Source organism: Dermacentor albipictus, unplaced genomic scaffold, assembly GCF_038994185.2.
Source record: "Dermacentor albipictus isolate Rhodes 1998 colony unplaced genomic scaffold, USDA_Dalb.pri_finalv2 scaffold_14, whole genome shotgun sequence".
Lineage (NCBI taxonomy): Eukaryota > Metazoa > Arthropoda > Arachnida > Ixodida > Ixodidae > Dermacentor > Dermacentor albipictus.
In genome coordinates this window covers 1,725,693-2,014,050 of record NW_027225568.1, presented here as the reverse complement: position 1 = coordinate 2,014,050, position 288,358 = coordinate 1,725,693, and the positions used below count along the sequence as shown (strand labels likewise).

Here is a 288,358-nt window from a genome sequence, read left to right as displayed (position 1 = left end):
AATCCACTTTCATTTGAAGAGCCTCAACCAGGAAATGGATGAGAAAGAAGGCAAAAGAACGAAGCCTTGCCTGATGTAAAACAAGCAGCAGAATTGGAAGTACATTCTGCTGTATGCAATAAAGTTTGCTCGTCCAGAAACATGTTGCTTTTGTTTATCTGGTTTTTGAATTGCAGTAAGAATGAAATGACTCCAGGACGTTGCACTACAAGGTATGTCATGGTTTAATGCTGATTTGGCAGGTGTAAACGAACTTAAACGCTTTCGTACGTAATAACGCCCACAACTAAAAAAAAAATACGGGTGGCGAAAATGAACATTCCGGGGGATCCTAGCAGTTATCGCGTTGACCTCGAAGAAGAAAGAATACGATTGCATATAAATCGTGCAAACAGCATTCTACGATAGATAAGCTCCCCGCTGATTTAGTGGCTTTAATATGGAATTGCTAAAATGCGTGCTCGCTTTCTGCCAGCAGAAAACTCGGTTGTGTTACCCCGTATTCGAAAACCGCATGATAACCGTAGCGCAATACTATCTTTGCAATGTCTAAGGGACTGCAGTATTAGCTAAAATTTCTAAAACTCAGTCAAATGCGTTTCCACTACAGCATTCCCTCTAAACACGCAGCGGACGGCCGCGCGTGCTGACGGCGCCCCTGACAGCAGCGCCGCCCCGCGGCATTCACGCGAACGGGGGTCAGGTTTTCCTGGCCGGTCATCACACCTCCCCTATCCAGACACCATAGCCGTGCTGCAGCCGCTCGCTTTTTGTGCACGTGCAGGACCCTCTCCTCGCGTTGCACGTGTGGCGCGTCACAATGTATCGCCTTCAGTGCGGCTTCAAAAAAATCGGCCAGCTGGACAGCTATTTCAGGAAAGCCAACTTGTTGAAACGAGAAAAGCTCGTTAGTCACGTATACTCTGTGGAGCAGACAATCAACGGCAACAATGCACAGCTCGATGCGAAATGTATTTCACAAGTGAGCGACAACATCGTGTACGACGTGTACCTCGAGATGAGTGTGATTCTGTCATATATGTTAAAAATACTGATTGTCTATACACACTGCGAAATGAAGCCGTGTACTCTCGACGTTCTTCCTTGTCGAATATGAAGCATATGTTTTAGTTGTTTTGATATGGCAGCCTTACAGTTGTTGTCGTCTGCTGTCGGGGACGAACGTTAACGGCGTGCGAAAAAAAAATAATTGTACGACCATGGCATCCCACTGAAAAGCCTGCGAAAATACACTTTTGCTTCGCCCGTTGGAGCATCACCCACTGACTTGGCGGCGAGGCAGCTGAAATTTAAGCACTGGGAAGCCGGTTGAACTGATCACCTCGTTGATTTCGGCGGTCGCGTCATGCCTGCACTCGAGTTTTGTGAAAGTATCGGCTTTACAGGCGCATAAAACCTGCTGCGCGAAGGCAGTTTAGTGTGAGTGGTGCAGAATTAAAGGCGCGATATGGTATCGTGCGCGTGATATGCGCTCGCGTATTAGCGCGCTAGTGTACGCATACTCGAAACAGTGTGCTAGTGTTTATATTAGTAAACGTAAGCATATTATGTTGCCTTTATTTCCCCTTTATAGGGCAGCCTGGAGTATTGTGGCAGAGGTGCAAACTTGGAATTAGCTTTGGAAATGCGCACCATGCCATGTTGCTGAATATTTGTAGAGGCAAGTTTGGAAGGCAGCTGCATTTGAAAAGTAGTGGCGAATGGCTTCACTGTCTCGCCCTTATTTTTTTTTTCTTTCATAGCTGCAGTGGTCGTGCCACGTAAAGCGGGATTCTTGCGTTCGAGAAGGCAGATGCACCTGCAAAGCTGGCATTACGGCTCAGTGCAAGCACACAGATGCGGTGTGCATTTACGTCAACAATAAAGAAGTAAATTCATGCACCAGCCAGCCCTAGAAATGGGGCAAGCCAAGCGGAAAGCCAAGGAGACGCTTAGAACAAGATGTCTCAGACCTCTTCCCAAATGAGTTAGAAAAAATTACCGACGATTACGTTACTTCCTAATGCGAAATTTGAGCGCAGCAAATAAGCTGTTTCACCTTTTCGATAGATTGAGGCAAAGAAATCGAGCAACACATGTATGCGCTATCACAGAATTTTTTTTTTTTTTTATTTTTCACACCTCTCGACGGCGGCGATGAGCCTCCGCTTCGGCGGCGCGAACTGCAGGGTCTTCTCGGCGGCGGCGATGAGCTTCTGCTTCAGCCTCGACTGAGGAATCCGGCGTCTACAGCGAATGGAATTCTCCTGCCGCCGAAAATCGCGTAGTTCACACTGCTTGCGGACCGCGCCGCCGGAAAGACATACAGCGCCATCTGCCCCATAAAATGCCAACCTCCAATCAAGCGTGGGATGTCCCGGATGTTCGCGCGGCTCGAAATTGCGCAGCAGTTGTCTCCGCTCGCGTCGATTTCGTGTGTTTATGTTGCGCGTCTCCACCATTGCTTGGAAAGACAATGATGAACCCCGAGCAAGAAGAGGCAGTACTGCTCGGCCTGTTGGCAAGCGCCTTTCTGGCGATGCATGACGCGCAGAAGCATTCGCCGAGGAGACGGCGGCAGCGGCGTTGGTGGGTTCGCCCACCAATCTCGCGACCGATGTTGTGCCACAAGTCGTCCTTCTGCACGTTGTCTTTGTGCTTCAAGTGGCGCTTATCGTAGAGGACTGGGTGGTTGCGCACCAGTTTGATCAGCATTTCGGATGTGGATGTCGCGGCGAACTTTGATGACTGCGACGACTGCGACATGACGTGAGACCCGGCCGCCATCTTTGGAAGTTCTGTTTCGCGCTCCCCGATTGGTCAGCGCCGCGCGGCGGCGAGGCAATCCGGCGGCAGCTGCCGCAAAAATCGGTACGGGAGCGATCGGCGCGGAAGGGGCTTTTCCGGCGGATCTCGCCGCCGCCGAACTGGGCGCCGCTCCAGACGCCGAATGTCTCAGTGTGAACGGGGCATACTGCTGGTTGCTCTCGACGGCGGCGATGAGCCTCCGCTTCGGCGGCGCGAACGGCAGGGTCTTCTCGGCGGCGGCGCTTAGCCTCTGCTTCGGCGACGCGTACTCCTGGATCATCTCGACGGCGGCGACGGTAAGCTTCTGCTTCGGCGGCACGTACCTCTGGATTCTGACGGCGACGGCGCTGGGCCTCTGCTCTGGCAGCTCGTTTAGCAGCAGCAGACGGAGGACTTCCATCGGTCGTCTCGCTCATGGCTCAGAAAGAACTGGCAGATAATTTCGCAGTGGCGAACGGCAGCGGCAATTTCGGCTCGGGCGGTGCACATATACAGATCCGCCGCCACCGATCTGGCTCTCTGATTGCCACCGCACAGGGGTTGCATTGGAGGAGGAGCGAAGAAAGGAATTAAGTTCGAGCCGGCGCTTTGACAACCGGAGACTCGCAGGAAGAGGGGGGAGGGGGGCGGCGTGTACACCCAGCGGCAAACGATGGGGGCAGAAGCGCGCGCAGCAAGCGGACAACACGATAAAGGGAGGAGGGAAGAGAGAGCAGCGACTGACTGATGCCGCTGACGCCGATAGTGAGTCAACCCCAGCTGCGGAGTTGGTTTCAGGGACAACGCCGCCGATGCCGACACAAACAATATGATACCCTCGCTTCCGCAGCGCTAAGAACCAGGTCTAGCCGTGGGAAGGTGGTCACGTATTCGTCGACGTGCCGGGGCCTACGTGAAATAACCGGCGCGTCGGCAACTGAAGAGCACCCTATCCGCCACACAAGAACAGGGGGGGGGACCCTTTCCTCCTCTTTCTGCATGGCGGCGACGGTGTTCTACGCAGTCACGTTATCTTGACTCTCAGCGGCGTCAGCGGCATCCAGCGGTATCAGTCAGTCGCTGCTAGCGCTGGGGGGATGAAAGGGGGGCGGAGCTGGTTACGAGGCCGACGACAACGCCGACGACGACGCGAAACCCAGGAACGGACGCCAAAAGCTGGAACCGCATGGCGCGTTTTTCGCTCGCGAAAAACGCGACGGGCGGCAAACGCCCGCGTTGGCGCCGACGCGCGAGCACCCGTACGAAGCGGCGCTTTCGCGCCGCGTTTTCCGGGTTGCCAGACAACATAACTCTCAACGACAGGTATTGTCTCTGTTACCGCATATATTATATGCCCTTAAACTTACAGAACACTACAATAAAAATAATCTGAGTGTAATTAGACAGCGATATTTCTTTCCGAAGTGTATTTATCAAGCTTAATTTCAAGCAGCAATATTGTGTGCGAAACTGCGACTATGTACCTTCCGCATGCTGAGAAGCCGCTGCTTGTTTACAACTTCACATGTAAAAAGGAGGGTCGGCCGCTTACTACTGAGCAGAAGAGGCGATTGCTACTATTAATGGGGATACTGATACTGAAGCAAGAGAAAATGCGGGTCAGGAGGTACATATGGGTGCGGCCTGCCTGTTTGAGAAGAGAGCGAGCACCATACACTGGTAATATTATTACCAAATTGTCTTGCCAGTATTAGCGATGAGACGCGACGCTTCTCCACTTTAGTTATTAGGGCCTCGTTGAAGGTTGCTTTGTTCATTTTAAGTGAACACGATGCGCGAACCAACACGACGCGCGAACGAAATCACGGTAGCACATGTTTTCTTCGACGCGCGCGCCAGTTCTGCCGAGAAAAAAAAAAATTCCGCCAAGGAGGTTCCGTTGAGATGCGCAGAGAGTAGGGCCATCTGGTGGCAAAAAAAGAACCAAAATGCCACGTGACCAAATGCCACGTGACTTACCTGAACTCTGATTGGTGGACGCGCGCGCGCGACGCGTTTTTTTCTACTCCGAGCAGCAACACGCGGCGGCGCGATTTCGTGATGGATCCTGCTGGGCACGCGTCAAAATGACGCGCGCGTCCCACCATCCGCGCGTCAATCGCGCCTGAAATCGCGCCATGCGGTTCCGCCTAAAGAGCTGCGCTCTAAAACATTCATGCTGTAGAATGCACTGCTTCCCTGAAGTAACTGCATCAGTACTGGAGGTACAAGAATTAGGGGCTCGTTACGACACAGCAGCCCACGACACCGCAATACTTCGGACCGCCCTTTTCGCTTCGGCGGGGCCGCTTTTGCCATAGCGGAAAGTCAACTTCGCGCAAGAAGCCTTTTGACAAGGTTCCCAGCTGGCGGCGGGACGCCCCAGCGCCCCGGCTCGACTTAATAGCGCGGGCGCGCACGTGCAGTGGCCGCCTGCAAACTGGTTGCGCCTGGCTGCGCGGGCGCCATCTATCCCCAGTTTTGCACGGCTCGCTCGGTAGAGCAGCAGTGCGCGCTGTCGTCGCGCGCCCAAACTTGAGCTTGGGTTACCTTCGTGCGCTGCGCTCCGCGTTCGCTCTTTACTCGGTTACGCCGACACTCGCCGCAGGTACGGGCGCCTAAAGGTCCAACCACTAGCATGCATCGGTACGCTTCAGCACGCGCCAACAAGCGAACGCATCGCTTCACGTCGGTAGGAGGAAAAGGACTCGCAGCCACTGGACACGGGCTTTGACGCACGCCGACGCTCGCTCCTGGGTTGTGGCGCACTGTTGCTGGACTATCTTGTCTTCATCCGTCAAAGTCTGACCTAAAACAACCTGCTCTAACCAAGCTTGAAACAATAGGTTAGTGATCTGTGTGATCTTTTAGATATAAAAATAGGTTTGATTAATGAATGTACGCCTGCAGCAACGGTTTCTTTTTACTTTTGAAGGAACAATAGTGCACAAAATATCGACATCAGCGCTTGCACCCGCGTTGTCGTCTGCTGCGCGTCGCCTTTCATATATCAGTCGTCGAAAGTATCAGTGTATTCGCTGGTGCCCGCGCGCCTTCCAGAAACCACTACACAATTTGTGTCGCGCATGAAATCAGATTATACAAGGTTCGTCGACAACAGACAACGAATAGAACCATCGATAACATTCGCGAAATTTCCGATATGTGCAAGCGCGTCCAGCGCCGAGCGATAACGCTTATTTGTTAGCCGGTGAAATACGGTCACCGGATGCAGATAAAGAATTATGCTTGACAATATAATGATGCTTAAAATTATGGGGTTTTACATGCTAAAACCACTTTCTGATTATGAGGCACGCCGTAGTGGGGTACTCCGGAAATTTCCACCACCTGGGGTTCTTTAACGTTCACCTAAATGTGAGCACACGGGTGTTTTCGCATTTCACCCCCATCGAAATGCGGCCGCCGTGGCCGGGATTCGATCTCGCGATCTCGTGCTCAGCAGCCCAACACCGTAGCCACTGAGCAACCACGGCGGGTGTAATGATGCTTGTTGGTGTATGAAATAAGTCTGAAGAAGTTGGTTCAGAGAAAATCAACGAAAAGAAGTGAAACACCCCTGGCGTTCACAAATAACATCTAGAACAGCTAAAATTTACGTAATTCGTAGCTTGTCTCCTCCCGATTGTTGTTTCTGTCTAATCTTGCCAATTCAGTCCGGTCGCAAGGAAGGGGAGCCCGAAAGGGAACCGCCGGAGTAAAACGCACCCTCCTTCCCTGGGCCTGTCCCTCCCCTCGACCCATGCCTCGCGCACGACGGAAGACGGCGCGCTCCCTCTCCGCTTTCCTCCGTTGTGCGGGCGAGATTGATTCGCAATCGTCAGCTGACCCCCGCAAACTTTCACTCGCACATACAACATGCGGCGCGCGGCGACGATGTTATCGTGTTTGGACTTTATACGGAACATCACGGCGACGGCACAAATGTACCTGGAGTGTCCGTACATTCGGCAATAAAAAATTCAACGGAGTTCCTGATTACTTTAGGAGCAACTGAGCATTTCAGATTGAATTTGATGAACTAATGTTCTTATGCCTATAAATGATCGCAGAATGATTTCAAACCTATATGTGGTTCGTGACATCAAGTTCAGTTGGTCAGTTATTCCGGTTTCTCGACGGGAGAGCAGTCACAGTCTTCATGAGTTACTTCTTTTTCTACAATCTGAAGCCTTAGATACGTTTTCAAGGTGCATCACTAATGCGTTGTGCACTCTTATAATTTTAAAAGAACTTGTATTCGCCTCTCTTCAGCTAGCACGTGTCGCACTTTTTCTTTAAATTGTGGAGCCTAAGTGATTGCGCTGTTTAAAGGAATTAACGAATTCTGGGGTTTTACGTATCGAGACCACGATTTTATTACGAGTCACGCCGTAGTGGGGGACTCTGGACTGATTTTGACCACCACGGGATCTTTGAAGTGCCCCAAATGCACGGGACAAGCTCGTTTTTGCATTTCGCCCCCATATAAATGCGGCTGCCACGGGCAGGATTTGATCCCGCGTCCTCGTGCTTAGCAGTGCAACACCATAGCTGCTAAGCCATCGCGGCGGGTCGTTGTTAAAGAGCAGCATTGATGAAAGAAACAACGGTATAAAGTTCCAAATGCACACCTATAACCAACAGCTTTCTGGCCAGTTGCACACCTTTTCAACTAATCACAAAATTGTGGCCAGTACAATATAAGAACCGATTAGACCACACTGCTGTGCTCCGATGCTCAACTCGGCTCCAAAGAAATGAGCACTCTGCAGTGTTTTGCAGGTGATATGGGTGGCATAATGCGTACGGAGTACCAGATGTGTATGAATAGTGAAGAAATCTTCATAATTGGATTCTTAAACTCTGAAAAAGCTTATCAGTACATTTGAATTTGGTTTGTCAATGCTTCAGTAATGCAGCTACACATAGCTAGTGCTGGTCGATATTCATTTAGCACTGCAGCCTTACGGCAAACCTTCACGTTAAATAAATTATAGTGTTTTATGTGCCAAAACCACTTTCTGATTATTAGACACGCCGTAGTGGAGGACTCCGGAAATTTCGGCCACCCGGGGTTCTTTAACGTGTACCTAAATCTAAGTACACGGGTGTTTTCGCATTTCGCCCGAATCGAAATGCGGCCGCCGCGGCCGGGATGCGATCCCACGACCTCGGGCTCAGCAGCCCAACACTATAGCTACTGAGCAACCAGGGCGGGTAAACCTTCACGTTGAAACAAATCGTTGTCCTTTTTTTATTCGGGAGGATGCCCGGCACGATAAAACGTTTGGTGCCTGCAAAATATATATACATGTTTAGTTGGTTATATCCGATGAACTCTAACCAGGATCTATGGTGCGGGCCATAGGTCCACAGATGGTAGTCAGGTGGGCGCCTTGGCTGTAGCCCCAGTTTTGACAGGTATAGTGACACCTTGGTCAGTGCAGTCCAGGGCAATTCCACAAGAGGTATGGTAGATCTGTGAGAACTGCTGGATGAGATCAGAAGGGACAGATCACGCCGAAGGCGGGCCTGTCATCCGGAGTCCACAGGCATGTTGCAGCTGGCGTCAGTGCAGCACCTACTCGAATCCTTCTTAACACAACTTTCTCGCGGCTGGAGAGACGGGTCAGGTGGTCTGATCCACGTGGAGTCATAAAGGCTCGTGCGGAGCGCCGAAGAACTTCCTTTCTGATAACCATGTGAGCGCGGGGTGTTGCGAGAAGAGCGGCAATGTAAATATCACTGAAGGATAGTGACTGGGAGCGTCGGCCTGGATGTGTCCTGGTGAAGATGAATGGAGTATCCAAACAATTTGCACCGTGTATGGGAACGTCGGCACTTCACGATGCACTCTACGGCAATGGGTGATCCGTTTAATACATGGCGATGGCGTTTCAACGCTTATGCCTAATCTGTGTACATAACTAGTTTTGATGTTTCTTGTGGTAGCTTTAATCTCAATGTGGTAGATGCGTGATATATAGCCTGCAGTTTGGCGAATATAGACGGCGGGGCAAATGGAACGTGATATTGGCACTTTTGAAACAAGAATCAGGCAGGTAAGGTTGAGGCAGTAGCAACCGGCATGTCGGTGACGATGGCACCGGTAAAGGCCGGGGCTTCTCCGATACCGACGAAGGATAGCGCGATAAACTCACCCAGCATTGAGTACTGCACTTCTGCAGTGTTTTCACTCGCAGATGGCAGCTGTGGAGTCCATCGCGGGTTTGGACTTCGGATGCGACCAAGAGGCTTACAGTCTGTTAGTTGATTGTGCGATATGGTGGTATGCTGATATGGGCCACGCGGCGGAGGATTGGCGTGTTGTCTAATGTAATGGGTGTAAGGCTTGAATTGCTGCACAAGCTGAAAGCTTGAGACTACGGAAGGAACACCGCCGATTAACTAATTAATCTAAAGTTTTTAGTCCTGCTTCTCTCTGAAGAATAGGAATACGGCTGAGGTGTGCCACATAGGGGCTGGTTTGCATTGCATCTCTGTTTCCCACCTCTCACCGGCCATATTCTTTAATTGCCAGATGTTGAATTTGGGCTTGATAAACAACTCTTGGCTGCAATATACCCCGGGCAGGTAATCAGGCTATATAAGTTCGAGCACCACCAGCCTTTGATAAAATGCGCCTAACGGGGTGCAGCATCTTGGTTCAACGACGGCGTACTTCTCTCAACCAGCGGGCAGACCCAGAACCAGTAATACCGAGGCCTAAAACGCGAACAGGCTCCACGTACGCAACAAAACAACCATGAAGGATAAGACAAAGCGGCCTCCTGTGAAGCCGGCAGAGGCCCCTACAATTATTAACTGAGATCAGGGCCCCCTTTTCCAGCGAGAGCTGCAGGCGGGTTGCCTTGCACCCATTATCAGTCACATTTATAACCTCTTGCAAAGCACGTTCCTGTATATCCACAGTATGGCGGGTAGACCATGAAGAGAAATTATCCTCATATATCAGGTCGCGTATTCCTCATAGGCTCCCTAGGGTCCGGATGAGTGGAATCAGTGTGAAGCTGAATAATAATGGATTCAACACAGAGTTCTGTGGAACTCCTTGGCACGTTTGGAAACGACCAACCACATGGCCGGACCTAGGGATACCAAGTGTGCTATTCGCAAGAAATACTTCTACAAGTTTGCGCACCACCTCTGGCCAATAAATTCAGCTGAGTATCTCAAGGATAGCCAAATGAATGACATTATCGTACGCCTTTGTTATGTCGAGTAATAGCAATAACCGGATGGATGAGGTGCGGTAGACGCGTAATTATGTGGAGATACTCTCTCGGGACCATCCTCAATTCCCAAGTTTGAATAATAACCTACTTTAACCAGATGGTACCATTCCAGCGTTTTGAGCCCCCAGCCTAACCTAGATTCCACCATCCGCTTATGTTATTGAAAAGCGTTGACGTCAGTGCAAGTTGTCGTATGTGGTTAATGTTGTCCGGAGGTTTGCCAGGTTTGGGAAGGCCAATAATCCCCGCGTAGGCCTATGTACGTATTTGGCGATGATCCAGTGTTCCTGGTATCGGTAATAGAGACCAATAGATTGCTCAATTTGCCGTCGGTGCAGTTTTTAAACAGTTGGTAGAGGACGCCATCCGGGCCGGGCGCTATACTTTTTTTTTTTTGCCGTATCGATCACTGCTGCAAGTTCGGCCACAGTGAATGCAGTAGTGATTCCACGTACCATCGGAGGCCTACATGCTCTGTGTAGAATGTCTCTGGGCTGCATATTTAAAAATTCAGCAACACAGACACAAATTTCGCTCGGTCTTGAATCTTAATTAGGGTAAAATATTTATATATTTTCCGCCATGGCGGAGCATGTGGTACCACGGCGCTGCAGCGTGGGACTGCACGAAAGTATCTGTTATGTATGTTGTTGCACCAAATGTATAGTGCAGGCTCACGTCACAGCTTCGTAATGCCATCCGACAACAAATATTTTTCGACGCGGCTCTTTCTCCGTGACGAGCTAGGACGGTGAATCAGCATGCAATTTGCGCCGCGCGAAGTGCGCGTTTGTTGGCATCCTAGCCCCTACATTGGGTGCTTCTCAGGTGACCACAGCTTGCCTTGTTGCACTTAGTTCAATTTACGTCCCAGCAGTTTATTTTTTTCAACTGCACTTTGGCCTTGTAGCTCTGGCCTTAACCGAATGTGTTATCGCCAGGTGCTTGCTCAAAGGTGTCGAACCGAATATAATATCGAATTCGGTTCGGGTTCAGGGTCAAGCTAAGGCACATTTTCCTGTTCCGTTCAGGTTCAGCTCCGTAGCGCTAATATAATGGTTGAACAGGTTTGAACCAGTTCCTAGGCTTTATAACAGTTTTGAACTAAGGAGAAATAAAAGCTTTAGAAAAGAACGCTTTGCAGCTTCACTCACTAATTGATTTTAGCGAAAGATAGTTTATTGCTACCCTTACGTGACGAAACGAATGCACGAGGCCTGTCTCAAACGTTCATGCAGGGAGTCAGCAGAAAGTGGAAGAGTCAAACACATGTCTGAAACTGGGGGAAAATACTGTTGATGACAGCAGTGGCAGCAAGAGAATAACAGCTAAAAACCGACTGGCCGAGCCGAGCCGAACTGAACCAAACCAAAGCAAGCCACTAAATAGTAAGTGAACACTTTGCAAAACCCTTGTAAACATTGCAGCAACATCGCTAAACTATAACTATATCTATGAAATTTGTCCGCTTTAGGTGTTCTAACGGATGCAGCTTACAAAATGGCGAGATCTGATTTTTTTGCAGAGTTACTGGTTTGTAAACCTCATGCTTCTATTAGGGCGAAAGCCTTAAGTGGCTCGTTACAATAGCTCATACCCGAAAAAAAGTTGCGTCTGTCTGACAACTTATAACGATCTCGTTAAGGCCTTTTACCTGAGTCGCCGAATCTTCCCCCCGCCTCACCCAAAGCTCAGCCGGGCGCAGGCTACCACCCGGCGTCTACAACAAACACGTACCCTTCAACCGCCCGCCTCCACCTTATATTTCCGGACGTCTACCCTACCCCTAACTGCCGGTGCTGTGGAATTCACCCGGCTACGCTTCCGCATATGCTATGGGAGTGCCGAGCACAGTACACCCAGACTAACACCACGACTCTCTCGTCGAGGTTGCATGAGGCTCTGCGGAGCTCCGCCCTCAACGACCAAACCTGGGCGACCCAGCACGCACGCGAGGCGGCGGCGAGGCAAGACCTCGACGTGCCTTCGTGGGAGGCTTAGGCCCGGCCATCATAAAGTGCTGGTTGTACAATACAAGTTTATTCCTCCTCCTCCAGTACACTGATGCGAAAATTCAGTGATGCAAAAAATATCATCATCAGGAATGGCTCATACCCGCGTAAGCAAGCAAGGAAGAAATGGCTGAATATGAATGAAGAAACGAAAGAAAGAAAGACCAAAAGAAGGAATCAAAGAGAGCACAAAACAAAAAAAACGAGGGAACAATAAAAAAACGAAAAAAGAATGAAAGAAAGAAAGAGAGAATGAAAGAAAGAAAGAGCGAAAGAAGCTGAAGGTAGTGCATTAGGTGCTCGCCTTTGTTGAGGAGGTCGACCTACAGCGCTCTACGTTTACTTCATACTGCGGCTCCTCATGTCTTGCAACAAGCCTGATCACTCCGATGGTATAACTTTATGCATTACCACGTGTGCAGCAGGCTTTCGCATTCACGTGTTACCGGAGTGTAACCCGCTGCCAAACTTTTTTTTTAAGCTTGCCAATTTTCTGCAATTTTTCTAAAAATATACTACGACCTAAATGAATAGTCTGCTTCCTACAGTCATTAGAACTGAACTTCTGCTCTGTAGTGAAGCAAATTTCAGTAACATCGCTCAAGCAGTTTGAAAAAAGCATTCTTTCATTTTACAGTAAAAAGTTCATAATATTGACTGCAAATCGAAACTTCAAAAAACTGTGATAAGCGTTCTGTGCATTTAATTCAAATGCTTTCTCTGTGCACCAAATTATGTTACACGTTAGCTTAATCAAGGGACTGCGGCGCATTCTGGAAGTTATACGGAACAATAATCAGAGACGCAGTCCGAGGTCTCGGTTTGCTGGAGACAACCTGGGGGCATAAAAATTAGGCTTCAATTTCGTGAAATAGCAAAGCTTGTTGCCCAGGTTGGGCGCGTTATTTTCTGCAGATGCGCATTCTCTTAAACCATTGCAGCACTTAAGCATATGTAGGGGGTTTGCCTCAGAAGTTCTCGCATTAAGTCGGCAAAGAACTAGGAGAGGATGTAGGGGCACCACTCTTTTCGCTCAAAAGAACCAGCGGGACCTCAGAACAAGCAGGACTGCTGTATGGAACGGCAGAATTTTATGCGTGCACTTTTGGGGATTGTATTAGTAAAAGGTTTCTTTGAGCCTGCAGTAAAACGCGCACTACGGATCGTCCTCTGGGCGCTGGCCGTGCGGCGTGAGTCCCCGCTCGCCGTTGCCGGCTCGCTCTGCCCCGGCCGGGCCAGCGCCTCGATTACCTGCTGGACAGCTCAGAGTTGTTCTTTTGGATTGTCGCTCCCTGCGGCTGCTTAGAGTCGCGGCGTGATCGTCCTAGACTTGGCTTTTTCCTGGTACTTGGTGAAATTGCACAGCATGTGTGCGAAGCCGGCCGTCTCCCTTTGGCAGACTCTGCACTTGTCCGTCGGGTGCGTCTCGGGATACATTCTGTGCATGAGCGACGGTCTTGGGAGTGAGCCCGTCTGCAGCTGTCTGAATAAAACGGCTTGCTCTCGACTCAGTCCCGAGCAAGGGGGTGGGAAGGTTCTGCGAGCCAGGCGGAAAGCTTTGGTTATCTCGTTGTATTCGGTCATTCGGTCCTTGGTGCTGAACCACAGCGGCCAGTCTACCGAGGCACGGTCAGTTGGCGCGCGCGCCTCGGCGTGTGCCGTCTCATTGTGGTTGGCGTTGCAGTCCGACGCCTCGCCCGCGTGCGCCGGGGACCAGTTGATTCTCATTTGTGGTTTGCTGCCGTCGTCGTTCTTTGATGCCTGCAGTATGCGCACCACTGCCTTTGCTATCCAGCCTTTGGGGCAATTTTTCACCGCCTGCCTCGAGTCACACAGCACCGTGTGGCAGTCGTGGTCGGCGATGGCCAGGGCGATGGCCAGCTCCTCCGTTTGCTCTGCCTTGGTGCATCTCATGCTGGCGGTCGTGCGAACGGCGCCGGTTGCGTCGACGACAACCGTCGTGAAGCCGTGTAGCTTGACGTACTGAGCTGCGTCCACGTAGCGTGCGTGTCCGTAGGCCGTGTGCTCGTCTATTAGCGCCTTGGCTCTCGTCGCTCTTCTCCCTTTGTTATACTCTGGGCGCATGTTCCTCGATATCGAGTCCACTCTGATGTTGCGCCTGATCTCGTCGGGGATGAGAAGCTGCGTCTGCTCCATGCCTTGGTATCCAATTCCCAGGTTATCCAGGATTTTCAGGCCGGCCTTGGTCGTAGAGAGCCTTTCGATTTGAGCGGCGCGTTGAGCCTCCACTATCTCCTCTAGCAGTGTTGTGCACCCCCAGCTGCAGGAGGCGGTTGCTGCTCGTTGTTTCGAACAGCCCCAGTGCCACATTGTAGGCTCTGCGGATGAGTACATCTATCTTGTTTCTCTCGCTGTTCTTCCACTTGTGGTAGGCCGCCACGTATGCTACGTGGCATATGACGAACGAGTGGGTGAGTCTGATCAGGCTATCTTCCCTCATTCCGATTTTCTTGGTTGTGACACACTTGAGTATAGTCTCGCGGCGTTCGCCGCTTTTGTCATGAGCCGAGTGACAGTCTCGCCGTTTGTGCCATGCATCTCGATCGTCATTCCCAACACTCCGATCTCGTTGACTGTTGGGATTACATTTCCTTCTCTGATCTTGACTTTCATTGCCTCGTACTCTCTCGGGTCGCTCTTGGGTTTGCGGTGCTTGAGGGGCGGGTATACGAGGAGCTCCAACTTGCTCGGCGAGCATCTGAGCCCCGTTCCGTCGAGTCTTCGACCGCATCGACGGCCGCCTGTAGAGTGGATTCGATGTGGGCATCGCTGCCCTCTTCCACCCACAGCGTTATGTTGTCCCCATATATCGTGCACTTTTGGGGCTAATAATTTTGAGTCTTTGTCGAAATGCAGATTGATGAACACGAAAGATAAATATGAAATTAGTTCTAAAGCTGGGCAAGAATGGTGCAGAAATTTACCAAATGTTGCAAAAGGCCAAAAAAAACGATGCCTAAAAGGAAAAAACTATGTTCGAGGAGGTGCAGAATTTTGAGGAAGGACGTAAAGATGGCAAAGACGGTGCACGATAAGGACGGCCCTCCGCCTCGTGCGAAGATTGAAACATCGATCGTGCGCGTTCTCTTGTGTTCAATGACCAGGGAATGACTGTTAGAATGATATCAGAAGCAGTCAGTCTGAGAAGTTGTCTGTTAACACGATTTTGACTAAACAGTTGGAAATGAAAAAGGTTTCCGCCAAGACGGCGTCGGAACTGCCGACTACACAGCACACCTTGTGACAGAATGAATATTGCATTGATCGGAAAACTTCAGATGAGAACGATAAATTCTTGCTAATGGTAGTCACTGCCGACGAAACCTAAATTTACGATTACAACATCGAGATGAAATCGCAGAGCACGGAGCGGAAAAATAAAGGCGAGTCAAGGCAAAAAACAATGGGAGAAGAAAGCGAAAATTGAGGTCGTATTGATCGTGTTTTCGACTGCCATGGAATTGCGCACCACGAATCTCCACCTGATGGCCAAACTGTCAAGGCAACTTTCTACGTGGAGGTCCTGAAGCGTCCATGCGACCAGAATTGTCCAAAGAGGGGGCCTGAATTCCCCACCGCGGTATTTCCCCTGCGAAATCTGAAATGATAGTGTGTGAGTTTTCGGCACACAGATACATCATCACTATTCCATCACTATATATGCAGGAACACCCTCCCTACTTGCCGCATTTTTTCCCTTGCGGAGCTTTTCTTCCCGCAAATGCCAACTGGTGCTCCGGGGACTGAATCTCAGGGCTGTTAAGACGATTCAAACGGAAATGACACCGCTGCTGAACCGCTTATGAGAAGGGTGCCTCCAAGGGTGCTTACAACAACGAAAGAAATGGAGAGTAATGATGCGATTAGCATTATTTGCCTACTTCAGCCGTTTAGAGTGAGTGAGTGAGTGAGTGAGTGAGTGAGTGAGTGAGTGAGTGAGTGAGTGAGTGAGTGAGTGAGTGAGTGAGTGAGTGAGTGAGTGAGTGAGTGAGTGAGTGAGTGAGTGAGTGAGTGAGTGAGTGAGTGAGTGAGTGAGTGAGTGAGTGAGTGAGTGAGTGAGTGAGTGAGTGAGTGAGCCTGTCTGTCTGTCTGTCTGTCTGTCTGTCTGTCTGTCTGTCTGTCTGTCTGTCTGTCTGTCCGTCCGTCCATCCTCTTACGCCGACCCAGTGACCCATGTTATCTACAATCTTGGGTCACTTGGTATGTGCTTGTGTTAGCGATGCCTGTTTAGTCATTCCATCGTCGTCATTACCCGCCGTGGTTGCTTAATGGCTTTGTTGTCTTTCTTCCCCTTTTGTATCTCTCTCTCTCTCTCAAATCCTGGATCAAATCCCGGCCATGGCGGCCGCATTTCGATGGAGACGAAATGCAAAAACACCCGTGTACTTAGATTTAGGGACACATTAAAGAACCCCAGTTTGTCAAAATTATTCCGGAGTACCCCACTATGGCGTGCGTGATAATCAGATTGTCGTTTTGGCATGTAAACCACCATAATTTAATTTATTTGGCGTCATTCCAGCTTCGTCATCTGACTCTCGTTGTGCCGTCGTCGTCACGCCTTCTACGCCGACCCAGGGGTCCAAGTTGTCTAATGGCTTCGGCCACTAAGTATGCGCGCGTGGTCATGATTCCGTCGTGGTCATTCCATCGTCGTCATCCGACACTCGCCAGTCATCGTCACGCCATTGTCGTCACACAGTCATCCCAATATCATTGTCAGCCATTGTCAGCCATCAGCCAATATCATTGTCATCCCATAGCATTGCCATGCCGCCGTCATCCCACTGTCGTTTTACCAGTGTGATTACGTCACTGATGTCATCCCATTGTCTTTATGCAGCCGTCGCCATACCGCCTTCGTCGTTCCATCGACGTGGCTATTTATTTGTCATTCTATTGTAATCATGCTCTTATCATTCGATCGTCATTATTCCGCCGTTGTCGACCATCGTCGTCATTGCGTCATCATCAGGCAGTCACTATCATGCGTCTGTTGTCATGCCGTCGTGGTCGGGCCAGCGGCGTCACTCTAGCTTCGTACTCGTCACACCATCGTCGTCATACAAATCTATTGATGCAGTCGTCGTCACGCCATTATCCTGATACACTCGTCGTCATCTAATAGTCCTCATACCGTTGTCATGCTATCTTCGTCTTTCATGCTATATTTGTCTTAGTCGTCGTCATATTAGTCGTTGTCATACTGTTATTGTGATACCGCGTTTGTTTGGGTCACCACTCTAGCGCAGATTGGGGCGAGACAGAGAAAGCCGTACCGACGTACACTGGAAACACTTTTATTTTAACGTTCTTCCCTCGCTCGATTGTAGTATATCTTCTTTAACATGCGCGCCCGCTTATCATGTGCCACCGCCTAGTGGTGGCCACTACATATCCGTGTGAGTTTTCCACAGGCAACCAGCGCGTGGTAATCTCGGTCAAATTGAAGTGCTCGTTAGCCGGTGTTTAAGCATGTTATGGAGGACTGTTGCAGGGATGGTGTAGCCTCTGGCTAGAACCCAATGAAAGGCACTCTGCCGGCTGGCACGCATAAATATAAACGTAGAAAGACGCCGACAGGGCACTACAGATGTCCTTCGATTTATAGTCGTGAGTGTGAGAAACGGACATATACATGCATAAACTTTATTAGTAACTTCTGAATTTGTAACTGACTTCTGAAATGTACTGACACGAGGAGCAAGTGGTAGAAAAGCGAGAGGGTCTCTTAAGATCTCTCTTAAGAGGTGAGCGGCGAAAGCCTACTCTTCCTCCTCTTATCATTCGCATCTTTCTCTTTACCTCTTCTCTTTCCCTTCTTTCTTTTAGTCATTACTGCCCACTACTCAGCATTTTTAGTCATTTGTAATCAATTGTGGTCATTACAAGCCGTCTTTAGACATGTTGCTCATATCCTAGTAATTAGTAGTCTTTACAAGTCATTTCAGTCTTTATTAGTCATTACTGCTCACTACTAAGCATACAGCCTAAGTGCCAGATACAACGAAAATGACCTAAATAAAACAGTTATGCAAAATAAACACACAGAATAAAGCATTTATCCCGCACATAGAGAGCTGTTCGGCGTCCGGGAACAAGCCCTGGCCAACGTCATTCGTTTGGTGCCCTTACTACCTTGGCAACTGACAGAATAAAGTTTGCGAACATATTTTCTACAAGAGTATTACTACTTAAACACGCCTCGCTGGAAGCTGGCGGTGCCATCATATACCGAATTCACACTGCGCTGGTGCCGTTAGGTCGAGGAAAAAAATTCGAAGCCGCCCTTGCTACGACTAGACGGGATGACCCGCCTTGCTACCTGTCACATTTATAATAGGGGATGGGATGAACAGTGTTTTCCATAGAACCTGCTGAGAAAGCGTATACCGCACCCAATAAATGAAAGGAAGTCGCTTGCTTCTATTATGAAGCCCGGTCAGCTGCGTTTGAAGGTCGCAAAATACTGTCGTGCGCGTGTGCCCCGTGAACATACCACTGAACATGTGGGCTATTTTTAAAGGTAAGGACATATGCTAGTCTGTAGCGCTGCCTGGAATATTATCGAGTCTATGCAGGCTTGTATCGTGGGCGTTTGTCTGTATAGTGTTATCGCATTAATGGCGCACGTCAAACATCGGCAGTCATGCAAGCTGTTAGGCGCCGTCTGTCAGTGGCCACAAGGGCATATGGTAATGTTGACTACAACATCATAATTTAGTGTGCTTGATTAGGTACTACTTTACGCTAAGATATGGTTATATGGCAGTGCGCTGCTGTTGTTTGCGTGCTGGGAAGTGGCTCAAAGAAAGATAAAGACGAGAACAAACAGCAAAGTTCTTACTTTGCCGAAGTGATGCTCTCAAAACTTTAGTAAAATTATCGGTGGTCGCTGAATTCAATGCTGCGGCTATCGGGCTACTACTTGTTTACAGAGTTGTTATCGCACTTTTTAGTCTACTTCACGGCAAGTGATCAAGTTCGAGATCGTGCTATAGTGATTGTGTGCACTCTGATAGGAGAGGCCACTTTTCTTTCTTGTGGCTACAGCATTCTAAAAGCACTAGCCATCTGATGAATCAGTCAAAACTTAGTTTCAACCTTTGTAAATTGCAGCAACAACAAAAAAGAAACAGGCTGATAAAAAAACAAAGCCCAGTCTTGGCGACCACTTCCAAGATTAAGGTGTCTTCGCGATACCTGTCATCCAATATCGAGAACGCGTCTGGCGCGACGGCATAAGTACTATAACGCGCTTCACATAAATAGCAAACAAATTTATTTCCTAATGTTTCCTAGAGACATGTAGACCAAGCCCTCATGTTTACAGTAGCCACACTGCGGAAGTACTAGACCCCCTGATCAGGGGCGTAGCCAGGGGGGGGGCTTATGGGGCTTCAGCCCCCCCCCGAAATTTTTGCGTGCGGTCATGTGCCGCCGACCAAAACAACTCCCGGCGCCAGAAATCATGCTTGATTTTGTCTAGAATGTTCTTAATTCACGCTCAAAGAGACATTTTAGCGCGAACATTGCTAAATCGGGCTGGATTTCGGGGCAACGCCCATGCATAGGGAGTCACATATCGTAACGCAAGGAGCCCCACCGGGCACAAAATTTCAAGGGCGTTTTGAAGGCGAGCGGGGTCGTCTCGGCATCTCGCGGAGGCTGCGGAATCTACGAAGCGCTTGGATTTCAATTCTGAAACGTTGTGGGTGTAAAGTTCTCATAACATTTTGATGCGAAAGGTCCATTGACATTTTCAAAGTCGTGCTTTAGATTTTCGATTCCGGAACTTTTTGGGTTTAATGCTGTTGTAAACGTTTGACGCCAAAGGTGCATCGACTTTTCTAAAGTCGTACATCGGGCCATACAACGAGACAAGCCAAATCAACATACTATCAGACAAGTTGACAAAGCACGCAGCGAGGTCCGATGAGACAAAGCGTTCTGGTGGTTCATTTGTGCCATCAGGTCACAGAAAAGAATATAGACGTTTTTTTTTTCACCTGCGCCAAAGCATCCATGTCAAGACACTAAAGCCACCATTGTAACTAAGTTCTTATTTATTTTTCTACCTAGAATTTTATTCGCGAGGATATATTGAGCCTCTTTCTCCTTTCTTTCTCATTCTTTTTTTATTGTTCTCGCAACCTGCGGGCTGCCAATCCAGCCAGAGCGCATGCGTTTTTCTCGTGCTGCATCGATAACCGCGCGGCGCACTTGGATGCGCGTTTGTTTTTCTCTGGCCGACTGCATTTTCGCCTGGCAGAGTTTTGGACGCTTTCTGGCTAGCAGACGAGAAAAAGAAACAATGCATAGTCGCTCGCCGCCAGCACTGCGGGGACTCGATGGATTGCAACGCGTTCGCTTGAGCGCAACCTCTCCGGAAAATTTTGTCTCGCCGGTGTAGGATACCGAGCCGTACGCGTATGGTTTTCTGTGGACCAAGCTTCACACGTTTTCTTCGATAATCGTTCGGTAGTCACCCTAGGTGCCCAAAGTAGGCATTCGATTGTAGCCAACATGCTTTCCTTAGCGTTATATTTTTTCGCCGCCCCCCGCCCACAAAAAAAAGAACAGAAGACATTATTGCGGCGCAGCGAATTTTCGCATGGTGAAAGTTCGATTTTGTTACTTCATTTGCGGAAAGTAATGGGCGACGGGATGCTTTAGTTGCCGGATACTGTTTTATTATTGCGATAGCAGCTCTATGAAGACTCCAGGCGCATTCCTGTCGTTGCCCTCATGTTCCGCATAAATAAAGGCCAAGGGCGATAACATCGTGACCGCGCGCCGCATGCTCTATGTCCGAGTGAAAGCGTGCGGGGGGGAAGGGGAGGTGGTGAGCTGACAATGGTGGCTGAGTCTTGTGTGCGCAAGGGAGAAAAGCGGGGAGGAAGCGCGCCGCCTTCCGTCGCACGCGATACATTTTGGGAGTGGAGGGAGGTGGAGGGGGTGCTGTCATCTGTGAATCTGTAGTTGCACAACCTGCTTATTTGCCTTGTTTGACGCATTATATATAGTGGCTTTTTCTTAGGTACGTAGATTTATTGGAGGCTTATGCGTATATTTAAACATCTTGTTGCGAGGTTTTGTGTATATGCGCAGTTAACTTTGTTTCCAGTGACAATTTTTTGCCTTGTATCAAGCTGTATCTTCACATTTGTATATTCCATCGTATCTTCGCATTTCTAATGTACGAAGGCGAATCAAATGAAAGTGAGACAACCCGCCCGGCGCAATAATGGTTCGGTTCATTATTTTCGAGGCATGCCCGTAGCACATACGCATCTCATTTACAAGTGACATGCAGAGGTGAGGTCAAATGTTTTTTAATGCTGTCATACACGGGGTTTAACATGGTTGCGTGACATCATGGACACTTCAAAAGTTGAACAGCTTGGTGTCGTGAGGTTTCTGACAAATGAAGATGTTTCCCAAAAAGAAATTATTCGCCGTATGGCTGCCGTATGCGTTGAACATTGCGTTTCATTGGCCGCTAAGAAGCGTTGTAGCAAACTGTTCAAAGAAGCACATGAAAGTTACAAAGACGATCCACGGCCGGGCCAAAGCCACCGTGCAATCACCCCCAACACAATTGAAAATGCCGTGGTTGCTCAGTGGCTATGGTGTTCGGCTGCTGAGCACGCGGTCGCGGGATCGAATCCTGGTCAAGGCGGCTGCATTTCGATGGAGGCGAAATGCGAAAACACCCGTGTACTTAGATTTAAGTGCACGTCAAAGAACCCCAGATGAGGGTAACGACTTTTTGTCAGCAATTGTGACCGGGGATGACTCATGGTGCCGCTACTACTAGCCTGAAACATTACGGCAAATCTTACAATGGAAACATTTGAATTCACCGCTCACAAGGAAAACATAGGCCGTCAGTTATGCCGGAAAAGCGTTGACTTCTTTTTAGATCGTTAGGGGCCACTATTGATCGAATTTTCTAAACCTGGAGAGACTTTAAATCGTTTCAGATATTGTGAAAGATCGGATCGGCTGCGGGTCGCAATTAAGAACAAACGACGTGGAAAATTGCGCATTGGGGACATCTTCCTTCACGACATTGCCCGTTCCCACGTCGCTGATGTGGTTAATACAAAAATGGCAAAATTCAAGTGGGAAACGCTGCAACATCCCTCATGCAGCCCAAACCTGTTGCCTTGCGTCTTCCACATTTGATAAAATTTGAAGAAACAGCTCAAGGGAACCAGATTCGTGTCGAAAGATGACGTGTAGTCATTTACAGATTTTTGAGGCAGCAACCCAAGGAGTTTTATGAGACGGGAATTACGCGACTCGTTTGTAGAACAAGTGTCTAAATACTAATGGTGACTACTTTTAAATAAAGTACCCGGTTTGTCATATATTCGAATTGGCTCACTTTCATTTGACTCGCCCTCGTATATGTTGCAGAACTCCTGCTTTTTATATGTGCTCTCTGTTTCGACTATAATTTCGGAGCAATTACTCGCAATGAACAACCGGTGACAGCTGCTCTTGCGCAATACATTCTTACAAAGGAAAGCGTCGTTGAGATTTTCCCCTTTTCGTTGCATATGTACAAAAATGTAAACAAGGTTGTTGAATGACATATATATATATATATATATATATATATATATATATATATATATATATATATATATATACCAGTGGCGTAGCCAGAAATTTCGTTCGGGGGGGGCTCACTTTGCAGCTCGGCCTGCTCCTTATAAAATTAGTCGAGGGATCAATACATACATACATATATATATATATATATATATATATATATATATATATATATATATATATATATATGTATGTATGTATGTATGTATTGATCCCTCGACTAATTTTATAAGGAGCAGGCCGAGCTGCAAAGTGAGCCCCCCCCGAACGAAATTTCTGGCTACGCCACTGCCCCTGATCTACAGCTTTGTACGCTCTTTGGACGCCATCTCATGGCAGGACCTCGAGCCGTGGTTGTTCCGCAAGTTGCAGGAAAGGAAGCCAGGGAGCAGCGCAGGTCATGCAGCAGCTGAGCTGGGCACAGGTTGCTTCTCCCAAAGCTCGTACCCCCCCCCCCCCCCCCCCTGTTGATACAGAGCTGGCACAGGCACACGCCCACATTAGGCGTCTCACTGAAGAGAACGCAACACTCAAAGCAGAAATCGCTAACGTACACACAGAGTTTGTAGCACTAAAGATGAATTGTTTGGAAGAAATAGCACTACCCCTACACAAACCACTTCAATCACACCCCCGGAGAAGCGGAAACGGGAAGAGCAGCCAGCGCACACAGTCACTCCAAATTCGACACCGCAACGAGCAACCGCGCAGCCCACTCCACCGCAGGGAGCCACACCCATCCAATATGCAACTCTCCAGAAGGTAGAGGAGATAGTATAGCAAAGGCCATTCAGAGCCTTCAGACATCCCTGCAAGCCAGTGGCGTAGCCACAAATTTCGTTCGGGGGGGGGGGGGGGGGGGGGAGGGGGCTCACAATGCATCCCGGCCACCTCCTAAGAGGAAACATTAGGTCGGATGCTCCTATCTAAATACATGTTGAAGGAAAATTCGTTTTTCTTGCAACCACTTCACGAAATTTGATGGTTTATTGAACTTAAAAGAAAAACTTAAAGTCTAGTGATTCTTTGTTTCCAATTTTCGATTTAGGTCGTCAATATTTCATTAAAAAGTGGCAAACATCGAAAAGTTTCATAAAACGTAAGAATCAGGTTTACAACTCTGTAAATTATCAATGAAAATTGATATCGACATTCTGTAAGTTGCACACAATAGTACATCTACAGCGGACAAAATTGATGTTACACATGAGTCTCAAAAAATTAAGCATTATGGAAATTAGGCTTTTGCAGAACCCTTGTACATAACATAACCAATTCAAATAGACATATCGAATTTGTCCGCTTTGAATGGTGTAATGGATTCCTTTACAGAACTACGATATCTGTTCTTGATGAAGAGCTATTAAATTGTAAACTTCGTGCTTCTACCTTTTGCGCGGTTTCGAATTTTTCAAAATATTTTAAACAAAGTTCGGGCCCTAAATCGAAATTCCGCTTCCAACAGACACTAGAATGTAGCTTACTCTCTCAAATGCAACAAATTTCATTAAAAGCGATTCAAGAGTTATCTCAGAAAAGCGTTTCTGCGTTTTACATGTATCTGAATAGGCCGCGTCGGAGTTGGGCCCGAGCTAAAGCTTCCTCTTAAACAATTTGCCTAGAGATCAAATACATGAATAATAACTGTATTGTCATTACCAAAGATGCTGCAAACGAATTCTTGAACGCTACGCACTGTCAATACAAGCAAAATATGTATGTTTTCATAGAATATTTTACTCGTATGTGCCAAAATTGTGCCCAACATAACTGATGTCAATGCTTCCATGTTTTTGTCTATTTAGTAAGTAAAGAAAATATCACACGAACTTTAGAACTACATCAGTTCGAAACCAGCAAAGCAGTGCATGCCGCTGTCATTTGTTCCAATGTATTACGCAGGAGCAGCTGTCACCGGTCATGTATCGTAATCGCACCGAAATTATAGTCGCAACAGAGAGCACGTATAAAAAGCAGGACTTCTGCAGAATATACGAGGGCCAGTCAAATGAAAGTGAGCCAATGCGAACACATGACAGACGGGGTACTTTATTTAAAAGTAGCCTCCGCGAGCATTTAGACATTTGTCCCATTTACTAACGAGTCGCGTAATTCCCGTCTCATAAGGCTCCTGGGGTTGCTGCTTCAAAACGTCTGCAACTGACTTTCACGTCATCGTCCGAGAGGAATCTGGTTCCATTGAGCTGTTTTATCGGTTGCCCCAAAATGTGGAAGTCGCAAGGCGACAGGTCTGAGCTGTATGGCGGATGTTGCAGCGTTTGCCGCTTGAACTTTGCCAGTTTTGTGTTAACCACATCAGCGACGGGTGAACGGGCATTGTCGTGGAACAAGATGACCCCATTCGTCAATTTTTCACGTAGTTTGTTCTTGATTGCAACACGCAGCCGATCCGGCGTTTTACAAAATCGGAAACTATTGATAGTTTCTCAATGTTTAGCAAATTCTATCAGTAGCGACCCCTGACAATCGAAAAATAAAAGTCAGCAACATCTTTCCGGCGGAAATGACGGCCTTTGCTTTCTTTGGGGGTGGTGAATTCGAATGTTTCCATTGTAAGCTTTGACGTCGTGTTTCAGGCTCGTAGCAGTGGCATGATGGTTCGTCTCCGATCACAATTGCAGACAAGAATCGTCACCCTTATTGTCATACCGGATCAGAGAGTAAAGGCAGCGCCGAACTTCTCCGTACTCTGGCGGTGGTTCAAAATCTTGGACACTCATAGCGCACACAAGAGCCGATAACCGAGTTGATCATGAATTATGGCGTGAACGGTAACGGTGGATCAAACCGTGACTGATGTTCACACACTCTGCCAGTTCATCGATGCTTATCCTCCGTTCTTGTGTCATCAGCTCATCAACATTCCCAATTTTGTTGGGGGTGATTGCACAGTGGCTTTGGCACGGTCTTGGATCGTCTTTGCAACTTTCACGTTCTTCTTTGAACCGTTTGTTCTAACGCTTGACAGTGGCCAATGAAACGCAATGTTCATTGTTCAATAGGATTTAGTCAAGCTGCTGACGCAGCTTTCTTCCTCTAGACCTGTCCATATTCAAATGTATATTGTATATGGGAAATAAAGCACTTACTTACTTTACTTACTTTCTTTACTTACTTACTTTACTTGCTTACTTTAGTTTACTTACTTTACTTACTTACTTGCTTGCTTGCAATGTACACGGCAGCCATACGGTCACTAATTTATTTTTGGGAAACACCTTCAGCTGTCAAAAACCTCACGGCACTGCGCTGCTCAAATTCTGGAGCGTCCATGACCTCTCGCAACCATGTTCAACCCAGTGTATGTGTGCGTTAAAGAACATTTATCCTCACACCTGCGTTTCACTTTTGTAAATGAGAGATGCCTGTGTGCTACGCGCAGGCCTTTCAGATAATTAACAGAACCATAATTGCGTAGGATGGGTGGGCTCACTTTCATTTCCCTCGCCTTCGTACATTAGAAACGCGAATATACAATGGAATATAATGCCAAGATACAGCTTGATAAAGGGCAAAAAAGTGCCACTGGAAACAAAGTTCACTGCACCTATGCACAAAACCTCGCAACAAGATATCTAAACGTACGTATAAGTCTCCAATAAATCTACGCACCTAAGAAAAAGTCACGGTATATAATGGGTCAAACAAGGCAAATAAACATGTTGCGCAATCACAGATTCATAGAATCCTAGATCCCTCCTCTCTTCCACTCCCCCCGATGTATCGCGCGCGACGAAAAGCGGCGCGCTTGCTCCTTACTTTTCTCCCTTGCGCACACAAGACAGAGCCACCATCGTCGTCTCACCCATTGCAGCCCCCCATTTCCCTCCCTACGTGAATCGCACATACAGCATGCGGTGCGCGGTTATGATGTTATCGCCCTTGGACTTTATGCGGAACATGAGGGCGACGGCAACGGCAGGAATGCGCCTAGAGTGTCCATATAATTGCTATCGCAATAATATAATAAGAGTATCCGGCAGCTGAAGCGTTCCATTGCCCATTACTTTCCGCAAAAGAAGAAGCAACAAAATCGAACTTTAACCATGCGACAATTCGCTTTGCTACAACAATGTCCTTTTTTTCCTTTTGTGGGGCGGGGGCACCGAAATGCAGAAATGCAAAGGAAAGTATCTCCACAATTGAATCCTACTTTGGGCACCTAATTTGGCTACCGAAAGAATATCGAAGAAATCGTGAGACGTTTGGTCCACCGAGAACCATACGCATACTGCTCGGTATCCTACACCGGCTAGACAAGAATTTCTGGTGAGGTTGCGCTCAGACGAACGCGGTGCAATCCATCGAGTCCCCACAGTGATGGCGGCGAGCGACCATTGTTTCTTTTTCTCGTCTGCTAGCTAGAGCGCGTCCAAAACTCTGGCAGGCGAAAATGCACTCTGCCAGAGAAAACCGAACGCGCACTGAAGTGCGCCGCGCGGTGGTCGGAGCAACACGAGAAAAACGCATGCGCTCTGGCTGGCTCTGGCAGCCCGCGGGTAGGGGAGCGAGAACAAAGAAATTGAAGAGGCTCAATGTGTCTTCGTAATTAAAAGTCAAAGTAGAAAAAATGAATAAGAACGTAGTTACCTTGGCTGGCTTTAGTGTCTTCACTGGATGCTTTGGCGCAGGTGGAAAAAAATTTTAATATTTTTTTATGTGACATGACGGCACGAATGAACCACCACACCGCTTCGTCTCATCGGGCCTCGCTGCGGGCTTTGTCAACTTGTCTGATAGTGTGTTGATTTGGCTTGTCTCGTTGTATGGCGCGATGTACGACTTTGGAAAAGTTAGTGAACCTTTGGTGTCAAATATTTATGGGAACACTAAACTTACAAAGTTCCGCAATTGAAAATCTAAAGCACACGTTTGGAAATATCAATGCACCTTCGACATCAAAAGCTTATGAGAACTTTATACCCATAAAGTTTCGGAATTGACATCCACGCGCTCCGTAGATTCCATGATAGAGTGTAGATTCCGCGGTCTCTGCGAGATGCCCCGGCGAGCCCGTTCGCCATCAAAACGTCCCTGAAACTTTGTGCTTGGATGGGGCTGCTTGCGCTATGTGACTCCCGGTGCATGGGCGCTGCCGCGAAATCCAGCCCGAGTTCGCAATTTTTGTAGTGAAATGGCTTTTCGAGCGTGAAGAAGACGTTCTAGACAAAATCCAGAATGATTTCCGGCGCCGGGGTTTGCTTTGGTCGGCGGTGCATGGACAGCACGAAAAAATTTCGGGGGGGGGGGGGGGCTGAAGCCCCATAAGCCCCGCCCCCCCCCCCCCTGGCTACGCCCCTGGTGCTCGCGTTCAGATTCCTCGGCGTCGGTTCGGTGGGTCAAATCTCGAGCCACGTGGAATTGGCAACCTCGTTGCCAGGAATGCCGTGATGAGCTGGCGCCCAGATGATCATGACTGATCTCGTTAGCGGCTTTTTATTGATGATCTGGAGCGTAGCAGTATGAATTCTGCCGCTAGCAAAGTTGCGGCACGCCTGTCGGGCGTCGGTCACTATGACTTCAACCTTTGTTTTGGAGATGGCGAGGGTTATGGTCGCTTCCTCGGCTTGGAGGGGATTATTTCGGGTGAGTGAAATGCTGCTCCGATGTTCTTTTTGACGACTACGGTGGCTGTTGTGGGTGCGCGTCTGAGGTAAGACCCCGCATCCGTGTAGGCTGTAGAGGGTGAAGTTCCGCATTGCTTATGTATGGGTAGGGCCCGGGCTTCCCTTGGCTGTGCGTGGTGCACTGGGTGCATATTGCGAGGTAGAGGAAGTACGGTGATGTTGCTCCGGGTGGCATGGGTTAAGCTCACAGTCTGAGGCAGCGGATGGCTGAGAGGGGCAGAGAGTCTGAGGCGTAAGAGGAAGGACCTCCCCGCTTCCGTAACCGCCAGCCTCGTTCGTTGACTGGATAAATGTGCCTCGATCAGCTCCTCAGCCGTGCTGTGCCCTCCTAGTCGTAGTAAGCGTTCTGTGGACGTACTGGTCGACAGGCCCATCGCCTGCTTATATGCCTTTCTGATCATTGTGCTGATTTTCTTGAATTCCTTCGCGTTGAGTAGTGCGCATGGAATAGCGTAAGTCATTCGACACACGAGGAAGGCTTGGACAAGCCGAAGCGTGTCCGCCTCCCCCATGCCTCTTGCCTTCATTGTTATTTGCCGGATCATGTGGGTAACTTGGGCTGTTGTATTCTTAAGCATGTGAATTAATACTGTGTTGGTGCTATCCGACTGGAAAACCACTCCCAATATCTTTACGCTCTGACACAGAATGATGATGCGTCCCTCCAGTTGTATGTTGATAGTGGGCGAGTCGGATGCGTGCTTCTTTCGCGGTGAGACCGGGAGTAGCTCCGACTTTCGTGGGGGCGCAGCTGAGGCCGCATGAGTTAGCATAGTCGCTCACCACGTCTACCGCTTCCTGCAAGCGGCTCTCCATTGCACCGATGGACTCTGTTGACGACAAGATGGTAATGTCGTCGGCATATAGGCCATGCCGGATTCCCAGGATGTTATCGAGTAGCGGCGGAAAGCCTATTAGGGCGATATTGAAAAGGAGAGAGGATAACACTGCGCCCTGTGGTGTGCCGCGCCCGCCCAGTAGGAAAGGGTTTGTGGCTTGGTCCCCGACCTTTAGGATGGCTTTTCTATCTGAGACGAAATCTCTGACATAGGAATACGTCCTGGCCCCACAGCCCAGCGTGTTTAGCATCTGTAAGATTGCTGTATGCTTGACGTTATTGAACCTTTCATACATCACTTACAGCGCGTACATAGGCAGGGACCAATAGAACGACGAAGACAAGCGCTGCCTTCCAACTGGTTTTTATTTTTCAGTAACACGCATATATACCGAGACACCAAGACAAAAGCGCCCCTCCCCCCCAAAAGCGTAAAACCGACACGAGTATATGCATTCAAAGAAACCATGACCGCCGCCTTAAGATGAACGAGAGCGCATGTGCGACATCAAAAAAACAAGTTCTGTATCTGTTAATGCAATTGATGGCTTACTAACCGAGTCACCTCCAGCAATCGCTACTGCTTCAATAATAAGTCTAGTGCATTCATTGGGATATGCCTAGCTAAGATAGTGTTTTTACGGGATACAGACGGGATACAGCCGCATTGTGCGCAATAGACTCCTAGAAACTCTTCCCGCCCTTTGCGCACTTCATTGCTGTGTTCTTGCACGGCCGCTCAATCCAAAAGCAGAAGGTGCGACCCGCTGCGTAGCGCCTGAACGGTGTCTCGGGACTAGTTCTACGTGCGCTCGCTGCGGCGCCACTGCTCGGGGATGGCTGCTGATAGAGAGCGCCTTCACAGCTGCGTCGGAAAGCGCGATCTCCACTCCAGTCAAGGCGTAAATAATGCGTTTTATATTTGAAAATTGCAAACAAAATCTTTAAAGTCGTCATTGGAAGTGCTGATTACGCCACAAACGCCAACAGATTGTCACAGGGGTGGAAATCTGTTCTAGAATACGCCTGAACGCTATCCGTGACGGTTGCCCGTACGATGCACGACTGGGTGATGCACTTCCATCGAGAGGTTTTGCTTGAAGCAATCTATCAGTACTTTTATTCACTTCTCGTGAACACGTATGCAGAGTAAAATATTTCCATAGGGAGAACATTTACCGAGTTTCCCAAGTAATGCAAACTAACTTAGATGAAATAAAAACGCTTATCATTGCAAATAATCATCAGTAGATTGTTTCTCATGAAAACGAAGCGTATTGATGATGCTAGAGGTTATCTAGGGAGTGCGCCCCTTTTAACGAAGTTTCAAAAGGCCTCTGCTTCGAACATGCTCATACCCTTTATTTGAGCACGCTTTTCATAAAACACATTTCCGCAGGATTCTTCCATTGTAAGCAGGTTTTTTTTTTTCCCTGAAGTGGCCACTTGGTTGCTGACAAAAACAGCAGCTTTGTCTCCTTTTTCCGCTCTTTGTAATACCTGAACAAAGGATGGAATTTAGTTGTTGTTTTCATAAACTAAGAGGCGGTTTTTCATTTCGTCCCGTTCGGACTGCAATTCTTTCAACTCTTCTCCTTGACGGGCAACTTCTTTTTTTTTTTAAATCTCATGACTGCTTTCTTTGACTGTTCTAGGACGTCCACAATATCTAATGTAGTTTGGCAGGCCTGCTCAACAGAAAAACTACGTTCAGAGCATGATTCTAAAGCAGTCTCTGGAACTAGAGCTTCGACCTCATCGTTGAGAAACTGCATGGCACTTTCTATGTTGGGGCTTTCTCCTGAGCTGCCGCAATTATCGCTTGCCGCAACTACTGTGTGATCAGTAAAGTTTCTTCGATGGCGTTTTTTGGGCTGCACATTCTCTTTTTGCAGGTACTGCGGATATTTGCAAAACACGTTCGCTACCGCATTCGGAAGCAGGAGCCTAAGTTTCGTGTTCTTGTTACAGTCACTTTCTGTAAAGTGCTGGGAACATACCGGAGACCTATCGCTCGTTTCCCGCTTGCTTCCTTTTCCCGACACTGCTTGGCGAGAGATATTTTAGCCACGCTTCTCGACGCTCCAAGTAGCAGGGGAACTCGTGATATTTCAGAGTCGGGTCCTTTTTGGCATTCGTGTCGCAGAGTGGCACACAACAGTTGCGCGGAATCGCGCCACATGAACGAGGCTGGCTACGGCACACACGCACAGCGAAGTGCTTTAACAAAGCACAGCAAGCACAGGCAATCTTGCTCACACACACGCACGCGAAAAAGCACGAGATTAATGCATACCGCACGAGGCAAACACGTTCTGACGCGAACCAACTTGCTCACACACACGCACGCGAAAAAGCACGAGATTTGTGCATAGAGCACGAGGCAAACACGTTCTGACGCGAGAACCAACGCCCGCTTAGACCCGGCGCAAAGTCGCGAAAGCATCCCCGAGCAGTGGCGCCCTCACCAAGAAACTGTAAACTCGGCCGAGACGCGCCCGCCTATTGCCCGCGGCGCGACGTAGCTGGCCGCACCTTGCTTTGCATCGAGCGGCCGTGGTTCTTGCAACCTAACATTGAAACATCTACCTGTTTGCCCTATGTAATACCTACCGCATTTCAGGGGTATCTTGTGCACAACACCTTTAGAATAAACTGTATACTTTTTTCTATGATTGATACTGCAAGTTCCTTAGCGACAGGGTTAGTTCTGACACAAAGCTGGGCAAGTTTTTTTGGAACAGAGAAAACAACATCGATACCTGCTCTTTGATCTATTTTTTTTTTGTGGGAGATCCCATGAACGTACGGGGATAACAGCTATTTTGTTTCTTCGATCATGTACTTGAGGCTGAATGCTGCGAGGATCAGTGCTTAATCTCCGAGACAGAGACAAGAAGGTTGCTAGGGTACCCTGCCGCTCTCAACCGAACGATCTGCGAAATGAAACTAGGTTCTATCAAATCATAACAGGATTTTGTTAGTGCATTATGCAAGCAAGCATGAACGATACCTCTCTTAACCAATTTTGAATGGGCAGATGCATAGGATAATAGAGGCTTATTCTATAGCCTCGCGGCTCATACATCCAGCATAAATGTTGCCGGGTAAGAGATAAATTAAAATCTAAAAAGCTGAGGGACTCGTTCTCCTGAAGCTCATGTGTTTTTTTGACGACGCACATGCGCTCTCGTTCATCTTAAGGCGGCGGTCATGGTTTCATTGAATGCATACTCGTGTCGGTTTTATGCTTTTGGGGGGGGGGGGGGGAGCGCTTTTGTCTTAGTGTCTCGGTATAAATACGTGTTACTAAAAAATAAAAACCAGTTGGAAGGCAGCGCTTGTCTTCGTCGTTCCATTGGTCACTGTCTATGTACGCGCCGTAAGTGATGTTTGAAACATTGGAGCCCGTACCCAAACCCTGCTTCAGTTATCGAACGCCCCTTTAAGATCTAAGGCGAGGATAGCCGTGGGGGAGTTGCGTGTCGCTGGTACAATCACCTCCTCTTTCAGCTGAAGTAGGATGTCTTGAGTTGAGAAGTGTGGACAGAATCATATCATCATTGTTGGAAGTTTCCCCGAGTCCTCTAGGAATGGTTGTAGCCGGTTGAGAACGATGTGCTCTTTGAGCTTTCGTACACGCGAAGTAAGGAAGATCGGTCGTATACGTACGTTCTCAATGGCTGGTGGCTTGCCTGGCTTCGGTATCAGACGAACCTCGGCCATTTTCCAGTCCTCGGGAAGGTTTCCTTCCCTCCATACTTCGTTAAGATGAGCGGCAAGCTCTAGTAGCGAGGGGTTGTCAAGATTGACAAGTGCCGTATTGGTGATTTGTTCCATTGCCGGGGCTGTGTGGCGTCTCAAGCCCATTATCGCCGCTGTTACTTAATGTAGATAAATGTCCTCATCTAGGAGCACGTTTGGGATGCTGGTGTAGGGTGGCAGTGGCTCCGATGGCTGTGTGGGGAAGTTGATTAAATACCTCAATAACTTCCACGTCTTGGAAGTATACTCAGTCTTCCTCTCAAGTTGTCGCAGAGGGATAGCCGATTTTCTCGGCATAGCGTGGTAGCGTATTCCACAGCCTCTTGTGTGAGTATAGTGCGATTCGCCTCTTGAGCTTGAGATTTAATCTTTGCCTTTTCACACGCTTCATTAGGCTACGCCGGGCTTCCCACATGTGCAGCAAGCGAGCGTCAATGCTCGGAGTGGTGGTGGATGTTTCAAGCATTTTGGTGTGCGCCTTCACATCCTGGTGAAGCTGAGTGTCCCAATCCTTAATCGACTGAAGCTGTTGGCTCTGTTCGTTTGTAGCTCTTTGTTCTCTTATCTTCCGCAGCTTGGTGCAATCCGTGAGGCGAGCAGTGCCTATCCTGGCTTTGTATTCGAGCCCATGGAGAGTGGTGGCTAGCAGCGCGTGGTCGCTGCCTAGGTACTCCTCCAGATTGGTCCAGCAAGCTTGGGTGATACTTCTGGTGAGGGTTAAGTCGTGGTTGGTGTCTCTTGTAACACTAGTGCCGAGCCTCGTGCCATTCCTTGGATCGTTGACGAGTGTAAGTTGCCTGTCCTCAATAACTTCGTGACGCAGGTTTCCCCTGGGGTTGGTGTACGTATAACCCCAGAGGGGGTGGGCTGCATTGAAGTCACCCACTGTTAGAAGCAGATGGTTGCCTGCTGCGTGCGTGGCTTGCTCCGAAACCTGTTTGAGGACCGATGGCGCGCTTTTCTGCCGCCAGTAGACATTTAGAAAGAACATAGGACCCTTATTCTTTGTTGCCTGCGGGGTAATTTCGAGCAGAGTGACAAGCGGTTCGGATTGTTGGAGATGGTGTTGAACGGCCACTACCGTCTTACTGACCAGGGTGTGGAGGCTGTCACCTGTATCGGTGCCATACGTGATTTATCCGGGTAGGCGAACGTGTGTTCGCTTCTTGCAGTGCGATGATTTCAGGTGGTCTTGTTGATGTAGTGATGTATTGTATCAGTGATTCATACTTGTTCTTGCAGCCCCGGCAATTCCACTGCCACACCGTGGTTTCGCCTGTGAAGCCCCTGCGCTTACTGCATATATGTTGAGGAAGAGCCATCTTGGTTATCAAGGGGTGGTGAGGCGTGCACAAGATGGGGTTCTGGGGAGCCCAGAGAATCTGGCAATTCTGGTAGGGTCTGATTAGCTGTTTTCTTGGGGCGCCGGCTTTGACGAGCTTCCAGTGCTACTATGCGCTCCTCTAGTCTCATGATGCGTTCCGCCAACTGAGTGTTAGAGTGTTGTTGTGCCGCTGACTGCTGTATAGCTGTGAGTTGTTGCTGCATAGTAGCTTGTAGGGATGTCTGAAGGCTCTGAATTGCCTTTGCTACTACATCTTCTACCTTCTTGAGAGTGGCATATTGGACGGGTATGACTCCCTGCGGTGCAGTGGGCTGCGCGGTTGCTCGTTGCGGTGTCGGATTTGGAGTGACTGTGTGCGCTGGCTGCTCTTCCCGTTCCCGCTTCTCCGGGGGTGGAATTGAAGTGTTTTGTGTAGGGATATTGCTATTTCTTCCAAGCAGTTCATCTTTAAGTGCTACGAATTCTGCGTGTACGCTAGTGATTTCTGCTTAGAGTGTTGCGTTTTCCTCAGTGAGACGCCTAATCTGGGCGTGTGCCTGTGCCAGCTCTGTGTCAACAAGGGGGGGGGGGGGGGGGGGGACGAGCTTTAGGAGAAACAACCTGTGCCCAGCTCACCGGCTGCGTGACCTGCGCTGCTCCCTTGCTTCCCCTCCTGCCGCTTGCGGAACGACCACGGCTCGAGGTCCTGCCATGGGATGGCGTCCGTCGTCGTGATGAGGTCCTGCGCCTGGAACCGGGACCGGAACGCGGCCTGGAACTGCTCCTCCCCTGGACAGCTCCACTCGTTTCGGGGACCGCGACTTGCGGGATGCTGAGCGCTCGCCACGTGGCCTCGGAGACGAGGAGCCTGCTCTCGGGGTCTGCTGCGGTCTCCGGTGGTTGACGGGCGGCAGGAACCTGTTGGGGTAGGTTTTCGCTGCCATCGGGTGATTCCCACCGCACAGAGAGCCCCGAGGGTGGCACTCGTGCTGCTCCGTTGCTAGCGAAGTGCCGCAGTCTCTGCACTTGGGTGTGGCGGGGGGCCGCGGGCAGACGTCCTCTCTGTGGCCTGTCTCGTTGCAGGTTCGGCAATGTGGCACGGTTCTCTTGTAGAGGTAGCACGGAAGAAGAAGGCCGGAAAATTCGATGTAATATGGTACTGTTTTTCCCAGGAATGTGATCACCATGGTGGTAGTATTTCCCAGTCTTCTACATGTTAGCGCCGCGTATCCGGGAGATTCAATGCGTTTAAGTAATATTTCGGGCGTTGTGTCGTGATCGATATTGTATATTACCCCTTTGCAAGAGTTATCGGGGGAAATTCCGTATGATGCAATATCATATGTTGTTGCATCAATGGTAATTTGTTGCATCTTGCTTAGTGCTGAGGCCGTAGCTTCTGAGGCAGCGCTCAGAGCAAGGATGTGTTGGTCTTCGTCGATGCGTATTTTGAATCCGGTGGAGCCGATTTGTAGCTTTGCCTCATTTGTGATGGCGTCCACTAACAATTCCCTGGGGTCACCTTGTTGAGCTGCAGGCCGCTCCGTGGACGAACTGCCAACTTGTAATCATCGGCAGGAAGGGGGGGGTTGTCGGGGCTTGCGCATCGCCGGTGGGCTTTGGCGGAGAACGGGCTTCGGTGGCGTTCGGGAAAATTGGGGCGTGGTCGAGCGTGTCTGCAGCCGACGGCGACGGGCAAGACTGGTAACATTGATCCAAGGCTCATAGTCTTCTTCGTTCTCCTCAGCTTCCGGAATAAGTCCTTGGGATTCGCGAATTTCCATGTCCTCGTCCTCCAGGGCCCCGGTGGACGGTTGGTGGGCTTTGTCGGCGTCGGTATTGAGCAGCGCGTTCGCCATCTGCAGCGGTGCGGCGGCCGAGGCCTGCCTCGCCGCTAGCGTAGTGGGTTGAGCGGGGCGGCCCCGATTCGAAACTTGATGTGACGGTAAAATGCAAAATATAGCACTTACACCCTCAAGTTAAGTGTTGACGTGCTCTGGCCGACTTCAGACACACGATGATTACGTAGAATCTGGACGCCGAGGCGATTTCGCCGAAAATGTAGCTTCTGTGCGGAGCAGATGTGGAGCCCATCCGACCCGTCGCCGCACTTCGTCTTTTCCTGAGCGACTGAGCCAACATCGCTTTTCGACCATTCGCGATCAACTTGGTCGCGCGGCCTCTGCGAGTCGTCGTCGGTGTGAATGAGCCCAGGAAATTATTTTTGAGAAGGCAAACGAGTTCGTCGAATAGCGACTCTCTTGATCTTCTACGTCTACAACTACCGATCACCAAAGAAAGGTTCCCCGCTCTTCTACGTGAACCTAGCTAGCTTTAACAACCTAGTGAGTGATGAACATTACTGTTGTGAGACAGCAAAGTGAACGGAGCTAGGAACGATGGTCTGTAGTGCTAACCTATACAAAACCTATACTTGCGGGTTAAGAGGCTAAATTTTCAGGTTCGAATTTCGTTTGGTCACACACACACAGTATACATACATACGTATACATACATGCATACACACATACATACATCGTTGCATGAGATCACGTGGGTTTTAGGCTCCGATATGGGAGGAATGCGGCTTGCGGGGACTGGATGTGGTTACGGGAAATATCTGCCGTGAGGAGGGAAGCTCGCGTGCTCATATCATTGCCTCGATCGCAACATTTATTTGATTTTATCTAATCAATTTTTCTTAACTAATGCGAAAGCATTATATGCCCAATGAGGCAGAAAAGCCGGCGTTCTCCGCAGCGAGTGACAACAAAGATCATCATCAGTTACGTCATCAGCGTCTTGTATGACGTCAGTGGTAATACAGAATTAGAAGCTAGGGTAAGGTGAGTTCAGGTGAAGTAAAGTGAATGAAGGTGAATTAAAGAGGATTAATGTTGACACGAATTATAGGAAAGTAGGTAAAATCTTCCTTACACCGGCGCCTTACTTCTTCCAAATTATAAACTAAATATCCAATGAGGCCTGGCGATAGGACTTTTAATGGTATGTAACGTGAATCCAACCATTGTGAACATAACAAATACGTACATTATAGTGGGCTAACGTAATAATACCAATTCTCATCTTCCCTCGGCAAGCATCGCACCACCGTCCGGGTGACGACAGGCGACGCAGTCGTGTCATCAGCTGCTACCTCAAACAAGGTTCGCGTCATTTAGATACCAACAGTGCGTTGGACCTGTTTTATTATTTCGTGCCCAAACCGCAGCACCGGCACGTTAGAATGACTTCACGAATTTCGAAGCTCACGTGTATATATGGACACGTTTTGCTTAAAACAGGAAGTATCAAAATGGCGGAACCTTAGGTTCTCTTATAACGTGCTTCAAGCCAGTTTTTTGTTTACGAGTCCTTTCTGGCTTACGACAACATTGCTCACGGCAAGATTGGCACCGTTCTTGCTACTGCAGAAGTTCAACAAAGCTAAGATTTTTCGATACTGTCACCCGACTGATCACAGCTGTTGTCGGCAAGCCGAAATAAAACCACTTGTGTACCGCGTGCACAGTATGGTTGCGTTTTTTTCTAGCGTTTTTTTTTTTTTGTCGCTGCATGTCAGCTGGGCCCCACCCGCCTGCTGTTGATGTTTGACCAGCTACGGCTGGCGAACAGGACTCGGCTATCAACACAGGGTCGCAGCTACTTGGAATTGGGTGGCCGCCCACCTCCGGGCATCAAGAGCATGGTCTCTGAAATGAAGTTTTCACTCACCCACTTTGACACTGCAAATAGTGCGGGTACGGATTCAACGAGGCGCTGCTCCTCTACAATATCCCGGTAGTTCCTGCCTTCCCAAGAAAGAGAGGTCGGGTGTACAGATAGGAGCAGTACGTCTCTCGTTTATTATACAGTAACCATGTACTTGCGATGTGTACAAAGGGGAAGCCTTCAAAATAACGGATGGAAGCGTCGCTCAGCAACACTGCAAGGACGAAAACAGTGAGAAACGTGGCAGATCAGAAACAGCGTCGTTCAGCAAAAGGGCATCCCACAACGCAACCGCCGCGACAAGTGACGTGCTCGAGGGCACTCTGCGCCCGACACTAAACTTAATGCGCTACGCTCTTTATTTTCCTTGCACATAGGGCGCATGTAGCGACGTCTCCTGCGACAGGCGCCTCTGGCTCGAAGATCGACGCACGTTAAAACACGTGCCAAGTTGCCGGCATTTCCGCAGCGCGGACCAGCAACACGCGATTACACGACCCTTTTCGATAATGTGACGCAGCCCCGGAACTTCGCAAACATGCGGAATCTAAAAGGAGTTCTCCTATACCGTCAATCTGGACTTGTTCGCGATTCAGTCAGTTTATATTGGCAGTACTAGTCATCACGAAAAGTGCGCAGAAACACTTGGCGATTAACCACAGCCATCCCTGCGTCCTGGTCAGGTGGTCTATAGAGGCGACGTTGAAATTTCGAAACCTCTGGATATAGTGATCAAATCGTTTTTTTTTTCCACAGCCTCGGAACATGACAGTAACAGCGGGACTGCTCCACAAAAGATTGATCGCTTTGGTCACGCGTGTTATGGCTGTATGAAGATAGCCTGGTGGTTTGGAAAATGCATTTCTGCAGAACTCTTTATTTTTGCGACACCTGTTCGTAAACTTTTCTTCTCCACAGAAAGGGTCCACATTTGCCACACGTGCATGCGCGTTCACAGAGCTGTCTAATGACGTTCGTAACGTTCGTAAACTATTCTGACAAAACCATATAATGGTTATGGCCAGAGACGCGTAAGAATGGCGAGACACGCGCCGCAGGAGTTGCGCAACACCACACACGCCCCGAGTAGCAAGGGAAAAAAAAGAAAAACGTTTACTACATATGATGACTAAAACAGAACCATTCCAAGTGGGGTAAAAAGAGTGCAAGACAAACAGAGCAACAGTCACAAGATCCTACTTGCTAAGCCCTCTAGTTTCGACGATCGAGAATACTCCATGCAATGAACGGTCTTTAACGGGGCGCCGCAGCAACATTTCTTGACCAGAGGTACGCTTCGGATAGGACATATGCTCGCTGCCGCATATGCATCGGTGGGCAAACGGAAGCCAGAAACGCTACGGATATGCGAAGCTTCCCTTAGCGGCCGCCATACTCGCGTCTGCACTCGCAAAAGGACGCAAGTCAGGGCCGGGATAACCTATAACTATTCCAATCTGTTTTTATTCCAAATATGCCATTAATCATCCGCGATAAGTCAAAATGGCTCGGGTCCATGGGCAAGTTCAATGTACCATGGGCAGGACCCGGGCCATTTCGACCTATCACGGATCCGAATGGCGGGTTTGGAATAAAAAAAAGAGTGGAATAAGTTGTTATCCCGGCCCAGCGTAGCGGTCCTGGCTTCCTGACGTCAGTGGCAGTGCATAGGTCGGGGTGCTGTTCTGGATAGCGTCAAATTTTACCACATTGTCAATGCTTTATAACGGCGACATTTTTAGCCAATCAGAGAGCCCGTAACACTCTCTAGGCCAAACAGAACGGACAATATGGCGAATTCGACAATACAGCGGAATTTAACGATATCCGGAATAGCACCCCCCTTGAAACGAATTTTCGACGTTTTGTGGCGCGGCATCCATTGCTTCGTGTAGTTACCGATCGAAGCATGGTTATCACATGGCGCGTAATTAACGCGCCGACGTCGAACGCCGCCGCACCGAAAACACGTGTAAAATACGTTTCAAGTGATCCTCGTCTTTGGACAAGCACGTTCTGCCCAAATTGACCAGTCTCTCTTCTCGTACGACACGATAAAGTCCGGATAGCAAGTGCAACAGAACACTGACGATCTTCACCTAACATTACAGGGTCCCTTAACACATTTGATCATGGTGTTTCAGTGGCGCAATATGCGCACTGTTACAAGGCAAAAAACACAAAACCACTCGTGAGCATACCATAGTATGCGAAGGGAATAAAATCACTTTGTGCGTGCGTAAAAGAAACAATGGTGTATGTGCTTCCTCAGTGACAACCAAACAAGTCCGTTGACAGTGCCACCGACCACAAAAATTGCCGCAACAGTCATGACTACCACAAAATGCCGAGCAAGTGCCCCGTCCCCGCAAGGACGTGCCGTTCGAGCTAAACGACACTTCTCAAAACAATAATTTTCGAGGCCCTTTAACAAGCTTGTAACAATTTCTCCCTTGGAGAACAAACAAGCCACACAAATATTGCAAAAAGCGGACAATACATATGTGCTCCTTCACATGGAGAACTTATGTATATGTATATTTTTTTTGTATAATGTGCAGGGATAATTTTTCAGATTGTAATTAATGAATGTGGCCGTATAATCGAAGGGCTTTGTGTATATGGGTATGTGTGTGTGTGTTAGACATTGGCTTTTGTTATTTTACTGTTTATTTCATTTCTTTCTTTTTAATTGATTGCCCATTGTATACTCTTGTATAATTATTGTTTTCGATGCGTGCATAATTGATTATCTGTTCCCCTCCTGCCTGGTCTTTAATGACCATAGTATTTTTTAAGTAAAAAAATAAATAAATAAACACGTTCAGCATGTGCTTTTTCACACGCACGCACCTTCAAGGTCGTACTGCCAGGGAGGCCCCAGTCCAAAAGCCTGCTCGGTGTGTGTGACGCCAAACCGTGCAGAGAGCCTCGCATTGCATTACCAGTACTCTGTTAAGCCGAAGAGTGAGCAAAAAGGCTTGCAGGCTCAACAAGGGCTTCATTACACATGCATGACACAATGTGCATGCACAGCACAATGTACTAGGGATCATGAGGTGTCATCCCTCACAATCACTAATGTACCACAGACTCGCTAGGCACAACAGAAAAAGCACCAACAATAGCAGCTGCAAATGGCTAACACAGTTGTTTCGGAATGTCATGACCCACGAATCAGCATCACGATGGAGCAGAACTGCCATGCTGGTAAATGGACCCACAGTTCACCTGACACCCGCACTCAAATCCTTCACGACACAGCCAAATAAAGAGGTGTTACCGTATGGCAATGACCAGCAGCTTCAATGTTTGAGCACGCATTTCCATGAAAGCGAGGCTGGTCCTTGGGGAATGGACCTGCTCGGTATTTCATAGTACACAATGTGACAAATGGATACTGTGCGAGTACAAAGATAGAGAACACAAACATGATTTAGACAAGTAAAACTCAAAGGCACATTCTAAGTGAACAAAGTGACCTCTCAGGCCTACTTTCATGAACAGTCATGAACACTTCTTTTGAGTGAGGACATGTGAACATCATTGTACGTTTTACCAGAACTTCGTTTGAACATTTTTTTTTTTTCACAGTTCATCCCCAACAAGGCTTGATCATGCCTGTTTGCCCTCAGGCATAGGTGATTAGGCGTAGGGACAACCGTCCAAAGGGGCAAGTGTTGAGTCCGAAGAAAAATGGTACACATATGTAAAAACAACAACCGCATGGAGGCTTTAAAAACAATACAAAAATAACTGCAGACCAACAAACATAGCAAAGAGGTCACACGAAATAACTTCTTGTGACAGCACAAACACTGTGGCATGCAGCTTGAGGTTGTCATGTGAACTTGGCTTGCACAAAAACTTTACAACGGCACAAAAGACGCCATGACTGGGTTATGTGAAGCAAGAGCAACCACCTCTTTTCAATGCGCAACCTCCGAGCATAAAAGGAACAGCTGCCAAGTGCTCAAAAATTAAAACTTTGGGCACCACCACCATAAGTCGTTAGATAGATGACCAGCAAAACTTTCTGTAACATGTACAAGAAAATGCTGAAAGCAAGAGCTAGCAGTAGGATGGCCACTCAGCATGGATTTAAAGTGAAGCACATTTCAGGAAATGGCAAAACAGAGAAAAATCCCCTGTCACTAGTTGGTACTGCTGTTTCTTACTGAAGTTTCTAATCAACAAGGTATGAAGCAAAATCCTGCTATGGGTGCAAGCATGACATGGTGAATGCAATGGAAGCTCCAGACAGATACAAATCTGTGTAGCTATGCTAGAAGAGAGATTACACAAAGGATTCTTTTATCTGATTCATCTCTGTGACACAACAGTTCCACTGTGCATGCCATGAAAAGCACAGTGGCACCGTCAAATGAGCAAATTAGCAGTGGTAAGGGGAAAAAAACACCGTCAGTGTATACTAACAAATGCAAAAAAAAAAGAAGACACGGTTGGAGGCCTCAACATACATTTCTCTAAAGCAGCGATATGCCCCTCGCAAGCAGTGACTGGATGTCCCAACTTTGCTATCACTACACATCAGCAACAAGTGAACAACAAAGGCCAAACAGTGTGAAGCCCTGTGGGATACGCTTCTTCAATCACACGTGGCAAGCCAACACTGTCTTCTCACACAACAGCAGCAAGCGAGCATTGGTATGCTGGGTGTGTATAGATATATTTATAAAAAAGCAGCTAGATAAGGCAGACACTGCACAGGAAGCAGGTCTGAAGGAAGTTACTGTGCCAAGATAACAAAAGCTGCACATTATCACCTACTTTAACAACTGCTCTTTGATACGTTGGTTTTTGCACAGTCATACCAAACAATTCCATTTAAAGCTCTAGTCACTACAGACTGCTCTTGCAGCTTCAGAAGCCCTGCAGCGACAGCGGATGCATCAATTCAGTTGCAGCAAGGAACAAAGACAGATGGTGCAGAGGGCGTTTGGGTACCAAAGACGATAACAAAAAAAAAAGTGCCTGCTTTGCCATTGTCTAGCATGTCACGTGGCACTACCAGTCATGCGGTGGACGTTACTGTGGTCAGATCATTATTGCACACACAGTGAAGAGACAACTGTGGGGACACAACAGCAGTTGATGGTATGCCACATCAAGAGTGTTGGACCATTGTTTTGCCGTGATGGCATGCAGGATGATGGCACACAACAGCATTTCCCAAATAGCAAATGTTGTACGAATGGGTCAGCTACATGTCTCTGTCTACACGCCTGTTTTGTACAGAAAAAAATCACAAGCAGGCAATTGTCTGTGGCGATGCCAGACAAAAAAAGTGCTCATTTCACTGCAACGGAACAGTCATGCTGCCTGCCAATGCACAGTGGCGAAAGACAGTGTGCACTTTGCTACAATGAGTGATGGCAGCCCCATTATGTTCACAATAATTCCTCATTCTTTGGCTTGTACCACCACAGACAACATATACTTCCAATTTAATCTGAGGAAAACAGGCAAGTAATGCACCCATATGCAAAATCAAACTGCATGTATGGAGAAATGGCACCTGCATGTGAAAATTAATGGCAAACAAGCCAGCAGTTTTGCTGAAAGATTTGTTTACACCTGGCACTCCTAATTTGTGCAATATTCAGTAAAGGTTCAAACAATGGCACAGCCCATCTGTCGCTGTCTTGTCCAACACAACGCACTATCATAGTGAGAGAACAAAAGTGCCGTACATGGTGCGCATGCACCAAGAGGCTGGTCTCTAGCATTGTGAATCTGAAAAGGACATAAAAGCAATATGCAAAGCTGAGTTACATTAATAGATTGTTTGCCTAGACATCTAATGTCATTTTCTGTGTGCCAACAGTATACGACTTTGTAGCATAGAAAATTACCACCAAAAAACCTGCTGCTGCTCTGTAATTTGAATCGCCTTGCATCAAAATGGATGAGGTGGTGCAAACCCCATGTGACCTACCCCTTAGCCATGTCCTGCGAATCAAGCAGTGCTGACTTGCACGAGAGGTACCATAGTATAAAATAGGTGACATCACTTTGATTTTCCATTTTTGTCAATTTCTCACCTGCAAAAGCTCTGTTCTCACTCCGAATGACGAATTCGTTATTACCCCCACATGCCTAATATTTCAACGTAGCTTGACTTCATACTTTCCTTTATTGTTCCTTTAAGTGCTGAGAGTTCTGCACACCTTGTCACACTTTGATGGAACGCTCTCCCAGGCAAGTAGTGCCAAATGTTAGGTTAACAAGCATCAATACTGGTGAGATTTTTCTAAAGCCCTGCTACCCACGAGGAAAGCCACAAAGCATGTTCACTGAGCACAATGATAATCCATAACAGAAACAGTGTGTAAAGTATACTGAGAATTCACTGGGCTTCTTTTTTTCAGCCAACAGTAAATGGAAATTGTGGCCAGTTGGTGCAAATTCAAGGTAAAAAGAAAAATAAGAAATGGCAACACAAAGACAAGAGTCCCATGCCCACCGGTCATTGCTGTCATTTTCCAGCACTGTAGTTCACAGTGACATGAAGTGAAGTCCTAACAGTTAATGCCATAAAACTTGATCCGGCAATTTGCACATCCAAAGTTTGCCCTCTACAAAGAAAAGAATTTGTAAAGTATGGGAAAATAAGGTCACTTTTCACCTGACAGCACACAACTCTTAAAACAACAGTAACAACACTGAGAGCTATGTCTGGAAATTTTTGAACCAGCCACCAACAATAGTTCAGCCTTCAGACACCATCAGCATCAGTAAACAGAGCAGTTTCTCAAACCTTGCATCACTGCCACTGTGCATTAAAGTCAAGGCGACTAACCAATGTGCCACAAATCAACCACATCAAAACTGTAAATGGCAGCAGACCAACTGACAGACACAGAGAAGCAGTAACCACCTCAGTATGATGCAAAGGGTCAATAATAATCTTGAAAACCAGTAGGCACATTTGGGCCTATACAGGCCCGTACAAGGTCATAAATGACTCTGACCAAGAACAGCAATAAAAAGATCAAACTCATGGGCTTGTAGACCCTTTTGCTGCTTGCAAACAAAGGCCCCAGGAGACTTTTGATTTTGCTTTGTGGAATTGCTGGCCAAATTCAGAAGAAAAAAAAATAGCATTGCACATTGCAAGGGTCCTTCCAATGTAATTTGATTGCTTAACTGATCTCATTCTTAGCTGCAAGATGCCATAGCCACTGAATCACTGTGGCAAGCTCAGTCATTCATATTGGTTTATTCGGCTCCGCATATAATTAGCAGTCTGCAGTCCCATAGTTTCGAAACCAAATTTTACTTAGTGACCTGAAGAGCCGGTGCACCTCTACCAGAATGAGTTATCAGCTCAGTTCACACAATGCAACAGTGCTCTCTTGGGAGACTGTCTAAAATTGCAAAAATTAAATTCCAGAGTATAAGGTGCGAAAATCGTGATCTGATTATGAGGCACATCCTAGGGGGGACGCCACCTCGGGTTCTTTCACGCGCACCTAAATTTAAGTACACACAGGATTTTACATTTTGCCCTTATGAATATGTGGCTACCGTACCTGGGATCGAACTCGCAGCATCGAGCTCAGCAGTGCAATGTGATGCGATAGCCACGGGGCTACCGTGGCAAGCAAGACTATGTCTGTTTGTGCGAACTTTTACTGTAAATAGTGAGTAATCATGCCACAGTTGTCACTGAAGCAACGGCAAGGCAGCGTTCTCTGCTTGGTAGCTACTGGTTTGGTACACTGATAAGCAGTACCAAATAATATGCCAATTTCATCAACTTAACGACAAGTACCGAGTTCAGCTAAGCCATAAAAACAAAGAGTTCATGCGCCTTTCAGGTAGATGACAACCTTCCCATTCGTACAAGCGATTGAGGCAGGAAGCCTATTACAGTACAGTAGAGCATATTACAGTAGAGCATATGAGAAAGCTCACTTTTCCCTATAATGTTGACTGCTAAATACATGTGACCGGAAGTTCTCCGAGCTACAGACACATGGCTGCTGCCCTGCAGATGAAAGGGTCTACACAGAGACCTGCAGAGAAACACTAGTCAAAACAAGTAATAAAAAACGCACGCTCGTACGGGCCTACACAGGCCTACAAGGCCAATAATGCAACAAAATTTTCCATCACTTTTCACATCTTGAGAAGAAAAATAAAAATATCGGCAAGTAGCCAAGATGCAGCTTTAATGCTCACTATCAGGTCCAGAGAAGCCTCAGCCTTAGACTATCAGCCAGCCTGCCAGTTTTCTTGAACACTGCGGCCTACAACAGCAGCACAACAAAGTGAGGGAACAATGAATGCGGTGCGAGGCCGTTATGATGCAAGAGGAAGATTTTCTAATTTACTAGATATTTGTGTGTCTACAATGCACACAGGCATTCCTTGTTTTCCCAGCAGCTGGAATACAGTGACACTCTGTAGCGGCAGCAATTAATGGCGGCAACACTACGAGGCCATGATTTCACAGAAATCAAACGCGGTCATCAAATGAGGAGGTCCCTCGCTTCATGCCTCTAACTCTAAGAGAGAAAACACATGGTCATGAACGAGGCCATGTATAGCCACGGTAGTTGGGGAAGGAGGGGCTGAAAAGCTTGTACGTAACAGCAGCCCTAAGCGGGTCGCGTGGCAAGACTACTATTGCATGCGTCTAGGAATTCGTCCACTGCACAGAGATTCCCCAGTCCCAGCCATTACTAGGTTCCCTGCCTCCGTACGATGGGTTGCATTCAGTTACCACGAGGGTTCTCCAATAGTCTTCATGCATGCAAACTATTGTAGTCCATATTAAAAAAGCCAGTGAGCTAGAGCATGCACAGTAACAACCGAGTCCTTCCTCCCCAAGCTCCTCTTCGAGGAAATGTCTGTACTACCTACACACTTGCTCAGAATGCCTATTCAATTGGACAGGGGGGGGGGGGGGGAGGAGAAAACATGATGACAAGGAGTGTGGCCTGTACTTCAAAGGTTTTACGTCTGGTGAAATTCTAGTATCTCACGCCACAACTGGCATTTACCTGTACAAGATGAAAACTCACACAATTTCTGCTTACCCAAATACAAAAAAGTGATAATATACATGAGTGCTAGGGCCGTGCAACAAACAGCCAAGAAACTGCTGACCTGTCACTAAACCTGAGGATCTGTCAGCAAGCAGCACACGGACAGTCAATGAATACAAATACTGAGGAGTTCAGTAATGCCTGGCAACACACACACGGGTGTTTCTGAGGCCAGAACATTACAATTCAGTTCCAATTGCACTTTATTCTATGCTTTCCCACTGGTGACAAGTGGTGTCACGCCTGTGTTATCACCAGAAGTGGCCACTTGGCACAACATGCTACGGGAAAAGAATAAAATCAAGAAAAACAAGCTGTCATGACATACAGCCCCAGTGCCTAAAGCTATACACACTTTTTGTTCTTTCTAATTGGGCAGTTGCGCTGTTTATACCTGGAGAGGGACTCAATTTTGTTTGAGTATTTTACACCTATTTTTCTTTTTTTCAGGCTAGCTTTTGCACTTAAGCTAGAGTCAAAAGGCCTACAAAGCCTTTACAAAGACAACAAGAGTTGTCAAAAGGTGCTGCGTTTTCCTACTGTAGCAAAATGGACAGTCCTGTCACCCTGCACAGACTGATGCCGTCTGCAATTGCTTTTCTCTATATTTTCAATCAGAAGCGAGAATAAAAAGGTCCGGTTACTGCTACTTAATAGCCTTTCATCTTTCAAAATAACAAATAGACAACGCACACACCACTCAGAAAGAATGGCCAAACCAGAGATACAAGCAGCAACCCATGAAGTGCTCAGCCGGATTTAAAAAAAAAGGTGTGAACATTGCGAGCAGTAAGTTGCACATTACCTTCAAATACGAGGACATAAACTTATGACAGTGATACTATTGACTGCATCATTCGATTTCTTCTGCTCTGAAAGTGATGAAATACCACTCATGACTTCCTTTCAAACTAAAAAAAAGAATCAATCCCACAAGTTGGTGCACATAATCAAAATAGTTGCTGCATAATCATCATAACCCATCATAACAAATATTGCTAAAAGCATTTGAGTCGCCAATCGTTTCCAAAGGATGGATGCAGCGTAAATTGTTTTCTTTCCTTTTTTAGCCACCAGTTATACCCTGCAAATGAGGCAAGTAAATTTTTGTTTATGTGAAAAATTGGCAGTCTTTGTGCCAGTTGACTCTCCCTCCGCAGGGAGTTGATGGGCAAAAGGGTGCTCCATTGAAGCTCGGCACCGTCGCTCAACATTGCCACTCAATCAGCCCATATGCTGACGAAGATGAGGACTACTGAACTATGGGCACTATGTTTATTAAGATGGTTCAATCCAAACACTAGCTAACTGGTAGGCTGGCCATCATTCTTGCTCACTACAAACAAGTGTCTATTACTGTTGCTGCCCATTTATGAACATCACACAAATCAACGTACTGCCAATTTTTTTCGTACCTCTGGCATAAACTTGCACATCTGAAATTAATTGCATATATGGAAAAGGCTAGATGGCTTCCATTTTGCCTACTGATCAGCTAAAATTCAGTTTAGGCAACTGAAATGTAGTTTTTATAACCTGAAAATCCAGCTTCTAGTCATAAGTCACATGTGCCAATGGCCCAAGATGGCAGCTCTCCAGTAACCACCTTGATCCATTGCACCTGTCTCCATCTGCAATGGAGCCAGACGGAGAGCAAGGTGAGAGGGACCATCAGATTACACTAGTTCACTCTCCCAGGGAAATCAAGTAAGAATGAGTTGTTCATGCTACGACAAAAATAAGAAAATTAACATTGCAGACAGCAGCAATTGGCTGTAGTCAGGTGAAAATTTTCTTCCCGGCGACTTCAGAAAACCGTCACTATTTTGCTTTCTATAAGAAGCATCCAGATTTACAGTAAAAGCTTCCCCATTGCTACGGAAGACTGAGACCTCACTTAAAACGCTGCCTCATTCCAGCACGAAAGCATCACAGGCTGATTGGCCCTATAGCTTGCAACAGAAAAAAGCTATCACTTTATGCAATTTACATAGCTCTCTTGGTTGTGCTGTCCACATCGTGTCCACTCTTTGCAACTAAAAACTATGTGTGCCTGCACAACACATCATGGAAGTGTACGAAGCAGTATACTTTGTGGAACACATAAAACTGTGTGATTGCGCAACTTTGTGCACTATTAATTAGACTGGGGCTCATTCCTCAGTACTTCAGCGGTGTCGTCTTATTCACCTCCACTAAGGCCGCGATCACTGGCATTGCAAATACCCATGAAAAGCCTGCAGCAAGCAGTGGAACTAAACCATAGCTGCAAGTTATCATTCTACAAGGCATCTCTCACATTTATAACTTGCTTAGAAGTTTTGGGAAAAAAAGTCTTGTGTGGTCAGCCGCAATGACAAAAGCAACCGCATAACATATCTACGGCTATGGCCTGCAATACAAGAAAAATAAAAACTTCCTTTACAGCTACAACTTACATTCAAATGCGGCTGCCACCTGAAAGTGCCAAGCATCTTTCTGCGACTTCTCCAATGCCACAATGTCGAAATACTTGAGAAAGGCCTAACTATGCCAACTTTACTGTGAAACACGCACACTGCATTCAGATTTATGCTGTAAAAGTGTGCCTGCAGAAGATGGTCCAATCATTTTCGTGGGAGTGTAATGACAGAGCCTTTGACTTCAGACGAACGCAGCATGCAAATGCACTAGTGCGTATGTAGAAAGCGCTCATTTTCACCTCGTACACACATACCTCAACCAAGCATGAATGAGACAGTATGTGTTCCCAATAATTGCAATGACGGCCAAACACAGTGCGCTACACAGTAGTTATCGCGCTTTTTCTTCAGTATCAAAAAAAGCTAGCCTCTCTCAATGGGCAGCCATTACTGAACCACAAGACTCCAGTTACGGAAGTCACTAAGAGGAATGTGAAACACCATGGCATTCATAGTACAGTTTGTTACAGCGCAACACAAGACAAGGACAAAAGAGGGTATAAAACGATGACACAGCGCTGACTCTCAACTGATATTTTATTGAACATACATCTAACATACATATAGGTGCCAGTTGATAACCATGACATGCACGAGACACAGAGATGCATCGAGGCCACTGTGACAAACTGACGCATAATCAAAATTGACATAGGTAACGCAGTTCCTTGTCATGAAGAGTGATAGACGGTTAGTTGATACATGCTTTGTCCTTAATCGTTATATTGTAAGCCTCGGTGATTTCCCTTGTCAATTGGCTCGCATGTTTAAAAATGACACATATTTTTTTTTTAATTCGGGGCGACAAGCGCACAACTTGCAATGCTCCGGGAGATGAAGTGGCGCAACCCCTTGAAGAGATAGCTCATGCTCTCCAAGTCGAACATTCACACATCGCTTCGTTTGTCCCACATACTCTACCACAAGATAATGGAATGGCATACACAACCTGCTTAGCACAAGTGATGTACCTGTTCACACGTTTGACAGTGCATTTTCCCTTCACTTGCTTATCCTTCAGCAAATTATCAACTAACGGGAATATGCGACCTATCTTATGTTTCACAGAAAAGCGAACATCAATGCTGTACCTTGAACCAACGTTTTAAGCCCATGTTCTATTAGATTAGAAGAAAAAATATGCAGTAGTACGCTAGGTACACATACGGTACTACTGCGTTTTATTTCTTCTAACTTAATTTTAATACTTTGGTCACTTATGCTCTTGATGCTGCGAACCATACTTTCACTCACAGATGAAATAATCGCTTCGGGGTAACCAGCGTCCAGTAAACGATTTACCTGATCACTAAAAGCAGCCTTCGAAATATGAAAACACGACTTCTTAAATTCAGCATTCAGGACAGTCTTCGCTATAGCCCACTTCACTACTTTAGAATGACCGGATTTGTAGTTTAAAATGGGCTTAACCGACCTGGGATTATATTTCCAGCACACATGATTTTTACCGAAAATTAATCTCAGGTCTGGAAACTGCAGTTGATGGTCGTTAGGGATTTCGAAAGTACAATCAAGGCCCATGCCATGCTGCCTGAATAATGTTACAATTTCATCAACACCCTCGGCGTGAACGTCACTGGTAAAAAATATAACGAAATTATCAACACGGCGAAAAACCTTATTGGAAAGCTTAGCAAGGTGGTCCTCTAGTTGCCTAGCAATATAACCTAGAAAAATATCACTAATGATAGGAGCTACGCACGAGCCAATGCATACCCCCGATTTTTGTATATACAGACCCCTTTCCATGAAACAACGGTAGATCTCAAGTAAAAGGAAAGAACTTAAAGAAAGGCTTCTACTGAGATACCGCAACCATTGATGAAGGCTTCATCATTGTCACACACTATGCAGTCTTTAACACATTTCATAACATGGGCATGTGGAAGGGAGTAAGTTCTCCACATCTACGCTGAAGGCACACCGAATGTTCGACTTTCGCAGCCTTAACCTATACACCTTTGAAATTCTTCCGAATTGCATCCTCAGACTTTTGTGAATACACATCACAATTCATAAAAACGAAGTGCCCTTCTTTGTCTGCTATTGACACATGCAAATTCTTTTCACACAGAAAGTGAACTAAGGGCCTAAGCGCGTCCTTGCAACCCCTCCCTCTTCCTGTCTTAGCCATGGCATCTACACCCTCCTAAACACACCTTGAACGTTTGTCCTCTTTGGCACACCTTGAGACCAACCTTGCTGTGGCCACCTTCTAAAAGGGGTTCAGGTGAGGTTCAATGCAGTACTTCAAGCCGAGACCCAATACCCTCTTGTGTTCCTCCAGAATAGGCATCGTGCTCAGGTTAATTAAGCACATGGCCCTGAATATGTTGCCCATTTTTCTTCACCGGGAGCGTAGGTCGGCATTTCATTATCTTGTGGTAGAGAGTACGTGGGACAAACGAAGCGATGTGTGAATGTTCGACTTGGGGAGCATGAACTATCTCTTCAAGGAGTTGTGCCACTTTATCTCCCGGAGCATTGCAAGGCACTTTGTCGCCAGTTGTCGCCCGGAATTTTAAAAAATATGTGTCATTTTTAAACATGCGAGCCAATTGACAAGGGAAATCACCGAGGCTTACAATATAAAGATTATGGACAAAGCATGTATCAACGAACCGTCTATAACTCTTCATGACAAGGAACTGCGTTACCTATGTCAATTTTGATTATGCGTCAGTTTGTCACAGTGGCCTCGATGCATCTCTGTCTCTCGTGCATGTCATGGTTATCAACTGGCACCTATATATATGTTAGATGTATGTTCAATAAAATATAAGTTGAGAGTCAGCGCTGTGTCATCGTTTTATACCTTCTTTCGTCCTTGTCTTGTGTTGCGCTGTAACGAACCTTACTATGAATCCCAACCAATCGGCCAAACTTGCCGTCTTGAAACACCATGGCACCCTATGCAAAACTTGCTCTAACCTTGCAGCCTATGTAGCTGCAATTGAAAAGCAATTCTGAGGCTAAAATTGTGCACAGATTTTTAATCCAACTTTGTGTACCTTTCTCCTATATTTGGCTGCAACCCAGGCTTGCAATGCATGCTGTATAGTGTGCATGTACCTGCGGTACTGATGAAAGCAAAAAGAAGACATTATGTAGATCCCATATACTGTGGGAATCTCACGCAAAGTTTACCAGATGTACCAACAAGCGTGTGCAAGGTGAGTAATTGTGTGGGTGATGCAAGCGTGTGTGTGGTGACACCAGCAACACTACAATGATGGCGATGACGCTTGCATGACAGTGACAGCATGATAGATTTTTTTTTTTGGACTCTAGCAAAAAAATGTTGCAACCTGTTTCATTACAACCATGGTCAATACTAAAGGCGGTACAATGACATACAGCCCAGGAGCATTAGCTGCTACGAGGAAAGGAGTAGGAAATGAGCCAATCCCAAAGGCAGTGCAGTCACACTGCATCTGAAAGTGCTGTCTGCAACAAGGGAAGAACTGAAGAAGCTGACACACACTTGCTTTGTTTTAGCTACATGACGTGACACATGCAAAGAAGTGGCAAGTTTGAGGCCAAATTGAAAGTGACACATCATCATCATCATCATCATCATCATCATCATCATCAGCCTGTTTTATGTCCACTGCAGAACAAAGGCCTCTCCTTGCGATCTCCAATTACCCCTGTCCTGCGCCAACAGATTCAAACTAGCATCCACGAATTTCCTAATTTCATCGCACCACCTAGTCTTCTGCCTTCCTCTACTACGCTTCCCTTCTCTTGGTACCCATTCTGTCATCCTAATGGTCCAATGGTTATCTAACCAGCGCATTACGTGACCTGCCCAGCTCCACTTATTTCTCTTGATGTCAATTAGAATATTGTCTATACCCGTTTGCTCTCCGATCCAAACCGCTCTCTTTTTGTCTCTTAACTTTATGCCTAGCAATATTTGTTCCATCGCTCTTTGCGCGGTCCTTAACTTGTTCTCAAGCTTCTTTGTCAGCCTCCAAGTCTCTGCCCCATACGTCAGCACTGGCAAAATGCACTGATTGTGCACCTTCCTTTTCAACGATAATGCTAAGCTTCCAGTCAGGAGCTGGCAATGTCTGCCGTATGCGATCCAACCCATTTTTATCCTTTTCTTTCTCATGATCAGGGTTCCCTGTGGTTAATTGACCTAGGTAAACATACTCCTTCACAGACTCTAGAGACTGACTTGCGATCTTAAACTGTTGTTCCCTTGCCCAGCTATTCATCATTATCTCTGTCTTCTACATATTAATCTTCAACGCCACTCTCACACTCTCTCCATTAAGGTCTTCAATCATTTGTCGTAATTAGTCTGCATTGTTGCTGAATAGAACAATGTCATCCTTATTCCTAAGCCTTGCCAGTTTAATAGCTTGAATACTTCCAAGCACCCAGTGAATAGCATTGGAGAGACTGTGTTTCCCTGTCTGACCCCTTTCTTTATAGCTATCTTCCCGCTTTTCTTGTGTAAAATTAAGGTAGCTGTGGAACCTCTGTAGATATTTTCCAAGGTATTTACGTAAGCCGCCTGTACCTCTATGACTGCTATGACTGCTGGTATCTCTATTGAATCAAATGCCTTTTCGTAATCTATGAAAGTCATATAGAGAGGCTTATTGTACTCTGCAGATTTCTCAATAACCCAATAACATGAATGTGATCCATTGTAGAGTATCATTTCCTGAAACCTACCTGTTCCCTTGATTAGTCAAGTGCTGCCCTTATTCTATTGGAGATTATTTCGGCAAATATTTTATACAACACTAGAAGTTAGCTAATGGACCTATCATTTTTCAATTCTTTGACATTTCCCTCTTTGTGGATTAGTATAATGTTGGCATTCTTCCAGTTCTCTGGGACCCTTGAAGTCGATAGACAGTACGTATAAAGGGCCGTCAGTTTTTCAAGAATTATGTCTCCTCCATCTTTGATCAAATTAACTGTTATTCTATCTTCTCCTGCCGCTTTTCCCTGTTTCATGTCTTGCACGGTCGTTCTAACTTCATCGCTAGTTATAGGAGTTTCTGTATCCTGTTCACTATTGTATTGAATTGAGTCCTCTGGGTACTGCACAGGTTGGTATAGAATTCTTTCGCTGCTTTTCAATACCTTCGAGATTGCTGACGATATCACCCTGCTTGTGCACATGTGCAACCTCATCACATAGCTCATGCTACAATATGTGACAGACTGTCAATGGTCTCAAAGATCTAGATGCCGTTGGCATGAGAGAAGTATGTGTGCGATTTTGGCCTAACGGTTACAGCATCAGGCTGTTGAGCAATTTTTTTTTTATTAAGGAGACCCAAAATGATGCGAGACAAGAACCTACCGACCTACAGCAAAAGTGCCAGTTATAAGCCAAAGTATGCTTCACATTAACGGTGTATTCATGAACCCTGTTCAAACAACTGCTACCAAAGAAATCTCAGCTTCAGTGCACGGTCCAATTTTGAGAAAGCCACAGCTCATGCAGTAGTTTCCCAAAAACTCGCATAAATGTGCCTTTAGCAAAACTGTGCGAGGGAAAGGAATTTCAAGTTCAGTAAAGGTTGTCCAGCAATATCTTAGCATCCTCCTCAACTTCACAAGGTGAGCAGCCCACTGGAAAAAACAAATGGGCCTGCAATCAAGAGTGACAAGCGGTAGTTCTTTTGTGGAAGACTACAGTGCACCCCTCACCAGCCAATAACAATGCTTCCTCATAAAGTCTAGCAACATTCACACCATAATACATTCATTCATACATATGACAAGCATACAAATGAACTAGATTTTGAGGTGCACGTGAAAGTAAAGTGTAAAAAAAAAAAAGAACAATGACGAGGAAACAACAACTACACTTTGAAGATTGTGAACCGGATATACAACACAGAGAAAAGGGCCACTGCCAGCTATTATTACCACAGTTGTGCTCAGCAAAGCAGCGTTTCTTTTCTTGATTTGAAGTACATTTCTTGCTTAATATATTTGATTTAAGCAACATCCCAAGATGTCCCTCAGCCTTAAGTGTCGCATTGCGACCACCCCCAGAATGGCCCCACTTACAAAAGCACACATGCGATGTCTGGCGAGGAACTGACGGATGCGGTGCATTACAACACGCACCAATAATCTGCCACTTCCCACAGGCCTCCCACACATTCTTCAGGACCACTGTTTAAATTTGTGGCAAAACCCACACGCCACTGTGTTTCTAAAACACTGCGCAGTGAGCATGTTTTGGCTAGCCAAGCATGTGCTACAGCATATACACAAAAGAAAAATTTCCAGAGTTTCTTGGGAAATTTCCAAGTCAGTGAGCGGTAGAAGTCTTGGTCATTGACATGCTAGACGACCTGGCACACTGTGCGCCAAGAGCCCTCGTCCACCTCTTTCCCGCTGATCATAACGGCAAACTCGAAGGTTACAAGGGCAGCTTCCTAAGTGGTGGGGTCACAGCCCCGATGTCGCCCTTTCCAGAAATGGAAGGTGCGGCCTGACCTCAGACACATCCAGCAGCGTGGGACTGCTCTTTGCTCTTCCCATATAACGATAATTTGGCTGGCTTCCTCAAGATCCAATGGCCGCGCAAGTATGGTTCAATGACTGTGTGGCTGGGTAGATGCTGCTCCGACACGACGATGACAAGGTCGACACCTTGTCTACAAATGTTTGCGGTGGATGGGGCCCTGTCCGCAGTGGGTGTGGCCCCCTCTCAGTGTCCCTGGTGGGTCCAGCAGTTGTCGGAACAAAACTGTGCCGACTCTTCCAGCTGGTTCAGGAGCCAGGGGCCCACTGACGTTGGCACCTGGGGTTGCCCCGCCCAGGACTCGCTTCCCTGCGCCCAAAAGAAAAAAAGAAAGTGTCACCAGGACGAGCAAGGTCAGCCTAATTTACTGGAAGGTCAAGTTAAAAAGAAATTGGAAAATTGACATCACAGCCTTTATTACAGTGGCCTACACATTGGCGGTGCTTTACAGTATAATGGAACATCGTTAAATTCAAACTCTAAGGGGACCAGAAAATAATTCGAATACAGTTAAACCTCGATATAATGAACTTCAATATAATGAGATTCTCAATATAACGGAGTATTTAAATTTTCATAACATCTTGTCCATAGAACACTAGGTATTTAGAACCTCAATATACCGTATGTATTAGAATCTAGGCCGATAGTTTTTTTCCAAATCATACACAAAACTCTAGGGTCGGCTTAGATTTGAGGATCTTAAGAAATGCGCCTGTTTGTAACTGAAAATAATAAATATGGTCCATAGCTAATGCCATCTATAGTCGGATACAACTTTAAAAAAAGGGGAGGCCCCGCCCAGATGACCGAAGCGGCGAAGTCACCGGCCGTCCGGCGCATGACGTCGGTCCAGAGTGCGCGCCCATTGGTGGATGGTTGTGTGCATCCGCCTCGGAGGAGTAAACGCCCCCTTTTTTCTAAAGTTGTATCCGACTACAGAAAAGTCAATATCGCAGCCACTACTAGCCGGACCAGTAAGCCAGTTGAAGTACACGAGCGATGTCACTTTGACCTGTGTCGTATCGGAGCTGGTTCTATGGTATCAGCGTGGGGTGCGTGCAAGCCCCAGAGGCATAGTAAGCCAGGCAGGACTTCAGCATCACTGAGAAAAACGTCCTTCGTTGCAAAGGGCAACAGGAGATGCTTTTGCGCATGCCACAGTGAGGAGATGACAGCGATAAGGAAGACAAGCGTGCAATAACAGAGAGGAGCTGTTCACCGAGATCGCGCCGCATTTTGACGTGTGCAAGGCCTCACAGTCTGTGCATGCGCATGGGTGCGCAGACGCGAGCTTGCGCGCATCCGCAAGCATACGTGTGGTCTGGACTATAGGGAGAAGGCTAACAGTGGTGATGACGTAGAGTGAGCTTGGCATGCTCATATTAAATAAATGCTCTTATCATTTTGTGAGCGCTGTCCTCACTTTCTTTATTTGGCCTACATTCGACGTAAGTTTTTAAATTTTTTTTTGGCTTCGGACATGCGGGGTTGGCTTAGAATCAGAGTTAGCCTAGGTTCGAGTAATTACGGTAACTGTCTTTGTATGCAATTTCAATCTAATGAAATTTCGTTTCCGTCGCAAAAGAATGCTGAGGCAATAAATGGAAGCTTCCGCAGACACAGATGATCAAATGATTGAATTGCAAACAGCTGTTAGCAAACGCACTTCTCAAATTGCGTGCGGCGTGACAAGAGCGACCGCCAAAGTGAAGTCATATCATGTTTTGTATAAAGTCGAAGTGTGATAAGATCTTCTCGTGCCCTGCACACTTTGTACTTTAGGTGTGAGGGTGAGAAAGGAAGAAGGTGGCTTCAGGAGTGATGCCTTTCTGCGCAAGCAAAGGGAAAGAGGGATGGGTGCGAGCTCACGGCAACGCGATCAAGTGCGCACGAGGGGCAAGGGGGGCAAAGTGGGGGGTAAGTTCGAGCGCATATAGACTTCTGGCGAGTGCCTCGCCCATGGCTGTGCGTGGCTGTAAGTGCGGCTGAGCGCATACACTGCATGTGTAAAGAGTGGACTTGCTGAGACGCCATGGCACCATGTAAGCTGTTTAGTATTGGAGGTTGTGTAACCCCAAGTTTGGGTGACTCGCTGGGGCAAGAGGCAGACGAAGCATCTGTTCCTCACAACCGGTGCTTTTCCCGACAGTGTCGCCTGCACTGGGACGACGCCATCAGCCGTGGGGGCAGAGTGCATGCGAAAGCATGGCTGGCTTCGCTTAATTCGTACCGCCTATGTGAAGATATCATCGATGTAGCAGGAAACTGTATCATTCGTTGCCAACTCCCAAATTCATCACAATGAATTGTTTTCTCATTCTGATTTACTTTTTTGGATTGCCCAATAATCTAGAAAATTTTGTGATCCCTTTCTATGTAAGAAAAATCGATCAGTGACTGTACTTAGTTGCATAAAAGGTCGAATTTCAATACAACGAAATTTCGATATAACGAAGCGAATCATCAATTTTACCTACTTCATTACATCAAGGTTTAACTCTAAAACGGAGTTAGAGCAAAAGAGAGCTCTTTTGAATATCATGCTCGATAATGTACAGTGTTATCACAAGAGACAAGATTATAGGCCCATGCCTGTTTCTTCCCATGTGTCGGGGCAGTGCCCTTATGAACCTGGATTATAGGTTAAGAGTGGTTTAGCACCGACTTTATGGTGCCTATAAAAGCCTATTTCGTTTATTTGCGCCTTTGTAAGCCTATATTGCATTTAGCGCCTGAAAATCCTTCACAGGAGCACTAATTGTGTTTCAAAAGCAAATTCTTCTTTCAGTGAGACCAAGCAGCTTTAGCAGATGCTGTTGCTAAAGCCAAATGCACATGGAAATGCAACTAGCAGACAAGGACTTACGTGACAACATTTATTGATCTTTTGAAGGTATCTCACCATATGCCACCATATAACACTGGAATTCATGGTAAGGTTTGTAATAGTGCACCCAAGACAAGGACAACAGAAGGAATAAAACGACGACACGGCGCTTCTGTTGTCCTTTTCTTGGATGCGGTTACAAACCTTACCATGAATCCCAACCAACTGGCCCAACTTGCCGTTCTGATATAACACTGGTTAGTAATGACAGAAAACGTTCACAAAAAGTCAGTTTCTTTGGCAATGGACATGCAACTCCCATGTTACAGTGAGAGCGGAGATTACAGAGAAAGATGCACATCATTTTGATAAAGGTGAGTTGTTGGCTATAGCATGGAAAGAGTGGTGAGTGTAGAGCACAATGCCAATATTTTATATGGAAGCATGCAAAGTTTGTCGGAACCACTATGGACTGCAGTTGTAGAGAGAACACTTACCCATGGCAGTTCATCTAAGGCAGTAAGCTTTGCCCCACTCTTTTTATTTAAATAAGTGTACATAAGGAGGTACCTAGTGCTGTGTTGACGTGTGATCATAGAAAAAAAAAGCTTTGCAAAGTAACAGTGATATTGAAAGAGCACTTACAGAACGGGTCTCGTGAACAGTTCGCGAGGTGTGACATAGCTACTGCACCATAACGTTTAATGCATCTAATGTGTATTGCAGCACATGTGGAAAAAGTTTGTGCAAGATTGCAGCCTGCGTAAACAAGGAACAAAAGAGGTTTTCTTTTTTTTTTTTTCAGGTCAAAACAATTTTCTAGGTCACAGAGGGGAACACACAAGAATCACGGTAAGTGTGATGCCCTAAAAAAATATGGAAATACAAAAAAAATCACATTCACTTTTGTCGATAATCAACACTTGTTTACATCTATACAAGCTTAATGTGAGTGAGAAGAGCGTATAATATTCAACACTTCTTTTCTTACTGAAGCATTGCTTGACTAATTTATTAGGCACGAATTTTGCTTTGTATCATTAACTATTTAGCGGCTTTCATGGCATATTTTGTGCATATTTTGTGCATGGCATATTTTGGCATAATTCCATGCTTGCTCCACTTGGTGAGATTGTCAGCAGATATTTTGGCTAGTACTGTATTTACTCACATAATGATCACACTTTTTTGTAAAAAAATTGACGCAAATTCAGGGGTGCGATCATTACGCAGGTTATATTTCCAGCAAAAAGGAAAAAAAAATTGTTTTTTTTTTTCATTTCCCATTTGCTGCGGGATTACAACAGGTCAACAAATAGGCGGCTGCTGTTGAATGTAGTGCGGGACACCAAAACAAAGATGGCGGCCGGCGGAGCAAGCCGAGCACGCCGAACGCGATTTCGTTTTTTTCTCGTGAGTACATTACGTGCATTGAAACAGTTCCTTCCGTATCAGTAATGAATAATATCGTTAATATCGACAAGTTTGCGGCAATAATGTAGCCATGTCCACTTTGAGGGTACAGAAACAGATGGGTGCGCTAAGGCTGCCAGTGACATAGAAACACATGGCGGGCATGCTGCGGAAACTGCGGCATTTGTCTTCACTACTATCCTAATACAGCACGTTTCCGCTAAGGGTGGGTGAATATCTTAGCTGTGCTACAAGCGTCGGCGCATAAATAGGTACACTTTTAACGTATCAGTGTAAACGCGGCTACTATCATTGCCACTCACGATTTGTTGTGTGCCCTCAAATGCAGACGAGAAGAATGGAAAGGCGCCTTTTTTGTTGTTGTTGACCCCAACCATTATAAAGCTTACACATAATAAAGGCAAGTTTGGTTGTAGCTTTTTTTTTTTCATGGGCGTGCGGAAAGTGACAAAAGGAATGAAATGGGGCATTTGCTTAAAAATGTTTGGTGCACGCAGACCGCCTGGTTTGTCTTGAAGAGTCGTTTGCGTAGCATTTGACACATTATTAGCTAGACTTGGCACACGACATATCGCTACGGCAAGCTTGGGGTGCGATCATTACACGGGAAAATTTAAAAAAAATTGAATTTTGACGACGAAATTCAGGGGTGCGATTATTACGCGAGTGCAATCATTATGCGAATAAATACTGTATATATGCACTACCTGCACAGTGCGTATGAACTGACGTATTAAACATGCTGGTTGCAGTATGTGGGTTGACAAAAAAGCGGCTGCTCATGTGCCCAATAAAGACCCTTGGTATCGTTGGCTTGCACAATAAGGTCTTTAACTCACAATGAACACTACTTCAGGTCTCTCACCATGAAAATTGACAATGAATCTTCAATAAGAAGTCGTTTCTGAACAATTTTCAGTGCATAATAAAATACACTTCAAGTGCCTGTTTTAGGTGCCTAAAACCCACAATTCTAGCGCCTAAAAATCCAGCCTCTAGTTGTCATGCTCTATAATGTACAGCGCAATACAGTCACTGACCGATAACTCAGATTCTGTGGGGACCACCCAAAAGTCCAAAGTGTCAAATTTATTAACAAATAAGTCTTTATTCCACAACCTGGTTGGTCTGTATTTTGGCCATTGTCATGAGTGGTCACAGATTGGTGGTCATGGCGAAAGTGCTGTCATGAAGACTGAACCGGCCATTCTGTTGTTACAGGTTTTCCTGTGCAATGCACCCATTTCGGCATACACTTCAAGCAAGGAAACAGCCATCGCCAGCTGCGAGGTACGTCGCATCCAAGGAACATCGTGGCAGCTTGCTACTTCTGGACTGGAGCATGCGCACGGAACAGCACCGATAACGATAGTGACATCCCAGCGCAGCAGCTATATAAGTGCAGTCGGCACGCAGCAATCCCGTGGGCATGGCGAAAGTGCTGTCATGAAGACTGAACCGGCCATTCTGTTGTTACAGGTTAGTAAATTTGAGAAGTGCTTCAGAAGTGACGACCGGTTTATTATTGTTCTGCCATGCCCCGAACTATGTGCTTCTTGTGCCCTGGAATGTATTTCCATGTTGCTGATACTGTCTGGTGATGTTGAGCTTAATCCTGGGCCCAAAACAGTTGAAGGAATGCTCGCGGAAATTTTGGAAGGGCAAAAACTAATGAGTGAGGATATAAAACAAGTAAGAACAACACAGGCTACCTTTTCCAACCAGTTAGAAGTCATAAACAAGAAGATATCGGAGATGGAATTGACCATGAGAGCTGTAGAGGAAAATGAAGGAAAAATAGAGCGCCTTCAAACAGAAATTAACAACATAGGTAGTGCTCTGCAGTACAGCCAAGAAAGAATGGCTGATTTAGAAGATCAAAGTCGTAGAAACAATTTAATTGTCTTCGGAATAACGGAGAGTACTACTGAAACGAATGATGAATTAAAAACGCGAGTTCTGCGAGATGTATTTGAGGAGAAACTTGGAGTGAAAGTCAGTACAGTTGGAAGAATTCACAGAATTGGAAGACAACGGACGAATAAATATCAACCAGTTATTGTAAGATTTTTTTACTACAACGAGAAGGCGAAAATATTCCAGAACTGCAGAAAGCTAAAGGGCAGCAGTATATCAGTTGCAGATGATTTTTCCGAGGTGACGCTACGAAAGCGTAAATGCCTTTGGGAAAGTGCAAAAGCTGAAAAGGCCAGAGGAATGAAGGTTCGCCTCGTGCGTGATAAGATCTTGATCGACAACGACACGTTTATCTGGGACGAAGAAAAAAAGTGTCGAAAGAAGGTGGTTAAGGGAGGGTCAAGCTCGCGTATAACAAAGTGACAAAGAGAAAGCAAACCCAGAGATTTGAACTTGATTAATGTCAACGTTCGTAGCCTGGCAAACAAGACAGTCGAATTTGAACACCTTCTTTTACAGTACAAGCCAGATGTCGTTGTTCTCACAGAAACGTGGCTACGCCCCGAAATAAAAGACAGTGAATTAATCCCTCCGGGTTATATCATGATCCGCAAGGACCGTGGAACGCGTGGTGGAGGCGTGGCTGTTGTTTGTAAAGAAGACATTGAGCTGATCGTTCTGGATGACTGCACTAATACTGAAAACATTTGGTGCAGAACAGAGTTTCTAGGCGTTCCTTTTATTATTGCAGCTGTCTATCGACCTCCGGATGCTCCTCTTTCATTTGTACAATGCCTTCAAGATTATATGTGCAACAATGTTCCTCTTAACACTCAAGTCATTATTGCAGGAGATTTCAATTTACCGGGAATAGATTGGGTTGATCTTGCAGTGGGTACTACAGATGTTGCACATTGTGAAGCTTTGTTAAACCTGACTTTCAGTTACGACCTCAAGCAAATAGTTCCTGAAAGTACTAGGGTTACACAGACCTCAGAATCCTTACTTGATCTTGTGCTTATTTAAAGCAATGTACCAGATTGTAGTGTTTCCGTCAAAGACGGAATTTCTGATCATAAAATGGTTTTGCTTTGTGTAAAGGAGGCCGTCCCGACGAAGAATTCAAAGAGGCCAACTATCTGTATAAGAGATTATAGCAACGCCGATGATGTTAGCATCTTAGACTGTCTTGAAATGTCGCTGTACTCGTTCGATGGGGCGACTGACGTCAACATCTTGTGGAATAAGTTTAAGAATACGGTGATCTACTGTCTGGAAAAGTTCGTGCCAAAGCGAATCAAGGTAGTAAAGAAGCGGAATCCTTGGATTAACCGCAATATAATACAGCTTAAACGAAGAATAAGACGCAGAAGTAGGAATAAAGAGAGGAACAAAATGGAGATTTCGCAGCTTTCCCAGACCCTTAAGCACATGCTCGTAACGGCGAAAGAACACTTTTACTCACAGACGCTACCCAATTTCATGAGAGATTCACCACAGCGTTTTTGGCGTCATCTTGCCCCGTCACACGAACAAATACAATATGTCTGCATTGATGGCAACATAATTAACAACTGTGCTCAAATTGCTGAAAAATATAATGAATATTTCCATTCTGTGTTCGCTCCACCGGAGCCATCTTCCACTGACCTTGATGAAAATCGCACCGAGGGTAGGTTGCCTATGCCAGACATCGTTTTCTCTGAAGAGGGGATATATGCACTACTCCTTAACTTAGACACAAAAAAAATCAGCCGGTCCTGATGGCATCCCAAATGAATTTTTAAAACGATACGCGGAATGGATATCTAAGTATCTCTGTATAATTTTTAAGGGGTCCCTAGAGCAGCACAAATTACCATCTGACTGGCTGACAGGTAGAGTTGTCCCCATCTATAAATCCGGCAACAGACCAGGGTGTCTACCAAGTTGACATTTCCAAATTCCCTGAGTTTTCCAGGTTTTCCCTGAGCACCTTTGCGAAATTCCCTGAATGAGCCAGAACCTTGTTTTATGTCAAGACAGGCTGACACCACATTGCCCGATGCTGTCACTCTCTAGTAAGCATGCTGAAACAAAAAAATGACTTAATCCAGTTTGAATAGTAAGGAGTAATATCTATTTTATTTAAAAAGAAAACACAAGGAAGGTGTTAGTAAAATGCACAGCGAAAAAAATGGTAAAGCTCATTCCAAATTGAGTCGAACATTTTCAAATACGAATGAAAAGGAGATGCATACATAAGTAAATATTTTTTAATATCAGCTATTTCTATCAACTGATAGCAAGCTCATCTGTATGAGGACCTGAACTTTGTCACAACTAAGGTTCTCTCTCAGCAGCTGGGAAGTGAACCTCAACTGTCCTGACATACTCTCAGCCTGTACACAACATCTCAGTGTTGGGTTTCACTGCTTAAACAATTTATTTTGGTTTGGATGAGGGACACCTGTGTCTCAGCGTCAGCCAACACTTAGTTTTTTTTAGCTCAAGCTCCTTCAAAAAGGCGCTTGAGCTTGAGCTTGACCCGTTAATTCCTCAATGCGTTGGTCCTTTCTGTTCTCATCCTCCTACTACCACGCTTTCACCACATGGATCATCTGAAGCATCCCCTTGGTCAGTTGTACAGTCAACATTTCATTTTTCGGACTTTCGAGGGGCCGCAAAAAAAAGAAAAAAAAAACGGGCAGTCTGAAAAAAATTAATGCATGTCTTTAACTGCCTTTAAGGGCTAAAATTACCACAGGCACGTCTGAAAAAGCTCTGAAGGCCTGCCAGTATGCTTATTAGGCATATCAGGTCTTGTACTGTGACAGGAGACGGGGTGCACGCATGTGTTTTTAAGGAATACATACTGTGTCCCGTGACAATTGCCCCCTTTCCCACGCTTGTTACGCTTCACCGCCTAACACTAGTGTACTGAGGCGAAGCTAACTTTCGGAGACTGGCATTACGCAACACGCTGTGCTCTGCGAGCTTCAAAGCCAATCGCGAGGATTAAAAAGGCGGAGTCGGTGCCATTGGTGATAGCGGCGAATTATTTCAATGAAAAACACGGCACCGCACGGCAAGAAGCTTAATAGCGAACATAGAAGCAGCTAGGCCTAACGTTGCCGCGGTCGTGGGGCTGCCAGCGGATCTGCCTGCGAGAGTGCCGGTTCGAGGCGGCGAGATAATCAAAATAGCGGCGGTGGCGGCTTTGATTAATGCCATTTCAGACCTGCAGTCAGGGCAATATGCACTGACTATATGGAGTACGTGGTGGTGCCGCAAAACCGTGCAAATTATCGGGCATGTCCGAAAAATCGGGCGTCTAGAAAATCGGTCGTTAACTACTCTGGCAATACATCGTGCCGATGACACGGCATCAATGACGATTCGTTGCGATTCCTCTGTTACTGGAGCCAGCATTAACACGACTTTCGTTCCCTTTCAATAAAGTTACAGCTAATTTTCCCTGATAGAAGCACAAATTCCCTGAGTTTTCCCTGAGTTTTTCCAGACTGTTCAAATTCCCTGAGAATTCCCGGTTTTCCCGGTTTTCCCGGTTAGTAGACACCCTGCAGACAAAGCATCGAAAATTATAGGCCCATTTCAATTACCTCTACATGCTGCAAGATCATGGAGCATGTAATATCAAAAAGCTTGTTCAAATATTTGGAAAATGCTAATATCCTTCTTCCTAACCAACATGGTTTTAGGCAAAAATTGTCAACGGTTACCCAACTCACCGAAACCATACACGATTTTTCAAGCGTACTTAACGAGAAAGGTCAGTTAGATGCTGTTTGCCTCGATTTTTCAAAAGCGTTCGACCGCGTTCCACACCCAGAACTTCTTGATAAACTGCTTAGTCTCGGCATTAACATAAACATTGTCAAATGGATTCAATCATATTTAGTAAGAACACAGTTTGTGGAAGTGAATGGTGCGACATCCGGAGTGTTGCCTGTAACGTCAGGAGTCCCTCAGGGATTGGTGCTGGGCCCTGTCCTTTTTCTCAGTTATATAAACGACATTGCAGACCAGATTAACCCCGTTATCAAAGTTCGACTTTTTGCAGATGACTGCTTAATGTATACCACAGTATCCAGCCGCCATGACCAGATCGTCTTAAATTCCGCATTAAAAAGAATTAGCGACTGGTGTAATAAGTGGAAAATGAAAATAAACTACAGCAAGACTAAGTATATAAGGGTAACCAAGAAGATAAAAAATATACACTCCTTCGATTATGAGATAGATGGTAAGGTCGTAAGCCGCGAAAATCACATTAAGTACCTCGGAATTACCATATCCAGTGACCTCAACTGGAAAGCACACATAACGAACATATGCTCATCAGCTGAAAAAAAGCTCTGGTACTTGAGGCGAAAGTTAAAGCTTGCTCCTCAGCAAGCTAAATTAGCTGCATATTTAACGCTTGTTCGTCCTACATTAGAGTACGCAAGCGTCGTGTGGGATCCGTATAAAAAAACCCTGGTAGATAGAATTGAAAAACTTCAAAGAAGAGCGGCAAGATTCATCTTGTCAAAATATCGTTCAACGGACTCCGCAACTGAAATGCTTAGCAAGCTCAACCTACCGCCACTTTTCGAACGCAGAAGGATAGCTAGACTGAAATTTCTTTACCTGATTCGCCATAACTGGTTTAACCTTAATACACAGCAGTACATAAAACAGCATCTGTCTCGAACAGTACGAAGCAGCAACCTAGAGCAAATTCAACCCATTCCAGCACGAATAGATACACACAACTACTCGTTTTTCCCCAGAACAATAGAGGAATGGAACGCACTACCGCCTGAATTACTAACAGTAGACAATGTAAATAAATTTGAAACCACACTAACAAAATTCTTTACTTCGGCTAGAAGTACATAACTACTGCTTTAATAATGGTACTTGTCTTACTTATGTTCCTGGTTCTAACACACACGATAATTCCAGCGGCAATGGTACAATTAATACCACCCTACTGCAATTTGTTTTTGCTGCTTCTTGATTTGCATTGTGCATTTGCCTGTGAGTATGCCTTATTTTGTCTATTTTGTCTGTTCTACACTGCGGCAGTGCTGCTATCTTGTATTGTTGTCTTGAAACCACCCTGTAACGGCCTTCGGCCAACAGTATTGTTAAATAAATAAAATAAATAAATAAATGAAAGTACAGGCGCCAAATGCATCAAATCTCCGTTTACTGTAACTTAAACAGAGGCCAACCACATTCTGATAGGCATATGATCACAGGTTTCTATGCAGCAGCCACTGTCCATCGAAATTGCTGCCTTCTTGAAAGGAGAGCACGGAACTGCCACCAATTTAAGCTGCCTGGTAACTGCGACCCCCCAAATTCACAAGAGCAGCCAAAGAAGTCACCCAAGACAGTGTCACAATTTAACACGTCAAGAAATAATCTGACATGCAGAACTTGCATGACAAACCGCAAATGCCATGCAAATGCAGTTATTTTACAACTTAGGGGCTTTGTTTTGGCTAGTGCCATGGTTCGGGTGGAGTCGACTAGGCTTCATTACTTTCAGCATCAAGGTGGCACCGGCAACGTATCAAACATTTTTTTTCTGCACAACATGTCAGAATTATTGAGCGGAGCACTCTTAAGATGTCTGAAGTTTCAGAAAAACTGTCAGAATTATCACTTGGCGACTGTACAGTATCAGCAATGGTGCCTTACCATACATTTTTGGAAGAACTGTCTCGGAAATTACAAATCACCGAGCGAGTGCAACTAGAGTCATACCAGCTTATAACAATCCCTGATATAACAACTTATTGGTTATAATGACCAAATTTCACTGCATTTATGTTTCTGACCCTGCCTATTAAAAACGGCATCCAGATATAACGAACATTCTAAAAATCTGCTAACTGTCACAATGAACCCTTTAAATTTGATCTTGGCAAAAAGAAGACAAATGCGAAATTCCAAAGCATGAAAGTGCGACCGAACTGACTGAAAAAGCCTGCCTCACTCCAACCAAGGTTCATTGGTACAACCAAAACAAAGATATGACCGCTGAGATAAACAAGTGGTGCTTTTTTTTTGTTCCATGTATTTTGCATTCTTTTTTCATTTGGAGCACAAGCCCAGTAGCCAGTTTTACAGTCAACGGCCGATTTTTGGGATGCACAATTTTTCAAACATGCCCAATAATTCGGGCACCTTCGCGGCACCGCCACGTACACCACAGAGTCAATGTATAAGAACGTCACAAATTTTGGACGCAAAAAACCTTCGCCATCCGATTTTCTGGACTTTTTGTCATGACCACAGGTCTGAAATGGCATTAATTGTATCCACCATTGCTGCCATTTAGATTACCTCGCCTCATCAAACCAGTGCTCTCGCACGCAGATGCTCTGGCAGCTGTGGCAACCACCGCAGCAATGCTAGGCCTAGCTACTCCGACGTTTGCTACCAAGCTTCTTTCCGTTCAGTGCAGTGTTTTCCATTAAACCAATTCGCCACAGTTGTCAATGACGCCGACTCCTCCTTTGTAATCCTCGTCAATGTCTTGGAAGCTCGAGAAGCATGGTGCATTGCATAATGCCGGTTCCCAAAACTCAGCTTGTTTCAGTACAGCAGTGTTATGCAGCGACGCGTACACGAAGTACTGTGGTGAAGCATACTAACAATGGGAAGGGGAAATTATCAAGGGACATGGCATGATTCCTTATACACACGTGCACCCACTGTCTCCTATCATAGTACGTGCACCGATGTGCCTAATATGTGTACTGGCAGGCCTTCAGAACTATTTCAGACGTGCGTGTGGCAATTTGAGCCCTTGGGTGCTGTAAAAGGCATTCATTCGTTTCTTCAGTATGCATTTTTCAGACGTTTTTGCAGCCCCTAGGCAGCCCGAAAAATCGGACACTGACTTGTTATAATTATTGCATGAAGCGAACATTGCACTAAGCGGTTTATGTTACCATAGAACACAAGTTAATGGTGTGGTGGCTGCCTATTGTTATAGTCAAACCTGAATACTATAATGAACCATGATTTAACAAAATTAGCGATGTAAAGAACTATTTCCCGATCTTAGTACCATTGAAAACATGATTGACCGTGATTTACCAGAGTAATTTCATGATACAGTTTCGATTTAACGAACTCATGGCTGATTGGAAGCGCACAAACACACACAACAAAGAATGAGACCTAATGAGTGCGACAACACACAACAACAAGTTTTCAGCCATTTCAAACATGTACTTGGAGCCTGTTTAGCAAGTACATCTGTCAGAATTAAAAACATCGGCCAAGGCAAAAGTTATGTCAACCGTCCTTCTGCATGAAAAGTTCGAGTGGCAGAAAAGCCGTCAACCATGCATGCCAGGATGTGGTAGGCAGGATACACCGCTGCACCGTCTGTGGCATTGCTAAAAAAATTGAGGAGGCTGCGGTGCACATGGCATAGACTTAATATAACCACCTCTAGAGGAAAAGCTCCCCACAGCACCCAAGCATTGAAATTGGTAACCACAAGGGCACAGCTGTGTTGCTACTCTGTGCAGGCGCACAGTCGACAAGATACAATTCAGACGAGACACGCAATAAATGCGATCATGAGCATTGAGTTGAATTATGGGGTTTAACGTGCCAAAACCACTTTCTGATTATGAGGCACGCCGTAGTAGAGGACTCCGGAAATTTGGACCACCTGGGGTTCTTTAATGTGCACCTAATCTAAGTACACGGGCGTTTTCGCATTTCGCCCCCATCGAAATGCGGCCGCCGCGGCCGGGATTCGATCCCGCGACCTCGTGCTCAGCAACCCAACAGATCATGAGCATCCCCAGTGTTGTGGCACCATCTAATTAAGGCGGCTGCAAACGCATCTTCACCCGCACTGTAAATTCTACATCAAAATTTTATAAATAGCCATCAGATCTTCCTGAAAGTAACCCGTAGCTGATCAAATAAGTGATAAAAATGTTAAAGTTATAATAGGTAACAATAGATAAACTGGTTTACATGGAAATATTGCAGCCATGAGTAGCGGTGCCTTCTTGGGAAGGTATTCTCAGACGACCATTTTCAATGATACTATCGCCTTCACATGATGCATTGCTCAACCAGCCAATCAGCTCATCCAATTTTGCCCAACCAGCCAATCAGCGTGTGCCTGATGGCTGAGGCGATAGTATTGCTGAAAGTAATTGTCACAGAACAGATCCCCTGTTCGCCATTTCCTGGATGCTGGTCGCTCTCAAATGGCAGTTCGCTCGCACATGCAGTAAACCAGTTTACTCGAGGGTTTCCTGGCATGCAGTAAACCCTTGTTATAATGAGGTGAAAGGAACAGCGAAAAAATTCGGTACAAGTGGTAATTCAATAAGAACGACCAATCCATAAAAGCTAAAAAAGCAGAGGTAAAATAGCACAACTCCGTGGAAATCTAATACGGCTGTCAGGTGGCACTTTTTTGGTCATGATCGAGCCAAACTGGGATCGACTTTTTTTGGTCGCAATTGGCTCCTTTGCACAGGCTGCGGGAGGGAGCCAATAGGGTTCGGTTGACTGGGCACACTGGGTGCGCTACACGGAAGACGGCGGTGCGGAGTACCATTTACCTGTTCCATTTCACAGTACTTCTACAAAACCTCGGCCATAGTAACTGCAGCCCCATGGCGGTGCCAACGCTCGCAGCTGATAGTGCGCTGGCGCAGCATGTATGAAAAGAGCGCATGGACAGAGAGGGTCACTCGCTCACTCGGTGTGAAGAAGCTCCCTGAATAAATATAAAATCTAAAATAATTCCTTGAGTTTTCCCTGAGTATTTCCAGACTATTCAAAATCCTTGAGAATTCCCGGTTCTCCTGGTTGGTAAACCCCCTGGTATAAAAACTAGATGTGACAGAGTGAAATGCCTGTCAAAGTTCTATGCAGCTGCAGTAGGGTCTCCGACACAACAAGCGTCGGGCCGGTGTGCAGGGCCACTTATTCAGGTGAAGACGGCGGCGACACCAACTTTTCAACAAAAAAAGTCTCAGCAAGAAGCCCGTGCTGGACACACTCCCACCATCTAGTAAAAACTTCATTTTTGATGAAATTGACGCCATTTTTGCAGCGCTTGTGACTGCAATATTACAGTTACGATGCTGCATTACCCTGTGGCCTTTTGCGCTTCAACTACATTCATTCGCAACTTTATGGCGACACAGAATGTTCAATATGATGGCCGCTTCGAGAGAGGAGTAATTTCGATGGCTGAGGAGCTGGGAAACTCCTCGTCGGCTCAATGTCAATGAGTCAAAAATTCTCGGATGGTGGCACTAATGGGAAGCCCTCTGTAAATGCGGGGCCAGTCGGAAGGGGCTCATAGTAGCCTGGTACTGTCCCTGAATTTGGTTGTGCAGTCTTTTTCGAAGTACTTACTCTCAAGCGAACATGAAGGCACGGATGATTTGATTTTCCGGCAATCGCTTTTGAAAATAGTTTCACTTTCACGAGACTTGGCTTGTTTTGGCACCAAACCCCTCAAAGTATACAGCCAAAAGCTCTCTTCAGGGTGTCTACCAAGTTGGCATTTCCAAATTCCCCAAGTTTTTCAGGTTTTCCTTGAGTGCCTTTGCAAAATTCCCTGAGTGACCCAGAACTTTTTTATGTCAAGATGGGCTGACACCATGTCGCCCGATGCTGTCACTCTCTAGCAAGCATGTTGAAAAATAAAAAGACTATGTAATCCACTTTTAATAGTGAGGAGTAGCGTTTATTTTACTCCAAAAGAGAACGGTAGGGAGGGGTTAGTAAAATGCACAGAGAATAAAATATCTTCAAAAGAAATGGTAAAACCTATTGCAAATCAAGTCGAACATTATCAAATACGAATAAAAAGGAGAAGCATGCAGAAGCAAATATTTTCAAATATGAACTATTTCTATCAACTGATGGCAAGCTCGTTGGTGTGAAGTTCGAAGTTTATCACAAGTGAGATTCTCTCACAACAGCTGGTAAGTCAACCTCAGCTGTCCTGACATACTCTCAACATGCGCACGATGCCCGAGTGTTGCGTTTCACTGCTTTAAAGAGTTTATTTTGGTTTATATGAGGGCACCTGCATCTCGGCGTAAGCCAACACTGTTTTTTGAGCTCAAGCTCCTTCAAAGAAGAGGCGGCACACTTCCTTTCCTGTTCATTCCTCGATGCATAAATTTTTTATGTTCTAGTCCTCCTTTTGCTGCGCCTTCGCTCCCCGGACCATTTGAAGCATTCTCTTGGTCAGTTGCACAGTCAATGTCTGACTTTTCGGACTCCCTAAGGGCCGCGAAAACGTCCGAAAAATCGGACAGTTTGAAAAAATTGAATGCATGTCTTTTATTGCCCTTAAGGGCTCAAATCACCACAGGCACATCCGAAAAAGCTCTGAAGGCCTGCCAGTACACTCATTAGGCATATCTGTGCTCATACTGTTACAGGAGACGGTGGGTGCATGCGTATATAATTAGGGAATACGTACCGAGTTCCATGACAATTGACGCTTGCTACGCTTCACTGCAATACTTTTGCATATGCTTCACAGTGTAACATTGCTGTATTGAGGCGAAGCTGACTTTCGGGAACCGGCATTATGCAACGCCACTGCGCTTTCCTAGCTTCGAAGCCAACTGCGAAGATTACAAAGGCGAAATCGGCGCCACTGCTGACAGCGATGAATTCTTTCAATGAAAAAACACGGCACTAAACGGCAAGAAGCTTAATAGCAAACGTCGAAGCAGCTAGTCCTAGCGTTGCCGCAGTGGTGGCTACAGCTGCCAGCAGATCTGCGTGCGAGAGCGCCGATTCGAGGCGGCGAGGTATTCAAAACGGCAGCGGTGGTGGCTTTGCTGCTGTTTCGGAGCTGCGGTGATGGCAAAAAGTCCGGAAAATCGAACGGCACAGAGTTCCTGCGTCCAAAATTTCAGATACGCTTTCACAGACGTTCTTATACTGGGGTACCTAGGTAGTGGTTTTGTGTAACCGCCCGAATTATTGGGCATCCGGAAAGTTCACTGTACACTGGCAACTCCTCCAGCCAACAACACAGCATTAAAAGACAATTTGTTGAGATTCCTCTCTGTTACTCAAGCCAGCATTACCGCGATTTTCATTCCCTTGCAATAAAGTTACAGCTAATTTTCCCTGACAGAAGCACAAATTCTCTGACAATTCCCAGTTTTCCCAGTTGGTAGAAACCCTGCACTAGCACTGATAATGAGCTTGGCATATCTTCAGAAACACTTGTCGGAGACACTTTCAGTGCCGAGTCACGAAAAATTTCATGAAAGTGAACATCTCCCAAAGTGTTTGTTCGAGAATACCGCCCATGGAAAGCTCAGTCTCCTTCTCAAATGTCAATAAGTGAAGAGAATTTATTTCCAAACTGATTTCTTGAATAAAGATAGCATGGGCACTATAACGTAAAACTATTCCAATATGTTTTTATTCCAATCTCCTGACGTCAATTAGCATAACCACAGATGCAAGCATTGGGCGGTGACCCGCAGGGTTGTCTCAACAGACCAATTAAATGCTCTTTTCGTTCATAGGCGGTCACTTTTGTTTGCTTTAAAAACGAATAACATTGCCTAAAGTGAGTGGCTTGTCTTATCTAATTGGCTCACAAGAGGCAAGGAGCACGCTCAAGTGGAGAGGGATTCGATGTGGCCGAGCCACTGCAATGAAAATCGATAACCGGATAAAGAGAGTGGTGCTGGCATCTGCGATTGGTCCGCTTTCCCTTATTTAGATTGAGGTGGCTGGTCAAAAATCGCAGTGGCATGCAATGGAAGGTTAAGAATGCCACTAAAACGGATCCTCAGCAATGAAGAATTGGCAGAGCAAGGTCATAAACGTACCAAAAGTGCTCGAAAACGTTACACAGCCCTGCAAAAAGTTTTATTGTATGCAAATAAACCCCTGCTCTCCGGCATGTTCAAGTAGCCAGTGCCTGGGCACATCAGTGGCAGCCATCTTTTATTCCTTTCGGAACAGGGCAGTCTGTGGCTATTCAGAAAAAAAAAAACAGTTTTGTTCGGCATATTAATGCATCTTTAAAGCCATCCTCAGTCGTCCTTTGCATCATCCTCAATTTAAGTAGAACCCTTTTCAGAAACCTGGAGGCTTACCAAAAGGGTTCTACGTAAATTGAGGACAACACAACGAGCTATGGAAAGAAGAATGTAATGGGTGTAATGTTAAGGGTAAGAAGAGAGCAGATTGGGTGAGGGAACAAATGCGAGTTAATGACATCTTAGTTGAAATCAAGAAAAAGAAATGGGCATGGGCAGGGCATGTAATGAGGAGGGAAGATAACCAATGGTCATTAACCCTTTCGCTGTCACGGACGTACCGGTACGTCATCGCGCTTCCCCCCCAAAACTGTCACTGACGTACCGGTACGTTCTCTATCGTGCGTTCAAAATTTCGCGCCAGAGCGCAAAGCTGGCGCTCCTGGATTGGCCACGCACTCTGTTGACTCTTTCTACAAGTTCGTATATTCGCCCCGACCTGTGTTACTCCATGTATTGAAGAGTAGGGCGCGACGGCCACTCCCCACTTTCTCTTTGCTGAGTGGCGCGGTGGCTCCGTGTTCGCTGTATCATGCGTCGCGCGCGTGTGGTTATAGGTTCAAGGGTTGTTCTGCCGTCTCCGCTGGTTTGAAGGTTTTTATTTTTCTTCTGTTGGTGTGCCTGCTATGGCGCGTCAAGTTCAGGCGCACGTGCCATTGCCTCTCCGAAAAGAGCGACTCGTTGCTGCTTTCGCTCTCTCGCCGCACCCTCGCTTTCGACTTGCAGCAGTAAACGTAAAGCCCTTCGAACTTTGTTTAGCCTTTTTCCATCTCTCTCTGTCATCTTGATCACGCAACGTCCCATTTATCTCCGTTGTACGGGCGACTGAAAGCGCATCCTCCCTGCGCGCGGTTACTTTCGGATGGCTCAGCGCGCGGGACCTTCGTCTGCTCATTGGAGCGGTGGCTCAATTCCGATTCAGAATACGAGCCGAGCTCGGATTCGGACTCAGACAGAGTCGCATGCGAGGAAGAGGGTTCCGCATCGTCAGATTCGGGTGTTGAAGGGATTTTATAGTCAGGCTGATGATGATGATGATGATGTTTACTAACAACAGCTGCAGAACACTGAAATGCGTATATTACATTGACTATGTTATTTGTATACCAATCATAATCAAAAATAAATTGCTATGTTCATTCCCTGTTATGCTCGTTCCCTGAAACCAAGCCGACACTGGGGGTGCGTCACGGTCAGAAACGTCCGACAGCGAAAGGGTTAAGGGTTACGGACTGGATTCCAAGAGAAGGGAAGCGTAGCAGGGGGCGGCAGAAAGTTAGCTGGGCGCATGAGATGAAGAAGTTTGCAGGGACAGCATGGCCACAATTAGCACATGACCAGGGTAGTTAGAGAAGTAACGGAGAGGCCTTTGCCCTGCAGTGGGCGTAATCAGGCTGATGATGATGAAAGTGCACACGTCACTTTGACACGGTTTTCGTGGTTTTGTGACGTTGCATGATAGGCGGGTGAAGTGGGTGCAGGCCAAAAATTTCTCACCAATAGCTGTGAGCTAATGGTGAAATGGCGTCGAATCAGAAATAACTATCTTTCTTTTGTTTGGTCCAATCATGCATAATCAGTATGTCGCGTCATATCAGACGGGGAGCCATCGCGGTTTCCGTGACGTCGCGTGACAGACGAAGTGGGGGTGTTTGAAAAAAATTGGAAAAAGAATTGGAATTAAAAAGTTTGGAATAGCTTTACGTTATAGCGGCCCCCATATCTTTTCGTTCATCTCGCATTACGTTCGCAGTTGCGTTACATTCGAGTAAATACTGTATGTTGCATGCTGATATGTTGTAACAGGTGTGGACTGTACTCCACGAGGAAAGAGCGCAGGCAATGTCTCGGGGATGGGCGATGACTCGAGGCATTATGCGAACAGCTGCCCAATGCCGATTAACACAGGGCACTTACCTTAGTCGGGGGTGCGACGAGTGCCGGCGGAGCGGCCAGCAGGGCTCCCGTAGAGGGGGTGAAAGGGGGTGCACCCTTGATAGGGAACAGCAGCGGGGGGGGAGGATCAGCAAGAGCTCCACACGCCAGGTCACTTGAGAGAAGGGCAAAACCTGTTGTGGCAAAGGAGAAAAAAAAGTCACAATGGCACCAAATCTTGCTGACCCCTTCCACATATTTGTAATAATAATGATAATTAATTAAAACAGGAATCCCAATTTCTTACATGTGCACAATCAATGTTTCAATCAGGAGGTCAATTTCACTGCACAAACACCAAGTACATTGGAACCCCGTTGATACATTCCTCGCTGCATTTTCCCAGCAGCTACATTGCATTTTCATAGTCCCAACCTAAAATTTCGACATGAAGTGACTGCCATTTTTTCATGAGCATCTGTTTTCACTGTTATTTTCTATTATAGCTTATTACACACTTTCTGCTAGCTATTGTACAACTTTATGGTGTTATGAGATGTGCCATCTTATTGCAGGCACCTGCATCCATTCCACTTGTTGGTTTTTCCTTTGCTAACTATTGTGTCACCTTGCTTTATGTATACCATAACACTCTGCTTATATCGACACAGTCTTGTTCCTTCCAACTCTATATTGCTTCCACTTGCAAATATTGTTACGCGAAGAACGATTCAGTAAGACGAGCAACTATTTACAGGTTATATTTACAACAGCGGTTGCCGCACTGACCAGTTAGATTCACAGCGCTAGCCCAGTTCGCTCTTCCTCCTTTTTTCTCGAGTGATGGCACCCACGCACCTCGTTCAAACAATCAAATACCACACGCGTGTAGCATAATCCACCGGCGGCAGAAGCGACGTCCCGGAGCGTCTAAATGGGTCTCCACGCCAAATCAACCAGCGCTTTTTCTATCATCACAGATGTAGCTGCAAAAATTTCCACGTGTTCGTTGGTGTTCAAAACTCATCCTCCACGTTTATTCTTTCTTGCCAAAATTTTTTTAGAATTTTCACGACAACTTGTTTTTCCTGCCAAGCTGAGCTAGACGGCATCAATCAACATTTTGTCTCAGCATGATCCACTCCTTCAAATTGTGGTTATGGTTACCCAAAGATGTGATGTGACTGCAAAAATTGCCGATTTTATAAATATTTGAATGCTTCGATTGGTTCTGGCACTAGCAAAAGCGTGTAAAATTGCAAAGCTTGAGTGTTTTTCTCGGAACGTATAAAAACCTACTAGTCACATATAAAATATATACTGGTAGCCCAGTCAACATAGTACAGCTGAAAATTATTTAAAGTATCGAAGGTTTAGCAGTTCGCATGGAAAGAAATTGTAAAATTCTATTTTTTCACAAGAAGCTCCATATTCAATGTAAAAAGAAGGTGCTTTGGTGATTGGCCTAAATATATATGCATTACATCATTAGAGATAGCCCTACATGTCTGCTATGCATGTGGGAATTTATAAAAAGGTATTCTTTAAACGCAAGAAATGTGTTTTTTTAATTTTCGTGTCAGCACCGGCCTTTTGCCGATGGAAGTCAAGCTAGGTAGAGCACTGATTCCGGTGCTCCTCAGCCCAGGCTTGCTGATCTTGGATCCAGACGGCAAAGCTAGCATCGTCTTTGACGCAGACGAAAGGGAAACGGTGTGATCATCTGAATTTCATTGCGAACAGACGCACGCTTCAGCGCAATGCAGCTTATGCATGGTGTGCCACGTAAACCATGCTCTAATTGCACATAGAACTTCACGACCGCTTAATTTCCCCAGAGAGTCCTGCACATTTGAAAGGTATGTTTCATACATTAATAAACTGAAATATTTGCACATAAGTATAAATTAGGAATGAAGTAACAAAACAAAGGACACCGACCAACAGAAGTGCTAAAAAATGAATAAATACAAAAGACGTTTTGGCTTCGCTACGGAAGCCTTGTTCACAATGGGATGACTGAAGGTTCATGGAAGCTTATGCATACTTCAGAACGTGACGTAAGCAGCACGTGTATGACGGGGGGAGGGTTCCCTCATTTCGATTGAGCGTGTGACGCGTTTTTTGTATCTCCAGAGATTCCAGATAGAGCTGCGATTTCAGGTTTCTTTCTTGGCCAATAATTCTCGAGCGATCCTAGTCAATTCATTATGCAAAATAGAAGTGAGGCGTGCAGACAGGACACAAGAGTAGAGAGGTGGACAACACGAACACCGACTATCAACTGAAGGGAGCACTGAGGCGAAAAATGAAAGACACAAAACTCATCTGCGCATGCTCAGGAATGGTAACACCACGTGTCAATCGGGTACACGTGCTGGTCTACGTGAGAGATAACTGTTATGGCACTTAATCTCTTCCTTATGTAAAGTAATCGAAGGCTGACTCACGCACGCACTTCCACCATTATAGATATGCCATGCCTCTACCATAAGACGCGTATCTTCATTCTTATGCCTGTACAGTATCGCGCATTCATCTAACTTTGGCTTGCAGTTACAATCTCGGCAATGTAGCGAAAGATTAGAAGGCGATCGTGCCTTCGTCGTGCCGATCGTCGTGCCTTAAGTCTTCCCTCACAAGATCTTGCATGCACAAAATGAGCGCCAGTTTTAATACGCAGGTCCGGCGCCTTTTAGAAGCAGGATATCCTAATGTAGCGGTGGCCACTGTAGCTGAGTGCCTAAAGAAGTCGGTTTCGAGGGGGACGGACGTAATTTCAGAAAGCAGTAATCGCAAAAAAAAAGAGTAGTGGCTATTCTGTATATTCATTCAGCGTCACACAGGCTTAAAAAAGTTGCTACAGTAGATATGATGTTAATGTTGCTTTCACTGCTCCCAATGAGCTAGGTAAGATATGCGCTGCCGTACAGAATAAAAAGGAGCGGGTTAAAGGCAAAAAACGAACAGATATTTGTCCAGTGAAGCACAATAAGAACAACAGTTTTACAGAATGTTGTATGGGTGTGGTATATCAAATTCCCCTTAGCTGTGGCCAGTTCTACGTAGGGCAAACGGGACGGTGTATCAATCAGAGGCTAATGGAGCATAAAAGGTCGTTAACCGGTGGATCGCCTTCTAATCTTTCGCTACATTGCCGAGATTGTAACTGCAAGCCAAAGTTAGATGAATGCGCGATACTGTACAGGCATAAGAATGAAGATACGCGTCTTATGGTAGAGGCATGGCATATCTATAATGGTGGAAGTGCGTGCGTGAGTCAGCCTTCGATTACTTTATATAAGGAAGAGATTAAGTGCCTTAACAGTTATTTCTCACGTAGACCAGCACGTGTACCCGATTGACACGTGGTGTTACCATTCCTGAGCATGCGCAGATGAGTTTTGTGTCTTTCATTTTTCGCCTCAGTGCTCCCTTCAGTTGATAGTCGGTGTTCGTGTTGTCCACTTCTCTACTCTTGTGTCCTGTCTGCACGCCTCACTTCTATTTTGCATAATGAATCCTTACCAACTAGCTCAGCTTTCTGTCGTTCCTAGTCAATCTTGTGACCCGTTGCATCCGTGTGCTCGGCAAGGGCATTCGAAACTACGTTTCTTTTCGACATCTTTCTGATGCTGCTTCAGTCTGTGTTTGAAGTTGCCCGATTCACCGATGTATGCGTGGTCGCAACCTGCGCAGGGTACCTTATAGCTAAGCTTCCATGAACCTTCTGTCATCCCATTGTGAACAAGGCTTCTGTAGCGAAGCTGAAACGTCTTTTGTATTTATTCATTTTTTTAGCACTTCTGTTGGTCGGTGTCCTTCATTTTATACTTCATGCTTCTTCCCGACCAGATGGGCTTCCGTCGAACCCTCGATTTCAAGTATAAATTAAACGCACAAAGAGCGCATGCATCGTTCATGCAAAGCATTATAAATGAAATCTCGCCCTGAAATCGGTGAATTTCTTTTACATTTTCAGATGGACACCTTTTTCTCTGCTAATTGGGACCCAAAGACTGTCATAAGACGACACAAGTGAAAAACACCTTCCTGATTAGAACTGAAAGCCTAGATGAACGTGAACTTAGTCTTCTGGTGTTGCGTGCGAAAAGCGACAAGGACAGTTTAGAAACAGTATGCGCACACCATTATTACATATATATTAAGAAGTTCACGACACTATGTGTGTCAAAGATATGCTCAGACCCTTTCTCCGACCATGGGTCGATCCGTCGAGGAACTTGGGTCATATTTCTGGGCCTCACTACAGCAGTGCCTTTCTTGGGACTGGTTTCTGGTGAAAGACTCTGTCCACAATGTAAAGTCAGGTGTTTCCGAATGCGGGCGCAGTTAGATGCAGCCAATAAGAGCTTGGCAGATTGTGAAACAGTATGCAAGTCAGCATTTGATGGGAATGCATCCACCTCAACGGACTGTGCTGCACCACGAGATGGGACTGGAAGGACCTCGAGCAGAAAATGGAAGTGCCATGAGGAAGAAGTGGCTGTCGCAAGTGGCACCTTGCCCAATGATGATAGTAAGGATGCTGAAGTGCAAGGCGTAGGCTATGAAATGGCACCAACCACCGCACTTGCGGAAGACTGTAAAAAGCTTCTTGAAGACGTGAGAGTTCGATTCGTACGAGAAAGAAAACAGTCGAAAAAGATATCTCTTCTGACATTGGTGCCTCGTTGTTCATGGTCCCGGAAAAAAGTTGCTGAGTACTTTGGTGCATCGGAAAGTCAAGTTCGTATTGCTATGAAAATTAGGCAACAGGGAGGAATTTTGGGCTTTCCTACATCAAAGTTAAGTACAGTGGAACCCCGTTCATATGTTTTTCACCGGACCGGGTAAAAAAAAACGTAACAGCCGGGAAAACGCAACAGTGAGGAAAGCTCCGAAAATGAATGAAAAAATGCAGCTTGAACTATTTATTTCCACAGAGTGCGCTTAGGACTTTAAAAAGTCTATAATGGCGGCTTGCCATTTATTTCGCTCGCTAGAAATCGCCACACGTTTCTCAATAGCCTGGAAGGCCGCATAGCTGTCAGCGTCGCCGTGAGGTGCGACGTACCTGCGGAGGAGGTCCAGAGCCGCGACAGCTTCTCCAAAGCTACGATTTGGCAACTCCCCGGCACCATGCGGCTCGTGCTCCTCATCGTCACCGCGTCACGGCAATGGCAACGGACGAAGGAATATCCGTGGGAAATTTCGCCCTCTTTGGCGTAATCATGCTGACATGCTAACGATTATTTAGTATTGCTGCGGAGCGCGCGCGTCCGTGCAGCCCGGTTGCGCGCAGCGCAGCGTGGGAGAAATGTAAACAAGAGAGGAGAGCTGGCCCGGTAGGCGCAGCAACGCCACCAGCAACGCCACCAGCAACGCCAACTTCCGGTTTCACTTTAGCTTCACAAAGAATGACGTCAGGACCATAGAGTTTCCTACAAAATTACTAGAGGGAACTCTGGTGCTGCAGTCGCTGTCCTACCATGGGAATGATGGGAAGTACATGGATTTGTCTGATCTTCGTGCTTGTGGATTCAAACATTCTTGTTGCTTTGTATATTACGCTATATAAACCTTATTGTCGTATATTTCGGCGCAATTCCTATTCTTCGAAGTGCAGAAGATGCAGGGAACGCGTACAATTGCTATTAATTGCAACGGTTGAGCTTGTCCAGGTGGCCAAATCGAAACGCGCCAAGCGTCTCAAGGCACTGGCATGCCCGCGATAAATTCATAAGGGCATTTCATTCGCTTCTCGATTCATGCGTCCGTGGCTCAATGGTTTCAATATCAGGCTTCTGTGCTAGAGTCCCTGTGTTCGAATCCTGCGGTTGGGCAATTTTAATGATGTTTATTTAATTGTTTAATACGCAATACACTGTTGAAAATGACGAGTTTACAAAGTCACGAAGCCGTTTGAAGCCAAAAGAACGAAGTTTAGGCAAATCCATGTACTTCGCATAATTCCCATGCTGAGACAATCGCTTCCATTGCAGCTCTCGTAGACACTAGCGCCAGAGTTCCCTCTAGTAATTTTTGTAGGAAACTCTATGGTCAGGACCTCTCCTGAGTTTCCTTCCTCCGTGGGTCAACACGTCCAACAACGATGCGGTGACCGTAATCACAGTGATGATAGTGAGAGCATTTTTCACGAATGGCCACTTAGTGGCGGCCTCTCGAACTGGCGTGCGGCTTCTTGCAGCCAGTTCCATAGCCAAGCCCAGCCAAAACTCGTCAAAAGCCAAAATGGCGGTTGGAGCGCACTGCCTAGTTTAGCCCAGGCGGGTGCGGGGTGCTAAGTTGCGATGTACCATGCGGGAACGTTTTCACAGCTACAACGTAACAGCGGGGTTCCTTATACATTGTATCCTATGGAAGCTATGCCGGGACCGGATGAAAACGACGTAGCAGCCGGGAAAACGCAGCAGTGAGGAACGTAACAGCGGGGTTCTACTGTAGACCACTAGACGACACAACAATAAGAAGCATAATAAAGTTCTATGAGGGTGAACATACATCCATCTGTCTTCTAGGCAAAGACAGATGGATAGATAAACTTTTTTAAAAGAATAATCGGAAAAAAAGCTAATGGTCGGGGCCCTTAGTCCAGGGCTCCGCTGGCTCTTGCCATCTTCTCAGCTCTCTTTATCAGCTTGAGCTGGTCGTCGAGGGCCGAGCTGGACAGCTGTGCCTCCCATTGCTCCCTCGTGATGTTCGTGTCTGGGTGTTCTATGTTGTGTAGTGTGCACTCCCACGTAATGTGGTATAGGTATAGGGTTGGTGTGGCCCCACACCATGGGCCTTCGTCCCTGTAGGCTGTGGGGTGTATCCTATGTATCGTATTTACTCGCATAATGATCACACTCGCGTAATGATCGCACCTCTAAATTTTGTCGTCAAAATTCGATTTTTTTTATTTCCCGTGTAATGATCGCACCTCGAACTTGCCGCAGCGATATGTCGTGTGCTAAGTCTAGCTAATATAGATCGCGCTTACCATCTGTCGAATGCTACGCGAACGACTCTTCAAGACAAGCCAAGCGGCCTGCATGCACCAAACATTCTTAAGTAGATGCCTCATTTCATTACTTTCATCACTTTCGGCCCCTCCATGACAAAAAGAGGTGCAACCAAACTTGCCTTTATTATGGGTTGGCTTTATAATGGTTGATGTCAACAAATACAATAAAGGCGCATTTCGATTCTTTTCATCTGCACTCGTGAGCACGCAATAAATCGCGCGCGGCAATGATAGTAGCCACGTTTTCTCTGATACGTTAAATGTGTACCCTATTCATACGCCGACGCTTGTAACACAGCTAAGATATTCGCCCACCCTTAGCGGAAACGTGTCGTATTAGGATGGTAGTGAAGACAGATGCCGCTGTTTCCGCAGTATGTCGGCCATGCATTTTTATGTCACTGGCAGCTAGCGCGCCCACCTGTTTCTGTCCCCTCAAAGTGGACATGGCTACGTTATTGCCGCAAACTTGCCGATATTAACAATATTATTCATCACTGATACGGAAGAAACTGTTTCAGTGCACGTAATGTACTCACGAGAAGAAAAAAAAAATCGCGTTCGGCGCGTTCGGCTTTCTCCGCCGGCCGCCATTTTTGTTTTCGTGTCCCGCACCCGCAATCCCGCAGCAAACGCGGGACGAAAAAAAATTTTTTTTTTCGCGGGAAATTTGACCTCGCGTAATGATCGCACCCCTAAATTTGCGTCAATTTTTCTGACAAAAAAAGTGCGATCATTATGCGAGTAAATACGGTAATATGTGTAAGTTAGTGTAAGTGCCTGTCTGGAGCCTACGCCAGGCTACGGCATCTTCTGTCTTTAGGTTTCAATGGGGTGGTGGATATCGCAAGTGACGCCCTCTGTGGTAGTTCACGATGGCTGAATACTCGAGGTCGACAGGGTCCAGGTCTTCTGCAGCCGGCATGGTGAGTGCTCGGTTATGTACGAATCCTCGAGCTGCTCTGTTAGCTTGCAGGTTGCCCGTGATGCCAGTGTGGCCCGGTATGCAGATGATGGTTTGGGTGGTGAAGTCCTCAGAGTCCTCCTCAAGTATTCCAGCTAGGACTTGTGCAGCAGGTCTTCCAATTCTACCCTGTAGGAAGTTGCGGCAGGCCTGCTGGGAATCCGTGAGGATCGTCAGTGGTTGGTTTGTGTGTAGGCCCTCACTGATTGCTAACGCAATGGCCAGCTCTTCGGCTTCCGTAATTGTGCAGGGGCGGGTCGATGCCGCGGAGGTAACGGGGCCTCGGTGGTCATGTGCCACTGCAACTGCGCCCTTGGTGTTCGTCCCATACACGGTGGCGTCCGTAAAACGGGCCGTGGTATTGAACCTGAACGCTTTCTCCATGTACTGGGCCCTTGCTCTCCTCCTGCCGGAGTGTAGGTTAGGGTCCATGTTGCATGGTATCGGAGCAATGTGAAACCTGTCCTGGACGTGACAAGGTATCAAGCAGGTTTCTTGGCAGAAAGACGTCGTCCGATGCAAGCAAAAAAGATTGCTGCTAATGAATCGTAAGGATGCGCACGAGAAATGGATGAAAAGTAACACAGAGCTGAAGTGCGGCTTTTTAAGTTCGCCTACCTGAGCCCACGCCACAGTTTACTTGCCGGTGCTCCGGGAACGCACTCCATTTGCGTTTGCATTTACCACCAAAATGTAAACTTGATGCTACAGTCCTTGGGCATTTTACAAACAATCGATTCACTCCTTCAGATGACTGTGTGTGAGATAACGAATGAGAGCTGTATGACCGTTATATGCAGGAATTGCCCAGGAGATTCGTTGCTCAAATCGCTGATATTGAGCTCTCCTGCACTGAACTGGGATTTGGCAGTAAGTATTTCGGTCCGTCAGTGGGCTAGTGGAGTGCGGTGCCGATTGGAAACAATCTTGTTCCTCCATAATGACTTCGTAGACCGTCTCCTTGAGATCATAAGCGACTTAAAATCACATCACTTTGTCAGCGAGTTCCAAGCTCGGCACCTACGCAATTTTAAGACCGCTCTCACGCCTGCAGAAGCCATAGTTATAATAGATTTCTCTGAAAACTACAGCTTTCTCATTCAGAGAGCCCTGCAGTCAATATACTGGGACAACTCTCAAGCAACGGTACACCCGATTGTAGTCTACTCTCGCTCGACGGACTCTTCTGATGAGCCACATGTGCAGTCGTACGCAGTGATATCCGGCTGCCTCGACCATACGGCTGCCGCAGTTTCGACATTTCAGCAGGTGCCGATGGATCAGCTTAAAGTAGGCGTGCCACAGGTAGAACATGTGCACTACTTTTCGTATGGGGCTGCTTCCCAGTATAAGAACAGAAAGAATTGTGTAAACCTGTGCTACCACGAGGAAGATTTTACTTTGGATGCTACATGGCATTCTTTTGCTACATCACATGGAAAAAGTGCCTGTGATGGGGTGGGTGGCACCCTGAAACGGTTGGCTGCCAAGGCAAGCCTAGAAAGGCCTTTCTCGAGGCAGATTTTGACGCCATTTGAGCTGTACGACTGGGCACGTGAAATACTGCATATTACTAGAGCTCAACCCAGCTCTTCAGGCGCGGCGGTGTCGCCTTCAACACCACGTGACACCGTGACGTCACGACAGAGGAGAAACGGGGCTCCAACTTGCGCCATCGCTCGCGGCGTCGCGGCGGTATATAAGCAGCTGCGCTTGCCTCTGCTAGACACTCACGAGGTGAGATGCCTCCTGGAGACAGAGCTGCTCGTTGGAATGAGAAGCGAAGGTTGCGGCATGCTACAGAGACTGTTTCTAGGTGGCTTTGCTACGCCGCAGTGACTACGCGCCCCGCATCGGACGCGGTGAGCGCCGAGCAACGCAGCGTTCGGCGCGACAACGAAATGTGCGCCTGAGCCGACGCCGACGACACCGGCTTTTCTGCGACACGAGCTCCTTAACGCTGTCGCGTTAAAATAAAGGCTAGTATGCTTCGCATCCTGGGCTTAACCTTAGCTAAGCCACAGCCAGTTTTACATATAAAACCAATTTGGGTGCCGGAGAGTGCAATATCTAAGCAGGAGGTAGAACTGTCATCCAGGTTTGTGAATGCAATGCGCATTAACGGAACCAGGTCTTTACATTATTATTGCAAAGAGAGTGACAAGGCCTTCACTGCTGCGGGCGCTAATCAGTCACGAGATTATGAGAATAGCAGCTTCCGCACTGCTCTTGTGCAAAATAGAAACAGGATTTGCTGATTAATTCAGTAAATAAAAGCGTGGTGACATATAAGCATTCTATATATATAAGCATGTAAGTTTTCTTGATACTCTCAATAATTTGACATTTGGCTTATTCGGATATTTCTTTTTAATCCTGTAAGATCTGAATTAACGAGGTGTTACTGTACAGCATTCTGTTGGTGGTGTGCACTAGTACAGGCAGAAAATTTGAAATCCAGGCTGCATGCACCGGAAATACATTCAGCTTTTTATCACATCCCTTGCCTTGTAAATTTTTGAGGCCGATAGCTTGCCATTCTTGGTACTCCGCTTCTCGCTTTCTCAACACCACATTTCTGTGTCTTATTTAAGAACATCAACCTCTCGATCTTATTTTTTAACTCACTAAATATGGTAAAGTTCTTCCACAAGAAACCTTCAGTATTTCACATCAAAGAGTGGGTGGATAGTCAAGCAAGGGAGCAATGCAAAAAGGGCAAAGCAGTCCTTCCCTCGCTTTTGCACCTCAGATGTCAAGGCAAACTGCCCATCATGCCAAACAAAAGCCTGCTTTAGACTGCAAAGCATAAAAAGCCTAGCCATGTTCAAACCACTGACCCTGTGCGTAGAATGATGGGGCAGCCGCAGCAGATGCCAGGGGCAGCCGCAAGGCAGCTGTGGGACTAGTCAGTTCCTGGGGCTGCCGAGATGTCACCTGGGCGCAGCAAGGGGGGCACACCCTCAGCAACGGAGCACACAGCAGCTCTCGGATACCAACTCTGGTTGTGAAGTTGCTTTCAAACAACACAAATGTGATCCGGCCACGTCACTTCTACAGCAAGGCACTAGATTTACAAAGCACATTGAGTACTTTTATGGGCTATATTTATCAGATTCTAATGCATAACCCTTTTTTTTTCTTTTTTGCTGACAAAGAAGATAAAACATTGGCTATGCAAAATTGCCTGTGCATCACAAGTGGATATGACTCCAAAACTACCCGCCATGGTTGCTTAGTGGCTGTGGTGTTGGGCTGCTAAGCACGAGGTCGTGGGATCGAATACTGGCCACGGCGGCCGCATTTCGATGGGGGCAAAATGCGAAAACACCTGTGTTCTTAGGTTTATGTGCACGTTAAAGAACCACGGGTGGTCCAAATTTCCGGAGTCCCCCACTACGGCGTGCCTCATAACCAGATCGTGGTTTTGGCATGCAAAACCACATAAGTTAATCACACCAAAACTGCATTTGCAGTGCTGGTTATAGCCTGCTGTCAGAGCCAACATCATCACCACTGTCATCTAAAGTGCAGTTGAGCCTCATAATAACAGAGTTACATCCAACAAAATATACCTTCATTATATCTAAATACTTCATTATAAGTGTAGAAAAGCCACTGTAGCTAAAGAAAAGAATTTTTGGCAATTGGGTCTGTGTGAACGAAACACAAGGGTACACAATGCCTCTGGTGGGCCAGCAAATGGTTTCCTGTTGATTTCAATGCCTATCAGCAGCTTGCAATGCCGATATGAGGCATGTGAACAGAGCTAAATTACACAATTTGCCCTGCTATTAATGTGCAATCGTGCAATTGGTGTAATCACATGGGATCAGCATGCTGGCTTATGAACTGCGGGCCAGCCAAGCCAAGCCAGTGGCCAAAGGCACACATGCACACCCAGAATGTGCCATTTCAAGTTGCTCTGGCTGAGCGTTTGACTTCTTGTCACTCAGCATTAGCAAGTATTTGACATTTTTGCTAACAGAATACACATCTTGAGCTGCCAAGCAAACAAAAATGCACTTTGCTATAAGCGGTATGTTCCATTTCCGATTTTGTTATAGCAGTGTAAAAGAGTCACTAAAAGCATAGCGAACCTTATTTTAGATTTACTATGTTACGTTATATATATGCTGCTTCCATTATGAAAGCAGCATTGAAAAGTTATCTTACATACTGAAGCTAGTGGCAATACTATACCTGCCAGTCTGTTAAATTTGTAAACCTCCCGTGAGCACAACACCAATGGAGAAGAAGGGGGAGGGAAAGGGGGATAGCATGCATTTTTTATTTCATTCTGCCTTGGATGCACACATGTTGTGGGCTACATGTTACTAATGATGATTCACCTTTAGGTGCAGCACACGAGCATAGCAAACTTGGAACAGCACAAAGTGACAAGGAACACTCAGCAACTTTGTTGTTGCACATTTAGCCTGGTTCACGAACTTTCCGAATAAACTTGCTCAACGCAGGTACTCTCTCAATCTCTGATGTCCTTACACAATGAAAAGGCTACAAAGTAGGCTTGTGTGAATATTTGATAGTTTTGAATATGTGATCAAATATTATGCTACCTGATATTTGAATTTCGGTATTCAAAGTTTTCAAAGCATTCAAAATGGAACGAATATACACATTTTCCACGTATAAGCTGCACCCTGAAATACAACAACCCGGAAAAAAAAAAATCCATGCATATAACCAGCGGAAACAACTGCACACTACAACCAAATCTTTGTAATGCATCTGCTGATGCACAAATTGCCTACATCGTATCTTCAGCTAGAGGCTCTTTCCCACTTCTTCGGCAACACTATAGTGCCTAGAATATACTGGCTAGTGTGCCGTCCACGGCCTCCCGGGTGGCACCAAATGCAATGAATGCCGGCGGCTGCCGCTAGGGGCGCTGCAGTGCAGGTGGGTGCCGCGGCACCATCCGGTCTTCGTAGCCCGCCGTGTTTCCGCAGCATCGGCAAGCGGGCTGCTGCGCTTTTTGTTTTTATTAAGCTGTAGCAGCAGCACAGTTCAAATGTGGGCAGCTGATTTATAAATCAGGGTTTGTTTCGATTACAACAGGCTTCTCTAGCGCTTGTCGCTTGCATGAAAAGCGTGTGCTCAGCTGGGCTTCGAGGTGGGAACCTGATGTGTTTCTATGCTGGAAAACGTAATTTTCAAGGCAAATGCCTTGATCTCCATTTTCCAAGGCCATGTTGCGAGGTACAGAACATATCACACGATCCGAGGAAGGCCAGAAACGAACCAAAGCATGTCCAGCCGTGTATAAGAGATGCTAAATGATTAGCAAATTTAATTATTGATAATAGTGATTGGATTAAGAGGGATTAGGCTGAATTAGACGGATTGAGCTGTATTAATTAAGGAGGATTAGGGTGAGAGTAGGCTTTACAAAGCGATCGCCTTCGTACGTGTCTCTTCGGCGATAGCTAAGGACACTTGTTTTTTTTTTATTCTAGCGATGATGGCAGCGTAATTTTTAAGGGTAAGTTTTAGGTTACATTTTTCATTCTAATAAAGTAAAGGAATTCTAAGGTTACGTTACTGTTCTATTGATGTTATAATAATGCATAACCATTCAAAACCGCTGTAACCGGTCATCTTTTGAAATGACTGGAATTTGTCTGTTCTTTCTTTTTATTTTATTTGCTGGTATTTCTGCCTGTTATTGTTGTCCTCATAGGTTTGAATGTTTTTTTATTGTTTGTAAACCATGTACCCATCTGCTCATAATTCCCATTGGACCATGAGGATAGGATAATAAGCAAAAAAATTGCCTGTAAGTTGGACTGCACGTGGTGTTCCGTGTACTATACATTTTTTAATACCTGGTAAATACATGCAGATTTATTTTTATGTCTGATATACGTGAACAAAAATAGGAAACAGATCTTTCATTTAAGCGTAACAAAGATTTTATTCATGCGTAAGAACAGTCAAACGGAGGCATATAAGACAGCCCTAGATGAGATAATGCACACATACATCAAGATAATAGATCGCGCAGTGACGTAGTTTAAGGAGCTTCTGCCGTTGCCTTTGCGCTTCCCTCTCTTTGTTGATGCCTTTCACAAAAACCAAAACCTCAAGAAAATAAAGAACTTTGCAAGTGCTGTCAAAGCTGGTTTTTCACGCTCTGGTCACCCTAGTTGGGAAAAAGGCAGCTGTCTGCAGCTGACCTGAAAAATCAGCTAGACTCACTACTGGTAACTTGTTTCTGCTGAAGAACACAGTAAAAGCATCTTCCACGGCCTTCACAGCGTTTGACAACGTCTGGCTAAGATAGACAAGCAAGGCCTCCATTGTCAAAATGGGAAGTACAATAATAAAGCAGCGTCGTTACTAGCTTCAGCTTTAATTACGCAAAGGAAGCCTGCACGATGTGGTCAAGAATTTTGGGCAGTGATCTTTCGTGCAACATATAACCTGCAGTATAGTAGATCAAAGCACTACTGCTCATTTTTTCTTGTTTTTTACCCCTGGTACTCAGGAAAAGTAAGCTGAATGCTTAGCATAATGCTTAGCATACGATGAAAGAATACTTCCACCGTGGGCGTGTGTTATCGCGGGGAATCTCGTGGACAACGTCATTCACGGTGATAGAGAACGCGCGCTCGGCTAAGCTGTTTTCGAAATGTTTTTCACAAACCGCAGCAGTTGGTGCCGGCCTTCTGTCCGTTCTCCTGATCATTCTTGCCCATTCTGCTGCCGCTTCGTATCAGATGGTAGAGTGAACAAGGATACACGCCCTTTGTTCGAGCGGTAACCGCTTCTACACAACGGCACAAAGCAGGTCCACTCCTTGCACTGTTTCTATAGCTTCGGCATTTTTTCACCACCGCCGCATAGATCTCGCAATGACAGGTACACGAACATAACAACCACGCACTCACTCTTTGACAACACCAAGAACAAAGACGCAACGCTGCTATAACACTGAAAACACAAACACAGAAACCGACGCAACAGCTGCGAAACTGATATGCGAAGCAGACGACACACGCAGTCTGCACCCACCCGTGTGGCAGCGACCTCTGCCGGCCATCGTGGGCATTCATTGCAGGCGGCGCCACGCTCGCCCATTGAAAAGAGCTGGTGGACGGCACACTAGCCAGTATATTCTAGGCACTATAGCAACACTGATGGCAGAGAGCTTTGTTCTAAAGATGCTTTCATGGGTGGTTTCAAATCCAAATTGGCATATAACTTGCACCCCGATGTTACTGCTCAATTTTTATAATTTTTGGTGCGTGTTATATGCACAAAGTTATGGCAAACTATAAAAAGTAATTGACAGCTTCAGTTTTCATCAGAAAATCACATTGCATATTTCATAGCCAAGACAATTAAGCCAAAGACAAATTCATTTACAGTTGCCTACCAATTTCTGCACATGCTCAATTATTCAAACACGTTATTCGCAGCAGCCGTACAGCTTCTCAAGGATCGCACGGCCTCAGAGAATAGATTTGCATCTACATGGCACCAATACAATTTTGGTGGCTGACGAAACAGCACTGGTTAGGCCTAACAGTCAAGGCAGGCAGGTGGACAGCAAGCAGAAGTGGAAAGTTTGCTGCTCATAAGTGATTGGGAACAAGATCATGTGCGCGGGTTAAACTAAGGACCATAAAAGCAGAGAGCTTGGCTACCAAATTCATCTATGTGCTTACAGAAGCTGAATTTGTGGAATATGGCATAAACTGCCGGCATTGCGCAGTCAAGGTCACACTTCATAGCACTGTGACACCGCACGATGGGCGAATGCAAAACGCTCCTGCGGCCTCACAATAAAATTTTCAACAGACTGAAGCAAAACAGTGAGCAATAGAAAGCAAACAAATATCCTGTGTTGCTGTAGATGTAAAAAATGTTGAACTTGCACTTTTACATGAAAATACATCAAAAATGGCATACTGAAATTAAGCTGACTCCAGAGAAGTTACAGTTTCTATTTTGCAAGTGAAGAACCGGATTTTTTAACAACTGTCCACATCTGACACTTGTGTCAAGGTTTTATTCAAATTTCACAACTATTTGGGCTATTAATTCCACAATTATTAAACATTAATAAGTATTCGCTTCGACTCTAACCAAAGAAATTGATATTCACACAAGCCTATTACCAAGGTTATAGACCAACGAGCGAAACTATTTTGGGACAAGAACTTATTTTTCGTAAAACTTGACAATGCCTTTGTAAAATAGTAGAATAAGCCCAATTTTGTAAATTATAAAAAATTTTGGAGAGTTTGCAGATATCAAATAGACACTGCCAAATAAGTGCACCAAAATAGCAGAGAATTCTGAAATCAGGGAATGCAGTCTTACCTGGATCGGGGCAGGACCTCTGACAAGGGTTCGTGCACAGCGCGAGATGGGTCCATACTTGGAGACCAAGGGAGGGTCAAAGGGCACCAGGGGATCCTCCTCAGATGGGCAACTGCGTTCACCATAAACACAGGAACAAGGGACTGTGTTAGTTTTGAAAACAGTTTCGGTTTCAACCTCCTCAAGAGGTCCAACAAAACACTACAAATGCCAGGCTTGCATGACATGACCTAACGTAAACCGACAAGAGTGCCTCATTTCGTGCACACACACACACACAAAAATCTCGGCATAGTGTGGTCCACATAAGTGCACAATAAGGCGCGATTGTGAAAATAATTTAACTACACAAAATATTTAGGAAGCTGCGGATAAATTTTTTTATGACTTGCTCAGGAGCAGTGCCTGAAGCTAAATTTTCATGCTTGAGAAAGCAGTTTCATGGCACAGTCCGGAAGATCATGTAACATCATTGTTACCTTTCATCTTGCGCAATTTCCACTGGCACCTTTAAGACCACAGAGTTTTCTAGGAAAATTACCAGAGGAAACTCTGGCCTACGGGAGTTACAAGTATCGTGGAGTTTGGCCAGCATGGCAATGGTGAGCATTACTACGTGGATTGGTGTATTTTTCATTCATTTGGCATCAAGCAATTTTGCAAATTGATCATTTTCAATAAAATATTTCATTATAAATGCAACCATTTGCAATAATTATGCATGACACAGAGACTTATTGCCTTGCCAGGTTTCGAGTGCTTGGAAAGAAAGAAAGTGTATAAAATATTACAACATCTGAAGCCACAAGCATGAAGACGTACTACCCATTGTTCCAATGGTAGCTGAACAATTACAACATGGGAGTTGCCTCTAGTAAATTTTGCAGGAAATAATATTTAATATACCTATGGAGAATGCGCTGCCTGCTTTCTGAACCTCTACATGGCTGCACTGTGTTCGGACCATCCAGAAGATCCTGCACCAGCTTGAAGCATAACATTTGATCCCCACCACAAGGGAGATGCCATTCCCACGTGAGAACTACCTCACCAGTATGTGAGGTAGTTCCAGCCCACTTAAAAAATCATAGCCACTTAAAATCATAGCCAGCTCAAATCAATCACCAGCCCACTTAAAAAATCATAGCCAAGGTAACTGACTGCACTTAAATTTGCACTGGAGAGAGAGGAGAGCAATGACATAGCCTCAAGAAAACAGAGTTGCCAATCTGCTATGTCACTGAGATGCCCCCTGCAGTTAGTGAGACTATGCACTCACGGTCGAGTTGGATGATGGCTCGAGGTGGAACTGTCACAGGACCCATGGCTGGAGCCCCAGTCATCATCATCCTCCTGCAAATCAAGGAAGAAGAACAAGAAAGATAGTAAGACAATATACTATGAGCACGAGGATATTTTATATCCAATGTATTAGTCAAATTCAAAGAGTACTCTGAATTCAATTCAGCATCAACGGAACAAATTCCTACCCTTACTCTACCTAATTTTGACCAGACATGAAGGAATCAATTTAGCCCACCAATGCACAGAATGATTTAGGTTAACAGTGTACACAAATCCAACACACCAGAGTAAACAGCGGGTTTTGCTCAAGACAAAACCAGTAAGCATGCAAGCATAGTAGCCCATTGCAAGCAGGTATGCATTCAGATCAATGTTTTCTTTTTGTTTTTTTCCCCCATTTGGATATTGTCTTCTAGCTTCAGGGTGTCTACCAAGCTGACATTTCCAAATTCCCTGAGTTTTCCAGGTTTTCCCTGAGCACTTTTGCTAAATTCCCTGAATGAGCCAGAACTTTGTTTTATGTCAAGACAGGCTGACACCATGTTGCCCGATGCTGTTACTCTCTAGTAAGCATGTTGAAAAAAAAAAAAAAGACTTAATCCAGTTTGAATAGTAAGGAGTAATATCTATTAAATAAAAAAATAATATATATCCTAAATAAAAATAAATATATATATAAAAAGAAAACAGAAGGAAGGTGTTAGTAAAATGCACAGTGAAAAAAATGATAAAACCCATTGCAAATTGGGTCGAACATTTTCAAATACGAGTGTAAGGAGATGCATACATAAGTAAATATTTTTTGAATATGAGCTATTTCTATCAACTGATAGCAAGCTCATCGGTATGAGGCCAGAACTTTGTCACAACTAAGATTCTCTCTCAGAAGCTGGGAAGTCAATCTCAACTGTCCTGACAATGACATACTCTCTGCCCGTACAAAACATCTCAGTGTAGGGTTTCACTGCTTTAAATAGCTTATTTTGGTTTGAATGAAGGACACCTGCATCTCGGCATCAGCCAACGCTTTGTTTTTTGAGCTCAAGCTCCTTCAAAGAGGTGGTGGGACGCTTCATTTCCCGTTAATTCCTCAGGACGTCGGTCCTTCCTGTTCTCATCCTACTTCTGCCACACGTTCACCCCATGGATCATTTGAAGCATCCTCTTGGTCAGTTGTACAGTCAACATCCGATTTTTCGGACTCCCTAGGAGCCGCAAAAACATCCGAAAATCGGGCAGTCCGAAAAAAATAAATGCATGTCTCTAACTGCCTATGAGGGCTAAAATTGGAACAGGCACGCCCGTAAAAGTTCTTAAGGCCTGCCAGTACACTTATTAGGCATATCAGTGCTCGTACTGTGACAGGAGATGAGGGTGCACGCGCGTATATTTAAGGAATACATAATGTGTCCCGTGACAATTGCCCCTTCCCACGCTTGTAAGCTTCACCGCCTAACATTGCTGTAAGGAGGCGAAGCTAACTTTCGGAAACTGTCATTACGAAACGCGCTGTGTGTGATCTGCGAACTTCGAAGCCAATGGCGAAGATTACAAACATGGTGTTGGTGCCATTGCTGACAGCGGCGAATTCTTTCAATGAAAAACACGGCACCGCACGGCAAGAAGCTTAACAGCTAACGTAGAAGTAGCTAGGCCTAACGTTGCCGTGGTGGTGGCCACGGCTGCCGGCGGATTTGCGTGCGATAGTGCCAGTTCGGGGCAGCGAGATAATCAAAATGGCGGCGGTGGCGGCTTTGATTAATGCCATTTCAGACCTGCAGTCAGGGCAATATACATTTACTATATGGAGTACGTGGTGGTGCCGCAAAGCCGTGCAAATTATCGGGCATGTCCGAAAAAGCGTCTGGAAAAATCGGTCGTTAACTACTCTGGCAATACATCGTGCCGATGACATGGCGTCAATGACGATTCATTGCGATTCCTCTGTTACTGGAGCCAGCATTAACATGACTTTCGTACCCTTTCAATAAAGTTACAGCTAATTTTCCCTGACAGAAGCACGAATTCCCTGAGTTTTCCCCGAGTTTTTCCTGACTGTTCAAGTTCCCTGAAAATTCCCGGTTTTCCCGGTTTTCCCGGTTGGTAGACACCCTGTAGCTTGCACACAAAGGAACGTCCACTGGCTCTTAAGTGCTATTGCCCCGTTCAGAAATATAGCAGAATTTTGATCATCAGACTCAACCTCATGCGTACATCTTATACCTTGCCAACTCCTATTCTGAGAATGCTGCTTGATTTGCTACAGTCGAATCTCATTAATTCGAACACATTTAATTCGAACTTTCGATTCACTCGAACTGACGCTGCGGTCACATTAAAGTTGTGTATCCGAATGGGCGAAAACACCTGGTAATTCAAATGCGAAAGCATTTGCAACAGTTAATTCGAACATATTGCACTCTGACGATGATCTCAGCTGTGCGGCGGTGCCTCCGACCAGCATTCCTCCGATCTCACCATAGAGGAAAAGCTTAGGAGATATTTCTCAATGCCACCCGCAAAGAAAAAAAAGAAACCGTGGTGGAAATCTATGCACAGTCGCGTGCACGCAGGCATCACCGATTACTTCTGCTAGTGACAGGTGTCCTGTACAGTTAACGACCCATTTTACAGACCCCCGTACATAGCAGTGCCTTTGTGGCACTGCCATGTACCCCATAGAGTCCAGTTATAATACATCATCATCATCATCAGCCTGGTTACGCCCACTGCAGGGCAAAGGCCTCTCCCATACTTCTCTAACAACCCCGGTCATGTACTAATTGTGACCATGCCGTGCCTGCAAACTTCTTAATCTCATCCGCCCACCTAACTTTCTGCCGCCCCCTGCTACGCTTCCCTTCCCTTGGAATCCAGTCGGTAACCCTTAATGACCATCGTTATCCTCCCTCCTCATTACATGTCCTGCCCATGCCCATTTCTTTTTTCTTGATTTCAACTAAGATGTCATTACCTCGCGTTTGTTCCCTCACCCAATCGGCTCGTTTCTTATCCCTTAATGTTACACCCATCATTCTTCTTTCCATAGCTCGTTGCGTCGTCCTCAATTTAAGTAGAACCCTTTTCGTAAGCCTCCAGGTTTCTGCCCTATAGGCGAGTACTGGTAAGACACAGCTATTATACACTTTTCTCTTGAGGGATCATTGCAATCTGCTGGTCATGAACTGAGAATGCCTGCCAAATGCACCCCAGCCCATTCTTATTCTTCCGATTATTTCCGTCTCATGATTTGGATCCACCGCCACTACCTGCCCTAAGTAGATGTATCCCCTTACCACTTCCAGTGCCTCGCCACCTATTGTAAATTGCAGTTCTTTTCCGAGACTGTTAAACATTATTTAGTTTTCTGCAGATTAATTTTTAGACCAACTCTTCTGCTTTTCCTCTCCAGGTCAGTGAGCATGCATTGCAGTTGGTCCCCTGAGTTACTAAGCAAGGCAATATCATCAGCGAATCGCAAGTTACTAAGGTATTCTTTATTAACTTTTATCCCCAATTCTTCCCAATCCAGGTCTCTGAATACCTCCTGTTAACACGCTGTGAATAGCATTGGAGAGATCGTATCTCCCTGCCTGACGCCTTTCTTTATTGGGATTTTGTTGCTTTCTTGATGGAGGACTACGGCGGCTGTGGAGCCGCTATACGCCTCGTGCACCGCCTATAGAGGCGCCACTGAAAGCCACCTAGCGGACGCTTCCAACAGTACACGCGGGAGCAGTAGCAGATGACAACCCTTTGCAGCAAGGATGGCTGAAGTTCGCGGCTGCGATTTTTCCTTTGTTCGGGTGCCAGGCTGCTTCTTCTGCGGTGACAGCTGTAGGGAAGATGCTGACCTCTGTGCGAGCGGGTATGAACACGATGTTACCGGTGTTTGGGACAACATGATCCACATACTGTACGTGCAAGGTGTGTTCCGCAGACAAACGCCGTGAACCCCATTTACATGACGTGGAGCTCATGTTGACTAGCCGAAAAATTTTGTTGAGTGATGCGATTTCTTGATAATTTTTTTTTTATTGTACCCTTGCCGCAATGCTGCTTCTGTACCTGAATAATAAGTGCCCATCGTTAGTGCAGACTTATATCAAACAAATCCGCAGGGTGCGATCTCTGCATATGCCGTTGTGATTTTTCTGCCGATGAATACATGTGACATCGCCAAATAAGTGCAGTCGAAGTCGCCTCAAGAAGAGTAATTGCCAATTTATTGATGGAAACGCGTACACTAGCCAACGAAGTCACCAAACACACGTGTTAATAAAAGCGCATGTTAGTGCTGTACCGCCGACGCAATTCTGCTGCATACGCCGATGAACTACCGTTCCCGCTGCAGTTTGTGCAATTTTAAATTCCCCAAGGGAGCTGCTTGGAAACGTACAAAGCTAAAGACTGACTAACTTTTCAGTACTTTTATATATTACTAAAGAGAGGTGCCACATTATATATTTAAAGGCAGAGCAGTGCCAAAGTAGATGACCGCTGGCAGCAAGGCCCGGTTTAGTCGACTGCAGCGTAAGCATAATAAGAAAGAATTCAGTTGAGTATAAAACTCACATGCAAGAAGGGACTGCGTTGTGAAACAAACAAATCACTCGGCGTGTCAAGTTTGCTCAGGCAGCATCGAGGTGTGATGACTTCCCAAACGGGACGCGAACTTTTCAGCGGGAAATGGAACAAAAATACTATATGCAGCAGCTATTAGCAATTCTCGCCCTGAACTACCTATTTTCTAAACACATGTCCAAAAACGCAAGCAATATCTAAGATGCCCTCGGGTGAAAAGAATAAAGCTGTTAAAGAAGCACTTCCTTGGTATCATTCCTCTAAGACACAGTGAAAAGACGGGGAATGCGGGAGATGGAAATTCAAGACGATGAGCAAAACGTGAACAAGGTGAACAGCTAGGAGCCAACGTTTCGACAAGTGGACTTGTCTTCTTCAAGGCCTTGAAGAAGACAAGTCCACTTGTCGAAACGTTGGCTCCTAGCTGCATTCACCTTGTTCACGTTTTGGCCCTATAAGACACAGTGTGATTTATACCCTTTACAAACAAGGCAGGGTGAAAACTTCGCAGCTCAAAATAATCGACAAGTGTTATGCATGGAGCAACTAGCAACAGTTAAACATGTCCGAAGCCACGCATAAAGTAGATGTAAAAACATGAAGTGCGCGACAGCTGGTGCGAGGATTTACCGCGCCATATGAAACCAACAATTTCAGTTCTTGCAAACTTCAGTAGCTTTAAGATACAACGCAATGCGCTCGGGCAGTCGTGCTGCCTAGCTAGCACAACGCGGTAAAGAAGCGGAAAACAATATAAGCGGCAAACAACATTCCGAACTTTAGCGAAATGCCTTTAAACATCATGCTGCACTGCAGACGAACTTCGTTGCTCACGTGTCTAACTATGATCAAGTGGAAAAAAAACAGCGACGAGACAAAAGAAAGGATGAGAACAAGAAATTTCCCTTCGAGGCGACGATCCATTTTTGCTACCGTTGCTCCCGCTGATGAGGCTTTGCCGGGAATGATTAGAACCGTATCCCCGGCATGTTTTCACCGGTATTTGAGCCCCCCACCCTGCAAAAATTCTTCTTCGGCATTCCCTGAAGCTTTGGCCACGCCACATGTGCGAATGGTGCTGCGTATTCCCTGAAGCTTTGGCCACCCCACACGTGCGAATGGTGTTGCCTATCTTGCTCTGAAAACGTGAATAAGATAGAGAAGCACGATCAACGACACAACAAATTACGGCGCGCGCCAGGCTCCTATCCCGCGTGTTCTGCGCAAGGCCGCCACCAGTAGCGCGTCCGTCAGCGTGCACGGCGTCTATAGATATCTTTCAGTATTTTCACATATGGCTCGTCTACACCCCAATTCCGTAATGCCTCCATGACTGCTGAGGTTTCGACTGAATCAAACGCTTTCTCATAATTAATGAAAGCTATATATAAGGGTTGGTTGTATTCCGCACATTTCTCTATCACCTGATTGATAGTGTGAATATGGTCTATTGTTGAGTAGCCTATACGGAATCCTGCCTGGTCCTTTGCTTGACAGAAGTCTAAGGTGTTCCCGATTCTATTTGCGATTACTTTAGTAAATACTTTGTAGGCAACGAACAGTAAGCTGATCGGTCTATAATTTTTCAAGTCTTTGGCGTCCCCTTTCTTATGGATTAGGATTATGTTAGCGTTCTTCCAAGATTCCAGTACGCTCGAGGTTATGGGGCATTGTGTATACAGGGTGGCCAGTTTCTCTAGAACAATCTGACCACCATCCTTCAACAAATCTGCTGATACCTGATCCTCCCGAGCTGCCTTCCCCTTTTGCATAGCTCCTAAGGCTTTCTTTACTTCTTCTGGCGTTACCTGTGGGATTTCGAATTCCTCTAGGCTATTCTCTCTTCCACTACCGTCGTGGGTGCCACTGGTACTGTATAAATCTCTATAAAACTCCTCAGCCACTTGGAACTATCTCATCCATATTAGTAACGATATTGCCGGATTTGTCTCTTAACGCACACATCTGATTCTTGCCTATTCCTAGTTTCTTCTTCACTGTTTTTAGGCTTCCTCCATTCCTGAGAGCCTGTTCAATTCTATCCATATTATAGTTCCTAATGTCCGCTGTCTTACACTTGTTGATTAACTTAGAAAGTTCTGCCAGTTCTATTCTAGCTGTAGGGTTAGAGGCTTTCATATATTGACGTTTCTTGATAAGATCTTTCGTCTCCTGCGATAGCTTACTGGTTTCCTGTCTAACGGCGTTACCACCGACTTCTATTGCGCACTCCTTAATGATGCCCATGAGATTGTCGTTCATTGCTTCAACACTAAGGTCCTCTTCCTAAGTTAAAGCCGAATACCTGTTCTGTAGCTTGATCCGGAATTCCTCTAGTTTCCCTCTTAGTGCTAACTCATTGGTTGGCTTCTTGTGTACCAGTTTCTTCCATTCCCTCCTCAAGTCTAGGCTAATTCGAGTTCTTACCATCCTATGGTCACTGCAGCGTACCTTGCCGAGCACGTCTACATCTTGTTCATACAAGATGTAGGGTTCGCGCAGAGTATGAAGTCGATTTCATTTCTAGTCTCACCATTCGGGCTCCTCCACGTCCACTTTCGGCTAACCCTCTTGCGGAAAAAGGTATTCATTATCCGCATATTATTCTGTTCTGCAAACTCTACTAATAACTCTCCTCTGCTATTCCTAGAGCCTATGCCATATTCCCCCACTGCCTTGTCTCCAGCCTGCTTCTTGCCTACCTTGGCATTGAAGTCGCCCATCAGTATAGTGTATTCTGTTTTCACTCTACCCATCACCGATTCCACGTCTTCATAGAAGCTTTCGACTTCTTGCCTGTACAACCTTCATTTTGTACCTCTTATTAAGTTTCACAACAAGACCTGCCACCTTGTCGTTAATGCTATAGAATTCGTGTATGCTACCAGCTATATTCTTATTAATCAGGAATCCGACTCCTAGTTCTCGTCTCTCCGCTAAGCCCCGGTAGCACAGGACGTGCCTGTTTTTTAGCACTGTATATGCTTCTTTTGGCCTTCCAACTTCACTGAGCCCTGTTACATCCCATTTACTACCCTCTAATTCCTCCAATAGTACTGCTAGACTAGCCTCACTAGATAGCGTTCTAGCGTTAAACGTTGCCAGGTTCATATTCCAATGGCGGCCTGTCCGGAGCCAGGGATTCCGGACAGGCATTTATAATACAAGAACGTCTAAATTTTCGGACGAAAAAAGTCTTCAACGTCCGATTTTCCGGACCTTTTGCCATGACCGCAGGTCCGAAACGGCATTACTCGAAGCCACCACTGACACCATTTTATTTCGCCGCCTCGAGCCGGCACTCCCGCACGTAGATACGCTGGCAGCCGTAGCCACACCACGGCAACGCTAGGCCTAGCTGTTTCGAGGTTCGCTACCAAGCTACTTGCTGTTCGGTTCGCCGCTGTTAGCAATGGCGCCGACTTCGCGTTTGTAATCCTCGCCAATGGCTTCGGAGCGTGGAAAGTATGGGGCCTTGCATAATGCCGGTTCCCGATAGTCAGCTTCGCCTCAATGCAGCAATGTTACGCGGCGAAGCATACCACAAGGTGGAAGGAGCAATTGTCACTGGACACAGTATGTATTCCTTAATTATGCACACGTGCACCAGCCGTTTCCCATCACAGTACGAGCACCGATCCGCCTAATATGTGTACTGGCAGGTCTTTCGAGCTATTTCGGACGTGCCTGTGGCGATTTGAGCCCTTGGGGGCATTAAAAGGCATGTATTTTTTTCGGACTGCCCGACTTTTCGGACGTTTTCGCGGCCCCTAGGGAGTCCGAAAAATCGGACACTGACTGTAATTTGTAAATAACAGCAAATAACTGTGAATAAATCTTCTGATACTTCCGACTCATGTGTTAGCTCAGTACACATGCACCACTGCAGGCAAGTTCCCTATTCAATTAGCTTCCTTAAATTCGAATTCTTTTAATTCGAACAAATTTTCGGGCCCCTTCGAGTTAGAATTATTGAGATTCGACTGTATTCCAAAACAGCTGCTTCCTATTATTACGTACACAGAAAAACACTCCTTCCCTCAGGACAAAAGCAGTTACTTTAATAAACACAAGACAAACAGATAAATAAATAAATAAAAGAGTGGTCCAAGACTGATATCAATGTAGCTAACGACACTTCAGACATAATATATACACACACTGTCCCTTTAGAGAATAATACTCAGCCAATTCAGTGCAATTGATGGAATCAAAAACATGCACAAGTCCCACAGCTGCAAAAAGGGAATTCACAACTACCTTACAGAATTTTACAGCAACGCAAAACAGAATGGTGACACCAGCATCAGCCACCCACCACAGCTAACTAAAAACTGTCCCAGTACCTTCAGAAAAGAGAAATGACAAGCACTGAATGACAAGGGGGACCGAGGGGCTAGATTGCTAGTCACTATCATATGAAGCCAATGAATGCATAGAGAAAATTATTTGTTGTTTATAACTGAAATGATTAGCTACAAGGAAACGAAAGTGGATGGGAAAAAATTCCCTGATGATTGCAATACTCGCTAATGCAACTGTATATGTTTTTTTCATTTTGCAATATATTGGAGAGCACAGACAATCTGTCTCGTGCAGCATGTTGTGAATTGAGCAAAGTGTGGTGCAACTGCCTCACTAATCGAGATATAACGAGAGGTAGAGCATGGGTGACACATGGGCACAATCACAGAAGCTGCCACAGAAAGACCTCAGCTCATGCAGTGTTTTGTTTTCATATATGGTTTCGGTGGCATCATCAGTAAACAGAGGACGCGCGCTACTCTGGCACCATCTTGTAGCCATTGTCGCCACAAAGCCTGTCTTGAGGGGCACTACATTTTTCTTTTCATGCTTTCACCATACGCTCCTCCCCACGCTCTCTTCGTTATCGCCATCTTTCATCAGCACTCCGCATTCGCTCTTTCGTCCTTCGCTGTGTCCATTTGCTCGGTTATGAGGACGCTGAGGGACAATGACGATGACACTCGCCGCAGGAATGGGCGCCTAAGAACTGCACTCTAAAACAACTTGCCGCCTGTGGAAGCCGAACCCATAACTTCCCCATTACAATGTGTTGCATTACCAATTGTGCTACGGTGGTGCCTGTTCCCTCGTCCACATTTTTGGGTATTTATGTATGTGTGCATGATATAACCCTGGCAGTGTTAGCCAGTGCCACCCATGGCCACAGCAGCAGACGTGGACATCCCTTTGACTGATGGTGCACCATAATACTTAACATATTGCTAAACATACCACGCATCATTACTGCACTTAATTAAAACTACAAATAACTTCCCCTATGCTTTCCTTGGCTTCATATGGAAATGACAAGCATATATTTCATCATGCTCAAAGGCGTGCACAAGTGATGTGTCACTTATGTACCTCATAAAATCATTACATTGACGATGGTGAACATATTTTGGAAGTGCAAGTTCCCATAAATACAATACAGATGAAACCAAGTTTGTCAGACAACTAAGAAATTAACAAAGTGTCTAATACAAAATGTGCATCTGAACTACGAACAAAAAAAACCCTGAAACGATTTTGACGATTTCGTACAAACATACCAAGTTGTTAGAGTAGGTCCTTCTGATCATTAATTCACGAATCTAAGTGCTCCGTGTAAAGTGTGTAATTTATTATGAGGTTTTAAAAATATATATTTCTGCTGATCATAGCACTTTGCTTGGCTGAATTTTAAGCCGCCCCTACCCATTTGACATCGTTTTCCCTAATGACGTTAGTAGGGCGAGCTATCCGATTGGCTGCCCAGGGTGCGCCATCAAGAATTTTTCCTACTTTATGGTGAACAAATGTTCTTCGTAATAGCTGGAATTTTAGTTAATTTGTTTCTATAAAAAGAAAATAACAGAAAGAGAATGCACAAGAACAATTTCTCACTACACTTAAGCACTTCCGGCACACAGCAAGCGTCGTCTGCCAGTGTTACAACGTGCTTCGTTTTGACGAGAGCTGCACGGCCAGTGTCGGACTCAAGTCTTTTCGCGAGCACCAAGATTCAACTTTGTTGCATTGTGGGCTGCAAACGTAGCGACTGGCAATATGTCAAGCTGCGACACTGTGTCCCTCTGCAAGGCAGCAGACGAGCGGACTGGCTGCAATGCATCGAACTGCTGCTATCCGATCGGCACCAGGATTTGCGCGTTTACAATCTTCACTTTACACTGGAGGATTACTACCGCGATAGCATTTCGCGAGTCTGGTATTGAGGTAAACTCAAGAGCAAGGGGACAGTGCCTGGTCATCTGACCGTGCCGTTTCACAGGATGAGCAGAAGTGCGAACATGAATGGTCTGCATGGTGCAGCCACCTGGTGGCACAGAGCCCAACCAAACACAGTAGCAGTAACGAAGCGCATTATTCTTTGCTGCAGGTGCAAATTTTTCGTTGGAGCATAATCATTAACACATTGCTTTTGTAAATGTTTAAAATGTTTTACACTTGGTTAGAACAATATTAGCTCTTTCTTTGGCTGGTTAAGCTCTGCGCCAATGGGTGGCTGGACCGTGGAGATCGATCAGGCAGCTCACGTACATGTACGCTAAAGTTCCTTCATCAGCTTGAGTTTATGCCTCCGCTGTTCTGTCGAAACGCCCAGCTTGCCTGTGGTTACCAGAATACCAGACATGTTTGGCGCAGCGACAGAATGCTTGGGGTCGACTGCCAAGCAGCTGGCGGAGAGGTTGGAGAGGCTTCACGCACTCACTCCTAGAGAAGCGAAAGTAGACGACACGACACGCCATCATGACGCAGAGCCAGTGAAAGCGGAGCTTAGCCCTGGTCACTCGGCGAACGAGTTGAGAAGAAAATGCAAGGCTTTGGAGGAGGGTAACTTGTAATCATCCGTAGCTCTCTTAATATGCGACGCTTCACACAAATTGTGGTGCGAACGATGAACTTTAGCTGTATCCTACATGTCTGCAAAATTTTCCGAGTCCTTTTAGGGGCCCTTTAAGGCCTCAAAAAAAATATACATAAATAAATGTGCCTTGCATGCATTTATAAAGCAGCCTAACATGTAAACATTTTGTACATGTAGGCAACTCAGCCCTCAACACACATTATAATAAATTAAAAATGAATTTATATTTTTTTCATATAAAAACCAACTCAGAAACTTTACAAAAATTTTTATTTACAGGTAAAGCAGCTTCCCTTAGTTATATTCCTACAAGCAGTCAGTAATTTACTTAGAGAGAATGATTGATATAAGTGACACGTCACAACGCAACATAGGTTCTATGATGGTGTGTAACGAGAAGCCTCTGGACTATTTTTGACCACCTGATGTACCCAAAGCTTAGGACATGAATTTTAACGCGATAGCGTTAAGGAGCTCGTGTCGCAGAAAAGCCGGTGTCATCGGTGTCGGCGTTTGCGGCGTTGACCGTGAGCGATAAATCACTGCAGGCACTTCATAAATAAAAAGCAACTTCGAAGATGGGCTGGGTGGGAATCGAACCAGGGTCTCCGGAGTGCGAGACGGAGACGCTACCACTCAGCCACGAGTTCGATGCTTGAAAGAAGTACAAAAGCGCTTCTAGTGAATGCGGTGTTGCCTTAGAAACGTGCCGTAGAAAGTTATACTGCGGTGTATATCGGTAATTACGAGCATGTAACTTACGGAAGTCGCATTTACATGAGTAGCGCAGTACGTTTCTGCAACATTTCTTCTGTGCTTACCGCACACGCAGAGCCATCTTGCGGCAAACACAGAAGACCCCCTCCTCTCAATGTACGGCGCTGCCCCGACAGGTGGCGCGCCACGGCTGTGCGCGGACCGGTGCCAGGCGCGTCGCATGCCCCGACTCCCTCTCCCCTGACGACGCTTCGCCGTTCTCCCACACGGGTTGCAGACTCAAGCGCCGTTCCTTTCTTTAGATTACTATCTATCTCTCTGCCCGTGCCGATCACGACGTTCGGCTGGCGTAGATCGTTTCCTCCTCCGAGACGCCGAGTTCTTTGGTTTGTGCCGTTTGCTCAGGCGCACATTTCGTTGCCGCGCCGAACACTGCGTTGCTCGACGCTCACCGTGTCCGATGCGGGGCGCCTCGTAAGTGATCGCGGCGCCGTAGCGCATTGTCTTACACCCCTTGGCGGGTCGACGGGAATGCTGTCGCGTTCCACTCTTGAAGGCGAAGCTTAAGCGTCCTCCATTTTTTTTACATTTCACCCTCACCAGAATGCAGCTACTATGGCCGGAAACGACACAGCCGGTGGGCCGGTGTTGAACAGCAGAATCCAATATTCACAGAGCAACCACAGCATGTCAAGAAGCATTTCGGGCTCTTGCGAATCAAGTTTTATGTGCAGCAAAAAGTAAGTACACAAGCTTACAGCTTTTATTTCTTCGTCGAATATTTTGAGAAGGCGACTACACACGCTAGGTGAAATAATCACAAACAAGCACGTAACTTCACCTGAAAACCTTAAGCACAGATATGCAGGAAATTATTTGACAATTATATTAAATTCTAGCTTAGGTTGGCTTTGCTTTAGCTGAATGATACATTCACACTGCAACAAAACCAAGATTACGAGATCCACCGCTGCATTGAGTGCAGGTGAAAATTGTACTTACTAATTGTGAAAGTGCCAAGCTGTGACGTAGCACCATCTACAGGTAGAAACAAACACCAGAATCCCGATCACATGTGGACCCAGTCAACACAGATAATAATGCAAGTTCTTTTTGTCCAAGCAAACCAGAGGATGAATGTGGACTAGAATTTATCAACAGAGTGGGAGAACAAGCAAACACAACGCACAGTTACTTCAACAAGTGCCCTTGTTTAAAAACCATTTTGAAGCTGATGCTTCCCCTCGATCATCCACTGTTGATAATGTTCATTTCCATAGTGCAATTACCAACTTCAGATAGCACCTTGGGTTATATTCAGAATATATGATATTATGCTTCTGATACAATGCCAGATTCTTTCTCATGACCGGGATCGCCCCTGCAACTTGGCCTAGATTAACAATGAAGGATTGAGACTTGGGCATGTTGGTAGTTCATGTTTAAAATAAGAACAGCACGAAGGACAGGGACAAAGAAAGAAAGACACATACAGCGGAGCACTGTGTCTTTCTTTACTAATGCTGAATGATAAACTTGGATACTGCCAGTTCAGGTCCTGAATCGCTTGTTGTAAGTCATCTCCAGTGTTATTGAGCAGGTCAACATCTTCTGCAAAAATGCAGGTCACAGAGATATTCCCTTTCCATGCTTATACCTGATCCAAGTCCAGCATTTACCACACTTGTGACGAGCATACGGTAAATAATAACGAAGTATGAGAAGTGAAACGAAATGCCACATTACACGCATCCCAAAGAGTACAAATGTAGAGCAGTAGAACTTGTTGCTGGGCGAGTTGGTTGGGATCTAAAGAATACATTGTTGCGCCAAAAAAGGAAAATAAAGACTTGGGAAGGAAAAGTACGAAACAACAGATTGAGCACTGAACTTCAACAGATTGAGCGCTGAACTTCAACTGATATTATTCTTACAGCAGGGCAGGAAGAATGAACAAATGCACATGCGTACATCAGTGTTGCCTAGAACGATTCCAGTGACGCTTTTAACAGTTGCAACTCGTTTTCAAACAGAAAAACAGACGTATCACTAATACAACTCGTGCCTCTCTCTTTAATGTGATATGCCTCCAAAAGTTCTCTTGCTAACGTATCACCACTCCTGCCAAGTATCTTTATGTCACGCAGCAGTGGCTGGAATCTGCCTTCCAGGCAAACCGTGCAATGCACAGGTAAATGCGCATTGCCTTTATTGACTACAGACAATTCATGCTCCCGGACCCGGTCATTAACACATCTCCTCGTTTGTCCAACATAGGATTTCCCACATTTTAGCGGTATTTCGTATATAACGCCCGTCACACATTTGACGTACTGTCTAGTGTGCTTTTTCTGGCATCCTGACTTTCTGTCAATACGGCTTATGCGCGGACACAGTCCATCCAACTTGCGTGGTGCCGAGAAAACAACTGGCACACCAAACCTAGTAGCGACTTTCTTCAAGTTGTGGGAAAGCTTGTGGACGTATGGCACCACTGCGGGTTTGCCTCGTTTTTGGTCAGGCCTAGGCGCATGCCTTTTCCCCTTCACTTTCTGGAGCAATGTTTTAGAGACCGCCCCAACGACCGAGCTCGGGTAGCCGGCTGTATGTAGCCTCGCCAATTGCTTATCAAAGCTAGTCCGCATCGCGTGAAGGCACGACTTCATGAGAGCAGATTCAAGGCAAAGAGTGGCTATTCCTCTTTTAACTAACTTTGAGTGTGCCGAATCATACAGTAGCATTTCCTTCTGGGCACGTGAGCTATACTGCCAACATAAGTGGTCTTTGTCAAAAAAATAAAGACAGATCTAAAAAACTGAACAGCGCCATGGGAAGGGATTTCATGTGTAAATAGCATGCCCTTCCCATGTAGTCCAAAAACATCTAACACCAGGCTAATGCACTGGTCAACGGTAAAATCATGGTTACTTTTTAAAAGAATTAAAAAATCATTGACACATCTAAAAGCCTTAAGGTAGAACCCGTCGTCAAAGGAACTGTGCAGGTTCCTGCACAGTTGGCTGTGCAGTTGGCTGCACACAAGTTGGCTGGACTGTGTCCGCGCATAAGCCGCGTTGACAAAAAGTCAGGATGCCAGAAAAAGCACACTAGACAGTACGTCAAATGTGTGACGGGCATTATATACGAAATACCGCTAAAATGTGGGAAATCCTACGTTGGACAAACGAGGAGAGGTGTTAATGACCGGGCCCGGGAGCATGAATTGTCTGTAATCAATAAAGGTAATGCGCATCTACCTGCGCATTGCACGGTTTGCCTGGAAGGCAGATTCACGCCACTGCTGCGTGGGATAAAGATACTTGGCAGGAGTGGTGATACGTTAGCAAGAGAACTTTTGGAGGCATATCTCATTAAAGAGAGAGGCACGAGTTGTATTAGTGACACGTCTGTTTTTCTGTTTGAAAACGAGTTGCAACTGTTAAGAACATCACTGGAATCGCTCTAGGCAACACTGATGTACGCATGTTCATTTGTTCATTCTCCCTGCCCTGCTGTAAGAATAAAATCAGTTGAAGTTCAGCGCTGTTTGTCATTTCGTACTCTACCTTCGCAAGTCTTTATTTTCCTTTTTTGGCACAACAATGTATTCTTTAGTACAAATGTAGATGCCTGAAGGGTTTGAGCACTAGCCCTCTGTGCCTTGGGTGTGGTGTGCTGGGTGGCAGCACCAAAAGTGCTTTGCAGATCAAGTCTTATGCCCATATAGGGCACACACAATCAGCAGATATTTTTACTTCAGTAAAAAAGATGTGTCGAATAATAAGTACTTACATGACGAAATTGTCACAAACGTACAGTAAAACCTGATTACAATGAAGTTGAAGGGCGAGGCCAAATTACTTTGTTATATCAATTACTTCATTATATCCATTATTTCATGTATTGCAATATCAATCTCTACGTGGATTCCAAGGGGAATTTCGTTACTACAGCAAAACCTTGTTATAACGAAGTTGAATGGGGGGTCACAATTACTTTGTTAAAACTATTAGTTAGTTATAACCACTATCCATTTCTATCCACAATTAGCAAGCAAGAGAGGATTTACTCACCACCGAATCTCACAGCAGCCCGCCACGCGTAAAAGAAAACAGCCGTCGCCAAAAAAAAACACTAAAAAAAGACAGCCAAAAAATTGCTAATTTACCCGGCCAAACGGCTCATCCCTGATCTATCAACAGCACACCAGCTGGCAGCTCACTTCGCAGCAAAAGTCCTTGTTAGATTTTTGCCGCGTTTTCTTCAAGCAAATGATGGCTTTTTCAGCTTCAGCTGTTATTTCAAGTCTGTCCTCGCCGTCATCATGAGCACCAAAGAAGCGGCGCAGCAGGTCTGCTGCATCCAGCGCTTGTGCGGGCATCGGTACGTCAGCTTCGCCAATATTAGGCTCCGGGCTGTCATTGACACATTCGTCACTGTCGTCATTAGGCACCCCATCACCGCGCTTACAATTTCCCCCTCCGTTAGCTCTTCCGTCGTCACCGCATCAGCATCAGCACTGATGTACGTGCAGAAGGTGTTGCAGTCGGGCACAACGCTGGCGTCAAGGAGAGCGTCCCACTACGCTAGGGCTTGGTCGCCCGCGGCACCCTCATTGGCGGCAGCACCGAGATCTTCGCTGTAACCACCGCTGCTGACACCAAATGAGGCATACCGGAAACAATTGGTGATCGTGCTTGTTGGTACAGCCATCCAAGCAGCCTGTAGCAGCTCGATCACCATGTACAAGTCCATCGTGGACTCACGCTTCATGCTCATACTGAGCAGAATCCGATCGATCACACGCTTGTGGTAGTCCGACTTAAAAGTGCATGATAACTCCTTGGTCGAGGGGTTGCACAACTGCAGTGCAGTTTGCCGGCAAGAAGCATAGCTCGATGTTGTTGAGCACAGCAGCAGTGTAGTGGGCAGCGCAGTTGTCCAGTACGAGGCATATCTTCCGGTTCAGCTTGCCCAGCCACTCGTCCCACTCCCGCAGCCATTGTGTGAAAATTTCTCTTGTCATACAAGCCCTACGGTTGGACACATAACTCTCTTGGAGCTTTAGTTTGCCTTTGAAACATTGTGGTGACACACTTTTGCCGACCACAAGGGCCGGCACCTTTTCCGACTCATCCATGCTGGCACGAAGCAACATGGTTACGCGGACCTTGCTATGCTTACCGCCTTGGCAGCGTTCACCTTTGAAAGCCAAGGTTTTTTGTGGCAGCATCTGGTAGAACAGGGCTGTCTCTCTGCGTTGAACAAATCCTTGGCACTGTATTTCTCTAGCAGCTGTTGAACGTTTTGTCATCACCCACACCACTGCAGCTTCACGGTCAGCAGACTGCACTTTCCCGCTGACAGCCCTGCCGAGGATGTCGTGGCGCTCCTTGAAACGCTGCAGCCAAACGACACTCGCCACAAAATCGTCGTGCCCGATGATGCATGCGAAGCCCCTCACTTTGTGCTGCAACAGTGCCCCACTCACAGGAGTGCTGCTTGCTCTTGTGTCCAAAAACCACTTGAAGACTGGCTTCTCTACAGCTTCGAAGGCGGGAGCTCGCAGCTTCTTTCTGTCGCCCTTTACGCCACGTGCGACAGCACTGGTGACATCATCTTTGCACACTCAAAATCGTCAACAGCATGCTCAACTCTATGCCAAAATCTTTGGCCACATTTTCCTTCTTCACGCCGGACTCGAGGGCTTTCAGCATAGCCACCTTCTGCTCGACTGATATTATTTTGTGCTTCCGTTTGCCGTCGTCCATCTCCTTTCTGGTGGCAGGAACTCGCACGAACAAACCAATGGAAACACTGATATCGCTGATACGAACGGAAACGACGACAAGCAACAACAAAACCGCAGTCGACGACGCTACACACAGGCAGCAAAAGAGCGGGTGGGACCACCAGTTCCACGAGAAAGGGGAGGTTAGGAGATGCGCACGGAAGACGTGAACGTTGCGCGCTACAAGACATTGACCTGACGGGTACCAAAATGGTAAGTAAATGCTCATTGTGGAAAAAAAAAAAATTGCCGACGATTACATTACTTCCAAATGTGAAATTTTAGCGCAGCTCTTCAGCTGTTTCGGCTTTTCTGTATACTGAGGCAAGAGAGAGAGAGAGAGAGAGAAAGCGACAGAAAAGGCAGGGAGGTCAACCAGTAGAGCACCCGGTTTGCTAGCCTACACTGGGGGTGGGGGAAAGGGGAATAGAAAGAGGAAAAAGGGAGAGTAAGTGCTGAGTGCGTGTGGGAGGGACACTATAAACCGTCTCTTAAGCCAGTGCGCTTCAAGTATTGTACTAGTGCACAAATCGCTGTTCGTGCCAGTGACGGGTGTGACCACGGTGTGAGCATCTTTGACTCGGTCAACGGTCTTGAGTCCAGTAGATGTAAAGCTGCCTGCAGAGAGAGGCGGGCAACTGAGGCAAATAATTAGAACAAGACATGTATGTAGAGTTACAACTTTTTATTCTTCACTTCTTCAAGGAACATTCGACTCCCAGTTCTTGATTGTCATGAAGGAAGCTTTGTGGTCGGAGAAATAGATGGATATATGCTCGACTTACTGCACCAATGCCTGGTTTGGCATAGCACACCTCTGGATCTGGCAGTGATGGCACTGAGCCTCTGCTTGGGCAGCTCGTTTAGCAGCAGCGGCAGACGAAGAACTTCCACCGGTTGCCTCGCTCATGGCTCAGAAATAACTGGCTGAGAATAAACTACTTATATAGGCAGACGGGTTATATTATAATATAAACCGTCTGTGAGCTACAGACAATCCGTCTGGTGTGGAACATTTTGCACCAGCCGCTGCAAACTGGGCATAGCTTGGTGAAGCTGCCTCGCTTATCGGGAGGTTGCGGGAGGCAGTGCATAGGCGCATAGGAACGTTGGGTGGCGAAGAGATGGCAGCGACTGACTGACGCTGCTGACGTTGCTAGCGAGTCAACTGAAGGTGGCTTTGCGTTTCAGCTTGGGAAGCATGCACCGTAATCCGCTGATACCGAGCCGGCACTTCGGCAACCGTAGAACACCGTGCGCTCTCGTGACGAGGGGGAAGGGATACACGGAGTGGTGAACGGCAGCGGCTATAGGTTTCAGCTTGGGCAGCAGCACATCATCGAGACCAACCGCCACAGAACCGGCAATCTGATTGCCGCCGCACATGGGAGGCATTGGAGGAGAAGCGAAGAGAGAAAAGCTTGCACCATGCGCGAGAGATGGCGCCAGGAGCACGCTCAGCTAGAGCAGCACGCTGGCGCCGGCTACGGAGCTGGTTATGGCGAGGCACGATGGCGCCACGAAATGCAGAAACGGGCGCCAAAGAGCTGAGCTCTAAAAAAAGGTTCATTATACCAATTGCAAGGAAACTTTAGAATCGTTAAAACGAGGTTTTCAATATATGGGCATTTATTGGAATTTCAAGGGGAATCACGATTGCTTCATAATATCCATTAGTTCGTTATACCCTGTTTCATTAAAACGAGGTTTAAGTGTACCCTTTCTTTCTAGGGACGTGCGAATACTCTAATATCACAGATACTATCACCAATACCGCTACTTGACTTTTCAAAAATTCGATATTTTCGGTACCACATTGTGTGCACTGCAAAGCCCCTTGTGCTTGATGAAGCCCAAGCGTGTGTTTCACTTCATTTCCGATGCAAAAAGAGTGCGGAGAGCGCCACAGACCAGCAGCCCCGGCTGACATGGTGGTGCACTGTCACTGCAAGCACTCCCCAATGTCAGCCCCGATGCAGGGATTGCATACAGCCCCCGAACGGCGCAATTCACGGAACAGCGGCATTTGGGAGTGCCTTGTGGGGTTTCTATTACCGAGGATGCCTCGCTCGAATTAACCATGACCCTTCAGATATTTTACAGCTGGCAAATCACATAGAGCCTGACAATGAAACGGTGCAGATGGTGCCTGCTCTTTACTGTTGGTGAGGACTACGCATAGTGCGGTGATTTAGTCACGTGATGCATGGTCCTTTTGCCTGTCGCAGAGATTGGCCTTAGATAACCCACCAGCTGTAAAGTTGAGATAGCCCTTCTGTACTTTGGAGAGAAACTGGAAAGCAAAATGTTTCCACGAAATAAATAAACGATTGCCCAAAACACAGGTCAACTATTAAGCTAAGAAACCCATTAGCATTCACTACAACAGAACTTTACAAATTCATTAGTTTCAGAGAGAACTAAGTGCTTGATTCTATTCAACAGAAATTCTATTGATAAAAGAGCGTTTTCAAGACATTCATATACTAGGAATCGGCTCTAATCAGTGCTGGCCCACTAATTTGGCATCCCATTTATTATGAGTAGACGTAACTATGTATCTTCCATTTCCATTCCATTTATTATGAGTAGACGTAACTATGTATCTTGCAGTGAAGAAGAACTATTTTGACGATCTTGTACAAACATACTTAGTCGTTAGGGTAGGTCCTTCTCACCATTAATTGACGCAGCTAAGTGCTCCGTGTAAAGCATGTAGTTCATTATAAGGTTTTCAAAATGTACATCGCTATCGATCGCAGCACACCACTCTCCCGAGTTTTCAGCCGCACCCTACCAAGTGAGGCGGGTGACCATATGACGGCAGTAGGGCGAGCTATCCAATTGGCTGCCCCGGGCATGTCAGATAATTTTCCCAACTTTGTGGACAAATGTTGTTCCCACGGTGTCGGAACAAAATGTTTTTCTTTCCGGCTTTAGTTTCATCCCACTGAAAAAATTTCCATTCTGGTTCTGCTCCAGAATGAAAAAAAACAGTTCATAACGGTTTTGTTTCGCATGACAAAAATTTTTGAAGCAAAATAACGATAAAAACAGTATTTAGTTTTTTTTTAATAAGCGAATTATGAATTCTGAGATCATGCTCAGTGCCTTGACTCATGGCCCTGAGCACGATCTCAGCACATTGAGTGTATTCGCCGAAATGTGAAACCACAGTTCCCATAAAAACTTAAATGAACATAAATGCACGATAGAACTTCAATAACAAAGCGTTGTACCCGTAGAAAACGAAATGATAAGCTCTTCAGCATGCGAGCCCTGGGTTTTGCTACAATGCCGATCTACCAGTGCAACAAGCGGCAGGCTTAGATTAGTGGTGCACTCGACCAGCTATTGCTCGTACTATCCCTGCCTGAGATGCGCACTTATGCGGACACCTGAGATACGCGCTAATTCTGAAATTGCCTGATGTCAGTTGTTTCGGATTGCTAACTTTCCCCTTGAACCAAAAACTGATCAAAAATATTTTGGTATCACTCCAAAACAAAATAATTATGTTTTGGGTATGTTTTCGTTCCAGTCAAAAACATAGCTTTGTTTTGTTTGTGGTTTTTCCGTTCCGACACAATGATTGTTCGTAATAGTTGGAACGTTAGTTAATTTGTTTCGATAAAAAAGAAAGTAACAGAAAGAGAATGCACAAAGACAATTTATCATTATACTGAAGCACTTCAGGCACATAGCAAGTGCAGTCTTCTTCTGTTACAACATGCTCCATATCGAAGAAAACTGCGCGGTCAGTGTTGGTCTCAATCTTTCTTTTCGCAAGCACCATAGTTCGCCCTTGTTGCGTTGTGGGCTGCAAACATAGCGACTGGCGATATGCAAAGCTGCAACACCGTGTCTCTCTGCAAGGCAGCAGACAAGCAGAGTGGCTGCAGCACATCGCACCGTTGAGATCCGATCGGCACCAGGATATAGGTATTTGCGGCCATCACTTCTCACCGAAGGATTACTATAACAATAGAGTTTAGTGTGTCCGGTATTCTGGAAATTCAGTAAGTGGAAGCGGATTCAGTGTTTTAAGGGATGAGCAGAGGCGCAACCATGAACTTCCTGCCTGGTGTAGCCACCTGGAGGCACAAAGCTCAACCAAACAGAGCTAGGATAGCAGTAATATGTGTACTCTACTTTTCTGCTAGTGTAAATTTTTGGCAGGAACGTAATCTTAAATGTTTAAAATGTTTTACACTTGGCTAAAGCAATATTAGCTCTATGTTTGGCTGGTTAAGCTCTGCGCCACCAGGTGGCTGGACCATGCAGACCAATCAAGCTGCTCACGTATGTCTATGCTAAAGCTCGTTCATCACAGCAATAGCAGTATGGAGGGGCTTTAGTTTATGCCTCCGACCATCTGTCAAAATTCCCAGCTTGACTACAGTTACTGGAATACCGGACACGCTTGGTGCTGCGACAGCACACTCACAACGCACGCTGCTTGGATAGCTCTCGCTGGGGATCGATGGCCAGGCAGCTAGCGGAGAGGTTCGAGAGGTTTTGTGCGCTGGATCCAAGACAACCGGAAATAGACGTCACGGCGTCACATCATGACGTAGAGCCAGTGAAGGCCCTGATCACTTAGCAAACAAGTTGAGGAAAAAAGCATGGCTACCGAGAAGGGTAATTTGTAATCGTCCGTGGCTATTTAATATGAGACGTTTCACTTAAATTGTGATGCGAACGTTTTACTGTAGCTGAACCATACACATCTACAAACTTTGTCCGAACCGTTTCAGGGACCCTTTAATTTAAAAAAAAAACAAATGCATGCTGCACAGCCACTTGGCTGCGATGATGATGATGATGATGATACACCTTTTAAAAAATGGGATGGCGCATCGGCCTATTAGGGGTAATGCAGTTGGGTAATGGGGAGATTAGGACAGGGCCAGCCGCTGAGGAATTCCTCCCCACACAGTTCCACCATGAATGCCCGATTCCGCAGCAAAGGCAGACGACGCTCGGACACTGTTAGCCTCTATTGAATAAAGCAGTGATCACTGGCACTGGCCACACAAGCAAATATTCTGTTCCCCTACCCCACTTGTACTGCTGCAACTAGAGCTATGGTGTTTTAGTGCGAACAGCTGTTGTGAGCTAGGAAAGAAGCAGATTGTTAGGTTCCGCTTCATTTCTGGCATGGCACGTAAAAAATATTCAAGCAGGTATGATCAAATTAACAATGTTGCAGTTTCGAGTCGGGCATTCTAACAACAATGCAACAACAGCTTAGCGCAAGCGAGCGCTGTACTGAGTACTGTACCTGTACTGAGTGCTGAGAAACACTGATGGTTTTCCATTGAGCTCAGCTCACGCACTGCAGCATGCTCATCCTTCACTCCAGAGGTGTTCGCATTATGCTGCACTTGCCATCCACAATAGGGTTTGGTCAATATTTTCCAGTACTATCAGTAGCGGGGTGTTCTCTAAATCTCGTTAAGAGCCTAAACCTTATTTGAGGATTTGGGAGCTCAAAATTGGGAGTTCCCAGTCATTGAGCGAAGGGATTTAAAAAGTCACTCAAGTTGACGCTTATTTTAATGTGAAGCTTTCTTTGCCTACCTACCCAGGGTTTGGAATGTCGTCACTGTCATCTGCTGTCTTGGTGAGTAAACATTGGCATGGTTGGGGCGGTCAGCTTCTCACCTCACTGATGAGGCACAAGCTGCTGCATTATGCAGATCCCGTGTACTCTGTGAATTGATTTAGGCGAGGCTTTGGTGAGTCAGCAAGATGAAAAGGCCCATCATGATATGAGAGGAGCAGCGAATTTTGGCAACGAATGCATCCTGCAACCATTTTTAGCCACAGTTGCATACCTCACAGAAACACGACGCAGCATCTAAACCTGTGGGCACCACAAAGAATGCTTCACTAAGCACCATCTCCCAACACAGCAGCCAGTTTCTTGCTGCTGATGCCCCTCTGTAGCAGCAACATGTCTCACCCGGCTTGGTGGAGAGGGGTTGCACCAGGGCTCATCCGGGTGAAAGGCCGGGCTTTCGGGATTGAGGCCGACCGAGACGGGTGGAGCCACAGGATCCACACGTCGACAGGGAGGAGGCACCAAAATAGGCGGTGGTGACTCACACAGACTGACCGGCACCGGTGGGCAGGACGCCAGCCGGTGATCGGGGCTGCAGCCTGGTTCACGTGACCTGGGTCAACACAATTCATGAAAAACCAGAGGGATACACGCATCAGGTTGTACTTGTGAAATGATTATTAACCCTTTCGCTGTCACGGACGTACGGGTACGTCATCGCGCTTCCCCCCCACAGTGTCACTGACGTACTCAGGGTGTCTACCAAGTTGACATTTCCAAATTCCCTGAGTTTTCCAGGTTTTCCCTGAGCACCTTTGCGAAATTCCCTGAATGAGTCAGATCTTTGTTTTATGTCAAGACAGGCTGACACAACGTTGCCCGATGCTGTCACTCTCTAGTAAGCATGCTGAAACAAAAAAATGACTTAATCCAGTTTGAATAGTAAGGAGTAATATATATTTTATTTAAAAAGAAAACAGAAGGAAGGTGTTAGTAAAATGCAAAGCGAAAGAAATGGTAAAGCCCATTCCAAATTGAGTCGAACATTTTCAAATACGAATGAAAAGGAGATGCATACATAAGTAAATATTTTTTAAATATCAGCTATTTCTATCAACTGATAGCAAGCTCCTCTGTATGGGGTCCTGAACTTTGTCACAACTAAGGTTCTCTCTCAGCAGCTGGGAAGTCAACCTCAACTTTCCTGACATACTCTCAGCCCGTACACAACATCTCAGTGTTGGGTTTCACTGCGTAAACAATTTATTTTGGTTTGGATGAGGGACACCTGTGTCTCAGCATCAGCCATCACTTAGTTTTTTTAGCTCAAGCTCCTTCAAAAAGGTGGCGGCACCCTTCCTTTCCCATTAATTCCTCAGTGCGTCGGTCCTTTCTGTTCTCATCCTCCTTCTGCCACGCTTTCGCCACATGGATCATCTGAAGCATCCTCTTGGTCAGTTGTACAGTCAACATTTGATTTCTTGGACTTCTGAGGGGCCGCAAAAAAAAAATTGAAAAAAACGGGCAGACTGAAAAAAATTAATGCATGTCTTTAACTGCCTTTAAGGGCTAAAATTAGCACAGGCACGTCTCAAAAAGCTCTGAAGGCCTGCCAGTACGCTTTTTAGGCATATCAGGGCTTGTACTGTGACAGGAGACGACGTGCACGCATGTGTAATTAAGTAACGTATACTGTGTCCCGCGACAATTGCCCCCTTCCCACGCTTGTTATGCTTCACCGCCAAACACTAGTGTACCGAGGCGAAGCTAACTTTCGCAGACTGGCATTACGCAACGCGCTGTGCTCTGCGAGCTTCAAAGCCAATCGCTAGGATTACAAAGGCGGAGTCGGTGCCATTGGTGATAGCGGCGAATTCTTTCAATGAAAAACACGGCACCGCACGGCAAGAAGCTTAATAGCGAACATAGAAGTAGCTAGGCCTGACGTTGCCGCGGTGGTGGTTACGGATTTGCGGATTTGCCTGCGAGAGTGCCGGTTCGAGGCGGAGAGATAATCAAAATAGCGGCGGTGGCGGCTTTGATTAATGCCATTTCAGACCTGCAGTCGGGGCAATATACATTGACTATATGGAGTACGTGGTGGTGCCGCAAAACCGTGCAAATTATCGGGCATGTCCGAAAAATCGGGCGTCTAGAAAATCGGTCGTTAACTACTCTGGCAATACATCGTGCCGATGACACGGTGTCAATGACGATTCGTTGCGATTCCTCTGTTACTGGAGCCAGCATTAACACAACTTTCGTTCCCTTTCAATAAAGTTACAGCTAATTTTCCCTGATAGAAGCACAAATTCCCTGAGTTTTCCCTGAGTTTTTCCAGACTGTTCAAATTCCCTGAGAATTCCCGGTTTTCCCGGTTGGTAGACACCCTGGTACTGGTACGTTCTCTATCGTGCGTTCAAAATTTCGCGCCTGAGCGCAAAGCTGGCGCTCCTGGATTGGCCACGCTATCTGTTGACTCTTTCTACAAGTTCGTATATTCGCCCCGACCTGTCTAAGTCCATGTATTGAAGAGTACGGTGCGACTGCCACTCCCCACTTTCTCTTTGCTGAGTGGCGCGATATCTCCGCGTTCGCTGGATCATGCGTCGCGCGCGTGTGGTTATGGGTTCAAGGGTTGTTCTGCCTTCTCCGCTGGTTTGAACGTTTTTATTTTTCTTCTGTTGGTGTGTCTGCTACGGGGCGTCAAGTTCAGGCTCACGTGCCGCCTTTGCCTCTCCGAAAAGAGTGACTCGATTGCTGCTTTCGCTCTGTCGCCGCACCCTTGCTTCCGACTTGCACCAGTAAACGTAAAGCCCTTCGAACTTTGTTTAGCCTTTTTCCATCTCCCTCTGTCTTCTTGTTCACGCAACATCCCATTTCTCTTGCGCGGGCGACTGAAAGCGCATCCTCCTCCCTGCGCGCGGTTACTTTCGGATGGCTGAGCGCGCGGGACCTTCGTCTGCTCATTGGAGCGGTGGCTCAATTCCGATTCAGAATACGAGCCGAGCTCGGATTCGGACTCGGACAGAGTCGCATGCGAGGAAGAGGGTTCCGCATTGTCAGATTCGGATGTTGAACGGATTTTATAGTCAGGCTGATGATGATGATGATGTTTACTAACAACAGCTGCAGAACACTGAAATGTGCATATTGCATTGACTATGTTATTTGTATACCAATTATAATCAAAAATAAATTGCTATGTTCATTCCCTGTTATGCTCGTTCCCTGAAACCAATCCGACACTGGGGGTGCGTCACGGCCAGAAACGTCCGACAGCGAAAGGGTTAATTGCAATCCCTTCAGCATATTCGGCTAACAATTTCAAACAAACATCAATGTACTATAGGCAACTCTGCTCTAAAGAAATTGAAAAAAGAAAAGAACTATATATATATATGCATTTGCTTTTTTTCTGTCACTGATTTACTGGTATTAATTCTTAATACTGCCTCTTCCTGGAGCATTTACATTATCATTTACGCCCTTTTTCTCACCAGTTTTATTTGTAGAGTGAATGCAAGTGCTATTATTTGTACAATTATGGCCACGTGTGAATGTGAATTACTATGTATTGCATGATTAGTATCACTGACAATTCTTGCATGCTTTCACAGAACTTACAATGTACTTGCTCGTGGATGCTTGTATGCTACTGCGTTGTAGGGGTTTACGGGCCTCGTCAAGCAAGTTTCTTTTTTTTTAATCCATACACTTCTAACAGGCAGGTTAAAAAAAAATTGACTTACTAGTTTATTGTAAACTAATTGCGCACTAAAAACTGGAAACACTGCAGAACATAAACAAAGCAAATCAGATTAACGAAAAGTTCACATAGCAACAAAGTGTAGTTCACTGGCAAGAAAAGAGATGTTTTAAAAGCATTCGGCTGTAATATGTGGTTCACCACATCATATCCTGTGCCCCATTAATTTATATCATATCAAATTCCTGAGTAGTAATCTTGATCTCACAAAGAAAATGGTATTTATGTTCACATTGAATGGAATTTCCAATTTTTTTTTTAGCAAGCTATGTCAGATCAATAAGTGTGATGAATGTGCAGTTAACATTATCAGTTAAAGCTTGAAGAATCAATTAGTCTGGAGACACATGCACAGACAAAACGGGATGAATGGCAGTTTTTCTAACTAGAGGGAGCCATAAATGTTTGCCCACACTCATTATCACAATTTGAGCAGACTATAAAAGAAAACCTACCTGCACAATGAACAGCAGTAGCCACTGGAAATAAAAAGTATAATGCTGTGAAGTGCAGTAATACAATTATTACATTGGTGCAAACAGTGCAACTTCATCATGAACTCTGTTGCTTTCATGTATGTTGACTCTGTGCTTTTAATATTGCGCACACTGTCTTATGCCTGCACTACCAATTGAATTTGACAAATGTCACAGTACTGTAGGAGTCCTGGGCTTTTTTCAAGTTTTTTACTTGACCACTGGCTAACTTAACAGTGCCAGTGTGCGAGGTCGGGTTTATAAACATTTTGCCAAGGTGACAGCACAAGCGAACTACGGCTCTGTCATGTTTGCATAGTCACTTTTATTTACTTATTTATTTATTCATTTACTTATACCACATTGTATTTCATGTAAACAGTTTCCTTCGTCCAACTCTACGCTATCTCCTTAACCCTTTTCTCCCACCTTTCCTTTGTTCAGGTGTCAGCAGATAACCGCTAGAGTTCCAGTGCAGACAACAGTTATTTGCTTACTTCCTTTTCCATTTCATGCAAAAATTAAACAACCGATTACTACTACTATGACTACTGGCTTCAGTGAGAACATACCCAGTCCCATCTCTGCAATTTTTTGCTTGTGATGGGTGTCACTATACAAGCAACTCTGCTGTCTACTTGCACTGAACCGCTTTTCTGCAGCAGTTGAACACTCAACTCATCCTAATAAATTTTTTTCTGTACATTACACTACACCTGCTTAGCAAAGTCATGATATGATCAGTGTTTTGTGAGTAATGCGTATACTCTTTTTGAGACTATTCTGAACTTTCTTTTTTACTGCAAAAGTAGTGAAATTACTGCATCATAGCACTCGTAGGTTAATAAGCTAACTGGCATCGTGTAGCCAAGAGAAACGTCTACATGTGCCTCTGCATTCAAACGTTGGCTCAACTGTGCCATAACCACCTTGCTTGTGGCATATTTCCCTCCATTTATGCTAATGTGCCAAACCTATGAATGCCGATTCCAACACCCCGGCTGTACTGGCTGTCCCACATGCCACTTGGCAGTTGGTATAATAGCGTTTTCTACTGGTCATCTGGAGCGACCTCTGTAATCCTGGAATGAGTGCTCGAATTTCACCCATCTGAATCTGCCAGCGGACTGCAAATATGCTCCGCAGTGGATCATGCCAGAAGCTTTTGCGCACATGTCACAGAAACCGACTTCCACTCAGTACATTTTCACAACAACAGTCGCTATCCCAAAACAAGTAGAAGTGACATATGCTTTATATACCCAAATCTGCATTAAGCAACTGAGGAAGTGAGAGGATCCAGCACAGAGCGAATTCAGCCAAAACGACCATGGATAGCGCAAACCCACTCCAGATCAACCAGGGAAATCTATATTCACCACCATGGAGCAAAACATCCTGCTACAGATCAACTAGTGAAAAACACCATAAACGCCCCCCACTCGCTGCAATGCCTTGTTCTCAACGCTTCAATGCGTAATGCCAGGGCAAAACCTGAACGCCTCCTGGGTGCACACATACTTCATGTTGAAATCACTACAGTAAAACCTTATTGACTCAGATTTCATAGGACCAAATCAAAGGGCCAAATTAACCGAATGTATAGTTATCGAGGGCATTAAGCAAATAATAAACAAATGCTGCCTACACCCATGCGCCTTTATTTACAGAATAAATCAAAATCAGAATCAGAATCTGTTTTTATTAAGATCATTAGAAAGATTACAAGTTGTTAATATTCAGAAGGAGGTTCCGAAGTCAAAGACTGCAAAGGGACCTCCTTCACAAAGTGAACGTAATAAAACAAAAGTACTACAGCAGTTTCAACAAATTGTTAACATAGAAAAATTACAGGTTTTAGTATGAATAGCATGATTGAAGAATTACATATGCATAAATGTCATAAAAGAAAGCACTGTAACACAATCTCGTTGACAACTGATAAAGTAACAGTGTAGATGATGTGACGAACACAGTATAATTTGCTAACTCGAATATATATGTGAGGCAAAAACGGAAACCTAGCGGTATGGCAATGAAAATGAAATGAAGGCACCCTGAAAGAATGGTTGTGAGTATGGACTAGGCATCAGTATTCCACAGAATGTAATCTTTTAGTTGTTTTTTGAATTTGTGAATTTTAAGTGCTTTTATGTATAATGATAGTGTGTTCCAGAATGCGATAGAAGAAAAATGGATGCTCTGTTTGCCATAATTATAATGTATTCTAGGTAAAATGAAGTTCATATTTATTGCAAACCTGGTAATATTAGTATTTAATAGGGAAGATTGTGGTAAGCTATCGCATCGTGTGTAATTGATTTGACGGAACAAAAAGGTACCTAGATTATATTTAACGAGTTGTGTGACTGTAAGAATGTGATTAGTTTGTAAAAGATATGAGGCATTGTTGTTATATGGGCTAAATGTAATTATCCTAATAGCCTGATTCTGTAGGATTTGCAATGAGTTTAAATGGGTTACGTGTTTCCCCAGCAAGTAACACAGTAGTTAATGTGGGAATGAATAAATGAAAAGTACAATGATAGTAATATTTGATGGTCAAATATGTTTTGTGCTGTTATAAGTATCCTAATCCCGTAGGTAATCTTCTGTTTTAGTTTGGTTAAGTGTTCAGTAAATTTAAGATGTTTGTCTACTTCTATGCCAAGATAATTGCATGAAAAACTTGCAGGGATAGGACTTCCGCCCAAAAAGATAGGAGGAATGGAGTGAAGTGTTCGTTGGTGGGAAGTGAATATAATAAATTTTGTTTCCGACATGTGAATACAATAAACTTTGTTCGACGTGTGACGTATAAAAAAATAAAAGCGGGCCCAATATGGAACCCTGGGGCACGCCAGTATTAGTGAACATGGTTTTAGGATGAACGCCTGAAATGGTTACTAGCTGCATTCTGTCTGTGAATTAATTTTGTAGTAACAAGAGTGCTGGGCCAGTAATTCCCAGTGATTCAAGCTTACGAAATAAGATGCGGTCATTTATTTTCTCAAACGCTTTGCTTAAATCTACAAATACTGAAGCTGCATAATTCCCTTCATCAATAGCGAGTTTTAGTTGATCAGTTAAAGCAACGAAAGCCAGTTCGGTCGAGTAACCCGAGCAAAAGCCATATTGGAATGGTGAGACAATGTTAAATTTTGTAAGGTTTTTAGTTAAACGCTTTTCTATTAGCTTTTCGATTACCTTACTAAAGAAAGGTAATACACAGGTGGGGCGATAATTGGAAATTAAAGAGCAGTCACCTTTCTTAAAAATTGGGGTGATCTTGCTTTATTTTAGTTCTTGTGGGAAACTGCCTGATTTAAACATGAAGTTGATTATGTCTGCAAGGACATCACTTATTAAGGGTGCAATTAATTTGTCGTGTGTGTATCATGGCCATGCACGCTTATATCGCCTTCCGTTTCTCTACCACGGTTGTGCTTTAAAACCACGGCGCTGCAATTTTGCTTCAGAGACTTTCCTTTCCTTCCTTCTTCTCCGCCCTTAAACTGGCTCTCTTAACTACTACACGCAGAGACAAAGCAACAGCGCGCGCATTAGATCCCATAGATGAGATGAATATTTACAATTATTATTTGGGTTATAATTATATTCGAGTGCTGATTGCTGTGCTATCGTTTGTTAACGAAGCTTTCCCTCAAGTCTAAATATTTTAAGGCAGTTTGTCGTGTGCGTATCATGGCCACGCACGCTTATATCGCCTTCCGTTTTTCTACCACGGTTGCGCTTTAAAACCACGGCGCTGCAATTTTGCTTCAGAGACTTTCCTTTCCTTCCTTCTTCTCCGCCCTTAAACTGGTTCTCTTAACTACTACACGCAGAGACAAAGCAACAGCGCGTGCATGCGATCCCGCAGAATGAGATGAATATATACATATATATATATATATATATATATATATATATATATATATATATATATATATATATATATATGACATCATCAGTCATAGCTCTCGTAGTATAGCCCTCCCTCTGGGCCGTTTCCTTTTTTTTTCTTTCGGAAGTAGTCCTATTAGGGTTATTATAATTACACGAAGGTATTTCGCCCTCGTCAGCAGCAGTCCTTGGGGTAGTTATTCTGGCGGCTAGCTTCCCACGCTATGCGTGCCGCCCTCGCACCTGTTTAAGCTTTTCCTAGACGCTAGAGTTATACTATGTCCGCGCAACCTTGAGCGATCCGAAAGCGCGTTTTTCCCTCTTGGCCAGCGGAGAAGGGAGGCTTTGTTCCGGCCGCAGAGCCCTCCACGTCTCAGTAAGGCACCTGGTGGTGGTCTCGTGCGGACCATGCCCTCTCGGTGAGCGCATATTCCCCCTCATCTTTTAAGAGGTTCAATGCCTACAAGCATTTGTCTTGCAAACCATATTTATTTCAAGGGAATTTTCCACGTCTCAATAATTTCTCTCGTCGTATTCGAGTGCTGATTGCCGTGTTATAGTTTGTTAACGAAGCTTTCCCTCAAGTCTAAATATTTTAAGGCAGTTTTCCTAGTCTCTAAAGCCGCTCGAGTTCGCTCTTCTCCTCGGGCGGCCATTTTTCCAAGAAAGTATGCCTCCCAACCACTCAGACAACATCAGTCCAATCAGTTCCAACCACTATCGCGGACAACATTAGTCCCTTTCCACGTAAGTATGAGGCTCAGAGCAGGAGCTATGGCGCTTGAAAGTAACCTGAGGCCTGACGAACCAACCGACTGAGCTATCTTTCCGGGCAACATCCAAGGGTCACGAGTTCAAATCACCTGTTATGTTCCTCCCCCTCCTCTTTTTTCTTTTTTTTCTTTCTTTTTAATGTCTTTTCCTTTATTTTATCACTGTACGGGAACCCTCCTAAAAAAAAGAAATTATATATATCCTCAATTATTTATGGCCACACATGTGCAGGTCATAAATACCAGGTTCTCTAGCCAAGTGCCATCTGTGCGGTATAACCGAGCTCACATTGGTCCACCTTGACTGATCAAATAGGGCACCACTGTAGGTTAAATGAGGCGTACAACTCCTGCAGGACCCGCCGTGGTTGCTCAGTGGCTATGGTGTTAGACTGCTGAGCACGAGGTCGCGGGATCGGATCCCGGCCACGGCGGCCGCATTTCGATGGGGGCGAAATGCGAAAACACCCGTGTACTTAGAATTAGGTGCACGTTAAAGAACCTCAGGTGGTCGAAATTTCCGGAGTCCTCCACTACGGCGTGCCTCATAATCAGAAAGTGGTTTTGTCATGTAAAACCCCATAATTTAATTTTTTAATTTAACTCCTGCGGGGACGGTAGAGTATTCGCCTCCCGTGCAAGAGGACCGTGGTTCAAATCCCGGTGCCGCGCAATTGTCCACCGGAATATACAAAAAAAAAACGTGTGTTGAGAAAATTGCACAAACAGGCCTGGAGTGCGGCCTGATCCCGGTGACCAGAACCGGTAACGCACTCTCTCACCAGAGCAGGATTGGCCACCCTGGTGCAGTACTTGGCCACAAACTCCTATAGGAATACAACAATCAAACCCCGGCCCTCAGTCCCCAGCAGCCGCGAAGCAACTGACCACGGCGGCGGTCAGATCTGTGATGCAGCAGAGGGTGCTAAGAATACCTGGCTCTGGACAGGCCGCCATTGGAATCTGAACCTGGCAACTTTCAACCTTAGAACGTTGTCTAGTGAGGCAAGTCTAGCAGTGTTACTGGAGGAATTAGAGGTTAGTAAATGGGATATAATAGGGCTCAGTGAGGTTAGGAGGACAAAAGAAGCATATACAGTGCTAAAAAGCGGGCACGTACTGTGCTACCGGGGCTTAGCAGAGAGACGAGAACTAGGAGTCGGATTACTGATTAATAAGGAAATAGTTGGTAACATACAGGAATTCTATAGCATTAACGAGAGGGTGGCAGGTCTTGTGAAACTTAATAAGAGGTACAAATTGAAGGTGGTACAAGTCTATGCCCCTACATGAAGTCATGATGACCAGGAAGTTGAAAGCTTTTATGAAGACGTGGAATCGGCAATGGGTAAAGTCATACAAAATACACTATACTGATGGGCGACTTCAATGCCAGGGTAGGCAAGAAGCAGGCTGGAGACAAGTCAGTGGGGGAATATGGCATAGGCTCTAGGAATAGCAGAGGAGAGTTATTAGTAGAGTTTGCAGAACAGAATAATATGCGGATAATGAATACCTTTTTCCGCAAGCGGGTTAGCCGAAAGTGGACGTGGAGGAGCCCGAATGGTGAGACTAGAAATGAAATCGACTTCATACTCTGCGCGAACCCTACATCTTGTATGAACAAGATGTAGACGTGCTCGGCAAGGTACGCTGCAGTGACCATAGGATGGTAAGAACTCGAATTAGCCTAGACTTGAGGAGGGAATGGAAGAAACTGGTACACAAGAAGCCAACCAATGAGTTAGCACTAAGAGGGAAACTAGAGGAATTCCGGATCAAGCTACAGAACAGGTATTCGGCTTTAACTTAGGAAGAGGACCTTAAGTGTTGAAGCAATGAACGACAATCTCATGGGCATCATTAAGGAGTGCGCAATAGAAGTCGGTGGTAACGCCGTTAGACAGGAAACCAGTAAGCTATCGCAGGAGACGAAAGATCTTATCAAGAAACGTCAATATATGAAAGCCTCTAACCCTACAGCTAGAATAGAACTGGCAGAACTTTCTAAGTTAATCAACAAGCGTAAGACAGCGGACATCAGGAACTATAATATGGATAGAATTGAACAGGCTCTCAGGAATGGAGGAAGCCTAAAAACAGTGAAGAAGAAACTAGGAATAGGCAAGAATCAGATGTGTGCGTTAAGAGACAAATCCGGCAATATCGTTACTAATATAGATGAGATAGTTCCAAGTGGCTGAGGAGTTTTATAGAGATTTATACAGTACCAGTGGCACCCATGACGGTAGTGGAAGAGAGAATAGCCTAGAGGAATTCGAAATCCCACAGGTAACGCCAGAAGTAAAGAAAGCCTTAGGAGCTATGCAAAAGGGGAAGGCAGCTGGGGAGGATCAGGTATCAGCAGATTTGTTGAAGGATGGTGGTCAGATTGTTCTAGAGAAACTGGCCACCCTGTATACACAATGCCCCATAACCTCGAGCGTACTGGAATCTTGGAAGAACGCTAACATAATCCTAATCCATAAGAAAGGGGACGCCAAAGACTTGAAAAATTATAGACCGATCAGCTTACTGTTCGTTGCCTACAAAGTATTTACTAAAGTAATCGCAAATAGAATCGGGAACACCTTAGACTTCTGTCAACCAAAGGACCAGGCAGGATTCTGTAAAGGCTACTCAACAATAGACCATATTCACACTGTCAATCAAGTGATAGAGAAATGTGCAGAATATAACCAACCCTTATAAATAGTTTTCATTGATTACGAGAAAGCGTTTGATTCAGTCCAAACCTCAGCAGTCATGGAGGCATTACGGAATCGAGGTTCGGGGTATAGATGAGCCATATGTAAATATACTGGAAGATATCTATAGCGGCTCCACAGCCACCGTAGTACTCCACAAAAAAAGCAACAAAATCCCTAAAAAGAAAGGCGTCAGACAGGGAGATACGATCTCTCCAATGCTATTCACAGCATGTTTACAGGAGGTATTCAGAGACCTGGAGTGGGAAGAATTGGGGTTAAAGTTGATAGAGAATACCTTAGCAACTTGCGATTCACTGATGATATTGCCTTGCTTAGTAACTCAGGAGACCAATTGCAATGCATGCTCATTGACCTGGAGAGGCAAAGCAGAAGGGTGGGTCTGAAAATTAATCTGCAGAAAACTAAAGTAATGTTTAACAGTCTCGGAAGAGAACAGCAGTTTACGATAGGTAGCGAGGCACTGGAAGTGGTAAGGGAATACATCTACTTAGGGCAGGTAGTGACCACAGATCCGGATCATGAGACTGAAATAACCAGAAGAATAAGAATGGGCTGGGGTGCGTTTGGCAGGCATTCTCAAATCATGAACAGCAGGTTGCCACTATCCCTCAAAAGGAAAGTGTATAACAGCTGTGTGTTACCAGTACTCACATATGGGGCAGAAACCTGGAGGCTTACGAAAAGGGTTCTGCTGAAATTGAGGACGACGCAACGAGCTATGGAAAGAAGAATGATGGGTGTAACGTTAAGGGATAAGAAAAGAGCAGACTGGGTGAGGCAACAAACGCGGGTAAATGACATCTTAGTTGAAATCAAGAAAAAGAAATGGGCATGGGCCGGATATGTAATGAGGAGGGAAGATAACCGATGGTCATTAAGGGTTACGGACTGGATTCCAAGGGAAGGGAAGCGTAGCAGGGGGCGGCAGAAAGTTAGGTGGGCGGATGACATTAAGACGTTTGCAGGGACAACATGGCCACAATTAGTACATGACCGGATTAGTTGGAGAAGTATGGGAGAGGCCTTTGCCCTGCAGTGGGCGTAACTGGGCTGCTGCTTATGATGATGATGATGATGAATTTTATATGGGAAGGGTGTAACTTATCGATGCCAGCGCCGGTTATTTTCATGTTGTTTATAATGTTTAGAACTTCCTGGGATGTAGTTGGAAGTAAAAAGAAAGAATGTGGCAGGCGCTGGGGCACGGGATAGTCATACGCAGGTGACTGTAGCCCACTGCTAAAGACAAAATCAGCAAACAGCATCAGCTATTTCTTTGGCGGTCTTGTACATCTTACCCTGACAAGCAATTTCTGTTATAGCTTCGCGATTATTTGCCCTGTTTAAGAAGGAGTTAACAATTTCCCATTTCTTTTTTACTTTTTTGCCGCATTCCAAAATTTTACTTTCGTACCATGTTTTTTTTTAGCTTTTTTTCAATGTGGCAGAAAGCTGGTTAGAAAACTTTTTGTACCGAATGGCTAAATTCTTGTTAAATGGCTGTCGTTTGGTTTTCTTATAAAGATTATCCGTTTTGCGCATTAAAGCTAAGAGCTTATCTGTTATCCATGGATTCTGAGGCGACGCGTACTTCTTTTTGCATTTAACTTGAACGAAATGATGATCAAAACATGACTTAAGCATAGAGATAAATTGGGCAAATTCTTTTTGTGGATCACTTGTAGAAAAGATTGGGGACCAGTCAAGGTTCGACACGGCGTCAAAGAATTTGTCTAGTATAAACTTCGTGTACGTGATTTTTTCGGAGCCATGAGTATAGTGAAAGTTTGAAAATATAGGATAGTGATCAGTTATGTCGGTCATTATAACACCTGCATCTGGTACATACGCCAAATTTGATAATGCATGGTCAATTAATGTACCTATGGGGTGGTTAGCACATCGTGTCAGTATCTTAATTAAACATTGATAACCAACGCTGTTAAAACAATCAGAATAATGTAAAGCATTAGTAGACATACTATCAGCGAGGTTAATGTTGATGTCGCGTATAATTATTACATTTTTGTTTTCATCTGCTAGCAGTCCCATGACGTTATGGAGAGCAGTACAGAAATCTATTGCTGATGACGAGGGTGAACGATATATGCAACCAATTATTAGGTCATTGTTGTCTATGTTGAGGAAGTCATTTTTGAGTTCAATCCAAACGTCTTCACAATTAGTTAGATTAAGTTCAAGATCGTTCCTTCGGTTGTAAGTAATATCTGAATAGATATACAGCGCTGCGCCGCCATGGTTGCTGCATGGACGATTGGAATATTCAGGAACAAAACTAGAAAAACAGAAAAGGTGTTTATCGTGCTCGCTCAACCAAGTTTCAGGTACTCCGATGACCGAAAATGGGAAGGTGAATGAAGAAACGAGATCGGAGAATTCATCGAAGTGCTTGCGCAGACTGTGCGCATTCAAGTGCAAGAAAGATCGCTGATGATTTGAAAGAAGATTGTTTAACTCGTTAGCTGTTAGATAGGACAAAATTGTGAGACTTGCCTAGGTGACAGGCGTGGCGCAAGGTGGATTAGAGTTAGGTTATCACTGAAAGGTCGGATTCGGTTGCGATGCGAAAGACGCGGCTTTCAGTTGTTTTCCGGGCCTTGATTTGACAGTTGTCTGTCCACAGAAATCTCCAGTTCTTCGTTTTTTTCAGACCCAAGGCTTTACAAAAGAGAGCTTTGTTTTCAAGTGTTAAATGTTCATTAACGAAGACAGGGTTCTCTTTTGCTGTTGCGAGGCCAATATCACTCAGGCAGAGTCTAGCTTTCCGTGCTTTCGTGATGAACTCAGCTTTCTTCGTTCTCGAGCAGAAGCGAGCGATGATATCCTTATGTTCTGTTTTAGTAGGAACATGGTGAACAACGTCAAGGTCAGTGGCCGTTACTGGGCAACCAATTCTGTTGCCAATAGTTTGTATGACTGTCGCACAGTCCTCTCCTTGTGTGCAAGGAATGCCCTTAATCTCGACGTTGCTTAATCGAGAATATTGCTCCAGTTCGCCAACTTTCTTTGCAAGAGTGTTGTTGTCTGCTTGTAAAGCTTTGTTTTCGGCTTTTAGCTCATTTTCAGCACTCAGCTTTTTGACGAGTTTGTTTAGAAATTCCACGCTAGTTTCCAAAGTATCAGTTCTTTTCTTAAGTTCTACGACGTCTATGCCTGAATTGCTCGCCCTCAGCAGAAATTTCCCAAAAATGTCATCAAGAAGTTTTTTGCTTACGTTTCCAAGCTTGGATTCAATGTCATCAATTCTTTTGGCAAGCTCCGCATTTGTAGGCATTCTTCACTGACCAGACCCGGAAGGCCGCGCGAGACGACGCAAGCTTGGCAGTACAAGTTAACACAAGTTCAGCAGCAATGTTTGGCAGCAGCTGCAGCAATATTAGAATTACAAATGACAACGATACATACGCATATGACTAGCCTGCGGATGCAAAGAACGTTGGTCAGTTGCTTCTATTTCACACAAAATCAGTACAGAAGCAGCAATTCTTGTCATCTCATGACTGATTAGTGCTCGCATCAGCAAGGGTCTTATGAATTCCTTCGCAGTTGGGCCCGTTTGGCCATTGCACAAGTCCTGCATTTTCATCCAAGTAGGCATACGTTTCACTAGCACTGGCACATCCCAATTATATTTTTGCCCGTGAGAGTGTTGGCAACAGATAGTCCATCCATTGCGATGTAGCCACGGTAGAATCGGTCTTCTTTCTCAACAGCTTCTGCCATGTTTCTGACACTGAGCCAAGTCAAAAGGGAACTACTGCCCACCGTAACCACTGCGACCAAAACCATAGTCGCTATCAATGCGATCATGCATGACGACCATGCAGTTTTGAAGGGATGCAGCCAACATGTGCACAGAGTAGGAACAAAACTACTGTTTGCCACGAACCATGGTCATTAATCGACACAATTGGGGATGGTGACTATGCAGTTATGAAGGCATGTGCAGCTAACGCAGCGTCACATGCAGTGCTAAATGCATGAATTCACAAATAGACACTAAACGTTTACCGTTTTTGTCATTCCCATCTGGTTTCCGTTCATGATTATGGCGATGCGGACTCGGCCACTTCATTTCAATTGGCGACTAGCACCAATTCTGCTCTTTTGCACGGCACCTTTGCGGTGCTCTGGGCTCATCTCGCTATAATAGTTGTCCAAATTAACTGGTGTACGACCAAATATGTGCAAATTAATGAGGGTTTGATGCCATTAAATAATCCATATGCCTGCCAAAGGACGAGCCTGGATTACCTGGTTTTCCAAACTAATGAGGGTCAAATTAACGAGGTTCCACTGTATGCCCAAAAGCCACAAGTCTGACAATGCAATAGGACAAGAGCTTTTCTCCGTAAAAGAAATACCACTGTTACGAACTAATCAATGCGCTGCACATTATTTGTAAGCCTAATTAGTATTAGAGTCTGCAACTAAGCTCAAAAGCCTGTGAGCCTCAGTTTAGTTCCCCCTAGATGAACTGCTAAGTCTGTCTTGACAAAAGTTCCAACTTCGAGCATATTCTCTCTTCAAGGATATTTGCATCGTGCACATGGCACTTACCTAGTACTGGCAGTCCTGCCGTCATTGCTGACAGAAGGCTTGGGCATATCTACAGATGTCCTTGGGGGCCGCCTTGCACGGTACCTGCAGTAATCGTTTGGTGTGCACCATTATAACCAAGCAAGTAGTCAGTTTCGACAGGTTTCAACACAGCGAAGCTTTTAAGAACTGCGTGCAATGTGAATACTGTAATAATTTTAGGCATTTCAGCAGCACTTCTGCAAGAGTGGAAGTACTGTATATGCCCAAGTAAAGGCTGCATTCATTAAAGAGCCACATCCCAAACTTAGGAGCCCAATCCAAAAAGTCAAAAGAGACACTGCACATTGCATGTGGTGCATTCATTGTTGTGAAAAGCTTTAGAGTAACATGCATATCTAACGCGATGGATGGCACAGAGGACGCCTATCTATGAGTGTGCTGCTGAACAGAGCCTAAGCAGCAGCAAGAGGACTAAACAGTCATCATGTGCGTCAGCGTCCATGCGTAAACTATTAAATGTGTTATGAAAACAATTGAATTCACTCTTTTGGTTCAAAGGGATTGTGGCAATTAAGCACAGAAGAAAAAAATAGCACTGAACAGGCCAACCCCATGTAAGAGCCACACCTCAAGGTCACAAAAAAGAAAAAGAAAAAGAGTGCGGCCATTACACGAGTGTATACATCATGCTCTGGAGGTGATAGGGATCAACAAAAGCAGCTCATGCGCAAGATGGGTTCCGTGCATACATCTCATACTTAACTAAAGTTTTTGGCAGCAATGTTTTCAGATGGTAATGTTCCCCTACCAAAGGCTTGCAAAACAGGGCTTAAACAAAGGGCTCTAAGAATGTTCCCCATGTGGCAGAATCACCAGTGTACAGTGAGCATCAAAACTTTATGGAGCACAACTATGAGAAAGCATTGAATTTCCAAGCAATTTGCATCCGTAGCCAGTAAAATTGTAAAACAATACATTGTTATACATTATGCATTATTACAGGCCAAATGCCAGTCTTCGTGCTCAGGCTGCAGAAATGTTCAGCTTTTTCTCGCACCCTGTGGCCATAAAGTTTGGGCGTCAACTGTATCGTCAGCATAAATTCATTCATTAACACATAATTAGATGTAAGTGCAATATGCATTCACTCAGCAGCTGGGTCCTAAGCTTGTAGTCTGAGAGGTGCATTTTGGGTTTATGCCACTGCTACAAATACAGGTGAACCCAGAAACACAATGATGCATTCCAGTTTTCTACTTGTTCACAACGCAGAACTTGGAAAGATTAACCCTTTAAGGCGCCTTGTACACAATTGTGTACATTGTACTTCTGGTGTTTTTTTTCACGTTTAGGGCGCGCAATTTTCTATTAGGTTGGCTTTAGCGCATTCCCAAACTTTAAACTGACAACCATGTGCATTTTGGGCGCCATCTGTCGCATTTCGGTGAAGATGTCCATATCAAAACAAGAAATGGCGGACGCTGGAGCAGCAAAGAGCGGTGAGTCAAGTTCTTATTTTTTTAGAGCCGCTTTTTTTTATTGTAGCAAGCGAAAAAAATTAGACGCGTTTGTGCATTATATGAAGTACCGAGGAGTGATAATTTCATCCATTCTGAGGAGATGACCGAACGCTAACGCTCGCACGCGCATGTGTACACGATTGTGTACAAGGCGCCGTGGTCGCTGCAGAAATGAAGAACGCTGAGAGTTGCTTTGATTTTCTTTCCAGGTTTTTTGGCCATTCATCGTTCTTTCTACAGTGCAAACAAGCATAAGAAAACCCAAAAGACAGCTGAAAGGCTTTTGGAGCTCATTGCTGATAAATGTTTCAGACGTCGGGGAAAGTGACGAAGAAGAAGCCACGTGTGAAGCGACCGACGCCTGCGTTGCGGCTGTGTTCACCAACCTCACAGAAGAGGAAGATGCTGCTGCAGGGGAAACGCAAGCTGAAGAAGTGGACACTGAGAGTACTTTTTCCTTTTGTGAACCTGGGTACCTGCAATTCTTTGCTGGACTACCACCGTGACAATCAAACGCTGCCTAGAGCTAAACTCCTATATTTGATGAATTTTCGCTTGCAAGCTGCCGAAGCATTAAGTTGGTACTACCCGAGAAAAAGCGTGGAAGGCCTTCTCTTGCAGAGATCCAAGCACCACAACAAAAGACAGGGCAAAAAAGCAAGAATATCACTTCCTTGCACCGACGCGCACTACAACTACTTTGACCATTGGCCCGAATCCCGCGACCAGAAGGTGCGAATTAGGTGCAAGCTCGAGAAGTGCACACGAGGCGCCCGGATATTCTGCATGAAATGCACCGTGCCACTGTGCCTGACGAAAGAGAGAAATTGCTTCCTCGCATTCCACAAGTGAATTTTGTGACCACCGAGGCGCTGTGTACACAATTGTGTACGATGTTGCAAATAATAAAGTTTCATGATAACTTTCAGGAATTCAATGGTTTTGTGTTTCTTAGGTCTTAAAAAGAATGTTTATATATAAAAAGATTTTTTTCTATGCATAATTGCAAGTGGTGCCTGAAAGGGTTAAGCTGGCAGCTGTCTAATAAAGGAGCCCAAAGCACTACTGTCTGCCTTTTTCTTTACTAGCTCTCATCAATACCACGCTCAATGTGTTTCCTGTTGCACAAGAGCAATACAGTGCATAGTGGGGAAACACAGCAACAGCCACACAAGAATATGAGTTGAGAAGGAGGGCCACAACTTGAGAGCACAATGTTGTAATCGCATGCAGCTCTTTCTGAAACAGGGTACTTCAATATATTTTGTGGACAAATTGTCAGAACCTCTGTCCACTTTTTCCGTATAGGAAAAAACATACAAAAGTACACTGACAGAGAGGTGATAACAGTGAAACGTGGAACACACAACAGGTGAATAACAATTAGAATTACAATAAAAGCTTGGTTGAAAAAGTTGAACTTAGATGAAAAGTGCATTTTTCCGAACTCAAGGCCTTGACTAGAGAGAGTGTGAGGTCAAGTTATCATTAGCATGAGTTTTTTAGAGTTTGCGCTTTCTCCGCAACATGCCTTCAGACGCACGAAAAGGCTTTCCAAAAACATTTTAGTTTAAATATCCAGAACATTACTTCACACACTTTCATCAAAGGAAACCTTATTTTGTACACAATTCACAAAGAATAAGAGAAGGCACTTCCTGATGAATGCTTCCAGATGAAACAATGTTTCACCAGCCAGCCAAAGCAGCTACTCTGTTATGCTTCACACACCTTCACAGCACTGTGCATATTGGTACATTAAAGAAGCCAGACAAAACAGCAGGACAGGACTAGGTCATTGACACACTGAAAAAAAAAAAAGTCTGACCCCGAGTGACATGTACTGTTAAATTGAGCACCCACTGTGTGGCACCAGCACTACAATTCAAACTTGAGTGCAAGGAAGATGTGCCAATGACTGGGCATTGCATTAGTGCACACTGTAGCGTGAGGCAAGCATCTGCCAGATTCCAACAGCATTTTTCAAAGCAGACTATGATGAATGCCAACCAAAATAGGTGGCCCAAAACAGGTGAGCTCCAAGGGATGCAGCAGTGGAGGGACCCAGATTATTTCAAACCACGTGGCTTCCTTTACTGCACTTGGCACATGGAAAAAGTGCTCCACAGTGTCCACGCTATGCCACAGTGAAGGTTTGCGCCTTGTATGCATAGTCCTAGCCGCAGTGTCACGAATTGTAAGGCTGGCTAAGATACTGCACGACCAAACTAGCATCCCACTAACAGTGACGCAGATCACCTGTAGTGCAGGCACAAGAAGCACAGATGTTGTGGCACATGCTGCTCCTCTTTTCAGAGGTGGCTCTTTTCCACTCACACCTGCACTATCCCATCCAGCACTGACCTGAACACATGCCCGGTGCAGATCTACCAACGTCAGAATATGAAAAACACTGCAGCCAAAGCCCCAAAAATATTAAAATTTGGTGAAAGGTACTAAACAGTGGTTTATTACTCAACATGTTAACTGTTTATTAAAGACCTGCTGACTTTTTTCTGTAGGGATGCTGTGATCAGGCACTCTGCTCTAAAGTAACAGTGAGAATGATCTAGGCCACAAACAGAATTGTTTATAATGTATTCACTTGACAGCAGCCAAAATTCCAGTTATTAATTTATTCTGTAAGTTTGTGCCACTACTGGGGGGCTACAAAAAATCAAGCTAGGAAGAATCAGAGCGACTGCATCTGTACTCTTTAGAAGACAGTTTTTCTCAAAACTAGACTAGTGAAAACTCGCGTCGATACGACAATTGTGAACAATTAACACACCTAAGACATATCTGTCCAAGATTGGGTATTTTATGATAAAGTCATAAGAGTTGCCAGTTATGCAAGTAGGTCATCAATATATTTTTCTAACTGTGAAATAGAGGAGCTTTTGTAGCTAGTTTTCAATACTGCAATGAATAAATTTTACATTACCTCTTTCACAAATTTTCCTTTTTTGAACAGTCAGCCCATTTTGCTTGGTGTATATTATACTGTGCTACTTTTGTGTGTATATTGTAGCGTGTATTATATTTCATTATTTTATAACACGTATTACATTTTGCATGCTGACACTTAGCCGCCTCGTTTTGCTAAGAGGTGGTGCGAGTCAAGCAGAGTTTCAAATCACAGCTTTTTTCCCACCTTCCATGCCACAGTTTTTTCTTAATGTGTGTGTGTGTCAGAGCAATGTACTAACATGATTGTGGTGAAAATAAACTCAAACTCAAGTATCCTTGGACCTTCCAGCTAAACACAGAAATTCATCTTGGCCTAGCCCATGCTTTCTCAAGCGTGCATCGTCATGAGCCAAACTCTGAATCATGGAAAGAGTGACATCAGTGTCTCATTGCTTTGTTTAATCCGGGTGGATCACAGAAGACCCCAGAATAGCAGACATGCATGCCTTACTACAGGTATGTGCATTCTGCCTACAACACGACTCAACTGAAAGATGTGGGAATATATTTGTTTATGCCGACCTCACACACACACCCCCTGTATCATGACAGTGGAATGATGTGCTGCACGTCTACCTCATTCTTGGGTATTAGCCTAAGGAAAGCACAAATAAACAACAACACACAACACAGACAGGTTTGGTGCCTAATAACACCCCAAATTCTTTAATATAACCAACCCAGCCTGTGAGTAAGCCAAAGTGGTGAGCAGCAGGAAAGAACATACACGCCTGCAATTTCAGTACGGCACACACATGCCCTTCCATGGTCTCAAAACCACATGCACCACTGGGAAATCACACAAGGTACCTCAGGCAACACACGTAAGAGATATCTGTCTGAGACATTACTACTCTGCACATCAAAGCCTAAATAGATGTGCTGCTCATGACGAAAGGAAGAGGCTGCAAAGCAGTGGTCACAATTTGCGAGACAAACATCCTTGCAGATCGTGCGGCAAATAACACCGACCAAATGGTTTTCACAGAAAAAAAAAAAAATTCTTACAACCCATGTAGCAAAAGTCACACTCCAGAAAGTCACAAGTTACCTTATCCAGGAAAATATGCTTCAAACGCCGAGTTCTGATTTTCCAGTCAGTAAGAAGAGCATCATAAAGTGCTCATCAGTTAAGCAGGAAGTACAATTTACCACTTACATTCCATAGAGTAGGTTCTTTGCAGATGTGGTACTGTAACAACATGGGTTAACAATACTTGCACCCAACAACTTACTTTCTGAATCTGTTGTCAGAACGGGGAGGTGGTTTTCTGTTAATGGCAAGAAAACATCATGAGTGCTATCACCTTGTAGCCTGCAGCTTTGCTATGCTAAATGTTAAATGCATCTACAATCAAGACTTACAACTAGCAGCCCTGACAATTCAAGTTTTTTCATCAGCTGCAGTAAGTGCAGATACTGTATTTTCATTGTTCTATGTCTATAAGACTGAATGGAGCATTGAGACCCAGAAATACATAATTTTTAGACAACCACCTATCAAATTTGCCACATCTTAAAATGATATTGTGCTGCAGATAGAACTAGAGTACCCCACAACTGCAGTACTAACTCTTATTGGACACAAGAATTCTGTTCAGCCTCTAATATTTAGTCATGCAAGTTTAGACAATTCTCGTGTCATAACAAAACTGCTCCTAAGACCACATACTCCCATACATTCCCTCGCAAGAAACAACCAGTGTAGTCCAAAACTGGGAACCAGTGCCACATACGCAATCTCAAAGGATCCCCACAACACTTTTTACACGCTGCAAACTTTTCATGGCTGTCAAATAATGCCACCTCAGACACCTTCTCTCTGCCAGAGAAGTTTCATATTGCTAACAATATTAGCCGAGATCATGATCATCGTTCATTTATGCATGGCTTCAAGAGGCTAACAAACTCATTCCCCTCACCAGGCTATTGACAATTAGTCTTCAGCATAATTATGAAAAGCCAAACATTGCCCTCCATCACATCTGAAACTTTCTTCATCCTTGTTTATCATTCAACCAATGTAAGCTGCCACTCAACGCAGGTGAGGGCGATGATCTCCCCAGTGGCAGCATGTAACTTATTGTATCTCATCACACAGCCCGGGTTGGTCATAGCTCAATAGTGAGGGTAGTGTGCAGTGCTCAAAACCCTCACTAAGTTCACTGCGTGCATTTCTTTAAGCATTATCTTTCTCTCCGTCACCCTTCTCACAGTTTTTTCTATCAATTACATGGCCATACTGACTGTTCGTAGAGCCTAAAGCCTACGCTGCATCACCTTAAGGAGGGTGGAGATTTTAGCTCCAGCCACTTAAGTAAGCCCACTCAGTCCTTTTAATGTTACAAAAATATGATCTAGGTGGGTTCAGCTATAGCACAAAAAGAAGGGGGGGGGGGCGCACACAGGCATTACAGCTACATATGTTGTCTCTCCAGTTCCAAACAAGGTTGCCCAATAATCTCCTCTCATCAGAGAGAGAAAACGGAGATGCTGAATACCCTCTGCACAACATGCCACAACATACACACTCTCTTTGCAGAAATCCTACCCAGACTCCCTGACCAACAAAGGGCTAAAATAGCCAATCTGCAGGCATGTACATCAGTAACAATGCTTCCTGCTCATGACCATGTACTCCTATCAACCCTCAAGCCTCACTGCGGGGCAGGCCTGCCTTCGGAGAATTGGCAGGCTGGCATTAGAGACATCTCTTTGGGTAGCTGGTTTTCCCTATCATTTTCTTCAGGGGAAAACTGAAAAATCACGAAAAAGTCAATTTTTGAAAAACAATAGTTTTGAGTTGTATGTCTCATAAACCACCTGTTCTGTAATTATTAGCACTTAATTCAACCGCAAAGTAAAAAAAAAGCTACTTTTGAGGCCACCGCGGCCTTAAGAAAACATGCCCAATATCGAAATGAAGACAAACTTAGCGCATGAGCCATTCCCTGCCCATGCGGCCTGCCCGCGGCACCTTGTGTCGTTTTGACCGTGAACTCTCGTCTCTGTTTTGCAACCTTGCAAAATGGCACCGGCGGCGCTTCAAATCCCACGGGCCAAAGCGCGCCTGCCATTGGCTGCTGCACGGGCGGCGGCGGCGCCTGCTCCCTTCGATGCCGCGCCCGTCGCGCTCGTGTCGTTTCCTCTTGTTCCGTCCGCCTCGACAGACGTCCGATTGTGAGCTGCTTATTGCCTTGCGCAATCTTTTAGATTATTTTCTCAGCTTTTTTTTTTTTTTCACTCGTTCTGTGGCCTTCACCTTCATTGGCGATGCTGGCAACGAAGCCCAAGACAGTGCAAATGTTCAGTGCACGGAAGCGCGATATGAGACTTGTATGAGCATCGAACTTCGATCTCCCGCAGCGAGTGCCGACTGCGTAGACACTTGCAGCGGCGGAAGCGTGCTGTCGGCTGTCACCAGTCGAGAATCCGACACATTGAGTGTGCCTGGAGCCGCAAGAGCTAATTAGAGGCTCTTCTAGAACTTTCTAATAAAAACACATGTGTCAACTTTAAGGTCCATTTTCTCAGAATGGATTTTTTCACTAGTAGTGGTGCTGGGGAAGGCGATATCTCAAGAACTGCTTTTCAGATTTGTGTGCCGTTTTTTTTTATTCCGTTCCTGAATGACTTTGACAGGGTGTAACAAGCTTCTTTCTTTTTGAAATGTTGTGCAGTTAATTTATAATAAGCAATTAATTTTTGATGAATGTGGTCATTAGTGGCTACATCAAATTCAAAGTTGTGTTAAACATTTTCGGAGAGAAAATAAAAAAAAAGGCTTTGTAGCCCCCTGGGATATCTATTAAGGGATCATCACAGTGAATTTCTGCTTCCTACGATGTCCTGGGATTTCTACAGGCTCTTCCTCAAGCATACATATGAACCCCCTAGTTAAACCTCAATAACTCTGGAACTAATAAACACAGCTTGATGAAACATTGCAGTTCCTCATAGCTTGGTGATGTAAACATGCCCTGAAAGTTTAATCGGGATATCTTAAAAAATAAAAAGCTTGGTCTCCGGGGTAGCCTTTTCCAGCCAACTGAATTACCCAGTCGCAATTAAAAAAAAAAAAAGAACCTGCCTTCCACTGGTCCTCAGGAACGAACACTTCCAAAGCTGTACATGGGCTATGAGAAATGTAAAGTAGGGGGCTCCAGACTGATTGTCTGACCACCTGGGGTTCCTAATGTACACATAAATACTTAAAGCACCTTTGTATTCTGCCATAGCCACTGAGGCATTCTATACACTCCCCCCGTCCTCCCACTCCCTGCTGTCTGTATGGAAATTCTTTGTATGGAAAATTCATTCAGTGTGTAAGTTGCACACTAACGAAGGCATTTAGCAACCACCACTGGAGAGCAGGTGTCAGCCTTTGCTTGATCTGTGGGTTTCCTACAATGCTGATGCTGGGAATGCAATGTGCTGTGCCGTGTCCAATGTACACGGAACAACAATTTGAACCTAACTAGGCGATACACACACACACAAAAGCCTGCATAAGGGCCTTTTAATGAAACATGCCTTCAACTTGCGAACCGGTTTCTATGTTAATGGCCAGACAAGAGATTACACCAAAAATTCAAAGACATATCACTGCGCACCTTTCAGTTGGCTGCGAATTCTGCACAGGAGTACTGTGCTTTTTCGAGGTGAAGACTCTGGGCAGGAGCAAACATAAAACAGCACATGAACTTCTAGAAGCTTTTTAGGAAACAAAAAGAGGGCGACACGACTGCAGCTCTAATATAACGAAGCAAGGTGTGAGACCGGGCTAGTTGGTAATCTACTATATGCAGGGCATGACAGCAGAGAAAGGACGAAATGGTACAACATATGTCCTTTGCCTGCATGCCGCACTGCATATCGTAAAATATAAGCACTACATTTGTGTCACCTGCTGTGCATGCAAAATATTCTGGGAGAACCCATCTCACAATGACTGTCGACAGTAACGCGTTTAGCATTGAATCAATATAGCGGCACAGCGTATTGCCACCGTCGAAACGAGTTATGTATGAGGCGTGTACTGTAGCAGGACTCCTCTTCTGCACTTCCTTAATAGCACTCGGCACCATCTAGCGGTGCCACCGCGAAGCCTGTGCATGGCCTCCGAAAGGCATGGCGTGCTGGTGCATGCAAATGCTCACAAACACATCATGCGACAGCCAGGTTTTTCTCTCACACATTTTTCCAGACACACTGCGTCACCTAGTGACGCTGCCGTGAAGTCCACGCGTGGCCTCTGCAATGAGAAGCGTGGCTTGCCAGTGCATTCAAACGCTGAGAACTGTTCCCTCGCTTGCTGCACAATAAGTGGCAAAAACTCAGTGACCCAAGTTGGCGAAAGGTTCAGCGAAGAGCGGCACATACCCAGTACATTCAGTGCGCAGCTCACTAAAGCGCTGGCGTGAAAGACGTTCATTGAAAAGCAACACATGCCTAGAGCACTTATGCCGCAGCCTTTTGCTAAAGCATCTGGCTGCTGTCCTCGAGGAACCTTTATGACAGGAGTTTGATTCTGCTTGGCATCGAAGAAATTTAAGGAATCTTTTTAGAAGGTGCTTCAGACATACATTTCCACACTGTATAACAGTTTATGTGCTCGTGTTTTCTTTACCGAGTGCATATGTGGACTTAATAATGACCTTACCCTTTCTGCAATGATCCCAGTAGGGGCTGACAGTATAAATACATGAATAAATGAATGAATGAATGAATGAATGAATGAATGAATGAATGAATAAATAAATAAATAAATAAATAAATAAATAAATAAATAAATAAATAAATAAAATAACTTTGTATCATGCTTGGGACCCAGTAGAAGCTCATACACATGCACTCTGGCTTCATAGCCTCAGCTGTAGCGTCGAGAATGTCACCACATCACTTACTGGTATCATAAAACTGTACAAGCTGTTTTGACTTGCTACGTCAAGCTGGAAAGGTGGCTGGCAAGGATGTCGCTATAGCTGAGATAATCAATTATCACATTCATACTGCTCACAATTAAGTCTATTCAATTTGAGAGCAAGCCAGCCAGTGCCGTGCAAGTCTTCCAATTTTGCCTGCTTCCTACTAAACAATGACAAAAAGAACACAGAAGTTAGCAAGGCAGAAATGACCAAGTTTTGACTTTTTCCATGGCAATCCGAAGCTTTATAGTGCAAATACAGTCAGAAAAAGAAAATTTTAACATGCAAATTAAATAATCGACTATTGAGAAATGAAATTATAATTAAACGAGTTGCACAAGGTGACAGCAAACACTGCATCGGTTCTATTTACGCCATATTTGTTGAAAGCCGAACCAACATTAGTTCAAACACCATGTATAAGAGAAGCAGGATCCCATTTTAGCCTGCAATATGTAAACATTCTATATTGCAAAGCCTCATTATGCTCCAGGCTGACCAGCATACACAATACCAACAGCCTAAGTCAAACATGCTAGTGGAATGATGAGGGATTTCTTTCATCAGTGATAATCATGCTACATTATTAACAGTGCAATCGTATTAACAAAACAGGTCTATGGATGATTATTAGTGCACTGTAGCACGTGTGGTCAAAATTCACAGCAACATTGTAAAACTTAAATACTCAAAGTCGAAAAAATTGTTTGTGCAAAAGGCACATGTGTCAGTGCCCTTTGTGGCATTGATAAAGACATGAATTACACTGAATATTCACGAAGATAATCACTTTAAAATGCAGATGTGTAAGTCTATCGTTATCTCACATGGCTGATAACTAGTTATAAGTTTTTGAAGTATAAGCAATATTAGAACTACCGTGCATTCTCTCTTTTGTTCTCACTAAAATTTTCAGCCGACAGTGAAAAGTTTAGCCGGGGAACGTTACATACATCTTCCAATTTCTTTAGCATACATTGCTGAATGTGTCAAGTGGAGCACGTCGAGCCTCAAGAGTCACAGCCGCGCTCCATTTGTGCAAAGTGAGGAGAAGTATAATCATAGACTTTTCACTGCTTGCTACTGAACGCTGCAAAAACTCAAAACCAAAATGACTACAGAGTTTCAGTAGGTCACCAGATTACGCAACTTACTTTCTGTACCGGTTTTGTCGGACATAAGGTGGTTTTCTGTTAAACAGCAACAGAAAGGAGAAAAAAGAAAAGGTAAGTAGCTGCTACATTGCAAGGCCATCATTTACCATGCACAACAACGTAAGTAGTATTCAATGATGTATCAGTCCAGTGGTTCAAAGAAGCAGGTTTCTTTACCTTTTCAAAAGGTCCACCAACCAATTATCGGACATTTTTTTATTGAAACTAAATCAGCTGGGTCAATAGCAATGAAGTTAACAACTGCAGGCATAAAATTTATGCCAAGATTGTTTCTCTACAAGCGTACGCAGAAGCCCTTACAGCTTAACATTTTAAATGCGACAATAAAAATTGACATGAACAATTTTTCTAATTGCTGTGCTCAAAACTTACATTCACAATGCAAGTGTCCTGTGCAGTGTACATATCAGTGATGATCTCAATGATGCAATTTCAGTTAAGTTTGGGGTAACTTTTTTATTTCAAGTCTTGGCCTTAACCGTTTCCGTACCACGCCCATTGGGTATTGTTGGCCCGCTAACGATGGTTTGAAACACTGCTTTCGAGACCTTCCGTGCGCTCAAGGACACTCTGCACCATAGGACATGAAGGAGGAGAACTATACACTCATTTTCTAAGCACTTGATTTTTTCCGTGCCAGGCAATAATTTTTGAATGGACTCCGAAGTTTCCCGATCATCAAAGTAGAAAGCAAAAATGGCCACCTCTGGGAGCAGCGTGCGCGCTTCAAAAAATCGCAGATCTCACGATTCCGCTGCGTTTGCGGCCGATTTGATCGATGAATCGAGCAGCAGCGAGCATGAGGATGCTAACTTTTTGTTGGACTTTGACTCTGCGAGCGACAACAATGCAAGCCTGCCTGGAACATCGGTGGCCGCAGCCTGGCACGCCAAACTTTAGTGCTTGAGCTTAAATCTTTGTAGTGGAATACCTGCTCAATTAATCATTTAGAGTTTCTCGGAAATAGTGCCAATTAGACTGCAATACATTTTGAACATCTCATTTTTGTTACATATCTTTCTTAGCATGTACAAGCATGTCTTTACAAACTTTGTTCAATTTTATCCAACAATCTTGATTCTAGCAATTTATATCATTTTTATGACATTCATCTCGTTAATATTACTTTTAACCATGAAAAGTGCGTTCATTGTGCTTTTTGTTTATGTATTACACAAAATATTGAGTGCAGTAGTTCCTTCAGAAAAGATCTGGCGTAACCTACAAGACACACCTATTTTTCTCATGGTAGGGAAAGAGTCAAGTGCAGTCATTTTGGATGGTATGAATGTTCTCCAGGGCTACAACAAGTAACCAGAATGAGTGTATCACCCATTTAAGCGGGCCTCCTTAGAACTTATGCATTAGTATCAACTTATGCATTAGGACTTCGAGAAAAAAAACAAAAAACTTATGACCACATGTTGGATACAACGATCAAATTTTTGTCTTCTGGATGGCTTTTTCCATGCAGACTGAGCTTGGCATTTATGTTGCTAAGTTGCCCTTAAATTATACCAAGACTGGGCGAAAAGTTTGCCTATGTGAGTTCGTAGCTGCCGCCATTACCATGCAGTGCATCTCACCCGCATGTCAAATGCAAAAGTCACAGAACATCGCCAGTTGGTGAACTGCGCTACAAGATACAGTCGAATCTCAATAATTCAAACTCAAAGGGGCCCCAAAATTTGTTCGAATTAAAAGAAGGACATGTTTTTGAAGAATTAATGCACCGTAGCAAGATGCATGAGCGGTGTGAGTCATGGAATATTGTGGTGCGCAAGCACACAGCAGGCGAGCACCACGAAACTGCCCACGCCAGCCAATGCTCGCTTCCCAATAACTTCAAGGAGCAAGCTAAGCTGGCGCCGGGCCTCCGGGCCTCCGGGCCGGGCGCCGCCTGCGCGGAGACAGTCGAAGATGAGCGAGGGCGAGGGGAGCGTAGTTGCGAGGAAGGGCGGGAGGAAAGCGGACTTGCTTTCCCACCAGCTTGCTAGATGGTACTAAGTACCTCTGCCACCTACTGCCACCGAAGCAGCAGAGTTGCCGAGCCCGGACTGGGCCTCCACTGCTGCTTCCCTCTGCATGCTCGCATGTTTTTTTCTTCGTCTGCCGACAGATCGGCGCTGTGTTTACCTTCTTTGTCCTGTGTTCTTAATGTGAGTCACGTCTTATCAAGATAAAGTTGTTGCCGCTGATCATAATTATGTTGGTGCGCTGCCCCATCTGTTGCGGCATTGCCACTTTCAAAAGACAAGGAGAATGAGGGACTGGGGGTCGCCTTCGCATCCTTGAATTCAGGGTCTGTCTTGTCGTACAGAATCGAATATGGTGCACTGTCTTCAACAGCCTTTTCATCAGGACGTCTCAGTTTAGACGAGTCATTGTAAAAAAAAAATTGGAGGACGCTTAAGCTTCGCCTTCAAGAGTGGAACGCGATAGCGTTCCCGTCGACCCGCCAATGGGTGTAAGACAATGGGCTACAGGGCAGCCATCACTTACGAGGCGCCCCGCATCAGACGCGGTGAGCGTCGAGCCATATGGTCGAGCAACGCGGCGTTCGGCGCAGCAATGAAACGTGCGCCTGAGCAAGCGGAGCGAACCAAAGAACTCGGTATCCCGGAGGGGGAAATGATGCACGCCAGCCAAACGCCGTGATCGGCACGGGCAGAGAGATAGAGAGATAGTGATCTAAAGAAAGGAAGGACGCTTGATTCTGCGGAGGGAGCGAGGCGAAGCGTTGTCAGGGGAGAGAGTCCGAACCGCGACAGCTCCAATGCGCGCGTGGCGCGCCATCTGTCGGGGCAGCGCCGTACATGGAGAGGAGGGGCTCTTCTGTGTTTGCCGCAAGATGGCTCTCCGTGTGCGGAAAGCGCAGAAGAAATGCAGCGAAACGCACTTCGCTACTCGTGTAATTGCGACTTCTGTAAGTTACATGTTCATAATTACCTATATACACCACAGTATAACTTTCCACGGCTCGTTTCGAAGGCAACACCGCATTCACTAGAGGCGCGTTTGTACCTTTTGGAAGCATCGAAATCGTGGCTGAGTGGTAGCGTCTCCGTCTCACACTCCGGAGACCCTGGTTCGATTCCCACCCAGACCATCTTGGAAGTTGCTTTTTATTTATGGAGTGCCTGCCGTGATTTATCGCTCACGGTCAACGCCGCAAAACGCTGACGCCGACGCCGACGCCGACACCCGACGCCGACACCGACGACACCGGCTTTTCTGCGACACGAGCTCCTTAACGCTATCGCGTTAAAAACAAAAACAAGTGCAAACAAGACCAGACAAAACAGGCGCGAACGAGAGCTGACGCAAGCAAACAATAGTGCGAAACTAGTGGTCTGGTTGAACCAGACGCGAGTACGAATAGAGCAGCCGGGTGAGTCCACATGATACCAGTTTCCCGCGCATTCCGTCACTGTAGAGGCCACTCTCATTGGTCTTCTCCGCTCGCGGCTGGCTTGCCGCCGCAGCGAGCCGCAAAAAATCAGCCCAGGACTGATCTCTGTTGTGGCATGCGTTTTGCCGCTCGTGTGGCTGGGCATTATGGTGTGACGCAGAAACGGTGACCTTGCCATTTGGCAGAAGGTAAAATTTCTGCCATGTGGCTTCCCCCCCTTGTGGAGTTGAAGGCTTTCTCCTAAGCCTTTCCTCTATGACAGGGTCAGAGCAATGCTGGTCGGAGGTACCGCCGTGTGATCTGGCACGCTGTTGAGAGCATTGTCAGAGCTCGGTCGGTTCTAATTAACCATCGCAAATGCTTGTGTGTTTGAATTACCGGGCATTTTTGCCCACTGGAATAAACATAACTATGACGGGACCCCGGTGGCAGTTAGAATAAACTGGAAGTTCGAATTACGTGTGCTCAAATTAACGAGATTGGACTGTAATGCTGAAGAGGCTTGTTTTGCGATGCAGACATCGTTGTGCAACTAAAGTGATGGCATTGGTGGCAGCAGTGGCAGTGACGACGAGATAGACAATGGCCCAGCTTTGACCTCAACCCCTATGTTCACGCAAAGTGCACTGTCGTCGATTGAGTCACTCATTGATTTCGTGCACACTAAAGGATTGCCGCCAGTGTTCAAGCAGCAGCTGGACACTATGCACACCTCGGTTGTAAATATGCAACAACTGCAAAAGCTATTATTTCAACGCACTCTTAAGCAGCATTTCTTTTTTTATGGCAGTAAAGGTATAGTGATTGGTTATAAGAATCCCGATTTTTTGCTCTCCTTTATACTGTTATAAGTGGACTGCACTGTAATTACACAGAAGCGCAACGAGTAATCGCTTTGTAGCCAGTTTCTTCACATGTAGTAGTCCCAAGCATACATTTTGGAGTCTGAATAAAGCCGCTGTTACAAATGCAGATGAACATGGAAGTGAAAAAATGCTTCATAATTGTTCATTTTTGAATTTACGACAACAGTAAACATACTGCGTACATACGTATAGAGTGCATATACAGCTGATGCCATCACCAGGAGCCATGCAGTGTGGATCCCACTGCACCTCCTGCACCCACCACAACTCTCAGCTGCAGGTCTGGTCACATGCACAGTGGCCCACAAACCTTTGACAAAGGCTTCTATTCCCGCTGTTTCCAAGCTGCCAAACTGCAAACTATTGTAGGCACGAGTATCCGATCTGCCTCCTGAAATTTTTGCAGTGTTGAGGCAAGTGCACAAAATTAAGCACTTCTTTTGCAGCTATGGTTTTTTTACTGCTTCACAGTCCCATAAGAGTTCTGCTAATGTGTTTCTGATAAAGAGGAGCTTCATCAGAGGATGAGGACTGGCTTCAGAAACATGTGTATTTGCTGTGTCTGCAAATAGACTGGTTCTTGTGGTATTGAAAGTGGAAAACAGTGCAGCTGTCAAGCTCAAGCATTCTTAAAACTACAGTTTTGAAAACAAATGCGACTGCCGAACATCTAATGTGGCATGGGGTAAACCTCCTGTGCTGTACAGCAATTTCGGCCACCATCACACAGACGATGGCTGTGCTTGCAGGCATCTAAATAGTGACTCAAGTGACAAACACATAAGGAGCACAGGACACACGTTAAAGATTTTCAAGCATAATAAAAGAACACAGACGAAGCGAGTGTCCACTTGCTTTATGTCTTGCAGACAAGGCCAAACCACCATATTCCATTTCATGCAGAGCCAGCAATGCTACAATGGCTACTGCTCACATTCATAACCAAAAAATAATGCACCAAGTTTGAAAGAATCATATCTCTCTATAACTTGATCTAACATTAAGTGCCATACTTTTATGTAGTGAAAATATGCCAAATATTACATGGAAGGCATAGTAGGCCTGAACCTTAAAAACTTAAACACAGAATAAGTGGAGCAGCATGTTTATGACTAGCAGCCACAGCGCAGCACTTTTGCTCGCAATCGATATGTTATGTGTGGCATACTGGAAGCACAAAAGTACACAAATAACATGCAATTAGACCTAGCCTTACATTCATATATTGTAATTGTAACACAGTCAATGACCAATATTTCGGACACCTAATTTTTTGGACATGCCCGATAATTCACTCACGCCACTGCCACGTACCCCAGAGAGCCAGTGTATAAGGTCGTCTGAAATTCCAAACACAAAAACCCTTTATCCGATTTTCCGGACTGTTTGCCATGACCGCAAGTCCGAAACAGCATTAATTGAAGCCACTACCGCCACCATTTTGAAGGAGCCTCGAACCGGCGCTCTCCCACGCCTACTGCTGGCAGTTGCAGACCCACTAGGACTAGTTGCTTTGACACTCGCTATGAAGCTTCCTGCTGTTTGGTGCCTTGTCATTTTTTCTTTTTTCAAGAATTCGCCGCTGTCAGCAAGGGCGCCGACCCCAACTTTGTAATCCTCGTCGGTCGCTTCTATGCGCGGAAAGCTTGGCGCGTGGCATAATGCCGGTTCCCGAAAGTCAGGTTCGCTGCAATACAGCGGAGTTATGCGGTGAAGCATACGCGGTGTATTGCGGTGAAGCAACTAGGCGGCTAGCAGATAGCAGGGCGAAGTAGAGTTTCTCAACAACTCGAAGCAAAGGCAAGAGTTTGACGTAATAGTTATGGGGACATCTGCAAAATGGAACGCATTAATTAAGGGAAAATTAGACATCCACCCAATCATAGCAATTTCGACAAAGGTTAGCTCTGATGGTAGAGCGGCTGTCCCGGAAAGGCGGTGGTCCCGGGTTCGAGTCCCAGGTTCGAGTCCCGGACCAGGACGAGGTTTTCTCTAACTGCAAGACTTTTCTTTCGAGGAACCCGTATGGGTTTCCTTTGTAGCAACTGCTACGATTGTGTGGATGCCTCATTTTCCCTTAATATGCATTCGAATCTTAAAGGGGCCCTGAACCACTCTTTATTGAAGTGGAGAAAGGCATTTGAAGTGAAACATGGCTATTTCAGAAATACTTTGCCGCAAAAAGTACTTCAATGCATTCAGCAGAAGTGAAGTGAAGTGAAGTGAAGTGAAGAAGTGAAGTGAAGAAGGAATGAGGCCTCTGCTGCGGCCCCATTCCTTCTTCGATGACTTGCACTGTGAAGGCCACGGCTGAGTGGGGCGTGCCCACAACTCCGCCTTCTACAGTCAGATCTACTATGAACCACACATTAACGAATTTCTCAAATTTACGAACATTTTAAGATTGCCTATATTTTCAGTGCAAAAATATTTCAGAACTACAAATTTCAATACAGCGCATATTTCAGAATAACGCACATAGTTTATTTTCCCCTTTATAACCGAGGAACATCAGTATTAGAAATTCGGCTAAAAGTAACAGTGCCGCAATTCTCGCGTGAAACAAACCGCGAGTGCAGGAGCTATCATCATCACCACGTCGAGTGCCTATTGCTTCACCAAAAACTTCACCAAGAACTCCACAACAAAGGTTCAGCGATGTTTGCACGAGATCTAACAATGAATGCAGCTAGCGATGGCGCCAAGAAGAAGCAAAAGCAGATTTTTGCTGCAGGACAAATTGGACGTATTGCAGGAAATAAATGCAGGGAAAAAGCAAATCGACGTGTGCAGACAGCGTGGCATTGCCCTATCGACCATTGCGACCATTTTGAAAGACCGAGACAACACTGTCAAGCTTCACCGGGAATCGCAACTCGCTCCTACGAGGAAACGGCTGTGACTGGGAAACATTAAAAATGTAGACCAAGCTGTTCTCACGTGGTTCAAATATGCCCGACTACAAAACGTTCCCGTGTCTGGCCCAATGCTCAAATTTGCCAGCAAATTTGCCAATGCACTTGAAATAAGTGGGTTCAACGCCAGTGTGAGTTGGCTTTTTTGTTTCCACCAAAGGAACAGAATAACTTGGCAGGTAGTCTCGGGTGAGGAAAAGGCTGCTGACAGAGAAGGCGCGGATTCCTGGCAAAACGATAGTTCTCTAGAGGTGGCTGAATCGTACTCTGAAGATATTTTCAATGTAGATGAGACCGCATGTTTTTATCATCTCCTGCCAGACCGGACGATGCACTTCAAAGGGCAGCAGTGCAAAAGAGGAAAGAAGTCTCATATTTGCGTGACAGTCCTGCTCTGCTGCAATGCAACAGGCACGAAGAAAATTAAACCGCTCGTCATTGTCAAGTACGCGAAGCCTCGCTGCATAAAAAAACGTCCTGTCGTTACCATATGACTACCGCACCAACAAACAAGCCTGGATGACCAGAGAACTCGTTTCCAAGTGGCTCATCAAACTCAATGACCATATGAGGAGAGATGACCGAATAATTCTACTGGTTGACAACTGCTCTGCTCACATTGTGAATGTTTGCTTGACGCACGTTCGCTTGGAGTTTCTGCCCCCAAACAACACGTTCTTGCTGCAACCCCATAGACCAGAGCATTAGAAAGAGTGCAAAAGCAGAATTTCCTAAGTGCCTTGTGCAGCGGTTGATTATCAACCTCCACCTAAAGTTGCCGACTGCCATCAATATTCGTCAGGCAGTGTGAATGCTCACAGGAGCTTGGTGGAACTTGACGGCGTCCACCATTAGCAACTGCTGGCGAAAAGCAGGCCTTGTCAAAGCGCCTGTGCAGCTTGAAGATGACCTGGAGGAGACCAACATCAACCCAGGACACCTGTGGACCGAGGTTGTGGAACTGCGACCTGCCATCTCTTCCTTCGATGACTACATGGAGAGCGACAGTGCAGCACTAAATGTTAACTGTGTTCGCGGCGTCTCCAGTGACGATGACCACCCAAAGGAAGACGACTGTGCGTTACCGAACACAGAAGATGAGATCGTGTCGAACACTGATGTTTTAGTGCACATGAACAAAGTCTGCACTTTCATCGCTCTGTGCAATGACGTACCCGATTAAGTATTGCACAAAGTGGAAGATGTAGACGCCTTCCTAATCGATTGTGCGTGCTGCACGCGCCAGAAGAAAATCACTGATTTCTTCAAATAAAGCAGCTTTAAAGTGAGTGACACATTTATTTGAGAGTATGCGTGTCTACACATGCGTCTACTACCAAGGTACGTCATTTTCATTTCTAGGTTTGTCCACTGGCTTATAACAGCAAGTTCTTCATTACAACGATATTTCCAAATAACGAACGATTTTTGGCAGTCCCACGTGATTCATTATATTGAGATTTGACTGTAAATGTCACCATGGCACGCAGTTCAAATTTCATTTTGGATGTTAAGGTAGATATCCCGGCTTCCGATTTTGGTACCTATGATGGTACCTATGATGTGCTGAACGTAAGCCAAATGCAGCTGTCCTCAGCGGCCGCAATGCACTTAGCCAGTGGACTCGAGGCAGCACCTCGCAGCGGTCGCAGTATCCACGCTGCGTAGCTGACCGCAGCTACCAATAGCAGCCGCATATGGAAATCTTTATTGTGAAATAAAGCATCCAGAAGAGAATGAGGAGCAGGCTTCTCTTGAAAAGAGAGCGTATGAGAGAAAGGTGACATCGCACTCCACTTGCGAGCTCCACACAGTGCGTACAACAGCATAACTTGTGAGAAATGTTCGCAGCAGCATATGCTACCCGTTGACTGAGTTATTTCACTAAGCCTGAGGGGTGTTTCAAGGCCCCTTTAATTATGCACACGTGCACCCGCCATCTCCTGTCCCAGTAAGAGCACTGATACGCCTAATAAGTGTACTGGCAGGCCTTCAGAGCTATTTAGAACATGTCTGTGGCAATTTGAGCTCTTGGGGACAGTAAAAGGCATGCACTTGTTTTTTTTCGGACTGCCTGATTTTTCAGACATTTTCGCGACCACTAGAGAGTCCGAAAAATTGAACATTGACTGTACATGAAATAGTTTTCCTTGGAAACAGTCACAGATCCAAAACAACAGCACTGCAAAATGCCCTAATTGAGACTTCTTCGACTGCACTACTTATATAACGTCGACAGTGTTGCCTGCTAAGTATTAAACAAAAAATACAGTAAAAGTTTGTTAATTCACACCTCGCCATTTTGACACTTTGGATAATTCAAGCTAACTGGCAAAGTCTGACCAAGCTCTATAGAAACTACATGAATAAAAAAGCTTGTTTACTCACATGCCAAATGGGGTCCACCATCGATCATTCAAAGTGCGTGCCACCATGGCCAGCTCCTAGGCTCGCACTGGTAACAACTTTTTCAGCTAAGTGACAGGTGGTGTGATGTGCTTTATCACCATCATCATCGATCCATGGCCCTACAACAGCTCTCTCAGATCTCAAAGGCTATGCTTTTTCGGATTACATGCGCAGGAAAAGATTAAACGAGCCGGAATCGCATCATCGCCACCATGTTCTTACATTTATTTTTCCAAATGGTGAGTTGCACTGACATCGACTATGGAGCACGCGGCATATCTGATGCATAGGGCAACTTTCTACTCACAAATGTTGAGCAAGCGTGATAAGCTGCACCATTTTTCGTAGTCTTTGTTGTGTCAGTACCCCTTGTGTGTATTGTGGGATGTTTCTGTCGCGGAGACCCGACTTACACTGTGCATGTGCCGCCGTGTCTTCATTTGGTGGCAAATACCCAGTTGACATGAGGAGAACCATCGTGTTCCTATTCAAGTACAGATCTCAGAACTGTTATGGGGGGGACGTGGCAATTGAAGTAGTCAAATTGTGAAAATTTTCGACTTCCTGTTGTTTTTTCGTGATCCGCAGACCTTTATTTATCTCATGGTGAAATATTATAACAAAATAACCGGTAGAAATCAAGAAAACAGCACTTTCCTAGCGTGCTGTCATAAAAATTGCGATTCGGTGTTAGCGATTCAGATAAAAAATCTGTCTTTCTCCACCGTAAAATAAACCAGCAATTGCAAGCGAAAAGAACGCAAAAGCAGCATTGCGATTTGGAGCAGTAGTCACGTGGGGCACACGACATGCTCCTATTAGCTGTTCTAGATTTGAATTGCTGACGAACCTCTCTCACGGGCATTTGCACAGCAGCAAGGTGTGCGTTCAGATCACTATGATTGATGATCGTGGCAGTTTAATGTGTGTGTTCTGTGATGAGCCCCAAAGGAAGCAAGTTCCGAATCGCCCACGCATATGGAAGACCACAAAAGGCGTGGAACAGAGGGAGGAAACTACTCGAAGCGGATGCCGCTGACTTTCAACGAGGCATGACCGGCGCACATGGGTGGCCAAGAAAGTGCATCTGCGTGCAGTGCTGACGACATGACCATGAGCTATGGCAACAGTGTGTCCGTGTTAGGTCGTGATGGCAACATGACATCGGCAAGAGCAGAAGTTTTCACAGCAAAAGTTCAGCTGCAGATTTCAGCTCCAACTTTCACTAATGATGAGGTTTCACAACGAGAGGAGACAACAGCGGACATTTTGAATGTGCTGTCATCCACCTCTGCACGACATATGGATGCACAATGCATCAAAAAGGCTAAGGTGCAGGAAACTGCTGCAAAGAAGCAAAAAACTACATCAACATGTACAGATAACGCGTCCTCACAGGCAAGGGACTACATCCCAGGCGGGTTTTAGGTGCTCAAAGTAAAGATTAAAATGTTTACAACCAATAAAACTTTTTTTGAGCTCTATTTCCTCAGCTTTCAGTTTTTGTGCAGTTGCTTTCAGTCATTCCAGTGCCATTTCCCAATGAATGAAGACAAAATCATTCTGTCTTTCGCACTTATATCCTGAAACATTGATGAGTGCAATAAAGCTGTCCATTTTTAACTGCACCTCATAAAAAAAGTTTATAATGGGCTTTTTGCAAAAGTAATTAGTAAGACAATGTGCACAGGAAAGTTAAAATACTTTTATGGTCATTTCGGCATTTAAAAAATAAACCAATAGCTTTATTGCATAGAATTGGCCTTAGTGAAGATGCAGATGTGAAAATCTTGGCGAACTTATGTGTAATTAATTTGTGGATGACCATTAGAGGCTGTCAATTGTTGTAACTCGAAAACTATGATAGATAGCACAAAACTAATTTCAGTTATGATATCAGCATAACAAATCACACCTGCATGCCAAATTTCACCAATTTATTTCCACAAATAAATAAATAAAAGAAATAGCTTTCATTGCCGCATCCCCCCATTATATGATCACAGACTACATAAGTGTCAACAGCTCAGCCATGGTAAGCTATGCCATGGCCTGCGGTGCAGTCACAGATGATGACATCATTGGCCAAGTTGTCAGCAATGACCATGCAGTGGTAGATTATGCGAATGAGGAAGAGGAAGCACCGGTGCTGCCTTTGTTATTGCAGGTGATGGAAGGACTGAATCAGGCATGGCTGTTCTTTAGTTTTGAAAAATATGTGGAAGAAGCTTACCGAGCTCTTGAATATGTATAAGCAAACAGTGATCGCTTCCAGAAAAAAAAAAAAAAGCAGAAAGCTATCCCAGATTTCGTTCATAAGGGTGATAGTTCCAGAGGTGCTACCACTGCTTTCAACATCAAATTTCGTTTAATTTGAATTCAGTGAGTGTCCCCATGAAATTTGAATTAACGAGCTTTGACCGCATATATGCATGTACCCTCGTCATGTGACCCAGCATGCCAAATGGAAACCGAGTCAGGTGCTCACCTGTCCATCTCCTCCTGGGAGTGAGCAAAGGTGCAGTGGGCCCCGCGGGGGCACGAGCCACGCTGAGCCACATCGCGGCACAGGCTCGTCTTGTAGCGGGACCCACCAGGGTTGTGGCCGGGGCTCCCACCAGCCGCACCACCTCCCGTCTCAGCCCTGCCCCTCCCGGGCGAAGAGGATGATGGGGCTCCTCCGCCCCCTCCGTTCATTCGCCGCCCCCCAAAGGCCCCCATGAATGCCACAAGCCCTTGGAGGCAGGCACGTGCCGCCAGCACGCACCTGCTCAGCTCCTCCCACGTCGGTGCACCACCGTCTGCACTCAGGAAAACATAGTTCATTACCACAACAAGGCCAATAAACATTTTAGACAACCTCTTGGAGCAGCACGTCATTTCACCATAGGGATACTTCATTCGAGCATCCTGGTCCTGTTAGACGCTCAAAACACATGACATAGCCATAGAAGAGCCATCCCTTAATCAAGCAGTAAGGATTTCAAGGAGCACTGCTGGCGGTATAAGTGAAATGCTGTGCGACAACAAACATAATGAGAACTTAATGTAAGACTTGTTTTCATAAACTCATGTCAAATTATTTACCAGGTTAAATGTGCCCTTGATTCCAATGCACACGCAATTCTTGTGGTCAGAACAAGAATACATGTGACCTCCCTTTAATTGCAACATGCAAGTCAGTGAAAGAGGCATAGAAACAAAAAGGGGGCGTTCGCCGTTTTTGCAAACACGGGTATGTATAATGCCATGGGGGACTTTTTACGACTCAAAATTATGATTACGTAAACGATGAGCAATGCTAATGTGAACATAGGCTTGGAATTCGCCAGTCTAGCATGACCTGATACACATTCCGCAAAGTTCAGTCTATGTAGGAAGCCGGTCACATGGTAAGAAAGTAAAAGTGTGCGTGTGTACACACACACAAACACAGATTGTCCCACATAACTTGAGCTAAGAATTTAAAAATGAAAGGTGCGTCGGAAGCGAATTGAACCAAACATATACTATTTGCTATAGCCTATAGTAACTCAGACAATCTTTTGTTTTCCCCATAATTATCTAATTAATTAGGTTTTATTACCCAACTTTTTAATTATTGGCTGAGGACCTCAAGTATGATAGGCAGATTTGTAGAGCACCTTCAGAAACCATTGATCGAGTTGTTTCCTTTACTATATGTCTCACATAGTTCTTTCTTCTGGGTTGCAAAGAAAGCCCGCGAAATATGAAAAAAGGAATGTGACGGAGCACTTGCGCCGTGGTATTGTGCTGCTCTCAAGCGTGCGTTCGGTAAACAAGGTCGGCTGCATGGTGACTGGCGATGCGGAAGCGGCAGGGCGCTCTTTATGTCATCGACAGCGCTTGGCCAGCAGCATGCATTTTCACTGTCATCCGATGGGAGCCGACCTTGCTCCCGAACGCACCCTTGAAAGCAGCCCGATACCACTGCACAAGTGTTCCGTCACGTGACTTTTTTTTCATATTTTGCGGGCTTTCTTTGCAACCCAGAAGAAAGGACTATGTGAGACATATAGTAAAGGAAACAGCTTGATTAGTGGTTTCTGAAGGTGCTCTACAAATCTGCCTATCATACTTGGGGTCCTCAGCCAATAATGAAAAAGTTGGGTAATTAAACTTAATTAGTGAGTTATGGGGAAAACAAAAATTTGTCCGAATTACTATAGGCTATAGCAAATAGTATGCATTTGGTTCAATTTGCTTCCAACGCGCCTTTCATTTTTAATTTCTTGGCTCAAGTTATGTGGGACACCCTGCATATACCGTATTTACTCAAACCTAACGCACACCTTTTTTCCGATAAAACAGGTCCAAAAATTGCATGCACGTTAGAATCGAGTATGACCCTAAATCCCGTTACCATATCACCATCGACATTCGAAAAATGGCCACCTCGTATGTGCTTCTAGCCTAGCTGCCGTAGCTTTCACCACGTGCATACCTCCATGTTGCACGTGTAACCAGGCGCTGGTGAAACCTAGTCTACTGCTTGTCTTCCTGCTTTCTGCGTTTATTCAATCAGCTTGGAAGCTCTGACTGCAAAGACACGCCGAGACTACCATGACACCGCATTTAAAAGGAAAGTTATCATATGAGCAGAGACGGACGGAAATCGATCCACATCATGGGCGTTCAAAGTTCCCGAAACTTACGTGCGGGACTGGCGCAAACAGAGGAAGAATATTTTCGCCAGCAAAGCAACAAGGAAGGGTTTCAGTGGACCAAAGCAGGGCCTCTTCGCTGAAATAGAAGAGCTGCTCGCGGAATACATGCAAGAGCAGCAAGCGGCACAGTGGCCTGTGACGAATCTGCTCAAAGTACGGGAGATGCAGTTAGCCTTACAGAAAGGGCTAAGGCGGAGCGACTTCAAAGTGAGCAGGTGCTGGCTATCAAATTTTATGAAAAAAAAGAAGGCTTTTCTCTTCGAATTGGACAGGGATATGCCAAAAATTCCCCGAAGAATATGAAGAGAAATTGCACAGTTTTCAGCGGTACGTTTTGAAGTTGTACCATAGAAACGGCTACCACTTTGGACAGATTGGAAATGCTGATCAGATGCCGCTCTACTTTGACATGCCTGTCACCACAACCGTTGAAAAGAAGGGGGCAAAGCAAGTGCGCATTTTGTCTTCCTGCCAGGAAAAAACTAGTCACCGCAATGCTTTGTTGCACTGCGGATGGGCACAAGTTGCCCCCGTATCTTATCTTCAGACGGAAGACGCTCCCGAAAGGAATCGCGTTTTTGAGTGGCGCGATTGTGCGCACAAATGAAAAGGTTGGATGACCACGGACTTGGTCGTTGACTGGATTGATAACGTTTGGCGGAAGAGACTCGGCGGCAGTTTGGGTCTGCGTGGGATGCTTGTGCTCGACGCGTTCAGGTGACACCTTGACCAGCGCATCAAGGACAAGCTGGCTGCATGCAACACTGACCTTGTCATGATACTCGGCGGCATGACATCGCAGCTCCAGCCGTTTGATGTTTCTTTGAACAAGCCAGTGAAAGATAGAATTCGGGCGCTCTACATCGAATAGCTTGTCAGTGGCTGCCATAAATTCACGCCCGCCAATAAAATGAAGCGTGCCTCACTGCAGGACTTTGCTGGATGGGTGAAAGATGCATGGTGCACGATCCCGTCTGCCATGGTCAACAAGGCCTTTAAAAAATGCGGGATTTCGAATGCCATGGACGGTGCCGAGGATGAAATGTTTTGGTCTGTTGATAGCGATAAGAAGTTGTGTGATAGCGATGACAAGTGATACCTATTGCCCCACGCGACTTGTACCGGCACAGTGAAAATCTTGGGGGCAAGGTACACTGCTTCAATTTGTGTTTTTATTCATTGCAACTTTAGTGCATTGGGAATAAATCTGCTTTTTCCAAATGAGAGAAAATATTATTCCTATATGAAAGCACGAGGTGTGCGGTACTGTACTTTTTTTTTTGGTCACGGAAAATGGGTGCGCGTTACAATCGAGGGTGCATTAGAATTGAGTAAATAGGGTATGTATAAGCATAAACCATTTATAATTCAAGTCGCCAGAATCAAGAATTTCTGCAGTATTATAAGCAAAACAATGTTTTTGAAAGGCTGTGCATGTGAAAACATGCTGCATTATTTATTTATTTATTTATTTATTTATTTATACATACTGCAGCCTCGGTGAGGCTATTGCAGGAGTGGGCAGTGAAGTAAAAAAAAAAAGGAAAGCAAGAAAACGAGATACCAGTTCTGCACAATAAGCAGTTACATTAGAAGTTGTCTGAGCTGTAGTGCAATTGACAGTGGTCTGCTCCAGACCACCGTCAGTTGCACTTAGTTCCTCAAAGAGGCAGGATGTGTGCAAGTAAGGTCCTAAACAACACTTTGCAATGTGGTGAATGCAGTTTAGATCATGGATCCGGGATCACAAAGCGGTGCGACTTAATACTGAAGCATTGCTATCGCATTTACCATTAAATCACCTCTGACATTTTTTCCGCCTGCAGCTCTCAGCCTAACAGTGTGTGCCCAGCAAGCTTTGAAAACCATTTTATGGGATTTTTAAATTTTTTATGAGCACTGGCAATTTCATAGTTAACGCAATATTTTGTAAATGAACCTCCTAGAGTGCCAAGTGATACAAGACGGCACCTAGCTGGCAAGGGCAGCCATACATTGTTTGCTCGCTCCAGCTACTGTGGCATATCTGTACTCGTCATAATGCCATGCATGCTTTCCGTTACATGGCAGATGTCGCCCACATGTCATTCACTGTACGAGTTAAAAAGCGCATGCCGGTGCTGTGAGCCTTTCCTCCTGTAACCCTGTGTCTGTCACTACGTTGCTTTAGCAGCTAGGGCTGCTGCAACATGGAATAGACCATGTTTGAGCATTACCTGCCCCTTTTCCTGTGGAAGCCCACAAACATTTAGCAATGGCAGTAATGATGACAGATTTTTATTTATTTATTTATTTATTTATACATACCGCAGCCCCTTTATGGGGCTATTGCAGGAGTGGGTTAGACAAAAAGAAGTCATACAAAAAAACAAGTAAACAATAACATATTAAAAATTCACAAGAAATAAGGCAGATGACACAAATGAAACTCAAAATAACAGCAACACTGAGAGTCAGTACAAAAACGAGAATGAGTCAATCCACTGTAACAACAAGAAAATACCTACATAAAATCAGGTGTGGTAAACTTTTAACAGAAAATCTTTAATGGCAGTGACCTAATTGTTCCGGGAATTAAGTTCCAGAATTCAATAGTACGTGGGAAAAAGCTGTATTTAAATTTATTAGATCGAGCAAAGTAAGGCTTAATATTAAGGCTATGGTGACTCCTACTTGACCGAGGAATGTCTGAAGGACTATATAAGGGACGTGAGACACGATAAGAAAAATTGACGATGCCATGCAGAAACTTCAATGACTCAATGTGACAGCGTATGGATAAAGGGGTTAGGTTCAAAGAAGATAAGGCACGAGAGGGTGAAAAATAGTGATCATAGTGACGATATATGAACCTAATAGATTTTCGTTGTATGCTCTCAATGGAGTTAATGTCGCACTGCTTATGAGGGTTCCAGACAGGAGAAGCATAATCTAGGATTCGGCGAATTAAAGTTTTATACATTAGTAACTTATTTTCCTTTGGAGAATTGTTGGAATTGTTTGGAGATAAGCAGAGATAACAAGTCAAATGAGAAAAACCGTCGAAATTTTACAAGCTGATGCACATTATCAGTTTTACCAAGCCCATGGACCCTTCACAGTCAGTCAGGAGCCTGCTGCTAAAGGCGATGCCACAAGTTCAATTTCTGGCTGCAATAGTCGCATTCCAATAAAAATGAACTGAAAAAATATTCATGCACCCTAAGGTGCTATTTTGGACACTGTCAAGTTCTGCCATGGTGGCATTTTCAGCCTATCAGAGATGGCATAGCAGCCCTGTGGGCCAATCAGAGCTGACAAGATGGCAAATTTGACAGTATGGTGGAATTTAACAGTGCCCATAGTGGCACCCCTGGGTGGGGGCATGCTGAGATGCCCCAGCTAGTCGGAATTAATCAGAAGCCACACACTACAGTATTTCTCTGAATAGGGTTCTGCGTTTTTGGAGTTTATTTTTGGGCAATGCCAGAGGGTGTTTATCAAAGTTTATTTTTATTGCGATAGACACTCCAAGCAAATTTTTGCCGTCGGCGTCTCCGTGAGGTTCCGTATGTATTTAAGTACATGTACTATGTTATATTTCATGACATATGACATGCAGTGTACGCGTGTTATTTTGCCGCACCATTCTATCACTAAACTTGTTCATACTAGGTCTTACATTCTTGACAAAATTATTCTTGAGAATTTTGAGAATGGCAGCCCAGAAACAAATGCCATGAAACAAAACACCAACAGCGCATGTCTGCCTTAAATCTTCTCAGGCTTAAAATATTAAAGCACAAAAGAATAACAGAGCTCAAACCAGAAAATGGTGTAGATTTATTTGCGTGGCTGTGGACTAGTCTCCTCCAGGATCGGTCCAGGAAAGACGTTTGAAACATGCCCATATGAAAAAGTGCTGGTAAAAGTCGTCAAGAAAGATGTTGGCTTTAATTAATAAACATAAATGAAACTGTCCGACCACAGGATTCAAACAGGGGACTCCTAGTTGCTGCAAGTTGGGTGATGTCAGAGTTATCTGGCACAACTAGGGAAAACAATGACAAGTTCCAACATCCGGGGCAAATAAGTATGTTGAAGTTTATAATTTGCACCCAGTACCAAAATTATTCACTGTTATACCGCAGTTCACTGGCAATGTTCCTTTCGGCAGTATGGTTCCACTTGTCAACCACAATGCAGCAGTACTTCCCAAAAGAACCAATTGCATCGATTGCTTGCGCTCCTCAGCTTGGCCTCACCTGGTGGCGGTTCCCAATGGGCAAGGAGATCGAAGTGTGGCCGCAGGGCGGCCAGTCCAGCAGGGTCCCCCGTCCGCTGCAGCGCAAGCGATAACTCGTGTACGCTCTGGGCAAAGGATTGTGGGCTCTGTAGCTTGTCCACCAGCGACTGCATGTGTGACCGATGGGCCGCGTCTCCGTAGAGAAGTGATGACCACTGCTCGGGTGCGATCCGCAGGCCTGCCTCGCTGGCAATCTGGACAATCTGTGCGTCATGCTCCCTCCGTAGCGCCTCATATGTGCAGAACTCTTCCTTGAGCTGCATCAGCGATGAGTCACCCTCTCGCTTGGACACCTACAGCAGCGGTGAAAAGACAAGTCTCAATAAGTGGCCGGACCAAACTAGTGAAGCACAGAAAACAGGTCACACACACGTCAAGTCAGCCCATGCATAAAAATGTGAAGGGCTATTTGACTGACTGAGCCAGCTAAACCGATAACTCATTCAGGCCCAAATTTCACAGACATAGCACACCATGGTAGATGTAGTTGAAAGGCAATAAAGAGAAAATTAACTTGAGTTCTACCAATAAATTAAAATGACAATACATTAAACTGCCGTTAATTTGATTCCAGTTCATTCCATTTTTCAGTCAATTCGATCCCGAGTGAAGGTTCCTGCTGACGACCATGCATTTCTATGGGTCCAAACGTTGATTATTTTGATCCTAAAATTGGCATTCGTCTTATAACTATAAATTGACCAGTCAGCACGCACGTGCCTGACCCCTACAGTGACCCAGATAGCGTCCCCTTTAGTGGCAGTGTCTGCCTTGGCGGAGCTTAGGGGACAGTCAATGCATCGAACGCACATCTCCCGTCAAAAATGACTATTTTCGGCCCGCCCTAGAAAGATCTTTCATGCTACCATATTTACTCGCATAATGATCGCACTTACGTAATGATCACACCTCTGAATTTTGTCGTCAAAATTCAATATTTTTTTCTTTCCCGTGTAATGATCGCACCCCTAAATTGTCGCAGCAATATGTTGTGTGCCAAGTCTAGCTAATGATGATCGCACTTACAATGAGTCGAATGCTACGCGAACAACTCTCGAAGACATACCAAGCAGTCTGCATGTACCAAACATGCTTAAGCAGATGCCCCATTCCATTCCTTTCATCAGCACTTCCACACACACACACACAAAAAAAAGGTACAACCAAACTTTCCTTGGCTTTAATATTTGTAGGCTTTATAATGGCGGTCAACAACAACAACAATACAGGTGCCTTTCGATTCCTTTCGTCTGCACTGGTGGGCATGCAACAAATTGCGAGCAGCCACGATAGTAGCCACATTTACACTGATACGTTAGAAGTGTACCTATTTATACGCCGACGCTTGTAACACAGCTAAGATATTAACCCACCCTTAGCGGAAATGTGCCATATTAGGATAGCAGACAAATCCCGCAGTTTCCGCAGCATGCTCTCCATGTGTTTCTATGTCACTGGCAGCTAAGCGTGCCCATCTCTGTTTCTGTCCCCTCAAAGTGGACATGGCTAGGTAATTGTCGCAAACTTGCCAATATTACCGATATTATTCATTACTGATGCAGAAGAAACTGTTCCAATGCGCATAATGTACTCACGAGAAGAAAAAAAATTGCGTTCAGCGCATTTGACTTGCTCCGCCAGCCGCCATTGTTTTTTTTGTTTTTTTTTTTTTTGTCTCTTGCACTGTTACAATGGAAGGTGCCTGTTTGGTGACCTGTTGTCATCCCAAAGCAAATGCGGGATGAAAAAAAATTCTTTTCGCTGGAAGTTTAACCGGCGTAATGATCGCACCCCTGAATTTGCGTCAATTTTTTTCACAAGAAAGTGCGATCATTATGCGAGTAAATACGGCATATATGGTAGCACACTATAAAGAGTTTTAGTGTTCAGTATTCCGGTAAACGCGAGCAGACTGAGAATTTTTCAGGATGAGCGGAGGCGTAAACACGAACAGCCTGCACAGGGATACTATCTGGTGACGCTGGGCTCAACCAGACAAACAAAGAGCTAATATTGCAGTAACCAAGTGCTAAGAATCTCTGGGTCCAGACAGGCCGACAATGGAAACTGACCCTGTCAAACTTCAATAGCCGAACTCTGTCGAGTGAGGCTAGGTTAGCAGGACTCTTTGAAAAACTACTACCGTAAAAGCTCGTTAATTCGAACCGCAAGGGGAAGCCGCTTCAGTTCGAATTAACGAAAGTTCGAACTAACGAAAGTGAAGGAGAGCAACAGTACACTGCGATTTGGAAGCAGTAGGGCATGTCAGAAATTTGGCGTGTCAGAAAGTGATGGCGTGTGCCGCGGGGACACGCCATCTTCAAGTCGAAGCTCTGGGTCCGACTGTGCCACACCACTGATGTCCACCGAAACGAACGTTAGCCGAGACTTAACACCATCACAATGAATTGCGACGGCCGATACCGCCTAAGCTGAAAACAGAGGTGCACAACCGATGAAGACTGCCGAGACAAAGACGCTGAACATGTGAAGGTGGCGAAGGTCCCGATTCGTTGGTTCTTGATTGCAAGCGCAACTACGACGTACTTGATTCGCTGTGTTTTGGCGCTTGCCGTGCCATTTCTGCACAACATTAGCAGCTGTACAAGATTTGCAAAGCCTCTGAGATTCGCAACGGGCAGGAAGTCTCGGAGGTTACGTAGAACGGAGAGGCGGCAGCCGCCGCTGCCTTCTGGCTGACCCCGCGTCGGTTAGATTTTTTTCCGATTTTGCCTTCTCTCGCCGTTCTCTCCATTTCGGAGGCAATACAGCCTTGTGTGTAGGCAGTAGGCGCGTTTCTCTGGCCGTGTGCCAGGCGAGCGTAGTTCGAATTATCCGTGAGGGAACCTTCTCGCGTTGGAATTACCGGACTTTTTTATACATAGACTTCTGTGGAGCTTGGCCGGACCAAATCGTACAGTTCGAATTATCCATAAATTCGAATTATTGAAGTTCGAATTACCGAGCTTTCACTGGAGACATTGCTTGGGATATCATCGGCCTCAGTGAGATTAGGAGAACTGGTGAGGCTTATACATTGCTGAATAACGGCCTCGTCCTCTGCTATAGAGGTCTCCCAGATAAGAAGCAATATGGGGTGGGATTCCTAATCCATAAGGACATACCCAGCAACATTGACCAATTCTACAGCATTAATGAGTGGGTAGCAGTAGACATAATCAAACTTAATAAGAAATACAGATTGAAGGTAGTACAAGCCTATGCACCTACATCCAGCCACGACGATGAGGAAGTAGATCAGTTTTATGAAGATGCTGAATTAGCGATGAGAAAAGTGCTAACTCGGCATACAGTAGTAATGGGGGACTTCAATGCAAAAGTGGGGAAAAAGCAGGCGGGTGAACAGGCAATTGGCAACTACGGTGTCGATTCTAGAAACGCTTGAGGAGAATGAATGAATGTGTGGTTTTTATTGGCACAAGGGCCAGGTATGGCCAAAGAGCGCCATGCAAGTGTTAATGATTTCGCAGTGGAGTGATGGGTTCTATGGAGTTGATGTGAAGTGGCTGTAAAGGGGCCTAAAATATAGTCGCTGTAAAGTGCGAAAAATGTACGTGTAATAAAATTATGGCGATGACAAATGACGCGCACTATGAGCATTGAGGTGCATTTCAAAATAATGATACGATATTAAAAATTGCATGAGTTTCTAAAATTAACTAGAGCACCATGGCCTCGTTAGAGCCCTTGCGACACAAGGGCCTGGAGGGATGTGCTACATAAAACAACTATCACAGCGGCATCCTCTGGAAAGAGGATGCGCTACGAGTTTAATGGTCTTATTACATGTAGCACAACATCATTTTAAAAGTTGAGGACTGCCTTGGTGTCAAAAAGCAGTTCCTTACCGAGAAACATAGCCGGGTGTAGAGGGATGTTATAATGGTAAGCAAGCGGAAAATATTTCTGTCTCTCCGTTTCGGCTTCCCGACACTCCAGGAGCACGTGGAGGACGGTAAGCCTCTCACCGCATCTACCACAGGTTGGAGGTTCACTTTCAGTAAGCAGATAACTATGGGTGCCAAATGTGTGCCCTATTCTGAGGCAACAGAATAGGACATCTGTTCGCCGAGTTTTTGTTGAGGAGGGCCAAAAACCTAACTGGGGCTTTATAACGTACAGTTTATTTGTTTGCGCGTCCCACGTGCACTGCCAGTGATATCGCAGTTTATTTCGTAAGAAAGGCCTCAGATCTGTGACAGGCACATCAGCGGTAGGGTTAACAGCTTGCGATGTGATTGACGTGGCCATCTCGTCCGCGAGAACGTTACCTTCGATTCCCCTATGGCCAAGGACCCAGCATATTATGATGTTCTGGTTAGATGAGTACGCTTTACACAATACCGAATACAGTTCATTGAATATGGGATTTTTATGTTTGTAGAGTGACATTAGTGCCTTCACGACGCTTAGAGAGTCTGTATAGATCGCTGCTTTTGGAAGTTTTGATCTTCTTATATGCTTCACAGCAGAGAGTAATGCGTAGGCCTCGGCCGTAAAGATGCTTGTTTCCGGATACAGTATATCGGATTCCGAGAAGGATGGGCCGACGGCTGCATAGGATACCCCGGCATTTGACTTCGAAGCGTCTGTGTAGAAGTCTGCTCAGGAGTGTTTGTACTGCAGTTCTAGGAAATGCATTCTGATTTCGGCCTCGGGAGTGTGTTTTGTAACTTTTATAAAGGATATGTCACATTGTATCACCTGCCACTCCCAAGGAGGTAAGAGCTTGGTTAGGTGCATTGGGCGATGCTCGAGGAGTGGGACATGCATTTCATCGCTAAGCTCCTTCACACGCAGCGAGAAAGGCTGGGTTATGGAGGGACGATTGCTGAAAAGTGTGGCGCACGTCATATCAGTAACGGTATGAAAACATGGATGTTCAGGATTGGAGCGTACTTTAAGGAAATATGTAAAGCTAATGTATGATCTCTGCAGGTGGAGAGACCATTCATTCGATTCGGCATATAAGCTTTCAATCGGGCTTGTTCTGAAAGTGCCCGTGGCCAAGCGGATACCTAGATGGTGAACAGGGTCAAGCATCTCTAGCGCGCTCGGGGCGGCAGAGTTATATACCACGGCACCATAATCTAATCGTGACCTGATGAGGCTCTTATAGAGATTCATCAGGCACTTCCTGTCACTACCCCACGTAGTCTGGGATAGAAGTTTCATTATGTTCATTGTTTTTAGACATTTTTCTTTAAGATGTTTAATGTAGGGGACGAAAGTGAGTCTGTAGTCAAGTATGACACCTAAAAATTTGTGTTCTTTGTTTACAGGTATCTGTTGTCCACGCAGTTCTATGCAAGGATCTGGGATAAGTCCTCTCTTTCTTGTGAAAAGAACACAAGAGCTTTTGTTAGAATTGATCTTAAATCCATTCCTGTCTGCCCACATTGACACTTTGTTCAGGCCATGCTGTACCTGCCTCTCGCAAACTGCGAGGTTACAAGATTTGAAAGCTATTTGAATGTCGTCCACGTAGACAGAGTAAAAGATGGCCGGTGGTAATGAAGCACGAAGCGTGTTCATCTTGACGATAAAGAGCGTGCAGCTGAGCACGCCTCCTTGGGGTACACCCATTTCCTGCGTAAAAGGACGTGAGAGTGCATTGCCGACTTTTACCCGGAAGGTACAATTGGACAGATAGCTTTCTATTATGTTAAACATATTACCATGCATGCCCATTTCTGACAGGTCTCTTAAGATTCCGTAACGCCACGTTGTGTCATACGCCTTTTCCATATAGAGAAATATCGATAGGAAGAACTGTTTATGCATAAATGCATCTCGAATATTCCCTTTAACATGAACGAGATGATCGATTGTGGAGCGCCCTTCTCGGAAGCCACACTGATAAGGATCAAGCATTTTGCTCTGTTCAAGGAAATGAATGAGTCACCGATTTATCATTTTTTCAAACACCTTGCAAATGCAACTTGTGAGGGCTATCGGGCGATAACTTGCCACTGAGGAAGGGTCTTTCCCTTGTTTCAAAACAGGGACCACAATGGCTTCCTTCCATGCGGTTGGAAGGTACCCTGCATCCCAGATGGCGCTGAAAAGTATGAGTATGTAACCTGGGTGTCATTGTGTAAGTTTTTGAGCATTTCATACATGATTCTATCAGATCCTGGTGCGGAGCTCTTGCATGCGCTCAAGGCAGCTCTCAATTCGGCAATACTAAATGGACGGTTGTAAGGCTCATTCTCTCGACATTTTCTTGTTAATGGCTTACGTTCTTCTATTTGTTTATATTTCAGGAAGGATTGTGAATAATGATTTGAACTTGATACGCTCTCAAAGTGCTCCCCAAGTGAGTCTGCCTGATCTTGCAGTGTATCGCCCCGTGTATTTACTAGAGGGAGTGAATATGTTTGTCGCCCTCTAACTCTATTTACCCTGTTCCAGACTTTGCCCTCATCAGTAAATGAGTGAATACTGGATAAATACTTCTGCCAGTTTTCTCTTCTGGTCTGTCGGCGGGTTCTCCTACCTTGGGACTTTACTTTTTTAATGTTGACAAGATTTTCTGCTGTGGGCGAAGCGCGTAGCAACCCCCACGCTTTGTTCTGATTCCTACATGCGATTCTGCATTTATCGTTCCACCACGGGACATGCCGTTTGCATGCCGAGCCACTTACTTCACGTATGCATTTAGATGCGGCATCTATTATGAAGGCTGTGAAGTACTCCTCAGCAGCATCGATTTCTAAAGAAGATATGTCATCCCATGATATACTAGTTAAGTTTCAGAATTTCTCCCAGTCTGCTGTGTCAATCTTCCACCTAGGAGCCTGTGGTGGATATTCGTTTTCTTTAAATGTTCTTAATAGTATGGGGAAGTGGTCGCTTCCGTAAGGATTGTTCGTAACTTCCCATTTGAGTTAAAGCAGTATGGACGAGGAAACTATGCTCAGATCAATTGACGAAAAGGTATTGTTTGCAAGACAGTAATAAGTGGGTTTCTTCTTATTCAGGATGCACGCACCGGAAGAAAAAAGGAACTGTCCAACAAGACGACCTCACGCGTCTATACGACAGTCGCCCCACAGGGAACTGTGCGCATTGAAATCGCCAAGAACAACATAAGGTTCTGGCAATTGATCTATAAAGGATTGGAATTCATGTTTCGTTAGTTTGTAATGTGGGGGAATGTAAAGAGAGCTAATGGTGATGAGTTTGTTTAGCAGAACAACTCGCACCGCCACTGCTTCAAGGGGCGTTTGTAGCTGTAAAGGTTGACAGGCTACACTTTTATGAGTGACAATCGCAACACCACCCGATGATGTGACGGCATCATCGCGATCTTTGCGAAACGTAAGATACGTTCGAAGAAAGTTTGTGTGTTTGGATTTTAAGTGTGTTTCCTGTAAACACAGCACTTTTGGATTATGTTTGTGGATGAGTTCTTGCATATCATCAAGGTTTCTAAGAAGACCTCTGACGTTCCACTGAATTATTTGTGTATTCATTTTTATAGTAAATTGGTGCTGTGTTTACGGAAACAGCAGTGATGCCTTAGATTACAGAGCTCTTTCGAGGCCCTGTAACCGGGGTTTTGCCCTTTCTGGAGCGTTCGAGGGAGCCTCGCCGCTCCTTAGGCGTTTGGTGCGCCTTGAGGACAGGTGCAGTGTCCATTGCCTCTAGTGAGGCTCCGGACACGTGCTCTTGCGAGCGAGAAGTTTTCAGAGAGAGTCCCGCCTTGGAGGGCAAGACCCCTGCGCCCACCAGCCCGGAGGTCAATGGGGCTCCCTGAGGAATTTGGCTGCGCTGGCTGTTGCCAGCGCTAGAAGGAGCGGGGGAGGGTGGGGCAGCCTCGGCTGCGCCCACCTTCGGGGTCGGTGGCCCCGTCTGCTGGGTAGACGGAGCAGCGCTAGCTGCAACCGCCACGGGGGCAGATGGCGTAACTGCCGACTCACGGCTTGTGGGTCGGACAGCCGCCGGAGGCCGTTGTGACGCTGCCCCCTGACGCGCCACTTCGGCAAAGCTGGCCTTAGGAAGGTATGTAGCCCGCCTGTGTGCCTCTTTGAATGATATGTTTTCTTTTACTTTGATTGTTACTATTTCTTTTTCTTTCTTCCAAGACGGGCATGACCGCAAGTATGCGGCATGCTCGCCATCACAATTTACACAGTGGAAAGAATTCTCACAAGCTTCAGAGAAGTGTTCATGCGCGCTGCATTTCGCACAAGTTTGGCGGCCTCTGCAGCTCTGCGAACTATGGCCAGAACGCTGGCACTTGAAACATCGGAGGGGATTTGGCACGTACGGTCTTAAACGGAGCTTGATGTACCCGGCCTCGATTGACTCGGGCAGGACACTTGAATTGAAGGTGAGTATTAGGTGTTTGGTCGCAAGTTCTTTACCATCTCGCCTCATTTTAATTCTTTTGACATTTATAACATTTTGTTCACTGAAGCCCTCCAAGAGCTCAGCCTCAGTGAGCTCCAGCAAATCATCGTCCGAGACAACGCCGCGGGAGGTATTCATTGTGTGGTGCGGGGTTACTACTACTTGGGTCTCCCCAAATGATGCTAGCTGAGGCAGTTTCTCAAATTGCTTCTGATTGCGGAGCTCCAAGAGGAGGTCACCGCTAGCCATCCTCGACACCTTATATCCTGGACCAAAAACTTCGGTAAGAGACTTAGATACAAGGAATGGGGAGATTGTTCGCACTTGTTTAGCTGGTTTTTCAGCATGGATGACATGAAAACGAGGAAAATTGTGGACTTGTCGTCCGAAAAACTGAAAAACTTCTTCGGTGCGTCCTCGTTTCTGAGGGCGATCAGGTAGTTTAGAAAAAGCATGTTCCATAAGTAATGTTCGGTTTTCGGCCGCGATGCCGACCACCCACCATGGAGCCCAACAGGGGGACGTGACAGAAGTTCCTGCTAGAGAAACCCTGCCAACGCCAGCCGTACATCGCTGCTATAACCAAATACAGCATAACCAAGGCTAGCTAGCTACACAAGGTTAACCCTCGCCGTCGGGAAACTAGGAAGTGAGAAGTGATGAGAAGACAAGAAAGATGAAAAAGGCAAGAAAGAAAGACGAAGATTGGAGAGGAGGACAGGAAAAGGCAACTGCCGATTTCCCCCGGGTGGGTCAGTCCGGGGGTGCCGTCTACGTGAAGCAGAGGCCAAAGAGGTGTGTTGCGTCCGCCGGGGGGCCTTAAAGGTCCGAACACCCGGCATCGGCTCAACCCCCAGGATCCCCCTTTCCCCGGACACGGCTAAGCCGCGCACGGTTAAACGCGGGAGGGTCCAACCCTCGTGTGCTCAGGTACGTGGTGTCGCAACACACCAAACGCCTACTTACGCAGACGCCCCTGCGGGGAAACGCTTGAAGAGAGATGCTGGTAGAATTCGCAGAAAGGAATAAGCTGAGAACAATGAACACCTTCTTCAGGAAACGTAGCAACAGAAGTGTAGCTGGAAAAGCCCTAATGGTGAAACAAGAAACGAAATTGATTTCATACTTTCTGCCGATCCCAGCATAGTGTAGGATGTAGAAGTGATAGGTAGGGTAAAGTCCAGTCATCATAGGTAAGTGAGGGCTAGGATTCACCTCAATTTGAAGAGAGAAAGAGTAAAATTGGTCAAGAAGAAACAGGTCAACCTGGAGGCAGTAAGGGTGAAGGCAGGCAAATTTAGGCTGGTACTTTCAAACAAATATGCAGCCTGAGAACAGAGAGATGAAGATGACATAGAGGTAATGAATGAAACCGTACGGTAACTAGGCTGGCTTCAGAGGCAGCAATTGAAGTGGGAGGCAAGGCATCGAGGCAACCAGTAGGCAAGCTCTCCCAAGTAACAATGGACCCAACAAAGAAACGACAAACAATGAAAGTGTCCAACTGAAGAGATAAGATAGAATTCACAGAACTGTCAAAACTGATTAACAAAGTGAAAATAAGTGATATTCAAAACTATAACGTGAGAAAGACTGAAAAAGCCGTAAGAAATGGATGCAGCCTGAAATCAGTGAGAAGGAAATTTGGCATAGGAGAAACCAAGATGCCTCACCAGCAATCCGGAAGGGATAGTAAAAGCAGCGGAAGAATTCTATACTGACCTGTCCAGAGGAGTCAGGATATCTCAATTAGAAATAGTAATGAACAGGATACAGAAACTCCTTATAGATAGCGATGATGTCAGAAGGGCCTTGAAAGATATGAAACGAGGAAGAGCAGCAGGAGAAGATGGAATAACAGTTGATTTAACCAGAGACGGAGCAAACATAATGCTTAGAAAACTGGCGCCTCTTTATACAAAGTCTCTATCGACTGCAAGAGTCCCAGAAAACTGGAAGAATGCAAACATTATACTAATCCACAAAAAGGGAGACAAAGAAATGAAAAATTATAGGCCCATAAGCAAACTTCTAGTGTTATATAAAATATTTGCCAAAATAATCCCCAACAAAATAAGGGCAACATTGGACTTTAGTCAACCAAGGGGATAGGCAGGTTTCAAGAAGGAAAAAATTATGGGGTTTTACGTGCCAAAACCACTTTCTGATTATGAGGCACGCCGTAGTGGAGGACTCCAGAAATTTCGACCACCTGGGGTTCTTTAAACTGCACCTAAATCTAAGTACACCGGTGTTTTCACATTTCAGGTTTCAAGAAGGAATACATCCATGTCATCAATCAGGTAATCGAGAAATCTGCAGAGTGCAATCAGCCTCTATATATGGCTTTCATAGATTACAAAAAGGCATTTGATCCAGTAGAGATACCAGCAGTCATAGAGGCATTACGTAATCAAGGAGTACAGAAGGCTCACGTAAATACCCTGAAAAATATTTACAGAGGTTGTACAGCTACCTTAATTGTCCACGAGAAAAGTAGGAAGATACCTATAAAGAAAGGAGTCAGACAAGGAGACACAATCTCTCCAATACTATTCATTGTGTGCTTGGAAGAAATATTCAAGCTATTAAACTGCAAAGGCTTAGGAGTAAGGATCGATGGCGAATACCTCAGCAACCTTCGGTTTGCCGATGAAATTGTTCTATTCAGCAACAATGCAGACGAGTTACAACAAATGAGTGGGGACCTTAACAGAGAGCGTAAGAGTGGGGTTGAAGATTATTATGAAGAAGACAAAGATAATGGTGAATAACCGGGCAAGGGAACAAGAGTTCAGGATCGCCAGTCAGCCTCTAGATTCTGTGAAGGAGTATGTTTACTTAGGTCAATTACTCACAGGGAACCCTGATCATGAGAAGGAAATTCATAGAAGAATAAAAGTGGGTTGGACTGCATGCGGCAGACACTGTCAGCTCTTGACTGGAAGCTTACCATTATCATTGAAAAGGAAGGTGTATAATCAGTGCATTTTACCGGTGCTGACATATGGGGCAGACTTGTAGATTGAAAAAGAAGCTTGAGAACAAGTCAAGGGGAGACACTGGTGTTCGATTGTTTTTTAATTTTTGTCATATACAAATGAAATTTTCAGGAAAGGTATACTTTAGCCTGCTAGAAGCATATATGTGATCTATTTTTTCTTATTTTAAGTAGTTTTTGAGGTAATTAATACCTTCTGAAAATCAATTTGCCCAACTTTTCAACAATTTCATCACTGAATATTAGAGAAAAATTGATATGTACACATTCTAGAACAATCATAGATCACAATTAGACCATCACTGCAATTTTAGCTCTATTTTTACAGAAGTTATTTCCATATCTAATGTGGTGGTTAGGAAGCTCAAAATTCTCATCTGTTGTATTGCCACATAAAAGATTCTAGCCTAAGGGATACCATATTTTATTAGTTTTATTGTATGTAGAAACTCATAAGTTTTTGAATGCAACAAGAATAAGTGAAATCACACTATTGCATCAAAAGATACTGTGGGCAACAGCACGTGTCATAGGAGAAATGCAGCTTTTGAGAAAATGCAAAACGAAGTTCCAGGACATGATCTAGGTTTATTCTTAGCAATTACTGCAAGAAATTCAAGTCCACCTTGCACTAGAAGCCACCAGGCACATAATCACCATCGCTCTCTTTCGTGCACCTCTTCTTCATGGCACGCATGAGCTTTTCTGCTCTGGCATGCTCCTTGTCAGACACCACTAGCCGGTGCTGGTATTTTTCAGCCTGTATACCCCTCTTCTTGGTGAGCTCCATCCGGTGCTTATGTTGTCGCAAATGGCACAGTTCACCACTAGTTTCACGGCCACTTCATATTCCCGGTTACCCTTTAAGGACTGTACAAAGAGCGATGGAACGAAGAATGCTAGGCATAACGTTAAGAGACAGAAAGAGAGCAGTTTGGATCAGAGGGGAAATGGGCATTGCTGATATTCTAATTGACACTAAGAGAAAAAAATGGCGCTGGGCAGGTCATGTAATGTGCAGGTAAAATAACCGTTGGACCATTAGGGCTACAGAATAGGTGCCAAGAGAAGGGAAGCACAGAAGAGGAAGGCAGAAGACTAGGTGGTGCAATGAAATTAGGAAATTCGCGGGTGCTAGTTGGAATCGGTTGGCACAGGACAGGGGTAATTGGAGATCGCAGGGAGAGGCCTTCGTCCTGCAGAGTACATAAAGTAGGCTGATGATGATGACAATCAAATTGCAATAGAACAGTGGTGGCATTAGTTACAGCTACAGCAAACCACGGTGCACTTGTCATAGCTACCACAGATAGTGCCACCATTCTACTGCAGCGAAGGCAACATTCTACCCAAGCAAAGCCTCTACTTTATGCTCCAGCGAACTATCATGCAGAATAGCCAAATAAGCAATGAAGAAGGCTACAGTTGGTCATGAGTTGCAAAGCAAACTGAGCTAAGTTCCAACTAAGAAAGCACATAGAAGGGGCACCGGACATGACGAGCACAAAAATTTTTTAAATTCCTGTGATCAAGCAAAACGTCGTATGCAAGTGCGCTTCAAGCAAGACTCACTCTGTGTGATTGTGTGTGCACCATAGTCAATTCTGCATTGATCAAGACAATAGGTGGGGTGCGGCTTATCGGGAGGCGAGTTTCTGCCTTGAAGTACAGTACGGTTAACCCTTGAACACGAGGCACTGGATAACCTTTCATAGTGCTTCCCCCCCCCCTTTATTTCTCATTATTCCTTATTTTTTGAGGATTCCTGAAACTTAAATTCTGTTATGATTCATGAAAGCATGATGCTACAGAAAGGCAGCACAAATATGTGCGCAAAACTACTTCCAACATACACACAAGGTTAAAATTAAAACACTGGTGTCGCGTGAATTGTCTACGATATCGCAAAGTCCACACTAAAACAGAAACAAACAGACCCCTGACAAGTCTCAAGTGGTGACACAGTAGTGCTCACCTTGAAGCAGGATGCCCTGTAGAGCAGCTGCACCACATGGCCAATGCTGGTCTTTGATGCCTGGGGGAAGTGGGGTGCCAGACGTTGAACCACAAACAGCACCAATACCTGGGAGTGGGAGGAGGGGGGAAGGACAGCGGAACATTTGAACAATGGCAGCATATCTCCCACCCTCAGTTGCTGCTCAACACACAATGTATGACAGGATGACACTATAGGAGCGCTGACGCATTTTCAAAGTAGCAAGATAACAAAGGGTGACGCTTGGCAAGTATAAGGGTTGAGAAACACTTAAAAGATATATTAATTTTATAACAAAAATGGTATTGAAAGGTTGGACCTGGCACACTCCTGGGTATCGAAACAAACTAGTTCATAAAAGCAGGTAAACATATTAGAGTATTGACGGCACTCGGACGATTCTCAGTACCTTTTTTAGGGCGACCAATGATGTCTAAGCCACGAGACAAGCCAAGCCAAGCCACTATGCCACAGTCAAAAACCCTTGCATTCTGCAGCATTAAGGAAGTGTTGAAGAACAGCCTGAAAGCCTTTCTCATACAGCCTAAAGGCCTTTTTCATACAATTGTTGCATTAAGTGCTGGTTTTAAGTGACTGGAGGGTTAGTGAATACAGTGGTTTAATTCAGACATTTCTAGGTAATGTGACAGTGGCAACTATATCAAACCCAAGGTTCTGCACGTGGTTAACCACACCGAGCCACTCAGTAGACTCACTAGATGTACCTAGGCATCTGGAGTTCACGCTGAGTGATTGGGTGTAAGCTCCCTGAAAAGGCATTCCTATTCATTCCTTTGCTCTTGAATTGAATTGAATTGAATTCTGGGGTTTTACCTGCCAAAACCAGACTGATTACAAAGCACGTCGTAGAGGGGAACTCCAAATTAATTTTGACCGCCAGGGAATCTTAGACATGCCCCTAATGCATGGAACGGGCATTTTTGCATTTCACCCCCACCAAAATGCGGCTGTCGCAGCCAGGATTTGATCCCACGACCTTGTGCTTAGCAGTGCAACATCAAAGCCACTGGGCAACCACAGTGGGTCCTCTTCCCTTGGCCTCTCCTTTTCCGAATCGCCTCGCTGCGCATGCCTTCCCTCACCACTCGCCCTCTCAGTTTGCACTTTTTGATTGTGGCAATCGCACTGCACAGCAATAAGTGATCAACGCGATATCAGGATTTGCGATCACTGTCATCGTTGGGCTGTGCACAACGATCACAGTTTGGCTTCAGCAGGCGAAAGCTGTTCTGGCGTGGCGTGGTGCAATTTTGGTCATCTGTGACGGTATGAGTCAAAACAGAAAACATCAATAACAAAAACGAAAGGCACGGCCAACAGTGCGTGGATCTTGCACACACTTCTGCAGAAATGGCGACAGCACAACCACGCGACTCCGCTCAAACAGTGAGACGGGGTTAAGTCCCAGACCTCCTGCCCTAGTCGCCGGCTCGGGCAGCAAGTTAAAAGAATGTCGCTAGCAAGAGTTTTACTCATGGAATGTAATTGTTCCCACCTACTCATGGCCAGAATATATAAGTTACTACAGAAATACATGCACACCCTGAGACCAATGACAACGCCCTGCACCGTGCCGGCAATCCTTAGCTCACCTACTCAAGCCAAAGCTGTTCTGGTGCAGCGTGGTGCAATTTTGGTATTTTGGCATGGCAATTCGCTTGAGTATCAAAATGCCACAATTGGCGTAGTATTCCCACTACTACACAACCTCTGGCGACCTTTTTGGTTACTGTTACAAATGTTTCACTCAAAATATTCAAGCAGGTTCAAGTGGCACCAACTCCATCATCAATGGCTGTGCCTATGAGGGGAGCAATGGAGCAAGGGAAGTGCCAGACAGTTATCTGTCCCATGAATAATGTGGGTTCACATGAATAATCACGTGATCCATGACTATTCAGCTATTAGCGCAAAGTTGAATTCTGTTTAAATCGATAGCAGATGGAGATTTGGTGCATGCATTGATGATACTTTTGTCTGTAGGTACAGCATGAAAATCGTCAAAATACAATCTGAACAGGTCGCATGCAAGCATATAAGCATGCAGGAATGTGCTGACAAGGCTTTTTTTTTTTTTCGTTTTTCTTTCCTGAAGCCACTTCGCAGATAAAAACACTTATTTTCTGGCTACTCCATTATTTCAAACACAATTTGGACGTTTAAGCGGTTCCCATCAAGTCCAAATTACAGGTGGGTTATCTTTTCACTGAGCGAAGTAATGAGTAATTAATCACTGACTGATGAGAGTGCATATCTTAGGCCCATTCATAAGAAGCATGACTGGCACTCACATGGTGGATACTTCATGTTGGTTAGTTCGGCCGCCAGATTAATCAAGTATGTGACAAACTTCAAGTTGCTCAAGGCATTTGTGACACTACTACCTGCAAGCTTCTTGTACATGACCAACCACCAGCTATTTATGCTGTATCCATGGAACAGGAGGAAGAAGTGAACCTGCTCTCCACACAATCACAAAATGTCACAAATGCAAGTATCGGATCTTATTCTACACTAATGTCATCTAGCGTCAATGACACTGATACAGCGTAATCTTGTTACAGTCAAAGAAGCCTGCATTATATGTTGGCAGATGCCACAGCCCATATGCCTACCCCATGCCTTCTATCATTGCGATCCCGGTTAGCATGTCTGCTGTGCTTAAAAAGCACAAACCATATAAGAATATATATGGGCAGGACGAGCACAAACTACCAAGTGAGTTTCATGTCTGCTTTGTGTAATGATACACATCTTGGCATGTATGCAGTCGACGCTCATCACAACGGACTGTGATAATCTAGTAAAAAAGGTCTGCTATATCCCAAGTCCGTTCTAATTAAAATTAGCATACGGTAAGTTGTGAAATAGTGAAACTTTGCATATACTGTTGTCTAAACCATAAGCGACTGCAAGAACAATAGAAACAACGAAATTAAAATAAACAACTATAGTATACCTGCAAACATTCATGATTTTATTGCAAACTGTTCGATTTTTAGCACTTATTTAAGATTGTCGTATTTACAGAAATTTTTCACGATTTTTCATTTGTGTATACTGTAGTTTAGAGCAATAACAACTTCAAAAGAAAGAGAAATACAGTCGCTGAGCAATTTTTTACAGACCACTTTTTCAGGCCCGTTGATTATGCGGGTCTGCCAGCATGGCAGCAGTACAGTCGACTCTCGTTACAACGAACCCTGATAATCTAACAAAAAATGTCAGTTTTAATCCAAAGTATGTAATATCCGAAACGCCTCCCTTTTGAAACTTTGGTTGCAATATCTAACAATGTTATTGCAAAGAGTGAGTCGTGAATGTCCAAAGTAAAGACCAAACAAAGAAAGTTGCAGTTTCGCTCGGAAGGAGAAGCATCGATTGCGATAACACATTAGTAGACAGCTATGCAAAGTAAGGATAGTACTTTTATCGGCCATATAAAGTTCTAAATATTCACTTACCAACTGAATTAACAAGCACGGTGTCACACACGCACAGGTAAACATTAACACATCTTGCTCGATGACAGTGGAAAGTCCATGTCAAAACGGAGTAAGTGCTGTCTCTCGCTCCAATGCGAACTAAATGTCGAAAGCACAGAGCATATGAAGCTACTGGAACACGGCGCACTTTGTCCATATCGCAGATCACTTTGAAGATGAGGCCTGTGGGAGCAAGCATTTTGTCCACATCGCAGATCGCTTTCAAGATACAATGCCCGGCACCCACACCATGAGCAGCAGAGAAATGGCAGTTTCCCCATCCTAAAGTATATGCCACCAGAACAATGGAGGGAAGCCAGTCAGCTGGCCACCCGGCCCAAGCACGTTGCCGCCACTGATGACACAAACTTCAGCTACAGTTTGTTCTAGACAGAACAGGGGCCAGTAGTATAAACCGATGTTTTAAAGTTATGTTTTGCAACAAGCAACGACAAGTGTCAAATCTGTAGCACAAACGAACGCCACGGTAAGAGGCAGATTCAACTGGAGCCTACGGCTGGTCACTGCTCCACAGCATGCCGGACGACTAAACTGCATCACGTGCCTCACAGTCTGGATGCTGGGAATAGCAGCATATATTCTTTTTTTTGTACAAACTGATGCATTAACAAATACAGCTGTGTTCTCAAAACTGTGTATTTTGCAATAGTCGGCGGTTGTTCTTGAGCGTCGTATTCGACTTTGAAGCTAGTTAGGCCTTGCAGCACCCTTGGCGCTTGCTCAGCGCTGATCAGACAGCGGTGGGCAGTAGTGGTCCACTTGTGTGGTCGACATGAAAATGCTCCGCCGGCGAAACATTGCGTGACACACCCTTTGTGGGAACTTTGCCACTAGTGTATTCATTCCTCAAGAAAAAGTGTACTTTCACGAATTCCACAAGCAGCCGGAAATAGTTGCATGCATGATGGCATGTATGCAAATAGTGCTTATGGCAGTGCACTGATGTAAGCACTATTCAACAGCAAAGCATGCTGTATTTACACCACCTAGATAAGATATTCCCCAAAATTTGGCTGTTGTAGCCAACTGTGCATTATAGCTGGGTCCATTAAAAACATAATTGGTTTCGTTGATAATATACAGGCAGACGAAACTAAGTGAGAAGAATGGACTGTACTTTTAGTGCGCTACAAAGAGCAACAATGTATTCTGACAACGACGCAAACATGCTAATTATGCATTGACAATGATGTGAAGCAGACAATCTTGTTTGTTAGTTTGCCCTCATTCTGTCCACATTTCATTGTGTTGCTTATATGCGCAGTCAATCACGCTAACTGAAATGCCCCAACTAGCCCATCAAGATGTCCTACCGATGTTAAAGGGACACTAAAGCAAAACAGTAAATCAGTTTAGGCTAATGAAGCGTTGTTTCAGAACCCTTCAAGCAGTCATTTCAAGAAGATAGTTTGATTATTAGATGAGAAAATGAAGCTCCAAGTATCAGTATTTGAATTTCGCGCCAAAACCCCACTGCTTGTACGTCAGCGTGACGTCAGGGATTCCAAAGTATGTTTTCGCATTTGGGCAGCGTTGGCCGAGTAAAGATTCCCGAAACTTGCCATGTTTAATATTTGGTTCCTTTAGAACACAATGTAGTCAATCTGTACCGCTATATATAATTAGCAGGCCCTAGAAGATGCCATGAAAATCCATGACGTCACAGCCACCTGGTGCGGGAGCTTCAGTAGGCGTCGCCACCCGTATTTCGTTCTTGCGCTTTTTCTCGCTTACCAAACGTGTTATCGTTGTAAGAGTGGTGTTTTTGGTGTTGCAGAAAGGTAATTTACTGATGCACAAGGAATCATTTTTCCCTTTAGTGTCCCTTTAATTGCTGGAGAAATGCAGTGCCTGGACAAGTCATGAACAAAGAACAAGTGAAAACACATTTTGTCACTCTAGAGCTGTATTTCCCTAGCATGTACTACAGCTACTGCAACGTTAACTGACTGTCCGCATGCACAGCAGCAGTACAATGAGATAGGGGCCAGGGTTATCAATTTGCATCGCACGAAATGCGCACCTTGCGTGACAGGGGTGACCCATCCTCGAGGGCAAGGAGGACCAGCCTCAACACTTCCTCCTGCATGTGGGGCCCCAGGAACTGGCAGCCACGGGCACGTACGGCCGCCCACAGGGCAGCGCTCAGCTGTTGGCCCCCTCCACCTGCTCCGCCGCCCGCCTGGTTGTGCTGGTGATGCTGGAGGAGAAGCTCGAGTGCACAGCGCTCGCCCAGCGAGCGTGCTGCCCGGGCTGCCCGGGCACGCCCCTCTGGCTCGGACATGGGACAGTGCACCAGAGAAACCAGCTTGCGCTGCAAGGGCCGGCTCAGCCAGCATCCACCTTCAAGACACAAAGTGGGAGACGGTGAAACAACTAAAACACTGGAACAGGATTTGCCCTGCACACACACCTGGCAGCCATGACTCATTCATTCATGAAGTTAAACGTCCCAAAGCAACACCGGTGCTAGAAGAGATGCCTTTGTGGAGGGTAAGCAGATTAATTGTAACCACCTTGGGTTTTTTAACATGCACCTACATCTAAGTACACGAGTTCTTTTGCATTTCACTACCAAATAAATATAGCTGCCGCAGCGGGGAATTGCACCCATGACCTTGAGTCCTGCAGCACAATGCCATAGCCATTAAGCCACCACGCGGGGCCCTAACTCAACAAAGGGCATCACATAAATATAAAATGACATATGTAGGCAAGAAGGCAACTTACCTAAGCTGAATGTAACAATATCATGGCCAATAGGATTTTAATAATGTATTGGAATTGAGAAGTTGTATGAGTTTTGTTAAATACATATGATTCAATTTCCTTCTACATATGTTATAGATTATCTAACAGATACAGCAGAACAGCACATAGAAGGCTTGGGCACCCTCAAGTGAAATAATTTTGCCCTTTTCACTTGAGCATGCCCACACTGCAATGATGCAAATAAACATAACTCGAAATTGGGTAAGGCGACACCAAAACTGGTGAAAGCTTTCAAATTTGGCAGTAGTTTGCTTTAACAAATTTCAGTGCCAAGTGAATAAGACAGTTGATTCCACTTCCACACTTCACACGAGTTCTTCGAAATAACTCAAAGAATACAGGTAAGGCTTACATCAATAAAAGCCTGATTATATACAATACCACTTTATAGAGCCCAACCAGTCAGCAGATTTATTTTTGTAGTAATGTCTCTAACATGAGACAGCAGCAGTTTACAATAAGACTTGTACCGAGCTTTTAACCTGGGAACATGCTCAGTGCCTATGCATTCTTCTCAGTAACGCCAAATAACCATTTGCAAGCTATTGGTAGGGTTGCCAAGTCTAGGGTTGCTAGGGTTGCCAGGAGCCGCCAGTCTGTATGTGCAACCATGTGGCAATTTTTTTTTTTTTTTTGTCCTAGCATGTCACAATTTACATCAAGTGTAGTAGTTACCTGGCTAACATGATTATCAGTATACATATAGGCGCTGTGAACAGTTGGGGCCAACAACAGAACTAAAACCATGACAAAAAACCGGCTTAACTTTCTCCCTGCCATAGGGAACATAGGTGTTTTTTGTAGGTTACGCCTTAATTTCTTTCCGAAAGAACTACTGCACTCAATATTTTATGTAGTACATAAACAAAAGGCAGATTGAATGCACTTTTTATGCATAAAGGATTTATTAACGAGATGTGTGTCATAAAAAAGATATAAATAGCCAAATTAAGATTGTGGGATAAAATTGAACAAAGTTTGTAAAAACAAACTTGTTTATACTAAGAAAAAAATTTAACAAAAACAATAAGATATACAAAATGTATTGCAGTCTAATTGGCACTATCCCCGAAAATATCTATTCATTGAGCAGGTATTCCACTACAAAAATTTAAGTGCAAGCATTACAGCTTGGTGTGCGGACTTGGGCTGGCTTGCATCGTCATCGGTCTCAAAAAAGTCAGACGAAAAGGTAGCATCCTCAGACTCGCTGCTGCTCGACCCATGGATGCAGTCAGCTGGAAACACCGCGTAATTGCGAGATCTGCGATCTTTCGAAGCATGTGCATCCCTCCCAGAGGTGGCCATTTTTGCTTTCTGCTGTGAGTGCGTTCAAAAATTAACGCCTGGTGGGAAAGAAGCGAACTGCTTAGATAACGAAAATATAGTTCTCCTTCTTCATGTCGTATGGCACACTCTGTCCTTGAGCGGCGCGGAAGGTCTCGAAAGCGGCGATTGAAATCATAGATAGCGGGCGGCCGTTTTTGCTTTCTACTTTGACGAGCGCGAAAACTTCGGAGCGCGTTTAAAAATCACCGCCTGGGGGGAAAAAAAGCTAACTGCTTAGGAAACAAATGAATAGTTCTCCTCCTCCACATTCGATAACGCAGCGTGTCCGTGAGCAGGGCAGAAAGTCTCGACGCCGGCGTTTCAAACTATAGTTAGCGGGCTAACTATGAGCAATGGGCATGCTACAGGAAGGGTTAATGACAATGACAAGAGAACACAAAAGAGAAGATTGTGCAATAGATGTATCTGGCATTATAAAAAAACAAATCTGGTTTCTTGATTGTCATTCAGCAGAAAAACAAAGCTAAAGTTGGGACACTTAGCTGTCATGACTGGGTCAAGTCAGGACTCCAAACATTTAGTCAAAAGTTAAGACTACCATACTAAATCTGGGAGTGTTGGCAACTCTAGCTATAACATTGTTTTTACGACTTAACTGGATACAACTGGAGAAAATTACCTTAAAAGAGCAACTGCAGCAGCCCTTTAACAATGACAGTGTCAGATGAATCCAAATGAAAAATGTGAAAGCAAAGGACAAGAATGATATGGGTAGGCTGGAACAATGCTACAGCAACATAGGCAGTCTAAATAATGAGAAAGCACTTATTTCTTTAAATTACAGAGGCTAGTATGTGATTATAAAAGTTCATCACTGTAGCACAAGCAGAGGCCTCAATGGGAATTGCACAGCCCGAGGCAGCTGCTAAGACCGACGACAGTGACAAGTTAAACAGCGACAGCATTCAAACAACCACTCAGGCTGCCTGTGTGACCTTGCACTCTCTTCAAAGTGGGCTGGCAAAGCAAGCAGTTGCAGTTCCCCAAACCAAATTAACAAGACAATGAGAAGACAGAAATTATCAAGGGTAACATAGCCTCCTTGACTTTTGTGTCACTAGACATTTGCCCTAATGTGTGATGCGCAAACATATGCCCACAATGGTCCTATAAACAGAACCATTGCCAGAGAAAGGGAGACACATTTAGAAGTGCAAACATAGGCCAGACAACATAGAGGTTCACAGGTACATAGAGATTTGAAGTGATTAAAACAGTGGGGAACAAGTGAAGCCTCAGGCCACAGCCAATGTTTTGACAATGACACTTGTTTACAGCAGGGCCCTGATGAAGGCAAATATCCTAGCCAAAACATTAGCTCTAAAATGTAGGCCAGAGTACTCTCTGCCCCCCAGTGGACTGAATCGAGCTTGTAGTGGTAGCAATGGTAATGACAGCTTGCCTTGAGCAGCAGGCCTGAGAAGCAGCGCCATCTCGTGAACACAGCGTGCGACCACTTGCTCGGCACTCTCCTCAGGAACTGCAGAGGCAACAGCAGGCGCGGCTGCTGGAATCACCGGAGCCCCAGTTGCCGCCGCTGCCGCCACGGGTGGAGGAGGGGGCGCAGATACAAGGTGGAGCAGTGGGGGAACACCATTCTCAGGTAAGTGACGCCTCTGCTGTGGCTGCTGCTGCTGGAGGTGGTGGGCGCGACACTGGGGAGCGTGGGATCCCCCTTCAGGCTGTGGCACACGGCCACGGCAGCAACAGCAGGCATTGGCGGCTGCAGTAGCAGGCACACTGCCCCACGAGTGAGGGGGCGGAGCCTGCACGGGCATGCTGGCTGCTGCCCCCCCGGTGGGGTAACCTCGCCGGCCCACGGCGCCCTGCACCAGAGAAAAATTGAGAAGGGCTGCAGCTCCCTGAGTGTGTGTCAAGCTGAAGGGTCCACCCAATTTTTTTGTGAAATTCAAATTATCGACATCGAATATACGCTAGAATCTGAACATTACTCAAGCACAATAACGGCAAATTAGTTCTATGGAATTCCACTGACATCCACCCGTATGTAGCACAAAGTTTTCTTCAACTACAAAGCTTTGTTTCTGAGAAACCTGCGTGGGTTGCCTTTGCAGGAAAAAGGATACAGTGCAAAAAAGACAGGGACATGAGAGAGCGACACACACACAGCACTGACTTTTACAACAGTTTATTCATGAAGCCATGAAAGAATAAATATACAAGGTGCTACCATGCGCAATATGTGAATAATCGGCAAAAAACCTGCAACATCATCATTTGCAATGCTGATGATAGTCACGTGCCTACAGGGCACACGGAATGCTTGCCATTTAAACCCTGTCAAGATGCACCATTTTCCGAGATGACAGTGCAATCGAAGGAGAACTGATGCACAAGTTATCAAATTCCTAATGAAATCTGCCTCGATGATTTCACGTGTCAGCTGTGAACTATGTTTAGCCAACACTTCACTTTTTTCCAAGTAGGGCTTACACCCGCTGGTGTTGCAGTGGTTTTTTCTGCCCCAGAAAAACTAGCAAAGCTGTGCAAGTTTGCTTCACCAGCCAGGCATGGCCGTTGTACTGTGAAACACAGGAAAGGTTTAGTGACCTGCATCACTGGTCCGTTGTATGTGATTCCTCTCTCTTGTGGAAAAAATATGTGGGATAGAAAGAAATTTGCTTAAATGATCATGTCAGGGAGTACCATAACAATGTGTACAACGCGATACAGGACCATCTGGGTATTCATTGCCGCGACCACGGGTGTAAGCCCCACTTGGACAAAAGCGAAGTGTTGGCTAAACGTAGTTCACAGCTGACATGTGAAATCATTAAGGCAGATTTCATTAGGAAGTTTGATAGCTCGTGCATTAGTTCTCCTTCGATTGCACTGTCATCTCAGAAAATGGCTTATCTTGACAGGGTTTGAATGGCAAGCATTCGGTGTGCTCTGTAGGCACGTGGCTATCATTATTAGCATTGCAAATGATGCTCCAGGTTTTTTGCCAATCATTCACACATTGTGCATGGTAGCGTACTACATATTTATTCCTTCAAGGCTCCATGAATATACTGCTGTAAGCCAGCGCTGTGTGCATGTCACTCTCTCGTGTCCCTGTTTTTTTGCGCTGTCCTTTTTTCAATGAACCACCAACAAGCCCAAGATTCCACGCTAAGTTCCTTTGCAGCTTCGTGCTACAACTTAGGTGGATGCCAATTTTTCCTTTCAAGCACAATAACATGTGGGATTTCAAATGACTTACAAGGCAGAATGTCTTTGAGCTTTGCTGAACGGCAGTGGGTTGGTAGAAGGAGAGGAAAGACAAGCTGCTTTCGTAAAATTTAAACTGCAGCATCCAAATATAAAAGAAAATGTACAAGTTTATTTTTGCTCATAAATCCTTTACTTTGACCCACAGTAATGCAGCACGGCAACAATGGAACAGTGAATTGTTAGACTCTTAAAAAAAAAAAGGAACGCTAAGCTTTTGATAAACCCCAAGAAAATTGGAAACAAAATGCCTAACTTATTTTTGAGGTATTATTTTAGCAAAAGATAATGATAAACAATAGCAGTGCTAAATCAATTAGGGCCAGGTAAAGTATTCTTTCAATACTATTCTTATTCATGTAACAAAATGTGACATTTGTCACATTCAGTGTACTTGCGCGTCCAGTTGTCGAATAATTTGGCTTCGCATTGCGACCTGCTAGCTTCCTGGTTAGCTCAAATGATAGAGTGACTGCCTCAAAAAGGCACTATTCCTGTGTTCAATCCCCAAACAAGGACATTTTTTTAACAGTGAGGCTTTCTTTCTGAGAAACCAATATGTGTTTCCTTTGTAGTTTTGCACTACACTCAGGTGAATGATAATTTCTTCCCTTTCATTTTCAATTATTTGATGGTAGAATGTCAATAATTATCAAATGAAGGTTGAACTTTGCTTTCATGGGTTAGAAAACCCTTGGTTAGGAGAGTTGGTTAAACAGTGATGTGAATGAGGTTCAAGCATAAAACAAACAAGAAGAGAGCTGTCCTTGCATATTTTCTCGAGTTTTTTAATGATCAGCTCCCTTCCCCGTCTTGAATTTTGTGCCATAGCTGGCATGCTTGTACACCCTTGCAATTTTTTTAATAATGTCACACGAGTGTTGACCGTACAGCATGTAGGCACATTGTAACAGTGAGAAGCAGCAAGATCGGCGACATTATGCGCAAGCACACGCGCACTTCCTGGTGCGAGCACCGTTCACTGCGGTGTTCACATCATGAAGGCACACACCCTACCAGGGTTATCTGCGGCGTCCTGTTTGTGAAAGCCACTGTGAGAACAGGCGTAAATTAATATGTTTCATTTGTGATGTGCTTTTCACTGTTTCTTATAATATTGGAAGCTGCAATTACGCTAGTGAATAAAGATTAGAAAGAAAAAAAATTACGAGACTGTGAAAGGAATTGTCATAAAGGAAGCAAAAGCAATCATTGTTCATATCTGTAGCTGCATGGTCTGGCTATTTGTGGCGATATGAAATGGACCCTTGTGGATGACAAAGGCAGGGCCCATCCCCTTCTGAAGCAAACAGCATAGCAGACGGCAATCGTGCTGTAAATTGCTTTGCAAGCTTGCAGATACTGTCACCAACCATGCCATTTCTTGCCGTTATAAGAAATTGACATGCCATGCGGTCAACATTTGTGTGACATTATTTATTATTAAAAAAAAACTGCAAAGGTGTACCTGAATATGACATGAATATCGAAGTTTTTTTTTTCTGTACTTCGCACCACATGTGCTAAAGCTTTGAGTGGGCTTGGCACCAGAACTACAATAGATTATGTTAACTGGCCTTTGCTCTTCGTTATGCAGTTCATCAGGTCTACCTGTAGATTTACCTGCATCAGGCTACCAGCTCCAGGACAAACCTGGCAACCATGCTGATCTCTTCACCTCTCTGATTGGAAATCTACTGCAACTGCGTCACCCAGCCAGTGTGGTGCACATCGCAGTTTGTGCCCATCAGCTTTCCCTTGCGACCCACCATTCCTGGATCGGCTGTGGCCTCCCCAACACCAAGTGTCACATGCCACTTCATCATCAGCAATGTCATCAGACTACTACATAAAGCCTGTTTGCCTGCACGCATGGTTTAGCGGGCTCAGCACCACGACAACGAAGGATCATGTTAACTGGCCTTTGCTCTTCATTATGCATATAATTGACTGTCACTGTTTTTTTCCTGAATGAACCAGTTATCGAGGTCTTGTCTCACTGCAGGCATTATTTGCACAAAATCATGCATGATTTTGTATGCATGATGATGAATCTGCTCTTATTAGCCAGGGATGCCAAAACTAATCCAGGGCCCCCGAATCCACTTAGCAGCTTTGCTTCTCCCACTCTAGTCAGTACTTAAAGAAATTCAATCCGGGCAGTCGGCAATACTCAAAGAGCTGAAGTAAATTCGAGCGTAGCTTTGGTATCATGAAAAAAAAATTAAATTATGGGGTTTTACGTGCCAAAACCACTTTCTGATTATGAGAAAGAGAGAGAGAGAGAATAAACTTTATTCAAGAACCCCGGTCCGGGTTCGCCCGCTTTGTTCTAGCTGTCTGCCAAGCCGAGCGTCGTGATGAGCTCGATCATGGCACGTACGTAGTCGGAGGAGGAGTCCGCCAGCCGCTCCTCAAGTGCCGTAGGTCTACGGGTGGGTGAGAGTTTGGCAAGGCTAGCCTGAATAGCGAGACAGCTCCCAGGACAATCCCACAGAATGTGAGCATTATCCAGGAAGCCGCCACATGCCATGCAAGCAGGTTTACCAGGCAAACCTTGTATGTAGTGTTGGAAGTGTGGGGACAAGAGAGAGTGCGTCTGTGCACGCCTCCATAGTACCGCCTCTCTTCGATTCATGTGTGTATCTGCTTGTGGATACTTCATGGAGTTGTTTAGTAAATCATCAAGTTTTTCGCGCCTTTCCGCCCGCGCGAAGGCATATTGCTCATTCAGACTCAGTGAGTCCGGCCACCACAGAGGAGGGCCCGGGAGATTTGCGCGGGATGTGGCATGTGCCACTTCATTCCCTCTGATCCCTGTGTGACTCGGAATCCACTGAATCCGCACTCTAATGTTAGGGTGTGCGTTGAGGTGCGTTGTTAATGCTGAGTGTAGTGCCGCGGAAACGTTTCTGGCGGCGAGTGCCCTGCATGCAGCCTGGCTATCTGTTCGAATGAGCAGATTTCGTTCGTGTGGATTTGGCATGGTCGCGGCTTCCACGACAGCTGTAAGTTCCGCTTGATGTTGTGACGTAATATTGCAGTGTAGGCCCCATGATAAAGGTGTAGAGTCAGTTGCCACCCCTGTGCAGAAGCCTCTATTATTTGGAGAGGCATCCGTGTATAGGATCCAGTCTTCGGTGTCGTCCTTGAGGTGTAGTGCTCGACTTTATCATCTTTCTGGTTGTTTGTCTGCCCCCATATTTCGAGGTATTGGGTCGACGGTAATATGGTCTAGCGTGTCCCATGGGGGATATTGTTGTTCCCTGTCTGGGCATTGTGGGACATCGTAGCCTAGATCACGCATAAATGCCCGTCCCTGTCTAGATAGCTTCAGGCGACTAAATTGTGCCTCTTGGTGGAGTTGTTTCAGCTCATCCAGTTTAGGCAGCACTGCCGTCTCATCAACTCAGTTGGATCGCGAATATGCAGGGGTGCCTAGAATAACTCTCGTTATCTGCCGGAGCATGGTTGAGGCATGCGCAGTGGAGGACAGCGGAAATCTCGACCACCTGGGGTTCTTTATCGTGCACCTAAATCTAAGTACACAGGTGTTTTCGCATTTCGCCCCCATCGAAATGCGGCTGCCGGGGCCGGGATTCGATCCTGCAACCTCGTGCTCAGCAGCCCAACACCACAGCCACTGAGCAACCACGGCGTGTTGGTATCACGAAAGAGCGTTTGCTGACTTTCACTAGAATAAAAAAAACTGAATCGAAATGTACATTACTGAATGGGGTAAAATCTGGGGTATTCCTTGTCCCACCTGCTTTGAAAGAATGAATGGTGCAGGTATCTACGTTGACTGCCTGAATGGAAGATGCAGAAAATGCATCTCGCCAAAATAACATTCTTTACGGCCTGTAGGACGTATAGTCTAAATCTTAGATCAAGAGCGAGAACCTTGTCATTGACCACTATGAACAGTTCCTAGGAATTGACATTCAACTGCGAGATAATGAGCATGCTCACAGACTGGGTGCATTCAAGAGAGATAAAAGCAGGCCAGTAATCACTAAGTTTTTGCACTACAAAGAGCGCATTATCTTGCTAAGTAAGAAATTTAAAGGAACTCAATATGGTGTCAGTGATGACTTCACGCCTACCACTTGCCTTGCACACAGCCAGCTAGTACAATTGGGCAAGACCCACAATATGCAATTCAATCTGCAATTTGACAGGCTCATCCGTAATAACAAAACATGCATTTATGACTATAACACATAAAAGGTTGTCGAATGCAATCCTAGTGACAGGAGAAAATCCAACACAATAGGCCTAATCACCTATTCTTGTCATTCTTATACACTGACATTCATAGCGTCATACCGAAGCATTGTAGCACATGTACCTTTGTTTTGTCTTATCAAGCGACACTGTCGTATCACAAACTTGGCTTCATTCATCGATTACTGACTGCAACATCTCACCCTCATATCCCAATTTTGATATATTTCACAAATATAGGCCCAATGATTGTCACAGTGGCGGTGTGCTTATCACCGCAAGCAGAGTACTTGAATGCACGCTTGTGAACATTTCCACCCTGTTAGAAATTATTTGGCTATATTGCAATGCTTCATTTCCACACATGCACGTAGGCATTTGCTATCAACCCCCTTATAGTGACAATGCCTTGAACTTGCTATTTTAATCTTCCCTTGCTCAAGTGGAATGATCCAGTTCTTACACTGGCTAAAAGCAACACCGACAGCGGATTTTAAAACATTTGTCTCCCTTTCAGTCTAACGCAATTAGTCACTCAAGCTACGAGAGTAACTGACCAATTTGCCAATATTGTTGACCTTATCCTCAAAACACATTCTGAAAACTTTTCTGCCTTCACATTCCTACCATCTTTCAGCACGGCGAACCCTTTTTGCAATCAACTATCAGCAACACTCCATGGACTGTAACTGGCTTTTACTCAAAAGAGACCAGCTTTGTCCGACAGATAAGCATACTATTCCCACAATAAGCAGAATAGAATGCATTAATTCCCCTTGGTTTAACATGCACCTCAAGCACATAAATAATAAGAAAAGACTATTTCATTGGGCTAAAATTTCAGCTAGTAACTACATCGAACAAGTACATAAGTGCGGAAAATGAGTATAATGCAGCTCTACTACACACTAAACTTCTACAGTAAAACACTTCTCGCCATGCTTCAAGACAAACTGACAAAATTTTGGCAGACCATTAAACCAACTGGCTCTAATACAAAATCTTTGAGTGACAACAATGGGTATTCAATCCCTGAATCTGAAGCTGTTAATGTGCTAAATGATGCTTTTTGCTCTGTATTCACTGTGAAGTTGCCGGTTATATGCGCACACCCAAATAAACATTATGGTAGCTATCGGCCCTATTGGTACTATTGTGTTAACGTATAGACAAACTTAAAAACTCATCCTCTGTTGGAACTGATGGCATAAATAAATTCCTTGAAAATACGGAACATAATAGCTTCATTTTGTCCCATCTTCTAACAGGCTCTCAATACAGGTTCAGTCCCTACCAATACACCAATCAAGTAGGTTGTTCCCACCTTCAAAAAGGGTAACAAGTCCTCTCCAAGCAACTATGGCCCCATTTCCATCCCCATTGTTTGCAGTAAAATTATGAAACGTATCATCTATTCAGACGCAGCATGTTTCTTATCAATCATGAACTTTTTTCACCGTTACCAAATTGGTTTTCGTCATGATCACTCGTGCGAAATGCAACTTGCTCTTTTCTTGCAAGACATTCACTCGCACCTTCACCGAAACATGCTCATTGATGCTTTACTTCTCAACTTTAAGGAAGCTTCCGATAAAGTCCCTAACCATCGCTTTTTGCTCAAGCTATAGAGTCTCAAGTTGGATCAGCACGTTTTCTCTAATGGATTTGCAAATTAATAACTAAGCATCAGCAGTTTATTTTCGCTGACTACCACTCTTAACCCCGATTCCCCTCTGCAGGGCAGTGTATCAGGCCCGCTTTTCTTTCATATCTATATTAAAGGGGCCCTAACACAGGGATGAGAAGAGAAAGACAACAAGAATCTGCTTATCCGTGTTTATCTGCATGCTGGAATGATGTTTCATAATGCTATTCACAACCAACTAGCCCAGCTGTCTGTGCTTATCTGAAACACTTTTTGAACATCGTAAGGAAACGTTGCGAATCTGCAAAAGAGGCTCCTGTGAACACGTAAATTCCCTGTTGCACTTGCACGCAACAGGGACTTTACAATCATGTGTCAAAAACAGTGAAAAATCGCCTGCTCTCGCCTTCGCAATGTCGTCATCGCAAGCAGAAGCCCACAAACAGCAATTGACAGATTTCATGATCACCGAGAAAATTCTCACAAATAATCTTATTGCTAAGCAGAGTTAAATTAAAAACATGTGTCTGTGATCTCACAAAGAACACAAAAAGCATTTTATCTTTGCACTGCATAGCGGCGTCTGCTGCACGTGGCCTGCGAGATAGCCACAGCGTGCTGCGCACCGTAGATACCATGGCTGCCACAGGGTGCCGCTACAAGCCCTCTCGCCGGGCGAGATGCTCAGCTTTTAGGCAGGGCTTTGCCCCCTTGCCATCATCCCCGTGTAGCATCCAGCACGACCGTGGAGACGAAAGGAGAGACAAAGATGCTCATCAGTGTGATAACTCAGCTTTCACTTGAAGGATTTGAAAAATTTTCCAGACAAGGGATTAGCGAGGCGAAGTCATTTCATCATCATCATCATCAACCTATTTTACGTCCACTGTCGGACGAAGGCCTCTCCCTCCGATCTCCAATTACCCCCATTATTAAATGATTGGTAATAATGGTTATAATGATCAGTTAGAAAAGTGTTTCAGGGCCCCTTTAACATCTCGCCTCCATGTTCAGTCTTACATACGGCTCTTTGCCAATGATTGCATTGTGTACCACTGTGTACCTCACTATATTTAATGCTGCTGATCTCTCTACCCAATAAAACGATCGTTCTCTAATACAGAAATGGCGCGATAACTGGTTTATGTCCTTAAATACTAACAAAACATTTTTCCTTTCCTTTCACCGCTGCCACGACCCCATCTGGTTTATTGCCATTTACGGTTGCCCGGCTATTACCATTTACGGTTGCTAGGCTGAGTTGTTGCTTTCTTTAATTAGAATGCAATGTAGTCTTCCTTTAGCAATAAACGAGACCCGAGCAGGTGCTGTGATGTTATGGAGAGAGGGGCTGAGCTTTCTCTGATTTTTAAGTACCTTGGCGTTTCTTGGGCTCTTACTTAGACCAAACGTATTACCTAAATCATTAATTCTGCAAATCATGTGCTAGGCTACTTAAGCCATAATCTACTCTTCGTGCCACCTTCTGTCAAACTTCTCACGTACATAACACTTGACTGACCTAAGCTTGAGTGTGCTGGTTCCATTTTTCATCCTCACCAAGCTAATCTAGTTAAAATGCTAGAATCATTCCAAAACTTTGCCTCCAGATTTATTTTCTCTTGCTACTCACAGCAGTGTTTACTGCCTTCAAATCACAACTTCATCTTCCTACACTCACCTCTCATTGTATTGCCTCATTACAGAGCTCTGTCTTTTTCACAGGTCATTCTATTCTTTAGCACCAAACAACGATTTCATTCAATGTGCGCATTGCATCTCCTGCAGCAGCCATCAAAGGCTATTTATTCTCCAGGAGACAGCACAATGATATATCAAAAATTGTTTTTCTTACATACTACCCAAGACTGGAAGGACTTTCCATGATGCATTGCTTTGATAACAGAGCACCTCCAATTCAAGTACGCCATTAAAACAAAATTTTACCATGTAACCCACGACTGCTATACTCATGCCCTCCTCATGTACTGCCCCACATCGAGGCCCTTGAGGTATAATAAATAGATAATAAATAAAACATGAACAGCAAACAAATACTTTTCCAAACCTGCTAGGCTGAGTTGTTGCTTTCTTTAATTAGAATGCAATGTAGTCTTCCTTTAGCAATAAACGAGACCCGAGCAGGTGCTGTGATGTTATGGAGAGAGGGGCTGAGTGTTGGCACCCGAGTTTTTGTGTCTCTTCAGGCTTACCAGGCACAAGAGCAGCCATGCTGAATATAAAAGAAGCATGATTTGCCAGTACAGCCTAAATTAACTTTCTCCTCTGTTGTCCATTTAGAGGGACGTTAAAGTGAAAGATAAAGTTAAAGGCCTTTCATGTAATCTCACATTTCTGGGACTTTTGAGGTATGAATAAATAAAAGGCCAACTGCAACCAAAATCGGACCACGTAAAATGGAGAGAGAAAGCTGCTCATCAGTGTGATAACTCAGCTTTTACTTGAAGGATTTGAAAAATTTTCCAGACAAGGGATTAGCGAGGCGAAGTCATTTCATCATTGTCATCATCACCATCTACCTATTTTACGTCCACTGTAGGACGAAGGCCTCTCCCTCCGATCTTATCTTATCTGAAACACTTTTTGAACATTGTAAGAAAATGTTGCGAATTTGTAGAAGAGGCTCCTGTGTATTAGAGGACGTAGACATAGAGCAGCCTCCCTGTAAAATTTTAGCTTTACATACGAGTGGATGAATCAAGAAAAGCGTGCAAGAATAACATTTTTTATATCAAAACTTCTAAAGGAACTGCCATTATTGTCCACCAGAAATTACACAGAACCAGAAATGTTGAGAAGTGGCACAGTACCTGGGCATGACCTCCAAAATTGGTCCATTCGGAGGTCAATGCCTGCAGCACACTGAAAATCTCGGAGGCCATGTTGAGAGATTAGCATCACATCCAATAACCAGTAGGTGCTCGCATGATATGCTTAGGTGCTATTTAAAGGCTGTTAATAAAGAAATTCACAATAGGTGATGTCTAAAACATGGCATCTATGATGTGTTTCCAGCTCGGAAATTCCCTTCAACACATGGTCAGTAAAAGCATAGCCTTCAATATCTGGTTTTGTTATCCAGAGAAAATCCTCACTGAGGAGTGGATTTGGGCATCAGAGTTGCAGAATGGAGCCCTCTATTCCATTCCCATATAATTTCAGAGTGGAAATCTGTAATTCCTTTTCTTTAACCACCCCAAAATGGCGAGTTAGAACATTCCCACTCCTATGGTGGCTGAGCTGGTCCACTGAATTCCTCAAAGTCAAGTAAATTATGTTTACTTTATAACTGTTCTCTACTTGCACTTGCATGCCTAGTGAGAAAATTCTTTTTTTGAAGTCTTAACAACATAACAATTAATGCTATGCACAATTGTTTTGCACAAGAACGAACACACTTTGTGGCTTCTCATCTCTTCATGGCATTGGTACCTGTAATTTCTCTATTTCTTAATTATTCGAGTAAAGGAAAGTACAAAGTAATGTTACACCAAGTCCTCTGCAGTGGGCAAGCACAACTATATGAGGAAAAACAGGCAAGTAAAATTAAGGTGATGGCCTCAATTGAGTTTAGAACAAAAGAAATCACTGAAGCCAGACATTTTTTTTTGTCACATTTACTAGTAGACAAGTGGGCACCATTTCTCAGCAAACCACTCTAACCACTTGCGATGGTGCATTCTAGATACACAACAATGCGAAAAAACACTGCACGCTTTTGAAATCCCCATGGACTTGTGCAAGGTGCAACCATTAATGACGTGGCTGTCTTTGGCCTGTGCCCATATCTTTTAGATCAAGCATGCGTTTGCTAAATCTGATAATTCTTGACAACTTACTTTTAACTCTAACTTTCAATTAACTGAAAGACACTATATTTCAATACATTTCAACATTAAAACAATGAAAGCTTTTCGGGTCCTCAGGAGTGTACAATGAGTAGCATACCTCATTTGTGATTACTGCAGCAGATGTAGCCACCTATAGGTAGATACTGGAGGAGTATAGAGTAAAAAGTGAGAAATGTAAAAAAATATTGAAGTTAAAGGTTAAAGGCTCGTCATGTAATCATACCATTTCTGGGACCATTGAGGTATTAAAGGGCCCCTGAAACGGTTCGGACAAATTTTGTAGGCGCGTAGGGTACAGCTTAAGTAGAACATTCGCACCACAATTTAAGTGAAGCGTTACGTATTAATGGAGCTGCAAGCGATTAGAAGTTACCCTCCTCCCTAGCTATGCTTTTCCTCCTCAACTCGCTCGCCGAGCGAGCGGCGCTAAGCTCCGCCTTCACTGGTTCAGCGTCACGATGCGACGTCACATCGCTCACTTCCGGTTGTTTAGGAGCACGCCCCCTCCCGCGCGAGACCTCTCCGCTAGCCGCTTGGCCGTCGACCGAGAGCTATCGAAGCAGCGTGCGTTGCGAGCATTCTGTCGTAGCGCCGAACGTGTCCGGTACTCCACTAAAAACAGGCAAGCTGGTCATTTCGGCAAATGACTGGAGGCATAAACTCAAGCTGATGAAGGGACTTTAGCGTAGACGTACGTGAGCAGCCTGATCGGTCTGCACGGTCCAGACACTTGCTGGCGCAGCGCATAACGAATCAAACAAAGCGCTAATATTGCTCTAACCAAGTGTAAAGCATTTTAAACATTTATAAATCAACGTGTTGATGATTACACTCCTGCGAAAAATACACACCAGCAGCAAAGAATACACTTCGTTGCTGCTACTGTGTATGGTTGAACTCTGTGCCACCAGGTGGCTGCACCGTGCAGACCGTTCACATTTGCCCTTCTGCTCATCTCGTGGCTCGTCCCGGCACAGTCAAGCGGCCAGACCCTGTCCCCTTGCGCTTGCGTTTGCCCTAATACTGGACTCGCGGTTTGCAGGTCGCTAGGTTTGCAGTCCACAAGGCAACAAAGTCGAATCATAGTGCTCGCGAAAAGACTGAGACCGACTCTGACCGCGGAGCTCTCGTCAAAATGCAGTACGTTGTAACACAAGCAGACGACACTTGCTGTGTGCCGGAAGTGCTGAAGTGTACTAAAAAACTATTCTTGTGTATTCTCTTTAAGTTATTTTCTTTTTACAAAAACAAAGTAACTAACATTCCAACTATTACGAGCATCATTTGTTCACCATAAAGTTGGAAAAATTATCGACCACGCGCCCTGGTCAGCCAATCAGATAGCTCGCCCATGTGACGTAATATGGGTTATTTGCATCATATGGGTAGGGGCGGCTTAAAATTCCGCCGAGCAGTGCGCTGCGATCGGCAGCGATGGGTATTTTTAAAACCTTATAATAAATTACACGCTTTACGCAGAGCACTTAGATGCATCAATTAATGATCAGAAGAACCTACTCTAACGACTCAGTACGTTTGTAGAAAATCGCCAAAATCGTTTCAGGGTCCCTTTAAGAATAAATAAAGGCCAACTTCAACAAAAATTGGACTGCATAAAAGGCCTAGTTTTAGATAGCACAGATAAAGAGAAGCCTCAATATAAAATTTTTATACTTTAAATACAAGTAGATCCATCATAAAAATAGTGCAGTCTAGTCTATTGGTAAATTTAACAGTTTTGTAGTCTTGCTCAAACACTTAGGAGGCGATGGGCCTGCCGATCTGTACGTTTACAGAATGCCTACTACGACTAGGTGTGCACAACACAGCCGAGGAGCTGATTGAGGCACATTTATCCAGTCAGCGAACAAGGCTAGCGGTTACGGAAGCGGGTACGTTCATCCTCTTACACCTAGGGCTCTCTGCCCCTCTCAGCCATCCGCTGCCTCAGACTGTGAGCTTAACCCATGCCATCCGGAGCAACATCACTGTACGTCCTCTACCTCACAACATGCACACAGTGCACCACGCACAGTGAAGGGAGGCTCGGGCCCTGGCCATACACAACCCATGTGTATATGGGACTTTACCCTCTACAGCCTACACGGATGCGGGGCCTTACCCCAGATGCGCAGCCACAACAGCCACCGTATTCGTCAACAAAGAACACCGGAGCAGAATTTCGCTCACCCGAAACAATCCCCTCCAAGTCGAGGAAGCAGCCACAGCCCTCGTGCTCTCCGAAACAGAGGTTGAAGTCATAGTGACAGACACCCAACAGGCGTGCCGCAACTTTGCTAGCGGCAGAATTCATACTGCTACGCTCCAGATGATCAATCAAAAGCCGCCAACGAGATCAGCCATGATCATCTGGGCGTCAGCTCATCACGGCATTCCTGGCAACAAGGTCGCCAACCACGTGGCTCGAGATTTGACCCACCGAGCCGACACCGAGGAATCTGAACCCGAGCACATCCACCTTCTAGTCTCATACCAAGACATCACACAACACTACAAGCTAACCCGCAGAACATATGCACCCCCACACACGTCACCTACCTCCTACCTAGAGAGCAGGAGCGATTCCTCTGAGCTCTACTGGTTAATACATTCCGCCACCAAACTAGAAATCACCTCATAGCACCTACACAATTCTCTCCACAATGCCACTTCTGCGCAGAGCCTGGGTCTCTCAGCCACATAGTAGGGAGTTGCAGAGCAGCACCATTAAATCCCCCGAACCCTTACTACACCAACGAGCTTTGGGAGAGAGCCTTGGGCAGCTCCGACCTCGAGGATCAGTGACAGCTGATTGCGAGGGCCAAGGACACGACCCGAGCTCAAGGCATTCAAGAATGAGCACGCCTCTCCAAAGCTGCATTTACCTAATAAAAATGTTTATTCTCCCTCTCAAACACTTGGCACTGTGGGACTATGTGCCAGTTCCATTCCAACCTCATTGTGGTTTCTAGAGCATTCATTCGATTCCCATTCCATCAGTCAATACCGCACAGCTGCAAGAACAGGAAAAATTGGAAGCCATTTGAATTGTAGCACAAAGCTACAAAGGAAACCCATACAAGTTTCTCAACTGCTACAATTCTACAGTTGCTACAATTCTACAGTTGCTACAAGTCAGGTGGCTGCCAATTTTTCCCTCTTACATACTTTCCTCCACCTTGCAGGCTTCCACAGAACTAATTTGCCATGCACAGCTGCAATTTTGCAATTGCAAAATGTGCCCATAGTGAATAATTAGAAAGTTGATTAGTGAATATTAATTAGCTGCATGGACATTCCAATACCTCAGGTAGACAATTTCTATCCCTTGTACTTGAAACCAGAACAATGCCATCACATACATTTTTTTTTAATCTGTCCAAACTAAAAGAAAACAGGTAATATGCATACTACTCAATTATAATGAATGTATCCTAAGTGAAATTTGGTCACAGCTGACCTTTAAGCTACACTGGTAATTTCCAGTAGCTACACTTCTAGGATACAAAATAGACCAGTCTTGCTTGAATGGAGGCCTCGTAGGCTAGAAACAATACCCTAGTAACAAAGAAGAATAAAACTGCTGCACCAGAGCCCCATTACATCACAACTTTTGACGGCATCTGAAGTTCGTCAATCTCTAGCAAATTGACGAACTGTTCAGGAGTAAATAAAGATTACATTGCATTATAAAGTACATGAAAACTCAAGCTGACAACTTCAAGGGAGGCTTGTGCACAAAAGCTATCAAAATACCTGAAGATACAGTAAAGGCATGGTATCCCACTGGCATCATCAGGGACAAAGTTTGACTGCGAAAATAAAAGAGAGAAGTTTGTTCTCAGTTTTCTCTGTCAGTAACAATCCTTTCACCGGCCATAAAAATGATGAAGTTAGGAAATCATGCTCCACCAGTCTTAAGCTGTTTTTCAGTGCTTCGTTTTAGTACTACAAAGCTAATTAGAATTTTCTCCTGTTGCTATTCACATTGAATATGTTATGTTCTTCTCTTATCCATCTATTACATTACACCAAGCCACAATTTTTTTGCGATCAAGTCCAATGAAATGCAAAAAGCGCACCGCGAGGCCGATGTTGCATATTTGAGCCACCTGTGAGTGATTGACAGAGACAACCACACATACCCGATATGGCTGCTGGAAGAAAGGACTGGGCATTCAACAGGGACACTTTGGCTCCTGTTTCCTTTGATGCCAAGCATGCTAGCCTCACTCACGCCGGCCAGGGATACTGCATGGCACCAGTTGAAACTGGCGAGAACATTGCATGATGTGACCACCTTACCAGCAAAGCTAGAGAATGCGCACCAAAGAAAATGGAAGCCAAGTCTTGCCTGTTATGGCATGCCTCCTCGCTTCTACCAGAAAAACTAGATAGATGCAGCTGTCTGTGACAATCACTGGCACATGTTGCAAAGTGCATCTTTGACCACACATTCTGTTGTTTGCGTTTCATTTTATGCCTTTAGTACTCATATTCTCGGCTTGAAAAAAAAAACGTTTTTTTTTTTTTTGTAGTGGCCACTGATAACAGCCTATCTTGGTGAGCACCATGCTGGTATAGCATTCTCATCAACAAATACTTTTTTCTTTATTTGTGCCAAGCACCACAAACACCGGTAGAACTTTTTCCATGCAAATCACTTGCAAGAACTAAACTAGAAGACATATCTGCCATATGGGACACACCTCAATCTTGCCTTGCGGACCTCAAAGCCATCTAACAGTACATACCTATGTGCTTCCATCATTGCATTGCCAGATTGTCATTATTTAAAAGCTTTCTTTTTTTATTCTCTTCTGCACTGTACACTATTTATAACAGCACCCTGCCTGTTTCTCAGCATGTTAATTTCCTCCGTGTTGTCCATCCACATGCCTGTATTTACATCTTCATTTTTATTCTGAGCAGCCTCCCCTTTACAACACCACTATTACCTGTTTGGAAATGTTCAGAAATGCAGTCCCTACATGTCTTTCTATTTGACCATCTATGTAACTTATTTTGTTGAGGCATTGTGTTGATGTGTAGGCAGTCTGTTGACAGTGCCCCTTTCTTTTGATATTCTTGCACTGCAGCGAAATGAATTGCTATGTTTGCATCCTACCCATAAGCATTTACATCTTTCTTCTACACGGAGTAGTGTTCCATTTTACTGGTGTGTTTTGAAATGCACCAATTTACTATTGTTTTGAAACCACTAATATATAAACGAATTCAACCCCAATCCATAGCGCAAGGCCCCTCGGTTGGGACAGCTAGGGCAGCAGCAGTGCAAGCCTGCAGAAGTACTGTTCATAAAAATGAATGTGCTTGCTACATAACCAGACTATGAAGGAATCAAAACAGAACTCTTCCAATCCAGAAAAATTATGCACTTTCATACACCTGAAGCCAATAAATATGTACCATCCATTTTGTTTTTCTCTGAACGTATCTTTTTTAAAAACTGCCTAAAACAAACACCGTAGCTCCACCTCTTCAGGCAGGTTACTGAAAGAGTCAGTCATCAGATATGTTATTGTCACGTTCAGGTACCCAATTACCAAAGCTTCACTAATTAAAGGGACACTAAAGGAAAAGCAAATGGAGTTGTAAGAGTAAATTACACTTCTACAATACTACAAAAACTCCTCTTGCTATAAGCGGAGGCTTCATAAGTCAGAAAAGACACAAACTAAATAAAGGTGGTCCCAGCATCACCTTTAAGTTTCCTCACCAGTTCACCATGAATTTTGATGGCACCTACTCTGCCCAGTTAATCTTTTATTGGCAAACGCAGGTCAAGTAGCAAACTTCACAAGTTTGCAGAACTTCTACTGTGCCACAATGGCCAAAATACAAGAAAACGCCCTGAAATCTAACATCACACTGATTTCCTTGCAAAATTTTAAATAGCTAAGTTTAGTCTATATTTTATTATAGTAATCAACCTCTCACATGAAATTTAAGGAAAACAGTATTGCAAGAATACTTTATCAGTCCATAAAGTAAACTTGTGGAGGCTTGCGGCTGGAGTTTCTCTTTAGTGTCCCATTAAATCTTTATACCTTACTTCAGTAAGGGCACATGTTGCAATTGCAGCAATGAGGCTATGTAATAATGGGCATGTCTACTTGAGAAATTTCTGAGCCTCTGAGAACATTCCATTTACATTCGACAATTTAATTAGCCGAATTTAAATTCGATTTCACCTGCCATATGCTAGCTGCCTGGTTAGCTCAGATGGTAGAGCGGCTGCCCCAGAAAGGCGGTGGTCCCAGGTTCGAGTCCCGTACCAGGACGAATTCTTCTTCAACTGCGAAGCTTTTCTTTCGAGGAACCCGTATGGGTTTCCTTTGTAGCACTTAGCTACATATGGGTGGATGTTTCATTTTCCCTTTATTAATCCTGTAGACACGTTCACAAATCAAAGATTTCAGCTTTTTTGCAAAATTTACCGTCATGTTTGCATAGTAATGTTCAGATGAAAACATTTGGCATATCTCAGACTGATTAACAAAATATACCAGGCACAATTTTAATATTGCTTCAACCAAGGACCAAACTGGACCAATGAAGTGCATATCTTTTGTAAAAGATCAGCAACCAGTAATGTCCTTCAGGCTGTTCAGCAAGTATTGCACGCATGAAGCTTGCTGAAGCATAATGAGGAAACTGGTCTGCCTGGCTCAGTTAACAGACAGCTAGTGCTTTGCAAACCATAGACGACAAGCAGAACTTCCAGAAGAAAATGCTGGCATTTTAAGCCCAAACCAACCACTACTTACAACATGCACAAACTTTCTTGTGTAAACAGTGCCGTGTGTCATTTCTAATGCACCTTGGCTTTTTACCCAACAAGTTCTGAACACAAAGCAAAACAAACAACGAGAGGTTTGGCGAGTTGATAAGCAAGGCCATTTACCTATAGCCGTGAAGAGGGCAGGAAGGGGGGTAAGATTACTTCGCTGCTAGGGGCAACTACCCAAGTGACCACTCACCCTCGCCAAACACAAAACAAATCATGCGCCTGAACTATGAGCAGCATAGCAGGACACCATAGTCGAAATACAGCGTCAGCTGTTTGCGCGCTATCTCCGCGTTCGAAACGGATTCTACAGTGGTCGTCAAAAACGCGGCTGCTTTAACCTAGCTCGACAGGGCACATCCGGATAAAGCCTGTTTGATTTTCCTGTCCGTGAAGCTGAACACGTTCTGTAGCTGATTAGCTTCGCCGATCGTGGAAAGCGGGTAGCAGACCGTCTCAACTCCGAAAAATCGAGCCAAACGATCACAGGGAATACGTAAATGTTGCCCTCTCCTATCTGCTGTTCCCCCAATAACAAAACTGCAATGTAACTTTTTTTTCGTAGTGAGACGCAGATTCCATACGCAAGAATGTGAAGCAGGCGCGAGAGATACGTTGAGCTCCGGCGACTGCCTCGCGCGAGCACGAGCAGGCGCTTTGGTTTCATCCAAGCGCAGCGGTTACAAGACGAACTCGTAAGGCATGCTGGGCTGCGAATGAAAACTAGCCTTCTTACCGTGCTGGGAACGAGAAGACGGCGAGTTCCCGTTCGGTCGGCCGTGTGCTGCCGACTAGAACGCTGCGATGGTCGCGTTCTCAGCTGCCCGAAGCTGCCCTGTGGTGCGGCGCTCAACCGGCATAGCAGTCCGCGGATGTCGTGCGCGGGCTACGCGGGCAGCCAGAAGAGAGACTTGAGCCGCACTATCAGGTGGAAGCGTTTCCCTTTCATCGTACGAGTAGCCGACACATCTTCGAGCCCCTTGCGCTGGAACGCGCGCCGCAACTCCAATCGACGAAGCCCCGGTCAGCCGGCCCTCTTGTTTACGGCGCTAGCTCTCCTCCAAACGGGTGCGTTTGGGGGGCTGCTAGACCGCCGCCGCTGTTCCCGAGACAGCTGGTGGAAGGATCCCGGGCGCCAAGCGCGGGGTCCGCGAGCCGCGTGGCGAAGTGCGACGCTCGCGTGGAGCTCGAGCCCACCGTGAGACCGATTCGACGGCCACAAAAGCCAGCACCACCCGCACAACGACGACGATGCGGACAAGAGTGCCCAAACAAGCGAGAAGCCAGATACGCAACCAACACAACCGCTCACAACTGGAATTCCGCAGGCTGCCGCTACCCGCACAGTTATTACGGTGGCTGTTCCAGAACGTAAACGCCGCTCTTCGTTTTTCAGTTCTTCTAGTAGACGTAAACCTACGGTGCGCGTCACTCGCAGAACAGCATCCAATTTTAGCGACGGCAGCGCTTTTACTGAAGCGGTAGCTTACATAACTACATACAATAGACGAGGTGGACCAGGGCTACAGCGTGTCGAAGGGTCAATATAGCTGCCGCGCGGTGCAGTGTGGGAAGGCCTAGGCGCTAGGCGTAGGGACATCGTTGTGTGCGTGGTGTTGCCTGCGTCTCTTCTGTGATTTCGTGCTGCGGGGTTGACGAACGCCATAATGATCAAGCTCTTCTCCCTCAAGCAGCAACAGAAGGACGGTGAGGCGACGGGCAACAAGCCGGCGAGCCAGAAGCGTGCCTCGGCAGCCCAGCTACGCATTACGAAGGACATCAACGAATTGAACTTGCCGAAGACCTGTCAGATGGAGTTCCCCGATCCGGATGATCTGCTGAACTTCAAGCTGGTTATCTGCCCCGACGAGGGCTTCTACCGGAACGGCCGCTTCGTGTTTAGCTTCCGTGTAAGCCCAAACTACCCACACGAACCTCCCAAGGTCAAGTGCGACACAATGGTCTACCACCCTAACATAGACCTGGACGGCAACGTCTGCCTCAACATCCTGCGCGAAGATTGGAAGCCTGTGCTGACGGTCAACTCGATTGTCTACGGCCTGCAATACCTCTTCCTCGAGCCCAACCCCGAGGACCCACTTAACAAGGACGCCGCCGAAGTTCTGCAGAGCAACCGGAGACTGTTCGAACAAAACGTCAAGAAGGCCATGCTTGGAGGCTACATCGGCGCGACGTACTTTGAACGGTGCCTGAAGTAGCCCTACCCGCTATGCTGTCTTCTCTTATCCTTTGGGGGTTTACAGAAAAGAAAAGAAAATAAAGTGTGGTGATGATGCCGCCGCTGCTACTGGTGCTGACGTCCCCGCCGTCGCCGCAACAACAACAGTTGTGCTGCTGTTAGGTGCTTTGCAGTGCTCGAGTTGTGCCAGGCATCAGATGTACTGTACGTATTGATGTGTGTCATTGGGCCGTTACAAACCTCTTAGTAGGCTTGTAACGGGCCGTGTTTATTCGGCTTATTAGAAAATCTCCTTATCGCTAGTTTGCGGTCCAGCTTTACTTTGAGGAAAAAACTGTAGGCCCTCGTTTTGTAACGTTTTGTGGAACATGATTGTTGCCGTCGCCGCGAAGCTTTTTGGTGTTCTTGTGCTCGTTTCTGATGCTCACGAGTTTCAGCGAAGCGCCCCCCCCCCCCCCCCCCCCCCACGTATTGTACGCACAGTGAAACGCACAGTTCTGCCCTCTTTTAGCTTCGGCCTTGCTTTTCTTAAACATAGCAATGGCCTTATGCAAGAGGCACGCGCTTCTGAGACGGTGGTTACAATGCTCTGGTTATATGGCTACGCGTTAAATGGTGTATGCGGTTCATCAGTCGTGGGTCGCAGTGCATTTGCCTTCGCCAGATCTGTGAATTTGATTACATGAGAGTTTATTATCTGTAAAATTGTTAGACTGGCCTCGTCTGGTCTAATGGAGCCAGGCTTCACAGACAGACAGTGTGCAAGTACTGGGGCATATAGCGCTCTATAGATTTGTAAAGAAAGGTATCACGCATGCCTCTTATGTCTGGGATGACAGTGTTCATTGCCTTTTGCTTGACAATACCATGACTGTACTTGATCTGACGTAGTAGTACTGCGGAAACCCGCAAGGTGGAGAGAAGTAATGAATAAAGGGAAAAACAGACTTCCACCAGTTTGTAGCAACTGCTAGACAGGAAACCCATACGGTTTCCTCGAAAGAAAAGCCTCAGAGTTGGAGAAAAATTCGTCCTGGTCCGGGACCAGGACGAATTTACACTTGAGTACTTGATCTGTAATCTTGACCTTAAATCTTGAAATTACCGGCTGGCACCCTAATCATGTCAGAAGTGGTCTTGTTTACATAAATTAGATTTATTGTTCGCAGCGTAGTGTTGCCTTGATAGCCACTGCTGTACAACTGCGACTGATTCAGCACTCTAAAGAATTACCTCTTTAATCACTTGTGAAACATCATCAACAGGTGAGCAATTGTACTCTTGTCAGCATGTCATGTGCTAAACTGGAACTTTTCACCTGCACTCTCCAAGTTGTAGTTTCTCCATTTGGCCTACTATGTAGGAGAGCTGCATTAAACCAGCAGTCTCATCCTGGCAAGGACGTGTGTACGCAGAGTTGTTCGGTAGTAGTGTCAGGACTTTGATTCCCTGCTTGCTATAACTCTCCTCTGCTGGTATCCATGTTTCATTGTAAATCGTGATAAATTTAGTATTGTCATCAGCCCAAAAGTTCAGACTGTTTTTCTCACCTGTGCATGCTGTCTAATCCCCCCCCCCCCCCTCACTTGTCTACGTAATCCTGCAGTGGGGCTACACTCTGGCTTTTAGCACTCTGCTCCCCCCCACCTCCCTTCTGTCTTACACTGCGCTCTCCATTTTTTTTTTTAAATGAAGCTGGGACACTCTTCTTCTAGTCTTAGTCATTTTTCCAGTCAAGCAGAAGAAAGGTCCCCCTGCCACCCAGATGCCAAAGTGTCCAAGGAGTTGGTTTTGCTTTGAATACAGCACCTGTAACAGCAGCAGTAGTCAGTTTTTTTTGGTAGGTATATTAGTTGTCAATGCACACAGAGTTCTGTTGCAAGAGCCATTGCTGTCCAAGGCTGTGCATGCGCGTGCTCTCTCAAGCGTTTGAAATGTGCGACGCCGTGGACAGGACATGTAAGCACCAGTGTCGTGAGCAGCCCGTGTGGCTTGTGAGATTCCTTTGTTCGCTCGGTTCTCAGCCAAGGGACAAACCATCGTTTGATCTCGTAGTGGTCCGAGTCGGAGTTGCCAAGGTAACTTCATGAGCCATCCTGCGTGTTCTTGAAAGGGAGCCATGCTCCTTAGTTGCAGCTTGTCTTAGATGCTGCAGTGTGTGTGCATGTACGTGCGTGTGTCAAACATCATTGTTGAGTTTGTATCCTGCGTTGCTGGCTCGGCATGCTGATATAAGGAATGCAGAAACGTTGATTTTAGGTCGTCGTGTCAAAAGGATCCTGATTTTAAAAAAAAATCTTATTCCTGCATCTGCACATGGCAAGCATCCTTGTTTAACTCTGGGTTGAGTGAATAAATAGAAATGCTGGTTGCAACTGTAGGCCTGCTGTGCATCCTTTCTAGTGGACATGCATTGCATTGTTCCTGTGGCACTAGATCAATAGCCCTAGCCAGAATGCAATTTGTGGCCGATGCAACTACATGAGAATTTGAAATGTGCTTAAGTTAGCGATTCTTTAAGCTGTTCACTTTGCACTAGAAAGCGTGTCAGCAACAAGCTGGTACCCAAATTGCCTTCGACAGCTTGGTACAGCAACCACTACAGACAGTTTATGTGGGTGTGTAATTATCATATCAATAGTACTAAAGCTCTTCATTTCATGATGTTTCATAACACTGTTTTTGAGGCTGCATTGAGGCTGCATGCTGCTTTCACGCAGCACTTATAAGCGAACCTTTTCTTGGTTGCAAGATGCCATGACAGGATATAAGTGATTCTGCTCGACATCGAATTCACTGAAATGTGTTTGAAATGCTTGCCCAGTAATGGCTTACACAGGTGAAGAGATGTATTTTTTAAAAATTAAATGAAACGACTACACTGACACGACATCTTCAATTTGTCATTTTTCTTGCATCAACAGCTGGATGCCCTCTGAACCCTTGAAGAAACATTGGCGAGCATTTGAGTGTCTTAAATAATCTGCAATTATACCTGCTTCTATGAACCAGTTTGGTTTTGATGTCCCGACACATCATGATTTCACAATACAATGACTTGCTCCATTCCTGTGATAGTTGCGGCTGCCACCATGCGAGTGCAGCCAGAAAGAACTCGCCGAGCACTCTTTCACATTTCTTTTTCTTTTCTTTTTCACTGCGCAAGCTCTAGCTTTGCTGGTACACATAAGCAAATTTTGTTCTATGTACTGATATCACAATAACTTTGTTGACACCAGGTCCAGCACTTGGAGACTTCAGTATCAAATTAAATATGTTACTTTTCCACAAGCGAACATGGTATACACAGACGCCGTGGTATATCCTCAAGAAGGAAGGGAAACAGAACAAAGAGTTGTCGCGGCAGTAATAGACTCGGACTATAGGGAAATCGCTTGCACGTCGGCACGGGATTGTACGGTAACCGAGGGAGAGGAAATGGCTGTTGTTCTAGCAGCTGTGGAGGGCTACCGCACAAATAGATCCCTTATAATTCTAACAGACTCCAAGGAAGCATGCCGAAACTACATTAACGGCAGGATCGGTCAAAAAACGCTCCAAATCTTCCTCCGCGCTGGCCAACAGAATAAACGCATTAGACACACCATCTTTTGGGTACCTGGGCACACCGAGATTGAGGGCAACCAAAGGGTGGATAGGATCGCTTGCGAGCATACAAACCGAGCGGACCTAAACAGGGATCCTGAGGATTTCATGACAGTGATCCCAACGTACTCCGACATACTAAATTACCATTGAGGGACGAGGATCAGATATCCCCCGCCCCACAATACACTCACTCAACAACAGGCAGTTTACTGGCAAAAGCGGCAGACAGGAACTTTCCCAAATTTACATATACTAAGCAAAACGTTCCCAAGTCAATAAAGGGACACATGCCCATGGTGTGGTGCAATACCCACACTTTATCACATCACACGGGAGTGCAATACGAATAAGGAATTCCACAAAATAGAAAATCCGAGTGCGGAGCAGTGGGAGAGCGTGCTCTCCAGCGGCGACCCTAGCCTCGAACGGAAGCTGGTGGATCATGCGCGACGAGCAGCCACGCTCAGTGGTGCCCTGGAATAGGGGCGCCAACCATGCAGGCCGGAGATCATCATCAACCAATAGAAGATCAAGACATCCGGCCCGACCGCTGAATTACTCTTTCTAGAGTAATAAAGTTTACTTCCTCCTCCTCCTCCTCCAAACATTCACACCTGCTATTACACGTTTTTACGTGTGAGGGGCATGTGGTATAGTTTCTACTATTGATAATGTCAGTACTCCTTTCAATAGGCATTAGTTGTTGCTCGTGCTTGCTGCAATAACCACGACATACACTTGACCGTGTTAACTATTTGTAATTTGTTGGCAGTTTGATTAAAATGTAAACGCAGGTTTCTCTGCTTTTCTTGCAGGTTAGCTGCTGCAACGCTGCTCGATTTTTTTTACCAAGCATGGGGGCAACATGTCTGTCTGTTGCCACTGGGATTACAAAGTTTGGCATTGCATACTGTACCTGCAGTACGCTAATAGCATCAAGCAACAGATGTAGTCGCAGTTACAAGGGAAAACTCAAAAGTGCACATTACACATTAGATAATTACTGCCAACAGTTCGGGTCATCAGCTTCACAACAAATGAAGCACTGCACAAGTGTGTGCTTTCCTGCACAATTTCGTTAAAGGTGGCATGGTTTCCCTCATTTCCACTTGATCCATACATTGAATCAACTGAAAAGCTCATCGACATGTCACATACCTGGCAAAGACGCCTGTCATGGTGACTCGGTGGTACAAGAAACAAAGAAAGTTGAACAAGAAGTCGAAACAAGGAAGTCGGCCTGCGGCTTGGTTAGACCGGCAGCCGGGTGACGATGCAATCAAAGGGCCAGTACATAATAATTTGCAATGTAACGTTCCCGTACCACGCATCGGCAGAAGCCACTATCGGGCCATCAAAGCCAGCTGTAGAACCTTTGCTGGCCCGTCAGAGGCATCACGCTTGCGTTTCTTCCGACGTGATCGCGATTTTTTTTTTCCTCTCGCCAGTATCAGCATGTATGCTTGTAACGAATACCAGATATAACGAAGGTATATAACAAAGTGCAAATTGACGGTCCAAAAAAATTTTTTTTTATGTCTACCTTGCTTGTTTACTGGTAACATACTTTCCATCGAAATTAGCCTAGTATGAGCTGTGGCATATTGCAGACTTTTCCTAGTGCACTTCCAGCGACCATGCCAAGTGGTATTCCCCCCCCCCCCCCCCTTCCCCAAGAGAAATGAGTGGTGTTCATACAATCGACAGGCATGCAACACACTTTTGCTCTTCATGAACAGAACAGAAAAACTGAAAAACAGAAAAACGTCTTTTGCAAAACTTTTTGCATTTCAATGCAAGCAGCTTCATGCTTAATGGAGGTTGCATACTACTTGACGAGTAACAACCGATGATTTAAATAATGCACACCATTGTAGATTTTCCAGTTAACTGTGAAGCAGTGGTTTTCCAATAAAATCTTGAGCTGTGTGCATGCATGTGCTCAATGGCCAGCGCCTATGGGCCATTGCACTTTGTGCATTGTCACTGCCAATGTGGCATGGGGCGGAAGAAAGCAAGGTCCTTGTTGGCCGCAGGAAAGTGCAAGTGATCTATTATGCTGTATTCACAGTCCCGTAGTAGAATATTTGACCTGTATATTCAGGTCTACAGATTGGAAGTTTTCATAGCATTATAAAATTTTCTTATGAACACAAGATGGGTAGCATCGTTCTAAATGGACTTTCAAATAAGCAGCAAATACAACATTCTGCCAAAACTTTGGGCCATTTCCCTCTTATGTAGCAAGATGTACCAACCATATTAGCTTCACCTTCACAGGGCAGTTACAAGTGGATATGCGCTAGCTAGGCATGTTTACACGGCATACTGCACCCTTTCTCACACTGGTTTACTGTGGAACGCGGAGTGCCTCGAAAAAATGGTCAGAGTTTAAGACCAAAATCGCCACTGACAACGCTGCTTTGTTAATGGATACTAAATGGCCCGGCCACTTTGCGTTGCACGTATGAGCTCAACTTGGCAAATGTGGAGTCAGTGAAGAAAAGGAAATGCTGGGTGCCCGTTCATGGAAGCTTATTCCAACCCGGCTGGATCATACCAGTCAGCTTGCATAGACATGCGATGCAAAAATAAAGGCACATTGCCAGCTACCATAACTGCACGCACAAATAACTTCAAGGCAAAGCGAGAGGTCAAATAAACATTACGTGTAAACATAAGTGCAGGTACATTAAGGTGTGCTCGCACAACGTTTTTTAATGGAGCACTACTAACTCGCCTCGCAAGGCCTCAATTCCACTGAACCAGGCAGGCTTGCACATGCCTTGGCAATTTGCGATAGCCTGGGGCGTCCACCTAGTATCCCGTTAGAGACCACAGCCACACTGTACTTGGGTAGCGCAATGATTTGCTGTGCCTAGTAGGAAATGAGGCCTCAACATGACCACAGTTTGAAGTTGTGCAATAAAAAAAAAAATTGTAAGTACTCCTTTAAGGCATCTATCTGCAGCATGGAAAACATCACTGACAAGCCCAAGTGCAGATGTTGGGCAATTAGATGTTATTACATAACGAGAATACCTTTATGCATACAAGCACTACCCATTAACCTGGCCATCGCTGACACAGCTGTACCACGAAAATGCTTAAGAGAACTAGATAAGCGAGTGGTGGAAATGCAGGCACAAATACGCAAGATGATGCTTCAGGTCACACGCCTTCTAGCTGTGCACATAGTTGAGCGACATCACTTGTGCACCAGTTTAGCAGGCTTTGTCGAAAGCACTTTTACTAGCTACTCTAGCAAAGGTTTCTTCATACGTGACAAGCTGCAGCCGTCAAGTTTTGGGCCTTCACCTGCACTCTTAGAACTTGACCCAAGCACACCAGTTCAATATGGCAGAACAGCCCATAACTGCTTGCTCGTCCTTACCTGCACTCCAACCGGTCTGCCCACGTATCTGCGGTTGCATCACCAAGCGCTCGTGCCCAGATACAGGATTTGCAGAACATGCACAGTGGAGAGGATTGCAACTCGAAACATCTAGAAACATGCCAGCAGAGCGTCTCCCACACCTTGACATCATTGAAGAGTTTGCACCCAACACCACAGGTTGTGAGGATTGCAGCAAATGAAATGCACACAAGCACACACGTTTATTCAATAGACAATTGTACATAGGTGTTGCAGCTGACCTCGCTTCAAAAGTGCCCTCCCACTTAGAGAGAGGCCATATAAAGATGAATCCACAACGGTACCAGCATATATAACTTGTAGGCTTTTCCAATGAAACGTTTTAGAATGAATAAAAGGGGGGGGGGGGGGAGTGATGCAAGAAAAGAGGGGAAAAATGTAAAGAAAAAACATCAATGCACTGTGGAACCCACCAGACTTCTGCTGCATGGGTTAGCCCGCCCCCTCACATACACAAAAAAAAAAGGAAGGGAGGGGGGGGAGCGCCACACAGGATAGTCAAGTGTGCGGTGGCACGCTGCTGGGTTCGGTTGTGGGCAGACCGTAGTGTTCCTGCTTGTCCTTTATGGTGACTCCTTCAATAACCGCTGAGGCACAAACAGAGCAAAAGGGAGTACTTTCATCAGAGATTGGCAAGGCACAGCAATAACAATATCTCATTCACCAGTGTAAGTCAACAGGCCTTTCACATAAGGAATTGAGAAGCCAAAGGTCCAATTTCGTATGCACAGTTCAGCATACCACTTTTTAATTCTTTTTTTTTCTTCGCCTGTGACAGCACTTTTCCACCTTTTCAGGCGGATTTTTTGGAAGAGGCGGACAAATGGCAATATCCCGGCAGCTAATTAGGAATACTCACTCATTAACTATTCAATTTTTCACTTTAGGGAACATGTGGCAGTTGCAAAATTAAAGGTAAGAGATAGTGAGGTCGTGTTTGCTTAGCAGAAATCGTAACACTAGCACAACTTTTGAGACATCCATCCTAAAAACACACTAAGAAATACAAAAGCAAAAGCATCTCTGGAAGTTTGGAACATTGTAGCTGGAATGAAATGCATTTTTTAAATCAGAATTAGCGGCATTTGTCATGCAAGCTATTCATGTTTCGGAAATTAGCAGCGCAAAGCAAACTAGGACAAAGGGAAGGAAGAACACGACACTGGCGCTGACTCAACTGAAAAATGAAGGTTGTGAGTAAGCGCCAGTGTTGTGTTTTTCTTTCCCTTCATCCTAGTCTGCTTTGCGCTGTTAATTTCTGAAACACGAATCACCATCAACTTGCCCAAGTTTCTCTTCTAGTACATGCAAGCTATGTCTGCCTCCTCAAGGCAATCCACCTGAACAGGCTAAATAACAACACTATATGCTCCATGGAACTGAGGAAAAAAAAAAAGGAGCACAGCCATGCACAATTTATTTTCCCCCGACATCTTTTCACACATGATTGACAAGCTCGTTTCTCACAACCCAAATTCGCAAGGCCACTGCATCCAGCATGTTTCCATCGTCCTGGGGTGGAATTCATTGACCGTTCATCTTCGGGGATACAATAACTTTCACAAGATTTCACCGAAGTGTCCAGTCATATGATCAGCGACAGCATGCACAGCACTATGTCAGAAATGCTGGCGCACATATGTGCCAACAGTCCAGTCCTGTGCTAGTCATGTGAAGTCTTGCAAAAGCGATTCTACTGCCAAAAGTGAATGACTGAGCATACCTTCCCATGGCTAAAAATAACAAACCCCTGATGTCAACACAGTTCTGCTGTCAAAGATAGTAATTATTATGGGGTTTATGTCCCAAAACAACAGTGGCGATATTAGAGATGCAGTAGCAAAGGGCTCTCGATTCATTTAAACCACCAGGGTTCTTTAGTGTGCACCCCAAGCACAGTAGAGGTGTTTTTTCACGTGCCCCCATCACAATACAGCCACCTCCATCAGGCATTGAACCCACGACCTCATGCAGAGAAGAACAGCACCACATCGACAAAGCTGTGATGGAGAGCTGCCATGGAAAAAAGTTGCTAAATGCCAGCTCGATGCTATGTCCCCTTTCAAGGCACACCAGACAGTGTTGATATTATCCCCTCCAAGGGCCACTTGATTCTGTTTACTGAAAATTTAGTGTCACCACATTTCTCGCATATTCGTAAAAAATGAAAAAGTACAAGCTGCACAACTGATAAAGGATACTCAATTCATTAGCGCATTCTGTCAAGTGTACAGAATGTGCACTCCGTGCAAAAGCTACCTACAGGAACGTCAGATATGAGAACATGAACAACTTCATCTGTGAAGGCACCTATTCATTCACTTAAAGGAATATACTTCATATAAAGCATTGTGAAAGACAATGAAAGACGGGAACTCGCTACATGACAACATACTGACACCGAGAGCAAACACTCAGCCGTCCACCTTCCAAACACTTTACACATATTATCCATACTTGCAGCACAGGCCTAATAAGAAGTGTTTCAAGATATATTTGGCACATTTTACACATTTTCTCATCACTGCTTTTACTTTTGATGTACTATTTTGGCATGCACAATAGTTCACACAGTGCTTCAAAGAGGTTATGGGAAGCAGAGTCAAGCAAACATGCGGTGTGTAAGAGTTGAGGCCACAAGAGCAGGCTTTTTCTCAAAAATAAAATGCAAGTTAACTAGAGCCTATGTAACAGAGAATGTCTTGCTTTGAGTTAAAGCATTGTATTTTTACTAGATTTTACAAACTCAGTGTTCTAACGTTTCTTGGAAACAACAGGCTACATTTTGTTTTGTAATACACGAGAGCACGGTCCAAAGTTCAGCGGCTATCAATCACTAGGATTGTTTACTTTTATATTAAATGACAAAAAATTCTATTTTTTTATTTCAGTAGTTGCTCAATTGAGAAGAGCATTTCTAAGTTGCATATGTATACAAATGGGGAAACTGCAGTTGGCTCAAAGCACATAATTCCTCGCAAAAACACTACTCAAGCTTTCAAAACATGGAAAAAAATATGCAAGAATCAATGCTGCTTTGTTCGATGCTACACTAGATAGGCACCCAATGTACAGCAATCCCAAGTGGAATGCAAACAGTTTGAAAACCCAAAAGTAAGGATGGAGAAAGTTCCACAGCTTCAAATATGAATCAAACAGACTTGCGAATCTGACATTTGATTTCTCCCTGTATTGCTTGTGTTTAAATAAAGTTACTATGGTTACCAAAGCTAGCATAGTTCGAAGAGTGTAAGTGCCATCTGCAACTGTCTATTATGACGATTATTGTGAGTGTCAAGCACGAGAATGCTGCTCCAAAACTGCCCCTCACTAGGTTTGGGAATTGAAAACAGACAAGCCTAGTGCATAACTCACATGCCAACGGTTGTAGTCTGCTAAGTATCCAACTGCTACAGGGCGTGAAAACAGCTGAAATTTCAAATGAAGGCCTGCGTGCCCTTCCTTTCAAAGGAGCCCTGCTTTCTGCCAAAGAATCAAGGTCACATGCATAAACACCTCTATGTCAGATGCACTAGCTGCAACATAACTGAATTTGGCACACGACTTCAGTAAACCATCAGTTGCAGGAAGTGCAAAATTGGCATTAGAAGAGCGCCACCCAGCAAAAACGAAAATGAAGAAACTGAAGGTATAAATTGTTACATAAATGTGACACGATTCTTTGGCTCCAGTATGGGAGAAAGCAGAGAAGGAACGTCATGCGTACGCTAGCCAAAGCACGGAGTGTATGTCTATGTTGGCAGTGAAGCTCACCTCCAGGCAGCATGGAGATGCAACATTTTAATTTCTCCTATCTTCTCTAATAATTAATTAGTTTGAAAAATCATTTTGTTAAAGTGCTCCCTAGATAGCATTTTTTTCAATGTATAACCAAAATTTTCGATGGGATCTGTCAAGGAGCTTTCCAACGAGGAAACACTCTTATGTAGAAGTCGTGTGAATACAGACTTGCCTATGTACCACCATCGACCAGTTACTAACTGCCTGTACCATTGTGTACCAGTTAGTGCCAGTTGTAAGCCATCCTAGTCAGAAGTACTTTGACATTCTAGAAATCTCCAGAGTGGAAGATTATCTACTGCAAGAGGAAGTATTGCTGTATAGAGACAGTGTGCATAAATAAGGAAGTTTTCTGGTTGGATTAACAGGGAATTTTGGATTGCCTGCAGAACTTTCCTCGAATTGAGCAAAATTTTTTACTCTCAATTGGTGGAGCTACATGCTATACACTACGGTGATGTGCACTACTCATTACACAGGGTGTTATTATGAACACAATAATATTTAAAAATAGCCGTACTGATACAAAAGGATGGCTCCTTCGGAGACATGGCGTCGGCAGTGCCAATCACAGGGTGGCGATTGATGGATGGTAAGTAGTCAATTAAAAAAAATTAACTTTTAAACTTTTAGTTTCAGTGTGCTCACTGTAATTGGGAAATTGAACCCAGCTCTCCGTACAAGCCATATTGATTGCTGGATCTGGAAAAATCTGATTACTCATGGAACTGTGGGACGACGAATTTTGGCTATCGGAGCACATGAAACCGAAACTGGGAGGCTGCAGCGAGCACAAAGCCACGCCCCTCGAGGCAATGTACTGCTTACCTCACCCAGCAGTAGGCCACCAGCATGCTGCGATAGCGAGCGAGGAGCACGGAGCCGCACTTTATTTACGACTGTTTACGTTCAGACACAGCACATAAGGAGCACCAAGCTAGGCACAGCAGAGACTAGGAACCAATAGTGTTTTTACATCACTGACATTTTCAGCAACTTTGCTTTTGCTCATTTAGCCTGCTTGTCTGAAAGTTGTCTGAAAAAGCTTGCATGAAGCAAGTAGCCCCCTGTTTAGCATCTTGCATTGCCACAAAGGGGCAGCACAGGCACTATCGCAATTCAGGCTGTCTACCAAATTGACATGTTCAAATTCGCTGAGTGCCTTTGCAAAATTCCCCGAGTGAGAGTGAACTTTATGTCAAGACGGGCAACACTGTCACCTGATATTGTCACTCTCTAGTAAGCATGTTAAAAAAATATATAATCCTGTTTGAATAGTAAGGAGTAGTGTTTTACTAAAATTAGAAAACTGAAGGGAGGAGTTAGTAAAATGCATACTGAATACCTTCGAAAAAAAAAATGGCAAAGCCCACTGAAAATATTGAAATACGAATAAAAAGACTGATACCGAAGCAAATATTTTCGGAAATCAGCTATTTTTATCAAGTGATAGCAAGCTCATTGGTATTAAGCCCGAACTTTGTCACAACTGACATTCTCACCCCGACATACTCTCAGCATGTGCACAATGCCAGAGTGTTGCGTTTCACAGCTTTAGAGTTTATTTTGGTATGGATGAGGGTCACCTGCATCTCGGCAACAGCCAACAATTTGCTTTTCGAGCTCAAGCTCCTTCGAAGAAGAGGTGGCACAGTTACTTTCCTATCACTCCTCCATGCGACAGTCCTTCCTGTTCTCGTCCTCCTTCCACCACATGATCGCCCCGCGGACCATTTGAAGCATCCTTTTGGTCAGTCTTACAGTCAACGTTCAATATTTCGGACTCCTTAGGGGCCACGTAAACACCCTAAAAAAATGAATGAACGTCTTTTACTGCTCTTAAGGGCTCAAATTGCCACAGGCACGTCCGAAAAAGCTCTGAAGGACTGCCAGCACACTTATTTGGCATATCGGTGCTCGTACTGTGATAGGAGACTGCAGGTGCATGCGTATAATTAGGGAATGCATACCGAGTCCCATGACAATTGCATCTTCCCATGCTTGTTAAGCTTCACTGCAATACTTCACTGCAATACGGCGTAACATTGCTGTGCTGAGGCCAAGCTGCCTTTTGGAAACTGGCATTATGCAATGCGCCATGCTTTCCAAGCATTGAAGCCAATCGTGATGATTACAGAGGCAGAGTCGGTGCCACTGCTGACAATGGCGAATTCTTTCAATGAAAAACGTGGCACCGAATGCCAAGAACCTTCATTGCAAATGTCGAAGCAGCTAGGCCTCCTGTTGCTGCGGTGGTGGCTACGGCAGCCAGCGGATCTGCGCGCGAGACTGCCGGTTCGAGGCGGCGAGATAATCAAGACGACAGTGTTGGCTTTGATTAATGCCGCTTCGAACCGTGGTCACGGCAAAAAGTCTGGAAAGTGGACGGCGAAGGGTTCTTGCATCCAAAATTTCAGACATTCTTATACATTGTCTCTATGGGCTAGGTGGTGGTGCCGCGAAGCCGTCCGCATTATCGGGCATGTCCCGAAAATTGGGGGTCTGGAAAATTTGTTGTTGACTTTACACTGGCAACTCCTCCACCAGACGACACGGCATCGAAGACAATTCGTTATGAGTCATCTCCTTTACTTGAGCTAGTATTAGGGTGACTTGCGTTCCCTTTCAATAAAATGACAGCTAATTTTCCCTGATAGAAGCCCAAATTCCCCAAGTTTTCCCTGAGAATTCCCAGTTGGTAGACACCATGCAATTTCTTTTTTTGCAGGCACTGTTTTCTTCAATCTTGCTTGCCACGTCCTTCAACATGTTTAAAACATCGTCGCAAACAGAATATATTTTTTGTAAAACTTGAGGCAACATTAAGAAAATCATTGAAATAGCCCAAATTTGTAAACATAATGATAACTTAAGGACAGCTGGCAGGTGTGTGCCATGCAATTCGCAGGGCAGATAACCAATAGTCTATAACATCTACAGAATGGGTACCAAGGGAAGGGAAGTGCAGTCAAGGGCAGCAGTGAATTATGTAGTGTGATCAAAGTAGGTCATTTGCAGGCAAAGAGCAAGCTGGCGCAAGACAGGAGCAATTGTAAATCAGTAGGAGAGGTATTTGTCTTGCAGTGTACATAATACTGGCTGGTGATTGACGATGAGGCACTCAAACCTATTTTCGTAAGGTTGCTTTCAAGACTAAACAAAAAGGCCATCTCTCGCACATATGTCTCAAGTTCATAGATGAAGAAAAAAAAACAAAACAAAGAAGGCCCCTCCAACGTACATTCACCGCCTTTAGTTTTACCCCTGCTGCCACTTCACTTGTTTGTTGCAGCTTTTTCTTCTTTGCTCATATTTTTAAACCTTTTTTGATACCTGCCTTCCATCCTAACATTTTTCTTTAGCAAGGTCATCAGCCCACCATAACCTCTTTCTTTCAAGTTACCGCTGCAGCTGTCCCTCGACATGACAAAATCGTTTCTTATGTCTCTTTATGGTCCTGCAGCCAACAACTAGTTCTCTTTCCTACCACTGACATCATCTCATCGCTTAGTTCACCAATGCCATCCCTTTCCGTTTCATTAGCACAGCTTCGCCTTTTGTATCAAGGATAACTCCCTCACATCACCTTCTTCGATTCAATATAGTGTGCCGTCTGGTCCTGCCATGCATGCTGCCAGCTGCTTGTGCCACAGAGCTATGCCGAAGTCCACGACATGCAAGTGGTGCTCCCTTTTTTTTTTTTTCGCCTTTCTTACTGCACGTTTTACTTGCATGCACCTCATTCTGCTTGCTTTTTCTTGCATGCTGGATTGAAAACAGGTGAGAATCACATTGTGCCAGAGCTATTCATCAACACAGTCAACTGCATTGCCGTCTCACCAAAGCTGTGCAGTGAAGTCCAAGCTACAGATCTTGACAGCCACCATAAGGAGGAAACATTCTGGGGTTTTACGGTAAAGCAACTTAGAGTGCAACCAATGCACACAGCCACACACGCACTCACTAAAAAAAATAAAAAAATAAAAGGACCCCCTCTGCACAGGTGTGTGTGGATGTGTTTCTTGCACTCTAAGTTGCTTTACCATGAGTTACCAACTAGCCTAACAGCAAGTTATTCCGAGGTTTTGCATGCCAAAACACTATGATACGATTACGAGGCAAGACACAGTAGGAGACACTGGATTTACTTAAACCGCCTGGGGTTCTTTAATATGCATGAAACGGATGGTAAACAAGCATTTCTGCATTTTTGCCCCCAACAAAAACAGCTGCTGTAGCTGAGATTTGATCTCATGCCCTCAAGCTTAGCAACACAGTGGCATAGCTACTACGGCAGGTGAATGAAAACAAGGTAGAGGGCTGGCCCAATTATGCTAATACACATGGGATCTTTCCATCCAAGTGTCACATGATGGAGGGTTATTAGCAAACGGGGGTCAAACCCTAGTGATAGTCATGGATCAATCTAGTGAACCAATCCACATCTTCAACTGCACCACAAAGATTTAGCAAGATTGAGTACGGAACATTGCCATTTCAGAGATTAGCAAAAGAAAACTGGTGCCCTATAAATGAGCCCCATATCTGAAGAACGGGAGTAATAGCGCTGGACATGACCGAGACAGACGAAGTGCTGACTTTCAACCAATATTGCGCACACAGCAACATATACAGGGGCTTTAATAGGCAGGAGGGAGAGGAGAACATATAGTAGGAACACATTGTCAAGAGAGATAGCGGTGATGGGTAATGTGAAAACTGCACAACTAAATGGTTGCCATCATCCACGTGCAAGATACGAGAGTTCCTTCGTGAGGAGCAACACCGAAGGCACAACACTCACGCACATGTCGGCTTTCTTGTCAATGCAAAAGGCCTCGTATATCTCACGTGCACGCTGGTCACCATAGCGCCTTAGTGTCTTGCATTTGTCAAACAAGGCATGACAACCACAGCGGGAGCTATGCACGGCTAGGTAGCTGCCAACACAACCCTTCATTAAATTTGAATGTTCTCAGAGGTGGCCCTTAATACAGCGGCCAGTTTGGCCGATGTAGCAACAACTGCACAGGAGGGGGATCTTGTATACTATGTTGTGGCAGCAATCAACAGGCTTTTTTTGCGAGTTTCTTATCACACGTGCGGGGCCCCCTTGTCTTCCGTATTCACTTTTTGGCACATACTGCAGTATGTGTGTACTGAATTATGTGCCAAAAGTGAATGAGGAGGACACGGGGCCCCGCACGTGTGATAAGAAACGCACAAAAAAGCCCGTTGAGTGCTGCCACAACATAAAAAAATTAAATTATGGGGTTTTACGGGCCAAAACCACTTTCTGATTATGAGGCACGCCGTAGTGGGGGACTCCGGAAATTTCGACCACCTGAGGTTCTTTAACGTGCACTTAAATCTAAGTACATAGGTGTTTTCGCATTTCGCCCCCATCAAAATGCGGCCGCCGTGGCCGGGATTCGATCCCGCGACCTCGTGCTCAGCAGCCCAACACCATAGCCACTGAGCAACCACGGCGGGTGCTGCCACAACATAGTATACAAGATCCCCCTCCCGTGCAGTTGTTGCAACAACTAGCCGCTGTATTAAGGACCACCTCTGAGAACATTCAAATTTAATGAAGGGGTGTGTTGGCAGCTACCTAGCCGTGCATAGCTCCCGGTGTGGTTGTCATGCCTTGTTTGACAAATGAAAGACACTAAGGTGCTATGGTGACCAGCGTGCACGTGAGATATATGAGGCCTTTTGCATTGACAAGAAAGCCGACAAGTGCGCGAGTGTGCCTTCGGTATTGCTCCTCACGAAGGAACTCTCGTATCTTGCACGTGGATGATGCCAACCATTTAGTTGTGCAGTTTTCACATTACCCATCACCGCTATCCCTCTTGACAATGTGTTCCTACTATATGTTCTCCTCACCCTCCTGCCTATTAAAGCCCCTGTATATGTTGCTGTGTGCGCAATATTGGTTGAAAGTCAGCACTTCGTCTGTCTCAGTCATGTCCCGTTGTCCAGCGCTGTTACTCGTTTTTTTCAGACATGCACCAACCAGCCGAAGCAAGCACACTGCTGGAGCCCCATATCTCACGGTGCTCTCAGAAGTAATCAAAAGGCATGTAATGAAAATAAAATCAACAAGCAGGCACTGCAAAAGCAACTCCCAGTTTTGGGAAATGCATGTGCATTGTTCTGCTTCCCAATGTCCTTCAGTAAAGCGATATAGCTTCATTCCTGGCACATTGCTACGGGTGCTGTCATATCCCATGTAACAACCCACGTCACTGTGACCAAGACCCATGAGCAAGTAGTTGCAAACACAGCCTTAGAAGAACACAACAATGTGAATATGATGTGCATGCTCTTTCCCAGGCTGCAGCTGTTTGCTGCATCAAGCTATCACTCCAACACACACACACTACCACTAGAGGTGGTCGGATAGAAGCACACACAACCAGCCTAGCAGAAGGTCTCTGCACAATGGGCTAAATAAGACCCAGTAAAGTGCCAGATCCAGCTGCCAGTCACAAAAGCGGCATGCTCATCTCCAAACCTGTAAACATGAAAGGTAAAAACTAGCACCCGCCCGGACTGTAGCACAAAGTTCAAAGGAAACCCATACGGGTTTCCATATGGAATTCGTCGCTGCCTCGTGCAAGATTTCTTTGATTGCTTCTTGTTTTGCCATTTTGAAGTCCCTTACAAAATTACCTGCCTTCACGAAACAAAGCTAGTTGGAAGTCTGCATTTTGTGTATGCATCTACGCTTCTGTTCACTTCTTCTTACAGTTTAAAATTTTGCTGCACAAGGGGGATGATGGCCAAACCCAAACCCATACCTTTCCTCTCCCCCTTTTTTGCACAACATTTCTCCATATGACCAACTTCCAACTAGCAGAGCCTGATATGTGTGAAGTGAGTGCTAGTACTCAGCCAAAAATCAACTTTATAAATTCCATGGCCTATCCTTGTACATGTAACAAAACACATAGCTTGTACACCTAGCGGTGAGAACCTGAGAGAGAATGAAGACCTGCACTAGTGCACCGATTGAACGTAACTGCCATGCTGAAACTGAACCCCAATCTGCTAATATAAGCTATGCACACCTGCGGCCATAACGGATAAAGCTAAGCATAGAGCAGTAAGCAGCCCTTTTGAGGGCTCATAATTCAATGTAACACTGGCTCTATCTCATTTTCTTTTAATCCTATGACACCACTTGTTTACCTGTGCTAGTTCTGGAGAAAACAATGCTCGCGACTGGTTCATCTACTTTGTACACATGTCCGCAAGAGCAGCATTTGAAATCTTGCACATTCGTAAAGGATGGGAGGGGAAAAAAAACTTTCCTGTCAGCAATACGGCTCACGTGAAGACATCGGCTAGTTGATTATATTCAGGCGGGTACAGCGCTAAGGATAAAGGTGAAAGTGCATAGAAAACGACACTTTGCGCAACATATTCTTACCTATGTGCCTTCCCGCTTGCCCGTGTCTGAAGTGTCGTACCCGCTTGAATACAGATCAAGTTGCCACGACTTGAAATCTACCTCGCCGAACTACACGCACACAAGAACAGAATTTGAAGCCGCTAAGCGTACAACCGCGTAACCACGGCAGGTGCCAAACGAGAAAACACACGCACGGCGGTCAGTACAGTGCGAGTGTTTTCGCCACTTGTCCACCGTTACGACGCTGGACAGGGCAGCAGAAAAATAGGTTCAAGGCGTCAACCGATAACGACTCGACTGCACTTCAAGGACTGAAAATTTCGCTGCAAGCTGGCGACCTCTTGCCTGAACCATCGCCCACTGCAACCCCCCCCCCCCCTTTATATCCAAGCATAACACGTGAGAAACGTGCAGATGCGTTGCGTTAACGCACTGGTTGCTCGCTCACAACATTAGGTGGTACGCAGCAACCACAGCCTGCGGCTGAACTGGCCAGTAGCAGGCCAGAAGCGTGCGAACGCCGAGTCGCAGCAAAACGGCGCAGAGGCTGCGCGGCACGGCGCAGCGAGCCTTCTGACGCCCACTTACAGCTGCGAATCGCGAATTTGCTTGCTTTGTGCGCTCATACCACATAACATCGCGCTCAACAAGCGAACCCAGGCACATGAAGGCCACGAAAACTCCGCCAGGCCTAGAGTGTACTGTACGCACACCCTGCACATCTTCATCGTGTTGCTGTTGCCAGACGTCATCAACGTCTCTAGGCAAAACAAGTTTTATATATTGCTAACCAGCCCACATTAAGAAACTCTCATAGACGGTGGCGCCAGATTACCCTCTAGGTGTTATAGTGAGAAACTCTATGGGTACAGCGTGGCCTCCGCTATGAGCTCCGTTCGGCGCGCGCCGCCGGAGCCGATCGCGGAGGCCACGGGTACAGTGGACTAGGATAGAATACTGTCGCGGCAAAAGGAGCCTGCGTATTCAAAGGCGCCGGTATTCTATTTGAGGGTTGTACGTTACCAGGGCTACTGTTTCCGGCATGGTCTAGTGGTTAGGATACCTGGCTCTCACCCAGGAGGCCCGGGTTCGATTCCCGGTGTCGGAATTTTTTTTTTTATATGTATACTTTTTGATGTCGCAAGTATTGACGGGTTGCTATATATTAGAAACGTCTATTGAGCTAGACGCCGAGAAATAATGTACTCGCCCCACGACATAGGCGTTCTGTGGTACGTCTACTTCCTACTTTCCACGCTGTTCGTTCCTGATTTATGGCGTAGTGCAGTCATGGCAACTCGTATTCAAATCAGCGGAACACGCCGTGCGGAATCTTAACTGCACAGCAAGGCCCGCGTTCTTTCAAGGAATGAAACCGTAAATGGCTCCGAGGAGGAGGAATAAACTTTCATTGTAGAACCAGCACTTTATGATGGCCGGGCCTACGCCTCCCACGAAGGGACGTCGAGGGCTTGCCTCGCCGCCGCCTCGCGGGCGTGCTGGGTCGCCCAGGTTTGGTCGTCGAGGGCGGAGCTCCGCAGAGCCTCATGCAACCTCGACGAGAGAGTCGTGGTGTTAGCAATCCCTTTCTCTATGGTGTTAGTCTGGGTGTACTGTGCTGGGCACTCCCATAGCATATGCGGAAGCGTAGCCGGGTGAATGCCACAGCACCGGCAGTTGGGGTTAGTGTAGACGTCTGGAAATATAAGGTGGAGGCGGGCGGGTGAAGGGTACGTGTTTGTTTGTAGCAGACGCAGGGTGGTAGTCTGCGCCCGGCTGAACTTTGGGTGAGGCGGGGGGAAGGTTCGGCGACTGAGGTAAAAGGCCTTAACGAGATCGTTATAAGTTGTCAGATTGTCCCTGGTGTGCAACCCATCTCCAGTGGCTCCGGCGCGGTTGACTAGGCCTCGCGCAATGGAAGCGTGGTGTAGGACTCCATCGCGTGTGGCGACGGCCACAAATCGTGTGCCATGGGAATATTGGGCTGCATCAACAAATGTGATGCCAGGTACGTGAGCAAGGGCTTTTATGGTAGCTCCGGCCCGAGCTTGGCGCCGGGCCCTGTGCATGTTTCTAGGGATAGGGTCTATGCAGACCCAGCTACGGATGTCGGTAGGGATCGGTTGTTTGGGGCCCTGTTGCTGATGGCAGGTGAAGCCAAGCGTTAGGTAGAATAAAGCGTCCCGTTTCGTGAGCTGTTCAAGCTGAGAGCGTTGTTGGGCTTCAATGAGTTCGGAAAGGTTGTTGTGAACTCCCAGTTGGTTGAAGAGTTCAGTGCTGGTACAATGCGGGAGTGCAATGCGGCCAAATGCTTGCTTGTAGACCCCTCGTATGAGGGTGTCGAGCTTGTTTTGCTCAGCCCGGTACCAGTTGAGGTATGCAGCAACGTAGGTAATATGACATATGACAAAGGATTGGACGAGGCGGAGAAGGCTTTCTTCTTTGAGTCCCCCTCGTCGGTTAGAGATACGTTTAAGAAGTCGGGTGTTTTGAGATTGGGCATAGATCTTGTTGAGAGCCAAGGCTGAAGCGGTTGGTAGCGATGGTGAGACCGAGGACACGGATACTAGGGACGTGTGGGATAGGACTGCCTTCTTGAAGGCGTAGGGTGATGGCGTCACAGGGTCGGTGATCAAATTGGTGTTTGGGAGGGCGACCCCGCTGAATGGGCTTGTATAGCAGAAGCTCCGATTTAGCCGGCGAACAGCGCAGTCCGGTCCCTTGGAGATAGGCTTTCACCGTGTCAATCGTCGTTTGGAGGGCTGACTCCACTTGACCATCACGGCCTCGGTACGACCAGATGGTGATGTGGTCGGCGTAGATGGTATGGTTGATATTGTCGACTCGTTGTAGTTGCTGGGCAAGGCCAATCATGACTAAGTTAGAGAGCATGGGAGCGATAACTGAACCTTGCGGGGTGCCTTTGCTGCCTAGGGGGCTGATCGTAAATCTCCGGCCGAGAGGGTGGCCGTGCGATTCGAGAGAAAGTCACGAATGTAATTGTAGGCTCGCTCTCCCAGGTGGAGGTTGGAGACACGGTAACCTGGTCAAGGATAGCTGCATGGGAAATGTTATCAAAAGCTTCAGTGAGGTCGAGTCCGAGGATGGCTTTAATGTTACGGGAACGATCGGTAGCGGCCGTGTTAAAAAAAAAAGTAGATTCAAATTTTGCAGCGTGTTAAAGGGCCCCTGAAACGGTTCGGACAAATTTTGTAGGCGCGTAGGGTACAGCTTAAGTAGAACATTCGCACCACAATTTAAGTGAAGCGTTACGTATTAATGGAGCTGCAAGCGATTAGAAGTTACCCTCCTCCCTAGCTATGCTTTTCCTCCTCAACTCGCTCGCCGAGCGAGCGGCGCTAAGCTCCGCCTTCACTGGTTCAGCGTCACGATGCGACGTCACATCGCTCACTTCCGGTTGTTTAGGAGCACGCCCCCTCCCGCGCGAGACCTCTCCGCTAGCCGCTTGGCCGTCGACCGAGAGCTATCGAAGCAGCGTGCGTTGCGAGCATTCTGTCGTAGCGCCGAACGTGTCCGGTACTCCGCTAAAAACAGGCAAGCTGGTCATTTCGGCAAATGACTGGAGGCATAAACTCAAGCTGATGAAGGAACTTTAGCGTAGACGTACGTGAGCAGCCTGATCGGTCTGCACGGTCCAGACACTTGCTGGCGCAGCGCATAACGAATCAAACAAAGCGCTAATATTGCTCTAACCAAGTGTAAAGCATTTTAAACATTTATAAATCAACGTGTTGATGATTACACTCCTGCGAAAAATACACACCAGCAGCAAAGAATACACTTCGTTGCTGCTACTGTGTATGGTTGAGCTCTGTGCCACCAGGTGGCTGCACCGTGCAGACCGTTCACATTTGCCCTTCTGCTCATCTCGTGGCTCATCCCGGCACAGACAAGCGGCCAGACTCTGTCCCCTTGCGCTTGCGTTTGCCCTAATACTGGACTCGCGGTTTGCAGGTCGCTAGGTTTGCAGTCCACAAGGCAACAAAGTCGAATCATAGTGCTCGCGAAAAGACTGAGACCGACTCTGACCGCGGAGCTCTCGTCAAAATGGAGTACGTTGTAACACAAGCAGACGACACTTGCTGTGTGCCGGAAGTGCTGAAGTGTACTAAAAAACTATTCTTGTGTATTCCCTTTAAGTTATTTTCTTTTTACAAAAACAAAGTAACTAACATTCCAACTATTACGAGCATCATTTGTTCACCATAAAGTTGGAAAAATTATCGACCACGCGCCCTGGTCAGCCAATCAGATAGCTCGCCCATGTGACGTAATATGGGTTATTTGCATCATATGGGTAGGGGCGGCTTAAAATTCCGCCGAGCAGTGCGCTGCGGTCGGCAGCGATGGGTATTTTTAAAACCTTGTAATAAATTACACGCTTTACGTAGAGCACTTAGATGCATCAATTAATGATCAGAAGAACCTACTCTAACGACTCAGTACGTTTGTAGAAAATCGCCAAAATCGTTTCAGGGTCCCTTTAAGTTATTTTCTTTTTACAAAAACAAAGTAACTAACATTCCAACTATTACGAGCATCATTTGTTCACCATAAAGTTGGAAAAATTATCGACCACGCGCCCTGGTCAGCCAATCAGATAGCTCGCCCATGTGACGTAATATGGGTTATTTGCATCATATGGGTAGGGGCGGCTTAAAATTCCGCCGAGCAGTGCGCTGCGGTCGGCAGCGATGGGTATTTTTAAAACCTTGTAATAAATTACACGCTTTACGTAGAGCACTTAGATGCATCAATTAATGATCAGAAGAACCTACTCTAACGACTCAGTACGTTTGTAGAAAATCGCCAAAATCGTTTCAGGGTCCCTTTAAGAGGAAGCTTTAGCTCGAGTGCTCCTATCTAAATACATGTAAAAGGAGAATTCGTTTTTCTCGGCAACCACTGCACCAAATTTGACGAGGTTTGTTGCATTTAAAAGACAAACCTAAAATCTAGTGACTGTTGGTTTCGAATTTTTGAGTTAGGTCGTCAATTTTTTGTTAAAAATTGGCAAAAATCGAAAATTTTCAGAAAACGAAACTATCAAGTTTACAACTCTGTAACTCAACGACTAAAAATGATAATACAATTCTGTGAATTGCATCTAATAGTACATCTAAAGCGGACAAAATTGATATGTTACACATGAATATAAGAAAATTTAATCATAGGGAAATACAACTTTTGCAAAACCGTTGTAACCAACGTAACAAATTCACGTAAGATGTAAAATGACATATTGAATTTGTCCGCTTTGAATGATCTAATGGATGCCGTTTACAGAACCACGATATCAGTTCTTGATGCAGAGCTATGAATTTGTAAACTTTGTGCTTCTATTTTTTTTCAAACGGTCAAATATTTGAAAATCGATTTAAGAAAATTCAAGCCATAAATCGAAATTCCGCTTCCAACAGTCACTAGAATTTAACTTTCTCTTTCAAATGCAACAAATTTCATCAATATCGGTGCAGGGGTTATCTCATAAAAACGGTTTTGCGTTTTACATGTATTTGAATAGGCCGCGTCGGAGTTGGGCCCGAGCTAAAGCTTCCTCTTAAAGGGACCCTGAAACGATTTTGGCGATTTTCTACAAACGTACTGAGTCGTTAGAGTAGGTTCTTCTGATCATGAATTGATGCATCTAAGTGCTCTACGTAAAGCGTGTAATTTATTACAAGGTTTTAAAAATACCCATCGCTGCCGACCGCAGCGCACTGCTCGGCGGAATTTTAAGCCGCCCCTACCCATATGATGCAAATAACCCATATTACGTCACATGGGCGAGCTATCTGATTGGCTGACCAGGGCGCGTGGTCGATAATTTTTCCAACTTTATGGTGAACAGATGATGCTCGTAATAGTTGGAATGTTAGTTACTTTGTTTTTGTAAAAAGAAAATAACTTAAAGAGAATACACAAGAATAGTTTTTTAGTACACTTCAGCACTTCCGGCACACAGCAAGTGTCGTCTGCTTGTGTTACAACGTACTCCATTTTGACGAGAGCTCCGCGGTCAGAGTCGGTCTCAGTCTTTTCGCGAGCACTATGATTCGACTTTGTTGCCTTGTGGACTGCAAACCTAGCGACCTGCAAACCGCGAGTCCAGTATTAGGGCAAACGCAAGCGCAAGGGGACAGGGTCTGGCCGCTTGACTGTGCCGGGATGAGCCACGAGATGAGCAGAAGGGCAAATGTGAACGGTCTGCACGGTGCAGCCACCTGGTGGCACAGAGCTCAACCATACACAGTAGCAGCAACGAAGTGTATTCTTTGCTGCTGGTGTGTATTTTTCGCAGGAGTGTAATCATCAACACGTTGATTTATAAATGTTTAAAATGCTTTACACTTGGTTAGAGCAATATTAGCGCTTTGTTTGATTCGTTATGCGCTGCGCCAGCAAGTGTCTGGACCGTGCAGACCGATCAGGCTGCTCACGTACGTCTACGCTAAAGTTCCTTCATCAGCTTGAGTTTATGCCTCCAGTCATTTGCCGAAATGACCAGCTTGCCTGTTTTTAGCGGAGTACCGGACACGTTCGGCGCTACGACAGAATGCTCGCAACGCACGCTGCTTCGATAGCTCTCGGTCGACGGCCAAGCGGCTAGCGGAGAGGTCTCGCGCGGGAGGGGGCGTGCTCCTAAACAACCGGAAGTGAGCGATGTGACGTCGCATCGTGACGCTGAACCAGTGAAGGCGGAGCTTAGCGCCGCTCGCTCGGCGAGCGAGTTGAGGAGGAAAAGCATAGCTAGGGAGGAGGGTAACTTCTAATCGCTTGCAGCTCCATTAATACGTAACGCTTCACTTAAATTGTGGTGCGAATGTTCTACTTAAGCTGTACCCTACGCGCCTACAAAATTTGTCCGAACCGTTTCAGGGGCCCTTTAAGGGGGCACCGTGCCGTTAGGGTGGCTAGCCTAGTGCCGTGTCTGCGAGGCTCGTGTTGGCTGGTGTTGTAAGAGGCTTCGTCTAAAACGTGGATATGGCTACGCAAATAACGCGTTCTCAAAGTAAAATCTTCATAAAATGTTCCCATTCACGCATATTACATCTTTACTCACCCACGATGCAGGACCGAGCGAAGAAAAGCAAGAACAGACTACAAACTGTTTCAAAGCGATCGCAAAACTTGTCGTCTGTCCTCCATCTTTAGCGGCCCACTGATACATCTTACGTAACATATAATCATACATGCAATAACAAGTTCTAACAGTTAAACAAAACATGTTTTTGAGTAATAATGAAACTAAAACAGCTTTTCACATGCTGTTCTAGTAGAAAATGAACCATTGTGACAGACGGAACGCTACTTGCCAAGCGCGTCTTCAAGGTGTCGTGTCTCTACGAGAACGATGCCAATCCGAATCCACAATATACCGGCATTCCCGTGCGTACCACAGCGCAGCAGCGCCAGATTTCCCTCTAGGTAATGCAGTGAGAAACTCTATGACTGTACCGCGACGTGCTGGACCTCCAGGCAATGCATTGCTCCAGGCCTCCATGCACAGATATCCCAACGTTCTTAGACATATTTCAGTTTCACAGCTCCGCTCGGGAGATGGCCGAAGTGGTGGTCACGCGAACTAGCGGCGCTGCGATCGCGCCTTTCGTCAGTTTTTTGTTTCGTTTCTGATAGAAGTTGCTCTATTTCTGGCAGATTTCCGGTTTCAATTTTGAGAAGTTCTTATTTCACAGTTCTTAATTTTGAGCCTCCTTGAGGAAATTTGTCATATCTGAGCTAGGTATTGTAAATGCGTTTCTGGTAATGAACTTGAAACATGACTTCTGCTTTCACTTCTGCTTTCATGTTGGTTGCGCTGCGTCGTCTGCCGTTATCCTTCTCCGTTTCGTAGGTGTTGTGTGATGTGTCGTGATTTGCTCTCTTGAAAAGCTTCTTGAAGAAGCGTTTCCGCGTCTCATGACAGCAAGAAGTTCCCTATGCCATGCTGTTTTGCCCCCGGCTGCACCAGCGGCCTAAGACATGATGCCGCATGGTCACCATTTTTTCGCACCGCCGCGAGACGCTGGAGAGTTTAAAAGTTGGGAACGCATGCTACACCGGAAAGACAAACGCCTCACAAACAAATCAAAAGTGTGTGAACTCCACTTTGAGGACGACGACATTTTAAAACACTACAAGCATGTTGTGGGTAACAAAGAAATATTGATTCCTCGCGGGAAATGGATGCTTGTTCCTGGCGCACTTCTTCGGCTCTTTTCTGGGCTGCCTGAGCACATCTCAAAGCCAAAAATGTGAAGCGAAAGCGGCGTCCACCAAAAGAACGAGCGCAAGTGCCGGCAAGTACATCGGGCGAAGCTTGCAGTGACAGCGCTTCAACTAACCTGCTGCTTGGCTTGGAAGAAGGAACTTGAGAAATATGCGCTACACACCTGGTGCTCAACGAGCTCACGAACGTGACACTGCCTTCTGCGCTCTGGAAGTTCGAAATTGTTGAGGACGACACAACACAGAATTAAGCGATACGGAATATTTTATATAGAGGCAACTGGTAGCTAGGCATCTGCGAGTAATGAAAACTGTTGTGCTTGAAGAGGATGGTACTTGCTGCATAAACGGCTACAGCAAAATTCACAGGAAGCTATTTCGAGCTGCGACTAGCATTGCAAGTGGAAAGAATCCTGTGAGAAGCAGAGAGCTTGAACATGTGTGCGGGCGTGAAAGCAGGCCAGCGTGACACGGTGACATCAGATAATATGCACCACAAGCAGTGCAATGTACTTACAAAGCAACTAGTCTGCGCGCGTTGTCTCCGTCTACAGAGGAAACTTCAACTGAGCATTAAGGCTCCGAGCGCAACGCTCAAGCGATATCAGAAACTACGCCTTGCGAAGAAGAGGCTGCTTTGGCCAGCTGCTGCGCATCAGAAGCAAAAGAATGAAATCTTGGCTCTGAAGAAGGCTTCCTGAAATGCCCGATAACAGAATCGAGGAAGCGTTGGCCGAACTTCCTTGCATTTATGACATCGTTTAAACAGTTGAAAGCAAAGTCTCCGTGGCGCGCGGTACAATGCGGACTGGCTTCTTAATTGTTTAATGCTGAGGATATTAGCGAGCCCTCGAGCATATAAGCTTCTATCTGACATAAATATGCTGCCCTTGCCCTCCATGAGACGTGTCACACAAATTCTGAAAGGAATACCAAGCAAGTATGGTTTCAATCCTCTCTGTATGGAATCTATTGGAAAAAATTAAATTATGGGGTTTTACGTACGTGCCAAAACCACTTTCTGATTATGAGGCACGCCGTAGTGGAGGACTCCGGAAATTTCCACCACCTGGGGTTCATTAACGTGCACCTAAATCTCAGCACACGGGCGAAGCTATTGGAAAACAGCTGGCAACAGAGCAGATGGGAAGAAATTCGGCACACTGATTTTGGATGAAATTATGTTACGCCAGGCGTACAATTTCAACAATTCCAACAAGTCAACCTCCAAACTTGATGGTTTTGTGGACTACGATGGTATTTCAAATGAAGGAACTGACCACCTTGCAGATCATGCGCTCGTGCTGATGTTCGTACCACTTCTGGAGAGCTGGGTGCAACCGCGTGGCACCTATAGCTTTGCCACGAAAGGTGCTGCGCCTGGCAGGATTTTAGCAGAGCTGGTGTTGCAAGAAATAATGCAATTGCATAAACGTGGTGCTGTGGTGATCGCCGTAGTCAGTGACGGAGCTGCGAACAATCGCTCGATGTGGCAGCAAATGGGAATCAGCGGCAGCGTAACCTCACCTTCTCACAAGATTCCACATACATGCCTGCCTGAGCGCGCGTACCTTTATTTCCAGTGTGATGTGCCACATGCCCTGAAGTGTGTACGCAACCATTTGCTGAAGCACAAATTTGGACAGGTGAGCTAGTAGGTTATTTCATATATAACCTGTGCTGATTGGCGTCGATAACTCGCTGACATAGCAGGTGCAAGCAGCCAGAAAGAGGGCAAAATTGCTTTGAGCAAAAGTAGCTCAAAATTACTTTTCTGTGCACAAAGTAAATAAAAAGTGCCACTGTGTTTGTTGTTTGTTTTGTTCGCCAAAAAGAAAATGAATTAAACTTTGACATAAATATGTTCATAGTATTTAACTTCGTCCTTGTCACTGCTCCAGATCACTTCCAACTCATTTGCACGTCCCATAATATCCGCGGGCAACTATAAAAAATACATGTGTCAATTAAATTTATTAGGCGAAGAAGCGTTGACGGGGGTGGATCAATTCACCACAGCGTTATCTCAAGCGACTGCTGGGCGTGATGCGTTAATGTCCCTACGTCTGCACAGGCGCTCGCCGTCTTTAATGAATACACACAATAAGAATAAGCAGCAAAAAACAAAGCCCCCGCTGAAGGGAGCACCGTGGCGTTTTTATAGGGGAAAAAAATTGGTTTAAAAGCGGAATCGAAGTGCACGACCTCTCATTTGCGGTGTAGTTGCAGCTTCTAAAGACTAGCTAGACATGTCATTCAAAGGTCCTTGGCATAAAATACTGTTCGGGCAGCCAAAACACAGTCGTCGAAGAGCGAACGGCACAGGCCAGTTGGGGAAAACGACCCGCCGCAGAGATGACATCGTAGGAGTAGACGATGCGCGCTGCGTGAGAGATATGTCACTGCAGCGCCGATAGTGCACAGACACCGTGAAATCCCCGTTACTTACGCCCGGCAGGTTTGTCACAAAACTTATACTGCGTATCTAAACTACATTTACCGACGAATAAGCGCCTACAGGCCTGTTGGTGCAAACGACGCATCGCAGCAGGAGCAGACGAAGCGCGGCGCATGACGAAAGACGCGACTGCAGCGCCGGTAGTTTCAGTGACGCCCGTTTCGGCCACGTCGGCCAATGGGCTCGCATAGGGAGCTGCGAAACTGAAGTATGTCGAACGTTGAGATATCCGGCTTCTGTGGGCGCCGCTTGCCCAGTGTTGCCAGGTTTGGCAGCCAAATTGGGCTACAAAAAAAAAATTGCGAGTTGGCTACGTGGCTATATTTAGGCTACTGAAAATCTGCGACTTGGCTTTGTTTGGGCAATGAGTGGCGCCTTAAAGGGACCCTGAAACGCTTTTGACGATTTTCTACAAACGTACTGAATCGCCTCTAAAGTGCGTCACTGCCACTAGATCTATCTTCTTCATGTATGTGCGCATTATCACATCTAGTGCTGTCTTGTGCCTGCGTTTGACTGTTGTTATACTTGAAAAAATCTTTGTTACACTTAAATGACATATCTGCTTCCTATTTTTGTTCACATATATCCGACATAAAAAGAAATCTGTACGTGTTTACCAGGTATAAAAATATGTATAGTACACGGAACACCACAGTCCATTCTACAGGCTAATTTTTTTACTTATTATCCTACCCTCGGGACCCGATGGGCATTATGAGGAGATGGGTACATGGTTTACAAACAATCAAAAACATTCAAACCTATGAGGACAACAATAAGATAATAGGCAGAAATAGCAGCAAATAAAATAAATAGAAAGAACAGCGGAATTCAAGCAATCTCAAAAGATGATCAGTTACAGCGGTCTTGAATAATTCTGCATTAATAGAACGGTAACGTAACCTTACAATTATTTTTCTTTATTAGAATAAAAAATGTAACCTAAAACTTACCCTTAAAAAATTACGCTCCCATCATCGCTAGAACAAAAAAAAGCAAGTGTCCTTAGCTATCGCCTAAGAGACATGAAGGCCTTGTAAAGCCTACTGTAATTCACCTTAATGCACCCTAATCCTCCTTCATCCACACTAACCCGCCTTGATCCCCCTAATTCAACATAATCCACCTTAATCCAATCACTATAATCAATAATTAACTTTGCTAATCATTAAGCATCTCTTATACACGGCTGGACATGCTTTGGTTCGCTTCTGGCCTTCCTTGGATCGTGTTATATGTTATGGAACATGGAGATTAAGGCATTTGCCTCAAAATTACGTTTTCTCTTCGCCAGCATAGAAACACATCGGGTTCCCCGCTTGAAGCCGAGCTGAGCTAGCACAAGCTTTTCACGCAAGTGACAAGCGCTAGAGAACCCCGTTGTAATCAAAACGAACCCTAATCAGTAATCAGCTGCCCACAATTGAACTGTGCTGCTGCTACGGCTTAATAAAAATAAAAAGCGCAGTTGCCGATGCTGTGGAAACACGGTGTGCTACGAAGACCGGATTGTGCTGCGGCATGGATGGATGGATGGATGTTATGAGCGTCCCCTTTGGAATGGGGCGGTGGGTTAATTGCGCCACCGAGCTCTTGCTATTATACTGCTATTATACTGCTACCTAGGTTAAACAATGAAACAAGAAAAAAAACACACCATGAACTACCATGCCCAAATTTTCTGATCCCCTATTGTGAACTGTGCTTTTGTACGTCTCCGTCTTTTGTCGTTTCCCTACTTCTTCCACCAATCCTCCAATCGCCTCTTACTAATGCCTATTGCGGACATGTTTGCTTTACCACTGCTCCCGCTGAACCCAAGGGCTTCAAGGAGGCCAGTGGTGCCTAAATCGACCGCTGGGTAGACGTCTTCACATTGTAATAAAACATGCTCCGTCGTTTCCCTAGCTTTACCGCAGCAAGCACATGCTTAATTCTTCTTCCTTCTTGTATCTCGCTTTATAGGTGCCTGTTCTAAGGCATTCCGATCTCGCTTCAAAAAGTAATGAGCTTCCCTTTGAGTTATCATAAATGGTTTCTTCCCCGATTTCGTTTTTTCCTCTTAAGTAGTTACTCATGGCAGGTTTCTTTACCATTGCCGCCACCGATGAGATTATTTCAGCCTCTCTGACTTTCCGCTTTACCGTTGCTGTGCTGCCCACCCCACAGGCCGCATACTTGCTGGTAAGCTTCCTAGTTCTTTTCCTCCACTGTGAATCAATGTTTTTCCTGTACAGATACCTGAACACTCTCCCAGCTCATTTACTTTTGTCCATATTCCTCAGCCGTTCTTTATACTCAATTTTACTGCGAGCTTCCCTCACTTCAACACTAGTCCAGCTCATATCACCTTGCACAGCTTCATTTGTAGTCTTCCCGTGAGCGCCCAATGCGAGGCGACCCACTGACCTTTGGTTCCAGTCGAGTCCTGATTGTACCCCTGATTTAAAGCACACAACCGCACTTCCAAAAGTAAGTCCTGGAACCATTACATTTTTCCAGATACCTCGGAGGACCTCGTAACTATTGTATCCCCATAGCGCTCTGTGCTTCATTATGGCTGCATTTCTTTCCTTTTCATTGTTATGCTTTTTTCCTGTGTTTCCATATATCCATTGCCTTTGTTTATCCATATACCGAGGTATTTATATTCTGTTCCCCGAGGTATTTCTTGGCCCTGTATCTCCACTGTATGTTCACTGTTTTCATTGAATACCATAACACCTGATTTTCTAACACTAAATTTCAAACCTAAATTGTTGCCTTCCTGTCCACAGATATTATTAGCCAGACGTTGCAAATCACTTTGCTTGTCAGCTAGCAACACAATGTCGTCCGCATAAAATAAACCTGGGAGTTGCTGCTCTACTACTGTACCCGCCTATTTGTATGAGAGAATAAACCCGATATTACTTCCTTCTAGCACCCTCTCCATCCTCACCATGTACATCATAAACAGCAGCGGGGATAAAGGGCACCCCTGCCTCAGTCCCTTGTTGATATGAACTTTCTCCTCACCCCTCATCCCTTCCCATTCAACACAAACGGTATTTTCTAGGTACATCTCTCTCAAAATCTGTAGACCATCGTCACCTAAGCCTTCCCCTTCCAGAATATCCCACACAATGTTGCGGTCTACGTTGTCGTAGGCTCCTGTAATGTCTAAAAAGGCTACATACAACGGTCTGCTTTCTGCTTTCTATATTTCAATCCACTGAGTAAGAAGAAATAAGTTATCATCCAAACACCTACCTATTCTGACGCCATTCTGAAGTTCTCCCAAAATGCCATTATTCTCTGCCCATGCTTGAAGCTTTAAGTTGATTGCCTGCATTGCCAACCTTTATATTACCGATCTAATGGTCAACGGTCTATACGAGTGAATTCTGTCTTTGTCCCCCTTACCTTTAAAAATTAAATTCATTCTACTTTGTCACCAAATGTCTGGTATTCGTCTATCTTTTAAAGTTTTTTTCCACTGCTTTCACCAGAGCTTCCTTACTTTTTGGTCCTAGTTCATTTATCAGCCTAACGGGAACCTCGTCTAGCCCCGTGGCTGTGCGCTTAGGAATTTTCTCTTCCGCTTTCTTCCAGTTTAAATTTGTCAGCACCAGCTCCTTTACCACTTGGGTCTCTTTCATGCTCTTTCTTTCTTCAAATACAACCTCGTCATTGCCTTGGAAAGATTCGGCTGTTACTTTTCGGATGTAATTTATTGCCGCTTCTCCTTCCAGTCTGTTTTCATCTTCGTCTAGGATATGTTGTATTGTTGTTGACTTCCTGCCTAATAATTTTATGTGGTTCCAAAATATTCTAGGTGCGGCCTTCTTTCTCTCACGTATTTCTGACAACCAACGTTCACTTTCACCTTTTAATGTTGCTTGCACCAGCATTTGAACCACAGAGTTTTTCTCCCGATATATTTCCCATTTCCTGGTACTTCATCCTGCAGCAACTGCGCCTTCTTTGCCTGGCTGTGCTCTCAAGATGCTTTCTGTCATTCGGCGATTGCTTCTAGTATCTCTTTGTTCCACCCATAGAGTTTCCTACAATAATTACTGGAGGGAGCTCTGGCGCTAGTGTCTACGGGAGCTGCAATGGGAGCGGTTGTCCCAGCATGGGAATTATGGGAGGTACATGGATATGCCTAAACTTCGTCCTTTTGGCTTCAAACGGCTTTGTGACTTTGTAAACTCGTCATTTTCAACAATGTACGTGCGTAACAAATAATTAAATAAACATCATTAAAATTGCCCGACGGCAGGATTCGAACACAGGAACTCTAGCACAGAAGCCTGATATTGAAACCATTGAGCCACGGACGCATGGATCGACAAGCGAATGAAATGCCCTTATGAATTTATAGCGGGCAGGCCAGTGCCTTGAGACGCTTGGCACGTTTCGATTTGGCCACCTGGGCGAGATCAATCGTTGCAATTAATAGCAATTGTACGCCTTCCCGGCGTCTTCTGCACTTCGAAGAATATAGATTGCGCTGAAATATACGACAATAAGATTTATATAGCGTAATATACAAAGTCACAAGAACATCTGAATCAACAAGCACGAAGATCAAACAAATCCATGTACATCCCATCATTACCATGGTAGGACAACGACTGCAGCGCCAGAGTTCCCTCTAGTAATTTTTGTGGGAAACTCTATGGTTCCACCAGCTTTTTGGTTTTTTTTTCCTTTCCAACGAACATGTTGTTTCTCTTTCCATATTTCTGTCGTTATTACACTTAGAAGCTCACCATATTCCCACTCTTTACTTGGCCTTTTGCCAAGTTCTTCCTCAACTCTAGTGACTATATTTGCTATTTGTTCAGCCTTCGAACTTGGACTGGCCATTCTGCTCTCCTTGCTCTGTTTCCCAACTACATATGCCATTTGAAAAATGGTGCGTTTATGGTCACTCCCTATACTGCTAAACCCTTCCTTATCGATGACCATTTCTGTCAACTTATCATGAATTCCTTGTCATCAGACAGTAATCAATGGTCGATTGCCGGTTTCCCACTTCCCACGTGATCTGCCCTTCACTCTTAGGCCCTGTATTCACGATAACGAGGTTATGTTGCTCACAAAGGTATTGACTTCCCGTTATTGTCGTTATAGCCATCTAAATCCTGTATGTGGGCATTCATGTCACCTAATTGGACAATTGCAGCACCATTCCCGAAACCCTTAATATCAGCGCTTAAGCATTCCACTAACTCTTTATTCTTCTCTGCGCAATTTTTTCCAGTCCACAAATACGCAACGCCCAGCCAATTTTCTTTCCCACTCATTGTACCTAATAACCAAAGGTGCTCTTGACATTGTGAATTTACGCTTTTCCATTTGGCTCCCTGATGTATGAGCATTCCCACTCCCCCTCCCTTTCTTTCCGACTTAGTTCTGTTGCACCCTTCCCAAACATAATTCTCAATAACAGGCGGCTCTTCTGAGTCTCTAAGGTGCGTTTCTGTAACCGCATACACCCCTATTTGTTCTCTATGTAACTGCTCCTCAATCACTGCCCACTTTTCCTTTCTTCTGCCGCCCTGCATGTTTATGTAGCCTATTGCATGGCGAGCTCTTTTTCTTGCTTTCCTCCTTTTTCTGTTATCAATGGCGATGCTCTTCTGATGTTCCCCTAGGGGACCTTCTTCATTACTATCTACTCTGACCTCCTGAGCGCCCGTGGGCCCCCTAAAAAGCAACAGCGCGACCACCAATTCACCAGCCCACTTCCCGTGCCAGCCTGTAATTGAAGTGGATCCCATCTCGTTTAAAACCATGACAACTTCTCACTTCCCTGTTTACTTCGACAACCTCGAAGCCTTTCTCTCGGCTAATTTTCCATATTGCCTCATTAGCAGCCACTACGGCTCTATGTACGTGACTGTCACGTACAAGCACCTCCGGCACCGTGCACACCACGATATGGAGGGGATAGCTTGCGCAAGTCGTCCACCCCCTTCGCCAAGCGCTGGACTAGTCCTGGCCCTTTCCTGTTTAGGACGTCATTTAGCCCACCTGCTACTATGACAAGGTTACGCACGTGGGCATTTTCCGCGAGCTTTTCTTTTGCTCACTCCATGACAGAACCGAGTGTCTGCCCTGGAAATGTCCCTACCGCCACTCTTTTGTGATCTTTCACCCTTTCCACAATTGCTTTTGAGCACCCAGCCAGGTTTGAGTCGCCAGCGATAATCGCCATTTCACTCTCTCCTACCTCGCACTGCTGCCTTTGTCCGTTTTCGCGTGATTCGGACTCGACAAGGGGCATTGACCCCTGGGCTCCTGCTTTTTCCACGTGGCGGCCTCAAGGCAGGTGCCGCTCTTTCGAGCTAATCCTTCATCACGCTTCATGCATTCCACATATTTCGCTGACACTCCCTCGCCTGTCGCGTCGGGGGTCTGCGTTCCACTGTAACGCACATTCTCGTTCACAATGGCGGTCCTGTTCAGCTTTTCTTCGGCTGCTTCAAGTCTCCTTTCAACTACCTTCCGTGCATCAAGCTCCCTGTTTAGCTCATTTTTGAGCTCTTGCACCTTTTCGACAAGGTCTTCCTGAAAAGCCTCCATTTTCTGCAGCCTAGTATCGACATCACATTGTGTGCCGGTTGATTCGATGCCCTCTCCATACTCATCCGTCTCCTCATTTGCCTTGAGGGACCCCTCGTACACTGCTTGCTTTCCCATCCTTCTCGCCATGTATTGCACGGCTTTTTGCAAATACTACAATACTATAATATGCTACTACTGATGCAAATACTATACTATATTTTATTTATTTATTTCGGAATACTGTCAATCCCTGGGATTTTTACAGGAGAGGGCAAAACATAGAAATACAGGTTCAGTGCTAATATATATATATATATATATATATATATATATATATATATATATATATATATATATATATATATATATATATATATATATATATATATATAAGAGTAAAAAATAAAGGCAAAACATGCAATACACATGACAATAATAAATAAAACTGATGATGGCACTTGAATACAATAATTACACTGAGAGGAACACTGTAATATAAGATTATGAACAAGGTTATGCTGAGAGTAATGTAAGCACGGAGCTCTCAGCGAGGGTGATAAGTTCGTCTATGGTGCGCTGGGCCGTGACTGATGGATGCAAGTGATTCCAATATCGGACAACTTGTGGAAAAAAAGAACATCAGAAGGTATTACTGTGACAGAAATATTCTTCAAGGGTGAGTGCATGTTTGTGACGTGTTAGTCTTGTAGTGTTTATACGAACAAAATCTGTGGGAGACATCTTTAATGCATTATTAAGCAATAAATAGAAAAACTTTAGACGGTGTAATTTAGCACGGCTGGACAACCTGTGAAGCCCAGCCGTGTGTAAAAGATCTGTGGGTGAATGCATGCGTCCATAGCAGTTGAAGATATAGCGCACGGCTTTCCTTTGAACCATTTTGAGTGTTTTAACATTGTTTCTAGTGTGGGGGAACCAAGCTATGTTAGCGTATTCTAAGGCCGGATGGATAAAGGTGACGTAAGCTAGAAGTTTTGTATCAGATGTAGAATGACGAAGGGCCCTTTTAAGAAAAAATAACTTGTTCATTGCTTTGCTAGCTATGCTTTGAACATGTGTAGTCCAGTTTAAGTCAGAAGTGATGACTACACCCAAGTACCGATTTTCAATCACACTACTGATATTCATGTCACTGCAAGAATATACGTAATCTAATTTACACTTTTTCTTTGTAATGGACATAGAGACTATTTTTTTTAAATTAATTACCATCTACCATTTATTACACCACTCTGCAATTTTTTCTAGAGCGTTGTTAAGTTTTTCCTGATCATTAGAGTCTTTTATTTCTTGGTATAGCATGCAGTAATACGAAAATAGTCGCATTTTTTCATCAGTTTCATGTGATATGTCGTTAATAAAAAGTTGAAACAGCGGGACTAGAACTGTACCTTGAGGTACTCGTGAAAGAACAGGTACTAACTTGGAGGCATGATGGTCGTATTCCACAGATTGATAACGATCAGAGAGGTAATTATATATCCATCGTACCAGTGGTCCATCGCCAAATATTGTTTTAATTTTAAAGTGGAGTTTAGTATGACAGACTCGGTCAAAAACCTTCGGCAGATCCAGGAAAAGGCCGATCTGCGACTGATTGTCGAGGCTTTGTGCAAAATTATGCATAATTTCTACTAGTTGCGTAGCGGTTGACAAGCCACTACAAAATCCAAGTTGGCTTCTGTGGAGTATGTTATTGACTCCAACAAAATTTGTGAGAAATTTCACAATGATGTGCTCCAGTGATATGCAGCATGTACATGTCAGTGATATTGGTCAATAATTAGCTGCCTATAAAACATTGCCAGATTTATGCACCGGAATTATTTTCGTTAGTTTCCACTCAGCAGGAAGGCTACACTCATCGATTGATTTTTTTATATATCAGGCAGAGGTATTTACTTATAGGCTCAGCATACCGCTTGAGACATTTGTTCGGGATTCCATCTGGTCCATGACATTTCTTATCATCCACGTTTAACAACATCATGAGCACTCCCGCCTCAGATATTAGTGGAGTACCTGTCAGCGGGGTCTTACATTCGAATTCGAGGGCTAGGTCACAGCAGTCGTTGTCATGTGTGAACACTGACTGAAAGTGAGTGTTAAAGGTGTCAGCGTCAATTCCTTCAGTAAATTTTGTCTTGCTGTTTGTGCGTTGGGAACTTAGGTATCTCCAGAATTTGCTGGGTGCTGACTTAATGAAACCATTAAGTGTGCTATTACAATAAGTCAGTTTAGCAGTCCTAATTGTACTTTTTAATAGGCTAGTTGGAGAGTGAAGGCGAGTAAGGCAGTTTGTAACCGGGCATATTTTTAAAAATTTTCTCAGTCTTCTGATTTTACGCTTGAGGTGAATAGCATCGCGTGTTATCCATGGATTCTTTTTCTTTGTCGATTTTGTTACAGTGGGAATGAAATTGTCAATGCAATGCCTGACATTAACCTTAAAACATGCCCATACCTGATCAATGGTTGATGAATCATCCATACACAGTTCAAGAAAATTGGCGTATTCATGAAAAAGATATGTTATAATGGCTGCGTCATTTGCCTTTCCAAATGCTAATATCGGTGAACTATCTTTTTAGACAGCCACAGGAACAGGGAAAGGCAGAGTGCACAACACAAGCTTATGGTCTGACAAACCTTCTAGTATTTCAGTGTCTATTGCGGTTGATGAAAAATAATCACAAACGAAAACCAAATCGAGTATCGAGCTGGACGACCCTTGAATGTGAGTAGGTGTGTGGACAAGTTGATTCAAGTTAAATGCAAATATTATGTCCGGGAGAACATTATTATAAAGTGATCTCGGGATTCGAGAGCTCCAGTACGATTCCGAAATATCAAAGTCCGCAGCCAAAATAATTTTGTCACCTGATATGTGCCGGTGCATGTAATCAAGTAAGGGAACCAGGTACTCTGTATCAGCGTTTGGTGGCCTATAGACAGCGCCTACGTGCAGCATGTATCCTTCTATGTTTAGTTTGCACCCCATACTTTCGACGTTCGGACCATCAGGCATAGGCATGAAAAGATAAATCATCCCTCAAGATAATAGCCACACCCCTGCCTCTCGATGCTCTATCTTTGCGCAGAATAGTATAACCTGGCAGAACAACTTCATTATCTGAGACGTTAGAGTGGAGCCACGTTTCAGATATAGTGACCACATCCGGACTCAGTGCTATCAATAAAGCTTCCAGACTTTCCATTTTGTTAACAAGACTTCGCGCGTTTAAGTTCAGAAAGGTTACTTTTGGTAAGATCGCGTTGTTCTGCGGTCTGAGCTGGATTTTTCATCATTTTTTGGTTTTATCTCAACCATATCGTCGCTATCTGCGTCCCATGTAAAACGGCAGCCAGCTATGCGAACTTTATAGTAAGTTAGCATTACCTTCTCTTTCCGGTCTCGATTTTCTTTAGTTTTATTCCAAAGCTTTTTCCTTATGTCACGAATGTTGCGTGAAAAATCTTCACCAATAGAATACCTGGTATTTTTCAGCTTCTTGCAATTTTGAAGGATTTTCGCTTTGTCTCAGTAGTTGTGCAACTTAAAAATGACCGGTCTAATATAGTCTCGTCATCTGGTTTTGGTCTACCAAGTCAATGAATTCGATCTATTCCCACAATGTGAACATCAAGAATGTCTTTCAGAATTCCATCTACGACTGCTTCCATAAGCGTTTCAAAGGATGCCTCCTCAGGTTCACTCAAGCCGTAAACAATCAGATTGCATCGATGACTCCTATGTTCAAGATCATCAAGTTTCTTGGTCATAGTGTCCACGCGTTGCTCAAGTACGGTCACCTTCTTCATGCACTCTGAGACTTGTTTTTCAAGTACGCCAATCTTCTCAAGTTTTTTGTCTATCGTGGATAGTTTTTGGTTGATTACTGTTTTGCCTTTTTAATTTCTTGTATGCCAGCTGCGATTGCTTTCAATTGCGCTTGTAGCAACGTGTCCCCTGGACCCGGATTTGATTCTACATCTCCTCCGAGCAGCAGTAAAAATCGCAGGTCACAAAACATTTAAAAACCAGGCATAAACATGGCAGCACAAGCAGGTAAACATCATTACTGCGGTAACACTTTCCATATCGTATGCTCACCTGGACGAAGAACAGAAACGGATTTGAGGCCATGATCCTGGCTTTGCCGCCGTGCCCACTGCCGAAAGCTACTTGGAAGCCATCTTTCATACTGCTTGCTATCGTTGACAATCAGGCTTGCAGTTCCAAAGTTGAAAAATTGGTGCCGCTGGGAGCGCTGGTTTGTCTCTCGATAATAGGCATCAGAATGATCGGACGAGTCACCCAGTCACCGTCGGGAGCCGGGAAGTGCACTAAACAGCGGTGTGGCATGCTCCGTTGTCGGTCCTGCTATCAGCAACAGCCAAGCAAAAACCTGGACAAAGAACAGAAATAAATTTGAGGCCATGATCCTGGCTTTGCTGCCGTGCCCACTGCCGAAAGCTACTTGGAAGCCGTCTTTCATACTGCTTGCTATCGTTGACAATCGGGCTTGCAGTTCCAAAGTTGAAAAATTGGTGCCGCTGGGAGCACGGGTTTGTCTCTCGATAATAGGCATCAGAATGATCGGCCGAGTCACCCAGTCGCCGTCGGGAGCCAGGAAGTACACTAAACAGTGGTGTGGCATGCTCCGTTGTCGGTCCTGCTATCAGCAACAGCCAAGCAAAAACCTGGACAAAGAACAGAAATAAATTTGAGGCCACGAACCTGGCTTTGCCGCCGTGCCCACTGCCGAAAGCTACTTGGAAGCCGTCTTTCATACTGCTTGCCATCGTTGACAATCGGGCTTGCAGTTCCAAAGTTGAAAAATTGGTGCCGCTGGGAGCACTGGTTTGTCTCTTGATAATAGGCATCAGAATGATCGGCCGAGTCACCCAGTCGCCGTCGGGAGCCAGGAAGTACACTAAACAGTGGTGTGGCATGCTCCGTTGTCGGTCCTGGTATCAGCAACAGCCAAGCAAAAACCTGGACGAAGAACAGAAACGGATTTGAAGCCACGATCTTGGCGATTATCCTGCTAGGCCATGATCCTGGCACTAGCCAGTATATTCTAGGCACTATACGCCTCGTGCACCGCCTATAGAGGCACCACTGAAAGCCACCTAGCGGACGCTTCCAACAGTACACGCGGGAGCAGTAGCAGATGACAACCCTTTGCAGCAAGGATGGCTGAAGTTCGCGGCTGCGATTTCTCCTTTGTTCGGGTGCCAGGCTGCTTCTTCTGCAGTGACAGCTGTAGGGAAGATGCTGACCTCTGTGCGAGCGGGTATGAACACGATGTTACCGGTGTTTGGGACAACATGGTCCACATACGTGCAAGGTGTGTCCCGCAGACAAATGCCATGAACCCCATTTAATGACGTGGAGCTCATGTTCACTAGCCAATAAAGTTTGAGCGATGCGATCTCTCGATGGTTTTTTTTATTCTACCCTTGCTGCAATGCTGCTTCCGTACCTGAATAATAAGCACCCGTCATTAGTGCAGACTTATATCAAACAAATCCGCACGGTGCAATCTCTGCATATGTCGTTGTGATTTTTCTGCCGATGAATACATGTGACATCGCCGAATAAGTGCAGTCGAAGTCGCCTCAAGAAGAGTAATTGCCAATTTATTGATGGAAACGCGTACACTAGCCAACGAAGTCACCAAACACACGTGTTAATAAAAGCGCATGTTAGTGCTGTACTGCCGACGCAATTCTGCTGCATACGCCGATGAACTACCGTTCCCGCTGCAGTTTGTGCAATTTTAAATTCCCCAAGGGAGCTGCTTGGAAACGTACAAAGCTAAAGACTGACTAACTTTTCAGTACTTTTATACCGTATTTACTCGCATAATGATCGCACTTTTTTTGTCAGAAAAATTGAAGCAAATTCAGGGGTGCGATCATTACGCGGGTTAAATTTCCCGGGAAAAAAAAATTTTTTTTTCGTCCGCGTTTGCTGCGGGATGCGAGATTGCGGGTGCGGGACACCAAAACAAAAATGGCGGCTAGCGGAGCGAGCCGAACGCGCCGAACGCGATTTTTTTTTTTTTTTCTTCTCGTGAGTACATTACGTGCATTGAAACAGTTTCTTCCGTATTAGTGATGAATAATATCGTTAATATCGGCAAGTTTGCGGCAATAACGTAGCCATGTCCACTTTGAGGGGACAGTAATAGGTGGGCGCGCTTAGCTGCCAGTGACAGAAACACATGACGGGCATGCTGCGGAAACTGCGGCATCTGTCTACACTACTTTCCGCTAAGGGTGGGCGAATATCTTAGCTGTGTTACAAGCGTCGGCGTATGAATAGGGCACACTTTTAACGTATCAGAGTAAACGTGGCTACTATCATTGCCGCGCGCGATTTGTTGCGTGCTCACGAGTGCAAAAGCAGATGAAAAGAATCGAAATGCGCCTTTATTGTTTTTGTTGACATCAGCCATTATAAAGCCAACCCATAATAAAGGCAAGTTTGGTTGTACCTCATTTTGTCATGGAAGTGCGGAAAGTGATGAAAGTAATGAAATGAGGCATCTACTTAAGAATGTTTAGTGCGTGCAGGCCGCTTGGCTTGTCTTGAAGAGTCGTTCGCGTAGCATTCGACAGGTGGTAAGCGCGATCATTATTCGCTAGACTTAGCATACGACATATCGCTGCGGCAAGTTCGGGGTGCGATCATTACGCGGGAAATAAAAAAAATCGAATTTTGACGACAAATTTTAGGGGTGCGATCATTACGCGAGTGCGATCATTATGCGAGTAAATACGGTATATTACTAAAGAGAGGTGCCACATTATATATTTAAAGGCAGAGCAGTGCCAAAGTAGATGACCGCTGGCAGCAAGGCCCGGTTTAGTCGACTGCAGCGTAAGCATAATAAGAAAGAATTCAGTTGAGTATAAAACTCAAATGCAAGAAGGTACTACGTTGTGAAACAAACAAATCACTCGGCGTGTTAAGTTTGCTCAGGCAGCATCGAGGTTTGACAACTTCCCAAATGGGACGCGAACTTTTCAGCGAGCAATGGAACAAAAATACCATATGCAGCAGCTATTAGCAATTCTCGCCCTGAACTACCTATTTTCTAAACACATTTCCAAAAACGCAAGCAATATCTAAGATGCCCTCGGGCGAAAAGAATAAAGCTGTTAAAGAAGCACTTCCTTGGTATCATTCCGATAAGACACAGTGTGATTTATACCTATTACAAACAAGGCAGGGTGAAAACTTCACAGCTCAAAAGAATCGACAAGAGTTATTCATGGAGCAACTAGCAACAGTTAAACATGTGCGAAGCCACGCATAAAATAGATGTAAAAACATGAAGTGCACGACAGCTGGTGCAAGGATTTACCGCGCCACATGAAACCCAACAATTTCAGTTCTTGCAAATTGCAGTAGCTTTAACATAAAATGCAATGTGCTCGTGCAGTCGTGCTGCCTAGCTAGCGCAACACGGTAAAGAAGCAGAAAACAATATAAGCAGCAAACAGCATTCCGAACTTCGTTGCTCACGTGTGTAACTATGATCGAGTGGAAAAAAACACCGACGAGACAAAGGAAAAGATAAGAACAAGAAATTTCCCTTCGAAGCACCAATCAATTTTTGCTACCGTTGCTCCCACTGATGAGGCTTTGCCGGGAATGATTAAAACCATATCGCCCGCACGTTTTCACCAGTATTTGAGCCCCCCACCCTGCAGATTTTCTTCTTCGACATTCCCTGAAGCTTTGGCCACCCCACACGTGCGTATGGTGTTGCCTATCTTGCTTTGAAAAGGTGAATAACACAGAGAAGCATGATCAATGACATAACAAACTGGGGTGCGCCAGGCTCCTCTCCCGTGTGTTCTGCGCAAGGCCGCCACCAGTGGCGCATCCGTTGGCGTGCACAGCGCATATAGCCGTGCCGTCATGGGAATGACGATATATGCATGCGGTATATGCATGGTATATGCGTCTGCGAGGCTCGTGTTGGCTGGTGTTGTAAGAGGCTTTGTCTAGAACGTCGATTCGGCTACACAAATAACGCGTTCTTAAAGTAAAATCTTCATGAAATGTTCCAATTCACGCATATTACATCTTCACTCACATACAATGCATGACCAAGCGAAGAAAAGCAAGAACAGATAAGAAACTGTTCTAAAGCGATTGCGAATCTTGTCGTCTGTCCTTCAACTTTAGCGGCCCGCTGATAATTGTACATGCAATAACAAGTTCTCATAATTAAACAAAACATATTTTTGTGCAATAATAAAGCTAAAACAGCTTTTGACGTACAGTTTTAGCAGAAAATGAATCATTGTGACAGACGGAATGGTGCTTGCCTGGCTCTCTGAGAACAATGCTATGGTGGCTAGAGGGCTCTAGCCACCATAACGACGCCAATCCGCCTACCAGCATTCCTATGCATACCACAGCGCAGCAGCGCGAGATTTCCCTCTAGGTAATATAGTGAGAAACTCTATGGCTGCAATGAGCGCGGTTGTACCAGCATGGGAATTATGGGAAGTGCATGGATTTGCCTAAACTTCGTCCTTTTGGCTTCAAACGGCTTTGTGACTTTGTAAACTCGTCATTTTCAACAATGTACGTGCGTAACAAATAATCAAATAAACATCATTAAAATTGCCCGACGGCAGGATTCGAACACAGGAACTCAAGCACAGAAGCCTGATATTGAAAACATTAAGCCACAAACGCATGTATTGAGAAGCGAATGAAACGCCCTTATTAATTTATCGCGGGCATGCCAGTGGCCTGAGATGCATGGCCCATTTCGATTTGGCCACCTGGACAAGCTCAATCATTGCAATTAATAGCAATTGTGCATGTTCGCGGCGTCTTCTGCACTTCGAAGAGTATGGATTGTGCTGAAATTCACGACAAAATTATTTATATAGCGTAATATACAATGCCACAAGAACGTCTGAATCCACAAGCACGATGATCAGACAAATCCATGTACTTCCCATCATTTCCAAGGTAGTACAACGACTGCAGCGCCAGAGTTCCCTCTAGTAATTTTTGTAGGAAACTCTATGGGCCAAGGGACATCTGTGCAAGTCTGGAGTTCAGTAGGCCGTGCTGTTTAGTTTCAAGTGGGCCGATCCTGATGGCAGTGCAGAAAGCGCTCACCCTCAACGGCACCTGCCCCTGTGTGCTACGGGACCTGTAACATGCCCTTGCACTACCCTTGCCACACCTAGGACCCAAAGAGGTCTCAGGGACCAGTACAACTAAAACAAAAAAAAAAACAAGGACAGTTAGAAATTGCCTGTGCCAACCACGCGAACATGCTCATGCCACTGCTTGCACATTTGCGGTCGTTGTCTTCTTCCGTTGCTGCTCATCATTCCAGCATAGAATTTCACTTTTCTGTCGTAATGGGGAGGCCACCATTCATTACCATTACCACGTACCATTCATTACCACGTCCCTTACCATTCATTGTCTTACGTGACAGACACATTTAATAACAGAGGTGATACGCGAATGTGTGTGTGAACCAGTATCGCCACGATGACCACACATTAGGACAATAAGTATGCTTGTACCTTTGTTCAATATTCTGGGTCACCTCTGTGTCGTGTGCTGGTCTTCCATCTTCACATAATGGAAGGGCTCATTTTTTTTTTCTTTTTTTGACCAACTTTATCATCCCTTTTGCATTTCGTTGAGCTAAATGACACAGAGTAAAGAGCTTCATTGAGGAATGCAACCATAACTGGCAAGTTCAGTTTACGAGCAAGATACATCTTGGAACCAGCCCACAAAACATTTTCACGAACCAGGCATATATGAAACTGACCCCACAACACTCCTTCTGCAGGAACCCTGGCAAATTTCTGTTCCGACCAGGGGCCCAGCGTCTGTGGATGATTAGCCATGCATTACAACTACCGAGCGGCGCAAGATAAGCAGACAACGTATAAACGACGGCTTGCTATTACACACTTGGATGTTTTTCCCATGATGTTGCTTTTTTATTTATTTTTTTCCTATGACTATTGTCACATAACACTCCCTCCAGAGTTCTTTTGCTTTTCTTCTTTGCTCCATGGGAAGCCTCAAAATCACCGATGCCCCTACCCTCCAGCCTTACTATCTCTTCTATGTCAAATTATTATTATTGTTATCATTATTATTATCATTATTATTCTGAATGCATTGAGTGTCAAAGTGGGAAAAAAAGCGTGAGTATGAAGTGTGGGAAACCAGTCACATTGCACAGGTAGAGAAGGGGATGGGAGCGCAAGCACGTGTGTGTCCCGGAACACCGCAAGTTGCACTTTGCTCCTTGAAGAGGCAGGACATGTGTCTAGTAAGCTCCAGAACAACACTTTGTAATGTGGTGAACACAGTTTGGATCATGGATCCGGGACCTCAAAGAGAAGCGACATAATGCCCCACCCCCTAAACACATTTCTCCCGCATTTGCTGCTAAATTGCCACAGATTTTCTTTTCTTTTTTCATAAAACCACCAAAAACAGCTTTCATTACTGCAATATCAGCAGTTCATTTGTTATTTTCTGTTGTCTTTCACTAGCAAATATTTTTTTCATGTCTATGAGTTGAAGATTATGTAAGGCCACAGAAAAAGTCCATGTGACGTGCGATAATCCATTGAAAAGACGTCTACATGCTTTTGTTACCCTCCATGCGATGCATTATTAATGGCACGGCATAAAAAGGAAATCACAGAAGCGCCTGCAGCAAACCGTTTTTGTCGTTCACACGAGAGAGATTGGCAGAGGCTCTAAATTTTCACAACTGTTAGTATGTACTAAGTTGAAGAACCAAAGACGAGTTGCTAGAGCTTTCCAGGTCTAATTGTTCACTTGAGGTGAACAAACGCTAAAATGCACATGGATTCGGCAATGAAAAAGCGGCCTCTATAACCCTGTGTCCTGACTGCAGCTGCATCACCATCCTTAAAACTCGGGGGAACCATCCTTCCGCTTCGCTCCCACCAACTGCGCCCTCAGAAAGTTAGTATTATGGAAAGCAGGTGCCATTTATTAGCGTAGCATTCCCGCCAAAATTATAAAATGACTGCCACTAATCTGTGGCACTCCGTAAATGAAAGGAAATCCCCAGACAAGTGACTCGCCCTTGGTATTGAAAGGGGTAAACAAAGCTGCAGCTCTTTTCTCATAAGCTTGTATAGTTATACTAACTCTACAGGGTGTCTACCAAGTTGACATTTCCAAATTCCCCGAGTTTTCCAGGTTTTCCCTGAGTGCCTTTGCAAAATTTCCTTTGCGATACAGAATTTTGTTTTATGTCAAGACGAGCTGACACCATGTCGCCTGGTGGTGTCACTCCCTAGTAAGCATGATAAAAATTTTTAAAAAAGAAACGACTTAATTGAGTTTGAATAGTAAGGAGTAGTATTTATTTTATTCAAGAAAACAGAAGATAGGGGAAAAAACGACTTAATTCAGTTTGAATAGTAAGGAATAGTGTTTATTTTATTCAAAAAGAAAACAGAAGAGAGGGGTTAGTAAAATGAACAGCGAATATCTTCAAAAAATATAGTAAATCCCATTGCAAATCGAGTTGAAAATTCTCAAATACGAATAAAAAGGACATGCATTCAGAAGCAAATATTTTTGAATATGAGCTACTATTTCTATCAACTGGTAGCAAGCTCATATGTATGAGGCCCGAACTTTCTCACAAGTGAGATTCTCTCCCAACAGCTGGTAAGTGAACCTGAACTGTCTTGGCATCTCTCAGCCCCCGCACAATGGTTCAGCACTGCGTTTCGCTGCTTTAAAGAGTTTATTTTGGTTTGGATGAGGGACACCTGCATCTCAGCGCCAGCCAACACTTTGCTTTTCAAACTCAAACTCCTTCAAAGAAGCGGCGGCACAGTTCTTTTCCTGATCATTCCTAAATGCGTAGGTCCTTTCCGTTTTTGTCATCCTTCCACTATGCGTTCACCCCACAGACCGTTTGAAGCATCCTCTTAGTCAGTTGTACAGTCAACATCCGATTTTTCGGACTCCCTAGGAGCCGCGAAAACATCCGAAAAATTGGTCAGTTAAAAAAAAATGAATGTATGTCTTTTACTGCCCCTAAGGGCTCAAATCGCCACAGGCACATTTGAAAAAGCTCTAAAGGCCTGCCAGCACAATTATTAGGCATATCGGTGCCGTACTGTGACAGGAGATGGTGAGTGCACGTGCATATAATGAAGAAATATATACCAGTACCGTTAAAAACACAAATGACAAATTCAGAGCTGCCTTGGATCACACAGGAAATTTTGCACCTTTCACGACGACTTGGGTGTTTGCGGCGCACTAAACGTACTGGTGACTCTGTCCTTACTGCACGATTCACTGCTCTTAGGAGGAACTTCGAAGCAAAACTAATGCTGCTCTTGATTTTTACTTCCAGGTAACACTTCCAGGTTTGCTTAGAAATTTGCTCGCCGTCAGCTAGAGTTCCGCTTGCCTAACGATTTCGCAAGCGTGCAGCTACATGCCAATTTTCAAGCAAGCCTTCGTGCACGGAAAGATGATCTGTCGCACGACAACAAGATTCGCAGACTTGAAGCCCAGCGAAGCGACGTTCAGCGCAAAGCAGGAAAGTGCACGGTTCTCAACATGTCCTCGTACAAACCAGACAAAACAGAGCTTTCGGTCCTCAGCCTTGGCCTCAATTTCAACGCCGGAGCTGCAAGGGATAAAAAGAAGTTTGTATGTGCCGTGGAGAACGCCGTTAGCCAAGTTGATCCCGCGCACCGTGATGAGGCCCGCACTCGTGTTGTGTCTGTTCTCTCCAGACTGCGGGGCCCCCCTTCTTCGGCCCTGTCTTCAGGAGAGCGTCAAGCGGTGAAGAGGCTCCGCGGCAACTACAAGGTCGTGATCCTTCCCGCAGACAAAGGGAACGCGACTGTTCTGTTGGACAAAGTCGACTACTCCCAGAAGATGTTGACGCTGTTAGAAGACACGAATACGTACGTTCAACTTGACCGGGATCCAACACCCAAGGTGCAAAGAGACTACCAGAAGCTTTTGGCCGATGTATTTCATGTGGTCCCCCCTGAACGCAAGTCACTGTATTTTACATTACTTTGCCATAATGGTTCGGCCCCTGCTCTTTATGGCCTCCCCAAGGTTCACAAGCCAGGCGTTCCCATGCGTCCAATTGTAGATTTCACGCGTTCACCCCTGCACAAGCTATCAGGATTTTTACATCGTGTCATTTCGCCCCTCGTCGGACAATGTGCTACTCACATACGCAATTCCTACGACTTGATGGACAAAGTCCGTGACGTCGTACTGGACAAAGACGACATCTTGGTCTCTTTTGACGTGAAATCGCTTTTTACTAGTGTGCCAACGGAACTGGCCGTGGATGCATGCAGTACCGCTCTGGAGTCGGATGCCACTCTCCCCGAGAGATCGCCCATTGATGCACCGGACCTGGCTCGGCTGTTACAGTTCTGTTTATCAAATACGTACTTTACGTTCCAAAAGTGCTTCTACAAACAGGTCCACGGAACGGCTATGGGAGCTTCCATATTGGTAACTGCCGCTAACTTGACAATGGAAGCACTTGAAAGTCGAGCACTCGCTTCGTTCAGCCCTGCTCCGAAGGCATTCTTTCGCTACGTGGACGACTGTTTTTGCATCATTCATAAAGAAGCAGTTCAGTCGTTCACTTCACACCTGAACAGCATGGAAGCAGCAATCCAGTTCACGGTAGAAGAGGAAGTCAACGGCAAGCTTCCGTTCCTTGATATGCTGATTGAAAGAAAGGGACCCACTTTGTCGTTCGCCGTTTACAGAAAGCCAACTCACACAGGACGCTACTTGCATTTCGCCTCCTTGCAACCTGCTTCTCACAAAAGGGCAGTGGTTTCGACGGTTCTACGACGCGCGGAGAAAATCTGCACGAGACAAGAAGACTACGCATCTGACGTAAGCATGGCACGGCGGGAACTATCAGCCTGTGGTTACCCGTGCTCTTTCTTGAATGCTGTCGAACGACAAATGGCACGTCCGCAGTTACCCCATGCTGCCTCTAGTCAAAAGCGCGCCGGAATACCCTATATCCCGTCCACGAGTGAAGCTCTAAGCCGTATTCTGCGTTCATACAATGTTCAAGTGGCACACATTCCAAACCAGAAACTACGGCAATCACTCGTCAATGTTAAGGACAAATTACCAAAAGAGAAATTCCCAGGTGTTGTGTACGTAGTCCCATGCGCGGATTGCGACTACGTGTACATTGGCGAAACTGGTGACTTTGAAAGGCGTCTCAAACAGCACAATTATGATGTCAGAAAAGAAAATGTGAAATCCAGTGCCTTGGCTGAGCATGCCACTTCAACCGGCCACGCAATCGACTGGGGGAAGGCACGTGTCCTTGCCAGGGAAAAAGGGCTATCTCGACGCCTTTATCTTGAGTCCCTCATGATCCAGACTACGCCACACACTCTGAACAGGAGCGATGGCAATCTGCCGTCAGTGTATGCGCGCTGCCTGCGTCACGTGTTCTAGACTATTTAAGCGAGCTGCTCGAGCACCTTTGTTTATTTTACCAGTGAACAAGGCTCCCGTGTGGGAGCCGAAACGTCTTCTTTTCTTTTAAATCTTTATTTGGTCGGCGAAGTCCCCCGGGGTTTTTCTTTACCCTTTTAACCAGAAATAGTCTACGTAAATTATGGAGCTCTATTCTGCCAAAAGAATCTACTACTGATACTTTTGAAACAAACAACACAGTTACAAGTGATACTTCTACGATTGCAAATGCATTTAATAGTTACTTTAAGTCTGTTTTTACACTTGATCACTCTGTTGTTCCTCCTTTTATAGAGCAAACGTATGGTTCTATTAACGAAATTGTTGTTTGGAACCAGGGTATGCTGAATTTGATTTCAAAACTGGATTCGAAAAAGAAAGGTAGTCCCAACAATATAGACAATGCATTCCTTCTTAGATACTCTTTATGGAGGAGGAGGAGGAATAAACTTTATTTGTGCACAGCAGATTTGAGACCTAGGCCTTTCTACGTAGATGACGGCCTCAAACCCTTGGGCCCTGGCGGCATCTTCGGCCTGCTGGACTGCCTTGAGTTGGTCTTCCAGTGCACAGCTGAGCAAAGCGGTCTCCCACAGCTCTCTGGTCTTATTTATTTTATTCTGTGTGGGTGTCCGAGGACAAGCCCAAACCATATGTTGTAGGTCTGCCCTTTCTTCACAAAATCTACATCTATCCGTGTAACGGTCCGGGTAGTAGCGGTGGTAGGCCACCGAGTTTGGATATATGTCTGTTTGTAAGAGGCGCCATGCCGTTGCTTGCCATCTACTCGGCGAGGAGCATGCCGGAGGGAAATGGGCCCTTCCCAATTTATAGTGTTTGGTGATCTCATTAAAGCTGGTCATCTGGTCTCTCTCCTTTCCCAGTATTTGTTGCATATCACCTGCTCGGCCAATCAGTTCTTGAGCCAGGTTGTGCGCTATTTCTTTCCCAGGAAGAGAGAAGTGTGCGGGTGCCCATATAATGTAAATGTCGCGATCTTCACAAATGTTGTTTAAAATTCTCAGCACTTCTGGCGAGATTCTTCCTTTTGCATAGTTCTAGACGGCTGTCTTGGAGTCGCTTACTACGATGTTAGCCTCCGTGGAGGCTATTGTCAGTGCTAAGGCAGCCTCCTCCGCCACCTCCGCCTTCCCTGTTTTTACCGTGCCGCTAACTCTGCAGTCACCCTCTAGACTCGTACCAACTATCGACATACTCTGTCTATTTGTGTACTCCGCCACGTCCACATAGACCACGTCCCTGACACTACGGAATCTTTTGTGGAGAGCTCTCGCTCTTGCGATTCGTTAATCTTGGTGAAACTCGGGGTGCATGTTTCTGGGGATTGGGGGTATTGATAGATGTTCCCTTATTTTCCTTCGGATGTCTCTCCACACTCCGTGCTGTGCTTTGTAGGTTATTCCGATCTCACCTAAGATGTGTCTCGCCGTCAAGCTCTGTGTAAGCCTTTCATACTGCGCTACTCTCTAGGCCTCAATAAGTTCGTCTAGTGTGTTGTGCACGCCGAGAGCCAAGAATTTCTCATTTGACGTATTTGCTGGAAGTCCCGAGGCTTGATTATACGCCCTTCTAATAATGCTTTCTCCGCAGCGTAGAGCTTGAGGTAAGGGACCACATATACAATACGACTGATTACGAATGTTTCTACTAATCGGATGAGATTGTGTTCTTTCATGCCATAGTGCCTGTTGGATATCCACATCGTTAGTCCAATTGTTTATTGAACAATATTGTCAAGTAGTCTCATGGTTTCTCAGTTATGGCCATTTTCGGATATGCAGAGTGCCAATATTCTCAGGCTCTCCCCTATCGGTATCCTGGTGCCTTCTACTGCGACCACAATGCCCGGCCTTTCCCTAATGCTTTTTCGACCCCGGCATGTAGGTCTATAGAGCAGAAGTTCTGATTTTTGCGAGGAGCATCTCAGTCCCTTGTCTGTGATGTAGTCTTCGAACGTGTTTACTGCTGTTTGAAGGATCTCTTCCACATGCCCATCGTTTCCACCCGCCACCCGGTGACGTCCGCGTATAGGCTGTGTCCGAGTCCTTCTATTTTTTCGAGTCTCGCAGGAAGACCGATCATTGCCACGTTGAATAGAAAGGGAGATAGGACGGAACCCTGCAGGGTACCCCTACTACCTAGTTTGAGCGTCTCCGATTTCGATTCTCCGATTGAAATCTTTGCGGTAAGATCTGGCAAGAAGGCTTTGATGTACGCGTATGTTTTACGTCCTACATCCAGCTTATGGAGATTTTGTAGTATTGCCTTGTGCGTGACGGTGTCAAAGGCCTTAGTTAGATCAAGACCTAGTATTGCCTTGATGTCTAGAGTTTTCTCACCCACATATATGATCTGATGCTTTAGTTTGAGCATAATATCCTACGTCGATAACTTGGGTCGAAATCCAACCATGGTATGTGGGTAAAGTCCTCCATCACCCATGTATCTCGTGAGGCGTGTGGGAACCCCATGTTCCATGAGTTTACCGACACAGGATGTTAGCGATATGGGCCTTAAGTTCGTCAGTTATGGTTTCTTCCCAGGCTTTAGTATAAAAATTATTTGGGCTGATTTCCATTGACTTGGAATGCCACCTTGCTCCCAGCAGTTATTCATATAGTCCGTGAGAGCTCGGATGGATACATTGTCGAGGTTCCCGAGTGTTTTGTTGCTTATTCCATCAGGTCCTGGTGCAGATTTTGGGTTGAGCCTGGTAAGTTCATATCTGACTTCCACCTCTGTAATAGGGGTATCAAGATCAGGATTCTCGTTAGCTAGGTAACCTGGGAGTCATTCTCTATCTGCATCTCCAACGTACATATCTTGGAGCTCTCAAAAAAGCTCTTCTTCTGTACCATCGTAGCTGTGTATAACCTTCTGTAGATTGTGTCTTTGTATGGTTTTTGTACTGCCGGGGTCCAAGAGGCATCAGAGAATGTTCCAGGTCTTGGACATTCCTATCTGCCTTTCCATCAGGTCGCACATGGCTTCCCACTTTTGTTGGGTTAACCTATTTGCATATATCTCGATTTCCTTGCTTAATTCCACAATTCTCTTCCTTAATTTCTGATTATGTTTTTGCATTTTTCATCTTTTCAGCACACTACCTTTCGCTTCCCACATGTGCAATAATCTGCTATTCATCTCCTCTATCCCTGCCTCCTCTGGAACAGTTTTGGTAGCTCGTTTAATGCTTTCTTGTAGTTTCTCTGCCCATTTCTCAATGTCCGTTATAGTGTCTTCCGCATCTTCTTGTCGGATTTTGTGGAAAGAGTCCCATTCTACAAGTTTCAGTTCTCTACCCCTCTTTTTCCTTGGGCCTACTTGTACCGTTGTGATGACAACGTAGTGGTCACTACCTAAGCTTTTCTGCATGTTTGTCCATTGAGAATCTGCTACATTCTTCGTAAATGTGAAATCTGGTGTCGTGTCGTTGGTTACGCTGTTTCCTATTCTGGCTGGTGCCTGAGGGTCAGCTATGAGCGCCTGCCCATAGGCTTCGGCCCTTAATGTTCTCTATGCAGTATCCCCAAGCCACGTGTGGCACGTTAAAATCGCCGACCACAACTGGCGGCTGCTTGTGTGCTACGCTCAACACTTTGTGGAAGACTGGGCCAAATTTGACCTCGTGTCGGGGTGGACTGTATATGTTAAGAATAAATAGACCTCTCTCTTCTTTATGGGAGGGGATTATTTCAATGAGGACGTGGTCTATGCCACGCATACCGGTATCGTGCTCGACAGCAGAGAGGTTTCTGTGTATCAGCGTCATGACAGTTGCCTTTTCGTGGGAAGCACTGTAAGACTTATACCCTGATAATTCTGCCATCCACCCGGTCTCCTGCAGGGCGATGACATCTGGCGTCTCCTTGCTTTTAATGAACTGCTGCAGGTTTCCTCGCTTGCGACGATACCCACGGCAGTTCCATTGCCAAATCGTGTATTGGTTATGTGGCGCCATGTTGATTTATCTGTTCTTCCCCGGTGGCCTTGCTATTTACTACCACATTTGGTAAGCTGTACGGTTTGCTTTTTACTGGTCCTACGCCTGCTGGCCGAATATCCTTTAGTACGCTTTCTAGTGCCGCTACTCTATTCTCTAATCCATCGAATTGTTGTTTAAGCTTTACATACATATTTGTGATTTGTTGCTGTAACTCATCGAATTCCTTTAAATGTTCCCATAACCTCGCTGATTGCAAAGACACTCTTTTCTTCAACCATTCCTTGCGCCCTCCTTTTGTGTGGTGGTGCTTGCCCGTTTGCTTGTGTGGGAACAGGTGTTGGAGCTCGACTAGGCGTTGTCGTCGTACTAGTGGAGGGTGTGTTGCCATTCTTTTTTGTTGCTGAAGCTTCTCGTTTTCTGCCCTAAGCTGCTTGATCTCATCTTTAAGCATTGCATTCTCTCCGGTAATCTGTTCTAACATGTTTCTAATCTGTGTCATTTGCTGTTCTAGGGCGGACCCCTTAACTTTAGGCGATTGAGAAGCAGTGCCGGAGACCGCGCTTGCCCAGCTAACTTGTGCTTTGCTCCCGTCTCCCCCTCAATTAGTTCTCGAACCGGACCTCGACCTTGATTTCGTCCACGATCTGTTCCTGGACCCAGACCTCGAGGGTCCTCGAACAGCTTCCCCGGGCAGTGTCAGGAAGGAACCGAAGCGGTCTCTTCAATAGTTTTTCCTGCTTGTACTCTTTATGGACTAGTAAATATTTAGTTGTTACTTTTCAGAAATCTCTCTCTATGTCTGTTGTCCCTTTTTGCCTGGAAAATGGCTAAAATTCTTCCACTATTCAAATCTGGGAATAAGCAGTCCTCACTAAACTACAGACCCATTTCTATCACATCGCACTCTTGCAAAATACTTGAACACATAATTTACAAGCATATCGTTAAATTTCTAGAGTATAATAATGTTTTATCTGATGATCAACATGGTTTTCGATGCAGATTTAGCACCACAACCCAGCTCAGTGAATTCACTCATGATATCATCCAGGCCCTGGATGCAGGAGATCAAACTGACGCAATATTTATTGATTGTTCAAGACCTTTCGACACTGTGTCGCACTACAAATTGTTGAAAAGATCACTATTATTCTTAACAACTAAGCATTAGTTAACCGGATTTCTTATTTTTTATCTAATCGGTCTCAGTATGTACTCTAGGTCTTCTCAATCCTCCACTTGCAGTGTAACGTCTGGTGTGCCTCAAGGTTCAATATTAGGTCCGCTTCTGTTTTTGATTTTCATAAATGATCTACAAAGAAAAATTCCTGTTAAAATCCGCATGTACGCAGATGATTGTGTTTTGGATCAAACGATTAAAGCTCCTCATGATCACATTATGCTTAATGATTCGTTTGCATCATTTCAATCGTTGTGTGAGACTTGGCAGATGCAAATGAACTTCCGAAAAACTGTATCTATGTCATTTACCAAACTTTCTTTTTGTCACGATCCACCCGGGTTCGTGAACAAGGGAGGGCTCGGGGCACTCTCTGATAGACGGACGCTCCGCAGCGTGGTGGTGCTGAATGATGACTGACCGGTGAGCAGCCATGCTCGTCAGTGTTTATTGCGGTGCGGTGATCAATGTTGCCTGCCGAGCTTTGGCAGGCCACCGAGCCTGCAGTGAACGAACATTATGCCTGGGGGGCATCACATGCTTGCTACACCCCCTTACCCCCAGTTTGTTTGTTAAAGAAAAAACAAATGTCCATGTTTTAGATGCGAGACTCTGCCTCCACCCTAGCTGGGTCGACAGTGGCTGCTATCCAGGCGAGTAACGATCCAGTGGCCTCCGCCGTCGAGTACTCCACCTGGGCACCGGTGTTGATGGGTCAGGTGTGGCAACGCCGGGTGCTGCCTGAGCTAGCCTTGCTCCATGCGGAGGGTTCGTAGTAGTCGGCCTTGTTAGTGGTGCCGGGCTCGACAACAGTCCGACGGGTGCTGCGCCACTGGCTATGGTTGCCGCCTCCGAGGTGGGTGGTGCTCTGCTGGAAGCAACTGGTGCTGCCGCTAGTCCTCCTGCGGGCTGGAACTCAGAAGTGGCAGCCGAGGGTGCTAGCCAGGTCCCGAGGCGAGGCCTGACATGGTCGGCGTGTCTGTGCCACATGGCCCCGTCTGGCATGCAGACGAGCAGCGATGAGGCGCTGGCAGGAGACACCACCTTTCCGGCAGACCAGGGTGGGCCTGGACGGAAGTTTCTGGCAAATATGGAGCTCCTGACTCCGGCACAGGCCCAGGACGGCATCCTTGGTCAGCAGCCAGCTTCTGCTTCCGCTGCTTCAAGAGCACTGTGGATCGGAGGTCCGGATGCAATAAGTCCAAGGGTGTCTTGACCATCCGACCCAGCAGGAGCTCACAGGGGGCACGGCCAGTGACATCGTGGGGCGTGGTCCAGTACTGAAATAGTATCCGGGCAATCTGCATCCGGAAATCCCGTCTGGCTCTTCTTCAGCTTGTCTTTGATGGTTTGCACCACCCGCTCAGCTTCACCATTTGAAGCAGGGTGGTACGGCGGAACCATCATCTGGCGGATTCCGTTTTTCGTCAGCCAGGCCAGGTACTCTGCGCTAGCGAAAGCAGGACCATTGTCGGACACGATGACATCCGGCAACCCCTGGGCGGCGAAGACCTGTTGTAGCATTGCAATGGTCGCGCCTGCTGATGGAGTGGCGACAGGTAGAACCTCCACCCACTTTGAAAAGGCATCCACCACCACCAGGAAGTAACGGCCCTGCAAGGGTCCCCCAAAATCCACATGTAGGCGGGACCTAGGTCTCTGTGGGAATGGCCAGGGGGTGCTTTCCACATAACGCGAGGCTTGCTGATGCTCCTGGCAGATTTGGCAGCTCTGCACCACATGCAGGCTGGCTTCCGGGTACTCTGGCAGACTAATGCCCAGTGCATGAATCCAGTTTCGGCCCAGCAGCATCAGCGACAACCCCTTCGTTAAGTAAAGGGGAAGGGTTGCCTCCCTGTCGCCAAAACGAACGCTGACCTGTGCCTGATCCTGGACCTGGGAGAGTTGCCCGGAGGAGCTGCGCATCATCACGCCTGAAGACTCAACGGACACGCCGGGGAAAGTACGCTTGAAGAGTTTCCCGGCCATTACTGACACGCTGGCCCCTGTGTCCAGCTCCATGGAAATGGGGTGCCCGCAGATTTCGACGGTCAGCATGTATGGTGGCACAGACGACGATACAAAGCTTGTGTGCCACATGTCGAAAATTGGCGGGTCCTCGGCTACGACGTGGAGACTGGCCGCGGAAGAACTTGAGCCTGCTGCAGCATGCCCCCGCCACGTACCCTTGCGATGGCTACCCTGGCCACAAGCTGGTGTGGTACCTGGGCTTGAATGAGGCTGCTGCTGCTGTTTGCTGTTCATCTTCCCCCTTCGGCATACACGTGCCAGGTGCCCAGTTTTCCCGCACGTAAAGCATTGTGTTTGAGAGTACTGGCACTGAGGGGGAGTGTGCACCACCACAGCGACCGCAGGTACTGCCCTTTGTCACCAACTCGTTGACCGCCGCTTCCGCCGACGGTGAACCAGCTGCACAGGAAATCTCACCAGCGTCCTTGGCGGCAGCTTCCATTGCCAGCGCTGCCTTCACGGCGTCGTGCAGCGAGGGGTTGGGAAGCTCCAGGAGTCGCGTCTGCATGGCGGTGTTGTTGATGCCGCAGACGAAACGGTCCCGGAGCAGCGAGTCCAGTTGGTCCCCGAAGGCGCAGGCACTCGCTAACCCTCGTAGCGCAGCAACAAACTGCCTGAGAGTCTCTCCTTCCCGGCGGCTCTGGTTGTTGAAGCGGAAACGCTCCATTAGTGTGGACGGTGCTGGGTTGAAATGTGAGCGCAATACGGCGAGCACCTCACCCAGCGTCTTAACGTGCGGCGTGGCTGGCTTGAGAAGGTCGAGCAAGAGGCTGAAGACGCGGGTCCCGCAGCTCGCCAGGAAAGTGTCCCACTGTTTGACCTCGGGTGTGTCGTTTGCCTGGAAGAACATGTGGGCTTGCTCCTCGTAAATTTGCCAGGCGGACCCATCTCCCTCTAACAGCTCGAGCCTTCCGTACAGCGGCATGGCAGCAGCAACGGGGGGAGGTGTTCCGCCACTCTCAGCGGCATGGGACGATCCGTGGGTACTCGTCACCATCTTTGTCGCTAGGGTCACGAGGATCCCATTTTTGTCGCCAGTGTCAGGAGACAGTCAGGAGACGTCCCCAGCCTCCTGACCGAGTTCAAGTCCCTGTTCCAGCCAGGGGTGGGCACATATGCTGGCACAACGGCTGGCATCTATGTACCTGAGGGAGCCCGGCCACGTTTTTTCAAGCCTCGCCCACTGCCGTTCGCCCTGAAGGACGGAGTCACCCAGGAGCTGCAACGGTTACAGCGAGAGGGCATCCTGGTACCTGTGAAGACATCGGAATAGGCCGCTCCCATTGTACCAGTCCTCAAGCGAGACGGCAGTGTCAGGATCTGCCGGGATTTCAAGGTTACCATCAACCCCGTCACTACCGTCGAGAAGTACCCGCTGCCCCGGATTGAAGATCTCTGGTCAGCATTGTCCGGTGGACAGAAGTTTATCAAGCTCGACCTCAGAGATGCTTACCAGCAGCTGGTGCTCCAGGATGCCTCCCAGAAGTATGTCAGAGTATCAACAACTTTGGGACTCTTTCAGTACATGCGCTTACCGTTTGGCGTGGCCTCGGCCCCAGCCATATTCCAGAGGGAGATGGACAACCTTTTCAGGGGCATGAGGCACGTGGCGGTGTACTTGGACGACATCCTGGTTACTGGCAGCGACGACGGGGACCACCTGCAGAACCTGCACAACGTCCTGGCACGACTACAGGACGCCGGCCTCAAGCTCAAGCTGGAAAAGTGGGTTTTCCTAGACCCCAGCGTTGAGTACTTGGGACATGTCATTTCCCAGGCAGGCCTAGCCCCGGCTCCCCGCAAAGTTGGTGCTGTGCTCAAGGCACATAAGCCCCAGAACAAGAAGGAGCTTCAGAGCTACCTCGGCCTCATCAACTTCTACAGGAGTTTTCTGCCGAACCTGTCGCAGCATCTACAGCCGCTCCATCTTCTGCTTCGAGATGGTCAACAATGGGTCTGGAAGAAGGAGCAGAACCAGGCCTTCCAGCGCAGCAAGGAGCTAGTCACCAAGGCACCAGTGCTGATGCACTTCGAGCCTGGCGGCGAACAAACATTATGCCTGGGGGGCGTCACATGCTTGCTACACTTTCCTTTCTCCGTTTACCTATTCGTATAATGGCTGCCCTCTAGGAGATGTTTCACAGTATAAACATCTAGGTCTTCTATTCACTCAAGATTTTTCTTGGTCGCTTAACATCGAACTCATTTGCAACCGTGCGCGTAGAAGGTTAGGCTACTAGCAATGCACATTAAATTCAGCTCCACTTAGCACATGACACCTCACTTATAGAACACTGGTTCGCCCAATACTGGAGTATGGTTCTGTCATATGAAACCCACACAAAATATCTGACCTCACCAAAATTGAATCTGTCTAGAAGAAAGATGTGTGCGTCATTTATCGTCGCCTTGACAGGTATTTTTCACCCAGTTCCCATCTTCTTAGGCTTCAACTTACCAGTCTCTCTTCTCGTCGTCACATTAAATATTTGAAGTTTATACTCTAATTAACTCCTCACGATTTTCCCTACTTAGCCAATACATCGCACCCACTAGCCCTACAACCACCAGACATCACCATGAGTTGAATATGTCAACTTTTCACCATCACACTGATGCGTTTAAAAACAGTGTTTTTGTGTGTTCTATGGAACTGTGGAATGCTCTGCCTGGTTCTGCAAGATCTTTACTACTCGATGAATTTCTATTGTATATTACTAATAATTGATGTTCAGTGCTCTTTTTATGCTTTTTCGTGTACTGTATTCCCCACTCCTGCGATGGCCTTTCGGGGCTGCAGTATGAAGAAATAAATAAATAAACACTGTGTCCCGTGACAATTCACCTTTCCCACGCTTGTTATGCTTCCCCGCATCACACTGCTGTATTGCAGCGAAGCTTACTTTCGGGAACCGGCATTACGCAACGCGCCGTACTTTCCGAGCTTCAAAGCCAGGCGCGAGGACCCCAAAGGCGGAATCGGTGCCATTGCTGACAGTAGGGAATTCTTTCAATGAAAGACACGGCACAGAACGGTAAGAAGCTTAATAGCGAACGTCGAAACAGCTAGGCCTAGCGTTGCCCCTGCGAGAGCACCGGTTCAAGGCGGCAAGATAATCAAAATGGCGGCGGTGGTGGCTTTGGCACGGCCGCTGGATAAAAAAGAAACCTTTTCTTTTATGCGAAGCATATTACGAGAGCTCAACCCAGCTCCTCAGGCGCGGCGGTGTCGCCTTCAATACCACGTGACACAGTGACGTCACGACAGAGGAGAAACGGGGCTCCAACTCGCGCCGTCGCTCGCGGCGTCGCCCCCCGCATCGGACGCGGTGAGCGTCGAGCAACGCAGCGTTCGGCGCGACAACGAAATGTGCGCCTGAGCAAGCGCCGCACGCCTGAGCCGACGCCGACGACACCGGCTTTTCTGCAACACGAGCTCCTTAACGCTGTCACGTTAAAATAAAGGCTAGTATGCTTCGCATCCTGGGCTTAACCTTAGCTAAGCCACAGCCATATTTTTTTTTATCCAGCAGCCGTGGCTTTGGTTAATGCCGTTTCGGACCTGCGGCCACAGCAAAAAGTCCGGAAAATCGGACTGTGAAGGGTTCTTGCACCCGAAATTTCAGACGTTCTTGACTCTATAGGGTACGTGGTGGTGCCGCGAAGGCGTCAGCCGGGCGTCCGGAAACTCGGCCGTTGACTGTACACTGGCAACTCCACCAGCCGACGACACGGCGTCAAAGACGATTCGTTAGGATTCCTCTCTGTTACTCGAGCCACCATTACCTTTCAATAAAACTGGATAATTTTCCCTGATAGAAGGACAAATTCCCCGAGTTTTCCCTGAGTATTTCCAGACTATTCAAAATCCCTGGAAATAGGTTTTCCGGTTTGGTAGACACCCTGCTCTATGGTCGTCACCCCTGAAGAAGGAATTGAGATGGCTTTGCAACGCAGGATACAATAATGAATCTTGTGTCTCCATTTCCATCCAAACATCTATAGAGTCCTAGTGCAGACAAAACAGAATTGATGCAGCGCAGCACACTCGGTGAGCTGCAGCTTGTCATTTGTGGACACAGAGGACCACCATGTTATCAAACACGGCCTGCTTCAAGGATGCTACTGGATGCTGCGGAACTTGATTACTCCTGCTGACACATTTGTAATAAAAAGGAAGAAATATGTACATGAGGTTGGAAGGAACTCACTCAGAACATATGCTGTTCTTTGAGCGTGTGCATATCTGCCTTCATGCTTTACTTCACCATTAAGTGCCAGAAAAGATTTTTCACTACAGAAATGGTAGTGGATGGAATTCTTCGGCATGCTTTCAAGTACCTGGCAGTGCTGATAAGCATGCACAAGTGTGCAAGCTCATTTTTATCAAATGTGTTTACATTTGCTATCCTTTATTTCGCAAGCTAGAAGCGCAAAATGTATACAGATGTATTGATCGAAGGGACATGCTTGAAGGAAAGCCCTGGAGGCAAATCTCATATATCTTCTCATTCATGTAATAATAGTGCCTTTTTAAGGGCATTATTCTTTGTGATATGTTTGATTGTTTACAGGATTAAATTAATTAATCTACCATATCTCTGGAAAAGACTACTTGAGAAGGCTACTTCCACATTAAAGAACTCCTGACAGCAAAGTTTTTTTTTTTTTTTGGGGGGGGGGGGGGTTGTGCCTTTATTGTATTGCCATTAACCCATCAATCATGCTATGGAGCCCGAGCTCCTCGAGAGTGCAGAAGAAATGAATAATGTTACCCTTTAATGCGACCACTTCAAAATGCGCGCTAAGTGCAGCGCAGCTTTGGATGTGAAAAGGGAGTCACCAAAACCTGATGTGGCAGTCTTCCGGTAACAAGCATCACTCACACATACACACCCATTATGACTGTGCAGCCAAAAAGCAGTCTATTGAGCACTCGGTGGGGCAAGAGAGGATTGTGTGTCCCTCTGTGCTTCTATGAGAAGCACACAATAGGAAGGGCATATTTAGTAGCTTTTGGAAACATGCTCACTATATGACCTTGAACTACCACACCAGGATGACCATTGCGCTCTCGAGTTGTGATACCACGTGACCATCACCTCTGTTTTCAGTGATATGAAGTCTCCTTTATCACGTTCGAAGCCACGCTACATTTGATGCGCATTTTGAACTGCTTGCATGGAAGACGCTGTAATGAATTATTTGTGGCATTCTCAAGGAACTGAGGCTTCGAATTCTAATTTTATGGAGTGGACAGCTACCTAAAAAAGCAGGAAAAGTGGGACACAAAATTTTCAGTACTGCTTTAAGCATCCACAAAATTGATGGTGCTGACATTGGCTCTTGGAATTGATACACAGGGATCTCAGGCAATCAACCATTCAACTGCTGCAAGTGCCAAAAAAGAATTCTCATGGGTAAAAGCTTCCAGTTACCATATCCAGCCTAGTAAAACTGTGGACAAACCAAAGTGCCCCATGCATAAAATGCCATTTTTGCACGAACAAGATAAACAACAACAATAATCAACCTCTGAGGTCAGAAGACAGGGAGTTTGACTCACCCAGGCTGCCAATGACGTGATGAGCAATGTCCTTAATCTGGTTGTAAGTATGCAGTTGCTCCATGTGCCAAGGAAGCTCTTCTACGGTGCAGCCTCTGAAGAAGCAGAAACGAAAATTACATGAATGGTCAAGGTACTGTGATCATTAATGCAGCACGCTATGGCAAGCGAGAGAAAGAGCAAGCCCATTGCAGGACATCACCTAGCTGAGGAAGGAGTCTTTTGTTAAAGGGGAATTACACAAAAATTCGGCATGTGATGTAGGCAAGAGATTGCAAATGTGAGACACCACTGCCCCAAACTCTAGCTTTATACTCATCATCTTTGTCTTTCAGGCATGTTTTTTGACCAGAATTATGGTGCAGCAAAAGAACCCAGATGAGAGAACTGAGATGGGCAGGCACACACTTCCAACTAATTTAGTTTCAGAAGACAGAGTATATACGTATATGCAGAACATGTGCATAGAGACATGAATAGAGAGCCTCTTCTGCAAGTAAATTAGTTGGAAGTGTGCGTCTGTCCATCTTGTGTCGTTGAGCGGAAATACCGGTGGGATGAAGTGGAGTGGACACCCACCCATCCGTACTAGACACCACCCACCCGTAGTGGACACGTTCCCACTCGTATTTCTGCTCACCAACACTACATGATTGACCAACTGGCCCAACAGTCTACGCTTCTGTCCATGTTGGCTCTCTCAACTGCGTCCTTTTGCTGGGCCACATTCTGGTAAGAAAACATGCACCAGCTAGCCCAGCAATGTGTTTTTTTAAGCTTTCAGTAGCAGTTCTCCACATGGAGAACCATATCCATTGATAAACTCCATATGCCCCATAACTCCCATATCCAATATGAAACATGTGGGATCCTATACGGCAGGATTCTGTTAATTCGACCCCGCTTAATTAGATCCCGACCTAAGGTTCTGGCCGGCGCCTGTACATTTCTATGGGCCTAAACTATTCCGATCTCAAAATTGGCCTTTGCTGGATAATTCGAACTTGACTACTCAGACTCGCCGCAATGCATCCGTGTTATGAGGTGAAACATACCCTGAAAGGAAAGCGGCCACTGTCACTGGATATAGTACAGGTTCCTCAATTATACAGACGCGCAAGCGCCGTTTCCAAGTCACAGTACGAGCACTTAGATCCATAATAAGCTTACTGTCAGCCATTCAGAGCTAGTTGTGACATTGCTGCAGCGATTTGAGCCCTTGTTTCGCTCGCCATGCGTGTTTCGTATACGAGACTGTTAACGGAGCCTAGCACGCGTTCCTTAATTATACACACCATGCACCGAGAAGTGGAGAAAAACCATCTGTGTTTTGGGGAAGCTAGCGGTAAGATGAAAAACTCCGGAAGTTGAGAGGACGTTTAAGGCCATCAAAAGAGCGGGGGTCTATCTGAATCTCTGAAGGCCAATCAGTAGTTTATTTGGCCTCTCGGTGTTCGTTCTGTGACCGGAGATGGCACAGGTGTAAATTAAGAAACACGTGCTATGTCCTATAACAGTTGCACCTCCTCCCCCCCCCCCCCCGCTTGCTATGCTTCCCCCAAGACATGGCTGCATTGTGGCGAAGCTAACCTTAAAGGCAAATACTGTCAAGTGATTAACGGCAAGTTTTGCGTTTTTTCTGTCGTTTGTTTAATTAGACTCACCGGATATTTCGACCAGTTTTGTCACTTCCATCGAAATGACGAAAGTCGACTGTTTAAGAACCTGTTTTTCCCATATATCATATGATGTGATTGAATATGGGAGTCGATAAGTTATTAGTAGGAATAGGTCCCTGTGGTTTCCTTCCCACATATCATAAGGCGTACCCTATGGCTCGCCTATGCAGCCTTTCCTATACCGCCAAGGCCTTGTGGCCTAAATACCTCAAAAAGACAGGGAAGCACTCTGAACAAAGCAAAGCACTCTGAACCTAACGATGTGATATCAAAAAGTCACCAGTAGTAAAGCATTGGAGATACCTAGGTGCAGTAGTATTACAAGCTGTGCAGTACTAGGTACCCACTCAGCACAAAACTTTGCAGGTTTTAAAAGCGCCGATCGAATTGTGTCATCTAGCAATGAGTGCTACTGTTAAGGCATCACGTGGTGCAAGAGTGCCAAAATTCAATTGCAAGCCGCTGCTATCCCTGATAACTGCCCAAAATATTCAACTCACTTTGAAAACTGACCAATGGTGTTGCCTGGAAAAGGACACAATGTGAACCTGTCAGATCAAATTTTAATCTGCTTCTGATAGGAGCTACTGCATCTGAAAGGGATTTCCAACACAGATAATTTAAGATATCCCTACGGCGCCTCGCAACCTCTTAGACCAAGATGGTGATGCCATGTTCCAGGACAAGGAATCACAAGGACGAATACAGTGTCCTATACCCGTTAAACCAAACACTAACAATGTATTGTTACAGAGAACAATACAGAGGCTTAAAAAAGCATTGAAGCACACAGGTTTCATTTTATGTAGTTTTTGTTCTTTCCGAGTTTTTTTTTTTTTCACTAAAGGTGCATTTAAACTTTTTTCTTGAAACCTGAAAAAACCAGAATTAGTGCAATGCCTTTTTTAAAGAATATATATTCTTGAACAAGTTTTTGAAAGGAACTAATGTGAACGATAATATATTGAGTGCATCATAATGATATAACAACAAACAATGACCTGACGAGTGCCATTCTTCATTCCCCTTCAGCTTACCAGCTCCTCTTAGCTGGGGTGGTGCCGATGGCAATGCCCTGCCAATCACTCTTTCCTTTCTGTTTCTTCATTCCACAGTGCACTTATGGTAACCTTTAGAGCTTGGTATCAAACGAAGATGCCCAAGAGCGACGAAGGAACGCTAACAGAAAATGCAGGGCACATTGACAACTATAGCTTCCGTGTTTGCTAGCACACAATCTCCAGCAAATGGTTATGTTTCTGATGACGCCGGACTTCAATTCTGCAATTACATCCCCATACATTATTAATTTAAAGCAATTTAGTCAAAATAAAGTTAATTAGTGAATGTAACAATTAATAAACATAGAGACTATTACAACACAAGTTCTGATGTCCACCGCTGCTACGAATCTTGGTCAGCAAAAATAATCATTTTGTTTCGTGTCACCTTTTATGACCACAGCCGTTATGAGCTCCCTCTCTTGATTGTATTGATGTCCGCTCAAGTCACTGCTGTCTGTTGTATGAATCCCAAAGTGCTTTGCAAGAAGCTTATAAACAAGATGTTATAGAAATCTACAGTACCTTTGTGAAGATTCACTGTGATTGTGATTCGTGTGATTTCCAATGCAACAAATTGCCAGTTAAAGATTTTGCCTCTTAGCCATTCCACCAAAGATACACCCAAGAAGACTACACACGAAGGGTGTGCACACACCTACTGCTGCAATGAGTGGCTGATGCCCACTTGGCTTCACCTACTTTCTACAGGATCGTGCTGGCATTGGCATCTCCTTCATCTTCTAGCACGCTGTCATTTCAGTTGTATAAAGTTTATAAACAAGGATAAGGTGCCTCAGAAAGATTGGCCAATGTTTCGATAGGAGGACCTATCTTTGTCAAAGGCGGCCTCGTCACCAAAGGCGGCCTTGTCGTTTTCACCACAGACTTCAGAACATAGCTCCGACACCACATGAGAAGAAAGATTTCGAGCATTACAACGAAAAACAGTCTAGAAAATTGGTTCAAAAACAAAGGGAAAAAGCAAACTTTAAGTTTGGAAGTACCAGACGCGACGGAAACTTCATCAAAATTAAACCACTCCAATGTTGTAGACATTTCAAAAACATTAAGTAAAAGAGGAATAGGCGTACTCAGCAAGGGCCCAAATTTTTGTCCCATGACCAACACAATAAATCAATTCAAGCTTCACAAGGACCTCTCAGAATTTCCCCGACGAATGCATACCAGACACTTTTTCGCAGACACACCAGACATCGGGACGACACCACTTAGAGCCCAATCCACTTGGACTCGCGAACCAGAACAAGCCATAGAATTTGACATATACCTTAAAACTGTCAGTAATGACATTATAGGCCAATCCAAGACATCTAAGCAACCTAGAAACATAACTGCGTCAGAGAGTCATATCATTACAAATTTTAGTTGCCGGAATGACATTGTTATTAAGGAAGCAGATAAGGGTGGAAGTATAGTTATTTGGCCAGTAGAAAAATACAAGCACGAGGCTTACAGACAACTAAACAACCCAGAACATTACCGTAAGCTAGATAATGATCCGACATTATCCTACACAGTGACAATTACCTACAGGCTGAAATCGCTTTTGGCTGATGAATTGCTCGTCAGAATACAAATTTCTTAAACCAAGCAACAAAACTGCCGGGCATTTCTACATCCTTCCTAAAATTCATAAAATTCCATCCACTGAACTATACACCACTTTTATCCCAAGTCGCAGGATGGTATCAAACAACAACACCCCGACAGAGAGCATCTCCACATTCCTTAACCACTTCCTTGGTGACTTGCCAAAAGCACTTCCGTCATTTGTACAAGATACGCCCCACCTGCTGAGAATTATACAGGACATTAATAGCAAAGGCACACTACCCCAAAACATAATTCTTGCAACACTAGACATCATGGCCCTGTATACCAACATTCCAATCCCTGATGGTTTATCTTTGATAAAACAAATGCTGTCTCAACAGAATGCACAACACACTACTGAAGTCTACTTGTTTCTCCTTGAATTAGTTCTAACACATAACTGCTTCGAATTTGAGGAGAGTTACTACCTGCAGATGCATGGTACAAGCATGGGTACGCCTTTTGCACTAACCTACGCGAACATATTCATGGGGATTCTAAAAAGAGATTTCCTATCGCACTGCACTGACAAGCCCCACACATACTTACGATACATAGACGACATATTCATAATATGGGGACATGGTCAAGACAGCCTAGATAAATACGTAGCATTTCTAAACTCTTTTCATCCAACAATGAAATTCAAATCAGAATTCTCAACTGAGCGCATAAACCTTCTGGACACAACAATACACTTGGACAATGTGGCACTAAAGACAACACTGTATAGGAAACCTTTCGACAAACAACAGTACCTAGAATATACCCGCCACCATCCCAGACATTGCAAACAAGGCATCTTTACAGGCCAGGCCACACAACTACGTTGCATTTGCGTTGAAAACTAAGACTACAAGATAGACTCGATCACCTTAAAGAAACCCTATCAAGCAGGAACCACCCAAACAGTGACCTTCAAAAAGCCTGCACAGCTGCAATGCAAACTTGATCGAGCCGAGGTCCTCAAGCCCCGCCCGAGGTTCACATGAACACCAATGCCTCTTCATACCACTAAATTCTCAAACGCACTCCCAAACGTGAATAACATCCTCACTAAATACTGCCCAATTCTCACCAGCAACCAGAAACTTAATAAGATTTTTCCCGACCCGCCCAGAGTAGCCTACAGATGCAACACTAATTTTAAAAATATTCTTGTGCATGCCAAACTAAGAACAAAGACGAAGTTGGGAACCGGTTCCTGTGGCCACCCCAGGTGCTCTACATGCAAACATATTCAATCTACTGCTACAGTAAAAAGTACAGTGTCGAATTACGCACACAAGGTAATTTCGGCTTTGACCTGCACATCAAGCAACGTAGTCTACTGTCTAGAATGTGCCACTTGGAGCAAACAATACATAGGTGAGACTGGACAACAAATTCATACAAGACTCAACGGTCACTGCGCGGACACAAAACACAATTTACCTAAAGCAGTAGCAAGCCACGTTAATGAAGAAGGTCATATATTTGACAAAGCAAGGCTCTATATACTACAAACAAATTTCCGTTCACCTTGCAAAAGGAAATATACGGAATCATTCCTCATACAAAAGTTTAATTGCCTACACCCGACGGGAATTAATATGGTACGTGGCAACTTAGAATCTTTAAAAGCGGTAATTTAAATCTTAAATTCTCATATCATCAACCGAGACACAAAACACATTATGCCACCAGCTAACCTTAATTCTTAAGCTCATCTATTCCTCCATTTCGAAAATTCTTTCCTGCCTACTACTCAATTTAATATACTCTTTCAAGTTTTTATGTTTATATCAACTGTACGACCCCCTTTTCCCATGTACACCTGCTCCCGCCAGCTTCTGCGCATGTCACCCTCCTATTTGTTATTCTGGTTTCAGTTCCCCTTCTATTTTTTCATTTTTTTTCTGTTTTTTATTATATGTTTCTTGAAACACCCTCACCAACACATTCCGAAGTCCCAGACGTCGGTATACCTTTTTCGGCGCCTCAGCCACACAGGGTATCGCCATTTCTGTATACCGCCGTAACGACACCTATGTTGAGTTACTGGGGATAACGTCCCTTGAAAGATCATGCCGCTGCCTTTCAGTTACCCCATAGATTACACGCCATACTCCTCGTCGCCATCTTAACTACTTCAAAATTACTTGACGCATTGCTGCTATGCTACTCAAGTCACTCTTTAAACTCATGTTTTTTTTGGGGGGGGGGGGGGGGGAGGGGGGGGTCTTTTGTGTTACATGTGCACTGACTGCCTGACCGGCTCTTCTAATGCCACAAAGACATGCCGCCAACGACAACCCTGAATGCTCCCTAACCTCTCACTTCCCTAAGCCCTTTCATGCACCCTTCTCTTTTTTTCTTCTTCTTATTTCTCTTTTTTTCCCCTCTTGGTGCCCCCCCCATTTGTTCTCTCCCCTTTTCTTTCTTTTCTGCCCACCTTCCCACTCTCCCGCTCTTGTCGCCTCGTCTTGGGAACGACGCTCACAGATGTCAGGCGACAGCGCTCATTACCTCTGATGTCTCTCCCTTTACAACCAACCCTCGCCGACACCTAACGCACATGACGTCACTGCACTAACCCTTTAAAACTAACATGCCGAGGATGATGAGGCCACCTTTGACGAAGATAGGTCCTCCTATCGAAACGTTGGCCAGCCTTTCTGAGGCACCTTATCCCTATTTACAAACTTTATACCACAGTGTACTTTTCCATCTGTCAGCCCCTTTCTTGATTTTGGACTGTCATTTCCGTTGTGATTCAAGTTGCCTTCTTCTCAATAGAAAATTGCTTACAGGCAGCTGCAAATTTTTACTCGTACCGATATCTTACGAAACGGTGCAAGGCTCACTGCATATAATAATTGCAACTGCAATCACGTAGCTTCTTGGCATTATGGGTAAAGCTGTCACTATCTTAGCTGTCAGAGATGGTCATTGCTGAAACACTTCACGTGGTCACTGTATTCTGCCAACTAACCTACAGGTCAATATGCTGAGACTAAGAAATAAAGCTAAGAACAGAGCAATAAGTGATGCAAAGGAAAATGACAGTGGTAAACCTATGACATTGAAAGATGAAAATATAGACCAGGAAGCAAATGCAGGTAAAGCTTATACTCTGGTTGAAATGAACAGGAAGAAGCAGGTCATGCGACACGTAGAGCAGATAACGAGCAGTCTATTTACAGTAACAGAATGGGGTGAGAAGGGAAGGCAAACCCAGTTGAAAGTAGCAGAGTATTAGATGGAGCAGTGAAATTTAAATATGTGCCAGCATAGAGCGTTCTTTAGTTGAGCCAAAGGAGGAAGTAACTAGAGACCTCTAGGAGAGGCCTTTGTCCGAAGTTGGGAGTGCTGCACAGGCTCACTTACTCTGCCTTGAGCTGTTCAATCTGCTCATCCAGGAAGCGACTCTTGTGGCGGAGGTCAGCCAGCTTCTTGCGCAAGTCCTCGACACTTTCACTGCTTACAGGCGTAGCCTTCATCTGAAATGCAACAGCCACTGTGATCACCGTCAGTCTATCCTTCAGAAATGCAAGGCGCTCTTAATGTCTAGTCGACACGACGTGATACAAACTGAACCACTAATGTATTGAGAGGTGGCAGTGCGGTTCAAGCCATCCCCATGACATGCCCACACTTAATTGCTGACAAAATTGAGTGTGCAGTAGCCAATAAGCACTTAAAACTTAGTCTGCCATTGTCACTGGGATTCGAAGTCATGTAACCATAGCAATGTGCACTTGGGAGCTGGATACGCTGACCACTACACCACTGCGTAACAATAGTGCTTGGTAGTTGGTGTAAGGAGGTCAACAGATGGCGCACTACTTTAAGCAATAGCAGATATGTTTGTTTAGTACATGTAGAATTTAGTTATAGCTTTAAAACATTTAGAAGAGTAGCACACATGCACTTGTTAAGTTTTCTTTTTTTTCAAATAATTTTAATTCCTTTTTGTTTCTTTCTGCATTTCAGTCCTTCATTGTTACCAGCCCTTGTGTATGTGCTTGTGTTTTACAACAAATCAAGCCCATACAAGCTCATGGGTGCAGGCTTCAAGAAACTTCAAAAAAGAAAAAAATCTCACATTCATTGTAAGAAAATAAAAGGAGAAAAAACACGATCATTTATGCACCCCTCCGTACAAAGACCTAGTGCCATATTATGCAGCAATTCTTTTCACTTTCCATTCTTTTTGCCCTCTGTCAGAGGCTGGAATGATGCCGGGTCACCACTATTACCAGTACCATCAGCTACTCGCTGCAATGGGTGATAAGAAATTAATCAAAGGAAAACAATATCCTTACATAAACAATATGGCCTCCGGATCACAATGAACAAAAGACAAGGCAGCTACACACTTGCAGCTCTACAGCTCTCTATGTACCCCTGCAAACAAAATTTACAAGATCACAGCATCAGTGAAAAAAATCAATTTTTGTTCTGATATGGCTATGTGGTTTGGTATTTGGACATGCACATGCATGCTGTATGGCATGACTTTAGGCTACACGCTTACAGTTAATTAAAAAAAAAAGATATCTATATATTTGTGCAGCACCTGTGTCCTCCAAACTTTTGCTGGCGATTGTGCACTGGTTTTCTGGTGATAGTTGTGGGCAGCGCTCACACAGTTACGAGTTTATCATTCACCCCACTTCTTTTTATGCGTGACACACAATATTGCACATCTCACCGGTGAGCTGAATGGGCGATTGGCAGCACCAAGGCTGGATCGGGACCACCTGCAAGAAGCGGTGGTATGAGTGTTTACGTCTTCAGAGAAAAAGAGGAGTACCAGAAAAATGAACGAAAAGCTATGTGAAATGTATATTATGAAATCGAAATGTATGTTATTATTGTTGTACACAGGAAAAAAATCTTGCCGCACAAATTACGGCTTTTTATATAAAGAGTTAGCCTGCGTACTCAGTCAGATTTGAAGCGGCATTGTGCTTATAGACACTACAAAGAACTATTGAAAGGTATCTTCTTTAGCTGGCGTGTGTCTATATATATTTACCCAATTCTAGGTCCCACATAACAAGACATCAAAGTTTTGCAATGAGGAAGTTGAGAGACAGAAGTACGACGCGGACACAGCGCTGTGTCCGCGTCGTACTTCTGTGACTCGGTCATATGGAATGTCCTTGCTTATACATTCCTCTTTGCACCATATGTCACCCTTGCGCGAAAATAAATTCCATAAATCCTTTTTATTGCAGGTAAGGAAACCACATGTGAATACTGAACATTTGAATTGAGGAACGATGGCACAACGAGGCGTGAAAATTATCATTTGGCTAAAGAAATTAACTGTGCGGCGCATGTGAGTAATTGGGATAAATCCAGATATCTCCCCCTCTGATTTGTCAAGGTTCAACAATACAGTTGGCGTAATCTGTTATAAGCTTCGACTGTGCAGCAACATCATTCAGAAAGCGCCAACTCGGCAACTCAGCGTACTAAGTCGCGTACCTCGCCTGCATCTTGAATCTGTTTCGTGTCGGCGTCTCCGAAGCGGCGTGCTCCCGCGCATCAGACATGCTGCGGCGAAGTGCAGATCCGGCTTGGACAATCACGGCTTCGTAACGCGCACTCGAAAACCTTGGACCACTTCTGAGGGCGAAAAACGCGCGCAATAAGGCAGACAATTGTCAGACATGTCGAAACAGGCTCCGAGACGAAGGCAGACAGTCGTTTTTGAGCGCTGTCTGCTCCCGTCCAGCGCCTCCTTCATAATAGACTTTTCGTCGAGTGAAAATGCAAGCAGACGCCGTTATATTTTCGTAACTACTAAAAAAATAAAAAGATAGAAATTGCTTTTCACGACACACGAAACGGCGTCAGGAACGCACAGCACAACGTATGCGTTACGACGACGTTAGTTTAGCAAAACAAACATACCGCGCTAACGGCACGACGGACGCAGGCACAGCCACGACCTACTGGAACTCCAGACCTGCACAGATATCCGGCATCTATGGGAGCAGCTTGCGCCCACTTTCGTTCAACCGACGGCCGTAGGTGGCGCTTTTATAACCTGTTCGTCTGCTACGCGGTGGGCGGCTGTGCGGCGTTGTAATTAGTACGGCAGCTGTTGTGTTGTGACGAACTGCTTGTCTAGTTGATAATTTTTGCTAACACAGTGACAGTGATGTCACAAGGCTTTGATCGGTCACTTGGCTCCAAAAGTTGACTGCCCGAACCTAAAAAATGTCGGAGCATGTAGTCCGCTGCTCTCTAAAATAGCGTTAAATAGCCGCTCCTATTGCCTTTTTCAAGAAGATTATTGTAAATCACATTGTGTATAGAGTTCGCAAAGTACACAACAGTTTTATTCTACACGTTGTAAAATTCGCTTCTGCGCTCTTTAGAAACTTGAAACCACCGTAATATTCGACGACAGAACGATTACCACTCATTTTAACTCTTAAATGTTGTCCGTGAATGCGTCGTGAGTTCAAAAAGTGAATGGTGCCGCCGTACCACGCAGAAAAGCTAGCTTTACAGTTTGGAAAGAGTCCCGTGAGATGACACTGGGATCGCTTTATTTTTTGTGAGCTTTCTACTGAGCTAGGCAACCAACGACAATAAAAACAAGGTATGCTCACCTTTCCTTGAAACAGAATCGATCAACCTATTGCACATATCGGGCGAAGGACTTGTACTCGTGAATACTTTTACTATATACTTTTACCAGGTCAACTGCCTTTCATTACGGCACACAGCAGTAAATTCTCATGTCATCTACGACACTAGGCTATCTGTAAACAACTAAAAAAACTAGATTATCCTATGAATCTTTTTAAGACAATTTTTTCAGTCTCTTATGGAGGCTAGGAAAGGGAAATTTATGTCGTCGATCTAGCATTGCGGCTGCCACCTATGCTCGTTGTTTACATTTCTTGCACCGCTCCTCCTCTTGTAGTATCACTATTCAAACGCAAAGCATTCGCAAATATGTTTTCTTTTGTATATTTGTGAATTTATTAATTTACCGCCAGTACAAGAGCTTTGTGCCTTCCCAAATGGCAAGACAAGCGCTGAACAGATCGCAGAAGCAGACGACAACGATCAGGTTATAACTAGCGCCACTCCGCTCGTACCTTCTTTCCCTAGCGGCGAAAGAGGCGAACTAGACCAGGCGTGCTGGAGGAGGGAGATCTGTGCAGGTCTGGAGTTCAGTAGGTCGTGGGCACAGCATCCATAGGATCAACAGCATCCGCGAGAGGGCGCGTATATAAAACAGGAACAGTGGCCTGTAGGGTGGGCAACACAGTAACAAAGAACATCAAGCAGAAAGTCAGAGAAGCAGAAATAATCTTATGGGTGGCGGCAATGGAAAATTAACCTGCCATGAGTAACTAATTAAGAGTAAAAAACGAAATCAGGAATGAAACAATTTATGATAATTCAAAGGGATGCTCATTACTTTTCGAAGCGAGATCGGCTGCCTTAGAACACGAGATAGAAGAAGGAAAGCATGTGCTTGATGCGGTAAAGCTAGGGAAACGATGGAGCATGTTTTATTAGAATGTGAAGACATCTGCCCAGTGGCGGTAACTGGCAACGTTCTTAGACATACTTCAGTTTCGCAGCTCCGCTCGGGAGATGGCCGAAGTGGTGGTCACGCGAACTAGCGGCGCTGCGATCGCGTCTTTTGTCACTTTTTGTTTCGTTTCTGATAGAAGTTGCGTCATTTCTAGTAGATTTCTGTTTTATATTTTGAGAAGTAGTTATTTCACAGTTCTTAATTTTGAGCCTCTTTGTGAAATATTGTGATATCTGAGCTATGTATTGTAAGTGCGTTTCTGGTAAGGAACTTGAAACTTGACTTCTGCTTTCACTTCTGGTTTCATGTTTGTTGCGCTGCACCGTCAGTCGCTATCCTTCTCCGTTTTGTAGGTGTTGTGTGATGTGTCGCGATTTGCTCTCTTGAAAAGCTTCTTGAAGAAGCGTTTCCGCATCTCATGACAGCAAGAAGTTCCCTATGCCGTGCTGTTTTGCCCCCGGCTGCTCGAGCGGCCTCAGACACGATGCCGCTGTCACCATTTTTCGCACCGCCGCAAGACGCTGGAGAGTTTAAAAGTTGGGAGCGCATGCTACACCGAAAAGACAAACGCCTCACAAACAAATCAAAAGTGTGTGACCGCCACTTTGAGGACGACGACATTTTGAAATACTACAAGCATGTTGTGGGTAACAAAGAAATAATGATTCCTCGCGGGAAATGGATGCTTGCTCCCGGCGCACTTCCTCGGCTCTTTCCTGGGCTGCCTGAGAACATCTCAAAGCCAAAAAATGTGAAGCGAAAGCGACGTCCACCAAAAGAACGAGCGCAAGTGCCGGCAACTACATCGGGTGAAGCTTGTAGTGACAGCGCTTCAACTTCAAACCTGCTGTTGGGCTTGGAAGAAGGAACTTCAGAAATATGCGCTACACACCTGGTGCTCAACGAGCTCACGAACGTGACACTGCCTTCTGCGCTCTGGAAGTTCGAAATTGTTGAGCACGACGCAACACAGAAGCGATGCGGGATATTTTATATAGAGGCAACTGGTAGCCAGGCATCTGCGAGTAATGAAAACTGTTGTGCTTGAAGAGGATGGTACTTGCTGCATAAACGGCTACAGCAAAATTCACAGGAAGCTATTTCGAGCTGCGACTAGCATTGCAAGTGTGGAAAGAATCCTGAGAGAAGCAGAGAGCTTGAACATGTGTGCGGGCGTGAAAGCAGGCCAGCGTGACACGGTGACATCAGATAATATGCACCACAAGCAGTGCAATGTACTTACAAAACAACTATTCTGCGCGCGTTTTCTCCGTCTACAGAGGAAACTTCAACTGAGGATTAAGGCTCCGAGCGCAACGCTCAAGCGATATCAGAAACTACGCCTTGCGAAGAAGAGGCTGCTTTGGCCGGCTGCTGCGCATCAAAAGCAAAAGAATGAAATCTTGGCTCTGAAGAAGGCTTTCTGAAATGCCCGATAACAGAATCGAGGAAGCGTTGGCCGAACTTCCTTGCATTTATGACATCGTTTAAACAGTTGAAAGCAAAGTCTCCGTGTGGCGCGCGGTACAATGCGGACTGGCTTCTTTAATGCTGAGGATAGCGAGCCCTCGAGCATATAAGCTTCTATCTGACATGAATATGCTGCCCTTGCCCTCCATGAGCCGTCTCACACAAATTCTGAAAGCAATACCATGCATTGAGTATGGTTTCAATCCTCTCTGTATGGAAGCTATTGGAAAACAGCTGGGCAACAGAGCAGATGGGAAGAAATTCGGCACACTGATTTTGGATGAAATTAAGTTACGCCAGGCGTACAATTTCAACAATTCCAACAAGTCAACCTCCAAACTTGATGGTTTTGTGGACTACGATGGTATTTCAAATGAAGGAACTGACCAACTTGCAGATCATGCGCTCGTGCTGATGTTCGTACCACTTCTGGAGAGCTGGGTGCAACCGATTGCCACGTACCTTTGCCACGAAAGGTGCTGCGCCTGGCAAGATTTTAGCAGAGCTGGTGTTGCAAGCAGTAATGCAATTGCATAAACATGGTGATGGTGATCGCCGTAGTCAGTGACGGGGCTTGGAACAATCACTCGATGTGGCAGCAGATGGGAATCAGCGGCAGCGTAACCTCACCTTCTCACAAGATTCCACATCCATGCCTGTCTGAGAGCGCGTACCTTTATTTCCTGTGTGATGTGCCACATGCCCTGAAGTGTGTACGCAACCATTTGCTCAAGCACAAATATGGACAGGTGAGCTAGCATAGTTTATTTCATATATAACCTGTGCTGATTGGCGTCGATAACTGTTTTTCAGGCTGGAGATTACCGCATAAACTTTGCCCACTATCAACTCCTCTATGAGTGCGAAAGAAAGCATCATCTCAAAGTCGTCCCCAAGCTCTCAGCAGCGCATGTAAACCCCACAAACTTGCAGAGAATGAACGTGCGACTCGCTGCACAGGTGAGCGATTAAAAACAGTAATATGCCAAAATATAGAAGGTGGCTCTCTGTTGCTTTGTAAGTTTTTTCAACTACAACTGTTACACTTTGTTTGCCTTCCGCAGCAGTTCAGCCGCAGTACTGCTATTAGATTGAAGTTATACAGGGCAGAAAGCGTTGAAGGCCTCCAAGACTCGGAGGGAACAGAAGCGTTTACAATGACAATGAATGACGTCTTTGATGCACTCAACACAAAGCATCCTGCAGAAGGAATACGAAAGGGCTCACCGAAGATTGAGGTACGTACGGTTTAAGCCAGTGTACATGACGTTTTAATGGAAGCCCTACAGTTAGTGCAAACTATAAATCCATTTATTTGCGCAGATAATCAAGAAGTTTCTCGACCTGCTCAACATCACGGAACACAACTACCACCACCGAAACATGCTTATGTTTGCCTCGCGACAGACAACTGAAGCTTTGCGTGTTACGCTAATGTCGGTACTCGACATAATTGATGAGCTCAAGCTGGTGTCCCCTACATACTGACAGTGAAGCTCAACCAAGATCCCCTAGAGGTAATGCGCAAATGCTTGTTGAAAATGTGGAGAGCTGTTGAATTTTAATGCATGCACAAACCGCAAATGCAAAGTTTGTCTTATCGTGATTACTTTTATTACTGCACCATGAAATTAAGAAGTGCGCAGGTAAAATCACTCACAGAATGCTTTCTTTATTCATTTCAGAAATTTTTCGGAGTTGTCCGTTCATTTCATGGCGACGATGACCACCCATCCGTAGTTCAATTCAGCCAGATTTATAGGTGTTGTCTTTGTTCACACCTGTGAAAAATGCAGTGAGAGGAAATTGCTCTGGCGCTCCCGATGGTGTACTGGGGTGCGATCTTGTACGCGTTCCAAACTCGAACGGAGGCGGTCCGTTCTTCCCGTCGCGAAATTGGCGGTCCGTTCCGTTGCGTTCGTCCGATAGCAAACAACACGGAATGATCGACAGCAGATATCACTTCACAATTGACGTCATGGCGTTCTTCACCGTTCAAACTGACCAACCGTGTGCGTCTCGGTGGAACGGACCGCCTCCGTTCTATTTTCGAACGCGTGCAAGATCGCACCCCTGGTGTCTCTCCACGACAGCCTGCGGCAAAAGGCGAAGGCTGCTACTGAGCTGAAAGGTGCAGTTGAAGCAAAGCTATACAAGAAGCTATGTGGGATGAGTCTTTCAGTAGGCCACATGGATGACTTGGGCGACCACGGGTACCAGAAAGCAGGAACACAAGAAATGGTTGTCTACTACCTGGCTGGATATACATTGAAGAAAGTTACGAAATCCATGTCTTGCGAACGGTGTGTTGAATCACTGGAAAGTGCTTCTGTGCCACCAAGTGCGGGTGACCCACGACCCTCGCATAGCCTTTTGACAGAGCTGAGGTCATTCAAGCCAGGGTGCTTTCGTGAACCTTCTTTCAGAATGTTCACGTACGCGTCATCAAAAACACATAGAAGAAATAATTCGTCACACACTCGATAGTAACGCAATTTTTGGTGACTTATTTTGGAGCATCCTGGACGGGCTAGACAAAGCATCTGTGCCGGCACTAGGATGTGACAATCATTATGAGGAGGTGACTGCAAATGTCATCAAGTTCTATCTTGTCATGCGCATGCACTTCTTTAAAAAAAAAATGCACAGTGAGGCATCGCTGACAGAACAGGTGCAAGCAGCCAGAAAGAGAGCAAAATTGCTTTGAGCAAAAGTAGCTAAAAATTACTTTTTTGTGCACAAAGTAAATAAAAAGTGTCACTGTGATTATTGTTTGTTTTGTTCGTTAAAAAGAAAATTAATTAAGGTTTGACCTTAATAAATATTTGTTCGTATGTATTTAACTTCGTCCTTGTCACTGCTCACAGATCACTTCCAACTCATTTGCACGTCCCATAATATCCGCGGACAACTATAAAAAATACATGTGTCAATTAAATTTATTAGGCGAAGAAGCGTTGACGGGAGTGGATCAATTCACCACAGCGTTGTCTCAAGCGACTGCTGGGCGTGATGCGTTAATGTCCCTACGTCTGCACAGGCACTCGCCGTCTTTAATTAATACACATCTTAAGAATAAGCAGCAAAAAACAAAGCTCCCGCTCAAGGGAGCACCGTAGCGCTTTTATAGGGAAAAAGTTGGCTGAAAAGCGGAATCGTAGTGCACGACCGCTCATTTGCGGTGTAGTTGCAGCCTCTAAAGACTAACCAGACATGTCATTCAAAGGTCCTTGGCATAAAATATTGTTCAGCAGCCAAAACGCAGTTGTCAAAGAGCGAACGGCACAGGCCAGTTGGGGAAAACGACCCACCGCAGAGATGACATCGCAGGAGTAGACGATGCGCGCTGCGTGAGAGATGCGTCACTACAGCGCCGATAGTGCATAGACACCGTAAAGTCCCCGTCACTTAAGCGCGGCAGGTTTTTCACAAACTCAGACTGCGTATCTAAACTACATTTACCGTCGGATAAGCGCCTACAGGCCTGTCGGTGCAAACGACGCGTCGCAGCAGGAGCAGACGATGCGCGGCGCGTGACGAAAGACGCGACTGCAGCGCCGGTAGTTTCAGTGACACCCGTTTCGGCCACGTCGGCCAATGGGCTCGCATAGGGAGCTGTGAAACTGAAGTATGTCTAAGAACGTTAGTAACTGGTGACGCGCGTGGTAGAAGCGAAATGCTATACTAAAACCATATGACTAAAACCATATATAGAGTTAGTAGAACAACCCTAGAGGAACAGCTGAGCCGGAAAAGTCATAGAGTTCCTCACTAGGTATTATAGTGAGAAACTCTATGGGAAAAGTGGAAAGCCCTAGGCACCGCCTCCTTTAAAAACATGCCTGCCGCGTGCGCCGAAAATCTGCTACTTTTACCTTTCCCCTTTTCCTCCTTTTTACTCGAGGCGGTAGCTAGCGATCGTTGCGGTGGTCGCTCGCAACACATGCGCGCATGCGCACATCACCGCATGGCAGTGCGGCCAGCGCGGCCGCCGCTTCCGCCGCGACACCACACTACAGTGGCTACAAGGGGGAAGTGTGAGCAGCGCGCCGCTCGCCGTATGCGGTCCACTGAGGCCTTTGAGGAGGATCCGACAGGCGGCGCTCGACGACGTTTGCACGTCAGTCGATGGGCAAGGCGCGGTTACAGTAGCCACTGTAGCGCGGTGGCATACGCTGGCGTGAGCTGTGCTGCACGTGTTTCTCTCGGCTTTGCCGGCAGTTGTGTGAGTTATTTCTTGTGCGCTGTATGTGTGGTGATGCCCAGAAAACAGAGCCACTGTTTTGTGCCTGGGTGCACTACTGGCTACAAATCGTGCAAGATGAAACTGTCGCTGTTTGGTGTACCCAAGAATGAACTGGCGTTGGCGCAGTGGCAGCGGGCTATACCGCGTGCTGACAAACAACTCGAGAAGAACTCTGCGGTGTGCGAGCTTCATTTCGACACAAGGTACATTTCAAGGTACTTTGAGCACACAGTGAATGGAGAGCTCGTCCGAATCGAAAGAAGCAGGCCTCTGTTGCTTCCTGGAGCTGTGCCCACGCTTTTCCCAAACCTACCAAAGTATTTATCGAAGCAACTGCCGCCTGACAGGAAGCGGCCCGCAAAGCCTGAACCCACAGCTCCAGCCAAGAAGAAATGTGCAGAAGACAGTGCCGTTTCTGTGAGTGTGGGCTTCGAGGAGGTTCCGTACTGCACAGCTTCGTTTCAGGACCTCACTTTACCGTCGTGTTCGTGGGGCATGCACACGTTGAACCCTTCGCCGTTGACTGTGGCTTACAGTGTGTGCAAACCAGGGAAGGATAAACGGGTCCTATATGCAAGCAAGCTGGTTGTGTTTTCACAAGAAGCGAACTGTGTGAAACAAGATGTTTTTTTAAAGGGAGTGCGCCAGTCGGGGCTGTCATCCACCGATCCTACATCTCTTTTGAAAGAGGTCGACAGCATGGAAGTCTGTGTTGGAGCCGGCACAGTCGATGAATTTCCGTTTGCGTTGGGAAGCAAGAAATTTCACTTTTTTGACGCAATCATTTCAAGCATAAAGTGTCGTGGTGTAGCGCATGACAGTAGGCCATGTGTGATGTGCAAGCATCTAAGAAAAGCTCTTTTGAACCAGCGATCAAAAAAGCGTCGTAGCCAGAATTCAGCTCCCAGACTCTCAAGGAAGAAAAAACTTCAAACGCAAACTGTTCGGCGACTCAAGGCCAAGTTGTCAGTCTACACACAAACCATCAAGGATCTTGAGAGGCAGAGTGTAGAACTGGAAGAGAGCGTCCTGGAAGACAGATTA

The 288,358-nt window shown here is 45.4% G+C and overlaps 3 protein-coding genes and 1 non-coding gene across 15 annotated transcripts; 2 read left to right on the top strand and 2 right to left on the bottom strand.

The window, feature by feature from the left end:
- Nucleotides 1-54,714: 54,714 nt before the first annotated feature.
- On the bottom strand, nt 54,715-205,792 carry roq (RING finger and CCCH-type zinc finger domain-containing protein roquin). Of its 11 annotated transcripts, XM_065447685.1 has the most exons (18): nt 205,354-205,788; nt 186,231-186,654; nt 182,730-183,049; nt 177,159-177,266; nt 163,763-164,096; nt 157,319-157,631; nt 145,208-145,243; nt 142,740-142,796; nt 139,362-139,397; nt 133,655-133,738; nt 121,642-121,665; nt 117,820-118,030; nt 107,063-107,098; nt 93,839-93,912; nt 92,560-92,671; nt 87,048-87,144; nt 76,256-76,407; nt 54,715-56,389 (listed from the first exon to the last, which is right to left on the bottom strand). In XM_065447685.1, the coding sequence occupies exons 2-18, from the start codon at nt 186,604-186,606 to the stop codon at nt 56,267-56,269; spliced, it is 2,493 nt and encodes an 830-aa protein (XP_065303757.1). In that variant the 5' UTR covers nt 186,607-186,654; nt 205,354-205,788; the 3' UTR covers nt 54,715-56,266. The 11 variants fall into 11 exon arrangements, with proteins under 11 accessions (XP_065303757.1, XP_065303760.1, XP_065303759.1 ...); XM_065447688.2 differs by lacking the exon at nt 145,208-145,243 and having other exon boundaries at nt 205,354-205,791; XM_065447687.2 differs by lacking the exon at nt 107,063-107,098 and having other exon boundaries at nt 205,354-205,790.
- Nucleotides 205,793-206,134: 342 nt separating this feature from the next.
- UbcE2M (NEDD8-conjugating enzyme UbcE2M) lies at nt 206,135-209,702 on the top strand. The gene has a single exon (XM_065447697.2). It carries the CDS (start codon nt 206,285-206,287, stop codon nt 206,834-206,836), a length of 552 nt encoding a protein of 183 aa, XP_065303769.1. The 5' UTR covers nt 206,135-206,284; the 3' UTR covers nt 206,837-209,702.
- Nucleotides 209,703-214,025: 4,323 nt separating this feature from the next.
- Nucleotides 214,026-280,011, bottom strand: LOC135914764 (DNA repair protein SWI5 homolog). 2 transcript variants are annotated; one of them, XM_065447683.1, is made up of 6 exons: nt 279,951-280,011; nt 279,522-279,662; nt 278,740-278,788; nt 277,413-277,525; nt 269,687-269,781; nt 214,026-214,449 (listed from the first exon to the last, which is right to left on the bottom strand). In XM_065447683.1, exons 2-6 carry the CDS (start codon nt 279,587-279,589, stop codon nt 214,361-214,363), a joined length of 414 nt encoding a protein of 137 aa, XP_065303755.1. In that variant the 5' UTR covers nt 279,590-279,662; nt 279,951-280,011; the 3' UTR covers nt 214,026-214,360. The 2 variants fall into 2 exon arrangements, with proteins under 2 accessions (XP_065303755.1, XP_065303756.1); XM_065447684.1 differs by lacking the exons at nt 279,522-279,662; nt 279,951-280,011 and adding an exon at nt 279,067-279,143.
- On the top strand, nt 226,123-226,194 carry TRNAE-CUC (transfer RNA glutamic acid (anticodon CUC)). Its single transcript has one exon. It is a non-coding gene; the product is annotated as a tRNA-Glu (tRNA).
- Nucleotides 280,012-288,358: the final 8,347 nt, after the last annotated feature.

Excerpts from the sequence above, each read along its gene's own strand:
- UbcE2M (XM_065447697.2), top strand. The coding sequence starts at position 206,285 with ATGATCAAGCTCTTCTCCCTCAAGCAGCAACAGAAGGACGGTGAGGCG.
- roq (XM_065447685.1), bottom strand. The coding sequence starts at position 186,606 with ATGCCCGTGCAGGCTCCGCCCCCTCACTCGTGGGGCAGTGTGCCTGCT. Across the intron at positions 87,145-92,559 it reads GAGGTCCTGCCCCGATCCAG|GTGACATCTCGGCAGCCCCA; the intron begins GTAAGACTGCAT and ends TGCTGCGCCCAG. Across the intron at positions 76,408-87,047 it reads CCCATCATTCTACGCACAGG|GTTTTGCCCTTCTCTCAAGT; the intron begins GTCAGTGGTTTG and ends TTGCCACAACAG.
- LOC135914764 (XM_065447683.1), bottom strand. The coding sequence starts at position 279,589 with ATGTCTGATGCGCGGGAGCACGCCGCTTCGGAGACGCCGACACGAAAC. Across the intron at positions 278,789-279,521 it reads AGATTCAAGATGCAGGCGAG|GTGGTCCCGATCCAGCCTTG; the intron begins GTACGCGACTTA and ends CGCTTCTTGCAG. Across the intron at positions 214,450-269,686 it reads TCACGTCATTGGCAGCCTGG|CGGTTATTGAAGGAGTCACC; the intron begins GTGAGTCAAACT and ends TTTGTGCCTCAG.